At 32.4% G+C, this 241,543-nt stretch overlaps 31 protein-coding genes, 1 long non-coding RNA gene and 1 pseudogene across 34 annotated transcripts in view; 11 read left to right on the forward strand and 22 right to left on the reverse strand.

Moving 5' to 3' along the window:
- The window catches only part of LOC103875347 (1,8-cineole synthase 1, chloroplastic-like), a 3,119-nt gene extending 3,003 nt beyond the window's left edge, over positions 1 to 116 (reverse strand). The window contains 1 exon segment of the mRNA XM_033273008.1: positions 1 to 116. This exon segment is cut by the window's left edge and continues 338 nt beyond it. The gene's annotated coding sequence lies outside the window, so the exon portion shown is untranslated.
- A 497-nt stretch (positions 117 to 613) lies between these two features.
- Positions 614 to 8,133, forward strand: LOC103875421 (annotated as a pseudogene).
- LOC103875348 (1,8-cineole synthase 1, chloroplastic) lies at positions 8,072 to 11,203 on the reverse strand. Its single transcript, XM_009153862.3, has 7 exons — positions 11,003 to 11,203; positions 10,259 to 10,535; positions 9,799 to 10,183; positions 9,489 to 9,707; positions 8,974 to 9,112; positions 8,616 to 8,867; positions 8,072 to 8,522 (listed from the first exon to the last, which is right to left on the reverse strand). The coding sequence occupies exons 1-7, from the start codon at positions 11,201 to 11,203 to the stop codon at positions 8,226 to 8,228; spliced, it is 1,770 nt and encodes a 589-aa protein (XP_009152110.1). The 3' UTR covers positions 8,072 to 8,225.
- Positions 11,204 to 15,178: 3,975 nt separating this feature from the next.
- LOC103875349 (serine/threonine-protein phosphatase 2A 65 kDa regulatory subunit A beta isoform) lies at positions 15,179 to 19,435 on the forward strand. The gene is made up of 13 exons (XM_009153863.2): positions 15,179 to 15,394; positions 15,508 to 15,925; positions 16,581 to 16,827; positions 17,049 to 17,161; positions 17,259 to 17,338; positions 17,507 to 17,648; positions 17,760 to 17,840; positions 18,031 to 18,135; positions 18,266 to 18,448; positions 18,539 to 18,631; positions 18,707 to 18,846; positions 18,939 to 19,005; positions 19,089 to 19,435. Exons 2-13 carry the CDS (start codon positions 15,533 to 15,535, stop codon positions 19,206 to 19,208), a joined length of 1,764 nt encoding a protein of 587 aa, XP_009152111.1. The 5' UTR covers positions 15,179 to 15,394; positions 15,508 to 15,532; the 3' UTR covers positions 19,209 to 19,435.
- A 235-nt stretch (positions 19,436 to 19,670) lies between these two features.
- Positions 19,671 to 22,186, forward strand: LOC103875350. Its single transcript, XM_033273083.1, has 4 exons — positions 19,671 to 21,045; positions 21,156 to 21,313; positions 21,511 to 21,663; positions 21,746 to 22,186. The coding sequence occupies exons 1-4, from the start codon at positions 20,796 to 20,798 to the stop codon at positions 22,067 to 22,069; spliced, it is 885 nt and encodes a 294-aa protein (XP_033128974.1). The 5' UTR covers positions 19,671 to 20,795; the 3' UTR covers positions 22,070 to 22,186.
- A 5,687-nt stretch (positions 22,187 to 27,873) lies between these two features.
- On the reverse strand, positions 27,874 to 30,572 carry LOC103875351 (transcription factor HHO1). Its single transcript, XM_009153864.3, has 5 exons — positions 30,020 to 30,572; positions 29,485 to 29,777; positions 28,749 to 29,043; positions 28,577 to 28,653; positions 27,874 to 28,339 (listed from the first exon to the last, which is right to left on the reverse strand). Exons 1-5 carry the CDS (start codon positions 30,162 to 30,164, stop codon positions 28,013 to 28,015), a joined length of 1,137 nt encoding a protein of 378 aa, XP_009152112.1. The 5' UTR covers positions 30,165 to 30,572; the 3' UTR covers positions 27,874 to 28,012.
- Positions 30,573 to 30,588: 16 nt separating this feature from the next.
- LOC103875422 (allene oxide cyclase 3, chloroplastic) lies at positions 30,589 to 33,514 on the reverse strand. Its single transcript, XM_009153938.3, has 2 exons — positions 33,493 to 33,514; positions 30,589 to 33,110 (listed from the first exon to the last, which is right to left on the reverse strand). The coding sequence occupies exons 1-2, from the start codon at positions 33,512 to 33,514 to the stop codon at positions 32,515 to 32,517; spliced, it is 618 nt and encodes a 205-aa protein (XP_009152186.2). The 3' UTR covers positions 30,589 to 32,514.
- A 335-nt stretch (positions 33,515 to 33,849) lies between these two features.
- Positions 33,850 to 34,098, forward strand: LOC103875423 (cytochrome P450 705A22-like). Its single transcript, XM_033273581.1, has one exon. The coding sequence runs from the start codon at positions 33,850 to 33,852 to the stop codon at positions 34,096 to 34,098; it is 249 nt and encodes an 82-aa protein (XP_033129472.1).
- Positions 34,099 to 34,499: 401 nt separating this feature from the next.
- On the reverse strand, positions 34,500 to 36,460 carry LOC103875352 (allene oxide cyclase 2, chloroplastic). The gene is made up of 2 exons (XM_009153865.3): positions 35,271 to 36,460; positions 34,500 to 35,150 (listed from the first exon to the last, which is right to left on the reverse strand). Exons 1-2 carry the CDS (start codon positions 35,500 to 35,502, stop codon positions 34,624 to 34,626), a joined length of 759 nt encoding a protein of 252 aa, XP_009152113.2. The 5' UTR covers positions 35,503 to 36,460; the 3' UTR covers positions 34,500 to 34,623.
- Positions 36,461 to 36,511: 51 nt separating this feature from the next.
- On the reverse strand, positions 36,512 to 41,600 carry LOC103875424 (glutathione S-transferase T3). Of its 2 annotated transcripts, XM_033273039.1 has the most exons (5): positions 41,279 to 41,600; positions 40,748 to 40,942; positions 40,519 to 40,656; positions 40,328 to 40,417; positions 37,849 to 38,988 (listed from the first exon to the last, which is right to left on the reverse strand). In XM_033273039.1, exons 2-4 carry the CDS (start codon positions 40,940 to 40,942, stop codon positions 40,337 to 40,339), a joined length of 414 nt encoding a protein of 137 aa, XP_033128930.1. In that variant the 5' UTR covers positions 41,279 to 41,600; the 3' UTR covers positions 37,849 to 38,988; positions 40,328 to 40,336. The 2 variants fall into 2 exon arrangements, with proteins under 2 accessions (XP_033128929.1, XP_033128930.1); XM_033273038.1 differs by having other exon boundaries at positions 36,512 to 40,417.
- On the reverse strand, positions 36,766 to 38,033 carry LOC117126156. Its single transcript, XM_033273582.1, has 3 exons — positions 37,685 to 38,033; positions 37,431 to 37,580; positions 36,766 to 37,154 (listed from the first exon to the last, which is right to left on the reverse strand). The coding sequence occupies exons 1-3, from the start codon at positions 38,031 to 38,033 to the stop codon at positions 36,766 to 36,768; spliced, it is 888 nt and encodes a 295-aa protein (XP_033129473.1).
- A 7-nt stretch (positions 41,601 to 41,607) lies between the features above and the next one.
- On the reverse strand, positions 41,608 to 43,723 carry LOC103875353 (methionine aminopeptidase 1C, chloroplastic/mitochondrial). Its single transcript, XM_009153867.3, has 9 exons — positions 43,371 to 43,723; positions 43,234 to 43,273; positions 42,878 to 43,115; positions 42,649 to 42,810; positions 42,534 to 42,575; positions 42,304 to 42,455; positions 42,133 to 42,236; positions 42,002 to 42,049; positions 41,608 to 41,920 (listed from the first exon to the last, which is right to left on the reverse strand). Exons 1-9 carry the CDS (start codon positions 43,477 to 43,479, stop codon positions 41,775 to 41,777), a joined length of 1,041 nt encoding a protein of 346 aa, XP_009152115.2. The 5' UTR covers positions 43,480 to 43,723; the 3' UTR covers positions 41,608 to 41,774.
- A 124-nt stretch (positions 43,724 to 43,847) lies between these two features.
- Positions 43,848 to 45,482, reverse strand: LOC103875354 (AP2/ERF and B3 domain-containing transcription factor ARF14). Its single transcript, XM_009153868.3, has one exon. It carries the CDS (start codon positions 45,025 to 45,027, stop codon positions 43,993 to 43,995), a length of 1,035 nt encoding a protein of 344 aa, XP_009152116.2. The 5' UTR covers positions 45,028 to 45,482; the 3' UTR covers positions 43,848 to 43,992.
- Positions 45,483 to 72,115: 26,633 nt separating this feature from the next.
- Positions 72,116 to 72,820, forward strand: LOC103875355. Its single transcript, XM_009153869.3, has one exon. The coding sequence runs from the start codon at positions 72,373 to 72,375 to the stop codon at positions 72,493 to 72,495; it is 123 nt and encodes a 40-aa protein (XP_009152117.1). The 5' UTR covers positions 72,116 to 72,372; the 3' UTR covers positions 72,496 to 72,820.
- A 7,221-nt stretch (positions 72,821 to 80,041) lies between these two features.
- On the forward strand, positions 80,042 to 83,107 carry LOC108872255. The gene is made up of 2 exons (XM_018659661.2): positions 80,042 to 80,074; positions 80,415 to 83,107. The coding sequence occupies exons 1-2, from the start codon at positions 80,042 to 80,044 to the stop codon at positions 80,652 to 80,654; spliced, it is 273 nt and encodes a 90-aa protein (XP_018515177.1). The 3' UTR covers positions 80,655 to 83,107.
- Positions 82,924 to 85,616, reverse strand: LOC103875356 (transcription factor AIG1). Its single transcript, XM_009153870.3, has 3 exons — positions 84,730 to 85,616; positions 84,077 to 84,699; positions 82,924 to 83,775 (listed from the first exon to the last, which is right to left on the reverse strand). Exons 2-3 carry the CDS (start codon positions 84,554 to 84,556, stop codon positions 83,248 to 83,250), a joined length of 1,008 nt encoding a protein of 335 aa, XP_009152118.1. The 5' UTR covers positions 84,557 to 84,699; positions 84,730 to 85,616; the 3' UTR covers positions 82,924 to 83,247.
- A 9,025-nt stretch (positions 85,617 to 94,641) lies between these two features.
- LOC103875357 (aspartyl protease family protein 2) lies at positions 94,642 to 100,423 on the reverse strand. Its single transcript, XM_033272520.1, has one exon. The coding sequence runs from the start codon at positions 99,991 to 99,993 to the stop codon at positions 98,638 to 98,640; it is 1,356 nt and encodes a 451-aa protein (XP_033128411.1). The 5' UTR covers positions 99,994 to 100,423; the 3' UTR covers positions 94,642 to 98,637.
- Positions 100,424 to 101,324: 901 nt separating this feature from the next.
- LOC103875358 (protein CHUP1, chloroplastic) lies at positions 101,325 to 107,187 on the reverse strand. Of its 2 annotated transcripts, XM_033272518.1 has the most exons (10): positions 107,010 to 107,187; positions 106,499 to 106,580; positions 105,563 to 105,794; positions 105,426 to 105,490; positions 104,600 to 105,343; positions 102,510 to 103,886; positions 102,125 to 102,438; positions 101,919 to 102,030; positions 101,691 to 101,834; positions 101,325 to 101,598 (listed from the first exon to the last, which is right to left on the reverse strand). In XM_033272518.1, exons 3-10 carry the CDS (start codon positions 105,657 to 105,659, stop codon positions 101,485 to 101,487), a joined length of 2,967 nt encoding a protein of 988 aa, XP_033128409.1. In that variant the 5' UTR covers positions 105,660 to 105,794; positions 106,499 to 106,580; positions 107,010 to 107,187; the 3' UTR covers positions 101,325 to 101,484. The 2 variants fall into 2 exon arrangements, with proteins under 2 accessions (XP_033128409.1, XP_033128408.1); XM_033272517.1 differs by lacking the exons at positions 106,499 to 106,580; positions 107,010 to 107,187 and having other exon boundaries at positions 105,563 to 105,997.
- Positions 107,188 to 108,647: 1,460 nt separating this feature from the next.
- On the forward strand, positions 108,648 to 114,521 carry LOC103875361 (piriformospora indica-insensitive protein 2). Its single transcript, XM_009153874.3, has 2 exons — positions 108,648 to 112,688; positions 113,101 to 114,521. Exons 1-2 carry the CDS (start codon positions 112,479 to 112,481, stop codon positions 114,313 to 114,315), a joined length of 1,425 nt encoding a protein of 474 aa, XP_009152122.1. The 5' UTR covers positions 108,648 to 112,478; the 3' UTR covers positions 114,316 to 114,521.
- Positions 114,522 to 116,926: 2,405 nt separating this feature from the next.
- LOC103875362 (protein IDA-LIKE 1) lies at positions 116,927 to 131,969 on the forward strand. Its single transcript, XM_033272533.1, has one exon. It carries the CDS (start codon positions 123,847 to 123,849, stop codon positions 124,117 to 124,119), a length of 273 nt encoding a protein of 90 aa, XP_033128424.1. The 5' UTR covers positions 116,927 to 123,846; the 3' UTR covers positions 124,120 to 131,969.
- Positions 131,970 to 132,461: 492 nt separating this feature from the next.
- Positions 132,462 to 133,918, reverse strand: LOC103875363 (protein MIZU-KUSSEI 1). The gene has a single exon (XM_009153877.3). It carries the CDS (start codon positions 133,422 to 133,424, stop codon positions 132,621 to 132,623), a length of 804 nt encoding a protein of 267 aa, XP_009152125.1. The 5' UTR covers positions 133,425 to 133,918; the 3' UTR covers positions 132,462 to 132,620.
- Positions 133,919 to 160,534: 26,616 nt separating this feature from the next.
- LOC103875364 (ABC transporter G family member 21) lies at positions 160,535 to 164,167 on the forward strand. Its single transcript, XM_009153878.3, has 5 exons — positions 160,535 to 160,723; positions 160,822 to 161,623; positions 161,914 to 162,111; positions 162,195 to 162,364; positions 162,499 to 164,167. The coding sequence occupies exons 1-5, from the start codon at positions 160,535 to 160,537 to the stop codon at positions 163,138 to 163,140; spliced, it is 2,001 nt and encodes a 666-aa protein (XP_009152126.1). The 3' UTR covers positions 163,141 to 164,167.
- A 3,220-nt stretch (positions 164,168 to 167,387) lies between these two features.
- On the reverse strand, positions 167,388 to 170,909 carry LOC117125852. The gene is made up of 2 exons (XR_004448310.1): positions 168,831 to 170,909; positions 167,388 to 168,731 (listed from the first exon to the last, which is right to left on the reverse strand). It is a non-coding gene; the product is annotated as an uncharacterized LOC117125852 (long non-coding RNA).
- A 616-nt stretch (positions 170,910 to 171,525) lies between these two features.
- On the forward strand, positions 171,526 to 177,092 carry LOC103875365 (phospholipid-transporting ATPase 10). Its single transcript, XM_009153879.3, has 10 exons — positions 171,526 to 172,214; positions 172,349 to 172,798; positions 173,450 to 174,345; positions 174,527 to 174,637; positions 174,739 to 175,015; positions 175,093 to 175,181; positions 175,260 to 175,578; positions 175,671 to 175,895; positions 175,983 to 176,174; positions 176,243 to 177,092. The coding sequence occupies exons 1-10, from the start codon at positions 171,813 to 171,815 to the stop codon at positions 176,891 to 176,893; spliced, it is 3,612 nt and encodes a 1,203-aa protein (XP_009152127.1). The 5' UTR covers positions 171,526 to 171,812; the 3' UTR covers positions 176,894 to 177,092.
- A 1,761-nt stretch (positions 177,093 to 178,853) lies between these two features.
- On the reverse strand, positions 178,854 to 179,700 carry LOC103875366 (probable calcium-binding protein CML16). The gene has a single exon (XM_009153880.3). It carries the CDS (start codon positions 179,452 to 179,454, stop codon positions 178,966 to 178,968), a length of 489 nt encoding a protein of 162 aa, XP_009152128.1. The 5' UTR covers positions 179,455 to 179,700; the 3' UTR covers positions 178,854 to 178,965.
- A 1,702-nt stretch (positions 179,701 to 181,402) lies between these two features.
- On the reverse strand, positions 181,403 to 182,200 carry LOC103875367. Its single transcript, XM_009153881.3, has one exon. It carries the CDS (start codon positions 181,951 to 181,953, stop codon positions 181,456 to 181,458), a length of 498 nt encoding a protein of 165 aa, XP_009152129.1. The 5' UTR covers positions 181,954 to 182,200; the 3' UTR covers positions 181,403 to 181,455.
- Positions 182,201 to 184,297: 2,097 nt separating this feature from the next.
- On the reverse strand, positions 184,298 to 189,398 carry LOC103853899. The gene has a single exon (XM_033272523.1). The coding sequence runs from the start codon at positions 185,715 to 185,717 to the stop codon at positions 184,533 to 184,535; it is 1,185 nt and encodes a 394-aa protein (XP_033128414.1). The 5' UTR covers positions 185,718 to 189,398; the 3' UTR covers positions 184,298 to 184,532.
- Positions 189,399 to 189,632: 234 nt separating this feature from the next.
- LOC103875369 (choline/ethanolaminephosphotransferase 2) lies at positions 189,633 to 193,456 on the reverse strand. Its single transcript, XM_009153883.3, has 19 exons — positions 192,799 to 193,456; positions 192,375 to 192,529; positions 192,226 to 192,235; positions 192,091 to 192,141; positions 191,945 to 192,022; positions 191,797 to 191,872; positions 191,686 to 191,708; positions 191,509 to 191,609; positions 191,325 to 191,419; positions 191,171 to 191,239; positions 191,037 to 191,106; positions 190,891 to 190,954; positions 190,765 to 190,805; positions 190,599 to 190,683; positions 190,449 to 190,511; positions 190,299 to 190,357; positions 190,098 to 190,223; positions 189,979 to 190,012; positions 189,633 to 189,858 (listed from the first exon to the last, which is right to left on the reverse strand). The coding sequence occupies exons 2-18, from the start codon at positions 192,509 to 192,511 to the stop codon at positions 189,991 to 189,993; spliced, it is 1,170 nt and encodes a 389-aa protein (XP_009152131.1). The 5' UTR covers positions 192,512 to 192,529; positions 192,799 to 193,456; the 3' UTR covers positions 189,633 to 189,858; positions 189,979 to 189,990.
- Positions 193,457 to 209,333: 15,877 nt separating this feature from the next.
- Positions 209,334 to 215,426, forward strand: LOC103875371 (protein NSP-INTERACTING KINASE 2). Its single transcript, XM_009153884.3, has 11 exons — positions 209,334 to 211,614; positions 211,698 to 211,830; positions 211,911 to 211,982; positions 212,076 to 212,219; positions 212,326 to 212,397; positions 212,491 to 212,550; positions 212,759 to 212,856; positions 212,974 to 213,123; positions 213,211 to 213,552; positions 213,824 to 214,203; positions 214,910 to 215,426. The coding sequence occupies exons 1-11, from the start codon at positions 211,464 to 211,466 to the stop codon at positions 215,237 to 215,239; spliced, it is 1,932 nt and encodes a 643-aa protein (XP_009152132.2). The 5' UTR covers positions 209,334 to 211,463; the 3' UTR covers positions 215,240 to 215,426.
- Positions 215,427 to 218,424: 2,998 nt separating this feature from the next.
- LOC103875372 (basic leucine zipper 43) lies at positions 218,425 to 225,597 on the reverse strand. The gene has a single exon (XM_033272532.1). The coding sequence runs from the start codon at positions 221,411 to 221,413 to the stop codon at positions 220,901 to 220,903; it is 513 nt and encodes a 170-aa protein (XP_033128423.1). The 5' UTR covers positions 221,414 to 225,597; the 3' UTR covers positions 218,425 to 220,900.
- Positions 225,598 to 227,863: 2,266 nt separating this feature from the next.
- Positions 227,864 to 228,431, reverse strand: LOC103875373 (defensin-like protein 292). The gene is made up of 2 exons (XM_009153886.2): positions 228,318 to 228,431; positions 227,864 to 228,223 (listed from the first exon to the last, which is right to left on the reverse strand). The coding sequence occupies exons 1-2, from the start codon at positions 228,364 to 228,366 to the stop codon at positions 228,000 to 228,002; spliced, it is 273 nt and encodes a 90-aa protein (XP_009152134.1). The 5' UTR covers positions 228,367 to 228,431; the 3' UTR covers positions 227,864 to 227,999.
- A 1,987-nt stretch (positions 228,432 to 230,418) lies between these two features.
- Positions 230,419 to 234,472, reverse strand: LOC103875375 (heat shock protein 90-5, chloroplastic). Its single transcript, XM_009153888.3, has 18 exons — positions 234,113 to 234,472; positions 233,947 to 234,020; positions 233,705 to 233,830; positions 233,543 to 233,636; positions 233,371 to 233,454; positions 233,147 to 233,290; positions 232,956 to 233,072; positions 232,842 to 232,880; positions 232,671 to 232,751; positions 232,472 to 232,576; positions 232,247 to 232,387; positions 232,068 to 232,160; positions 231,920 to 231,997; positions 231,579 to 231,833; positions 231,407 to 231,509; positions 231,057 to 231,337; positions 230,885 to 230,974; positions 230,419 to 230,792 (listed from the first exon to the last, which is right to left on the reverse strand). Exons 1-18 carry the CDS (start codon positions 234,380 to 234,382, stop codon positions 230,604 to 230,606), a joined length of 2,364 nt encoding a protein of 787 aa, XP_009152136.1. The 5' UTR covers positions 234,383 to 234,472; the 3' UTR covers positions 230,419 to 230,603.
- Positions 234,473 to 235,204: 732 nt separating this feature from the next.
- LOC103875376 (GDSL esterase/lipase At2g03980) lies at positions 235,205 to 238,407 on the reverse strand. Its single transcript, XM_009153889.3, has 4 exons — positions 237,016 to 238,407; positions 236,634 to 236,764; positions 236,318 to 236,542; positions 235,205 to 235,841 (listed from the first exon to the last, which is right to left on the reverse strand). The coding sequence occupies exons 1-4, from the start codon at positions 237,344 to 237,346 to the stop codon at positions 235,377 to 235,379; spliced, it is 1,152 nt and encodes a 383-aa protein (XP_009152137.1). The 5' UTR covers positions 237,347 to 238,407; the 3' UTR covers positions 235,205 to 235,376.
- Between the last annotated feature and the right edge of the window lie 3,136 nt (positions 238,408 to 241,543).

A 241,543-nucleotide genomic window follows, 5' to 3' on the forward strand; every position in this document is an offset into this window, starting at 1 on the left:
AACCGGTTCTGAGATTTTGAAAATTTTAAATGTTAGATTTTTTTATTACAAATTTAAGAATCTATATTTATGTAAATTATTTTTATAATTTTGAAAGTTATAAACCAATGTTTCACTTACATGTATGTCCAGGACCGGTCATGTGTAGAGTCCACACTAAATTTCCGAATTCATGAATCGGGTATTAAATCATAAACTTATGAATTTTTTGCCACTAAGTGATGCAAAATGTTTAGTAATATGAAATACTAAAACCAAGATGATTGCAAACATTAAAAAAAAAAACTAAAAACTAGCTTTAGAGAGAAAAAAATATGTTTTTCTTTTGATTATTCTGTTCTTTCCTCTTTAAAGGGATAAAAACAAACATGAGATCTAACCAAACCTAATTGTCACCCGCATATTAATTATATTGTATCATTTTGGGCAATGTTAGTCAACAAAGCAATGACCCCTTTAGGTAGAGTCACTCGCATGTATAGACGTGAAAGTTGAAATCAAATAAGATATATTTTTCTCCGAAACCTAAATACGTATACCTCATGATCCTCGTGGTGTCGGTTCCGTGTCAATATGACAATATGACATAATTTGGTTCCTTAGGAAATAAAACATGGCCCGCTCAGGTAGAGTCAGTGGTATGGGAAATAATATTCATATCATTTTGGGTAATCTACAATCGAAGCTTAGGTAAGTATTATCCGATTGCTTTTCACCGAAATCAATATTCTTACTGAATAGTCATCGCCATGCGCCACACACAATCGTGATTATGATTGTGCTATGTGTTTCAGTCAACGGTACATGCTATTTAGCGGGAGAGAAACATGCGACGAAAAGGTGAATCAACTCAACCTGCATCAATCCTTGCACACAACATCGACAAACAAATCAGAAACATGATCCCGTGTATAAGAGGGTTAGGGGGAGCTGAAGTGGTTCGCCACTAGATAATCTACAGTGACAAATATCAAATGTTCTCTGTTGTTAAGTCTACTATTTTTCAAAAATTACAACAGTTTAAAAGTAGAATTGCATTCATTGTAAAAAAAAATTGACATGAATAAATTTAACATTTTCAAATAAATATATAACTAAATGATCATTGGGTTTTCAGTGATTTTCTTACAAATATTCTTTTAAAATATGTCTACAATGGTTTTATTAGAAAATAAAAGATCTGAAGATTATAGAAAATATTATAATGAGGTTTTTTTTGGGTCCGCTTAAAACGATCGAGTTGTACGCATTTAGTAAAATGTTTTTGGCGGTTTGAAAAGATAATGGGAAGAGAAAGAACTTACCATAACCTCCAATATACCTTCTCCACTAAACTCCACTCCTTACTGTGATTTAGCTTTGGTCAGGAACTCATCAATACCAGGAAACAAGAAGACCGAGTCCTTGCATAAGAAAAGTTACTACAGGGATTCAACCACATGTTACACTCTACCACTACGATCATCCTCGGTATCTCGAGAATGAATATGGAGGATGGCTCAACCGAAAAACCATGTAGGCTTTAACAAAATTTTTTTTTTTTTATACATATTTCTAAAGGAGATCAAAGCAAATAGTCGGAATGTTCTGTGATATTACGTAAAAGAAAGTACACAAACTATTAAAGAAGCTTGATAACAACGAAACAGAGAGTACCGACAATTTAGGAACATAATGGAAAGAGTAGGCCACTACGCAACTACTCAACTACATAACAGAAACAAACTTCTAAAAGATAGCTAGACTTATTCAACATCAGACTTAGTAGCTTATCCAACAAATTCCTCCCCTTAAACTGAATGCTCTAGAGCATCAGTTTAAACTTCCACACGCCACACCTTGCATCCCAAGCAATCTTCTGAGCTTCTCAAACTGATCCAGCTTGATCGGTTTCGTCATGATATCAGCCACCTGATCGTTTGTACCGCAGAACACTAGCTTCATGATCCCTTCACTTGCCAAATTACGCAGATAATGATACCTGACGTTGATGTGTTTAGTTGTCCGATGCAGAACAGGGTTCTTTGATAACTTGATCGCAGAACTGTTGTCACACATAACATCCATACACTCTTCATCTATCGCTCCCAGCTCCTGCAGTATTCCCTTCAACCAGACAGAGTGACACGCAGCTGATGTTGCTGCAACATATTCTGCCTCAGTAGAAGATAGTGTAACAATGTCTTGCTTCCTTGAACTCCAACAAATGGCTGCTCCGTTCACCAGAAACACGTACCCGGATGTGCTTTTCCTATCATCCACATCTCGAGCATAGTCACTGTCCGTAAAACCCAACACAGACAAACCTGATGACCTTTTGTAGAAGATTCCTAGATCCACCGTTCCTCTTATGTATCGCAGAACCCGCTTGGCAATCAACATGTGTTCCTCCTTAGGATCAGACATGAAACGCGATATCAGACAAACTACAAACATGAGATCAGGTCTCGTAACCGTGAGATACATCAGACAGCCCACGAGTTGTTTGTAGAGAGTTGCATCAGCCATTCTGCTCCCTTCCTTTGATATTACAGCTCCTGGAACAATTGGATTCTTAACCGAGTTGCAGCTCCACATATTGAACCTCTCCAAAACTTCTTTAGCATACTTCTTTTGACAAATGTGAATGCCCTCATCGCTTTGATTAACTTCCACACCAAGAAAGAACTTCATCTTGCCCATATCTGTCATTTCAAACTTTTGTTGCATCGACCTTTTGAACTGAGCACACAAGAGTTCATCATTCCCAGTGAAAATCAGATCATCTACATAAATGCTTACCACCAAGATCTTGAGAGCCGATTTCTTTAGGAAGAGGGTATGATCATAGTCACTTCTTTGAAAACCTTCTTTCTTAAAGTAGCTCTCAATTCTACTGAACCAGGCCCTTGGTGCCTGCTTTAAACCATAGAGAGCCCTCTTGAGACGATACACCTTGTCCTCCTCCCCTGCTCTGATAAAACCTTCAGGCTGATTTACATAGACCTCCTCCTTCAGTTCCCCGTAGAGGAAAGTGCTCTTAACATCTAGCTGGTAAACACACCACCCTCGTTGAGCTGCAACAGCAAGAAGACTCCTGATAGTATCCCATCGAGCAACAGGTGCAAAGACCTCCGTGTAGTCTACTCCTGGCGTTTGTGAATAACCTTTCACTACCAGACGAGCCTTGTACTTCTCCACCTTCCCTTCTTCATTTAACTTCGTTTTGTATACCCATTTTACTCCAATGGCCTTTGCTTCGTGTGGTAGATCTACAAGTTCCCAAGTGTGATTCTTCTCGATTGATTGAATCTCTGACTTCATGGCTTCTTTCCATCTTTCTTCTCTCACAGCATCATGATAGTACATTGGATCATCGCTGCAAGCGTAGAGAGCAAGATGCATTCCAGTTTCTTCTTCACTCATTTCTTCTCTGCTTATGAAATCTTGCATCCATCCAGGCTGCTTCCTCACTCTCCTGGACTGTTCTCCTTGTTCATATCTCTGAGTCACTGCAGTTGGAGCCTCTGTATTCTCTGGTTCAGCCTCTGTTTCAGCTTCATCATCGGTTTGAGCTACATCATCACCAGTTTCAGCTACGTTTTCTTCTTCACCAAATTCTTCTTCATCTCTTTCTTCTCCTTCAAGAGCATCATCGTTATCTCCCCAAATGAGATCATTCTTCTCTGGTGTGCTTAACTTTCAATCCCACTTAGCATCTTCTTCAAATATTACATCTCTACTTACAATGACTTTGTTGGTGATGGGATCATATAGCCGGTATGCTTTTGACTCATCACTCACGCCAAGTAGAATGCATTTGTGGCTACGATCATCAAGCTTGATTCTCTTTTGCTCAGGAATATGAACATGCGCAACTGATCCAAAGACTCTGAAATAATCCACCTTTGGTTTGATTCCTGTCCATCTCTCTTCAGGAACCTTGTCACTTACAGCTTTCGTGAGGCTTCTGTTCAGAACATGCGCTGTCCATCTGGCTGCATCTGGCCACAGTGATCTCGGCATTTCTTTCTCATGAAGCAGACAGCGAACCATGTTCATGATTGTTCGATTTCTTCTCTCTGCTACTCCATTTTGTTGGGGAGTGTAGGCTGCTGTCAGTTGCCTCTTTATGTCGTTGTCCCTGCAGAAAGCATTGAATTTTTCTGAGGTGAATTCTCCTCTCCTATCAGTTCGCAGTCCTCGAATTACTGTCTTGGCTTCCTTCTCAACAGAGACCTTGAAAAGCTTGAAGGTCTCAAACGCTTCTGCTTTCTCTGTAAGAAAGTACAACCAAGTTTTCCTACTGAAGTCATCCACAAATACCAACAAGTATATTTTACCACTTTGAGAGATCGGAGAGATCGGCCCACAAAGATCAGAATGAATCAACTCCAGCTTCTTGGTTGCTCTCCATTTGCTTTTCTTTGGAAACTTGCCTCTCTTTTGTTTTCCCACATTGCAAACCGTGCATACTTTTGTTTCATCCTTAAGACTTGGTATTCCTTTTACCATTTGCTTCTTCTGCATCACCTGAAGAGATTTGTTGTTCAGGTGTCCAAATCTTCTGTGCCACAGCATTTCCAAGTCTTCCTCATCCATCTTGAAGCACTTCTCGGCTTTCAGCTTCTTCTTCTTTGCGTGAATGACAAACATGCGGTTTGTTGTCATTTGAGTCTCGACAATCAGTCCTCTCTGAAAGTGATAGATTTTACAGATGCCATTCTTGATTGTTATCGTCAACTGTTTCTCTTGTAACTGACCCAGACTCAGAAGATTATTGGTTAGATTAGGAACATAGTACACATCAGTCACCACTTGTACTATCCCTTCTACCTCAAACCTCACTTTTCCCTTTCCTTGTACAGCCATCCTTGAGCTGTTCCCCAAGCGTACATAGTGTTTAAAGCTCTGATCAAGCTCCACAAACCAATCCTTCTCTCCTGTCATATGGTTTGAGCATCCAGAATCAAGAAACCACTTCCCTCTCTCTTCTTCAGTACTCAGATCAGCATATGCCATCAACAGTAGCTCTTCTTCTTCTTCGTCAACCTCAGCATAGTTGACACCTTTCTCATGGCTAGTGCATTCAAATTGATAATGCCCTAGCTTTCCACATCTGAAACAATTTATGGTTGCCCTATTCACATAGGATCTGCCTCTGCCTCGTCCTCTGTAATTATTTCTTCCTCTCTGAGAATTCCATCTTCCTTTTCCCCTAGTGTTCCTTGGCTCATACTCCACTTGTAGAACTTGTTTCTCACTTTTATTTTCAGTCACCTTGCTCTCATGTATTTGCAGGGAAGCCTGCAACTCGTCCACCGTGAGGCAATCAATATCCTTTGATTCTTCAATGGAGCAGACTACAAAGTTGAAGTTCTCAGTAAGACTCCTAAGAATCTTCTCAATGATCTTGACATCTTCCATGATTTCACCACAAATCCTCATATCGTTTGCTGTCTCCATGACTCTAGCAAAGTAATCGGCCACTCCTTCTCCAGTTTTCATCTCTAAGGTCTCAAAGGTTCTCCTAAGCCTTTGGAGTTGAGCACGTTTCACTCTACCACTTCCTTGATGCTTGATCTTCATAGACTCCCACAACTGTTTCACAGTCTCCTTGTTGGTAATGGTTTTCAAGGTTGTTTTGTCAATTGACTGAAACAAGTAGTTCTTGGCCTTGAGATCTTTGAGCTTCGCTTCTTCAAGCGCCCTTTGCTGTGCCGGACTTGGCGCCTCATGTATCCTCAGATCTTAAAAGCCGGGATCGATGGTGCTCCAGTACTCCTTTGATCGAAGGAGGTTCTCCATGATCAAGCTCCAATGATCATAATCGCCATCAAACTTTGGAACCGCTGGTGTAGTGAAATGTCCAGCATCTGCCATTGTTTCTCCAGTGTTTTTCCTCTCAAACACTCAATGAATGGATTTCGCTCTGATACCAAATAAAGGAGATCAAAGCAAATAGTCTGAATGTTCTGTGATATTACGTAAAAGAAAGTACACAAGCTATTAAAGAAGCTTGATAACAACGAAACAGAGAGTACCGACAATTTAGGAACATAATGGAAAGAGTAGACTACTACGCAACTAAACTACATAACAGAAACAAACTCCTAAAAGATAGCTAGACTTATTCAACATTAGACTTAGTAGCTTATCCAACAATTTCTACAAAAAAAATATTTGATGTTATTTGCTATCATTGCAGCGAAGACTTTACTGCTTACGCAGATGTTTGCTTCAGAGAGTTTGGGAACCATGTCAAATTCTGGACCACGATCAACGAGGCTAATATATACACTATCGGAGGCTACAGTGATGGTTTGTTACTGCCTGGTCATTGCTCCTCACGAAGTAAATGCTCGTCAGGGAACTCTTCGACTGGACCATATATCGTAGGCCATAACTTGCTTCTTGCGCACGCCTCTGCTTCAAGACTATATAAGCAAAAGTACAAGGTATATTAATTCATTATATATCTTTTGGATAACCCTCTCGCGACCGTGTGAGTATTTCTCAGGATATACAGGGAGGTTCCGTACGTAGGCTTTAGCGTATTTACGATAGGGTTTACTCCTTCTACAAGCTCCACGAATGATGAGATCGCAGTTCAAATAGCTAAAGCTTTCATATTCGGATGGTGAGTCAGGCACCAAAGGTTCCAAAAGCTTTTCTTTTTGAAATCGAAAACAAATAGCCCCAAGGTTCTATTTAAGCTAAAAAGATGATAAAGCATGCTCCCTCCATTTCGTTAAGATTAGATGTTTTAGAATTTAATTGTTTCACAAAAATGATTATTTTTTATTAGTTGAAAATATAAACTGAAAACTTCAAAAAAATTATTGTGTTTATTAAACTACTATTGATATAAAATTAATGAAACTGGTCATTACAAAAAATAAGACATTTATAGTAAATGTTTAATACATGTTTGTTAATATATGTAAAAGCACCTGAAACTACATTTAAAAAAAAAACAGTAATAGGTACATTCTTTTCTTTAAATTCCAGGATGCTTGGGCCTCTTACATATGAAGACTATCCCGATGAAATGAAAAGAATCGTTGGATCAAGACTACCAGTTTTCACAGAAGAGGAATCAGCATTAGTTAAAGGCTCTTCTGACTTCGTAGGAGTCATTCACTATCTTGCAGCTTCTGAGACTTCTGTCACACACGTCAAATCCCAAAGTCCCGCTGTTTTACCTCGATTTATTTTATTTTTGCTAAATCTTCTCTTCTTTGTTTTACTGCTCGGGAGGACAGTCATTGGGAGCTATACATCTTTCCACGTTACTAAGTTTTAAATACTCAAGTGTTCTCAATCCATCTTATTAGCTGTTTCTTGTTTTGTTTGGACAAGTATGCTATTGTTCCATGGGCTATGGAAGCTGTCCTGGAGTGTATAAAGGAGAGCTATGGCAATCCTCCTGTCTACATTCTCGAGAATGGTCTCTCTCTCTCTCTCTCTCTCTCTCTCTCTCTGAATTTATCTGACCTATCTAATGTTTTGTCGTCGTTTTCTCAATTCCTTTGCCAATTCAAACGAATGTAGGTACACCGATGAAGCAAAATTTGCAGGACACACCAAGAATTGAGTTCTTACATGCTTATATTGGTGCTGTGCTCAACTCCATTACGTAAGTGGACTTTTCTAGTTGCATCCTGTCTTCTCTTGTTAATGTAATAATGGAAGAAAATACATATTACTACTTGTAGGAACGGATCAGACACGAGAGGCTATTTCGTATGGTCCTTTATGGATCTATATGAATTACTAAGCGGATACGAGTATAGTTTTGGATTGTACTTCGTGAATTTCAGCGATCCTCACCGCAAGAGAACTCCAAAGCTCTCTGCTCATTGGTACTCTGCTTTTCTCAAGGACAACACCACCTTTCTTGGTTCACAAGGCATCGCGCAATTGCAAAGCAACTTTTCTTCTCCCTACTAGTAATGTTGCATTGATGATATATCTTATGAATCTGGTTCAGATTTGAAAACAGCACATGTGTTACCTAGTAGGCCATTGTAACAACTATAAGCTTCCTTGGAATATCATTATGAAGATTTGAAATTAAAAGGGTGCATTATCATAAAATGGACCTTATGATTTGCATTGGTCTAAAGTTTGAACTTGGATGGAATTGTGTTGCTTGAATAAGCCTCAGAGTGTATCACCTTATCTACTGATTTTGTATATATGCTTTTGAGTGGTTTAAAATGTAAATTTAATTATGTTTTAAGTTAATCCAACGGGACTGGACTAACAAACAAGGACATGACACGCTCAACAGTCTTCGCTTTGTCGGGACGTCCATGACCATCACCGTGTTGATATATGCACTGCGACATGCGTGCCAGGTTCATTGTGGCCTCCACAAAACCTCGAGGGAGTAATGCAATTTTTGCTTCGTAATTCATTTCGTTCCAAGTGTCGCTGATCATCTGCTGCACGTGACCACGTGCCTCTTCCTCAGATGCTCCTGTCTCATGCATGTAACATTGAACCGATTTGAGCACGTCTCCTCTCGCCAATTCATCCTACAGTTTAATGAACTCACTAACTCGTCATATTATCAATTTTTAGAAAATATTTTCTTATCGTCTAATATTCTTATAAGATACGATATTTACCGGCGAAGTTGCAAGATCATTAGCTAGACGGAGGACGGTGGCGGAGCATCGGACAACATTTTGTCCGTGTTCAGACAAAGATTCCAATATTTGAATTGAGATTTGGTCAGAGAAAACGCAGTAAAAGTGGATTAACATCGTTGGAACCGATGTTGATATCCAAGCATTTTGCATGTATTCTTCCAAGCTTGGTTTGTAACCTCTTTTGTACCATTTTGCTTCCACTAGATATGCTTTACATAAATCTGTCCACTAATTTTTAACAAAAATAAAGTGTAAGAAAGTAATGATTAATTATTTCAATATATATGTTGACAAAAAAAAAATTATTTCAATATATATAAATATTAAAACTTACTGATTTTTTGAGAAAAGGAATGACGTTGATATTTTTATGTTTGAGAATATCACATCCAATGCCATTGATTTCATTGTACAAGACACGAAAACACAGCCTCATGTACTCGGGGAGCTCATCAAGACCATTTACATTCCAACTACAATATATACGATTTGTTGGTACAATAACGCTTTTGTAAACAAAACCTTGAAAAATAAATTATCAAGTTATTTAATCAACATATCATTGTTTTTGTAACTTCTATTTCAAAAATATATTTTTGACTATATTTCTAAAATATTATATTATAATAAAAAGGCGAATTCATAAATGTATACTCAAAATTTGCGAGTGAACCTGTTTTAGTTTAAAAATATTTCAAATAACAGTGGCAACAATAGTTTTTTTTTATAAACTAATAATTTGTTATATATTAAGTAGACATATAATTCAATCACTAATGTATAATTAGTTCTACTTATTACGACCAACCAAGAAAACTGAGAAATTTGGTTAGATAGTAGAGTCCTTACTTATCAACCATGGCAGTGAAGAGTTCAAGTTCTTCAAGAGTGCCATAAATATCGTAGATGTCGTCAATGGTTATTATAAGTGCACTAATTATAGTCATGAATCGTCGTGTATATCCAAATTGAGGTTCATATATTATTCCAACGTTCCAAAAGTAATTCTCGACTATTCCATCTCTTACAAAGGGAAGTTGATTACTTAAACATGTCTCCTTCCACCAGCTTTGTATCATTAAAAGAAGATGATTAAAAAGAGTAAATTTCGTTGTGATATATTAAAAATTACTATGTACTGCTTCTTTTAGTCTATTACCTGGAAAGGTATTTGAGTTCTTCTTGGTGAGAAGCTTGTACGATATTGAAATCAATTTTGGCGAGTTCCATCAAGGCAAGATTCATGTCATGTTTCTTTTCGTATGCATCTATGTACCATCTTGTCTCCAGCCGTCTCATTCTCCAATGGTACGGCATTTCTAAAGCATGGATCGCCTTCTCACGTGTCTTGTAAGTTTCATTATCACGATCACCATTAACATATTCTCTTAGCTTTTCTGTCGCAAAGGGTCTGATGACTTTATAAAGTTTAGTATCCGATTTTGAGGACAGATACGACGCTTCGTATAAAGTGATGATACTTTTTATATCATCACTCTTGAACGTAGCACTTTCTATTTTGTTGACGATCACATCAAATACATCTGAAACAACCGATGGCGTCATCAAATAATTCTGAACTTTACATACAATGAAGTTTGACTTATGAAGATACTAACCTTCTGAGATCTCAAAACCATGTTGTCTAAGAAGTCGGAATTCGAGTGCGGTGGCATGTAGATCTTCCTCCTTGTCACAATTCCATAAATGTTTTTCATTTTTGTGATGCAAATCCGTTAAAATGTCCTTTATTTCTAGCTCAAAATGATGCGAAATCCCAAGTTTTTGCAGATCATCGATGAGCTCTAATTGCTCAAGACGGGTTTTCAGCTCAACATCAAGTATCTTCTTCATTTTCTTCTTCAACACATCTCTAGTTATCACTTCCTTTTCATTCTGTATCCATCATACTGTGTCTAGTCAATAAGGCTTTAAACTGCTATATAACTCTATAAGAGATGTATAAGTGAAAAGTTAACATAAAATATAAATTAAGAATTATCACCATATAATCCGGGTTAATATATATTTTTTTAATCAAATACTAAATATTAGTTCCAACTGATTCAAATTTAATGGATTTTGATGGTTCACGTATATTAAAAATACATTAAATTTTGATTATAAAAAATATTATTTTATAATTAATAATTTTCAATAATCTTAAACTATTAGTAATTCGATAGATTTTATTTATTTATTTGGATTTATAACTTATCAATTTTAATTAATAAAAATGTATACAAACTATTTTCTAAACAATTTTTTTTGAAGTATTTATGGTAACTGACAGAAATTGAACTATAAATTTGTTCTCAAAATAGTGAACATAGTACACGAGAAAATGATTAAAATAGTATTACCGCATATTTAATCTTGATCGCGAGGAGTGAATGATGGTCCCAAGGAGAAGGTTGATAGTTACCGGAGCGTCGACAGAGGTCAACAGAGACATCATCCGACGTCATTTTGGTCATTGATTTGCATGCGAAACGACGAAGACGAACGTTAGAGGTGAAGGCATTTATATAAATAGGAGGCGAGGACATACAGAAAGTAGCCATTCAATTATAAGATTCTCTCTACTTGGTGTTTGAATACACTGGACAACACAAAGGTTTATATACACGGATCAGTTAGGTAATACTGCTTGGCAAATATGTGGTGCCAAAATGAATCATCTAATGCATATAGTTCTAAATCTAATTATCAGCCATATAGTTTTCTCCAAAACGCAAATATTCGGTCCAGTTACATCATCTTCAATGATCCATCACTTTGAGAAAAAAAAACATAAAAAAATGAGAAAAACATTTTCCAATAGTGCATTATTTTAGTGTTAGACTTTGTTATTTGTAAATTGATTCTTCAATTTTATATAGTTTTGTTTTATATCTAAAAGATTAAATATAATATTTGTGTTTTATGCATTAACAAAATTATTAATATTTTATAATACAATTATAAGGCGATAATCAGGACCTGGTCAGAGAGGATGTAGTTTATATAAATAATTTCACATTATTTTAAAAGCTAATTTATGTACAATAAAGATATAGTTAAATAACATTATTTATGTCAAATTTGTAAAAAAAATAAAATAATAAGAATCATTAGTTGATGAAAAAAATTATTAGAATTAATAATATAATATATTTAAAATATGTTTTTTAGATGGAAAGTGAAAAAGAATATTGGAATAAAACACAATTTCATTTTAGATTTATCTCATTTTGAAAGAAAAATGATGTCAACCATCAGAAGAGATGCTCTTAAATATCATATCAATGTGTTGTATTAGATATTTAACCATCTCATCCTGTCATGCATGTTAGGCTACAAAACATGGCCGGCCATTAAGATAGATTCAAACAGTTGTCAATCTATGTTAGGGAGGGGCAGCTGCACATCAGGATGTTTTAGAAACTAGTGTAGTGTTGTACATATTTTTGGTATTAATGCTCCTTTTGAAAATTCAGATTTATAATGGTATTAAACAAGGTTTTATAGTTATGCCTCGGATTATACGTATTTCTAGATCAGCCATTCGATTCAACGCCCGGATAAGTTACTAAGAAAACTTCTTATTGCTTTTCCCTCTTTGTACAAAATCAGTATTTCAACTGAATAGTATCCGCAACTCATTAAATGGGCAAACATATTGATTTACTTTTTTTTGGCAACCATATTGATTTACTTTAAACAAGTAAATAACTTGGGAAAAAAACATTTACTAAAAGTTTGTATAATAATATGAAACCCCAATAGAAGATATTGCCAACGAGCTTTGTTGGATCCAATTGGTGTTTGTTATGATGGTTCAGAAGAGTGGTAAAAGATAATGGTTACATGGTTTCAGTTCAAGTGTGAGAATTTTAATTCAAGTAACTTAACCGCTGTACATTGAAATGTGCGGTATAATATACATGATCATATATGTGTATATATAGTTGCTTCTTATTTACTCCGTTTAATAAAAACCAGTGATAATCCGCGCGTATGCGCGGCTGAGATTTTTAAATTAATGTTTGTTTATTAAATAGTTATAACATTTTGCAACACTACAATATTTATCGATCGTAAAATGACAGATACAACATTTGTCTCTTGTTGAAGAGTTAATGGATTATAGCTCATTTTAATTATTTTTAAGACTTCATATGCATAAAAAGAAATTAAGTTTTACGGAAGACACAAATCACCAAAACCAGATATACAACATCGATTGTAAAATGACGAAAGGGGATTAGGTTTTCTACTCTCGATTTTTTTTATTATCGACTCTCCATAAGTAATTTCATTTTCTACTTCTATAAAATTGTGCTTTCGTTCTCGTTTTTGTTTCACTGATATAAGTTTTTTTTTACCTTTTATGTGAATTTAGCGAATTGCATAAATATCAATTTAAAAAGATGGACATATGTAAAAATTAGTTCAACTCTATATACATATCTAAGAATCAAATTTTTGAAGAAAATCACCGGCAAACTCTATTCACAGGTTAGTGTTCAAATCTAATATATCAAGCTATTATAGAATATAAGTGTAGACTCTAAATATAAATGTGTGTCTAGTATATATTTACCAGTTCAGTCTAAAAATCATCTAATTCTAGAACAACAAAATAATTACTTATTTTATTAACTTACGCTTTTGAGGTTTAGTTACTTAAGATTATACCGATAAATATATATATATATATATAATATTATATCATTCTAGTATATGTAAATTATGCATAAACTAAGAACTGTTTGATTTATTAAATGATAAAACTAAAAAACTTATAATAAATAGTTTAAATCTCATATTTTTACAATTATAATAGCTAGAAAGGATATTAGGGAGAAACAAACATTAAACGAATGATCAAATCTCTCATTCTTCAAATAAACTCAAAAGGTGTCATAATATTTCATTAAAAGCTTTTAAAAATAAAAATCAAGACAAAATATTTAATCTGAATGTAATAATATATATATATATATATATATAATGCTTCCAATATTAAAAACTACTTCGATTTGAAGAAGTATATACGATTTCATTTCCATACGATTTATGATCATTTGTATCTTGCTTGAACAAAAAAAATTAAACCATTGATCACAAAATTTATAGTGTGAGACTTTTACTATTTTTAGTAATTTATAGTCGTTTAAAAAAAATCTAATTTTTTATTATATGCTTAAAGTGATTACTTAATTTCTTTTAGTAATATAAAATTAAACAAAAAAAAAGAGAGGATGCAAAAATTGTTATCAAATATGTATTATTCATAATCATTAATTGTCATATACTAATCATATTAGGTAAATTTGTAGCTTTAATTTAAGAAAATAATTGAGAATTTTTTTTTTGTACACTACTAATCAATTTGATAGTCAGTTTAATAAAAAGTATAATATATATTTATATGGACCAACTTATTTTCCTAAGAATTCTAGAAATCATCTTAATGATGAATACATGACTACGAAAACATGTTGTAATGCTCGATGATTAATACATAGTGGATGTATCTTTTTAAAAATTGTTTCAAACACTATATTTTTGTACATTTTACCTACTAATAATGATTGACTGTAAATATTTTTAAAATAATTGTATTTACTCAACTTTTTATTAGTTTAGGATTAGGAGAAATTTCAACTTCACCACAATTTTGATACCATTTTTCAAATTTATAGAAAATAGAAAATAGCAAAAATTATATATTTAGTACTGAAAATTGATTTATATTTTATTAATATATGTGAAAATTCAAAACTTGCATTATTTTGAATCAGAAGAAGTACTGTTTAGTAAAAGTATATTCGATCAACATGGTTTCGGAGAAGAAGCTTACTAAATTAGTGAGTGATGTTAGGTTTGTTCCTGTTTTTGGTTTGGTTGGATACCCCTTTTTTTCTCAATAATCTTGACGATACAGCTTATTAATTAGTTAAATGTTTGGTCCCACACACACACACACATATGTATATAAAAAAAATAAAAAATATATATATATATATATATATGTATAATTTTTTAAAAAATCAACACACTGTTATAAAATTCTGCATTTATAAAAAAATTATGTGTTTCAAATTTACGTTCTTCAAACAAAAGCCATATAAAATATCTTCTAAAAGAATAAGATAACTTGTTTGAAAACCTATAATTTGGTTACAGTTTTTCAAAAATATTTTAACATTTGGATTTTATATTTAGTTTTTAAAATTGGATTTATAAACTTTATAAATGATTATTAAACATTTATAAATTATTTTTAAAAAATAGTTTAATCTTTTTTCATCACAAATTTATGGTATTCATGAAAACAGTTATCCTTTGAAAGTAAATCTAAAAATAGTATCAAATTTATGGTAAAATTAAAATTTTCCCGAAAATAATAAGAAACTAAATCTATAATTTTTTATATGAAAATTCCTACCCCCCTCCGCCCCCCCCCCCCCCCCCCCCCCCCCCCCCCAAAAAGGAGTTTTATCCTCACATTTCCATCTGATTTTCTTCTGTCTATCATCTCGAGGAGGAACAACACTTTGGAAAAACTAATGGGCCATATACAGCCCATTTAGAGAATATGATTTCAAGCCCACCTCAATAATCGCTTGAAGACTAGTTCGTAGGAAAAAGGTTCGAGAAAGATCTCTCTCTCTCTCTCTCTCTCTCAGTCGTCTTCTTCCCGGTCTCAATCGGTAGATCGCTCGGAGAATATTTGCATCAGCCTCCGTGAAGGCGCCAACGAATCGGTAAATCCGTTTTCATTTCATTCGAATCGAAGTAAATTCAATTCAGATCTTCTTTCTCTTCCTTAGTTTCTTCTCCTAATTGCTCGCGTTTGCGATTTCTCTGATGGTATCAGGTGAGAATCGAACTTTCGATCAAAGATGTCGATGACCGACGAGCCGCTTTACCCCATCGCTGTCCTCATAGACGAGCTTAAGAACGATGACATTCAGCTAAGGTTGAATTCGATCAGGAGGCTTTCCACGATCGCTCGCGCTCTCGGCGAGGAGAGGACGAGGAAGGAGCTGATTCCCTTTCTGAGCGAAAACAATGACGATGACGATGAGGTGCTGCTTGCAATGGCTGAAGAGTTGGGAGTGTTTATTCCTTACGTTGGTGGCGTTGAGCACGCGCACGTTCTGCTTCCACCGTTGGAGACGCTCTCCACGGTTGAGGAGACTTGTGTGAGGGAGAAAGCTGTTGAGTCGCTTTGTAGAGTTGGGTCTCAGATGAAGGAGAGTGACTTGGTTGAGCATTTCATTCCGTTGGTTAAGGTTAGACAAGAGAGGAGGATAACAACTCGTGGTTTCATTTCATTTATCGACCGTATCAAGATTATAGAAAACACAAAGATAAGGAAATATCTAGAAAATATAGACGAATCAAGAATAATATTGAAAGATCAAGATTATGTTAGAATCCTCACTCATATGAGAAATTATTTCCATTTTGCATATGTTTATATAGAGAATGAAGTTATATTGGATAATAAGTTACAATATGCGTATGTTTTATATAGAGATTGAAGTTAAAAGTTATATTAGAATTTTATAGGAAATAAGTTACTGTATGCGTATGTTTGTTTATAGAGAATGAAGTTATATTAGACTCTCATAAGAAATAAGTTACAATATGCATATATATGTTCTTATAGAGATTGAAACTATATTAGACTCTCATAAGAAATAAGTTGGAATATGCATATGTTTATACAGTGATTGGAGTTATATTAGACTCTCAAAGTTTTGGAATAGACAACTGCTAGGTTGAAAACAATGAGACCATACTGGTTTTTCTAGGGTGTTTTTCCGGATGTTTATGTGACTGGCCATCTTTATTGAAAGCGAAGTAGATGTTTTTCCTTAAGAGCTTTGCATAATGTATTGTTGAAATGAAGAATTTACTGAAGATTTACTCCCTGTGTAACAGAGACTTGCAGCTGGTGAGTGGTTCACAGCCAGAGTATCAGCTTGTGGGGTTTTCCATATTGCATACCCTAGCGCCCCAGATGCGGTGAAGACTGAGTTGAGATCAATATATACCCAGCTCTGTCAAGATGATATGCCAATGGTGCGAAGAGCTGCAGCAACCAATCTGGGGAAATTTGCTGCTACTATTGAATCAGCTCATTTGAAGACTGACGTTATGTCTATGTTTGATGATCTTACTCAAGATGGTAATTTCTTATCTGTTATGGTTCACACTGTCTCTTTGCTGCTTGTTTAAGCATGTAATTGTCCAACCGGTATAAAATATGCCAACAGGATGTATAAACGTTATGGCCAACAAGATTTAAAATGCATTAGCTGAAGTTAAACATGATGTGATTGCCTGTATGTCTATTTAGTTATCTAGCATTATTTTCATCTTACGCTTCTTCATTGTCTTTCATATCAGATCAAGATTCCGTTAGATTATTGGCGGTTGAGGGTTGTGCTGCTCTTGGGAAATTGTTGGAGCCTCAGGACTGTGTTGCGCACATTCTTCCCGTCATTGTTAATTTCTCGCAGGTAATCGTGTGTGCTAATTGCTTAGTCTTTATTATGATGATCCTTGTATAAACCACACTTATGAGATGTTTAATCTTTGCACTTTGTCACTGAGCAGGATAAGTCTTGGCGTGTGCGTTACATGGTAGCAAATCAGCTTTATGAGCTTTGTGAAGCCGTGGGACCTGAGCCTACTAGGTAAGGAGTCTTGGATAAACATGTAGTATGTTTTAATGAAGTTCTTTTGGCCTATTGCATAATATGCATTTTTATATTGGATTACCTCTTCAGAGGTATGATTATCAATATATTTGATGATACCCCTTGCTTCTTCCTAATACTATTTAATGTTCCTTCTATATCAAGGACGGAACTGGTGCCTGCATATGTGCGTCTACTTCGTGACAATGAGGCTGAAGTACGCATAGCGGCTGCTGGAAAAGTTACTAAGTTTTGTCGGATCCTAAACCCTGAACTTGCTATTCAGCACATTCTCCCGTGTGTAAAGGTACATTCTTCAGAGACTTGTGTGAGAATCTCAATTTTTTTAAAGAATCGTTGACTCAACACTTAGAAGCTGTTACGTATTACTTATAGTTTCTTTTAATTCTACTTGTAGGAGCTATCAACAGACTCATCTCAACACGTCAGATCTGCATTGGCCTCAGTTATAATGGGAATGGCTCCGGTCTTGGGCAAGGTAAGAGAGTTCAGAAACATAGATGGTTGTTGACTTACCCTTTCGTTCAATAATTGTGCCTAGAAAGTGCTCATAAGTCATAACCGTTATCGTCTGCAGTAAATCAAAGTGGATTTCATATACAAAGAGATTTTGGTTGATTGTGTATGTTGTTGCAGATTTTAACTTTTACATCGATTTTTCATTGCAGGATGCCACAATTGAGCATCTCCTTCCAATCTTTCTTTCTCTGTTGAAAGATGAGTTTCCTGATGTACGCTTGAACATTATCAGCAAACTTGACCAAGTGAACCAGGTTTGTTTATGACCAAGTTACCCAACTTTTATTTCTCATGTCAATGGTTTCACAAATATCATGTTACTCTTTTTAACTTGACTTCAATTTTTTTTCGCTTATGTGATTTCAATATTTTTATATTTGGCAGGTTATTGGGATAGATCTGCTATCACAATCCTTGTTGCCAGCAATTGTAGAACTTGCTGAAGATAGACACTGGAGAGTAAGACTTGCTATCATTGAGTACATACCTTTGTTGGCAAGTCAGTTAGGTGTTGGCTTCTTTGACGATAAGCTTGGCGCTCTTTGCATGCAATGGTTACAAGACAAGGTTCTGCTTTCTCTCTCAAACCAAAGATAAGCTTAAATAACAAATCAGTTTCCCCTTATAGAAAATTGAAGTAATGGTCTCTTCATTCAGGTTCACTCAATCCGCGAGGCTGCTGCAAACAATGTGAAGCGGCTTGCTGAGGAATTTGGTCCTGAGTGGGCAATGCAGCATATAGTTCCTCAGGTATGTCTAGATTTTAGAAGAATCAGTATTTACCATCTTATTAGAGCTAACCAATGGTTTTTCATTAATCTGCAGGTTCTTGAGATGATCAACAACCCTCACTATCTATACCGTATGACCATTTTGCGTGCGGTTTCTCTTCTTGCACCAGTGATGGGCTCAGAGATCACATGCTCCAAGCTCTTACCTGTAGTGATGACTGCGGCTAAAGACAGGCAAGTTCTCATTGTGAACTAGTTATTGACTCGCATGATTTTGCTTCAAACATTTTAAGTGTATAAACAAGATTATTTTTTTACTACCACAGAGTTCCAAACATCAAATTCAACGTCGCTAAGGTGCTTCAATCCCTCATTCCAATTGTCGATCAATCGGTAGGTGTATATATATGTCTAAACATTCAGAACATCCATCTGGTTTTGTTTTAATTTTTGGTTTGGTGGTAAAAAAATAAAAGGTTGTCGAGAAGACGATTCGTCCTGGGCTTGTGGAGCTAAGCGAGGATCCAGATGTTGATGTTAGGTTCTTTGCAAACGAAGCTCTTCAATCTATTGATAATGTGATGATGTCTAGCTAAAAAAACTTTTAAATCTCTGTCTATCTCTCTCCCTCTCCCTGGTTTTATATTTGATGCAATATTCTGAACTCTCAAGACTTTGTAACGCAAGTAACTGAGAACTCTTGTTTTGTGTTTTTTTTTCTTTCATGCAAACAGCCTAAGTTGTCTACTGTCTTGTGTTATGTTGTGGTTGTTTTTTTTTTGTAAGTTGTCCGTTTTAGTTATTGAACATTTTTCGCAGAACATGTATGTTTCCCTTCAGTCTATTACAACTGTCAGCCTTCCTCATCGTTTTGAATGGTTGTTGAATCTCCTACAGTTGGAACTAATCGGACCAACATGTTGGCACACATGTTCGTTATAAAAGATTACATTATCAAAATCCATCTAATTATAACTGGAAAAATATTGTTATATATCAAGTCTGAATGTAAGGATTAGGTCCTGGCATGAAAATTGTTCATTGTTTAAAGACATGAGAATCTCAATGTGATTGTGAAAACAGTCGATTCTGAATTTTTTTGGTTGACTCTATACACCCCTTCGTAATGACTTCTCTTGCACAAATTCCCCGGAAATATCATATCGTGGATTAGTGTTTTTTTTTTTGTAACTTATATCGTGGATTAGTTTAAATTAATTAAACAATATGATTAGAAAACTACAGTTATTTTTAACCATATTTAACTAACAAATCAAACTACTTACATTACATTTATATGTTGCCAAATCTATTTGCTTAGAAGAGTATATAATGATTTAGGTTTAGTTGTACAAGTAGTTTTGATTTTAGAGAAAAGGTCTCTGAAAAAACGTAGGCTTGTTTTGATCAAAAAAAAAAAAAAAACGTAGGCTTGTTTAAATTCAAATTTTATTTTATTTCCTTTTTCCACAATCACAATCAAATTATACGAATTTCTCAAAACCCTCCTGAAAATAATTTCCTAACAATCGCTATTTTTATTAATATCATGATTTCACTCTCCTCTGTGGAATAGGATGAGTTAATTATTTTTATGGTTATATAGAAATACATCGAATCCTAAACTTCATCCTTATCTCTTTGTGTGTTCTTCTTCGTGTTGTCCTCGTCTACAAGTTACATTATCAAGTGTCTGTAACGAGACAAAGACAATGCTGCGTTACTTTATTCCCATACCTAAAACCAAAACGGTAAATTTTAAAATTTCTCTCTTTATCCTTCGTTATTATTAGTCGATTTCGTCTAGTGGTTTACCTTGTCATCGAATGTTTCACAGTAGTATTAGGTTTTGATTAATGTCTCCGAGAAAATTAACAGCAGAGCCTTCTTTGGTTTTAAACAGATTGTTTTGGGGAATGTGATCAAGTTTACGGAAAAGGAAACGAAAACTGAGCTTAACATAAGCTTGAGTCGTAAACAAGTGGAAGATTCCATTGGTAGAAGCTCCCATGGAGTTGAGGCTATTGTTAGAGAGGTAAAATCTTTTTGAAAGAGCATATGAACATCTCTTTTTAGGGTTTATTTTTTTCTTAGTCAAAGTTAGAGGGTTATTTAATAGTCATTCTTGTTTTTTTTTTCAGGATCTTGTTAGAATTAAAGCGTACCTTCTTTTTCTCCGATATATGATAGATCACATGAATAAGCCTTGTAATCAAGAAATCAGTAATCGTTTCACTAAAAATCTCATGATACGATGGAGCAGTGGTTTGAACTTAGATTGCAAGTCTTCTAATGGTCTAAGCCTTGCGAGTATATTTCAGCCTAAATCTACACCATTCTTCCAGTCTAAAGATATGTTGTTTGAGCTTCATATGATACTATTTATCTACGCTCTGAAGCTCAGGGAGAAGGCAATGGTGTTAGCCTCCAAAGGTTATTATCTTTCTTTCTATACTAAAGAAATATTTTAGGCATGGGCTTAACGATGTGTTTTCTTTTCTCTATAACTGGGTGATAACTTAGTTTATGTTGATTTAAAGCAGATATGGTGGAATCCACAAAGGCATATAGAGAAGCAGCTGGTGTTTTTGACTCTGTATGTAAGATTGGTCATACTGATTGGTCATATATCGAGAAGTTTCCGGAGTTAACATCTCCCGTTTGCTCCTCTTTGAAGCTCCTTTGTTTAGCTGAAGGACAGGTCAGTTTTCTCATTTTGCTTACAGTAGATTTTGACTAAAGGCTATAACCAACATTGTCAGTTTTGGCTATAACCAAATATTTTTGTGATTGCTACATGAAAAAGCTAGCACTTTTTCACACACGGATGTTGATAAGTACCTTTAGGTTTATTAGGGCTTTGTCCCTTAAATAATCTGCTGAACATTTTCTAAACAGGCTGTGACGGCAAGTAAGGCCAAAGAGAAGGGGACAAGTGCAAGTCTAGTGGCAAAGCTCCATTACGGTGTCACACAATTTGTTGCTGAAGCCAATGCTTCTCTCTTATCCAAAACTAACACCCAAGTTAAACAACTCTCATCACGATTTTTGGTAAGTCCTTATTCGTCGCATAATCTTGAAGAGCTTGAGTATGTTCTTGAATTAGAGTTTCTCCTGATTTTGATAAAATCAGGATTATGTATCGACATTGGGAGCTTTGCACGAGCTAAAGAGTGGAAAACACTTAGCTGAAAGCTTGGAATCGGAAGGGGAATTAGGAGAAGCCATTGGAGTCTTGCGCCGTTCGTTGGCCAGAGCAAAACTGACGACTCAGTGCCGGAGTGACACGTGGAAATCGATCTTCAAGAAGGAGAGAGAGCAGGTGATTACAATGATGAACAAGTACGAGAGTTTAAACGAATCCATGATGCTTCAGCGTATCCCTTTAGAAGCTGACTTGCCTACTCTTCAAGGTGATAAGATTGTAAAGCTAATCCCTTACATTGACACCAAATAGATGAAAGAACTTAACTTTGAGTTCTTGTAAGAAACCAAGCTAATCCCTTACGTTTATACGGGTTTTATTTTCTTTTGGCGCCTATTTTCTTATTCAAATACTAGTGAACAAAATAATAATAAAATTTTTTTGAGCGAGGTGTGCATTGAGATTTTTGTTTTCTACGAAAAAAAATAGTCATAATAATTAATGTATGAATTTATTCTCCCTCTGTTTTCTTATTTTCTTTTTTTCCTTATTCCAAAGATATTCTTCAGATTTTCTAATGGAATTATTTATACAACACCATGTTTCGCTGTACTGCATTACAATTAGATCTGACAGCAAGAATATGCGTTTTAATTAATAACACTAGATTTTGACCCGTGCAACCGCACGGATGTTTGTTTTCACTTTTTTATAGATAAATTATTGTTGTAAAACATAAGTGGTATATATTTTTAATGTTAATCATATACTTAAATATTTATATAACTATTTCAAATACAATAATTTTATAATTTACATGTTATAATTAATTAATTGTTTAAACCTTATGTATTTTCCACTTCTTATTATATATTTATCTTATTGTATTTGCATTTAGTTATTAAGCAAATTAATATATTCATGAGAAAATATATTTTAAAAATATTTTGTATTTAATTTAGGATAAATTTTGACCCGAATTTCAAAACTGGATTTCTTTTTACCAATATTTTTATGCTTATTTATTTTAGATAATTTATTATTGTATATATAAAACTGTAAGATGTGTTAATTTTTAAACATGTATTATATAGTTTGTTAATTTTAAGCCGTTCTATCATCATATTATATTTTAAATAAATAGTTTATATTTATGAAAATAACATTTATAAATTTATCGATTGAATATAATTTATCATATTTATTTTAGTATAATAATTATATTTTAACATGATCATGACTATAAAAGTAGATAGAATATGATATAATTTATTTTCTTTCATTTCTAAACGATAACTTAAAATACATTAAGTTATTGTTTAAATATTTTTACACAGATTTATTAGAATTTTTAAAATATAATATATAAATATATATTATATTTAAAATGAAAATATATTATGATTAAAGTAGTTACAAAGATTTTATATTATTAACTTTATAGAAATACATGTTAATTTTTATACATATATTTTATAGTTTGATAATGTTAACCCATCTTACCAACATATTAGATTTTATTTTTGAACATAAATATTTTATAATTACGAAAATAAAATATATAAATATATAAATTTAATACAATTTTATTATATTTAGCTCAATATAATAATTTTATTTTAATATGATTGATTATGGTTATATAATAAATAAAATATTATAGATTTTTTTATTTTTCATTTTATATAACTGAATATATTAATGTATAATAATATTTTAAACTAATTTTGAAATTAGTGAAAATATTTAAATATAATTTTGAAAATGAAGATCTTGTAAAAATCTTTTCAAACAGATTTGTTAGACTTTTAAAATAAATATATTTATATTTAAAATGAAAAGATATCAAAAGATATTATTATTAAAATATTTTAAAAATTCTATTTATTATTAGTCTAAATTAAAATGTACTATGAATTTCTATGAATAGGTCCATTAGGTCCATTTTAAAAAAAAATCACACATGAATCAATGTTGTGACTTCTGTTTTAATATATAAGATTTTAGCAATATAAATAAATAAATAAATAAAGATTCCTAATTTTAAAAATCAATTATACCAAAGGTATTAGCTAGTGTTAACTATTTCAAAGTTATTGGCTTAAAACATACGCAATTATTTTTACAAAATAATATTTAACTTTCAATTAAAAATATTCACCCACAATGTAAACTGTAAATAAGTAAGATTATTAAGATTATAAGGAAAGAAAGCAAAAATATTTATGATTTAAAAAAATGGTCTCAAATGTATTTGTACTACGCGATTTGATAGTTAAAATTTGTACTACTGTCGTACCTTGTACCACCTATTTAATAGCAAAAACAGAAGATGCTGCTTTCTGTACTTTTTTTTTATTTTGGTTAAGATGTTTTCGTACTACTTCCATGATAAAGGATGTAATCAAAGGGTACAACACTTGGAATATTTCCCACGAGGCATCAATAAGAACCATACTCAAAAAAATTTGGTTTTGTTTCCATCTAATAACCATCAACGACTTTTAATATAGTCCAAAGTTGTCGGCAAAACATGAAATAGTTTCCTAACATTTTAAAATTATGAAGAATTTGTAGTTTATTTGAGTTCGGCTCAATTTTTTTTGTCTCTAACCCAAATTGCGTGCAAATGCCAAGAGCACTCAACGATGAGATAACGAGTTTTCGTAACAATAAATTCCAAAATTAAGTTTTTGCAGAAGTAATTAACTGAATAAATGAATATTAACTAAGTCATCTTGACCTATAGTAAAATAATTCCAGCTGAAACTTTTATCTTGGGTTCGATTCAATTAACCGTATAATTTAGATGTATTAGTTGTGTATCAAGATGCAAGATTTTGTGCTATTAGTTTTTGGCCGTAGAAATTTTTAAAGATCTTCATGGACATAAAAAAATAAACTAAATAATGATATTTCATTCGAGAATTCATATATGGACCACACCACCCTTTTAAAATTAATCAAGACTTCTATATGGATCCTCGAAACTCCTGAAATTTAAAAATTATTATTATTATTAAAAAGATAATTGATTTGTTTTAAAAAGATTCATGTTTTAAATTAAAATTTATTTAAAACTAAGTTTTAATATTTTCAATGCGGTACTTAATTGAAAATTATAAACTTTAAAAAAATATATTTATTAAAATTTTATTGGCTAAAAATTATCAGAAATAGTTAATTACAACAAATAATGTGTTGATAATCAAAAATTAATATATATAAAATTATAAAACATACATTTTTTCAAATAGATAGATTACTGTTTATTCTATGTGAATATATGTTACGGGAACTAGAAAATATTCTCTTTGTTTTTCAAAGATAAATATTTTTTTTTAAAAAAATTACTTCAATATATATATATATATATATATATATATATATATATATTTTTTTTTTTTTTATTAGTTAGTAAGGATATATTATAAATTTCCAAAAATAACACTTATTCAAATATTGATGAATTAAATTTATGAAAATATCTAAACACATAAAATAATATATTTATGATTATTTTTAATATATTTTAATATGTGAAACATAAAACATGCATTATTTAAAAAGAAAAAAATAGTAAATAAATATACGGAGGTTTCTGACTTTATCTCAAATTTGATATTGTTTTAAAAAAATTTTAAATGATAACCATTTTATAAATACTTTAAATTTATTATGAAAAAAACAAAATTAACCTTATTAAATTATTTATCAATGTTTTAAAAATTATTTATAGAGGTTTATAAACCTCGTTCCACCCTTAAATACTAAACTCTAAACAATAACTATTAAACCTTAAATGGCAAAATCTAAACGTTTGGATATTTTCGATTGATTGTATTTTTGAAAGTGGTATTTAATTTAATGTATTTCAATCAAGTTTTCATAAATATATTATAATATTAATTGTTATATATTATGTGCAGCTGTGGGGCAGTTCATATTAATTTAATTTAAACTTAATCGTGTAACTTTTAATAGAAAATTATGTAATATTTTTTTTTTGATATCCGTAGAGAATCTAAGGCGGTAAGTTCAGACTAAACCTTATAAAACCTTCTATCCGGATACACCAAAGCGACTCGAACCCAGGACGAACATTCCAACTGGAGTTCTATTACCACTATACCAAGAGCTCTCGGTTAAATCATGTAATATTGAGAAACATATGTTCCCATTTCGACTGGTTTGGCATGTGGGCATCATCATCGTGGATGGAAGAAAGAAATTTTGAAAGACTGATTTATTAATTTACCCATATAAGACTATATCACATTGTCAAACTTGGTTTGATAGATCATAATCTCATTTGGAGAAGCTTAAAACGAGATTAGCACAAACTTTAAATAATGTTTTTATCACTTTAAATAATGTTCACATTAACTATTCTGTTTATACGTGAATGTGACAAACATAGAATGAACTAACGTTAAACAATTACTAATTAGGTCTAGTCGAATATTCCATATGAATATAACATTAGTATATTACGAGAACTAGACCAAGAAAAGCATTGGTTGCTTTTATTCTTCATGTTTTGATATCGTCCTAAAGTTAGCATCAAGAGCTGTTTAGGCTTTTAGTAACTGCGAAAGGTCGCATAAAAACCTGCTTTGATTAGCTTAACCCATCCCTGACCTATTAATAATCATATCTTGAGGAAACCCTAATCAGAATCCTGTACTTTTTGATCTATCATCAAAATATTGAATTTATTAATATATACACATATCTATAGAATCTTATATATTGTTAAAATATTAAGATTTGAAATAGATCGAACCGTCATATCGAAAACGTCAATAGCTCTTCTCTAGATTCAAGTTCCCCATGGTTTTCCTATTAAAATTTGACATCATATTTTCATCTAATTTTCCAACTAATCCACGACATTTAATTTTATTTTTAATACATTCATTGTAACATTCAACTGTAAAAAAAATATTTAACATTTCATCAAATTGATGAAAAATAAAATAATATTAATATAGAGCCATATATTTGAGCTTTGTCGTAAGCTTAGCAACTATTCCACATTTCTAATTATAAAAGTGTTTAAAGTGTAAAAATTCATTTCATGACTAAATCTTGATTTTGAGTTAAGCTTTACGTAGTAGTTACAAAACTGTAGTATTACTTTAATACTAAAATGAAAGGCAACAAATAAAGAATGAACTTATAAAAAAAAAGACTGATACACTCAACGAAAAAGGAGCCAACCTGCACATTTGTATCAATAATCAAGCAATAAGAGAATAAAGTCTTAACTGGAAAGTTAAGAGTTATATTTTATTATACAGGAAAATTAGATTATGCTCTTCAGATTCCGGCATATTCTTCACATGAATGAAACCATGTAATGTCTTCCGACTTGCAAGTTCCTGGTCTTTTTGTATAGCATACAAATATTTTAGATTTTCTTCTTTTTCCAAAGATATAGTATGTTTTCTCTAATGTCATCTGTGTGACTGTATCTTATAACTATATGATTAGTATACATAAACGTGGCCGACAATACATATATTTAGGGCAAGAAATATTATATTTGTGATGGCTAAAGTTCTAAAAATATGTTAATATCAATACTTTCGCTTCTGTATGCATGACTTTATAGAGATTTAAAAAGATTAAAAACGAATTGGAAGAAGACGTTTTATATACTACTAGTTCATGTAACGGTTTCAATGCATTCCATCTGTACATGTTTAGACTAGTCCAAAACGATGTGGTCAAAATATATATTCATTTAATGTAATGCGCCGTGCCAATTAATCAACGTAATTATTTAGAGTTTTTACATATCAGCTGTAAATTCAATAGTTGGATACATCTTTAATTTATATAATACTCTCTCTTTTTCACCAAAATATCATTTTATCACTTTTTCTTATTACAAAAAGAATATCATTTTAAAATTCTAAACTAATTTTATATTTAACTCAGACTTAATATTAATTTTAATATATTGATCTTATAAATAATTTTATTTATTTTAAATACTATTGATCAAATACGTATGACTAATAAAAATATAAGCACATTATAACTATTTTTAAATTTTTGTAAAAGGTGTCAAATTGATTTTTTTTTTTTGCGAAACAAAGAGATAACAATGTGTAAAAAATACGATCAAAGTCACATTTATCCTATGTGGAGTATAATAGTATATTCAAATTGTCGCTCCAAACATCTATATATAAACTCTTTCATTTCAATGCCTATATCCTTTTATTATATAATTATCAAAATGACTTATGACATTTTTGCATCTTTAGTCTTTGTACGAGTGGAAGAAGACATTGCTGGTGAGCTACACCGAACAATTCCTTTGTCAGAGCATCTTGATATTTCTTCCGAAATCTCCCCACCAAAATTTGAATGGCTCGGCCACTCCGACGGTAATGGGCTGGCCATAGGCCCATAAATCCCGGTGGTTGTCTCACGTGATGCGACTGCGTTCGCCTTGGAGTGGCTAGCCTGTGGGACCCAAATTCCACCGACGACCACGAAATGTTGAGTTTGAGAGTCTCTGTTGTTAGGAATTGTTTGGCTAGGTCGTCTTGTATGCAGCCTGTATTTCTATTTATTATCCAAGAAAAAAAAATAAAAGATAAAAAAAATTAGCAAAAAAATGTAGGGAAACTTTTTGAAGAAAATAAATTCAGTCAGTTGCTTTTAAAAAGGATATATATACCGACAAACTTTAACTGTAGTATTCAAAATCCACGTGCGCAAGTGTCTTAATTTGGCATAGAAACATATTTAAATTTTCTACCAATTATGGAAATTCTATTTCTAAATTTTACTTTTACTAACCTGTAAATGACTCTTGACTTCATCATTTGTTAACCCGTCAACCTTCATAAGCTCTCTAATCTGTTTCGGCGTAGCTACTGCAAAATCCCATTACGGTACCAATTAATCGACTTTCATGAACCCTAATCAGAATATGGATATTAAAAATGTCAAATGAAATCAAGAAACGCACCATGAGGACCACCAAGCTGTTTAAGAGCGTTCAAGAAGCGTATGTGCAACTCATGCGACCAACACCTCCTCTGCTTTCTTTGCCCTCTCCGACTGCTGCTACCGCCGCTGCCACCGCTTCCGTCTCTCTCAGCCTCCGTCTGTTGTCGACCGCTCCCGCTGCTAGTAGTCGCAAGAGATATAATATAGTCATTTTTTTCGTTGCTTTCATAGCATGGCGGCTGATGAGACCCTGCTCCATTGTCATTTTCTTTGATCGGTTCTACCAACGTTTGTGTTTCTTGTTGTGAGCGCTCCTGAAAACGCAAGACACGTATAAGCTTGAGACTATTGTTTATCTTTAGCACTTTTTAAGCTGTGAACGTAAAAGCCAAACGGAGAACTCCATATATATTAGCCCTTTTTCAAAAAGAAAAAAAAACTCCATATATATCTGCGTTTTGCATTTATTTAGTTATTTGTAAACTTATTTTATAATGAACAATGTTTTACATTACAAAAACGTTTTTTACTCATATTAACATGAACGCCTAAATTGCAATTGAAACAATAGAGGCCATAGTCTCTCTATTCTCATACATGTTTATCCTCAAAACAAATTAAAATGAAATTTCACGATTTTTTAAAACGCAAAGATTATGTTTATATTTCTAAAAATATCTGTGTTAAATTATATATATATATATATATAAACAAATAAATACATCAAGATGCAAAGCCCTTTATTAGTATCTTACCGATTTACTAACGGGAACTGCCTCAGGCTGGTTCCAAAGCTGAACAGACTTGAGCCATTCAGATTTCATGTTCTTGTCAACGAAATCTATGCCTGTGTCATGAGATTCGTGTTCAACATCATCAACCTCTTCTTCTTCCTCTTCCTCATCTGTGGAGGCTGAAGATTGTTTGATAGGTAGGAACAGATCCAAGACGGGTCCACATTCTCCGGTGGTCTGCTCCGAGCACTCTGGTTGTCCGTACAAGGTATCTGTCGTAGTCCCTGATATCTCCTTTTTATATGCCTCGATCGCTAAAGTTCCAAAACAATAAATAATTTGAATCTTTAGATCTAACACCAATCCACATATTTACACACGACTTCGTCTTAATATCTAATACATACTTATTGTAGATGTCAATATACATAAATCGGAATTTTCTGTTAGAATTTTGAATTTGCATCAGATCGAGATATTGCTACCAGTTACATCCCAAAATACGTTATATTATATATACAAACGAAGATGCATATGTATATGTATAGAATTATACCTTGAGTGACAAGCTCTAAGCAAAGAGGAAGCTCGCGTTGGAAGACATTGATCTTGCGGCGTTCTTCTTCGAGAGCTTCGATGTACTCACAACATTTTTCACGTTTCTCGTTATAATTCTTCATATTGCTTAAGCTCTTAATCATGGTGATTTTACAGATTAATCCACCTTTTTATAGCTGTGCAGTACTCTTTAAACAAAAGGGTGGGATTGTGTCTTTTTATAAAGATAGCAAATATATGGCTCTATAGGGTTTCTCAAGGATCATTATCTTGAAAGAGAAGTCGAGTCGTTGCATTGCAAGTCGAATCTTAGCTTTTGTTAATAAATTATGTATATACCTTGATCCCCCAATTTCATAGTATAATTATATACAATTCACAAATAATAATATGAAGGATTTGTCTTGTTGTAGTAGTGTGGATATGGAGTAGTGAATATTCGCCGTTATGATTGCAAGTTTTGTTTTTGTAGAATTGTTTAAAGATCATTTGGGTATATCCAAGCAAGTGTGTATTCTATATCTAGTAAAAATGTCTTTGTAGTAGGTGATTGGTTTGTTATGTTAGGAACTTCATATATATATATATGGAGTATTATTTATATATTTTACTAACGGATTTTAATTGGAACCAATGAATTTTCAGATGGTATTAGACTATCTGATTTGATATAAATATGTTTTTCTATACGGATATTGATGTATGTTTCAGTAGTGATATTTGGTTCGATCCAAACCGAATAAATGTTATTTAACATATATATTACTATAATGTATATATTCTCGTATATTATTTTCACATATAAACTCTAATCTTTTGTAATGTACATATTCTCGTATATTATTTTCACATACAAACTCTAATCAGTTTTAGTTTGATTTTTAGATAAATATTATGTCGTTTCTAAATTCAATACCTGAGCAAGAAAATTGAAATGCAAATCCTATATCAGCCGGCAACCCCCACACCAAGTAACGTGCATGAGCTATTTTTTTATAAGAACTAATTTCATCCATACAAAGTCTATATAAAACGTCGAAAATATTTTTGTAGTATCCCAAAATGAAAAGCCAAATGTCTCTTCGTGGATGGCCGAAACATGGCAGAAGAAAAAGCCGTACATGATAAACCTCAGTATATTTGTAAGAGATAAAAATTAAAATGTCAATAGGACCTTGACACTTTGTTGAATTCGTTGTAACCTTATCTGTAAATACAAATATTTTAGTGTTTATGTGTATATCCAGATAAACTGTGACTCTGTGATGCGAAGTCCAGAGTGCCTATATCTTGTGTTTTGACCGCTAATTTTAATTTCATCTATTACCAAGTAAACAAAATATGCGAATGTTACGTTCCAGTGTAATGGCGAGGCAATACTTTCCAATTCAAGACATATAATAATATGATAAACAGAAATATATATGCTGGGCTGTTGTTATATCCATCTTATTTTCAAATTTATATGAAGTTAAATGTGATACTAAAATCAAGGGCTCAACTAGCTGTGTCGAAAAAATGGTCGTCTCTGGAAATGGAGATTTGTGTTTGATGAGCTTATCTATTTTGATTAGATTGAAATATGTGCTTAATTAATAAATTAGTTGGCAAATATAGTCCAGAGAATTTTTACAAAAATAAATATATATAGTCCAGAGATGTGTATTATAAGCATTGGATTATAGTTGTCCCTTCGGAGTCTCAAAAAGCCAAATTGACCGTCAAGACCCTAAGCGACCGCAACTAAATAAAATAACACCATAATGTTTAATGGTTTATTATGAAGCCCATAACCCAATTTATATAGGCCTTAATTTGGGCTTTATTTATTTGAAAACACATCAGTTTTCCTTCCACATTTCCTCATTGTTCTTTTTTTTTTGGGCTACATCAAATTCACTACTTAATTAAAAGGGTCTATACAATCACTCTGTAGAACAGAGGAACAAGAGAGCAGACTTAGCTAGCCTAGACTTAGCAATGTAGTCAGCATCAACATTGGCTAAGCCAAGTACAAAAGAGAAAGATTGAGTGGAAGGTGCCCAAAGAATTTGAAGACTATTTCAATTTGAAGTTGTTGTTGTTCCATGATAAATACATCACATCAGACATCTTTTTTTTTTGGGTATATTCAGAGTTTGTTCTTTGATTTTATAAAATGGATTATTGTCATGTATATAACGTAATCATTTGCTTCTTCCATCAAATGCTTGTCCACCAAGTTTGTGTTTCTAGGTTTGCTTCATATGTTTTCTAGTTAATTACGTTCAGTTGGATGAAAAAAAGTAGGGATATAATAGAAAATGTTTCCTTGTTAACGTTCCAAGTTCTAGAAGACTTAAAAACAACAGAAGTCGCATCGTAATATTCCACCAACACATTACACAACTCATCCAAAGATCCGATTATAAACAAAACAATAATAGTATTTAAAAATTTTACCAAAAAAATAATAGTTTTTAAAACAACTAACACGGGGAAAAAACACAAAGTCTACTTCGTAAAGTTATTGATGGTTGCGCCTGGCTCCGTCACCTTAGCTTCCGGTGCAGGCTTCACGTCCTTCGGAGGAACCGGAGTTTCGGTGAACGCCGCCGGAAAATCGCCAGCAAGACCCTTGAGGTAAAAAGTGTAGAACAGTTTCGTCCGATACACAAGCTGACGTAGCTTAACCTGTCCGTACGCACCTTCGAAGATGCCGGTACCACCGGTGACGGCGAGGAACGTATCTTCGTAAGTCAAGTACTGTCCTTCTACGGACAACTGGCCGCAGTGTCCGAAGTAAAAGCTGTAATTGGCTTCGAACCTGTCGCCGTTCTTCTCCGGAACGTGTTGGATCAAGACGTAGAGACCGGCGGTGATTCCCACGCGCTTTTTGAGATCACCGGTGTAGAGTTTGTTGGTGAAAGGTACGAGATCGCCGAGACAGAGCTCTGGTTTCTTGCCGAGTTTTAGAACTGCTGGACTGTTTCGATCTCTTTCGTTGAGTTCGTACACGTTGAGCTCTTGGGTCTTACCTGAATAATAACAAGACACAGGTTTGAACTTAAAAGGTCTGTCCTTTACACGAAATTTGATATCAATTATTTCTCAAAAATTATGATATTTCGAACTGGGTAATTGGTTTTAAGATCAGATTAATGTTTTTACATAATCAATTTGCACATATTATATACGGCCATTCTCTCAGAAATATTTTTTTAAAAGTTTTTGTCACAATAACCTCCTCCTTAGTTTGAATTTTTCAGATTTTGAATAGATTCTAAATGGACTGAATTTTAATATGGTTCGATTTTGTTTTTGGCTGCTTCGGTTTTGGATTGAATACTATTGTGCATAATTAAGTAATATAGTAGATTAGAATTTATTGTAAAAGTCTGTTTATATTTTTAACTAAAAATTATTGATATCATAAAATTCCGGTTTGGAATTATATTAGTAAACTTAGGTTGATTTGACTATATAGCACACCCGTAATATATAAGAACTCCATTATGGGGGTGATTGGTAGTTGCTGTCCACAGCCCTATTTATTTTTACAGCACCAAATTCAAAGCAATCAAGCTTTAAATTTTTTTTTGAAACCACAGCTCTTAAAATAACCAACAGCTGTACAATTACTCTGTAGAGCCAAATATCCAAAGCAATTTTTTAGTGCTTTCCATAAAATTCTACAGCAATAAAATCTAAAGCCAAAGCAAAAAAATCTGAATTTTTTTCCACAGCAAAATTTTTAAAGCTACAGCCATTACCAATCAGACCCTATATTAGTAAGTATTTGAAATTGTAGGAGCAGGTGACACCTCTACAAAAACAATACAGTGGACAATGGCTGAAATTATCAACAACCCTAAGATCCTTGGGAGACTGAGAGAAGAAATTGATTCAGTAGTAGGGAAGACAAGATTGGTCCAAGAAACTGATCTACCAAGGGAATTTGAGCAAGGGTGTAAGGTAGGAGGGTTCTACATACCGGAGGGCACGTCTCTTTTAATTAATGTTTATGCTGTGATGAGAGATCCTGATGAGTTTAGACCAGAGAGGTTTCTAAGGGAAGAAAAAGAGAGAAGATATTGATTTTTGGTGCTGGAAGGAGAGGATGTCCTGGATCAAATCTTGCTTATATATTAGTAGGAGTCGCCATTGGAGTGATGGTGCAATGTTTTGATTGGGTAATCGAAGGAGAGAAAGTCAACATGGAAGAGGCTTCTGGAAAAGCTTTCTTGTCTTTGGCTCATGCTGTTAACTGCATTCCTCTTCCTCGTTTCCCATATCCTTTAATTTCCACTTTGTAGATTATCAATTTGTGAATTCGAGTTTCACTATATTTCCAAACATATCTATTGCACTTGGTTTTGTTTTATCAATAACATACATTATGGTATTATCAGCACACTAGCACATACCACTAGTTGACTAGTATATCAACATACTTTCATTTAGTTTGGTGAGAACGTGAATGGATTTGGACGAATATAAAAGTGAAGTTAATAGCTTTTAACTTCTTTTCTTGCAAGAAAATTTATATCTAGTAACTTGCTATTGTTCTTTATTAAAAATAATAATATTTCATTATACAAAGACACAAAAAGCATAATGAATTTAATTAGTAAAGTTACAAATAACTCCGCTAGGCTCCAATGTCTTAGCTTCCGGCGCAGGCTTCACGTCCTTGGATGGAGGAACCGGAGTCCCGGTGAGCTCCGCCGGCAAATCACCAGCAAGACCCTTGAGGTAAAAAGTGTATAACAGTTTTGTCGGATACACAAGCTGTTGAAGCTTGACCTGTCCGTAAGCACCTTCGAATATTCCAGTGCCACCGGTGATGGCGAGGAACGAGTCCTCGTACGTCAGGTACGGTCCTTGGACGGATAAGTGACCGTAGTCGCCGAAGTAGAAGCTGTAAGTGGCTTCGAACCGTTCACCTTTCTTCTCCGGGACGTGTGCGATCACGACGCAAAGACCGGCGGTGATTCCCACGCGCTTCTTGAGGTCGCCAGTGTAGAGTTTGTTGGTGAATGGGACGAGATCGCCGAGACCGAACGTTAGGCTAGCGGCGTTTTTCAGGATTTTTGGGCTGTGTCGGTCTAGTTCGTTGAGCTCGTACACGCTCAGTTCTTGAATTCTACCTGAATTTTCAAGAACAAAGAAAATAAAAAAACGAAAACTCAATTTGTGAATTTTGAGATCATGCTTAAAAATATATGAAATGTCCTCAAAAGACAAAAAAAAGGGATCAATGAACTTACTTGGTCTGGAGTTTTCGATATGTCCGTTCTGGGAGAGAGCTCGGGACAGAGTGAGGTTCTCGGGAGTGGAAGTTGAACGAGAGGAGAAACCCGAACCGTTGGATGAGATCCCAAGAGTCTTGAAGTGTTTAGAGAAACCGAGAAGAGAGTTACGATGAGATTGGTGGTTACAGGAGAGATTGTTGAGAGTTGTCGTGGAGATGGATTGGAGAGACATCGCATAAGAAGCCATTTGATCAAAGAGACTTTAAGACGCTGTGTTTTGGTTGAAAAGCTATGGTTTATGTTTTAGTGTGTTTGAGTTCTACGAATGTCAATGGTGTGTGCATATATATACATATTTCGATGATGAATTATTGTGATAAGTTAAACGTTCGTATAAAGTGATTTCCATGGTCGGCACGTGTGTGTGTGTGTGAATTTGAATTGTTGGGACAGATTGAAGAATTTGCATTTGGTTTTGGTCGGCACGTGGAAATGGTTGGTCCATGTGTTTGGTTGGAACTTGGATGACTTATGGTCGGTCCCTGAACCACATAAATAAAAATACAAAAACGTGCGATCCGTGAAGCTTAGAATGCATGAGTCTACTAACTACGTTCTTGGGCCAGATGTAAAGAAACCAAGACATTTGATTTAAATGCTTAGAGAAATAGCTTAAATAACTATTTATTAGAAATGGTTTCCTCTTTGGAAGGTTTGGACGGATAATGAAACAAATAGATAGGTCAGAATAATTGTGGTTAATACGAAACAAATGGATTGGACGGATCATCAAACAGTGCAGAATAAACGGATTGGACGAATTGTACCATCAATAAACAAAATAAAAAATATGAATGGAACTTATGATAATAAGAGTTTGTTACATACCTGTATAGTTTAGTAACTATTAAACTTGGACTAATATTTTCTAGTATTATTTTATCACTTGATAAAAATTTAACAAAATGAGAATTACATTTTTAAATTACATACTTTGGATCAAAAATAGCTCACAAAACATGAGACCCAAAAAAAACACAACGCACATGAGGAACATATGGTTTATCCCCTCTCCTCCGCACCGTACTTATTCTGGTACATCTCTCAAAGCCAATGATTATGTATAGCCTGTTCTTTTAGTTTATTATTTATTGACCATAAAAGTCCACTTTATAACACATGCTACTAGGTCTTTTCTGCACAATGACACTGATGTAAGAGCATGAGCATTGGTGAACCCCAAAGTGGGGTTCACCAACATTTTTTATTATTTTTTCGTGGGCCCATGAACAGTTATGAACTTGGATATGCTGTTTTCTGCATTAGTGAACCCGATGAAAGAGTTCATAGGAATAAAATAATAATATTAATTTTTTTAAAAAAAATTTAAAATATTCAGAAAAGATGAATAAAATATTAAAACATATTATTAAAATTATGAAAACATTTTATTCAATACATTAAAAGTACATTACATAAAAGAGAAATTTTTCTAACATACATAACTTATTTATTCATCTTCATCACCGAACTTTTGCCATATATTTTCCATCAAATCAGCTTTCAAACGAGCATGCTTCTCTGGATCTCGAACTTCTCTGCGCATGCCTAACATATCACCGACATGAATGCTTTCTCTCCTTGTCACCCTCGAAGTTCTGCTTGATTCTCCGGACTCGAACTCAGAAGTATCAATTTGAGCGTATCCGTGTCGTTCGTTCTCTACTATCATATTGTGCAATATGACACAAGTTCTCATGATCTTTCCTATCTTCTCCTTGTCCCATTGGAGAGCTGGGTTTTTAACAATTGCAAACCTCGATTGCAATACTCCAAAAGCCCGTTCGACATCTTTTCTGGCGGATTCTTGCTTTTCTGCAAATTTCTCGGCTTTAGGACCTTGAGGAAGTGGGATGGATTGGATAAATGTTGACCAGTTTGGATAAATTCCGTCAGTAAGATAGTAGGCCATACGATAAGTGTGGTTGTTGACCTTGAACTTAACTTTTGGTGCTCGACCATGTAAGATGTCATCAAAAACAGGGGACCGATCAAGAACATTGATATCGTTGAGGGTACCTGGTAAGCCGAAAAATGCGTGCCATATCCAAAGATCTTGTGATGCCACGGCTTCTAAGACAATTGTCGGCTTTCCTGAACCACGTGTGAACTGACCTTTCCAAGCCGTTGGGCAGTTTTTCCACTCCCAATGCATGCAGTCGATGCTGCCTATCATCCCCGGAAACCCCCGTACCTCTCCAACATCGAGTAAGCGTTGAAGATCTTCGGCTGTAGGTTTTCGTAGATACTCATTTCCAAACAATTCTATTATTGCATCCGTGAAATTTGCCAAACACAAACGTGATGTACTGTCACCGAGTCGAGATATTCGTCATATGTATCTCCCGATTGACCATATGCCAGCATACGTATAGCTGCCGTACACTTTTGAAGTGCAGATAGCCCGTTCCTCCCGTGAGCATTTCGTCTTTGCTGAAAGTATGGAACTTCATTACTTATACGTTCGACAATGCGAAGGAACAATGGCTTGTTCATTCGAAAACGCCTCCTAAACATTTCCGGTGGGTATGTAGGATTTTCTTTGAAATAATCGTTCCATAGTTGATTGTGTCCTTGTTCCCGATCTCTGTCGATATAAGCACGTCTTTTTGGCTTCTTACCTTGGACCTCAACTATTGAGTCGATGTAATTATCAACTACTTCGTCGACCATTTCTTCTATAGCTTCATCAACTTCATCACTTGATGAGGATGACATTGTTGATGTTTTCTTCCTAACATGACAAAAGGGGATTTGTAATTTAATATTTTATTTTAAGAATCCTATTTTATTTTAACTAAAAATCTTTCTAATTATCATAAACCATTTTTTTAAGAATCCAATTTTTAACTTCAATCCTATTTTATTTTAACTAAAATTCTTTCTAATTTTCATAAACCATTTTTTTTTTAAGAATCCTATTTTTGTACTTCAATCATATTATATTTTAACTAAAAATCTTTATAATTTTCTACAACCATATTTTTTTAAGCATCCAATTTTTAACTTCAATCATATTATATTTTAACTAAAATTCTTTCTAATTTTCATAAACCATTTTTTTAAAGAATCCAATTTTTTCTTCATCCATATTTTATTCTACAACCATATTTTCTTACCAATCTTGAAGGTAGTTGCTCTTGTTTGTTGTTGAAGGTAGTTGCTCTTGTATGTGTGTTTGTTGGTCACGGACTTCACTCCTTGGTTAGCCATGCGAACTGGTGATTGCTTCCATTGCCACAAGCCAGGTCATTGGCCTTTACGTTGTAGTTTGTTGTAGGTTTTTGTTGTTTGAATTTAGTTGTTGTAGTTTGTTGTATGTTGTACATCCGTGAGCAAGAGAAGAAATAGAAGATCACTTTGAAATAAACAAGACAAACAAGAGCAACACACAGAAGAGAAACAATAGCAAGAGAAGAAATAGAAGATCACTTTGATTAAAAAGCAGAGAGTAGAGACATCATTTAAATAGAGAGACATAGAGTTACAACATAGTACATCCGTGAATCAAGTTCAGTACATCCGTGAACCAAGTTCAGAGTTACAACAATAGCAAAATACATAGACATAGTACATGATTGACCTGCAGTGTAGAAAGAAACATAACCCGTGACCTGCAACAACCTAAACTTCCAACCCGTGACCTGCAACACTGTCACCTCCAACCCGTGACCTGCAGAAGAAAAGCTAACATAATCAGTAAAGCAAAGCAAGGAAATACACATCAACTACTCAAGCAAAGCAAGAAAATACACACAATAGACATCAAAGCATTTCAGAGATGAGTTTATTCTTGAGAGCCACTTCATTATCAGAAAGTGTGTCTATGTTTTTGGCTAGCAAACGATCAAGGATCTTTTGTCTGGAAATGGTATTTTTCTCAGCTAGGATGGTATGTATATGATCATAAGCTGCTTCATTTGGCTTCTTGCGTTTAGCAGCTTTGCTAGCCTTAACACCAGGAGGCCTAACCTCTTCCTCCTCACGCACCGCCTCCGCACCACCTTCCTTCCTTTTCTCCTTCGGCTGAGAGTGTGACCTCCACTTCTGATCAAACCGGAGTTCCCTCCAGCAATGTTCAAGCGCAAACTTGAGATGGTAGTCATTGAAATAGATGTCATGCGCAGTCTTCATGACATCATTTTCACTTTGCCCACTCGATTGCTCCTTCAGAGCCGTTTCATGGGAACCCACAAACCTGCAGACCTCTGCATTCACCCTTCCCCACCTCTGCTTACATTGACCCCACTCTCGAGGAAGGGAGCCAATGAGCTGAGGACTAGAATTGAAATACGCCTCAATTCTCTTCCAAAAAGTCCCTAACTTCTGTTCATTACTAACTATCGGATCTTTGCTGGTGTTTAACCAAGCACTGATCAGTACAAGGTCTTCTTTGGTTGTCCACTTTCTCCTTTCCGGTGGTTTAACTAACCCGGGTGAGTTAACTGCAGCCTCAGCAGAGTCAACGTCTATTGGACTACTGCTCTGCGAAGCTAATAGGTTAACAAACCCGGGACCGTGAAGGGAAAAAGGTTCCATGTTTGAGGGTTTTGTGTTCTGGTTTTGGTTTGAGGGTTACCGGTTTTTGTTTTGGTTTTGTGTTAAGATGTATCTGTAAATTTTTAGGCTGGAGTTACTATGTTTTTAAACAAGTTTTTACGTGTGGAAAGAGATAAAATTTAACTAACAATACCAACCAAAATTCATTACAGAACTACTACATAGTAATGAGCAGTCAATAGACATCAAATCAGGCGAAAATACAGGGTATTTTCCGTTTCAAAAGAGAGAAAATTAAACTATCTCTACCAACCTAAGTACAATTCAACATTAATCACAGCAACCAACCAACCAACAATTAATATCTACTTGTACTTCTAGTTCTCGTACTAGTTTAGTTTATGTCTACTTCTAGTTCTACAAATAGTTATACTTTTGTTCTACTTCTACTCCTACGTCTACTTCAATCCACAGATAACAATTACCCTAGATATAGTTTAGCTGACTCTAACCTTTCATTGTCAATCGAAGCAGACCTTCTCGAGGGAATGGACCTGCACAGTGAGGTCATAGACAGCCTCATTGAGTGAATTAACCTGTTCCTGGACATGGCAAAAGTGTAGGAGATTTGTGTTAGTAACTGTAATACAAATACAAGGAAAAAAATTAAAAGCGATGAAAGAGCTCAAAATGTTTTACTAACCTCAAGTCTCTCAAACCGTTTACTAAGAGTGGACACCCCCAGCATCACCTCCTCAGCCTCTTCCACCCGTTTAGTTAGCCTCTCGAGCTCCTCCTGCACACCTATCACCCAAGGCTGACGATAATGGAGCCCATCAGCCTTGGTTTTAACATCAAGAATCATCAGATATACAACTTACAATATAGAACATAAAGATTGATGAGATTATGATAAACAGAGGAGACTTTACCTCGTAGTTTCTGCAGGTGAAGAACCGCTTCCCAGGAAGAGTGTCGTAGTCCTCCTCCCCGCGCACCTCGTTTATGAGTCTCCCACCACACGGACACCTTTTAGGAATACCGTACTCAGAATCCGCCACGAAACTTAACATGTTGATGTGTTCATGTTGCTTCTTTGAATGTCTTCTATCTTCTTCCGGATCCATCTGTCAAATAAATCAAGATTTTGTTAAATAATTACTCGTAAACCACTATCACGATCTGCAACCATAAACCTATCACTCCATTTAACCCATAAAACGAAACCAATCACTCAATTTATAAACCCATCACTCACCCATAAAACGAAACCGTAATTGGATTTCAAATCTCTGCAAAAATAACCCAAAAACAAAAAACAATCACGATCTACAACCCTTGATCGAAACCCATATGACGATTTAGATCCCTAACTCGAAACCCCCAAAAAATTTACAAAATCGAATAATTGCTTCCCACCCCAAAATCGACCCAATAAAGCTATAAACCTACAAGGAACTCACCTACGCTGGTGGAGAGAAGAGGACGTCGTCGATTACGTCGAGAAAAACGCCGGGAATCGTCGTCGCACGATAAGTCGCCTCTCACGGTGAAACCCTAGTTTTTCAGAGAAAGGGGAAAATGAGAAGAAACAAGACGTGGCCCGACTTTCCTCCTCGTCAACGCGGAACGCTTGACCAACCAGCGTACGCCGCGTGGCAACATCCGCCCCTTACGGGTTCATGCGCAAGGCCCGTTTCATCAAACTTATCGAATTTTTTTTTTTTTTTAAACCAACGGGCCTAAGATTTCGAGCCCACGAACCTCTCTTAAACCGCTAATGCGGATGGTCTAACAACCGCAATGTGCCCACGATTCATATGATTGAAAAGATGAAGTCGTAGTACACCAAAAAACAATCTAAGAAGGTCTTGAATGGTTAATTTAACTAATGCTACACTTCCTAACACAGAGAAATGAAACGTCAATGATTTAGTTCTTGAACATTGTGTATATAGTTCATGATGTGGTAAGAATTTCTGCACCAGATTCGGTGATTAGAATCGTATGTTCAAACTGTGCAGCCGGACCACCATCTGCTGTCAGAATTGTCCATTTGTCCGGCCATGTTACAAACTCTGTGGTTCCAATGGTGAGAATTGGTTCTGCAAACAAAGGAAACAATCAATTCATTAAAAGAATACATAATGCATTCATTCAAGTTCCATAAGAGAAAGATCAATCACCAAGCGTAAACGTTTGGCCTTCAATCATATAGCCAATTTCAAAATCATCTGCAGAAAAAAAAAAGACAGTTTCTTCAGTGAAACTCCACCGTTAAGAAGACTTCTTGAAGAAGCCTTGCGGTGTTACTTACAGTTTTTGTGGAGATATATAAGAGGCTCCGAATGTAATACAGTTCCTACACCATGCCCTATAAAGCGCTCCATGTTATAGCCATGCTTTTCAGCAGCATGCTCACTGTTGAAAACTGGAAGATCACTGAAACTGCGTATTGAAACATGGATAGTACCTACTATTAAACTACCTGATGATCTTCCCAATTTCGTTGAAGCTTGCTCCATCTCTACAAACCGATATACCCTTCTCCAAGCATTCTTCTGTGACTTTCACAAGTTGTATAAGACTCTCATCGACATCTCCACAGAGGAAAGTCTTAGACGTATCTCCATGATATCCCTGATTAAAAAAAGAGTTACACACACAAGGATAAACTTGAATGAATATTAGCCAAAGAAAAGAAGCATGAAGACTTACATCCAAGTAGACTGCCACATCTATGTTTATAATATCACCATCCTAAAAATTAAACAAGGGTTTAATTATTGATTATATTGATTCATTCTTACAGAAGCAGTTTCATACTCCAAACCTGTAGCTGACGAGAGTCTGGGACGCCATGAAACATGCATTCATTCACTGATGTACAAACACTCTTTGGAAATCCACCGTAACCAAGAGGTGAAGGGTAAGCACCAGACTCAATTACCATCTTGTGCACTGCTTTGTCGATTTCATCTGTTGTAACAAATGGCTGCAAGCATCATTTTTATAAGCATAGCCAGAGAGACCCACAAGAGAAAACGCTAATCTTTACTTACTTTAACTAAAGTTCCTGCGTAGTTTAACACACGAGCAGCGAGCTCGCACGCTGCTTTCATTTTAACGATGCCGTTGGAGTCAGGAAACTGATGTTCACTTGATATCTTTGGTGGCTCGCTAGATTCAAGATATGGAGCTTTTGGTATGTGATCAGGAACATGAAGACGAGGGGAGACTCTTCCACATACTAGAGGTGCGTTTCTTTTGACTTGCAATGTGTTTTGAAGTTCTTGAATTCTTGAAAACACACATCAAAATTGAAATATAAATGTAGAGAAAAAATATATTATTATCATTATTTTAAGTTTATAAACCAATGTTTTCGTACATTAAAATAAATAATAATAATGAATACCTGCTTATTCTAGGAGAGAATGATGACTTCTTCTTCTTGACTGCAACAAAAGAAGAAGAAACATCAAACTTAATTACACATAATTCAATTTTCTCGAAACAAACAAAAAAAAGTGGAGAGCAACAGTAACGGCAAACCTGACAGCAGGAGAGAGGATAAGTTGGCAGGAGCTCCGGCGAAGTATATCGGCGGCGTTAACTGACCGCCGTTAAATAAAGAATGGGATTGAGAAATTCCGAACGACATTTTCGCTGGCACATTCTAAAAAAAAAACAAAAAGGTATAAATTATAACTTTGAGAGACGATTTTAATGGGCCTTAAACAAAAAGGCCCATTTTAGTTACGAAATAGACCCACACACAGAAATACTCATCATCAGATGACTATAGATGATTTGATATCAAAATGTCAGACATTTCAGAACTATTGGGATTCATTTGAAAGTTGAACAAAAAAAATGCTACCCACGCATATAATTCATAGGAGTATTAGAATAAAATTAAATATACAAAAAGAATATAATGATCCACTAATAATAAACTAATTCATGTTTTCTATTGTGTATTTTCTGTTTCATATCTACTTGTAAAAATTGTTTTTCACGTGTTTAAACTTTTTTGCTGGAAAAGTTTCTACCAACTTTAACTTTGTTTTACAACTTAAATAATAAATCATGTCGACAACAAGTAGTTAAGAAAAAAATTTTAAAAACGTTTTTTTCCCAGGAAATTACAGAAAAACAAACCAAAGAGAAAGAGTTAAATTGTAGTTACAAGGCGTTGCTTTTTATTACACCTTAAAGACAGCATCTCCGTTTCTTCCTTCATTACGACATCACTTTGAGACTTCAAAGAAGTAATGTCAACGCCGAATAATCTCACGACCACCCGACCCGTATCTTGATCCGACTCGGATTTCGATTTCCACCCAATATACAACTGTTGATCCTGACCGTTGGATCTTTTAAAACTGATCAAATCACCGGCACACAATCTCTTCTCTTTAACGAACCTGCTCCAACCTTTAGTCAACACATAGCTTTGACTACTATTCCAATACGAGTAACGGAACCTCCACACTTTTCCGTTAACGTCCTCGAAATTTAACAGCGTCCCTCTCACGGAGACGTCTCCTGATAACGGTAACGGAAAATGTTTCTCCGCTTGGTGTTTCGGTATCACTAAACGGTTTAGCTTCCCGACGTCACTTGGCGTTACCGCTTTCTCAAACAGAGTCTCCGCCGTTTTAAACCCCGTCGCTACCCTAACGGCAGCAAACGCCGTCTCTTTCGTGTTTCCCTTACCGTGTAGGTTACGTTTCCTCTGCTCTAACTCCTCTTTGTATGTATGTTTTCTCAACATGTCAACGATCTCAGCTTTCGAATGTGCGTTCAAGAACTCGACTTCGTCTCCGTTACCTAACGTCGTGTCGGCCTTGAAGTTCGTGACGGCGTCACGGCCGCGGAAACGGTGAGCTGCGACGTCGTAAGCACGAGCAGCTTCTTCTTCTTCGTTGAAAGTGCCGAGCCAGACTCGCTGGTGCTTCTCGTAAATCTGAGCTCCCCATCTTCCGTTCGGCTGAGGGACAACGCCTTTGAATCTTGACGACGGGAGCTTTCTTGATTCGGCTTCGACGCCGTTCTCAGAATCCAGAACCACGCTTGATCCGCTTCCCATTCTGTATAGACTCGCCGGAGATGGCGACTTTCTTGCCGTCGCCGGAGGAATCTTTGCCGGAGTATGAACCGAATCTGTACTTGTTGAGCTCTCGTCAACACTACTTGCTGCGTCCATTTGTTTTCTTTCTTTTAAAATTTGATTAAGAAATGTAAAAATCCACAAGAATATTGTGAAATTTGAGAATGGAGAGAGATTAATAACACGCGTATGAAACTGAAATGTATGTGCGAATGAGTGTGAATATAACGTGTATATATAGAGAGACAAGAGGGAAATAAGAAAACATCAAGTGCATGTATGTATTAATATTCTTTTCTTTTTTAAAGATTTATGTATTAACATTCTAAATTTTATTTTCTTTCCTTTTATTAGTTGTAGTATGTTTTAACTAGGGCTAGGCAAATAAACCGAACCTGATAATCCGAACCGAATCCGGTCCGATAAAAATGAATCCGAACCGATCCAAACCCGACGTAAATACTGAATGGATCTTGTTTTGTGGTATTTTGGGTTATGGGTATTATCCGAACCGAACCCGAATCTAAATGGATATCCGATAGAATCCAAAACATTCAAAACCTCGAAAATAATTTGTACCAAACATGATCTCAATTCCTAATATGTATCTAAAATACACTAAGAAATATTGAACATCTAAAATACTTATCTATTACATGAAGGTTGATGGTTCTATTACATAAATATTGGTGGTTCTATTACATGAAGGTTGATGGTTGAAGATGGCCGTTGAATCTTGAAGTATTTAGATTTAGATTTTGTTTTCGTTAAACAATGTTTCTCATTTCATGAGAATTTAGTTTTCATTTTATGCTTTTATTTATTTGGTTTTCTTTTTATCAGTAAATATTTTTACTTTTCGTTTGATTTTGAATGATCATGGTTGATGTTTCTTATTTTTGAATCGATTTTACTTAAGTTTTGGTTACAAAATAGGTACAAATCAGGTATTTTAAAACTGAAGAACCATTTTTACTCATGTTTTGGTTATAAAATAGGTAAAAATCAGGTACTTTTAAACCAAAAAACCGATTGGGATCCGAACCCGAAAGTATATTGGGTTGTGCCGGTTCTTTGAAGATTTACTAACCCCGACCCGAACCCGATAGAACCCGAACCGGTCCCGAATCGAACTTTTATATAATCCGAATGGGACTGATTTTGATAAATCCGAAAAACCGAAATCCGATTGGGACCCCAAATGCTCAGGCCTAGTTTTAACTTTTAAGGAGATAAGTATGTTCCAAAAAAAATTCACATTTTCAGAACTGGTTTTGCTAGATGACGCATGAAATCTTAAGACAACTTAATAATCGTCTATTAGTTTGAAAATATATATTTTAGCGTTATATAATTATTCAGCATAACCTTGTTGCCAATGAAAAACTGTTTCACTATTTAATTGCTATGCTATTTTTGCATTCCATATTTTCTTTGACGTAACAATATCTCCAAGGTTTGCTATGTCAGATTTGCTTTTTCAATCTCGCAATTAAGCTAATCCCCAAATTTTGGATATCCTAAGTTGGCTATCAATTTTCAAAACTACACTAAATCAAAAATATTCTAACATTAGGTTTAGGATATACTGATTATTGTAAAGTATTTTAGTATTTAGAAGGTGAGAATTAAGTTTATAAACTTGCATAAATATTTCATTAAATAATTTTAAATATCGATAAGAGTTATTTTAATTCTTAATTACAATATTTGTGAAAATATGGTTATTTTTGAAGAATAAATTCTAAAAACGTTCAAATTTACCCCACCTTCGAATAAATATCCTAGAGAAAGGAGAGTGTTTTTTTTTTCTATATTGTCTCCCTCTCCCCCCACTCATCCTTAACCTAGCCTTGCTCTCTCCGTTTCTGGCGGTTAAGACCATGTTTATTGGGGTAGCTTAGGTGGGGTGCTTAGGGGATTGGCTTAGAAAAAAATAATTAAATAGTCGGTGGGACCCATAGTGGGGCCCACAAAAAATTAACAACCATTGCTTCAGTTGTCTGATTAAGCGTCGTTGTTTACCCTGTTTCGCAAGCTCCACTGACACGTGGAAATCCGCGATTGGTCAAGTCTTTAATTTTTTTTTAAGTTTAGTCAGGAAAAAAAAATTTAAGCACCCTAAAAGGTTACTGCCAATAAACATGCTCTAACGGGGTCTTTCTAACCATCAACCTCCCACCCTTTCATCCGCTTCATCCGCTTCATCAGCTTTAGTTTCTCCCATGTCCCCTATGTTTCCGAGGGGAGTATGTGAGGTAGTGTGTAGCAGATCAAGCACATGGTCCATGTTCTCTCTATATGTTCTGAAACGCCAATATCGGATAAGGGTCACATATGTCTTTCAAAAGTGTGGAATGGTAGATCTAGAGCGTCGCTGCCTCTCCTCTGCTCCAACTCCGCCTTTTTTTTTCTGTTGCCCTCACTTCTCGTAGATTAAAGGTTTTCTAGAGCCGCTCCTCGGAGACTCCATCTTTCAGTGTGTGGCGGAGCTGAGACACTCCGCTGAGGGCCTCTGTCATTATCAAGCTCTCCTAAAACTTTTCAAGATGTTTCATCAGTCGTCGGCTGCCTTCTCTGCCTTTATTTGGTGTGTGGGGGGTTTGGGGGCTTTACTAGTGAGTGGCAGAATTTAGCCGCAAACTTACTGCCTGCTTCGCCGGAAAATTTCATGTGTTTATTTGGTCTGGGGTATAAGTTTGGGATCAGACCTAAAGACTTTTTAACTTGTGCTCTCTGGATCTTGATTTGTTTGGAGTAAACTCACTGATGCCAATGGTCAGGACGGAGTAGTCAACCACCTCTTTATTTACGGGTCCATCTCTGATGTTATCCTGGTGAGGATTTGAATTCCTAGTTCTAGCTTTGTTTTTCTAGAACTTGTTAGACTTTGTTAAGTTTGTAAGTGTGTTTTACTTACAAGGCAGAATGGGATCCAAGGTAAAACTTGCACCAATTGTTTATTTTCATAAATGATATTTATATTCTTAACAACAAAAAAAAAAAATTGAAAGATGTTAGCAAAAAAAATATATGAATATGTTGTGGGCTGCATGGGAAATGGGACCAACAAGTGGGCTCCGGATGGTTAAAAGAGGTTCACATGAGAAATTGAATATTGCGTTAGTAAAGTTCATTCCCCCTGGTGATTTTGATATGCTTATTTACAAGTTCGGTGTTCAAAAGAAATAACTTATTATAATCATATAACTAGTAGGATTCACTGTTACGGTTTTATTTCTTTCTCACTGATACTTAAATATGTTTCTTTTTCAAATCTCAATGAGTGTTACATGCATGGGGAATCTTTTGCAAGCATGAATCATCCATGTATATAAATGCGATGGGCAATGCTTATGTTTATTCCATTCTTCGTATATTTCTTAAGCATCTTTGTTCCGTTTTATTTTCTTCTACTAGTATGGGGGAGCATGCGTATGATGTGTGTAAATGGATGGGAACGTAATATAAAAAATGGCAGAGTAATAAAGTGAGCGAAGTGAGATTTGTGAGTTGTGATTACTTATATTTATGGCATGGGGAATTAACATTTTCGACGAACAGAAAACCGACACGTGGACTGAAAAATAGGCTGTCACGTAGTTAGTTTGGACTCACTCCTATATAATTAAAAAAACATGAATACAATTAGATATGGTTTATGTTTTTTGTAAGCTATAACCTGATTTCTGCCCGTATGATTAGTTTATATGAAATAAATTGTTGTAATTGTCAACTTAAAAATTTAAGCTGCTTATATTATTTAACTAGCGATTTGATTGGTTCAAACATAGTCTTCAAACATTTTTTTTTTGCAAACTGAAACAGAGCATTCTTCGTACGCTGGTTCATTACAAACACAAGAGATAAATTTAAAGGAGATATAGGTGAAGGAGCTTCTCAACACGCTAATATCATGGAGAATTCTTCGGAATGCGATCACAAACTTGTTTCATGTAATCGTATCAATGAGACATCTAGAATCTGAACAACAGATTATGTCTTTGAGACCAGCAGAGACGGCCTTCGACAAGCCTTTTTTCATCGCTAACACTTCTGCTACTAGAGCTGAAGCTATATAGCGCCGAGCATCGGTTCCTTGGAATCTTTCATTTCCTGCTGAGTATGTACAAACCCAACTCAGACCACCTGCAGAAGAAGTTCCATTCCAAGCAGCATCAGAGTAAACAAAGCTCACTTTCGTTGGAGCCTGAGGTAGAGTGTTCTGATTGGTTTTGTTGATATCACCTGTTTGTGGATGGTAAGAATTATTAGTATGCTTCGTATCGCTTCGTACCACTATAAATTAAAAGCTTATTCTAGCTAGTGTTTACAAACATTTACGTAATGATTGAGTTAAAACAATTGATAAAAGAAAATTCTTTGTTTATAACTTTTAATTTAATTTTTAATCTCTATAATATTATTTGAAAAATCAGTTTGTTATGTAGTATTATGTTCCCATCTTAATTGGATATATGATTTCATATATAATATTTTGTATAGTTTCAAATACTTATTTTGTGTTAAATTATATCTATTATTTTAAATTAAACAAATCATATTAAAACTGGACTATTATTTTCTTAATTTCATGTAGCTAATTAAGTTCATTTTCTTATATTTGTAAATATTTTGGTATTTTTTGTATAAATGGGTATATATTGTTTTAGAAAATAGGAAACATAAATATTAAATCAGAATTGCATTAATAAACATAACTTGTAATATTTTGAAAATTCATACACCAGATCACTACTACACACTAAATCTTAATAATTGTTTGATTTGATTTTTCATAATTTAGTATATTGAATTGTATCAATTTTCTTATCACAATTTGTTTTTAGTTACAATTAAACTAAAATAAGCTCATCTTGTTACTTTTATCTTAGGATGAAAAATATATTTTGTAAGATTGTGTATAATTTGCTATATGATGTTTTCCATAAAATTAAAAAAATTGAAGTGTTAATAAATTTTGTTATGAAAATTCTAATCATTCAATATAAAATATATTGATAAATAAGAAATACTATTTATATTGTTGTAGCCTCACGTTATAAAATATTTATTTGGTTTTAAAATAATCATAAGATATAATAATTTTGGAAAAAATAAGATATTAAATAATCATTTATGTTTTTCCAAATTATTTTCTTATTAATAATTAGATCAAAAGATATTTATAATAAAATTATTATTATTATGTTTTAGAAAAATATAACTGAATTATTATATTTTTAAGTTTTTTTGAAGTTATTTTCATATATATTTATAAGTATACATTTTTAAAAGTTATTGAATTTTTATTTTTGTTGTAGGAAACATAAAGAATAAAAAAATCAAATTCGCTTTTATATAAATGTCTATATTTATATTTTATAATTTTCCTTTTTGTTATTTATGTGTTTTAATAAAAAGGAAAATTACATTAAAAAGTTAATCACAGTTTTATTAAGAAAAATGAAACATAGATAATTGTTATTAATGGAAATCACTAATAATAAAAAAATTGAAATCACTAACAATATTTTTAATTCATTAAAGGTTTAAGTGTAATAAAACACCGTGATAGTTAACGTGAGCGCCACACATAATAAACTGACTTCTATTAAATAATCATTTATGTTGTTCCAAATTATTTTCTTATATTAAGAAACCGACTTCTCAAATAATATTATAGAGATATTTTCTTATATATTCATTCAACAATATCATACTTTATATTATAAGAGCGTTTAATCAAACATATTTGCTATAAAAAAATTCAAAATTAATATATATATACATATATATAATATAAACAAATAATCTGAAAGAATTAATCTCCATAAAATAAGTATTTTTATACTAATAATAATATTTTAGTGTTTTATAATTATACAATGTGTTAGTATTTTTAAGTTATTACTAAATCGTTGTAGCTAATAAGATAGTCGACTAGTTATAAATATTAAATGCACTCATTTCTAAAAGTTGAACTAATCGCACAACTACATGCATCCGCAAACTCATGCAATCAACTCTGCAACCACTCCATTTAAGCTAGTTAGACCCTCACTTTTCAAGAGGAATTGTGTTTTCATTTATATATTATAATTAGTTGACTTTCTATTTCCAATAAACTTGAAAGAAGGGTTATTTATTTTTATCTATTTTTTATAGATAGATAGCTAGAATTTATATATTTTTCATAACATGTAATACTTTGTTTATTTCAACTGATATCTTTTAAAAGATATATTAAAATATAATTTGAATGATTTATATTTTAATGAATTTTTGAAAAATTACATAAACTAACATTTTTTTAATACCACTTTTTATGTTTATTTTAATCATATTTAACTTTAGTTTTAAAGAAGATAAATAGACATTTATGCCCCTAAGATTAACTATTATAGAATTAGGGTTTGGATTTGAGGGAGAGTCTTGAAGGGTGGAGTTTAGAATTAAAAAAAAAAACTAAAAATTAAAAAACTAAAAATTTGAATAATAGTTTTAAAAATAATTTTCAAATTTCAAAAAGAAAAAAGAAAAATAAAAATTAGAAAAAGAAAAATAATTGAATTTTCTTTTTGAAAAAAATAGAAAGATAAATAAAAAATTATAAAAAAGTTTGAATTATAAAACTTATAATTCTATAATTACTAAAAAAATTTATTTTTATATTTTTATTATTTAAATAACTATTTATATTTATGTATCTATAAAAAAATGAAATAAAACTCTTTTGCTAATTTAATGAAGAAATTATTTATTAAAATGTTCATTTCCGTTGCATTTTGGTAGCGAGCTATTTTAGAACATTCTCTTTATAAATCCAAACGTGAATACCCGGCCCAAGAGTCAATTAAATATATACTACGTGATTATCACATAAATATTCAGAAAATAATCAAATCACAATAATTGTTAAATATTCTCTTTCATTGTTTATAAATTTTAAGTAATTTTATAATTTAAATTTATGATGAAAAAATAATTTTTTATTAAATATCATTATGTTTTTATCCGTGAATATAAATATTTACAATACTTTATAAATTATAAATCATTTTAATTTATATTATTAAAAATAATATTATATTAAATATCATTATGTTTTCATCTTATTTAGACATATAATTTCATTTATAATAATTTGGATCAATTCATATATAGTATGTTGAGCTTTATATAAACTTTTAAATTAAACAACATTTTTTAATTAAATTAATAATGAATTATTATATATGTAGCTTATTAATTTTAGTTTGGTTCATCCTCTTAGAGTTCTAAGTATATTTTATAAATCTTATAAAATTAGAATATATTGCTTCGAAAAATAGGAAACAAAAATATAATGCTGTAGTTACATTACTAAACATAATCTATAATATATTAAAAAGTCATGTACATATATAAATATTATAAAATAACTAAATTCTATTAATTCGTTAATAACTTGTTTAGAATTCTGAAGATATTTTATATTTTATATCTATGAAAATTAATTAAATATTTTTTAATAATTTTGTATTTTTCTTAATTAGGTATTTGATTGGAGAGATATGATATTAAATGATTTGTCTGAAATTATTTTTAATTATTCGATAAAAATATAATAATAATAAAATAAATATTGTAAAATAAATTATCTAAACTATTTTATGTTGTCAAATGTTTTAAAAATTATGTTATATATAAACCTTTATATTTGAAACTTTATAAATATTTTTTTATACTTTCAAAAAATATAAAGTAAATTAAAATATTTTTATATATACAAAATTCATATATTCATAAATATTTCGTTTTATTATTCATGTGATTTTCTATTAAAAAACAGTAAATCAAAATTCAAAAGTGAATTTGAAAATTTTATTGAAACATAATAAAATTGGTTTTAGCAGTGATAATGAGATATACTTTTAATTCACAAAGAATATTCATGAAACTGATTTTTGCGAGAATTAGGGAGTGATTGGTAAGTGTTGTGAGTGTTTTTTATATCTCATTTCTTTTCTACTTCTACTTTAATTTACCAAGTTTTTAACAAATAATTTAAAGCTACAGATCTAAACTAAATATGAAATAAATGGTTTTGAAAACTAATTTTTCTAGAGTTTTATATTTAGTGCTTTGAAAGTTATTATAATAAAATCTACAGTTACATAGTAATAAAATATACAGCTACTATTCTAAATCAAAAAATTAAAACTACAACATTTGCCAATCTCTTTTGACCGGAAGGGGATAAGTAGGAAGCTGAATTTTCAAATAATAGTATAGAGATGGTTTTTTTTAATCGATATTATAGAGATGATATTTATCGATGGAATGTGATAAAAAGGAAAAGGAAATCTTTATCCACATTAACTGTTTGGATTAGCTTAAATCCTTCTGAGATTATCTTCACTTCTTTAGTGTTAGACATCATATACATAACAACCAATAGCTTAGTAGTTGCGACGTAAAACTTGGTCAGTTGGATATCAATTATAAATTAGCCCCAAAATGAACTAAAGTAGTATGAAATTAGGTAGGAGATTTTTTTTTTAAAAAAACGCTCCCAGGCACTTCTCCCGAGAGACTTTTGAAAGTTGAATTCTAACTAAGATCCACCGTAGCTCGCACCTTCTCCGTCGGCCAGACTACTGTACACCACCGCACCTACTTTCCGGCGAAGACTTTTTTAGCACTTTCCGGCTCCCTGGAGCCAGAGCTTCTTCCTGACGTTCTCACATCAAAGGTCCGATGGTCCAATTGATGCAGATCTGGAAAGGAGAATGCTTAGCTAACTGCCAAGAACTTAAGGTTGTCTCCCTCCCAGGGAACAAGCTTTAATGTGCTTGTGCATTTACTCAACCGTATACTGTCTACTGCAGTTTTTACCTTGTGCCTAAGGTTTACCCCTCTTTAAGAATTTCTACCGTCTACTGCGGTTCTGTATTTTACTCCAAGATCCGTCTTTACTCTGTATTCATGACTCAACGTATGTCACGGGTGGAAAAAGAGAAATGGATGGCTGACCCACCAATGAAATCTCGAAGACCACCAATTAAGATCCCCGAAGGGAATAACAGAGCTCTGATTGAAGAAAACCGGTTTACTCTGATAGGCCGTGTTACAAACCCGCACATCCAAAAGACCCGAGCTCTGGTTGACTTTTTCCTCCAACACTGGAGGGTGCAAGGAAATTTTACTGGGAGAGCGCTAGGACCAAGTATGTTCCAATTCAAGTTTGAGTCGGAACACGATCTAAATGAAGTCCTCTCTCAAGCACCTTTCCACTTTAAGAGATGGATGATGATTCTTCAACGCTGGGAACCTATTGTCTCTGACTTTTTTCCAGCGTTGATCCCCTTCTGGATCACCATACATGGTTTACCTCTTCACTACTGGACAAAAGAAGCACTGGAATCTATTGGAACCGAGCTGGGGCCGGTCGATGGTTTTGATGTGGACCAGGGAAGAGTTCGTGTGCTGATAAATGGCTTAAAACCACTTGAAATGATTCTAGAGGTCAGCACACCATCAGGTGAACTAAAACAAGTGGAGCTTGAGTATGAAGGCTTACAAAAGCACTGCTTTGTATGCCATTCGCTCTCACATGAAAAGGAAGATTGTCCTTCCCGTCACCAAACTCTCAGGAACTCCACTCCTTTTGGTATCTCTCAAACGCGGACGAGAGAAAGGCTTGAAGCAGACAGAAGACGCCAAGCTGAGAGAAAGCAAATACGACCAGTCTCTGAGCACCAAATCACTGGAAACAACCCAAAGCCTTGGCCAAGGGGCTCGGATAGAGTCTCTTCTCATGCAACTGACTGGAGCCAGGACAAAAATTTTAGATTCACTTATGGAGCAAGAAGAGACCCACTCTGTCAGACTACTCCCCATGGATCAAACCCCTCCCAAGAGCCACGCCAACCAGTCAAAGCAAGACTATCTTTCTCTAGAGATAGTGCTGTCACTCCCCGAGGTGCATCTAATTCTCGAGTCAATCTGACACAAAGGAATGAATGGAGACCGATTGTAAGGGAATCGCAGATAGAGTCTGGATCCAGGACTGCAAACCCCCAGGTTTCAAAGTCAGTGAACTCCCACACCTCGCACACTCCATCCCCTCGACCAGCAAGAGAAGGTGATTCTCGTTTGAAACGAGTCACTCCTTCCACAAGTCACAGACCAGAGGAGGGAAGTGAACCATCACACGAACGGAGGTCCGCTCTAGAACGACTCTCCTTATCTCATGAAAGGATCCCGTTACTACAGGATGGAGTTGCAAATTCTGAGTCAGGAAGACTTCAAGAAGTCGACATTCAGTACCTGGAGGAAACTGCACCTCGTCTGCAACCTGTAGAAAGATCCATACCTTCTAGTTCTCGTAACCCGATCTCGCAGATTCCTGAACACTACGATCCAAGTCAGGATAGATCTCCGATAAGGACACTAAGTGAAGATAGGTTACATGTCTCCTTGAGACTAGGGCCTCTACGAGATACAAATATAGAAGAGGAAGAGGACAATGTTCTCCCGAGGAAAGAATCTGCCTTAAAACGTCTGGCATCTACAATCTCTAGAGTAGACAAAGGCAAAGGGAAAATGCTACCTCAAACTAAGAAGCGGGTCTGTAGAAGCCCTATTCAAGGTGTTAGTCTGAAGCGACGCAGAGTTACACGCTCGCAGAACTCACCACGAAGGAAGCTACTCCATGATGCCATAAGAAGCGGTGCAACGAATACTAGAGGAGTAGGAAGCACACAGCCACGTACTACAATCATACCGCCAACGAAGAAGAAGGGAACGGATTTTCGGTCCGGTCCAAAACCTCTTCCTTAGTCTCTATGAGCTGGAACTGTCAAGGTATAGGGAGCGACCTGACAGTTCGTCGTCTACGGGAGTTCCGATCCAAAAACTCCCCGGATATTATGTTCCTGATGGAAACAAAGCGACAAGATGAAGAGATCTACAAGAGCTACAAGGGCACTGATTTTAAAAATCTATTCACAGTTCCACCAGTTGGAATGAGCGGAGGACTTGCCCTAGCTTGGAAAGATAATGTTGAGATTGAAATCCTGTTCTCCTCGCCGAATGTAATCGATACAAAAATAGTTTTTAATAATAAAACTTTCTTTGTATCGTATATATATGGGGCACCAAACAGAGAGAATCGGCCCAAGTTTTGGGAATTCATGGCGGACCTTGGAGCTCATCGGTCATCAGCCTGGTTGATCACTGGGGATTTCAACGACTTATTAGATAACTCCGAGAAGGTGGGAGGACCCGTAAGGTGGGAAGGATCGTTCCTATCCTTTAGGAACTTTGTTTCACAAAATGGCCTATGGGATCTCCAGTTCTCGGGGAACTCACTCTCATGGAGAGGCACTAGGTACTCTCATTTCATTCAGTCGCGCCTAGATCGTGCAATGGCGAACTTAGATTGGATGGAAATGTTCCCGACAGGCCGGAGTGAGTATCTACGGTTTGAAGGTTCCGATCACCGGCCACTGCTCACTCATTTTGATTTACATCTGAAAAAGAAGAAAGGCATGTTTCGGTACGACCGGAATCTCAGCAAAAAACCGGAAATTAGAAACTTGGTTGAAGAAGCCTGGAACCAGGACAACTCGGAATCAGTACTCACCAAGATAAATCGGGTCAGGAGGAATCTGGTTGAATGGGCAAAACAACAGACGAAAGCCTCAAAGGAGTGGATCTGTTCCAACCAGAACTTGTTAGAAGAAGCGCTCTCTGCTACCAACCCGAAGAATGAACTCATTGACTCCCTCAAACAGATTTTGGCTAAAGCTTACGAAGAAGAAGAATCTTTCTGGCGCCAACGCAGTCGGATTCAATGGCTAAATGAAGGTGATAAGAATTCGGGTTTCTTCCATGCTGTAACTAGGGGTCGGCGAGCCTGCAATAAATTCTCTGTGGTGGAAGACGAGGCTGGACAGGCTTTCTATGAGGAGAGTCACATTGTCTCTGCCTTTGTAAACTTCTATCAGACTCTCTTCACAACAGGTTACATGGATGCCAGCAGTGTAGTAAACGAAGCGCTGATACCAAAGATTTCACCAGAGATGAATCAGGCTTTGATCGCACTACCCGACAAAGAGGAAGTTCAAGCTGCAGTCTTCTCAATTCACCCCGATAAGGCACCAGGGCCGGATGGTTTCTCAGCCGGGTTCTACCAAGCTTTTTGGGATGTGATTGGGGATGACATCTACCGGGATGTTAAAAAGTTTTTTGAAACAAGACAGCTCCCTCAGCGACAAAATGAGACACACGTTAGGCTGATTCCCAAGATAACGGGTGCAAAGAAAGTCTCGGACTATAGGCCTATAGCGTTGTGCAACACGCAGTACAAGATAGTTGCAAAGATTCTCTCAAAAAGACTCAAACCACTACTAAACGATCTGATATCTCCGTCTCAATCAGCGTTTGTGGCGGGCCGGTCAATCTCCGACAATGTGCTAATCACACATGAGATGCTACACTTTCTTAGACAGTCGGGTGCGAAAAAATATGTCTCTATGGCGGTTAAAACCGATATGAGCAAGGCCTACGACCGGATTGAGTGGGAATTTTTGCGTTTAGTGCTTCAGAAACTTGGTTTCCACGAGATTTGGATAGAATGGGTGCTGGAGTGTGTCTCTTCGGTCTCATATTCGTTTCTCATTAACGGCGGGCCGCAAGGGCGGGTCATGCCATCCAGAGGACTCCGACAAGGAGATCCACTATCTCCTTATCTGTTTATCCTCTGCACCGAGGTACTCTCAGGACTGTGCGATAAAGCGCTAGCAAATGGTAGCTTCCCGGGGATTAAGGTCGCACGGAACTGTCCACCAATAAACCATCTACTGTTTGCCGACGATACCATGTTTTTCGGGAAATCAAGTCCGACCAGCTGTGCCACACTTACCTTAATCCTTCAGAAGTATGAGAGTGCCTCAGGACAGCGTATTAACCGAGATAAATCTTCCATTACTTTCTCCTCGAAAACCACCAGCGCTGCAAAAGACAGAGTTAAGAGAGACCTAAGCATTGGCAGTGAAGGCGGGATTGGAAAGTACCTCGGACTCCCAGAACATTTTGGCCGGAGGAAGCGTGATATCTTTGCTTCAATTGTTGACAGGATCCGCCAGAAAGCTCATGGCTGGACGACGAGGTTCCTGTCACATGCCGGGAAGGTGGTGCTTCTAAAATCAGTTCTTGCAGCTATGCCCACTTATGCCATGACGTGCTTTAAGTTACCGAAATCTCTATGCAAGCAAATACAGGCTGTTCTCACAAGATTTTGGTGGGATTTGAAACCGGAAGTAAGGAAGTTGTGTTGGGTTTCGTGGGACAAGCTTACAAGACCAAAGAGTGCTGGAGGGCTGGGTTTCAGAGAGATAGAAAACTTCAATGATGCTTTACTCGCGAAGCATACATGGAGGCTACTAAAAGACCCATTTTCCCTGTTGGGACAGACTCTACTTAATAAGTACTGTCGTGAACGAAATCTTTTAGACTGTTATGCTCCAAATTCTGCTTCACATGGCTGGAGAGGGATTTTGGCTGGGCGTGACATCATCAAGAAGGGAATGGGTTGGGTTGTGGGCAATGGAGATTGTATCTCCGTGTGGCGAGATAACTGGCTCTCAATCGAACATCAGATGTGCCCCATTGGACCGGCCGCATGTGAGGAAGCAGACTTGAAAGTCAAAGAGCTTCTCCTCCCTGATGGCTCAGACTGGAATGTCGATCAGATTCGAAAATATCTACCCCAATATGAGGGTCATATCAGGAAGATCATTCCATGTCCAACGATGCAGGATGATAGAGTTTGGCTTGGAGAGAAATCAGGAGCCTACTCTACTAGATCAGGTTATGCTTTAGCAAAGCTAAATGTGGGAGACTCAAACCCTGAGTTTAACTGGAAGAAATGCATTTGGAATGTGAAGTGCTCCCCCAAACTCCGTCTGTTCCTCTGGAAGCTGAAGAATAATGCTCTAGCAGTTGGAGAAACGCTTGTAAAAAGAGGAATTACAGCGGAAGGAAAATGCAAGAGATGTGGTGCCATTGAATCAGCTTTTCATGTGATGTTTACATGCCCGATCGCAAAACGAGTGTGGAAACTTGCCCCTGCTTTGTTTGTTCCAGGCCCGGAGGTATGTGGTTCAATGGACCAGCTACTCAAAGGATGCACAAGAATGATCAATCTTCCTCCAACTGGACAAACTTCGCCCTTATACCCGTGGATTTTATGGGTTTTGTGGACAAGTAGGAATCAGTTCATGTTCGAAGATAAGTCTTTTTCCGAATCAGAGATGATATGTAAGGCGCTTAAGCTGGCAAAGGAATGGCAGTCAGCCCAACCTCAGCACAAAGTAAACTCTGTTTCGCCCAAAGACTGTCAACCACCGAACCAGTACCCACGACCCCTGCAGGTACCTCAAACCGCTATCCTCATCTATTCAGATGCGGCCTGGAATAGCACTACCTGTGACAGCGGTCTGGGATGGGTTGCCACGGACAAAAGGGGAGCTGTTATGTTCCAAGGATCATCATCTCGCCGCTATGCTGCATCAGTCTTGGTGGCTGAAGCACTGGCTCTAAAATCAGGCCTACAGCAGGCCGTTTCATTGGGGTACAAGGACGCAGTTTGTTTATCAGACTCTCGCTGTCTAGTTGGCCTCCTCACGGAAAATGTTTCTGTGATCTCAATCCAGGGACTGCTCCATGACATATGCGTGTTGAGCAAGTCCCTAAACTCTATCTCCTTTAAGTTTATCTCTAGAGATTTTAACTCGGCTGCTGATAGTAGTGCGAAAAATGCTCTGTTTGTGCTTTCTAACTCAGGCTGTGGGATGGGAAACTCTGTAGTCGGCTAATGTTTTTTTTTTAAAAATTTTAATGAAGTATGGTTTAAACAAAAAAAAAAATTAGCCCCACAATCAATATAATCTAATGGCAATTTGATGAGCTAATATGTCTGCGCGAGGTCATACCCCACACCTACTGTCGGCAGCCGCGTAGTATGCCAAGTTTTTTTTTTTTTGTCAAGTATGCCAAGTTATTTATGGTATATATAATTTTAGTAAATCATCGATATATATATAACTTTCGCATCGATTTTAAATTTATTAACTCGTTTCACTTTCCACAGATCAAGGGCGAATTTTAAATTACAGACTGATTGCATTACATATTTCATGAAATATTTAGTAAATATTTGCGTGCGTACGTTCATATATTGATAGACATTCATTGTCTATTTGTGTTTCGTGTTTTTGAAGTATTTGCGATAAGTTTTTGGATAAGAGCTACTTAAAAGGTTAGCCCAAATATATAACTACAACTTTTTGTTTGTAGAGTTTAGATAACGATGATTGCTAAGCGAATAAGTTACACACGGTTTCGAAAAAGACTGAATTAAATTCACAAATGTAATGTGTTCAGTATCTCCAACTTTTGTTGTATATATAGTTTTATATCCCTATCAATGAACCCTTTATAGAGACATAAATTAAGAATGCCAAATTTACAAAACAAATCACTAAAATTAAAATAATCTCTGGTGTTTTTTAATAGTTTCTGTTTTATTTGTTTCATCATGTTTAATAAATAACTTACTGATCCTGTTCCCATTGTGGATTCTATGTAACTGGTATTGAATAGATATATATATATTACAATTATTATTAATTAGATTGAGTTAAAAGTCTACCAATCTTAACAATCGTGCATAAGAAAGTGCTTATCCGGTCTAGTTTATGATAAATCTTGTTTGCAATACTGATCCCGACTTATTAGTTCTTCTACGAAAACATGCATGTTACGTTTTTACTCTTTACTAAAAAAAATAAAAATAAATGGTAAACCATTATTGGAGAGAGAATGTGAAAGTTTCGGTGACCACGCGCTGTAAAAATTTAGTGTGGTACGGATTCGAATTCGAGTTCCTTGGGAATCCACGGAACGTCTTAACCATCCGACCACAGACGTGTGGTTTATTACTCTTTACTAGATGTATCAAGTTAACCATATATTAACATATACACGACTTGTTATGTTTCTTTTTTTCAACCACGTATATGAATAAAAGCTCCAAAATATAGTATATGAATATGAGCTCCAAAATATAGTGTTAGTGAAAATGGTTTACAATTTTGTGAATGATACCAGTGACATCGTTGGTTATACAGGAAACGATGTACATTATAAAAAGCACACTTGTCTTGATTTTTATTTAAGAAAAAAAAACACTTGTCTTTATTTTTGTCAAGAGAATAGTATAACTTATGAAATTTGTGGCAGGGTTAGGTACTTAGGTGTATAATAATGTTCCTTGTTATTCAAATTTCAAGCAGCCAAAGAAATAATTTTAAATTTTATCTTTTATGGGAGATATCTTATCTTTGTTCACGAGCCAATTAATTTCGTATTTATAGGTATAAGAGAAAGAGAGAAAGGGATAGACGTGGAGAAATGGAAAATTTATGCCACGTCAATCTCACGCATTTGCATCCCATTTTTACGTTTTTGATTAGCCAAATGCCAACTTTTCTCTTCAAGTTGCTCAGTGTTCACACGCGAGAATTAAGTCGATATAATAAAAGGTTTGTACGTCTGCTTAATTACTATTTACTACTAGTATTTAGATCTTAATTACCGCCTAATGTCAGGTTATCAAATCCGTCGCGTGCAAATGGATTTTCGTGTAATTTTTGTGAGAGAAATGTACATTGCCGATTAGAATATTTGTACTAGCTGCTGGGAATTTTTTTTATGTAAGGAAAAATATAGAGAAGTATAGTAGGAGTGTTATATTGACATAAAACACGTGATCATTTAATTAACTAATACGCGATAAACCTAAAAGCGCCTAACATAGCTATTTTGTCAGAATTCAGCATCAGCTAATTAGGTAATTATTAACTTTACATTATCATATAAAAAATTATCAAGTCACGGATTTTGCTAGATTCTGCAAGATTTATAGCAGCGGAAAGAAAAGTATGGGCCACTTGTGTACCAGATAACATACAAAATCAAATAAAATCAAGTCATATAAAGGTGGTCTAATAGCCAATTTTGAGAGGAAAATGAAGAATATAGCACTTATGTTGACATTATTAATTTTCTTAGTAATTTCTTCTTTTTCTTCCGGTTTTGTCTATAAGAAATTAGGTCAGATGATGCTAAAAAAAAGCATAATTCATTGAGTAACCAGTTGCCCTAATTTTTTGATGTTCTACTTGCCTTTTATATAATATTATTGTATTGCCGGTCCATGCTTGAAACCGGGGAAACCTACTAAAAAATGAAATTAATAATTATTGTTCTCCAAAAATATGTCGTGTCCCTTTCAGATTCATATCCATTTGAATAGTTTCACCTCTGAATGTCTCCACATCCCAATTTGCGCTGATCCTTGCCGACAAGATTTGTTCAGTGGCGATCACCTCCATCTATACAAACGACGCCATCATCACGATCAATTATTTCATCGCCACCACCGTATGTTCTTCTCTTCTATTTACTGTATCAACAACAAAATTCATCTCTTTGATGCGGTTATATGTACTATCTCCACTGATATCGCCAGATATACTTATATTTTGTCGCCGTGAATGACCTAAGTTGATCGGAGAAGATGAACAGTTTTTTTTATTTTGTTCTATTCTATTCGCATATAGAATAAAAATGTGAAATAATATGTATTATGTTTTTTCTATTCCTATTGTGTAATGCGATATACTATGCTACTGTTCTATTTTATCATGTTCCATTCCATTTGATGATTACTAAAGAGTGTTTTATTTTGTTTAGAAATATAGTTTTTGAACAAGTAAATATCGTACTAGTTTAATATTACATAATTTAATTTAATTTTACATAATATATGTAATTTTTTAGACTTTGATATTTGGGTTTAGGGCTTATATTTGGGTTTAGGATTTGGTGAATATGGTTTAGGGTTTAATATTTAGAATGTGAGAGGATATGGTTGGGGTCAGCATTAACTTCTTCCATGAAATCATAGACATTTTATTATTTCACCAATATATATCATATTATTTATTTTGTTCCATTCTATTTGGGTTTAGGGTTTATATTTGGGTTTAGGGTTTAGTGAATATGGTTTAGGGTTTAGTATTAGAAGGTGAGAGGGTATGGTTGGGGTCATCATTAACTTCTTCTATGAAATCATAGATATTTTATAATTTCACCACTATATACCATGCTATTTATTTTGTTCTATTCTATTTGGGTTTATGGTTTATATTTGATTTTAGAGTTTAATGAATATTGTGTAGGATTTAGTATTTATAAGGTGAAAAGATATGGTTGGGATCAGCATTAACCTCTTCCTTGAAATCATAGACATTTCATTATTTCACCAATATATATCATGCTATTTATTTTGTTTCATTCTATTTGGGTTTAAGGTTTAAATTTGGGTTTAGAGTTATGTATTTGAGTTTAAGGTTTATTGATTAAAGTTTAGGGTTTAGTATTAAGGAGTTGGGGTGGTATTTGGATAATGTTTAGTATATAGGGGTTAGAGTTGGGATAATGTTTAGTATTAGAGTATGTGACTGAGATTAAAAATCAGTATTATTTCGGTGATGTGGAATAGAACACTGAAACATATGTATGTAGTCATAAATATGTGACGTGGTTCCTTATATTCTCTCAGATGTGATTTAAATATTAGCTATACTTCAATTTGTTTACGTCATCTAATCTTCTATCTTTTACCGGTTACTTGCATCAACTAAGGGTATTACCAGATCAAATGGACCTTAAATGTTACTTACCCAATTACGTTAAAAACAATGTCATTCTCTTAATTTCACTTCAAATTTTAGCTATTTGGCAAATTGACCCTTTGTCTATTTTCCAAACCAGTTGAAGGTAAAAAAATATGTCACTTAAATAAAACAAAATAAAAATTGTTGTGAAATGAGTGGTGATTATAATATCGACGATGATGGTTACTAAAGTGCTATTATTTAAATAGAATAGAACATGGTAAATGATATATTTCATTAAAACATAAAATAGTTTAAATATATTATATTATATTTACCCAAAATTAATAATAGCATAAACATAACTATTATGATAGACAATTTAACAATATAATATAAAATCACTAATTCCTAAAAGACAATATAAATCTTAAATCCAAATATCAACTTATGCAAATAAAATAGTAACAAAAAAATAATATAGTACATATTGTTCAAATTTTGAAATGTTTACATTTGCAGAGAAGGAGGTAATGTTTACCTCAATGTCAACCCAAAACTTTCATAAATTAAAACCAAAACACTAATCACTAAACCCTAAAAGGAAATATAAATCCTAACTCAAATATCAAAATATGCACATAGTATATAATGTGAAACATTATCAGAATAGAATAGTTACAAACAAAATAACATAGTATGTATTATCCAAATTTTGAAATGTCTATAATTGCAGAAAGAGATAATGTTTACTCCAACTTCAATCTAAATCTTCCATAACTAAACCCAAAATACTAATCAGTAAACCGTAAAAGGAAATATAAATTCTAATCCAAATATCAAAATATGCACATAGTACATAATATAAAAAATTATCAAAATAGAATAGTAACAAACGAAATAGCATAGTATATATTGTTCAAATTTTGAAGTGTCCATGACTGCAGAAATATATAATGTTTACCCCAACTTCAATCCAAATCTTCCATAACTAAACCCAAAACACTAATCACCAAAGTCTAAAAAAATCTAAACCCTAATTCAAATATCAAAATATGCACATAGTTGATAATATGAAATATTATTAAAATAGAATAGTAACAAACTAAATAACATAGTAGACATTGTTTAAATATTATAGTACAACCATGAATTTACAATACTAACAGAGATAATAGATTCAGAGGTTCTTGTGGTGATTGTGGTGATGGATGCTCAATGATGAATGTGAGTATGAATGAAGTGATAATAATTATGAAAAAATAATTGATTTTAAAAAACAGTGATGCTTATGGAGAAGATAAATATGAAACACAGTATGGAGTTGGTGATGAATATATTGTAACGGTGGTGGAAGGAGAGATAGTGGAGTTGAAAGAAGAGTAATGGTAATTGATAATTAAAAAAAAAAATATTTTGATTTAACATTAACCGGATGATAAGGGTAATATAGTATATATTTCAGAAATAATGAAGGTGTTTTTTTGTTAGATACTTAATTATCTTTTGTTTTGTGGCTACACTACCTAATTTCCTTATAAAAAAATGTTTAAAGAATGAGTTTTTTTTGGGGTGCAAGTTTAAAGAATAAGTTATTCAGCTACTTGACTAATTAAGTCCAAGAACTCGCTATAAGTTCCTCATGTTTCTTTCACTCCAAGTTGCTTTTGTTATTGGTCAAGACCAACCATGGGACCAACCACCCATACATAATTGCATACATATCTTTTCATCTTGCTATTGGTTGAGAAGCTGATAGGCACATTATTATCAGATTAAAACTCAAATAGTTTTTTTTTTGACAAAGACATTAGTTGTTATGATATGTTTAGTAAGCTTTATAAACACAGTTTACTTAGTTGGTAACAAAAACCTTACATAACATGAACTGATACATTGGAGAAACTACAAAAAATTTAGTTATACCAAAGTTATTCGCACCAACCATCATGAGAAATATCTCAACAAAAAATTTTAATCTGCAACTATAATTTTTAAGCAAAATTTCAGATAATTGTTTTTGAAATTTAGTAGAAACTGAATACAGAAAAAATTATATAAGGTCATGCACATTCACTTACTAATCTGGATGATAAGAATTTTCAATATATATATATATATATATATTAGTATATCAGAAGTTTTACACCAATTTTCTTTGCTTAACCATATAGCTGCTCCCATGCCACAAAAAACAATGCTGGTAAATATAAAATAATATTTACCGATATTTCTAATTCATAACATAATTTTAGTGAAAAAACTATACTATTTTAATGTAGATTTAGCACTATTTAACTTTCAACCATAATACCAACTTTTATACCAAAACTGTTGTTTTGATTTTTATATTATTAATTCAATAAGTTTATGATTACTTAATATATATAATAAAATTACTAGTGTAATTATATTGCATAAAAATATAGTACATAAAATATTTCTTTTTAAATAAATATTTACTAGTTTATCATATATATGTTAACAATTTCTTTGTAAAACATACTAAGAAACATGAAATAAAAATTCAAACAATATATATGTTACTCTTCCTTTAGATATTTATTTACGGAATTTTCTCTGTTTTAAACGAGCTCAGCGAAAACCCGTGCTCCCACTATACAAAAATGTCATAATCATAAATAATTGCAGCGACTTTTGTTTATCTATTTATATTCTATCAATAAACAATGACGAACGCAGTGGCGTCACCGCAAAAGAAAAAGAAACTTCAAGGTCAACTAAGTCAACGAGCTCTATAAATACAGTAGGTGTTTACATATTTACCAAATTAAGTATACAACTTTCTATGTACGTAACTCAAATGGGCCGACATGTTTTAACTTTTAATTTTTGGTAAAAAGGTTAAGTGACATTTTTTAGCTTTTTAAGAAATCACAGTGCGTTACACCATTGACGCTCATACACTCAAAGGCATCGTTTACAATGCTACTGTATATTTTGAATTTTATTTTATTATATATTTAGAAAATGAAAAGTAGAAATGACACTTATATTTTCTTGGTTCTAACTTCTAAATGACAATTTTTATATTTTAGATAATATGGATATTAGATCGTTAAACTTTTGATACAATATCGACAGACTTGATGTTACAAAGAAATTCGAATTTAAATCTTCACAGTTAGCATCATAGACCAGCCTCAATAGACTACAATCTCTATATAACCCGTAAGCTAAAAACCTTCACAGTTAGCATCATTCATAGACCAGCCTCAATAGACTACAATCTCTATATAACTCGTAAGCTAATAACCGTAGCATGATCTTATGAGTAGTCACCCTATAAGAGCTGGTCCTGAATGTGGAATAAAAAGACAATAAATTTGCAGGACACAATAAAGTATATTTAGGCCTAAACAATGGCTAAGCTACTTGTTGGTGTAAATGGGTCAGATAATACTTTATATCCTTAAGCCCAATATTGTCAATTCTGATACGAGTACATATTACCTAATCTATAAACCCCGGTCCAATATTGGTTTGATTCGATTTAACATCTGCATTAAAAAAAATTAACGAAACAAAACTACATCGTTTTGATATTTTGAAAAAAATGATGTCATTAAGGAGTATCAACTTAGCCTTGTTCAACATTGAAACATCATTCAACCACTACACAACCTTCAACTATTAACTATCGCTACAATAAAAGTTTATATTAAATACTTTTGACAAACAAACACATAATTTTCAACTCATCTTCTTCGTCATCAATCCTAAGAGAATTTACAAAGCCAGAGCCTTCACACCATCCATCGCGTTTCATCACACACCAAATTGACAATTTACTCTTTCAGAGAATTCTGTAATGGACATTCGATTCAAACTCAATAAATTAACACTAACGAAGGACCAACAAAACTAAAATTAAAACCATCCCATGGTGAATCTGGAGGAAGAAGTACTGTGGAGTGACGGAGTTGAATTCCGAGAAACGCCTATCGAGAAGCCTAGTGACGACGAGAAATAGAGCTGTGGTGAGTTTGCTTGTCGGAACTATTTAGTCTACGTATTACAGTAGTGGAACATTATTGTTAAAATTGTAATTAGTTTAGTGATTGAGTGCATCAGTGAAGAACTCAATATCTTGGGTTCAATTCCTTTTGAAAACTAATTTTATTTTTCTAAAAGTATCAAAACGACATCATATTGTTTTTTTTTATTTAAAAATAAAAGAATTAGACAGATGTCAAACAGAATCAAACTAATTTCATACATGGCGTCTACGTAAACACCACATCAGCAACTAAACCAAAATTAATTCTGGTTATGTAGCAATTGACTACATTTTAATAGTATGTGTATGAAATTTAAAATTTACACTAGTTTATGGTATTTAAGCTTGATTAAAATGTTCATGTATGAAAAAAGAGGAAGCAGTAAGTCTATAAGGGAATTGACTGTTTTTCCTTTGTTCTCGTAACTTATAACTTTTGTGTGTTCTTATATAAAGAATATTCCATATACATATATTATATATATGTTAACAAATTCTTTGTAAAATACTATTTGAAATCAAAGAAAATTCTGAGATGATTTGGGGAAACTAATTGAACTGATTTGTGTGGTCTAGGAGGAATATTTGATAAAAACATCTATTGCAAGGGCTTTGAACATGATAATGCAAAAGCGCATTTGTGCTCTAAATTTTTTTTTTTGTTTTTTTTTGCAAGTCCATATTTTATTCAATAGAAATCGGGTTATAAGGATGCACAAACCCACACAAAAAAAACTTCTCCCGGTTCGGCTCAAAAAAGAAAACAGCCCACTACCAAAAAAGCCTGATAAAAAAAGGTTGTACAACTCCAAACATACAAGATCAAACACCAAGTGGAAAAAAGCGAGACCTCTCATGGCCCCAAAATCTGTACCCGAGACAGAGGATCCAACCTTAGCCTGATAACTAGCTTAGTCTCTGCAATGATGGCCTCAGGTGGACGAGCAACATCAATATGGATTCTTGAGTTCCTTTCTTTTCCGATCAAATAGAGGCGAGTTTAGTGCAGCAACCTCACAATCAAGTTCACATTCTTATCTCTTGATGAGTTTTTCAACCATCTCAACCCGTCGTCGAAAAGGAGTGGTGGGGAGATATTCAGTCTAGAGACGAAGAAAGACCACACTTGCATATTGTAGTCACGATAAAAAAAAAGAGATGATGTCTGATCTCATTGTAGCCAACGCACAACACACAAGTTGGAGGCACCGTCAGACCCCTACGAAGGAGTCTATCTCGTGTAACCATCCTATCTCTTGCTGCCACCCAAGAAAGGAACACATGTTTCGGGATACGCCCTGATAACCAGACAACCTTGTGCCAAAATACTTCCATCGTGCAAGGAAATAAAACCTTCCAAGTCTCACTAGTGGAGAATGTCTCTAAACCGCTGGCCATTAGTAAGCCAAATATATGTATCATCCACTTCTGAATCTTGTATTTGTGCTCTAAAGTTTGATTTAGTTATGCTGGTTATAGCCAGTGTATGTAGAGTTTGATTTAGTTGTGCTCACAATGCAACAATGTTTCGGATAATATACTGCAAATTCTTTTTCCGAATATTTACGCGATGGAAAGTGATACATCGGTTGGAGTAGTTATCTAATCTACATGAAGAATTAATGGCACCACGACACCTTATCATCAACCTACGATTCCCATGAAACAAGAATAGGCCAACACGTTAGTCTCAATCAAAATTTCCAGAAAACAATGGAAGAAACCATGTCTTAGCCATGACATGACCTCCATAAATAAAAGAGCAAATTCCCTATACAGAAAAAAATTCGTTAGTGAAGAATGATCCAAAATTGTAAGAGAGACCTACATTTAATTATATTTGTTTAGATATTCTTCATTTTTATTCATCAGTGTATCACGGCGACGTGTATTTCTTCATAATTTTGAGATTTTTTTTTGATAAAATTTTTCATTAATCAGATATTCGAAACAACAGATAACAAACAATTACAAAAAATAAAAAAGTTAGGGAGACAACAACAAAGACTTTGAGAAGAATTAGATAAAGATGTTTTCACAGAAAAAAGACTAAGATTAGTCAATCACCGGTCCAAATTTGAAATAGAGGGTCACCAACATCATAGCCTAGATTTCACAGTCCTAAGCATTTATCTTTCAAAGAAGAGATCAGTTTTTACACAACATGATGAGGCGGTTTTGTTAGACCGTCATGAATGCAACAGTTCCGTTCTCGTCAAATCTCGTATATTGCAACCTGCCAAGCTTGTAGCATGAGCTTACCAAGTTGAGAGTGAGAGGCATTATGGAGCCATGGTAGAATCAGCTCCCAAAATAAAGGAGGAGCAGTAAGGTTGAGCCTAGTTGTAAGCATGTTTCATATATGTGCAGAGTATTGACATTAAAAACATGTGATTTTTTTATTCAAAGTGAGAGCCACAAAGAATACATGTTTTTCGATGTCAAAACCCCACGATAATAACCTGTCAAATATTAGGTTTCAATTGAGGGTGAAAAGCCAAGTGGTTGAAGCATGTCGCAGAATAGCTGCCTTATGCCATATTACAAGGGCCCAAGAACAAGGAGGCTTCCTAATTTTGATACATTTCCAGACTAGTTTGGAGATGAAAGTTTTGTGAGGAGTATCTTTAATGCACCAAAGAGGAAAGTTGCTATGATTCAGAAGAGTCAATGATGTTAAATGAGAATGAAGCAAAATTTGACGCTCCGAACGGGCTGGTGGGAGCATCCATCCGAAGGTAGAAAAGGTCTCAGAGACTCTTCCAAAGAGAGGAATCCTTAAGCAAGAAGGACCATCACTTTCTAGGTTATGGTATAACGGACCAAAGGGAGTCCAAAGATTCCACCAAAAGAATGTGGAATCTCCCCATCCAATTTTGATAGAGATGAATTTAAAAGTATTATCCCTCAGTTTAAGAAATTTCCTGAAAATCCATAAGTAAAAATATTTCTTTTCATTTAATTACAAACCAAAATTGTGTCTTAGATAGATATTTCCTTCTCAGAGAGGAGTCTCCATAAAATGAATTGGCAAAGTGGGTTATTCTTCCAAAACAGATTCCAAAACCCCGGAGCTGAACAAAGATGTTTTTGAAATACTGACTTCTGGACCCGACATGTCCTCAAACTCTGATAGAAACTTTAAAACACCTTCAAGAGACTTTTGGTTGATTGCAAGATTTTGAGTCTTGACTTTATTAATAACAAAAAATTTCGAGTTTCACATCTAAATCATCAGCTAGAAGTTGAAATACACCATCAACATATTGTAAGCATAGTCTGAAAAAAATTTGGCTTGTGTTAGAGATGATTTAGTAATTAGTAGACATCTATTCATTTTCCTTAGCTAATACATACCAACCATGTCATTTTCAAAATTGTCGTTGCTACGTGTTAGTTGCTACGTTGTCAATGCACCACCATATAATCTCAACTCGAGTGGAATGTCTAGTTTGGTATACCGACGTGGATCCAACACACATAAACAAATTATAATTCATGGATTCTGTACTCTGCTAAAACTCCAATTATTTCATCCTATAAAGAAACGTTAAATAATGATTGGATATAATATTATAAGATAAATGGATTACTAATCTCCTGAATTAGAAGATTATTAGAAAATGAACAAATAATAAATACAAGAAAATAAGTTTACAAAAAAATAAAACAAATACAAGAAGCTCAGTTTGAGTTACCTTTAAAATGACAGTTTTCACTTGACTGTTAATATTTGGATCCGAGTTATGTCCAAACTGAAAAATTAGGTTCCAAATTTCAAAACAAAATTTTATTTCATCTTCTTTTTTTTTTTTACAATTCATCTAACCACGTTTCGATACAGGAATTGAGCAAGTATGAAATTTTAGTTTAAGAGCTTTTAAAGTTTGCTTTCTCACGTGGACGACGGAGTTTTTGTATTATTTCAAATTAATGATCTTAAAAGTATTTGGTGGAAAATCAAAGAGGAAATAGGGGGACATACATGTACGGGGTTTGTGACCATATAAAATAAAATAAAATAAAACGATGGCTTTTGAAGATTTTTTCACATCGTATTAATGTTTAAACCTATTTTCTAAAATTAATGTTTAAACCTATGCATTCTGAATTCAGAGAACTGCGAATGATTTAATATAAGGAAAAGAGAAAAAATTATAACAAAACGATAATCATTTATTATTAGTTATTTTTATCAGAAACAGTAGATTAATCACTAAATCCTGTAAAACGAGAGAATCAAAATAGCACAATATCAACGTAATAATAAGATTCAAAAAAGAAAGAACTATAGAATCACATTGTCGTTTTGTGTACAACCAATAATAGCATTGATATATCTTAACATTCTATAGATTTCTTTCATACAACTCACATACATTTTATCCGGCTGAAGTTCTAATACTGGTACAATGGCACACCGATACAAATCACCACTAAAATATTAATCTTCTATCTCTGAATTTTGAAAATGATGCGACACTTAACACAAGTGGATGGTGAAAGACAGTGTCGGGTGAGTTGGGGTGCATTTCCACGCGCGACCTCGACTTGTTGTCCCTACAAGTACTCTCGCTTCTTCAACTTCTTCTTCTATAAAAGAAATACCTTTCTTTCTTTATTTACACTCTCCCAACTTCAAACTAAAATCATTACAACTATACAAAAATCTCTATAATATCAAATATGGGAGTTTTAAAGAGGAGAGTTTCAAATAGTAGAGGACTTGGTGGTGTTCTTAGAGAGCAAAGAGCTAGGCTTTACATCATCAAACGATGTGTTGTGATGCTCTTATGTTGGCAAGATTGATCCAAGTGGTGATTCTTTGAAGCTGAACCGGAGCAAACCGATGATAGCAAGAAGTTATGAACGATAAACACTGGTTTGGGTGGTGTTCAAAAAAAGAAAAAAAACACTGGTTTGGGTTTGCTTGCCCATCGTCGATCCTGGGGGGAAGAAAGATAAACAGTTTTGATATGGGCTATATGTTTATAGTTGGTTGTGAATTTGTAAAAACGACGAATAAAACGTTGGGATAGTTTTGTAATGGCTTCTGCCTTAGTTCTATAGCTCCTTAATTCGCCTATCTCACACATAATCTAACTAAGATCAGTTCTTATTTTCTTATTTTTAATTTCTTTGCTTTCATAGTTTTACTAGGTGTTTTACCCGCCATGCGGGCTTAAACATTTTCATAAATTTTTGAAAAGTTCTTTGTATACTATTTTAGTTATATTGTGTTTTCCAAAAAGAATTATTGCGATCAATTTAGTATCATCTATGCATTGTCTACTCTCGAATATATAAATATATATATTTCTGAACAATTAAATATTAAAATATTTTAGTGGTATAATTTAAATTTGGGTCTCTAGTCAAAAAACAAAACTTGTTTCCAATTTATGTAAAGAATATTATTTTTTTGAATGAGCAAAGATTTAAGGATGGTTATTGTTTTAAGAACATTAACTTGTTATTTCTGAACAATTAAATATTAAAATATTTTAGTGTTATAATTTAAACTTGGGTATCTAGTCAAAAAACAAAACTTGTTTCCAATTTATGTAAGGAATATTATTTTTTGTGAATGAGCAAATATTTAAGGATGGCTATTAGCAAATAAATATTTGAGAACTTTAATTAATTGTTTATTAATTCGAAGATTTTCAAATTTTATCAAAATTCTTTATTTATTTATGATAATAGTTTTTCATTCTATTTTAACAAAATTTAACTTTATTAAAATATAATTTCCCTTTTTTATTCATAAGATACAACTTTTAAAATATTTTGACAATTAAAATAATGGATGTAAGATTTAAAATCTGCTATGTAATTTGTATTTGAATATCACAACAACAACTTACATAGCGGTAGAGTTTAGGTCTTTCTAACTTTAAGTTTTGAGATTATTTTTTAGTGTTTAGGGTTGGTAGAATTTTAGCATTAGATGGGATTTATGGTTAGGTTTATGTAGGGTTTTAAGGTTAGGTTTAGGCAGGGTTTAGGGTTAGCAGGGTTTAGGGTTCGGTAGGGTTTAGGGTTAGAAAGGGTTTAGGGCTAGGTACAGTTTTTAGGGTTAGGCAAGGTTTAGGGTTAGAAAGGGTTTAGGGTTAGAAAGGGTTTAGGGTTAGTAGGGTTTAGGGTTAGGTAGGGTTTAGGGTTGCTAGGGTTTAGGGTTCGGTAGGGTTTAGGGTTAGGTAGGGTTTAGGGTTACGTAGGGTTTAGGGTTAGGTAGGGTTTAGAATTGGGTAGGGTTTAGGGTTATGTAGAATTTAGGGTTAGTATGGTTTAGGGTTAGTAGGGTTTAGGGTTAGGTAGAGTTTAGGGCTAGAAAGGGTTTAGGGTTAGAATGGTTTTAGGGTTAGGTAGGGTTTAGGTAAGGTTTAGGGTTAGTAGGGTTTAGGGTTATGTAGGGTTAGGGTTAGGTAGGGTTTAGAATTAGGTAGGGTTTAGGGTTAGGATGGTTTAGGGTTAGAAGGGTTTAGGGTCAGTAGGGTTTAGGGTTAGTAGGATTTAGGGGTAAAAAGGGTTTAGGGTTAGGTAGGGTTTAGGGTTAAAAGGGATTTAGGGTTAGGTAGGGTTTAGGGTTAGAAATGGTTTAGGGTAGGTAGGGTTAGGGTTAGGTAGGGTTTAGGGTTAGGTAGGGTTTAGGGTTAGTAGGGTTTAAGGTTAGTAGGGTTTAGGGTTAGTAGGGTTTAGGGTTAGTAGGGTTTAGGGTTATGTAGGGTTTAGGGCTAGAAAGGTTTTAGGTTAGGTAGGGTTTAGGTTAGGTAGGGTTAGTAGGGTTTAAAGTTATGTAGGGTTAGGTAGGGTTTAGGGTTTGGTAGGGTTTAGGGTAGGTACGGTTTAGGGTTAGGTAGGGTTTAGGGTTAGGTTTTAGGTAGGGTTTTAGGGTTAGGAAGGGTTTTAGGGTTAGGAAGGGTTTAGGGTTAGTAGGGTTTAGGGTTAAATAGGGTTTAGGGTTAGGTAGGGTTTACGTTTAGGGTTAGATTGGTTTACGATTTGATAGGTTTAGGGTTTAGTTAGGGATTAGGGTTTAATTTATGTAGGGTTTAGGGTTAGATAGGGTTAAGGTCTAGGTTTAGGTAGGATTTAGGGTCAGGTAGGATTTAGGGTTTGGTTTAGATTGGGTTTAAGGTTTGGTTTAGAATAATGCTTAGAATTATAGGGTTTAGGGTTTGTTTGTTTTTTTGTTTATGCATTTAGTGGTGAGTTTTTTGGAAAAAATTTTATATTAATATTATTGATTCATAATTTTTCTTAAAATGTTAAAAATTTTAAAGTGATTTTTAATGTTCTTAAACAAAGTATGTATTTTTTTATTAAGTTTTTTGTGACAATAAGTTGAATATATCTTAGACCACAAATCATAAATATTCTCAGTCTTATACAATTTGTTCTTTAAGTTATTGTTACTTTTATTTCCTTTTATACATATCTCTTAATATTTATATATGCATGCATAATATTTTTTTTAAAGTATTTTTCATTAACTAATGTATTTATTGTAGTTTTAAATATATTATAGTTTTCGTGCACTTGATTAAAATTTTTTTGGCGTTGGTAGTATTTGAAGTTGTTGAGAACGTGAATAGATATTTACTTTCATAAGGTTTTTGGTATATGTTTAAAAATAAAAATATTTAAAAGCTTTTAAATCATATGAATATAATATTCAACACACTACTGTTGACTATTTATATATTTAAAATTCTGAAGTAGACAATTGCAAATTTACTGAACTTATAGATTCGTTGCTACTTTATAAATTATCACACGATGAGGTACATATGGTAAAGTTAAACTCAAATTTGTGTTTCTTTTTGTTTTATCTACTATGTATTAAGAAATAATTAACACATTCAATAATATTGAAGAGTAAAAAGTCATGTCAATTATTCATAGTATAAGCCTAAAGTTAAACTCAAATTTAGCCAAAGAAATAAAACCCAGATACACCTATCGGTCTGTCAGAGAGTGACTTTCCATGTCGATAGCTTAAGAGAGAGGTAAACATATTCATATATATATATATTCATTACTAAAATAGATCTTAAAATAACTCAATATTATATTTTAAATTATATAATTAAAAAAATTATTTGATTAATATTTAATTATATAATTTACGTTTTTAAAGTTTTACTAAAATACTTTTTTCATATAATAATACAATATATATAATTATATTTTTTAATTATAATTTTTAGATTTTGGATAATTCAATATTCTATTTTTAATTATATAATTAATATTTAGTTATAGAATTTATGTTTTTAACTTTTTTGTTAAAGACTTTTTCAGATAACAATACAATATATACAAAAGTTATCTTTTTTTTTAAATTATATTTTCAGATTTTGGATAATTCTTACTATTCTTAATATTGATCAATTATCTAATCAAAATCAATTAAAATTTCGTTCTTATTTTTTAATTTATTTATACATTATATTCATTAAGGGTTAAACGATATTAACCACTCTAACTTTCAACGTGAGAACTCCATTGCGAAAATTTACTTTGCAAATAATAGTTTTAAATTATATAATTAAAAAAATTGTTTGATTGATATTTAATTATATAATTTATGTTTTTAACGTTTTACTAAAATACTTTTTCAGATAACAATACAATATATATATATATATATAGAAATTATCTTTTTAATTATATTTTTAGATTTTGAATAATTCAACATTTCTGTTTTTAATTATATAATTAATAATTTTATATAATTAATATTTAGTTATAGAATTTATGTTTTTAACTTTTTACTTAAAGACTTTTTCAGATAACAATACAATATATACATAAGTTATCTCTTTTTTAAATTATATTTTCAGATTTTGGATAATTCTTACTATTCTTCATAATAATCAATTATCTAATCAAAATCAATTAAAATTTTGTTTTTATTTTTAATTTATTTATACATTTTATTCATTAAGGGTATAAACGATATTAACCACTCTAACTTTCAACGTGAGAGTTTTATTGCAAAAATTTACTTCACAAATAATAGTATAGATTATATAATTAAAAAAAATTGTTTGATTGATATTTAATTATATAATTTATGTTTTTAACGTTTTACTAAAATACTTTTTTCAGATAACAATACAATATATATATAGAAATTATCTTTTAAAATTATATTTTTAGATTTTGGATAATTCAACATTTCTGTTTTTAATTATATAATTAATAATTTTATATAATTAATATTTAGTTATAGAATTTATGTTTTTAACTTTTTACTTAAAAGACTTTTTCAGATAACAATAGAATATATACATAAGTTATCTTTTTTTAAATTATATTTTCAGATTTTGGATAATTCTTACTATTCTTAATAATAATCAATTATCTAATCAAAATCAATTAAAAATTCATTTTTATTTTTTAATTTATTTATACATTTTATTCATTAAGGGTATAAACGATATTAATCACTCTAACTTTCAACGTGAGAGCTTTATTGCAAAAATTTACTTCGTAAATAATAGTATAGATAGATGAGTTTGTGATTAGTGTATCCATCATCCATGCCCGCTTAAGATGAACAAGGGCTCTTAGGCAAACCTTGTTCTAAGGTCCTATAATAAATTATTTTCTTAACGTTGGTAAAAAATATATTTTATAAGTTTTTTACACGAGCATCAAACATGCACATCATTTTATTTGATATTTTAATTAGAATTTGTGGTACTGTGTTTTAATGCTGTCTAAATCTAAATTTTATATATACTAATGAAGATACTGGGTCCTAATATTACTGGAATATTAGGTCTCTAATATTACTAGGTTTGGAGCGGATTAGTCGCACTGATATCGTCCTCATATTAACCCGGCACTGAGTGTATCTGGTTTATTTAGAATTACATTTTCTAATATGTGAATTTGCATTAACCTAATCAAAAGCTAACCGCTTAAACAATTTCAAATGTTCAAATTTTAAGAAGTGGTTTAGCTATACGATAATTAGTTATTAGTCCAATAAATAGTGAATGATTTAAAAAATTTACCCAGCTAAAAAGCTATTTAACCAAAATATAACCAAAGAATTTTTTTTCTGTAAGCAAGTGATCAGTTTCGTTTTAATTAAACTAAAAAAGCCGAATTTCAGTTTATAAACCCAAATGCTTAAAAATATATAAATTATTATGTGAGAGGTACAAGTTTGCATGCTTCGATTCTCCTACTTTTAGTCAAACCAACAACCTCTTCCTAGTTCCAATTATTAGGTAATTGATTTGTAAATAAATTAAAGTTTTAGATAAAATAAATACCCTTCGTTACTTTGTCTAATCATATGTCACGTTAGTGCTCACGTATGAGAGTTCTTAGGGTGAATTTTTTACCGGAATATAAGAGACCGTTTTTTAATTTTTAGCCAAAAAAAACTAAAAATCGGCTCTTAAATAAGATATTTAAGAGTTAGTTTTTAGTTTTTCTTAATTAAAAGTTAAGAGATGGTTTCTTATATTCCGTTAAAAATTTTATTCTAAAAACTTTCATTAATCGTATTGTTACTTGCCAAATTATTTATGATGGAAGACATCTGTGAAGTACGACAAATTTAGTCTATTAAAATATAAAGTGAAGTTCTTTTTAATTAATTGCCTCAAGAACATCTGAAGACTAAAACTGATTGTCAATCAGTGAACCAACCATTCACGTAATATATTAAGGTTTCAAATGGTGACGCTAATAAAAAACGTAAATCAAAACTGATAATACAATCAAAATATCAAATTCAGATCAAGCCGATAATAAAATCAAAGCTATAATGCATATCAACCAAATAATACAAAACAAATATAGATTTATTTATCAAATAAATTTAGTAGTTATCACATTTAATTTAATATTAAAAAAATTAGAAAATTTAAAATTAAATATCTAAACTAAAAAGATAAAGTTTAAGTATAAAAATAAAATATAAATTACCAAATAAGATAAATGAATTCAATAAATTAAATTTTATAAAATATTATAAAATTACAATTTATAAACAAATATTAATTATTTTAGTTATATTACCTATTATCAAGAATAAAAATAAAATATAAATATATATGTTTCTCTATCAGTGTAAATGTTATCTATGATTTTGATATAAACAAAAAGAATTAGACGATATAAAAATAACATGTATAACTATTTATGGAAAATATAATATATAAAATTTGATGTTTCATAAGATTTTTTTTGTGCAATTTATGTTTCATCCATATCATCTGGTTCAACCTTATTATTAATATTTTTAATTTATGTTAAATATTATCAATAACAAGAATAAAATAAACTCTAACATATCTATGTTTATCTATCTAAATATTATATGTAGTATTTAGTGAAGTTATATATTTTTTAGACGATACATTGTTACCGAACATATATAATATCTATTAATATACATAGAAGATAATATATATGTAATATTTCATAAATAAATTCATCAAAATATAATTTATTAAATTAAAAGAAAAGTGAAGTTAAAATAAAGAATTTTGAGAAAATCAAAATTTTTTTGAGAGTGAAAGAAATTAGTTAAGTGATTATATTTTTACGTCTAAATTATTTTTATTCAATGTTGTCTATCAAAGACAATAACATAAAAGTTGATATGATACATTACATGAAAAAAGCCACAACAAGCTCTTTAGAACAATCTTACTCGTTAAAAAATATGATATGACAAATATGAGTACAAGAGAAATCAATGATGAAATCTTGACCGAAATTTGGTTGGATGTTGCCAATGCATTGACATCAGATGATATTTTTTCACGCTTTTTAACGATTGAAGTGCTTTCTGCATTACAACGGGCTGCAATCACCTTCATTGCCTACATGTTAAAAGTTCTCCTGGTAATGATAGATTATTTTATTTGGCTAATACTGTTCTAGAAGAAATCTATTCTGAAAAGTTTAGTCTAAATTCCGTCGAACAATCTGCGATAACCATTACAACGAAAATCAGAGCAAAATGGTTACATCTATGATCTTCCATTGGAGATATAATATTTGGGGTTTCATGGATCCATTAGTTGGTTTCGGTTCCTTGCTAGGGGAGAGAACAGCTTTTAAGGAGGAACCTGTGAGACCTGCACCGATGTCCATTGAAAACCTAAAGCGTATCAATGTCAACTTTGTAGTAATTATTTGAGTCCAAATAGTAATAAGTTATATTAATTGAAGTAGTAAAGGGGTTTGAATGAGAGTCGAGAGAGTTCCGATTGGGTGGTGCGTTGTACATCAAGCAACCAGTCCAACCACAAATATTGTCATTATAACACTAATATTAACTTTTATTGTTTTCACATAATATTATTGTTAATGACAAATGGAAAGCATGAAACTGGGGTCAAAGTGTCAGGTTGGGAGAAACTGAATCTGCATCATTGTCTCATTGATATTCTGTTGTCGGCCAACTTTAACTATACAGTGCCAGCCAATATGTTTATGTACTCATCATCTACACATGTGTATTCATTTATTTTTTGTCACGTTCTTTATACATATTTTTTGATGAACTGAAGAGTTTCATAATCAGAAAACTCGATTCAGTGAATCCTATTTTTCTTTCTACTGATGGATGTTAAGGGCAATGGTCACTAGATTTTTTTTTTTTCTTTCAACAGTCGCTAGAATTTGAATCCTTACGTAGATGATTTAATAAAATCTATTGAGCAGTAAGAAAATCTTGATACATAAAGCTACTGAGGAAGAGACAAATTAAGTTGAACGGTCAAAAAGACAAGAGGATAAGCTCGACCACGTGCGGCGGGCCTACACGACGGACCTACCACCGTCGCCGTCGTGGCCAGAACCATCGACCTCTTCTCTTGTCGCTTTCTCACATCGGGGTCCAACTCTATTTATTTTTATTTCTTTATAAGTTCCAACTCTATTTATTGATGTTCACACAAAGTTGTCTATTTACATTAGCCAATTAAGCTAAACATTCTGTATTCCACTTTTTTTTTCAGTTTTAGATTTGTTTCAAGAATTCAATATCTTGTATATATTTTCAGAACTGTACTACTTAAAGGCTTAAGCTACGTATATATGATATATCGTTCATGGCGGTCAAAACAACGAGTGAAGTAGATCTACCATCTCGTTAGGTTGGTATCATTGTGCCATTTCACAATATTGTCAAAAGGAGCCTGTATATCTTTGTTTCACATGGTATGTTTAAAGTTTAAACTATGAGTTCATTGTTCCGAATAGTGAACAAATAATTCCAATGGTGTATCCAACTGTAATATCACAACTCCAACTAGCTGAAGTATTTTGGGGTCTGTATGTACATGCTTTTCTATTCGACATTATTGGTCCACATAATATTGTATCTACGTACTTCAACACTTGTGGACTTATCTTCAGGTGTGTCTTTCAAACCTGTACATTGATAAAGTGACTACACCTACGGAGGAAGGTTTATTTATATCGGTTTAGTGGTTCGGTTAGATTAGTTGGTTTAATCTCAATTGTACAGCTGACTATATATACATGTAAATGCTCATTTTAATCAATAAGAGATATTTTGATATTATCTTTTTTTCTTCACTCTCAAGGAAGCTTAAACGTAACAGATTAACATTGATTATTGGAACAGAACTTGCATTATCAAACTGTTGTTCTTCAAAACAGAATCTGTTTGGGTCGCCTAGATCCATCAGAATGTTATTAAAGACAAGACCTTCTGGTCAATGAAAGAAAATCAAAGTCAGACTTGGCTCTTCAAACAAATACAAAGACAGAGGGAAACTGCGATCAATTGGCTCAGAGTAATACGTCAGTTTATTTGTCATCCTCTCCACCATCTCTTCCATAATTAAGAATCGCATATCAGCTATGCGACAGTCTCACCCCCTGGAATCGAGCGCTTGCATGCAACTCTGGTTTTCACTCCATTAAAGTTCCGTTCCGACTTTCTCAAGTTTCTTCTTGCGCCAATTTACTCTTCTTTCATTTTGGGTTGGGCCAGAGACACATCAATATATTTCTCTTACTACTTGGGCTTCTAAGGCCAGTTTTGATTTCTAAAAATTCACTAAAGCTATGTAATAGGCCCCCCTATTGTATACTTTTGCCACTTTTATATTTTAAATGCCCCAAATTTAAGAAAAAAAACTGTACATTGATTCTCATATGGCTTTTTCTTGGAAATGCTCATAATTCTTCATGGCTAATAGTTAGGTCATATTGCTACTCCTTATAAGAAGTCAATTAGCTGTTATTTAAAGGTGTTCAAATGGCCTATTAGCTCAGTGGGTTAGACCGTCGTGCTAATGACGTCGTACCTGCATAGGCCAATTATTTTGAATTTACTATTGGGCCTCAGTATATCGACCAGCCCATGTGCTAAAGACGATAATCATGCCCCACCGTTATATTTCAAGGAAAACACATCACTAAACATTTGGCATACAAATTTGTTCATCGAGGCCCATAAAACTCCATACCGTTATTCTTTAAACTTGTAATTCGTAAACCATATTATAACAGAATAAAAATCTGAAAAGGAAAAGAAAATCATAGTGTAATCAAAATAATGTGTAATTCTTTTATTCATGCGAAGAAAGCCTTTAATTTTGTTATATGTTAGGAGTTAGGACTGAGTGAAAACAGAAACTAACAAAAGAAACCTATAGATGCACAAGTTATAAAATCATGACGTGATGTGTTTGTGGTATCAACTGTATATCTGTAGTGATAATAAATAACGTAAGAAGAAGAGAGTATCTGTAACGGTGAAAGAGACAACATTGCAAAGATCCCGAAACTAAAGCTCACAAGAGTTTCTATAAATAGAACAAAGATCTAAGTCTTCACTTCCCACGAAAAAGATTCGATCTACCCCTCTCCATATCACTTGTTATACTAGGTACTCTCTACCTCAATCTGATCTAGGAAATGTAACATTTATTATATATCCTTACATATATGAAGTGAAAGCTGAGTATTCAGTCGATGATAGCAAATATATATTAATGTAGATACTAATATTTATTTAAATTTAAATTTTGATTACGACATTATTTTTATGGTCATCAGAAATTTAGCAAGGGATATGCAAAGAGAATTTTCTGTCATTATAGATTATTATAGATTAGTACATATATAAACGAAACCTCTTATATTAGTAATAATAGAAAAGCAATTGACAATTAGAAAACTATAATGTTAAGTTGCCTATTGTACACATCAAGATCATATATATAATATAATAAAATCTTCTTGATTCCACTCCACTGATACAAACCCCAAACTCTTTACATAACCTATATTAAACAAGACCAGAAAATGTCTTAATTATAGTACAATATATAAACCGAACCCTAAATAAAGGGGTCCTTCATAAGTTAAAACATAGAAGAAGAAACCTAAACCACATTAAAAATATTAAAAAGCCTCAAAACATACTTAATATTAAGACCACCAACCCATGATCCCATTTTGCAAGTCCAATTAACTAACCCTAATTAGTTAATTAATGACTTGATGATCTAAACAATCATTTTATATATGGAGGAATATAAACTAATTGTAAAATCGATTTGCCATCTTACTAGTCCTTTGCCTCTTTATACTCCCTGACGATGATTTCTCCAAGTTATTGTTATCATTATTTTCATCATTATTATTGACACACTTCTCTATAACCGCCTTCAACGCTTCTTCTATCGAACTCACGCGATTATATCTCTTCTCTTCATCATCATGCTCCAAGGCATCGTTACGATATTCGAAACCATCATCTTCATGGTCATCTCGGCTCAAGAAAAGGACGTTCTTGACTCGACCACCTACGGTTGCAATCTCGGCTTTGAGAGTTCGAAGATGAAGAGACTTCAAGGCATTTATGACGTCATGAATGAGGTCAGTCCTGTCTCCGCAGCAAAAGGAAGCTCTTATCACCAAGTTTCCTTCTTCATCGTTGTAAGTCGAATCTACGGTCAGATCATCGGACTCTGTTGGGACTTGACACGTCTCGGTGACCAGTGATGTCTGTCGTTTTAACTCCTTCATGTGTTGGATCACTTCCGCTAGCAAGGAAGCTTTGTCGGTCTAAAGAAAAAATAATCTATATATTAATAATAATGATTATAATCACAAAAAATCACATGTATGAAGTATAGTTACATACCGAAAATATCGTTATGATGTAGTTATTGCTTTTTAAAAATGAGAACTACAACTACTAACTTGAATAAATGTAACATTTGAAAAGTAGATCATTGATTAATTCTAAAATTTTCGTTAATTTCAATTAATTCTCCTTCTATTTTCCAAAACGTGCTTAAATTTCAAAACATCAAAGCCATACTAGAAGGGAAACTGGGAAAGTGTATTAATTATTACAACTTACTTTTGTTGTGTTTGGTAAAATGCTACGCAACTTAGCAAGATGAGTGTTAATTCTCTCTCGCCTTCTTCTCTCGGCTTCACTATGACTCTTTGAAGCAGCCAAAGCCTTGGCATCCATGACTTCTTGTGCACTCATTTTCCCCATATCCTCACCATCAAACCCGAAGGACGAGCCACGACGCATGATGGGTCCAAGAGCTTCGGATAAGATCCTTAGATGGTTCTGATGATGATGATTATCCATGGGAGGAGAGACAAAACCATCAGTATAGTCAAAAGAAGAAGATGAAGAAGCTCTCTTGTTGAAGTAGTGGACCGGGTCAGGATAACGGGTCGGGTTGGATGGGAAATGAGTCGGGTCAAAAGAAGGTAAAGATGACCAGGGGTGGTTTTGTGGATGGAGATGAAGAAGGAACTGGTCTTGATAGTCTTGTAAGTTGTGAAACGTTTGGAGACAGTCTTCTTCTTTCATTGCATACATTTTTTGGTTTTTTTTTTTTTTGGAGCAGAAAGAAAGCTAGAAAGGAGAAAGACAATTGTAGAAGAAGAGACAAAAGGTCACAAACATCTTATTTGATAACACATACACATATATATAGTGCTATATTATGTGTCATTTGATATTTTACTATTACTATTCTGTAAAATAGTTATTTAATATTTAAATATTAATATGAAAGGTCTCTTTTCAAATGAATGAATAATTCATACATGAAAACATCTTCACCAGTTTGTACAATCAGACCGCCATTATCTTCGATAAATACTTTTTTAAAAAAATATTTGATAAATACACATTTGGAGCATATAATTTTTCCCAGAGAAATCTTGTTGATATTTTATGATTTCTTTTACAGTTCTGTAGAATGGCAAAATAGTTCGATGATGCTTTGCGACTCTAATTTTCTTTTTTAGTCTTAAAAATAGCGAATATTAATAAAACAATTTTAACAATGTTTTGTATTACATCAATTCTCAAATTTTGTAACTACACCAATTTGTTTTGTCTAAAAAGTTTTTATATATCAATGTTTCATTATTGTTCAGTGTCCATCATAGTTCATATTGTTTGACAATTTTCATTTTTTCTGATGGGGCCACGATTTTTCTAGTATATTTTTTTTATTATGAATATATAAACATATCTGCAAGTGCTGCACATCTTCTTTACTTTTCTTCTACGACTTCTAAATGGGGAGCTGTCATCATCATGTGGATTTCTCTAATGGATTTTGCTTGCTATGAACAATAGCTAACTATTTTTTTCTAAAAAAAAAAGTTAATAAATTAATTTTGAATATTTTTGATGTTAGTATTGTTAGTAAATCTGTCTACTTTTATACTTCCATATCTATTTTTGGCTCTAAATGCTATAATAGAGAAATTTTTACTCAAACCTATCTATATTTCTTTATTTAAAATAGAGTGATATTTTCACTTCTATATTTAGAAGAAGAAATAGCATTTCTCTATAATAGTGACATTTTTTTTTAATTTACAAAATGGTCATTTAACTATTTACTTTAATATTTATAAGCAAAATATTTTTTTAGTGAAATACACTTTTTTATAAATAGAATTATACATTTTATTTACATAATAATTTTTTAAAGAAATACATAATTTAAATAATATCATAATTTTATGAAATGTTAAAATAAATTGGGTTAATTTTTAACTTTCACAAATAAAATGTATTATTTGTAAATTTTTAAAAGTATATAAAAAATATTTTTTTTCAGAGAAAGAAATAGAGTAATTCATTAGAGACAAAGTTACCTCTATTATATTTTCTCCTATTTTAGAGGAACAAATAGGAGAATACATTGGAGATGGTCTCATAAAAGCATTGTTGCTCATTTTCATCTAAATATAGAAGGACTCTTTTTATACGAGGAATACCATGCCACGACCCTTAATTCTACTAACTATATCAATTTTATTTTTGTTAACCTCGAGATATCTCAGACATATGAAAATAGCAAGACTAATTTTCAATTAGAAATACAATATATCGATGGTCCTTCTCTCTAGATTTCAAATTATAATAAGCTGATATATATAACTTTTATAGAAGTTAAATGTTGTGATCAACTAGACACAATTGATGTCAAAAAATAAAATAAAAATCAACTAGACGCAACTTATATGATTTATTGCAATTTGAGCATGTATTAGGACGAGAATTGTTTTTAAACAAATTAGTCTCAGATGCTCGTGAAAATTCAAGTTGGCGTCAAAAGCATGAAAATAAAAATTACATAAAAATGTAGGTATAAATAGAAAAATTCATAAATTTTTTAAAAATGTTATTGTCAACATTTTTTTGTAAATCATCTTTTCAACATTTTTTTTTTCAAATCATCATTTCAACATATGATTTCCTCTACTAGTGATAAGGATCCTATCCGGGGATGAAACTTCATCTTACATGTGTGGTTTTCGCAGTGTTTGGTCTCGGGATTCTAGTGTCTGACGTTTGGCATAGATAAGCGTCTCTGGTCTATGCTGGAGCTCGGTTGTAATTTTGGTTTGTGCTTCTTACAATTGTGATAGCTGGAAAAGCATGGTTCGAGAGGTTATTATTTTCCTTTTCGGCTTCCATCTTGTCTGTTAGTTTATGGGTTTCTTGCCAGTTCCTTGGTTTAATAATCTTTTGGTTGGGATTGGCTTAGTCGATCTGTGTATATGTTCTCTGCTCTTCTATTTTTCTCTGCTTTCATTTATTTCTGTTCATTATTAATGAAAATCTTTTTAAAAAATTTTCTTTTATTTTTTTTGCTTTTTTTTCTTTGTCCACCTCTCCACTATTTTTGAAAATATCAAGTTATGCGATGATATTTTCACAAAGAGGAGAAGATTAAAGTCGATATATATAATTAATGAATATACTTTGACATGCATTTAAAGGGTGGGAAAGACGAAGAGGACATGATAATTGTTTTCATCAGGTTCTGAAACAACGCCTTAAAAGAATTACATTTGGCTGCTTAATGTCTTGTTGTTTCAGTAGAAAACATATATAGAAACTCAAAAACTAAACTAAGAAATAAAAAAACAAACACTGACCACAGGACACACGGATTGTCGACCGACCAGAGACCAAAAAGAGTTTTACTTTTAATCATTAATAATCCCACTCTTTTTCTTATAGCCAAACCCACTTTCTTTTTCTTTTCTTCCTTCTTTAATCTTATTTTTGGGACAACATTCCTTGTTTAATCTAATCTAATTAATCCAGATTTTCTAAGTTATAGATTTGTCTTAAGTGCACCGGAGAGATTCTCTTTTTCTATTTGATCTACTCGTATATATCAACGAATATCGTATATAGTGATTTACATATATCTTTGATTTTTGATATATACGTATTTATATGTTTTGACCCTTTACAAAAAAAGTTGTTTTTTGATATATACGTATTTATATGTTTTGACCCTTTACAAAAATTTTGTTTTACAGAAATATATTTACAGTGAACTTTTTAAAAAAAATATTGTTTTACCATTCATAAAATTTAATTATTACACAAAGACAATTGCTGAGCTTTACTTGAAAATAATAAATTAGAGTTTTTATATTTTCAATTATTTTCATATATTATGTCAAAATAAACTTAATTAGAAGACAGAAATATCATTTTAGAATAGATGGAGTATATATGGAGATAAAGTAGACATGGAATGTCATAGTGAAATAGCTAAACCAATAAGCCAAACTATATATATTAAGTAATTGATCGTAGTATCATTCTAATTAAATTAGTTATCAGAATGTCTTTATATGGAAAAAGACTTAACGAGTAAGTTCATATGATTTACAAACTATTTATGTCAATAGATACGAAAATTGGTGAAAGAGTATATAATTGGACGACTAAACAAAAATAGGACAGGTAATGAAGCTAGGGTTTGGGGTGGTGGTGGTTGTGCAGGGTGAAGCCCACACGACGTTCAACATTCTGGGTCTCTCCACGCTGTCTTCGTCTTTTGCCTTCTCCAAGAATCTCAAATCATTTTGTCTTTGAATTTACTCGTCTTCTTGTTTTTTTCCAATAATTCTTCTATTTTATCAGTACTTGATTGATTTACAAACATGATTCTTTTCTGTTTTCCAGTGTTGAAACTTGAAACAAACCTCGCTATTATTCTGTCTTCGATAACTTTCTTACATAGGTCCTAGTGAAAAGATATCTAACTAATCTCAGACTTTTTTTTTTGCTAAAATTATATAATTATTATTTCACATCAATCTTCTTAATAAGTAAATAACATTTGTTTAGGATTTGCTAGTCTCAAATGTTTTAAGCATATTTATTAGTTTATTTAACAGGAAGTTTCTTTTCTTTTTGTCTATAAACCTTTAACTGTCAACGCATATAGGAGTTTGTTTGGAAAGTAATTCGAGCAAGCATGGAGTTTTTTTCAGGAGATAATTCTTCGTGGTGAGGTTCCAGTACGAGTTAATTCTAGTATACTAGTAATAGATTCGCACATAGTTATAATGACTTGAATGTGAACAAGTAAGGGCTACAAAGTAAGATAAATCTTTAACTTCATTTCGTTCACCACAGACTGTGCGGGCTGAATGATTCCCAAGGCTCTACATCGGTCTTTTAGTACCGAAGCCATCTTGAAAAGCAAGCTAGCTAATGATGCCACAGCTTCATAGTTCTATGAGCTCGGGTCAAGGAGTACTTGTTTCTAACAAATGAAGATTTTTTTCAACTTCAGCTGCAAATAGATGATGATTTGTTTTTCATGGTTTATGTACATGATCTGGTTAATTTGATTCTTAAAATGAGTATTTATTTCAAAACATAAGGCGGAATGTTACATTTAATACGCCAATTAATAAACATGTTGATCAGCGAAACTTACCTAAGAGACTTGCTTAAATTTGAAGATACGAAAAGAATGAACCTTGCATCATGATCAGGTATACGAAATCAATATCATGAAGCCTATTTTTTATACACTGAAAAAGTAATAAACATCATATCAAAAGCAGCAACAATAATACTAGTTCCTAATGACTATGGACATAACCTGATAATTTTCACGGTATCCAATACTATATAACAAAATACATTTTATTTATAATATTTTCTTCAGACCATGCCCTTCGCCGAGTATGTGCTTAAACTATTGGTCCATAAAATGTCATATTTTTAGGGTGAAGAATTATTAGATAACAAACAATTGTTGGAAGAAAACTATAATCAATCATTACCTTTAGAATAAAGTCAGTGTTCATGTTCAAATGGCCTTTCGAAAAGCTAAAATCATTTACTCCTTGACAAGCATGGCTCATTTGAAAACCAATTCAGTTAGTTACTTTGGCTTTAATTAGTGTGCTAAAAACTGTACAGTAAACATTAGTTAAGCGAGATTAATTAAATGAATTTAACATAGCAAAATTGTTGGAAAAATCAATAAACTCTATAGGCTACAAAGACATTATAACTAAAGATAATTCGTACTCCTTTTAAACTCAGATATACATCTTTACTTCTTTCTAAGAGCATCTTCAATGCAAAACTCCATTTTTTTCTTAAAAATTGAGTAAAAGTGAAAATGGAGTAAAATTGTTCTAACCCTACTCTATTTCATATTCCATAATGAAGTGATGAACAAACAAAAAAATAGATTATTTCATTTATGGAGTAAATTTCGTTATGGAGTGAGATATGAAGTTGGGTTAGAGCATTTTTTACTCCATATTCACTTTTACTCTATTTTAGAGGAAAAAATGGAGTATGGATAGAGATGCCCTAACGCCACAATCATATATATAATTTATAAACTAAACGATCTCCAAAAAGAAATCAGAACAAAACAGAATTACAAATATGAGAAAACAAAGAGTCATATACCCTTTTGTTATAACACATGAAAAATAAGCACGAATATTATTACCACGTGAAATTCATAAAACAATGAGGAAACAAAACAAGTTTACGAGTTAAAAGAAATCTTCAACAATTTAATAAAACACCTAATCTTTTCTTAATCACCCAAGTTGCAAACAATTCGACTCAAAAAGCACTAGTCTACAATTTATTCCAAGCAAACACTCCATAAACCATAAACCAGTTTACAAAAAAAAAAAAAAAACACTCCATAAACCAACATAAAACATCCATTACGTTTATCCTGTAATTCTATGAAAATAATATTAGTGAAACTTCAATAATTAATTTTCTTAATTTTGTAAATATTATCCAATGATTATCCCGGCCCTTGTCAAATAAAAACTCTGAAATTGGGTGTTATTTTTGAATCTCGTAAAATCAGCCGAATAGTTTCCAATGGTTGAATATTGTTTTTTTTTAACGTCTGCTAATTAGGTTAGACCCAGTACAAAGGAGAATGAGACCCAGTACAAAGGAGAATGAGAAAACAGAGAAACATTCATACCTTCAATTTTAATATAAAGATCTACAAACTTAACAAAGCAGTTCTCTGAAGTTTGAATATTGTTTAGAAATTAGATTGTAGATATTGTCAGAGCATCTCTAATGTATTACTGGATTTTTATTCTAAAATGGTACAACACCAAAATAGAGTTGAGTTTTCTTTAATGTATTACTCTATTTTTTATTTCAAAAATAAATATTTTAAAATAATTCCACTTTTTTTAATTAATAATTGTTAGCAATACCTTTAACTTATAAAAATTACCAATTAACTCCAACTAATTTATGTTTACAACATTTCCATAAGAATATAACTTATTTAAATTAAATATTTATTATTAAAAAGTATTCATAAATATATATATAAGATAGCATATTTTGGTTCAATAATGAACATTAGAGTATATTTTTTCACAAATGGTAAACTAATACATTTTATAATGAATAGTGACTTTCTTTATCTCTGACTTTTTTAAATTGAGGAAAAACATTTTAAAAGCCATCATTTTTATCGTTTGGACTATACTTCACCGATCTCGGTGGTTCTAGAAATGATTTACCGGATTATTAAATTATTTTTTTTATATTTTTAAGTTTAGTTTGGTATTTTTATTAGCTTATGCATCTTTATTTAAATTTATTTAATATTCTCTAATGGGAGTCATACTTTTTCTTGTTATTGTATTATTTAAAACATTTAAGTATTAAATAAAAATGAAGAAAAACTATGAAATAAATATATTTAAGATTTAAAGGAATATTTTATAAATAAATAAAAGTTCAACTCCAAAATGAAATAATGGATAAGATTACTTCATAAATAGAGTAACCCTAGTCATTACTCTATTTTGAAGTTGAAAATAGAGTGGAGTGTGAGTATATTTTACTCCAAAATAATGTTTGGAGTAGAAAATGGAGTAGGATTAGAGATGCTCTTAAACCGGTCGAGTTGACCAAAAAAGTTAAACCGGTCGAGTTACTATCTATACTATTATTTGAGAAGTGATTTTGCTGATTGTCACATTCTCCATGATTTTAGAATGAATCATTTGTTTAATTTTTAACTTATATTATTATTAAATTTTTATTTCAATATATATATATATATATTTATCATGATATTTAATTGATAAATATATATTAACAAATTTTACCAATAATATCATAGCTATGTTATCTTATATTAAGTTTATGAACAATGGATAATATTGTATTCAAATTCTCTGATTCTTATTAAAAAATATAGGTCCAAAATATTAAAGTTAAGATTAAAGGTAAAGCATCATTGAAAATATTGTAAAATAAAAATTGTATATTTGTGTTAAATATTTTATATATTTTGAATATTAAACAATCATATTCCTAACCTAAAATAAATTACTTTGTCTTTGTACATGGTGAACATCAAACTAATTTTTTATCCGTAAAATCTCAAATGTTATCAAAATAAATATTTAAACTAAAATAGTAAATATTATATAAATAAAAAAAACTGAAAATTAACTAAAATACGAAAAAGATATTGAAGCATGAAAAATAGGATAATACACTACAAGAAATTAACAATATCGCAACAAAAAAAAATTGCAACATCCATTTATGTTATTAATTTTCTATGATTATTGCAATATATTTGCAATAATAAATATTCATCCCAATTTCATTACAAATAAATTGCAAAATCCCAACCATAATATATGTTGCATGTTTTCATTACTAAAATTAATAACATAAATGGATGTTGCAATTTGAAATTAAACAAAGTTATATAACTTTAAATAACATTAAAATTTTAAAAAATAATAAACATAATATAAATATACACTAAGAGAATACATAGATAATGTTTATAATTTATTATTTTGTCTTTTTGTCTCATTGTTTTTAAAATCTAAATTATGAAAAATATGTAATTTTTATTAGCTATTGTTATTTTGTTGATTTTTTATGAATTGTGATTATTTATATTCCTTTCAATGCCATTGGATTTTTTTCAGTTCACAAATACAATACGCGTTTAATTTCAAACTGAAGTTTCCTAATTTGATCATATCTATAAAAATATTTTGATCCAAAATCTATATCCCATAAATAAGATAATGAAACAAAATAACATAAATTAATATGTCTATTACCAATATGAATTTTGAATATATAATATTAATTTATAATTATATATAATTTAAAATTTGTATGAAAAAAAAATTAAAACTATTAGGTATATGTATGTTAGACTGCACATGCTATCAACCAGCATGTACATATAAAATAATATCAATGTTTGAGAATTGATATGTATGTATGTATAGCTATTTAACAATTTTCACCAAAAAAACAGAAGCTGTCCTTTTTTTTTGTTGGTTAATGAAGCCGTCCTTTTACACGTGAAGTTGTGACTACACAACTCACGTATTTATGCAAAGGTCTTCACGACCAAATCATTACATGTGTATGGGTAAATACATGCATATATGTAAGGGTCTTCAAGTGTGCGCTAGACCATGATGCATTACAAAAACGTTGTTCGATTTTAATTATTCCATTTAGGTTCCTATAATTGTATGAATATTTAATACGAGTATGACAATAATTATACTTAATTTCCTAGCTGACAGCCATTATATATCGTATATCAAACAAAACCAACCGGTTACCATTAAGACTAGCTGGCTAGGCTAGTATTACTATCTCAATCACTTAAGAAAATGTTTTCTGAGAAAATGCTTACCAGATTTTGGATTGAAATACAGTAGAATAATTTTCTATCATATATCTATAAAATCAATGTACGTATATTATCATAAATGCCAATGTGTACTATAGTATATATGCATAAACTTAAAAAATCCAACCAAAATATGCTGATTTGTATGAGTGCATCGCTTTGTCGTCATCCATATTCAAATCCGGTAGAATCATGTTATTGACAAATAATCAATTGAATTTACAGGTTGAACGTTTTAAAAGTTTTTCTGGTATGTCTTCTCTACTAAAGCAAATAACATATAACATATACATTATGGTGTAATTCACAATTGTATTAGTAATATAGGGTACTGGGGTCGGCCTGCCCTACGGACGGAAAGTTAGACAAAAACTATTTTATATAAATTTACATTAATTTTATGAAGCATTTTTTTAAAATAATTGTAGATTGAAAACAATATTATAAACAAAAATAAATAAATAAAATTTGGAAATCATGTTGTTATTTTTAATAAATATTTTTGGACTGAATTGAAATGATATAATAACTTTCATTATTCTATGAAGAACAATCTAATATAATAAAATTAATGATGTCCGCATAAAATTATGCAATGATCATACTAGAGAAATATGTTAGAAAAAACTTATATTATCTAAGGCAAAACAACATTTTGTTAGTGTGAGTAGCTTGGTCTGTGTATGTTTTAATTAAAATGTGATAGTTTTCTCCTAATGAAAGTCATACTTCAACTTCCATGTCACTCTTTAAATTGAATACAGTCTATCGTAATTAAATAAGTTTAGAATTTATTAGATAGATTTTACTATTAATTTAGAAGTTATTAATATTGTGGAAACTTGCGTTATGAATTAACAATATATTTAAATTAAATGATAATATTGCATGGACGTTTTTTTTATAGAATCCATGCTCGTATGTAATAAAGAGCTTATGCTGCAAATGCGTGTAATTATCTTGCAAAATATATTTTTTCATTAGTGTATTAATACTTTGAAATAAAATTGTTTACCGTACAAACGGAATCGCTCAAAATTTTTAAATATCAGAGTGTTAGTTTATTCAAATAGCTATGTAGGAGTAATATACAATAATATGTTTGTGCTATTGTATTAAAAAAAGGTTAGGAGCACTATTTATCGTGAATCATGGACCTTAAAAAATAAATTGATGTAAACGGGTAAAACAAATAATTATAGGAGCACTATTTATCGTGAAATCGTGGACCTTAAAAAATAAATTGATGTAAATGGGTAAAGCAAATAATTATTCTTATGCTTTTTTTGCTAAAACATTATTCATATATTAAATGCTGTATACATATATCAAATTAGTAAATTCAATTTTGCATTCACTATATAATATTATAGATTTTATATGTATGTTCACTAATATATTATAAATCTATTGGTTCATCTAGTTTTTTGGTTTTTACAGGCTATTTTACACATTAAAATAAATAAAAATATTTTATTGTATTTTTGACACATGTAAATCCAATTAAAATCATCGTACTCGGTTTTGTTGATTTACATTAATTTGTCAAACTAGTATGATCGGATTGAATATCAACAATATCATAAAAGATGTTTTTATGACGTATTCGTAAGACGAAGAACACGACATTATTTCTTTATTAAAATATAAAAGTATACTGTTAAAAGTATTATTTTTAATTTGATACATGGACATGCGTCTGCTTCTCAAAATTCGAATTAGTGATATGTCTGCCTCCGTGGACAACTTGAGAGGAAAACAAACCTAACTTTATATATAAAGATGTGATATGTACGAGTAACTTCGCATTCACTAATTATTAACCAACATTCCAACATTCATTGTATTAAATACCATGTTCAAGTAAAAATAATAACATTAATTAATCGGTGGCTGGGGTTTTGTCTGTTTGCATGTCGATCCATCGTCTAACTGCAACCATCGACCAAATATTTTTCCTTTAGTTGTCGCGGAACCTTGTAATTTGTCGTAGATCATAGAAAATTTTAATTTTTAGTCAGTATTTTAGCGATTTGAAGTGATTTACGACTGGTCGCATGATCAGTCATGCAAGAAAAAAAACCAACAACAAGTTGCAGTTAGGTTGTAGGTCTGAGGTTGCATGTCGTAGAGACCTCGACCATAACTTCATTATTAGAACTTAGAAGTTTGCCGGACAAAGTAAGGATTCACTCATCATTGATGAGAATATACCACTTACTGTGTATAGGCCATATATAAAACGTGACGTGGGATGAGGTATGGCTTATGGAAGCAGATATGAAATATAATATACATTTGTTTGCTTGTATATGGAAGTGCTTGCACATGTGTGCGTATTATGATAAAAAATATAGAAAGTTGTGTGTATAAATACATTATATAAGCATAAGGAATAAGTAAGCATCAGTTTGTGGTCACACGCATGGGCTGTCTCTGGTCCCCCTGCGTTTCACTTTTCACATTTGTGGCCATTTGTAGCCTTCTTGTGTCACCTCTTCGCATTATATATTTTATACACACATATGAGTGTGGTAGCACTTTCTTGATATTAAAAGGTTTTCCAAGGTGAATATAAATTCTTTAAAGAAAAAAGTTTGGTTACAATCGATCAGCAAAAAGATTAGGAAGCGCTTGTGTTAGGGGAGCTTAGTTGATACTTGTTGCTTAACCTTAGTTCTAAGTTTGTTGTTACAATATCCTTAGATCTTTCCTTGATGCTATAGGTTCTTTTACTTTTTTGCGGCCTTTAGGATCAGATCAGCTCTCGAGCAATCTATGATTCAATTTCGATTGTAATCAAACCTTCATTATTCAGTTAATGATATTTACAATTTAGCAAAAAAAAAAAAAAAAAAAAAAAACAATATCCCGAGTCGTGGGTGCTCTTTTAGGGCTTTGATCATCATGACGCCATGCTTACTCCTTTCATTACGTCTTATTTGTCTTAAGAATACGTCTCAGATCTTATTACATTTCATGAGTACTGATATCTTTCTAACTAAAAGAAAAAAAAACACTTTTTAACAAACAAGTGCGCTCGTACTGCACACAAGATACAATTTAATCTATAACATTTTTAGAGCTTTCGACTAAGTTGTATGCATAGTTTGTAGATATGCTTTTTAGTTTATAGATATGCAATCAAACTTAAATATTATTATTTGCATTTCGCAAGACGCTTTTGTAATTTTGCTGTTATTGTCTTCCTAAAAACTGTTTACTATAAAAAATAATTTGAAAATAATGTATTTATTTTAAATAAGTTGGTTTTAATCGGGATTCTAGATTCATTCATGTCAGATTATTTAGCTTTTCACATTTTTGGTATTAAGAAAATAGCTACCAAACTAAAACATCTAATTGTTAGTATATATATATGGATCGGTTTTATATGACTCTGGATTAGGATACATAGTGGGTCAAAACATGGTTTCCTATTAATTTTTAGTTCATTTTTTTACAGATAATAATCTTGTATGTTTGAGCGGGATCAATTTTTTCAGTTTATCTGAAATAAAAGCTTTTAATTTTAAATGTTGGTAAGAATTTATTTTCCTTCAAAATTCACCTGTATATAAGGCTTTACTGGGTCTTAGTGTCACTTGTTATAGATAAAACGATCATAGGCAGTTTGGGCCAAGAAGTCTTTTGGGGCAAGTTAGGCAATTTTCGGCCGCTGTATGGTTGTCGGTGCCTCTAAGCAAAATAACGGGTTGTACTTTAGTCCTCCTTAACTAGGCAAATGGATTCGGACCTTAAATTTGTTTTAATTAATAAACTAGAGCTTAATTGCGGATATTATTTTTATTTTATAAATATATAATTAATGTATAATTTTACTATGATTTTAAAAAATTATATTTATTTATAATTTTTATATATAATGTAATTCTATAATTTTATTGTTTATGTTTTTTTATTTGACATTATTAATATATAAAAATTTGTTATGTACATTTTAATTTATTATTAATTGTTATTATATAAAAATATAACATCTAGTTCGGTACATAAATTCGTAACTTGAAATAATCAAATAGATAATCTCACTCAAAATATATATTTTTAGTTTTTACAGTTTTCATACAAATTTTTTTTTTTAATTTAGTAAGTTATACTATATAACAAATATTTGTATAGGATCATTTTTATTTTACTTTTGTGTTTCTACAAATATATTTTAGCATCTACAATTTTAGTATATAGTAGGATTTTATAAGTAAATTTTATACATGCTTTACAAATTTAACATGTTTTAATGGTAAATGATTTTTTAAAATAAAATAAGTTAATTTATTAATTTAATATTTAATTTATATAATACTTCTATTTTAATATAATATAGGCTATAAATAGAAAATTTATGAATATATCATACAATTCTTTTTATAATAAAATCTTAATTAACATTGTTTAAATAATATTACACTTTTAATTATGAAATTAGTTAATGCATTATTGTATAAAAATATTTAATTTTTAGTAAGATATTGTTAGATTTTTGTCAATAGATTTTTATAATTAAAAATAATATTAAAATAATTTTATAGGTGAAGTTGTTATATGTGTTGATTATATAAGATATGATATCTTAATAATGCCAAAAAGTTAATTTGAAATAAATGAAATATGATTTTCTAGTGAATGTCCATTTATAAAAAAATCACACATGAATATGAATAGAAGTTGTAACTTTTATTTTAATAGAATGGATAGATAGAGTATCTTAGGGAATCTCTAACCCAACACTATTTTTTTTCTTCAAAATAGAGTAAAAGTAAAAAAAATACGCTTAACTCTACTCAATTTTTTGCTCCATAATAAATTTTATTTCATAAATGGAGTAATCTATTTTTTGTTTGTTCATTACTTTATTATGTAATGAGAAATATAATAGAATTTGAGTATTTTTATTTCAAACTTATTTTTATTTCATTTTGAAGAAAAAAAATGAAGTTTTACGTTGAAAATACTCTTAATCTTTGGATACAAAAGTTCCTAAAGTTAGAGTGTATACTTATGTTTGTCTTTATAAAATAGAATAGATATTTCATTTAAAACTTCACTTTCAGCATAAAATTGGAACTTTCAAATTTATATAATTTTCTCATGATCATTTCTAATATAAATAAATTAGAAAAGCAAGAGTAACTCAATCCTTGTGAACACCATTTAATTTGAAGGGTGCTTTTATTTATTTATTGCTGTGTGCCCTACTTTTTCACAGTAATATAATTATTGTATTTCAAGTCCGAAATTATACAAACTCCAAAAAGATTATTTTATTCCTATTTTCGGTAACAGTGAACCGCCATCCAATCCCGTGCTTCCAAAACGAAAAGAAAAAACAGAAGTAAAATAAAAAAGGATAAAAGAATCTTTGAGCGAGTCGAGAACAGAATATTCCGGTGGATCATCACGGCGAAGCGCAACCGTGACGAGAAAAACCCAGCCGAGATCTATCTCTATCAAATTCAAACAAGAACCCTTGCTGCATCAGATTCCCAATCACCGAGAATCCCACCTTCGGATTCACCGATTGAATCGCCAGACACTGGATATGTTCCTCCGTCTCGATAAAATAATTCCTCGGCGGCGGAACGAACACCGCACCGCCGGCAAATCCGAATTTCAATCTCGGCATCATCTTTTCCGGCTTCAAAACGCCGGAGACGTTAACGCATAGATCGAATCCCGGAGTCTGCTCCGCCGCAATCGGGAGCCTGATCCGTCGTCTCATAGTCGCGACGACCAGTCGATACGCCGGATCAGCTAAAAACGCGAGGGTTGTACCGGAATCCACGACGGTTCCGCCGTTACCTGAACCGTCGATTTCCCAAACGGAAGGATCGATTCGTAATTTCGCACCGTTAACGGAAATTGATTTCAACCGAACGTAATAAAACGTCGGAGATAACGGATTCGTTAGTAACGGAGTGAAGGAAAGCTTCGAAACGGCGTCGGATCGAACTCCTCCGATAGTGAGGTAACTACTCGGAGGCGGAGAGAGAGTGTAATCCATTAAGCAATACGAAAACTTGTTACCGAATCGACGGCCCAACTGCGAAGCGAAAGAAATAGGCCCACGGCCCAAGCCCATAACTCCATGGGCTCCATTAAAACTCGTACCCGATACGCTTTGACCCGAGATCCGAAACCCGCATCCGAAAGCGACGCTCTTTAGATTCGCTTCCCTACCGGAGCTAGTCCTCAACGTCGTCGTTTCTCTAGCGAATAGACCGGAGGTCAATGAACCGTCCGCGTAAGCATACTCGTACGGACACGTGGAATGGAGCCGGGTATGGTTACATTTCTGGGCCCGGCTCGGTTTGGGCACGAGTCGACAAGTCGGGTCGTAGCAATGAGTCGGAGAGAATGTGGAGGAGTGGCGAGGGAAGAAGACGGTGGCCGGAGAGTGGAGAGAGCAGTTTCGACAAGCGGAGCACTTCACCCAAACGAGATCGCTTCCGGTATCGGCGATCAGGAGTAGCGACTGAGGCGGTTGGCCGATCCGGAGATCCACGAAGTATTGACCCGACCCGGAAGAAGCGCCGGAGGATACCGGAGATTTGACAAATGGGATGGGTTTACGGCGGAGAGATAGAAAATGGAGACGGCGAGTGTCTAAAGCCAGAGCTTGCGTCGGAGAAGGTAACGGAGATTTACGTAGTAATGGAAGCTTCAGGTACTCGTCATCACTCACGGCGGCGAGATACGCCGGCGGGAGGAGGAGTAGAGAGAGTAAAGAGCAAAGGACGATAAGAGGTAACATTGAGAGAGAGAGAGAGAGGAAGGACGAGTGTACGTGGGGTGTCTGTTTGTTTTAAGAGATGAAGAAGAAAGAGCGTATAGTATACGGTATATTATACGGTTTTGTCAGTATGTATGGTCGAAAATCGAAATGTTAGGACAGTGTAACGTGAAGACTGAAAGATTTCAGTTTCGGGGGCAGCAAAAGAAAGCTTTGGCTTAGCTGTCTAAATGTGTTTTTGTTTTGTTTCTTTGTTCCTTTCTTTCACTTTAAATATCAAAAGCTAATGTTTTAATCTCTATAGAAGTGTAATAATATCATAAATATTAAACAATTTCTCTTTCATTTTATAATCTTTGACGTCTTAAATAATTGATTTTTACATTATATAATTTTAATGCAAAATTTATACTCCCTCCGTTTTTTAATATAAGTCATTTTACAGCTATGCACGTAGATTAAGAAAACCATTAATTTCTTATATTTTCTAAACAAAAACATCATTAATTATTTGCCTAACCACAATTCAACCAATAGAAAAATATAAAATATATTACCATTAGTCATACAACATTAATTATTAATAAATTTTACATAAAAAACCGAAAATGACATATAATTTAGAACAAAAAAGTTTCTCTAAAACGACTTATAATAAAAAACGGAGGGAGTACAAAACTATACCTGTGTGAGTGTGACTAGTTATATCATTATTAGTTATATATAATATTTATTTTAAACAATTGTGTAAAATTAAGAAAAAGAGGAAATAATTAATTTTGTTTTTGAAATTATATTGATTCTTTGTAGTGATTATAATCTTAATCTTAGATCCGTGAATGTATTTCATTTATTATATATGGTCGGGTGATATGGGTGATTATTATGACAATAATTATTACTAATAATTATAAATGTAGATCTTGTTTGGACGTGTAAAGTACTATACCCAAGAAATGGACCCTGTATGTTAGGTGGTGGCAGACTGGCAGCAAGTACTTAATTTCAAAAAATGAAAACATGATAATTTTTCTTTATATGATTACATAACAACAAAACCTTGTTACTATTACTTGTTGTTATATGCTGAAAATCCATTTCTGTTCACTTTTGTATGTTACTAAGCATGGAAACCAGCTTTATCAACATTTTGTAATGAATTTAAATAGGTAAAAATTAATAAGTAATGTAAAACATTAAAGAGGAAGAAGATTCGGGTGATAATGTTTGCATGGCTGCACATGGTATGAAACATGTGACTCTTATGACAAACCACAATTATTTTATCTTGTTGCAGTAGTTTGGGAGATTACAAATTTATTGCGAACTTATTATTTAAAAACTAAGAAAAATAACAAAATGAACTTACAAAAAATCTTAAAGAAAGTTTTTTTGTTCTTGTTTTTTACAACAATCTATAACTTTCACTGTACTATAAATCATTTTCAATCTGACAAGTATGTGGTGGTACAATGATACAGAGAGACAACGAAGTGAATGTAAATAAGAAACTCAGTTTACAGATTCTTCATTGTTATTAGTATTGTCTCCTCCAGATTCAGTTTTGGCTCTGCTTCTAAGCTCTTCAAATGCTTTCATGCTTTCTGCATCAAACCCTCCAGCAAACTGCATCCATACATCATAGACCAAACATTTAGTTAGACATCTATTCATATGATTCTTATCTTCTTGTTTGATTCTAGTGTTTCTTTTATTACCTGATGGACTCTAAAAGCAAAACGAACACCTTGGAGAAGCAAGAACTCTCTGTTAGGGTCTTTATCAGATCCACTCACTGAATCAAGCTCATAAGCTACTCGTTTCATGTACTTCCTCGCCAGCTGGACCGACGAAAGCTTGATCTGTGTGACAAAAGAAACATAACATTTTTCAAGACTCAAACATATATTATGTAATAGAAGATACAGAAAGAACAAACTAAACACCTTTCCAACAACGCCAGAATCAGACAACCAATCAACTGGAATGCCAAACTCTTTGTATCGTGAAACCGCCATGTCTCTTGTACGTAAAAGCGCGTATACACTTTGCTCAACCCTGTGAAGCATAGCAGAAACCAAACGTTTAGTAAATCAAGATTTGGTGTGATTTGATACTCCTTTCTTTGCCTTTGAGGTTGATATTAACTTACTTCTCAAGCAACTTGTACATCTTCTTCAACGCAGGTTCACAAGGAAGATTCGGATCATCGACAAAGGAAGTCACTTGCTTCTCAAGTTTCATGAGATCTTGATACTCAAAAGCTGCTTCTCTTAACGCGTCAGCTTTGCCTTCAGGCCAATCAAAGTGTTTAAGAACCGCCCTCTCATCAACCAAGAAAGAGAGCTCCTCATCTAGCCAGCTAACGAAAGCCAAGAGATCTTCCACGTCGGTGAAAGAAGCAGCTCTAACTTCAGTTGCTAACGACTGAACAAAGTCCCCTTGTGTCTCCACATCCGCTTTCACCTGTCATCAAAGTTTTAAAACTTAAATTCTAGTTTCATTATATTAAGTAAAAAAAAAGTGAGTGTACTTACTGCTAAGAGGAACGTTGATCGGTTCTCGATCTCCCCAATCATATTGCTCCTAGCTTCAGATGAGCTACCAGTTCCTGGAGAGATCAAAGAAGGTGAACCATCTTTCTTCGCTTCACGTTTCATCAGCGACTGATAAAACTCAACAAGCTCAGGAGCTCTGTGAACTTTACTCCCGCTTCCCGCTCCTCTTCCAAGTGCTCCAGGAGGAGGCGGTGGCGGCGGAGGTCCACCACCGCCACCACCAGGTGGAGGAGGGGGAGGCGGTGGACCACCACCAGGCAAAGGAGGTCTAGGGGAAGGCACATTAGTGCTTTTACCACCTCCAGCTGATCTTGGAGGCGGGCGAGACACTCTAGGAGGTCGTTTCTCAATATCCACAAGCTTCATTTTCGCCACGGCTTGCGCGTTTTCGCTAGCTTTACCATCGTTGTTGCCGTCACTAGACTGATCACTTGCGGTAACCGTCCTGGTCAAGGAGGGAACCGAAACTGGCTTCTCCTTGAGCTGAGCAAGTTTAGGAGGCAAAGCCACATTACCTCCAAACCTCTCAGCTCTCGCTTGATCTGCCTTATGCTTGATATGCTTCTCCCTCTCAACCGCAAGCTTATGCCTATCTTTATACGCAGGATACTTCTCGTCCAGAACATTATCCACCGACTTAGACATCACCTGAAACGACGCCGCAACGTTATTCAAAGGCTCACCCGGTGAAGAAGCTTGTTGCTGTGTTCTGATTCTTGGAAGATTCGGAGTCTCAGGTGTACCAGGACTTTCTTGATCCACTTTACCAAACGTCGTTATAGCTACTGATTCACCAGCGTTTCTAATCATCAAAGACTCCAAAGGACCTCTCTGTTTATTCATACTCACGCTAAGTCTCCCAGGCGATCCTCCATAGAACGATCTCGAAGGAGAGGACTGAACGCTTGAATCATCTTTACTTTTACCGCCCCATCTCTTAAGCTTCTGAATCAAACCCGGTTTCTTGCTGAAGCTACTAAACCTACTCGTGGAACTATCCATCGACGCGTTGTCGAAATCGTCGCTTCCGGGAGACGAAGGTTGAGAGAAGTTGCTTTCCACGTCGGTGTCTCCTTGGCCACGCTCTGAGCCAGCGTACTCTAGCATCAGCCGTTTGGCCTTGGCTTGGGACTTGGGGCTTAGGTTCTTGCTTAAGTCACGAGCTGAGATTTTGCCAGCTGGTGTTTGGTAGTTTCTTAGCTCATAACGTAAACATGCATTGACCCAACGGAGGTAAACAAGTTCCTCAACTTCACTGAACCTGTTCATCTGAAGCCCTTCCACTTGTTTTAGCAAGTCTTCGTTGTTGTGCTTCAAGTTGTTAACCTCTTCTCTTACTTTCGCCACTTTATCACTCTACAGAAAGAGACAGAAACATTTAATCTACAGACAGAAACAAACTTTGATGCAAGAATCATTACAGTCAATGTTCAAGAAATCACTAGACTAGACTAGGCTTTAATGAATTATTGATTTATTTTGTATATATTTCATATTTATACAAGAGAAAAAGACCAAAATAACACTAAATCAAGTTTTTGTTTCCAAACTAGCACTCAAGGTCAAAAATCACAAAAATAGCACTTAAAGGGTGGGGTTTAGGGGTTAGAATTTAGGGTTTAGGGTTTAGAGTTTAAGTTTTAGGGTTTAGAGTTGAGAAGTGAGGTTTTGGGGATAAGATTTCAAATTTTGAAAAATAAAAAAATTTAAAATTTTCAAAAGATAAAATGCTATTTTGGTCATTTTAGTTTTTGAGTGCTATTTTTGTGATATAAACTTAGAAATGTGCTATTTTGGAGATTTGCCCTTTATACAACATATTTTAGTTTTTGGGTTTAATTATAAAATTATCATTATAAATTATCAAAACAAAAGAAATTAGACAAATTTGTAGATCTGTACTAACATAATTGTTTAACTTAACAGATTTAGATCAGTTTTATCCAACTTTAACCGATTTAGAATAATTTAAACTGATTTGAGTTATATAATCGGATTTTAAGAAAATCGTTTTCGGATATGACCAAGTTGATGCCTAAACTGATTTTTAGAACAATGATTACACTTACCTCAGTCATGTTTGAAAGAGCTGAGATTCTTGCTTCTGCTGAGTCCAGTTTAATGGTTAACTCTCTCTTCTCATGTTGAAGCTCTCTGTTCTTCCTCTTGAGTTCCATAACTTCCACTTCCATCTCCTGCACAGCTTTCAGCTTCCTCTCAACTTCACTGTCTTTGTTCATCGCTTCTTCTTCTTTCATCTGAAGACTAGACACATGCTGCTTAAGCAAAAGCAACTGTCCTTTCGTCTGGTTAGCGTCGAGCTGTATCTGCCTCTGCAACTCCTTGATCTTGTTTCTCGCAGCTTCAAGCTCTTTTCTCACAACACCGTTCTGCGAGATCTCTTCTTGAAGCTTCTTCCTCTCCGCTTGGAGAGAGTTTATAGTGATGTTCAGCATATCGATCTCAACGGTCTTGATCTTGAGCTGTCTTTGTAACTCGACGATGTCAGATTCTTGCTCTTTGAGTCCGTAGTACTCGAGCAGCTCCCCTTCGAGCTTCACTTCTCTTTCTTCTAGCTCTTTGACTAGCTGTCTCAGCCTCTCGAGCTCGCTGTCGTTGTAGGCCATCTCGCTCTCGTATCTTCTCTCTTTCTCTGCTTTCTCCAAGCTGTTGTCATCGCTAGGTAATGGATACTCGATCTCACCGGATAAAAGATTTTCAATATCAGCATCTAAATAGTCTGAGAAGCTTTCACGAGTCTGATTGATCACGCTGTTGATCAGTTTCACTTCTTCTTCTTCCTCCTCTTCCAGCTGAAAACATCATCTATCCATCAAGAACATGACAACAACAAACAACAACAACAAAAAGAAAACTGTTGGTAAGTACACTTACACTCTTATCATTGAGATTGTTGTTGGGAGACACGGCCTGTTCTGTATCGCCTCCTTTGCCATTTTCTTAAGAGTAAACAAAGAACAAAGTCAGAATTTATAAATGCAATCAAATGGAGAATCTCGTGTGCTTGTTACCTGATGGTTTGCTCGGTTTGGGAGGTTTACGGTTGAGCTGCTTAACAGCAACAGCTGCAACAGAAGCAGCAACAACAAACCCTACCCGCACAATCATATATTAAAACCTTGAATTGTGAATAAACTCTCTTCTCCGTCTCATCTACAGATCTTCTCCAAAGATACACTACCAGTAATAACTTAATCCATAGTTCCTCCAAGGAAAAATTTAGTCCCAATCCAGTTCATGAACCTTGTAACATATTTGTTTCAGTGTAAGAGAAGATCCCAGATACTGACAAAACTTTATACAACTATGTCCACCCAAAGAAAAAAGAAGACACTTATCATCAGAAAAAAAATTCAATCTTATCAGCTTTATGGACCTCTCATGCATCAAAGGCCAAAATCATCAATAAAGAATAGTGGCTGTTATTTAGCTCAAGACAGATGAGGAAATAGACATGTTTGGTTAATAAATGGACCATGACCAAGAAGCAAAGTACTTATGTGAATCTAAGCAGCCGTTAGAAAAAAAAACACACTCAATAATTGCCTGAAAAAATTATCCTTTTTGTCTCTTGTGTCAAACCACTTTACCAAACTAGACGGTGAGCTAAACACAAAAGGATATGATGACATTTACTATCCGTGAAGACCAATCTACTCGATATAAAGATTAGTTATCTCAAATTGGGTCTAGAAACAAAAAGAAAACGTTTGCTTAGAGATTATGTTGTGAAGTTATGGGACCAGTACCAAGTAGAGGTGTGTTGCTACGCAACGTAGCAGTAACCAATCACAAGAAAACAGAGAGGTTTAAGACCTTTTCATTATCTTCACTCAAAAAGCCAGTTTCTTCTCACAGCCATAGATTCTTTTCACATGAGCCTTATCTAAGTAAACAAAACTCTTGTATGAGTGACTGGGAAGAGATAATAGAAGAAAGAATCTTACATGATAGGGTGTGGAAACTCATGGTAGACTAGAGAGAGACTTTCAGTAGATTCTGATTCTATTTTTTATTTTTTTTACCAATCTGCATAAAACACTTAAAGATTAGGAAGAAGATAACACTGTTTTGATTCAGACATGTGCCAGTGAGGATTAGGACAAGTGGAGAGAATGAAATTGTACATGTACCAAATATCTGTTATATTGTATGGCAGAGGAGTTTTCTGGTGTCAACAGCTCACCAAAGACAAGAACAGCTTTAATTGTTGGTGAAATCGATTTTGAATTCATCAAAAGAGTTAGGAAACTTTCTTTTCTAAAACAGAAGACGTAACTCTTAACTATGTATGACCCAGTACTCATCTGACTGTAACTATGAAAGTAAAACCCTATAATAAACTGAATGTCTAGAGGAGGAAGAAGTGGATTCAATCAGACAAAACTCAAAAAGATTCGATTTTTAAGTAAACCCAGTTCGTGAAAAGCAAGATGAAAGTTTTTTTAAGAAGCTTACCGGGTTTCAGATTAGGGAAGGAAGATAAAGAAGAAGAACAGATCTGTCCCTTTGGTTGCTGATAATGTCGACTGGTGGGCTTTTGATAGTTGACAATGTCGTGAAGATTACATTCCATTAACGTTTTATGTTCAGTAAATCGCTCTTCAAAATTTGAATTTTCGGAGACATTGTGAGTGGGAATAGTATCAAAATGGATTCTGTAGTGTGATTGAGATTATTCCTAACTTTATTACACTTTTGAAACCAAAGATTGGTTTGTTTCAAATTTTAAAACCAGGACTGAATTACATGACTTTACTCAAATAAACCAAAGTATATGGATTTGCTTGGTTTTAGATTTTCAACAATCATAATAACAAATGTTTCTCTTTTGTACAATCTGAAGATAGATTCAAGGGTTGTTCAAAAAAAAAAAAAAAAAAAAAAAGATAGATTCAAGAATGGTCAATTCCATTTCCATCTTTGTCCCCCGCCTCCTCTAGAACCTTAGCTCTTCCTTGGCCTGACTTAGCTTCATCCTCCACCCACGTTCTGCATTTTCATTCATCTCTCATTAATTATCAAGCTGTTATCAAAAGATCATTACTTTGCAATACTCTATTGATTTTATTACTTATACTAATCATTTTTACCTGAGAATTCGAAGAGCTTCAAGAATACATCTTTTGTCAAGCAGTGATTCAATCTTGGATTGTAACTCACTCATCATCTCTTGTAACTTTCTATGCTCAACTAGATTAACAGGTTTATTCCACTGTTAACATCTCATCTATGTCTTCTCTCAAGCTATTAAGCAACTGTTTCTGACAATCTATAGCTGCTTTTCTCTTTCAAACTCTCAGCAGTTTTCTCTTCTTCTAGTGTTAACTCTAAAGGGATACAACTCTTCAGTTTCAACTCCTTGATCTCTCTCTACTTGAAGCCTCTCGTCCCAATATTGCAGATCTTTCTAGCAAATCTTCCATTTGGTGTTGTCAACAGTCTTGAAAGTTGGAAACTGCATTGATATTCTTCGTATCTATATAATCTACCTTTGTCCTTGATATCTGGACTGTAAACAAATCAGGTTTTTAAAGTATCTGATAAAGCAAAGCAATCACCGTTATGCACAAATGTTTAAAAAAAAGTTATCACACCTCTTCCAAGGTTTCTGGATGGAAATCACACTCAAATTGATCTTTCCAGTAAATCAAATCGAGGTTTGTAACAAAACTGCAGTCACCATACATGTTGAAACAATAAGACATCAAAGAACCAAAAACAATAGGAGATGGAGTAATAAGCTATATCTTCTTTATACCTTTCAGGATAAAAATTAATGTTAGCATCTTCCCCGGTTAACTTGCTGAGAGTTTATGCCTGCCTCTGCCAAGGCTGAAATGAAAAATCAGAAAAGAAAACTACTTACTTAAATTCAATAGGAACAACTTAAGAAGTGGTAATAAACTACTAAACCCAAGTAGAAATGTATGGATTGCCTTGTGTGTACTCGAAGTCAGGGTGGTAGTATTCACTTCTTCAAATAGCCAGCTAAAGCTATTGCTGGTACAATCCCGTGCTTTGGATTTCTAAAGGCAAGAAAAAAGAACATATTTTCTAATCAGACGTTGTTCACTAAAAACACAAAGTGTTTAATGATATCCGGAACATGTTTGAACGAACTAGCCATCTAGCATACTCTCGTCTAGAACACAACTCATCTGCCATTCAATTATCTGAACAACGTAACTGCAAGTTACATGTTCATGATCAGAGTTGGACAGCTAAGGCTCAACTCATATAGCATATGATCTGAGGCTCATGCTTAAAAGCTAAGTTATCGTATGAGAGAGTAAGTTCTATCTAAAGAACCACTTTATGAGGAAAGATACAAACTTTGTTTACTTTTCCAGTGAGGAAGAAGAGACCCATGACTAGGCAAGACGACTTGAACGAGTGATGGGAGGTTGAAACGATGTCGTACGAGTAAATGAGCCAACTTTGGGAAGGTGAAGGGTGGATTTGGTGACTTTGTAATCGAGAATGAGCACATTTCTCGTCCTCAGTAACGTCAATTAGTGGATGCTTCCGCAACGAGAGAAGATGGATGGGGAAGAGATGCTTGCTGCTGTGATAGTGGGTGATACCTCTGATTTGTACGGAAGGTTTTGGTTTTGAGTTTATTTTCCGGTATAGTTGAATCATCTATCATTTAAACAAACATGTAGATTAGCGGTTTACCTGGGGTGAGCATTTCGGTTTAAATTCAGATTTAGTTTGGGTTGGTATCGGTTCGGTTTGATTTATTAGGATTTAAGAAAATTTTAGTCCAAATCAGTTTGGTATGGTTTTTATTCGTTTTTATTCAGATTTAGTTCAATTTGGTTTGTATTTGGTTTGGTTATAGATCGTTTGCGTTCAGTTCACGGTAGTTTTTTTTTTTAGTTTGTTCAGTTAAATTGAGTTGATATTTAGTTTTGTTCAAGATCGGGTACAAAAATATAATTTTAAATTTTTTAAAACAAATCATCACACTAAATTATTTGTATTCATGTTTAAACGTAAATCTAAACATCTGATAAAAATATAGAACATAATCTAATAATTTTATATTATTATCTTCAAACATAACATAAATATAATAGATAGTTTTTAGGTTTTGAAGTTAGAGCATAACATTCATATTTATTTTATTTTGGTTGTCTTTTTCTATTCATTTATAAGAAAAAGTACAAATTTATGTTTAGTTGTTTAGATTAAATATCTTAAATTTTAATATTATTAGTATTTTTTTTGTTACCGTATATTTAATTAATCTAATTAAAAAAATACTTTGGTTTTTTCGGTTCAGTTTGGTTTAAACCGAAGCAACATAACCATTTGACTTAATAAAACCTTTAACGGAAAAATCGCATAAAAAACCTTGAAAGTGTCTTCTAGTGGTACTTTAAACCTTCAAACTGACATTTGTATCACAAAAAAAATTCAATCTGGCTTACTTGTTCATCAGGTAAAAATCTAACATGTTGTACATGTAAATATGATGATGTCTTGGGTTTTTTTCAAAAAATTAATTATTTAATTAATAAATAAAATAAAAATCAAAAAATTAAATAAAAATCAGATAACTAAATAAAAATTTGGAAAATAGAACAAAATTCAGAAAATTAATAAAATTTCAAAAATATATTAGATAATATTAAAATACATAAATGAAATAAAATTTAAAAAAAATAAAATTAAATTAAAATACAGAAAATTAAACAAAAATTAAAGGAAAAATCACAAAATTAAAAAAAAAAATCAAAATAGTTTTTTTAATTACAATATTATTTTTTATAAGAAAACAAATATATCATCCTTGACAATAATAATTTCAAACATATCACTGATGACGATGGTGGTTTCTCACACAACTATTAACAATGACACTTTTGACATATCTCTAAGATACTTTTTGACACCATCGTTAATATGACGGTTCGACAACCATCATTTAAAACGGTATCTACCGTTTTCAAAAAACTTGACATATCTACCGTTCTAAATGCTATAAATGCTGGTTGTCGAAAACACTGTTATTGACATATCTACCTTCATTTTTAGCGATGATGTCGGAAATTATTGTTAGAAATATGTCAAAAACGTCATTGTTAATGGTTATGTGAAACCACCAGTGATATGTTGAAATTGTTATTTTCAACGATGATATGTTTTCTTTTAAAAAATAATCTTGTATATTAAAAAAACATATTTTGAATTTTGTGATTTTTTTCTTTTACTTTTGTTTAATTTTCTGAATTTTTATTTAATTTATGTATTTTAATTTAATCTAGTTTATTTTTGCAATTTTATTTAATTTTCTGATTTTTTGTTTTATTTTCTGATTTTTTTTTGAATTTTATTTAGCTTTCGCATTTTTACTTAAGCTTTTGGTTTTCTTATTTAATTTTATTAATTAATTTTTTTTTGAAAAAAACCGACACATCATCACATTTACCTATACAAATTTTTATTTGATGAAAAAGTAAACAAGGTTGAATGGTTGTTGTGATACAAATATCACTTTGAAAATTTAAAGTGGTAATCGAAAAACTTCAAAGTTTAAAGTGTTAATAAATGCCATTTTGAAAAAACATTATGCGATTTTTCCAATCTTTAACCAAATGGTCTATACATATATTTTTGTTTGATTTGGGTTAGTTTGGGTTTAGTTTGATTCGTTATGGGTTTTTTTTGCCCACTCCTAAATTTATCATGCTATTTGCATTTGGTTCATTTGTTACCCATCTTGAATCTCACACTACTCAATACAAAAAGGATTTTGGTGTTCCGTTTTACTATCTGTGTAGTTAATTTATCAACTAATCTCTTACATTTTGAACGCCTTAATGTGTATCATCTGGAAGATATTCGAATGAAATGTTAATGGGACGCTTGTGGCCTGGTGGTCAAGGACTCACATATGTGGGTTTTGCCACCTAAGTTCGAGTTATGATCATTGTTGATTAAAATGAAGTGAAAAAGACGGTCTTCCTAAATGCTTTCAGCGGGCTCCTCGGTTCAGTTCTGGTGGATGGTCATTAGGCGCTAATCGAGTTTTTTTTAAAGACATCTGGATACCAAAATCATTAAAAAAAGATATTCGAATGAATTTTGTAAAACTCTATTTTAGATTGTGGATACATTTGAATTTGATCCAATTCAGAACAAATACCAGAAAAGATCAACAAGTTAAAAACGAATTCAATAAAAAAAATTAGTACTATCAAATATTTGAAACCTTAATAAAATTACTCAAATATTTAATTTATATTTATTCTGAATATGATATATAAGAGTAATTAAACTCACAATATTACTAGTCAAATTTGAAATGAGTTTGAATCCAAAATAAATCTTATACAAAATTATAAAATATCCCTGAAACAAAACCTATTGTAACCAAATCAAGCTTTGCAATATATAAGAGGCTGAATCCAAAAAACTCAAAAAAAAAAAAAAGATATGAATAAGAATCTGCACGCCTAGACTAGACCTATAAAAAAGGATAATCTTTGTCAATAATAAAGACATTAAATTCAATGGCTACCTTGGTCTATGTGCTTGCTGGAGTATTATTTTCCACATTAGCCTTCTTCTTTTTTCATAGTGATATATCAAAAGAAAAGGTTAATACGTGTATAATAACATGCATGGGTTATGGGAACAAATGCCACATTTACTTTCCTGTGTGACAGAGACAACAACATATAACCAAATGTCTTTCTCGTTACAGACCCTCGATTTCTTTTTATTTATTTCTTTCTTGTAACGCTTGGAGGCTGGAGCTATAATGAGAAACCCATTGACTCCCAACGACCTCTCGCTCTCTCGTCAATAAATAATCATCCCATAAGACAAAGAACCCCAGAGATAAACCACCAAACTTATTACATAGCTAATCACATAGCTCTTTGGTTTACCTCATTCCTCTGTTTTTCCACAATGTCTTGGATTCACTCTGTTCTCTTCCTATTTCTTGTTTTCCGGTGGTGCATCGCCGGAGAATCATCATCGCCGGAGGTAACTGATGACGGAGCTCCGATGGAGATATCAGAAAGAGAAGCTCTTTACTCAACGATTCAAGGGTTTCTTGGTGATTCTTGGAATGGCTCTGATCTTTATCCTGACCCTTGTGGTTGGACTCCTATTCAGGTTTTGTTTCATTACAACAACCATTCAATCTTCGATTCATGCTTAAATCCACGTGTGTGTTATTTTTTGTACTTGTAGCCAAAATAAAAAAAAAAATTTGTTTTTGTCCAAGGAATTCTTGATTTTTTTTTTGTGAAGATCTTGAAAATAATTTGTTGTGTAGTTGTCTGAATAATTGTTATGTTCAAAATGTCTGTCCACTTTGAAAATTCCATAACCAGTAAGTGAAACTTTAAAGCTTGAATGCATCAAAGTGCATATCTATTTCCATATAAGATCCACTTCCCATATCTTTAAATGTTTTACAGTATGGTTGGCTTCAATTATATATGTGCACATTGATTGACCCCACCACCCAAAATTTTTGTTATATTCTTTCAATAATTTGAAACAATTATTTTTGGATTTTCAGGGTGTTTCTTGTGATCTCTATGATGACTTGTGGTATGTCACGGAGCTAACCCTAGGTCTTGTTCATGAAAACTCGCTTGCTTGCGCCGCAAGTTTGGAGATAAAGCCGCAGCTATTCAAGCTCAAGCACTTGAAATCTCTCTCGTTCGTCAAATGTTTCACGTCTTCTTTAACTATATCCAAAGAAGATTGGATAAGCTTGGGAAGCAACTTAGAATCTCTCGAGTTTAGATCCAACCCCGGTTTGATTGGTGAACTTCCCGAAACATTTGGAAGTCTCACAAACCTAAAGTCTTTGGTGGTTCTTGAAAATGGGTTCAACGGGAAGTTACCGACGTCTCTCTGCAATCTATCGAGCTTAAAACGGTTTGTTCTTGCGGGAAACTTGTTCACCGGAACGATTCCAGATTGTTTCAATGGGTTTAAAGATCTACTGATCTTGGATTTGAGTAGAAACTCTTTCTCAGGGACATTGCCTTCAACTATCGGAGAGATGGTTTCGTTGCTTAAGCTTGACCTAAGCAATAACCAACTAGAAGGGAAGTTACCGCAAGGAATAAGTTTTTTGAAGAATTTGACACTGTTGGATGTGAGGAACAACAGAATCTCTGGTGGGTTTTCTCAAAACGTTGAAAAGATTCGTTCCTTAACAGATCTGGTTTTATCAGGAAACCCAATGGATATTGATGACATGATGGGGATAAAGTGGGAGAATATGGGCAGCTTGGTAGTTTTGGATCTTTCTAAGATGGGTTTAAGAGGTGACATCCCTTATGGTTTAACCAAGTTGAAAAGATTGAGGTTTCTTGGTCTGAACGACAACGAGTTAACCGGTACAGTCCCATCAAAAGAGTTGGAGACTTTGCCTTGTCTTGGTGCTCTGTACATCCACGGAAACAATCTAACGGGAGAGCTTAGATTCTCAACAAAGTTTTACGAGAAGATGGGGACAAGATTTAAGGCTTCAAAAAATCCGAATCTTTGTCAGTACGATATCGTGTCAGAATCTCGTAGCTACGTGCCTCCACTTGGTCTTAAGCCTTGCAGCAAGATGAAGAAAACAGAGGGTGGTTTGGTAATTCTACAAACGTTGAGAAACCTTAAGAAAGAGGAGTCAAGTTCATCAATGTCTTTGATGGTTACAAGACGTGTGTTGTCAAATGGGTTGACGTGGGATTTGCTTTTGGAGCTTTCTCTTATTGTATTATTGATATAAATATGTTTTTGTTTGTTTGATGCTTTTGTAGTATCGATGTGTTGGTTGATAGATTTTGATGTCATCAGTTAATTAAGAAAATCAAATCCTTTTGGATGTAACAAGAAGTCTGGTTTCTTCTCTGTGTCTTGATATAAAACACGCTGTGTAATGTGTATGTGTTGTAATGTACTTATTAATGTATGTATGGTAATTATTTTTTTTTATAAACTAAAAAGGTTTGTAATTTCCACTTTCTCAAGTAACCACTAACCACAACACAAGCTCTTCAGCCACGAATCATCATCACTTGAGAGATAAATCGTACATCTCTATACGTCCAAATTATGTGAACATATTAAGGTTTCTTATGTATAAAACGATTGGTTGTGACTTGTGACCATAACTGTTAAATGCTTTTAAGTGAAGATGCAAAGCATTTAAGCATATATATCCAAATATAGCTAACTTTGGTGTCTCAGAAGTCAGAACTCTGTTACTGGTTGCAAACAGACAATACAAACCAAACCAAACAAAGCCTTGTATTGCCTGGAATTTTCTGATCTTCTTTGCTGAGAGAATTTAATGACTATTTGTAAAAAAAAAATTATGAAATTAAAAAGTAGATACTGTCAATTAAAGATGAGACAGTTAGGGTTTTTAGTATAGACTGAAAAACTTCTATTACTTTTTAACTTTTGTTTAGGTTTGCAGTAAGCTTTTTACGATCATTTATAGCTATCTTTTTCTTCTTACGTAGCCTCTGTCTCATAACTCCATAAGTTATTATTTGTTCATAGGTGGCGGCTAACGTACTTTTAGTTACTATAACCCATAAAGAAAAATTAATTGTTTGGTTGTTTACAGTTTTGAAAAGATTTTACGAAGTGCTCAAAAAAAAAAAAAAGATTTTACGACATTAAAGCTATACACAGAGCGGCGTTTGAACGGATATGTAAAGTGTAGAAAATGTTCATGAATCTTCGTTAAAGTTTTTTTTTTAAATATGGTGCATTTGCTAGTAGATTGCATACCTAACCCGTTGTACGCATTATTTATTTTTATGACTTTGAAACATGGTAATTTATTTTCAATGATTCAGTCAATTAATACATTTGTCAAATGTATCTTGTATTTTCTTTACTAGTACAGTATTTAATACTTATCTGAACCAAAATAATTTTATACTTCAATCAAATCCAAGTAGGTGCATTTCTCTACAAGTCTACAACCACACATTGATCCAATATGTGTTATTGGAAACCGGAACTAAAATCAATGATGATATTTTAATTAATGACTCTTGCAAGATACAAAGAGCCGTACGGGTAAATAGTAAAGTTAGTAATGAATTTCGTTTCTTTTCACAAACTTTTAAATCATCCTCTGGCAACCTGGCGACGGGTTTAATGTTCATGACCTCTTTGCTTTTGTATTCTACATGCATATTATATTAATTTACTTACTGAACTCCGTACAAGTTTTGAAATAATGAATCGTGTTGATTTGATTGATTTTGTTAGTTGAAGATTGGAATTGCTATTTATTTTTCTAAAAGAAAAATGTCATTTGTTCAAAAAAAAAAGTTATATCCATAAAACATGTTTACGGGCCTGTGACTGGCTCATATCACTCACATAGAAGCATACAAAAGTTCGAAAAGACTATTAACCAATTATGATATCAATACTATTAAAAAGGAAGAAGTCTAAAAAAATCTACCTATAAAAGTTGTTTAGACCCTTTCATTTAACTCATTATTTTTTCGTCTAACCTTAAATTTATACTAACAATATGTTACCATATATTTCTCTAACAATAATTTAGTCAATTCTTTTATTTATTTAAATCTCACTTCTAAATCCTAATCATTATTATTACTATATTTATCATTTTGATTTTTAATTATAAAAGCATTGAAATTAATGTTTTATATTATCACTTTTATCATATAATATATGATTTAAAACAAGATAAATTACAAGACATATATGTGTACATTCTAACTTCCTCTTTCGTTTATAATAAAGTAATCATATCATATATAAACTTTCCCACCAAAATCTTATATCATATACTAAACTTTCAACCGTCTATAGTTTGATAATATTTTCATATTTAAAAATGATTTTTCTGAATATTCATGTTACCTTCACAAAAATGAAGAAATTCATTGGTTCTATTAAGGCTAACTTGACTTCACGATATCAGTATTGATTATTCAAGATTTTGAAAATTATTTGTTTAGATATTATATGTTTATATACTTTTAATTTAAAACGAATCAATACTATTAAAAAGGAAAGAGTTTTTTAAAAAAGCTAATATAAAAAAGTTGTTGGAGTTATGTATAATTATTTATTATTTTTCTGATAATACATTAATCATTCTAAACATACAATATTTTAAATATTTTTAACAGATCTTAATATTATTTCTTATGATACTTTTACTCAGAAAAATATTTCATCAACCATGTTTTTGTACAATAACGTTAAAAATCTAATCAAAAGGTTGTTGGACCTGATATGGACGTAATGGGTCCACATCTGTTCGGGTATTTAAGATCCTAAAAGAAATTAAAATATATGAAAAATCTGAAAAATATCCGAAACACGAAAAGTATTTGAAACTCCAAACAAATACCAAAAAAATTCAAATACCTAAAAATTTAAAATCTTATTCAAAATCTGACACGATGAACTGAAAAATACCCAAAATTTTATCCAAATACCCAATTTTTTTTTTAATTTGAAAAATTTACCTAAAATCAAAACTCTAATCGTAAACCAAAAACTTTAAAACAATATCCATATTACCAGAAACATATTCGGAATATCCAAATATACCTAATAAACACATTTATGATCTTGTCTAGGGTAGGACCCGGACTCAAACAAATACATGCGGGTCAAAAAAAACTCAATAGATTATTTTCTCTGGACCTGAACTAAACCTATAATTTTGGGTCGGTTCAGTTTGTTTTTTTTATCCGGATATAATTCTCATGTCGAAAAGAAATTTACGTAAAAGTGTATAGCTGTTAAAAATTAAGTTTTTCAATATAATAAAACTTTGTATTATAATATAGTCTATAATCCCGCGCTTTCCAAGCGCGGGTCAAAATCTAGTTTTCTATTAATAAGTGGTCAGCATTTCAAAACAATTCCAGTATTTACGGTATACGGGATTCTCATATTTTCTGTTAAGTGATTATCATATTTTTCTGTTAAGTGGTTATCATATTTTTCAGAAAATAGAGAAATATAGTGGTCAGATGAAGTAAATTTGTTTTAAAACTATATTTTTATCAACATTTTAATATAAAAGGGTGCCAATTGTGTATTTTATCTATAACTTTTGAAATTATCATGAAAAATGGTTGTTAGTTCTTTTTGTAAGTGTCACAAGAGATATTTTACTAAGTAAACGAGTTTATATGTTAGTACTTTTTTTAGGTTTTAAAAAATTTCGTTAAATCTTGTTATAAATAAATATGTGTTAGAATAAGTAGTAATACGTGATACAAAAATCGACATTCAAAAAATTTATTATCAGATCTAAATTCTTATATTCAAATATGGATTCAAGTATCTCATATATCCAAATATTTGAAGCAAATTTGATCAGATAATAGTTTGAATTCTGGATCATTTGTCCATCTCTAATACATACTTAATTACTCAGTCCAAACGAATAATACCATATTAATAAAAAATTAAACATAAAATTATAAATAGTTGTTATTTATTAGTACACTATAATATATATCTTAGACATAATTAAAATCGATTTGCGAATTTTATTTGTTTTTTCCCCAAATATTGCGGTTTACTTTTGAGTTTATTCTCAAAAGAAAATTGAAGTTTTTAAAATAGAGCAAGGAAATGTTATAAGCTTTTGTGGACTATGTAACTTGTAGACTATCTTGGTGAGAAATAACAGTTATTTCATACCCAAAATTTTCCAATGACATACCTATTGTTTATCTTTTTGGCTAAATAATACACCAGTGTTCACATCAGCTGTCACATCACCTAATTTTGTTAACGTAGATGCTATATAAGCTAATTTTACTCATGAGGATGTTACATGTACAATTTGTTTTTTGAAAAAAATATATCAAAATATACATTTTATTAAAAAATTTGTAAAATTTTCATATTTAGTAAAATTAACAAAAATTATTTAATTAAATAATAAATTTAATCTAATATGAGAGATATATTCGTAAATCTTATATAATAAATTTACATCATAAATTCTTTAACTACAATTTTTGGGTACCCGTTGGGTTCATGTCAGGTTTTTTGGATTTCGATTCTATTTTGGAACACGTCTTAGGACCCATACTGGTATTTTTGTAAGTATGAATCGAGATCGGATATAACACATCGGGTTCGGATTGGTTTTGTATCACATACTAGAGTGTTTAGGTCGGTTTTGTATCACATACTAGAACACATAAAGTAACCATATATCGTTTGGATTTTAGTTATTTTTGATCGGTTCGGATAACCTCACGTAAAATCTAAAATTTAAAAGAAAACATAAGAAATACATACTTAGAAAGCAACACTAGCATTGAATTTGAATCATTACAATACATATACATAAGTCTTATAAAGACTGTATTGTGTGATAGGATCCACAAATTTACGAATATATCTTTTATTATAAGATTAAAATTTTACTATTTAATTAATTTATGTTAATCTTACGTAATAAAAATGTATAAAATTTTACATTTTTTAAATTTTGTTTTTATAAAATGACTATTTTGGTTTTTTCAAAAAAAAAACTGTGTACACGTGGCATCCTCGTTAGCAAAACTAGTTGATGTAGTATCCACGTCAACAAAATTATATGACATGGCAGCTGATGTGGCGATTAGTGTATAATTTCACCAAAAAGATAAACAAGAGGTATGTTATTTGAAATTTTAGAAAATTCAGGTATATTGTTGCACAGTGACATAAGTCGGGTATAAATTAAACATATCATGAAATGTTAGATATGAAATGAATGTTTTTTCCATCACGACGTTGGACACTAACTATTTAGCTTTGAAAGGTTTCTACATGAAATTGAGAATTTGATCCCCAAAGAATTGCAAAATATATATTCGGATTCAACAAGTAACTAGGTATTTTCGTACACCATATGCATTAATAAATTTCTAAATTTATATTATATTTAAAACAAAATTTTATTAATATTATTGATTTTATTATTTTCTTACCAAAATTTTAATATAAATTTGATTTAATTAAAAATAAAATTAATATAAAAATAATTTGTTTATTTTAAATTATATTTAAAAATATATATGTATATATTTAAAATTATAATCTTAGATAGATATTTCATTAAATATATTAAATCAGTTTGTATTAAATTAATAAAAAATTGTATAATTATCAAAAATTAAAAATAATAAGTATTTACTAAATCTCTATAAAATTACATGAGAAATCAGTTTCCTACATATCACACTCATGTTAATACTTACATTAATTACATAGGTAACCTTAATGAATTAAACTATTATTTCAAATTATCATTATTAAAAATATTAATAATTTATGTCAATTATTTTTTAAATTTTAGTTTCTTTTTTTCTAAATAACATATAATAAAAAGGAAATATTCACATAGAATAAAAGAAAATAATATTTAAAAAAGGAAAAGAAATATTTTATGAAAAAATATTTTATATAGTGTGAGTACCGCCTGAGTTTGATTCCCCTTGGCCACTCGGAGAGCCTTAAGTGGTAAGAATACGCGGATACTACGAGCCTCGTGGTGATTATTCTTTCGGTTTATAGAGCATTTGGAATCGCACTACGGTTATAAAAAAAATTGATTTCATAAAAAAAGAAATTTTACAAAAAAACAGTTTTGAAGTTCAAAAGATAATCATCTCTTTAAAACATAATATTAAACAACATAATATATATTAATTAATAAAATTATTTTATTTAAATAACATATACTAAAACATAATATCAGTCTATTTTCTCAGATTCTCACAAAACGTAATTTAAATAACATATACTAAAATTCAGTGATGAACTGAAAATATTTTATAATTGATACGATTGAGATGGCTATTCATTTATGCATAATCTTTTTTTTTGTTAAATAACTATGATTTATCTAAATTTTACAATCCACAAATATCAAATTATACAAAAGAATTTACGGAAGTATATATACATATTTAAGATAAAAAATATGAACTGATGAAATACATAAAAATAATCAAATTTAGGTTAAGTAGAATTAAAAGTAATTGTTCTTTGATTTTAATATGTCTAATTAAAATAATATAATTTTATTTAAAATAAATCATACATATAAATTAGAAATAGAATATTGATAATTTATAATTTATTTATTTGTATATACTTATATTCGTGCATGAGCTGCAAAAATCACATAGTTTGTAAATATAAAAGTAATTAATGATATGACGACTAAAATTAATTGTTCTTCTATTTGAACATGTCTAATTAAAATAATCTAGTTTTATTTAAAATAAATCATACATATAAATTAGAAATATAATATTAATATTTTATAATATATTTATTTGTAATAATTTTTTTTACAATTATAAAAATAGAATGAAATAATATTTCGAAATTTGTAATGTTATATTTGAATATATTTATTTTAATAATAATGTATGAGTTATTATCATATTCTAAAAAGTTAACTAAAAATATAAATAATATTAAATGTACTGTAAGAGTTATTATCATATTCTAAAAAGTTTACTAAAATATAAATTATTATTAAATTTAATTGTTCATGTCATATTAGCCATAAGCTATGTCATTAATTTTAGTTGTCATGTTACATTTTTTTGTGAAAATGATTATAAAGAAGATATATGGATAATCGATTATCAAATAATGTCTAAAGGATTATATATCCGTCGTTGTGGACAAAAAATAATTCAACCTATTGAGCTTTATTTAAAATACCACGTTTAATATCGGTCCATTTACAATTCCGGCGCCGCCGTCAGTTTTTACCGCTGATATATCTTCTCCGACGTTACAACAAATAATTTGGAAACCTTCTGCCTTTCAAGTTCGTCCTATCAGAAAAGATCAAATTTTGATGATGATGAATTTAAAGGAAAATGCTTGTGATGGTTTAGTGATATGATCTTTGGTTAAGGGTAACTGCTAATCCCTGGGACTGACCCATGTACCGGGAGGTTCATCAGGGGGCTCAGAAGCAGCAAGAAAATGTATGGTGTCATTTTGTCTCTCACATTCTTTGTTTAAAATACATCAAACAGAAGTTGTGAGCAGTGAGATCGATCTCCTTAACCATTTTTTTTCCACAGGTCTCTATTCCTTCATTATCTCCTGAACTACCACACAACAGAGCGAGTAACAACGCACTTCAATTCAGACCTTTTCACCGGAGCGAAGCAAATAGCAAGCCAATGATCCTCAGGACACTTCAGCATTGCAGAAAAAAGCCCAAAAAAACATACAACTCCATACCAAACCATAACCAATATAGAGAAAGCCACAATCTTGAATGCACCACTGAAGAACCAGCACAGGAGACAGAAAACCAATCTCGGAATATAGGCCCCTGAAAGCGCACATAGAAACACCCAGTCGACACAACGACTCACCTTTGATGAAGTTTGTTATATGAACTATTTGCTTACGTAAAGATTAAGAACAAGTTTTTGGTGATTGATTGAGTTTTTGTTATTGGTTTTAGAAGAAATTGTTTAAAGTTGTCATGTATTTGAGTAGACACGCAAAGGTCACCAAATGTGGCCTAAGACATGAAAACATAAAGGCTGTTCTTTTGTGCTCTTAACTGTCATGCTTTATTTAAATATAAGGCGATTCATTTTGTATTTTTTCTTCTATATTAATCTAACTAGTGACTAATGAATAAAAGAGAATAAAACATCTCTTGTTATTCCTAATTTTTTTTACTATTTATAAGAAATATTTTTTCCTTTCAATTCCTTCCTCGTCTTTGTATTCTAGAAGAATATAGAATAAAGTTGTTTTTAAAACCGATAAGAAATAATATTTTTTTTTCATTTCTATAATTTTATTCTTCTACATTTTTTTCTTACTATTCATGATGTTTCTATAATGGTCATCATTTGTTTATAATATAAATGTAGATGCTAGGTATATCATCATTTTATTATATTTTATGTTCTTAAAGTTGCATTCATGCACTTGATTATTTTTTTTATTGTGAATAATACGGTTGTTTCTTTATTCATCAGCACATTTTTTCTAGAATATTTCAGATGAAATCATGCTCTAACCTATAATTATGCAAACATATTATAATCTTGTAATCTAGTGGTCCACGCGAATGTATGTCTCCGATGGAAGATCATAAATCCAACGGCTCAGAATCACGCGTTTGCAATGTTTGCTTGCAGGGAAATGGCCACCTGGCACATGCAAATATTTGTTTTTGGTATCTATGAATTATGCAAATGATTTTCATTGGACGTTGTGCTTAGTTGTTATAACAGAAAAAATTAGGCGTCTAATAAATAATTTAATATTATCTGCCCTAGATAATTACTATATTATGATAAACTAGTTATTTTTTTGATAAATTAATCGTTTTGGTGACCCTAAAAAACGGAATTAGTTTCTTAACTTCTTTCTTTTGTAACAATTAATTTGTGTCATCTATTATATATTGTCCATCAGCTTTGCTGAACTTAATAGTTATATTGTTTACGTAAGCCTTTTCTAGATCTCTCATTGAAAAATCTTGTATAAAATAAACTTGGATAGAATTAATGTTCTTTCAAAAAAAAAAAAATTAATGTTCTTTCACAATCGAATTAAGACGCAGAGGATCATTTGAATTGTTGTTGGCACCTAATATAATAACATCATCATTACACAATCACGTATGGTTTTTTTTTTTTTTTTTTTTTTGGTAAAAATGTAAAGAAATCACGTATTGTTTTGGTTCTCACATAATACAAAATATTTTATAGTACATAATAATGTTTATATTTTTACAATTAAAGCCTACATTACGATGTGGTATTTTATTTTGAACAGCGTGATATATTTATACATGCAAATCGCATAATATAAGTTTCATTTCGTATGATATATATAGTAGTACTGTTTAATAATTTAGTTTTGACAGACAACTTGAGGTAATCACGAACACCATCCTCCCACGTAAAGTCCAACTAAGAATATAAGTTATTTATTTTTGTTTGTTTTTTCGTTGACCTTATAAACTCAAAAAATATATTCTAAAACTCCATTGCTTGCGGGTCACTTCTCAATTTTCTTTGCTTTTCTTGTTTGACCGCGATTTACACATACACAAATGTGCTTACCGACATATATGATATAAAATATAATGAACATAAATACATGAATATATAGATACATATGCATATACTGTATATACAATTCAAATCCTAAACCTTCTAATAATCCAAACTCTATAAAACCCTAGCTAGTTGCTAAATAAGTGTCTCGTCCTGCGCCTTCTTTCTCCGAACACTATATGAATCTTTCTTATAAAACCATGTTTGTAAGTGTTTATTTCGTTATGATCCTCTTGGTTTTTAGCTCACGCAACGCTGCGGCAAGGATGGGAACAATTAAGGTTTCTGAAATTGAGATAGCTCAAGCAAGATCAAGAACACCAAGACATGAGTTCACGGAGGGTTTTAGATTCAAAAATCGTGAGTTGCACTTTTTGTCCAAACGGGTGCTTGTACCACCTTCGGGACCTTCCAAAAGGCACAATTCTGTGGTGAATGATCTCAAACACTAGTTGTTTTTTTTGACAATCATAATATATATTTAGAAGATTCTTCTTATTGTTTTTGACTGGTTTTGATCCTTTTAGTATATGTTTTTTTGTTCTTTTTATCTCATTTGATTTCATTCACATTTGTAATATCTCATTGGAAAATAAACGTATATTATCTTACAAAAAATAAAATAAAAATAAACGTATGTTGTATACATATCCGTAGTTGTATATATTATTTATCTCATTACGTATATTATTTTACAGAAAAAAAAAACATATGTTGTATACATCCTTTGTTCTCCCCCCTCCTCCCCCCCAATTGTATGTATTCTCTCATATCACTATCTTCTTGAAATTAATTGGAGTATTAAAATGGATGGACCAATCCAACTTATGGTTAATAGTTGTTAATGGATAGATATTTTATGATTATATACTGACGTAGTAAGTTAACCCTCAGCCATCAACCTCACGGATTAGTCTTATATTTGAAATAATGTATATCATAAAAAGCATTAATTCCGATGCTAAAACAATTTTATGTCTATTATATATATATAGTGTTTGTTTGCTGCTAAAAAATACTATTTTGTTTGACATGACAGAAAATATTGTGATACATCTCTAATAAACAGCCCACGCTAATGCTATCAATCACAAAAGTCACGATTACGAATAAGAGCATCTTCAACCCATTAGCATGTTCTTTTATTTTGAAAAAAATATAGAGATGTATTAGAGATGGTTTACTTAACAACATTAAAGAGATTAGCTACCCAAGATTTTGGCCCATGGAAACTTTTGATCTTGTAGGCCCGTATCTGATATTTGGGATGTAATAACATATTTTCTGTCACTGTTTGTATACTGGCCTCATGTTTTATATTAGAGGGATCGAGTGTGACTGTGTGAGAAGTAAATGGTTCACTTATCACAGCGCAACGAACTTTTAACATGGTGTGTTTGTCCACCAAATCTTAACTTCCAATCTGACTGTTGTCTCCTTCTGTTTTGTCTTTCTAATATTACAAATTGAAGGATTTAACGTTGGTTTTCCACTCTCTAGAGCCAAATAATCGGAACAACAAAAAGTAAGTATCTTTTTTTTTCATGTTCAAGTATCACCCAACTTGTGAGAAGTTACGTGGTATTTTCATTTTGTAGTGTTTGTGCATGTAAGGTTCTTAAATTAGTTGATTTGGTGATCTTGTTGTTTAAATTCTAGCTCATGTTTCTTTTGGAACTTGCTAGTTCTTCCTCTGTTTCTAAGTGTTTTTTATTTTCTTTTGCGACATTTAGGAACCATCAAGCTTCAATAGCAGAATGGGATCCAAGTTCATAACTTGTATCAGATGTTCATAAGTAATTAATTATATTCACATTCTTAGCCAAAGAAAAAAATACTCGAACCAAAGAATGATTTTTTTTTTTGACAACACCAAAGAATGATTGTACACTAAATACTTTTTCTTACACTAAATACTTTCGTTGAGCTGAAAATTAAAGAACACCAATAATTACGAGTATGGGATCCGTAGGTCTGATCATATGAAAAATCTCTATATAAATTCAAACTTCATGTCAAAACAACTTTCACTTTTTCAAGAATAGCTGCTTTCATGTACTATCACTTTATCTCTCAAATGACCATCTTCTAACTCACTCAATTGCACGCTAAAGGTAAAAATTAAGAGCATTTCTAATGTACATCTCTATATTTTTCTATAAAATATATAACTTTATTGTATATGTAGTTTTATTCCAAATTATGCCCCTATAAAAATATTTATTTTTAGAAAAAATATATAATTTTTCTTCTTCTTTTGTCTCTATATTTAGAGTTGAAAACAACACTTCTCTATATCTTCTGTTAAAAATAGAGGAATTATACCATAAAAGCATACAATGAAGCAAATACACTTTTATATGTAATGATTTTTTCTATTTTAGAAAAATATATAGAAATGGATATAAAAGTGGATTAGAGATGGTCTAAAAAAAGATTGTGTATATCTTGAGATAGCCTGATTTGATCTACTCTCAACTTTAATACAAACTGAACAACAAACCATGAAGCATGATTTGAAGCACACGTACTTTATATATCTCTCACTTCTGTTTATTTTAAATTATTTACTCCAAAAAGTTTTCAATCATTTGAAAAGACGTTTATTGTCCTTGAAGTAAAAAAATTATATTACAATTAAATAGGAGCAATGAAAGGAGTTTTGAGTACAAGAATGCTCTACTTTTACTTGAGAAAAAACATGTAAGGAAACAAAACAGGAACAGAGGAAGAGCCATGATCCACCAGGTCTTTACACTGAAGTTATGGTAGCACTGATGCTAAGGCAACGCTATCTTGGTATTCCATCTATTAGCAACTTCATCTCTAGACCCATACTGCAGTGTCTTAAGCCGGTACTGCATTTGGCGACGAACAGTCCTACATATGTACATCGCAGAGTTTGGAGAATGAAGATGACGTCGTCCATTCCTTGCACGTCAGATCCAATAAATTGAGGCTTGGAAAGCCATTTTCACAAGCTGTGCGTCCAATTTAGAGAGTCTGTTGCTCCTGAAGCTTGCAACTGTCCTGGACCAGTCATGATTTATTCGACCTTCTAAGAACTGATTCATCAACATTGTCCAAACAGTAAATGTGAAAGGGCAAGCAAGGAAGAGATGATCACGAGTCTTGTACGACTCTCCACACACCGGACAAATATGCGTTTGACCCCATTGTCTCATTCTATGTCCCGTATCCAATATATTCCTACAAACTAGCCAAGTGATGAAAGCCTAGTGTGGAAGAGCTTGAGGAATACTTTAATACAACACCAACAAAGTATTTATCATAAAATAATAACCCCTAAAGATCATTCATTAAAAAATATTTTATTAAAGAGATAATATATATTTATACCTTTAGGATTAACTAATCTATACTTATGGTTTAAATTTGAGAGTGGATTTTTGGAAGGTTGGATTTAGAATTTAAAGGAATAATTTTAAAAATAGTTTCAAAAAATAATGTTTGGATTTGACATAAAATTACAAAAAAAAAAAATTTGAATCTGTTTTTAGAAAAAAATAATTCGAAAAAGTTTCAAATATCAAATAAAGTTTTTTCAAAAATTCAAAAATATTATTTTTAGTATGTATTTTTTATATTTACATATCTATAAAGTAAGGATATAATTTCATTTATCCGTTAATAAATCATCATGGCTTTGATTGGTAACATGATTTTCACTTGATTTAGTTTGAGTTAGAGTTAGAGGTAAAAATCAAAAATGTGACCAAACATGATTTAATTATAACTTTTTGATTTTGTGTTTGAGTTATTATGTGGTAAAGTTGAGTTATATTTTTGAGTTGTCTTCTTTGTAAAATCGCTATATCAAATGCTAAACTAACATCAAGGGAAAATGGGTGTATTAGAACTTGACTTATGGTGATTCTGTTGTTTCCACGTTTGTGTGTTTCATAAACTCTAAACAATTTTATCAACTTTTGAAACATGGTATTTGTATTTACTTTTGGTTGATTGATAACTATTTATTCTTAGCCTTTTTATAAGCATTCTTACTTCCATTTCAATCATTAATAGAATTATTTTATAGTTTAAATTATTAATTATATTTGTATATAAATTTATATGTTTATATGAGACTTTTTGCTATTACGTATATAATACATATGTTTATGTCTCTTTCATAAGTTTCAATTTAATAAAGACTAATTTTCTCTAATCTATTTTCTTTTTAAAATTGTAATAAGGGTAATCATTTTATATTTTTAATTTTTTATTTATTTGAAATAATATTGACTACAATTAATATAACAAAACATTTACCAGTCAATTACATTATTAGTAACTATAATTTTTATAAAATATATATTGCAACTTATTTTTGTCAAATTTTTATTTTATAAATAATATTAAAAATAAAATATTTTTGTTATGATTTAGCTTAATGGTATAATGTTTTATTCCCTTGTTTTAATAGTAATTCATTATTTATAAATTTATATTTTAAGTATTTATAAAAATTATACTGCAACTTATACATCAAAAAGTTACCAGTCATTAGTTTTAACAAAATTATAATTCATATTTTTACTATAAACTTACTACATAAATTTACATTTTTTACCACATATTTTTTACTATAAATTACATTGAATTACAATGTATACTGCAAATCAATCTCAATGTGTACTAAGTACTAACAATATAATATAGCCGTGAATGTTAATGGCGGCCTGAGTGAAACACACAGCAAGACAGAACACATGTAACCGTTTTTTTCCTTGTTTTTATTTTTAATAAAAGTAATTTAATTAAAAGGAAAAAAGGTTTGGACAAGTTGTTTCATGGACAACACTTAAAAGCGAGAAGAAAGCAATATGGTGCGGTTGTACAAATATCTTTTTTATTATTGAAAATATTAAAAAGACAAATACATCCATTAATATTTATCTTTATAATATTACAGAAGTTAAAATATAAATGACAAATACATCCAAAAATCCTTTTGAAACTATTTTAAAAGTTTTTATTTAAAATTTTAGTATTTTATTAATTTAAAAAAAAACTAAAAATCACCTCCAAATTTCAATTCCTCAATTCTATATTTTGAATTTAGATTATTTAACCCTATGAGATATAAGTGTCAATTCTTTTTAATAAAATATTTTATCATTTTAACTCTTATGGATCTATATTTATGGTAAACAAATTTTAGGATCATCGTAGATAATTTATATTTAATAATTTATTAAATATATTTAAACTACCATTGTTGTACTTTAACTAGTTCTATGTTAATAACCAGATTTGAGATATATGATCATTTATAATAAACAAAATACTTGTTTAAATGATACTAATATAACTATTTTTTAATTTGTAAAATAGAAATATATTAAACAATTATTGAATATAACAGTAAAACTTATTTATTAATATTAAATTTTAAATATCACATATATATATATACAATTATTAAATATAAATTATATTATTATCACTGGTTTTAGTTTATAAAATATAAAGAGACATATATCCCGCAGTTACATTGTTCATTATACATGTTACAATTCATATATTGTTTTGAACCGTTTATTTTAGACGAACCATAAATGTTACGTAGTATACGTCTTTTATATAAATTGCAGTTAAACCGTGCCGCAATATCTAATCCACTCATTCTGCACCGCTCAATCCGAATAGCAAAGCTTTCTTTTTTTTTTCTTTTTTTTCGTTGACCTTATAAACTCTAAAAATATATTCTAAAACTCCATTGTTTGCGGGTCACTTTTCAATTTTCTTTGCTCTTCTTGTTTGACCGCGATTTTCACATACTATATATAGATACATATGCATTTATATACAACTCAAATCCTAAACCTTCTAATAATCCAAACTCTATAAAACCCTAACTAGTTGCTAAATTAGTGTCTCCTCATGCGCCGCGCCGGCTTTCTTTCTCCGAATCTTTCTTGCAAAACCATGTTTGTAAGTGTTTATTTCGTTATGATCCTCTTGGTTTTTACTTTTTAGCTCACGCAACGCTTCGGCAAGGATGGGAACAATTAAGGTTTCTGAAATTGAGATAGCTCAAACAAGATCAAGATCACCAAGACATGAGTTCACGGAGGGTTTTCGAATCAAAGGTCGTGTGTTCCACTTTTTGTCCAAACGGATGCTTGTACCACCTTCGGGACCTTCCAAAAGGCGCAATCCTGTGGGGAAACACTAGTTGACCTTCTTCCTTTTTAATGTTTAGTTGGTTTTTAATCATACTATATATTTAGAAGACTCCTCAAATTGTTTTTGGCGGGGTTTGGTAATTTTGGTATATGTTTTTAGCTCTTTTATCTTATTTGATTTCATTCACATTTGTAATATCTTGTTGGGAAAATGAACGTATATTATATACATCTCTTGTTTTTTTTCCCAACATTGTATGCATCGCATCTCTCACTCTCTCATATCATATTCTCCTTGGAAACTATATTAAAATGGATGGCTATTTTGTGATTATATACTTATTAATTTAACTCTTAGCCATCAAGCTCACGGATTAGTCTTATATTTGAAAAACATTATTTTCGATGAATAACTAAAAAAGAATGTCTGTTTTTTTTGGTGTAAAAAAAAAAGAAAAAAAGAGAAAAAAGAAAAAAGAAAAAAAAAAGAATGTCTGTTGTATACCGTGTTTATAGTTTTGAACTTTTAATGCATAAGCTAAAGAAGAGCATGAAAATCTAATTTCGAAACCTTTTTTGTTTAATATGACAGAGGATATGGTGATGCAATGCTCTTAAAATAGCCTACGCTAAAGCTATCAATCAAGCAAGGCATAATTCTGAATATAAGTTATCTAAGAGCATGTTTATTGGTAAAATCCACTTAAGGACCCTTAGTGATTTTTTTAGTATTTAAGTGAAGTTAAGTTACTTTGTTAAGAGATCTTTAATGTAAGTGGTTTATTGGTAGTATCTTAATTAGGGATTCTTAACAATAAAAAACTATTAAACATAATTTTATTTTAAAAAAACAAAGTTAAGCATATTATTTGATACATAAATTTTAAAATAAAAACATAAAAACATAAACATGAACATGAACATAAAAACACGAACATAAACATGAACTGCTTTAATTTAACTTACCAACTAGTATAGCATCAACGGTGACATCTAGTCTTCGATGAACACGGCACTCGGTTCTCGAAATCATCTCTACAACACAAGTACACGTTGGAGGTCCTTTCCTCTCTGAGCAATAGTGCTAGTAGCTAATGCTTCAAGCTCTGTTTCGTCCAAGAGAGACACCGATCGGGAGAGGAAGAAACGAGTTGGGAAGCAACGACACACCAAATTGTGACACGTGCACCGTAAGGGACGTCGCTTGGCTCTCTTAATTAAGGGACGTAGCTTGTGTTTTCTTCCTTTTTTTCTTTTTTTTTAATCATAATTAACCTAAGATACATAGCTAAGAGTCACCAATAAACATGCTCTAAGAGCGTTGAAGAAGAACATTCATTCTTAAGTACCCAAGATTTTGGCCAATTGAAACTTTTCGGCTTGTAGGCCCGTATCTTAGGCTACTGTATCTTATATTGTGTCAGTGTGTCACAGTTTGTATACTGGTCAATTATATATTAGAGGGACGAGTGGGAAGTAAATGGTTCATTTTCATCACACTAAGAATTTTAACATGTCTTTGTGTACCACATCTTAACTTCCAATTTGACTGTGGTCTCCTTCTGTCTGTCTAATACAACATACTGAAGGATTCTAGGTTGGTGTTCCACTATCTAAAGCCAAAGAACAGGAACAACCAACAAAAGGAAGCTACCCTTTTTTCATGTTTGTATATTTTCATCCAACTTGTGCGCACTTGCGTGGTACTTTCATTTTGTAGTGTTTGCTTATGTGAGGTTTACTCCTTAACTCATACGAAATAATGATTGTAGACACTAGGAACTTCGAATAGACCGGTTAAGCTAAAAATTAAAGAACACCAAAAATTATGAGTTTGGGATTATCCGTGGGTCTGATCATGGGAAAGATCTCTCCGGAAATCCACTATAACTTCATGACGAAACAACTTTTCTCATTTTCAAAAATCACTTTCACGTTCTCTCACTTTGTCTCTCAAACAAATCTCTTCTAACTCACTCAATTAAACGGTATAAGCAAACAACATAGTTGACAAAACAAAAAGCAAAGACGAAGAAGCAGTGCCGTGCGAAGAGTTGTAGGGGCCTAAGGCAAGTTTTAAAAATAAATTTATATACAACCATAAAAAAAAAAAATTCTAATACAATATATCACCTTCGCGAAATACATAAGTTTAACACTTACAAGAATAAGTTTATTACGTAAATATGCTATGTTATGTCCTATAAGAAAAAAGTATATGGATTTAGAAATTGAGTTATTCGATTCTTGTGGAAAGTTTTTTTTTAGAAATAAATTTAAGTAACTAAACTAGAAATTATTTTAAATTTTGGAATTCTAAAAAACGTAATATTATTCGGAGGCCTAAGGCGAATGCCTTTTTCAATACACTGTAGGCACGCCTCTGCGAAGAAGAGTGTGCATAGCTTGAGATCGCCTGATTTTATTTAGTCTCAAGTTTGATACAAATTGAATAACAAACCCTGAAGCAAGAGCAAAAACTAAAGCACATGTAAATAAGATCTCTCTTCTTTTGTTTGTTTAGTTATTTTAAAATATTTACTCTACAGTTTTCCCAATCATTCAATTAACTTTTGGTATAGAAGTTTATAGTTTTATATAAGTAATAAAATTATAGTACAAGAAAAAACGTTAGATTAGTATACTTAAAAGAAACATGGATTTCATAAAACATTGCTACAAAATAACATTTTCCATATTTTAATAATATTTCATCATGAAACAAAAACCCCCAAAAGCAAAACACATTCTTAAATTCCTTGGTTAAATATTAACCTTAAATATGTGTTTTTTTCTTCCGTTTAAACCCTTAGAAAATACACACTAAGCTCTGGCCCACCACTTGACCCCTCAGGATTCATCATGTAAAAGGCCTCCGAATCTCTTGACCCGGTAACCCGCTCGAACCGGGCTCTCATATACATGAGCTCACCTTTCTCGGACCCCACCGCTTCATTCCCCTCATCCACCACCGCAGGTAAAACTCCGGCACCCATAGTTATAGGCCCCACCGCCTTCAACACTCTCCACTCCGCCTCTCCACACTCTTTCCTCGCCGCGTAGCCGCATTTTCTGCCGTTACAGTACGTTCGCCACGTGGACTCCTCCAAAAGCTTCTTGGAGCCAGTCTTAGACGCTGCCGTTTCAAGAGCGATCCTCACGAGCCCCGAAGCCATTTCCTTGACGAGAATGCTCGTGGGAGTCGGTAACTGGATCAAAACCACGGGTAACCGGGTCGGGTCATCTTGTACGGCGAAATACACGTGTCCACGACGGTTTCCGAATAAGGTACCAATGACCCGGAAACCCAGACCCGATTTAGAGAACCCGAGCGCGTAACGGATCTTCTCGATAGTCTTTTTCTTCTTCTTCTTTTTCATGATCTGTCGAGTATCGAAATGATCCGGGCGGGTCGGGTCAGAGGAGAAGTTGAAACGGGTCAGGATCTTTTCTTCGTTGTTGTCGTGGTGGTCGTCTTCTTCTTCTTCTTCATCTTCTTCTTCCTCTTCGTCTTGTTCTTGAACCTTCTTCTTCTTCCAACTGAAGTAACGTTTAGAGACAGAGAAGGACGAGTCAAGAGAAGTGCTGGATAGGATTGACTTCATCTTGTTCGATGAAACTACAAAAAGATAGAACTGAGACTTAAAATTGAAGTTTGGAGTGAAACTCTTGTCCTGTCTTATAATGGTCTTTAATGGAGTTTTTAATGCTTGTGGGGCTGATCTTTTTAACCAATGAAATTTTGTTAAAATTATATATTTGACTTTGTGTAGGGATTAGGTTTCTGTCATTTACACTGTTGTTCTTTATAACTCGACTACTTTCACGTATGATTTTTCTTTCTGAAAGTACTTTCATGTTACAAAAAAAAAAGTACTTTCACGTTTAAATAATTTTGTACCCTTTGTTTTTTAAAGTAAAATTTTTTAAAATATGCACGCTGATTAAAAATTTAATAAATATTTATAATTTAATTTATTTTTTACTTTATTATATACTTTCCAATAACTTTCCAATAACTTTCCACCAATAAAATTTAATCAATTTAAATATTTTCAAATAATGTTCCTCAAAAATATAAAATATCACCTTAACAATATATAAAATCTATCTTTGTGAACAACAAAAAAATCTAAAAAATCTTTTTTTTTTGCTAAATTGTAAATGTCATTTCTTCAAAAAGAATGAAAGTTTGGTTACAAGATGAAATTGAAACCAGAATCTGCTGTAAACAGCCATTCAGATTCTAAGAGACCGCAAAAAGTTTAAAAAAATCTCTAAGAACCTAGGTGATTTAGTCCATGCTTCTAGCTATAGAGAGCTTGAACTAATTAACAATACAGTACAAGAGACAGCAGTTTGAATCTCTATTCAAAGCCTTCTTGCTTAGCATGAACAAACCTGCTGAGGCAAGAGGAATAGTCGGTGGGTAGGATCAGTCGAGCACTCACCGAAGTGGCTCCAAGCAGGCATCGACGGAGGCGGCTGGCTCACGCCCCGGAGCTCCACTGGAGAAGGACGTCGACAGAACCAGACCCTAACTATCTCAACAGAAGATTGAAGTGGAGACCCGTGGCTTTGCTGCTGAGATGAAGCTCAAGTTACGGTCAAGCGCAAGCGGAACAACATGCTCCCCATCCGATCACGCGACACAAGAGATGCGGCAGAGACAACAGGAACACCCAATTAAACTGTTGGAGCTTTGACACCAGAGAAAGGAAGCGCAGAAGGAGTTGAAAGCTCCTTTAAACATGCGACCCAAACGACGAGAGAGAGCTTGGCCTTGAAGCAGATGGAGCCGCCAAAGAGGGTTGTCCTCAAAACCCTAGAAGTCAACGCCGGTAGCTGGAAGGAAAGCCCAATCAATCATCAGAGGAGCGTCATGGTCGCCATCTCTTGGACTAGGGGACAGAGGTTCTCGGTGGTGCGTCTCTTAACCACCTTACACTCAGAGACTGAGCGGAGAAGCTCTACAAGCACCATGGAGCAAAACCATAGAGGAGACCGACTGGATCGAGACAACAAGGCAGGAACGTGAAGGCAGTGACGCTACAGAGGCTCCGGCGGGCCTCGGATCTCAGATCTGACCCAGATCCGAGCGCAGACGGCGACTACAGCAAGATCTATGGCATCCAAGGGTCCTTCTAATCATCTCGCCCTCGCCAGTGTTCCCGAGAAACCAAGACGCCTTGGATTTCTAACAGATCCGGAGAACGAACTCCATTGAATCTAGAAGCACCGCACAAAGAGAGGAGAACGAAGGGAGGAACAGCTTGGATTAGAGACGAGAACAACATCGAACTCACCACCCACGGTGACCGGAGACAGAGAGTCGCCGACCACCGTGAGAGAGAACAAGATACACGGCGGCGCTAGGTTAAAGGAGGTAAAAGGGGGAGAGACTCTGGAGAGAAATTTTCTCTCACCTCTCTCCAAAAATTGCGTGCTTCCACACTCTCCAAATCTAAAAAATCTTACTTTCGAGAACGGAGGAAGTATTCACGTATGATTTCTCATTCCATATAAAACTGATATTAAAAGCGATAAATAAAGTGTTTGGGTAAACTATGACGTGGTAGAGAATGTAAAGGCACTTGATTAATTTAAAGTAACCAAACCAAATTTAATTCGTCAGGTCATTTTGAACTTTACTATTCTCTCCGGTTTTTAATATAAATCGTTTTAGAATTGTGCACATAGAATAAGAAAATCATTAATTTTTTTTTATATTTTCTAAACAAAAACATCATTAATTATTTATATAGCCACAAATTAATCAATAATAAAATAGAAGATATATTATTATTGGTCATATAATATTAAGTATTAATTAATTTTACACAAAAACCCGAAAACACCATATAATTTAGAATATAATATTTTTTTTAAAACGATTTATATTAAAAAAACGGAGGGAATAGTTTTTAGATTATCATAAATCAGAATTAGAAGTATTGGTCGGCAAATCTGTGTACCCTAATCAGTGATTGGTAGAAATTTGAAAAAGAGATGCGAAAGTGTCCTATTAGTTAAAAGAGAAAGATGGATGTGATAGATGATACAAAAAGAAAAAAAGTAAGAGGTGAGACAAGAGTGGAAGGTGAGCAGCAACCACCTAACCGTAGATTAAGGGACTGTCTTCATTGGGACTTATGACTAAGACATGTCACACCTCGAATTGACATTTACATTGTGTCATTTTTACAGTTAATAGTTAAAGATTTGTTTACATACATAGATCTAAGGGGACAGGAAGGTGTGCGATTGATCTCAAATTCTCAATCAATGTCTCATGTATAGAGGGGGCTGTAGTCTGTAGAGTTGACAATTTCCTCCAGAATATCTTTCACTCGAACACGTATTAGTTTGTTATTAAACCTTACCATAAATGTAACGTTTCGTGTTCGTAAATTAAAACGCAACGTTTCTTGTTATAGTATATATTTGATGTCTCCAAGAGTAGAAATCATGTCTATTTTTTTTTGGGACAACTGAGTAGAAATCATGTCTTATATCTATATATTAAGAGTTGATTACATAGGAAGATACATTTTGTCTTTGTTTTACACTGGAAAACACTTTCTACTTGTAGAACATTTTCCGATGGATCCAAGAGATTGGTTTGTCAAAATTGCCCTTGCGCAAAATTGCCTTGGTGGAAAATAGGATTATGTCGTTTTTCGTTGGAGGGAAGATCCTAGTTTCTAATTGAGTAACTTTTGTTGCAGTTATGTTTCTAGGTTGATAGGAAAAAAGATTATGCTTTCCACCGCTGGATTAAAAATGTTACTATTAAATCGAGTGGATGAAGCTTTCCACCGTTAGATTAAAAATGTTACTATTAAATCTAATGAATGAGATTTAATCTTGGAAAGTAGGTCAATTTGACAAAGACGTGACTTAATTGCTTATGTTCGGGGTGGAATGAAAAAATTCCCTTGTGGATGGCTGAATTGTGATCAACTGGTTGGGTGATGAGTGTACGGATATGCATGGACGGGTGATGTTTAGACGCCTGATGTGTGGACTGGTGATGAAGCAGCAGTGGGGTTTAGGACACTCATGTTGTGAATTGGTTTACAATAGTGTTCAATATTGTATTGGCTTGCAATAGGTGAGTGGAATGAAGGGTCATCTTGTATCTCTGTAGGAAGCATACAAACAAGACAAAACTCTAATTTTCTTCAAACAACAACAAAAAAAAGTTTTTCCAAAAACTCCAAAAAAACAAAAAGGTTTTTCCAGAAAAGGTTACAATTTTTACAAATCGTATCTTAACAAATTGGAGATTCCAAGAGTAAAATCATAAAAATACATGCATGTCGGAATTCTATAACCGACGGAATCTCCAAAAAGAGAGAAGAAAAATCTTACAAAACCAGACAAAAATAAAATTAACCAGACCTTAAATATCGGGGTTCTTCAATCGATGAGATCTCCGCTTCGACATGCCGTTGGAAACTTGAAAATTTGATGAAGATTGTATTAGGTTGAAGTTTAGAGGATATGTCTACAAAAGATTGAGAAGAAATTGAGATTTCTATGGAGAATCTAGGATTTCGCTTGCTTTCGAGAAGAAAATGAAGAAATATATGAAATTTAAGCAACATAAGGGTTTGTTGAAAAGAAAATCGAAACTGTATATTGAGGACACGGGTTCAGTTATGTTCTTTTTAGTTTAGGGGCATAAATATCTTTTTCACAAGTCAAAATGTGTTTAAAATGGTAAGTGACTTGAAGTGTAATTGGAAATTTGGAAAATATCTCTAGATGTAAAAAAATTATATATTAAACAAAGTGTTTTAAAGCTATATTATAGGGCGGTTTTTAATTTGTTATTTTGAATCTGGACTATTCAAAATCCATACGAAGTTTGTAATTTTAATTTATGTATGATATGCCGAGAAAAAAAGTTATGTATGATATAATAGACAATTCTTTTCTCAATGAATTATTATTTTTAATGCAAATGAGTTACTTCAATTGCTTAGATGTCTGATTTTTTTTCGTATAGGTTAAATGTTGATCACCAAAATTTTGATTTTTTTTTATAGCATAAAAATTGTATAACTATCCCAAATTTATATCAAAAGGATATATTTATTATTAAAAAAGTCTACACTTGTTAAACACATCGTTGCCACACATCTCGATTAAACTATGATGGGACGAATTACGCAACACAGAACCAATTACACGATGTCTATGTGTTGTTTTTTCCACACACCTACTCTACACCAACATGCCTGTTTTCCCCTCCTTATTTCTTTCATAGTATTGACTATTTTTCAACATTTAACGTCCCAATATTGATTTTGTGAGGATCATTTTGATGTACCATATATCTTTTTGGTGCTCATTATGACTTAAGTTAGCAGAAAGCATGCGCGTTTTATCTGAATCTAATCGACGATATATGATATATTGAGTGTAGCCTTGCATATAAGTAATATGACTACTTTTTTATACTATACGTTTAATGTGTGGAATTTGGACGATATACTAATTATAACGTATAGTTCAAGTTTTACCTTCAAATTTTATTTATGTAGAAAAACATGACAGTGAAACACTGATCCACTGTGGAGCCGTCATAATCTTCAAACCAAACCAGATCTAGTAACAAAATGATCTCTGCAACTTTGATAGAAAAGTTCTTGATACACAGTACATTTCATGGGAACAAGTCTGAATTCTAAGGCCATGATTATCGCCTTCCCCAGTTTTTTAAGGGGTTGGTCCCGCGGATTTCACTAAAACCGGTCGCAAAGGTCGTTATTGTCATGTTTCTTGTACTGTTTACGGGCCCCACTGACACGTGGCGGTCCGCGATTGATTCTTTTTTTTTCTAAATCAGACAAAAAAAATTAGAAACTCAAACCAGTTTTAGCGATAATGGTGTTGTAAGTAGTTCACATTGAGGAAATGTATTCAAGTTAGAGTTTGAAATGATTTGAGTTTAATGAGTTTTAGATGATTTTAGGTGAATTAAAAAATTTAATTTTTTTTGTTAAATTACATTAGAAATTCAATTAAAATCATGAAATTTAATTTTAATTTTTATTTTTTAATTAAGAAACTCTATCAAAATACAATAAAATCATTTGAAACTTTCGAAGATTCATAACTTAAATAATTTAAAAACAGTGGGTTTTAAACTATTTTATGAAATGTCAAGTTTAATAACATTGAATTTAAAATAAAATTTAAAAACTAATGTTCGAATAAATGTGGATTTATTGTTTTTATGCAAATTACTTCAAATTCTTAAATACACTCTTAGAGGTCGCTATGTTATGTTATTGACCCCATCAAGTAATTGTACGTATTTCCAAAGAATTTTCTTTGGAAAGGGTGTATTACCGTATTCAATTATTGGTTTTGGTTGCTAACCATTGTTTAATCGCGGAATCGTAAAAAAAATAGTTAAACTGCGGAAAAATAGTTAAGCTGCGGAAAAAAATAATTAAGCTGCGAAAATATTAAAATTTGCAAAATGATAGAATACATATTAAATGGATTAAATATTTTTATATTTACTTTGTCTTAAGAAAAGATAAATATAAATAATTAAACTAATTATTACTAAATGTGAAAATAACTAATATTTATTAAAAATACTTCTCATTATCAAAATTTTAGTTTATTTCTCAATACATTTTAATAATCAATTGAAATTTTATAATAATATAAAAAATTATTGTATAATTTTATTTACAACATATCTATTTATCATTAAAATAATTATGCTTATTTATTTAAAATTTTTAAATGGTATTATCACATAATTTAGTAAAATGAAAGTGTTAATTTTGTAAACAATCTACTAATACTCACTTTTCACCTAATAAAAATTTTCTTTGTTTTTTTTTGTCACCAAAAACGCAAACTTCTTTTTTTGCATTTTTTTCAATCTGTAATTTTTTTTGATTGGTTACTTTTTTGTGGAATCTTTTTAAAACAGCGTTCCATCAATAAGCAAGGTTACCAATCAGGGTCATTGTCGTTTTGATTAAAAATCCAATTTAATAATTGTCAATTTATTTTATTCATTTCAGTAATCATGAAATTTTATTCATTTTACAATATACTGACTTTGCATAAGGTATACGTGACCTTCTTTTTTTTTTGTTCAAAAGCTATACGTGACCTAAGCTTTGTTTTTTGTATACAAAAAAAAAATACGTGACCGAAGTTTTAGTACGATGGATTATGGAAATTAATAAACAAACTATAATTATATCCTGGATTGCAATGGATTACAGAAAAAGGATAAATGCAGCTATGTACATGTTTACTCTTCGACGTCTTCGTGTATTAAATTATTAATATATGTTTATGGAACAAAAAAAAATATTTAGCATCAAAACAAATAGAACAATTTCTAGTAAATATTTTATTTTTCTGCAATTGAGTGATACACTTTAAAATAGTTGGTCGGTCCGCTCTGCCGTCAAGTTATTCCACCTGTGACATCTCAATAAAACTTTTTTTTTCCTCGATGATACTAAACCAAACTGAAAGGAATACATGGTTGGATACGTTTATATTTGTTTGTTACAGCTAATTCTGAAACTGGGGCCGACCAAACTTGACTGTTGTACGTGTGCCACCAACAAAACTAACCAGATATATATACGACTTTTATGAAAACACATCTCTTATCATATTAAAGATCACGTAAATCAATATAACCAAAGTAATTTTTTAGCATTTCGCTCCATTACCGGTTCTCTAGAAAAACCAGTAATAAACGTTCAACTAGAAATGAATAATCTAATATTGAATGGACTTGATTGGATATCCTCGGACAATCGTTAGATTTGTTTGGGTATAACAGACTGAAGTTTTAGCTTAACAACTACCAAATGACAATTCTGAATATAGTTTCATCGCCCAAGAAAACTAGTCAACAAACATTTGCCAACGTAAAATGCGACACACTAACAGCTCCAAGTGTTATAAATGCATTAAAACACATCGTGCATCTTTAGTATGTTGCACCAATCAACTGTTGAATTTCAAATTACTTATAACTTCCTTACAAGTTACAAATTAGTACGAGTTTAACTTAAGAGAATTGGATTTGGAATAACAATACATATTGTAGAGGCCAATTACTTTGATATAAGCTATTGATTAATGCATGAATATTCTTTTCACCTAACTAGTACGTACCACGTTGTTTATCTTATGAGGCATTTTCACGTGATTGACGTGAGAGAAAACCAGTAATTTACCTCTTTTTGTGTTGGCCCAATGCAGCATCAAGCGATTCAAGCCCAGTCTCGATTCAAATATTTGGGTTTGTTATTATATATACCTCTTGATTTAGTAATATTCGGATTGAGTTTTGGTTTGAGTTTTGTTGCATCGCTTTACGTGTTCATTGTTTTTTTTTTTGAGAAAGGGCCTAATTAGCTAATTAACGTGTTCATTGTTTTTTTTTTTTTTTTTTTTAACCAGGGGATGGGTTCGAACCTTCGGCCCTACTCCCCGCCCCTAGGCCCGGAGCCAGCCTGCGTCTGTACCTGGTTAAGGCCCTGGACTCCTCCCACGGTGGATCGAACCCAGGAGCGCAACAGCACCAACGCCTGCGCTTAAACCAACCGGGCTACCACATCCGTGGTTACGTGTTCATTGTTGTGTTGAGCTTTTTGTCACTTTCAAAGTTTGATTAAAGTGTGTTTTCTTAAGAAACTTGTTTGAAGCAAAAAGACACGAGTTGAGATAAGCATGGATGGACCATTTTCGAACTCAACAATTTCGGTCGTGTCTTTTCGTACCCAAAAACAATAAGTGTGAATTCATATCTAAACTTTACGATCATTTAAAATTCATATCCAAACTTTACAACGTAATACAAAAACCTATTTTGACTAACGGTTCGTTAGTCTATCGTTAATTTGAGTGAATCAACGTCCATATGTCAAATGATGTGTCGAGTAAAGTTTAAAACGACGTCATTTTATTTTTCTAAATTGAAATATTTAATTTTTGGAAAGATGCTATAGCCGAGGACCAAACCCTGGTCTCACTCAAACAACAAAGGAAACAGAGACCACTGTGTTACTGCAACTATGTTGTTAATGCAACATATTATTAATCAGTTCAACACATTTATAATCTTTTGATATATATTAATAACTAATAACTCATATATCATCTCATCATTACAACAATATATACATCATATTAGTAAAAATAATAAACTAAATATAATTACAAATATAGATTTTTACATCAACTTATATATTAGATTTTTTTAATAAATATATACATTTTATCAAAATTAATCGTGAGTGCGCGCTAACAAATACAAAAGTAAAACAATACTAATCAAAGAATTTTTTTGTTGATAGTTAAACAATTAAAATTGTATGTAAATTATCTGTTTATTAATTTAATTAAAATTTTATTCTTACGAGTTTAAAAAATTTTAACTAAAGAAATTAAAAATCAAATGTGCTACAAAAAATCCAACACAACAAAAATACATTTATGAGGGTTTTTAAATCAATGAAGTTAAAATATAAAAAATAATACCAAAATGTAAACTAATTTTTTATTTCAAAATAAATATATGTAACAATCATTTGTAAGAGGACGTAGATATCTTTAATCGTATGTAAGTAATGCTAATTCCATCCAGACTAAGAAAATACTAAACCATCTTAAATACATTTATAATCTGTTACATTAACGATAAACGACATCACTTTACCAGACACATCATTTGCCATTTGGACGCTGACTCACTAAAAATTAACAATTGACTAACGGTTAGTTAGTCAAAGTAGGTTTTTGTATTACATTATAAAGTTTGGGTATGAATTTCAAATAATTTTACGGTTTATGTATGAATTCGCACTTACTCTTTTTGGGGTAAGAAAATGCATGACCAAAATTGTTGAGGTCGAAAATGCACGGTTTAGGTATGAATTCCCCTTATATTCTTATTGAAATTATAAGGTACATTCTTTCAAAGTATGATGTACATTTTCCATACACGAGTTGAGATAAATCATCCATGCAGAAAGAATGTTCGAGTTACAATGATACTCGATCGTACTCGTATCCGTACTTGCGACTATGATTAAGTTTCTATCCGTATCATACATAATGTACGAGTATTCAAAAGTATGGAACGGGCCGAAAAAGTATCGAATCAAACACGGAATCGGCTCAAATCCTTCCTGAATTAGATGCGAGACTAATTTAGATTTTCAACCTTCTTCTCCAAGTTATTTGCTACATTTGATAAAAAAGACCGCCGATGAAGTAATTATGATCATGTGGTCAAAGCCAGATGAGAATTAAGTTATCGTTTAAGAACTACACTTTTGCTAACCATAAATTCTCAACGCAGTTTCTGGAAAACACTGGTAGCAAAACTAGCTAAAGCAATCATTTTCACATCAACATATTATTTCAGAACCTAAAGTATTACATTAAGAGTAATGTGGTACCCCGTCCACGTGATGCAAAAGTTCAACTGGATTATAATTCTACTTCTTTCCTTAAAGATGGTTAAAGTCAAGTAGTTTTCCGCGACAAAAGAGAAAGCTAGTAAACTATAATAATTGGCTCATGTTTGCTCTGTTGTCGGATTCAATAATACATTGATATGCCTTTAACAGTTGCACTTGCTTGCGACAATAACTGGCTCCAGTTTTGTTTGAAATGTGATTTTCACCAGCTTAAGTGATACTGAATAGAGTACAGAGATGCATTAGAAATTTACATTATTACACGTTTGGGGGGCCAGGTTTAAAATATTCTTACATGTAGGCTAAAATTTCTCAAATAAAAGCTGTAAGTTAAAAACAATGGTGAATTTTTTCATGTCGCAACAAGTCGGCACATGAATGTAGTATATTGGTATAACCACACTGCACAAGTTAGTATATCTATTTATTTTGGCATTGTATTTAGAAAAACACCTTTAATCTATAAAGGTCGATATATAATCTTATCTGTAAGGAATATTTGCACTGTACGAGGATTTGATTTTTATTCGAGTTCATAAAATTTCCCGCACCTAACTTTGTATATCACATCAAAAGTTTTGTTTTCTAGTATATATTCAGTCACCAAAACAAGCGATTGACTCCCAAAGACTAATTAAATTATGTCAATGTAGGTCAGATCTGAGTTTTTTTTTCGATGAAATTTCAGTTGTGTTGGTTACTAGAGATACTTTATATGATAAAATGTTCCATTGTAACACATGTTTTAAAGATTAAAAATGGATTCCCTGCTCCTATTTCTCAGACTATTATTAAAAATTATAGTTAAGATCACACGAGTAGTCCATTAATTTTGTTTAGACAGTTACAATAATGGTTTTTCTTGGTATTTGCTATTTGGTAATCGTAGTTTCAAATTTAAGATGTTTTTTGCTGATCAGTTTAGAGAGTAAATGGTAGAGCCTTAAAAAGAAAATGGTAAATAATTTTTTTTTGATTTTGCTGAAACATAGACTGAGCGGCTAACCACATAAACGTGGTCGAGTGATACTTTGGGTTTGGAAAAGTGTTAAGCATTTCAAAATCTTACCAAATTCAGATTTATTAATCTGTGTGGCCATACGGTATAAATATCTAATTTTCGTTGTAAGCAATCGGGTTGTCTGGCGCCGGTGGTTAGGTCCCATAAGATTAGTTGGTTAAACCTCGGTCCGTTGAATATCTTAGGTTATTAAAAAAAAGGACTGAAGGGTACTTACGATTGATGACAAATTGTCTGTTCTTAATAGAAACTTGGAAGAGTTATATTCAAATAAAGTAAAGCAACTATTTTTAAATCCATTCTTCTTTTTGGCAGGTGGATAGTTGCATTATTCATTTTTGAATCAATTTCTAACCGGATAGTTGCATATTACTTATCGGATAATTCTCTTAAATAATTATTTTTAAGCTTATATCACTAAATAGGCTTAAAAATGATCAAAATTACCTTTTTTATTTTGAAATATTTTAATCTTTATTTTCTTTTTTTTTAAATTTAAAATTTCATCCTCAAACTTCACTTTTTACCTCTACACTCTGAATCTATATTAGTAAACTCTATGGTATAAATGTATATTTACCCTTTAATAAAATATTTTTTGGTCATTTGCTTATAGTTCAGTACCCGGAGTTGTAACATATTTGCTTATAACTTATTAATAATAGATGCTGTTCAGAACATGATTTCAAGTCTTATAATTAAAACTATTTACCACTTTCACGTTGACAGTAGTGTTAAGTGTTTTTTTTTATTGTATCCGTTGCTTCTTTTTCTTACTGACTTGAGTCATTATTTGTTGCATGAACCTAAAATAAAGTGATAAAGGCCCAAGTGGGAAACTGCCAAACCCTCTTTAATCTATCGCATCATAGTAGATATAAAAGAATCTTGGATGTCAGTTTTATACATTCGTTAAACACGTAAACCAAAGTATCATATTTTATTATGTGTTTTCAAGAAGTATATATATATATATAAGTATGTGATTTGTGTCAGCATCAATTATAAATATGGATGAGATATCAATGTCTCTTGCCTCCTCTCGATATTTGTTTCTTACTCATCTTTCGTACGGAAACTATTAACCACAGATAGTGGAAACTGAAACAAAAGTTGTCTATGCGTTTATAATTCGCGAACAAACGAGGTCACTATAAAATTGATCAAGCGTTGGAAAGGAACTAGAAGTTACTTCTTTATTAATTTCAGAACTATTTTACGGTCGACATAGATACCATGATTTTTTATGAGAGCATTACATAAGGAGCTCCATTTGCAGTTTACTTTTATGCTTTAAGATATATTTATGATCTTAATGGTAATTGCAGATTTCAGATTTAAAATAAGCGATGATGCAGAATTTTAGTATGTTACAGTGCAACTACGGTTCTTACGTTATGCGGTAAACTGTAATTTTGATATCATAAGCGATTATAAGCGATATGGAACAATATATGATTGGTGAAAAAATATTTTCCAGTTTTGCTAAGTAAATTAAAATGTAAATATTATTGACATATTTTTAGAATTTTTATTTTTGTTTTTTAATTTAAACTTAAAAATGAGTTTGGTATAAACTCGATCATCTGTTTAGGGAAGTTCGACCGAATTGTTTCACCAATTTTCCGGTTTGACTCAAAAGATAGGTTTTAACACAACACGTAATCAAATACAGCAATGAGTCACAATTCAATAGGCCGTTCCAATCCAGTTTTCAAAACAATAGTTAAAAGAGAAATTGCTTAAATTTATTTGGTAAAAATGAAGAACATAGATGAAAGACCAATAGATAAGAAAGAAGCGAGATGAAAGAGAAGAAGGATGAAAGAAAAAGAACAAAAAAGAAAAAGGAAAAAAGAGACGAATTGTGTAGTTTTCGTTTGGTTAAATTAAAGAGTATATAATTGATATTCCAACTCTAAAATGTGCTCCACTAGCTGCTGAATGTATTTTATACTGTAATTGTGAAGTGTAATTGTGACTTGATGTTATTTTTTATGTTTTATTTAACAGTAACACCTATATATGATACTGAGATATTTTTTTCGTTCATCTTTTCCACTTGTGTACTAATATTCTAATGAATAAAAGTAAAATTCAAACCTACAATGTAACCATGGAAGCCAAAAAGATAACTATAATAACACACAAAAACATACGTGAATGAATAATGATATCATAGTTTTCTTTTTTTTTGAACTGAGGCTTAATATCATAGTTTTCTTAGAACGCAGTTTTTATAAATATTTTTTTCGTATAACTAATTAAGTAAACTTTTTTTTTTTGGGTAAAATGTTAAATTGATTATACCAAATTTTCTGTTTTTGACAGAGATTACATGAGAACACAAGTAGCGGAGAAATTAAAAAGCAATCTAAACACCAGTGCTATACTCAACAAACTAAGCAAAGTAAAAGATTAGAAACAAGGTTAATAGAGAGATTTTCAATAATTAAGTAAACTAATTAAGTAAACTTACTAAAACTTTTACAATATTCTGTGGCAACAGAAATGCTGTATTTTCAAAAATACACTTGAATGTTACTATTCTTCAGCCTCTTTTAGTTACAAAATATGTAAGGAAATACTAATGATGTTTAGTCATTTTTTTGGACCCAAATTAATATCAGTGAAGAACAAATATTTTTTCTTTGGGCTATGAACAAAGAATTCAAACAATCATTCTAACTTTTGCGTGTTTACGTTTGGGCTGAGTAAAGGACAAATAATTGGAAATTGGGGCAGTAAAATGAAACTTATAGTGAGACATTCGTACCGACCGAAGATGCTCTAGAATCTATCTACACCTTTTTGTCAACAATGTCTTTACACTTTTATGTGTCTGTGTCAGTGTGTGTGTGTGTGTGTGTGGTAAATCTACATTCACGGTTGTCGAGAACAAATAATGCATTAACAATTTAACCGTAGCATTGATGGGCATAGGCATTGTAAGTGGATGCTACACTTTACTACAACATTTTCAAATTATTATGAGCATTCAGTTAATACTTTCTGTAGTTCTATTTAGACCTAGACATTTTATTCGGATCCAAAGACCCGACCTGGAACCGACTCGACTCGAAAATATAGGTTCAGGTCCGGAACCGGAACCGGAAATTTTACCCTATTAAATCTAACGATGGAGGATCCGTGGATAGCAGGTTTGGGTCCAGAACCGATCCAGGATCCTATCAGATATTTTTGAAGCAGACATTTATTAGACTTAATGACTTATTCTACAATCCAATGCACCCTTTACACTTCCCCTTGTAAACTTAATGACTTATTCTAACCTGTATGGGTTAAATATTTTGTGTACTGCAGATTTTCAAATTGTTTTTGTCATTGTTATTGCAATTTTAAAATGGCTATGGTTTTATGTTCGGGTAATATGCATGTTCATGGATAAATATAGACCCGAAATTCGCATTTTAGACCCGGAAATATGTAGAACCAGGACAAAATATTAGGAACCGATCTGAAATATGTTATATTAACCCGAAAATGGATCCGAATACTTGGAACCGACCCGACACCATAAAGATCCAAAAACAAAATCGGGTATTAACGAGTCCGAGAAAAATGGACATGCAACGACCCGGATCCGACAAGAACCGATCCGGACCCGACAAAAACTGATCCGGAACCGATCCGAAAATTATAAATACCTAGTTGGATCCAAATTTCTTAAGACCCGAAGAATCTGGATCCGACAAGACCCGATCCGGATCCGACCCGAGAATCTGGATGTCCATGCCTAGTTCTATCGTAAAAGTTTGTACCGAAGGCTCTTGGGCATTTAAATCTTTAAATACTTTCGTAAAGTTCTAAGCACATGATCTCACATCCACAAATAAAGAAACTTTCACCCATCAAAGAAGCTGTTTGGAAAGAAACGTTTCGTTCACATGAAAATCAGATTGTGTTTCTTGAGTTGCTACACGAATAGTGAAACTGATTTTTGCTCACATAGTTTTTTTTTATATCAGCGACAACACGATAGCGATGGTAAATGATTACAATTCAACAGTAAAATCATGTTCCACTAGTTATGAACTTATGATCAGGATTTAACGTTACAATTTAGCAACGGAGTAACAGATGTTAATAGCTTGCAGATGTATTTTAATTTTATTTTGTTACGTACGTCCAGAAGATACGGATAGCTTGCAGATGTATCATCTAATTCAATACTATCTCTACACTCACATTCATTTCATTTTTCCTTGGAGTCTTTAAGGAACATGCAAAAGTTTCTAAACTTAATAATGCATGGTCTTTTATAGAACATGCAAAAAGGAAACTGTACATTGTTTTGACACCATTATAAGCTATAACTTTATGTGGCCATTTCTCCTTTTTGGCCCGATAGAAAAATAACACAAAATAAATACTTTGAAGCTTTGAGTCTTTGAGTACCCAAGAAAAATAAACCTCATTAATTAAGTTTTTTTTTAAATGTTTACACATTTTCCAATCTTTTAACTAGTAGTTCATATAAACCCAATTCAGTTGAACGGAACCAATGGACAATTGAAAACTGATGGAGAGATACATACTCTTCTTATTTTCACAATAGATGTTATCACGCCACAACGGTTGTATAAAAGCACTATATATATTGGTAAACCCTAATAATTAATTAATTACAGTTCTAAAAAAAATATCTTTACCCCGCAATCAATTAAGTATTGTTTTTTTAGGAAACATAAAATTTCTAAAATTTTACCACCTTTTACTACTACTTCTGATTGCTACTAACATAAATATTTTTGTTAAGATTGGCCCCTAAAATTAATAAATGTTATCAAGCCCTAACAAGTTAGCATTGTCTGTCTATCTCATTTGTTTTTGCAGGAAGTATCTCGCATTTGATGGTAGCTTTTCCAAAAATAATAGGCCAGCATGTGTTTTTAACAAATTTAGTAATAGATTTTTCTAGGGGTGAGCATTTCGGTTTAATTACGGGATCGGTTTGGTTTGAGTTATTTGGGTCTAAGAAATCTTAAACCAAAGTCAATCCAAATTAGTATAATTTGGTTTATGTTTGGTTTGGTTCGATTTTACTTCGGTTTGGTTTGTGTTCGGTTCGATTTTAGTTTTGTTTGGTTTGGTTTGTGTTTGGTTCGGTTTAATTTAGTTTTTGTTTGTATTTTTCAGTTCAACCGAGTTAATTTTTTAATTTTGTTCTACTTTAATTACAAAATATAATTTATAAAAATATAAACAAATCAACATTTGATACTAAATCATTATTTTATTCATATTTAAATGTAAAACTAAACTCACAATAAATATGTAGAAAATATAATTCAATAATTTTATATTATTATCTTCAAACCTAATATAAATATTATAAAAAAAAATTTCTGTTTTGACATTAATGTATGAGATTCATATTCTTTTACTTTATTTTTAGTTATGTTTATTATATTCATTTAAAAGTAAAATGTATAAAATTATGTTTAGTTGTTTAGGTTAAATAGTTAAATATATTAAATATTAATATTATTAGTATATTTAATTAATCTAATTAAAAAAACACTTTGGTTTTTTGGTACCAAACCAAACCGTACCATTTGGGTTCATAAAATCTTGAACCAAACGGATTATACATATACTTTAGTTTAGTTTGAATTCGGTTAGATTGTTTTGGTTCGGTTTTGTTCGGGCTTTTTGTCCGCCTATAGATTTTTCACTCGGAGATAAGTTATGAAAGAAAATGACTTTAGATTTAACAAAAGTAGCAGATGGATTGGCCTTTCGATTGATAACCCGACACGCTGAGATACTATCTTTTCTTAGAATTTTATACTTGGCCACCAAAAAATCATATATCCGTTTTATGATAACTGAATCGCAAGTTTATACTTTCTTGAATAAAGAGATTTACTTTCCGAATCAGGCACTTGAAAATAAAAAGTCTGAAGAATTTAACTAAAAATACGTTCTTATATCATTTTCTTAGTTGATATTTTAATATTTTAAACACTTTATGTTTAAAGTAGTAGTACTTTTTTGTAAATACGTTCCTAATTTCGTATATCATTTTCTTAGTTGATATTTTAATATTTTAATCACTTTATGTTTAAACTAGTAGTATTTTTTAGTTTTTGAAACAAGTGTCGGCAAGCGTCAGAGTTTTGACAAACAGTGGAATATTGCATTTTCGTTTAGTTTGTTTGGTAAATCACCAAAATAGAAAAACAGTTAAATGAAAGTTTACTTAAATGGTTTTTCATATGGTAGACACATTCAATAAAAATGTATTATTAGTAAATGTCAAATTATGCAATCAGTAATGAAGGAAAAAGAAAATGAATAACAGTTTATAAACATTTCCTTCTCCGATGTTATGTAATATGTATGAGAAGATCAGACCAAAACCTTCAGTTTAAGGTGTGTTTTTGTACCGTTTTGAGCTATGGTTGCTTTGGATCTAAAGTGTCGGAAGGTGTGTCGAAGACCTCCGGTGGAGTTTTTCATGACGAGGATCTGTGAGAGAAGATCTGAGTTGTGACACTCCAAGCCTCCCTATGTTATTGTCCTATTAATCTACAGCAGTAGTGTTTTCTTAGTTTATTGGCGATGCGTTCGAGGCTAACTTGGTGAAAAAGCAAAATGTTAGGTTTGAGGTTCTGATGCAGTCGACTGATTCCTACTCTCTCTTTTTTTGCTTGCTTTGAGGATGGTGAGTGGAGTTTCAGAGTTAGGTGATGAAGGTGGGTTGATTGTGGGGTGTGATTTCGGTCTATCCACACATCAGACCCAAATCGGCGAAACCCCTTCGTTTGGTTTGTTTCTTCAGAGCACCGGTGGGCGATGACTTCAACTGACATGGCGGCAATAGCGGCGGTTCTAGCTCCGGCATGTTTGTTTACAGTTTTGGTTTTCTGTTTTGTATATGTAGTTTTTTTTTTAACAAATAAAACTAGTTTTGTATATGTAGTTTTAGTTTTAATCTATTCCGGTTTTTCCGGTTATAGCTTAGTTTTACCTTTTTAATCCATTTTATACATTAAAAAAAAAAACAAAAAATAATAATACGAAGAACCTTAGAAACATTTTATTATAACTTTTGGATACTAATAATTTAAAAACATTTTATTATAACTTTTGGATACTAATAATTTAACCTTAAGTTTTAGTATATTGATTGATGGCTTTGTTACTTAACGGTGTCCCAAATGTATAATAAACCCACTTTTCATAATTTGGAAACGGTAAAAAAAATATTATAAATGAAATATATTGATATATCTATACTATTAAAAGGGAAACAGTCTTTAAAAATCTACTTATACAAGGTTGTTGTACCCTTTCCTTTTTTTTATATTTTGGTCTTCCTTATATATTATATGTTATACCTATTTAATCTCACTTTGTTATTAGCAAAATAAATATTATTAATTGGGTTTTGGACAATTAACTTAAAAAATATAATTTAACTGATACAATCCATTCAGAAAAGAAAATTATAAATTCAATTAACTTTTTTTACAGAAAAAAAAATTAACCAAATTAACTTTAGACCCATTTTTTACAAAATCCCAAATTATGAAGACCATTTTATACATAAATACATATAAATGTAACATTATTTAAATTGTATGGATTTCTAATAATAAAATATCTGTCACAAACTGATTTTTTTTTAAATAAAATTGATAATAGTTTGATAGAAAATTAAAAAAGGAAAAAAAATAATACTTGCTTCACTATTTTGGTAGATTGATAATTAATATATTTATAAATAAACTTAACAATATTTGTTAAAAGAAATTTCTTATACAAGTCAAATGTATATTAATATATCAAAAATTTATAAAAAAAAAAAAACAAATTATATTTTTCTCAGTGGGTTAATAACGGTCTTTTTGATATTCAGATACTTTTACTATATTCATTTTATTATATTCTATCCCACTATATATGAGTTACTAGATCTTACGGTTCGACCACAAGTCTGATTCGGATATGAAAACTCAATGAAAACATTGTACCGGACTGAAATAATAATAATAGAACATCTTTTAAATATTTTAAATATCTAATAATAAATATAAATTCATATAATATTTAAGTTTACGGTCACCAAAAAAATACCCGCGCTTCTTAAGCGCGGATCAAAATCTAGTATGTTTTAATAATTCATGAGTAGATTCCAGATCCAAATAGATTTAGACTAATCTCCTGAGGACGCATAATCCACAGATAGGCTCGCGTATTGGATTTGCAAATGGACCAAAAACAAGGGCATACATTTGTGTAGTGTTTCCAAAAACAATCGTGATGAAATTCATTCCAGGCTCCAGCAGGGTTCAAACTCACAAAATATGTGCAAGAAAAAGCCAGTCCTTACCGTTGGATCACGATGTTCCGGACAACAATATTATACATATATACATAACCTTTAACCTGTTTTATTGAAGACGCGTTTTTCCATACATTCCGGTTTGTGATTGAGATGAGCAAGATATTTAATTCTACAAAAACCAGAGAATTTCATTTAGTACTGCTCAATTTCTTTAAAGTCATGTATACTCATGTTTTTTTTTCAAAACAACAAGAAAAGCAACATAAATGTATCACTAAAGCTGAAGTAGAATTACAAAGTCCCTTGCGCAAATGATTAGTGTTAAGGATTTGGTTTGGCATAAAGCTGTCAAAATCCACAACTTTCTTCGGAGTTGTATTTTATGATAAGTCGATTAATTAAAGTTCATCGCTCTTCCTTCTTTTGCATTGTTATATTGTATTCTTCGGTAACGTTGCATGGAAGCTTCATCGGATGTTCCTTTCCTGTTTCAGAAACAAAATCGAAATCGAAAGCTTGCCGAATCTCGCTTCCAAAATGCTTTTAAAATATTATGTTGTTTTTAAAAAGACTTTAGAAGCTTACGATTCCATTTTGGAATCATGCTTCTGTGAATCATGCTTCTGTTTTTTTAGAATGCAATGTATATCAACAATATATAAAACCATAGTTTTTAATTTATATAAAATATTTTTTAAATAGTAATGAATATAGATTTAGAAATATAAAAATATTAAAAATAATACTATAAGTATAAATTATCTTTATGCATTGAGATTTTTTATTAAAGATATAGCACATATTAAAATATATTGTGTCAATTATTTATGAAGTATTAAAAATAATTAATATAATATTTTTTGTAAACTTAATTTATGTGTATTTTTATAATTTTAATATAAAATTATTTCAAATTATTATAAATGAATAAATTTTGTATTTCAAATTTAAATCATATAACTTTTAGTCCTAAATTTTTTTTTTAAATTTTTATATATATATTTATTCATATATGGATATACACTTTCAATACATACCCGCTTCCTAAGATCTCGATTATGCGCTTTTTTACGTTTCCGATTCTATGTACCCGTTTTTGTTTCCATGTAACATTGTTCATCGGACATCTAAGCGAATGGACTTTCTGACATAAGTACGGCGTTACAACATCAACAATAAGTAAAATCGAAAACATAGAAAAACAAAGCAGATTTAAGATGATTTTCTTTTAATGAAAAAGACAACAATCAAAGGTTTGGAGCACATTATGATTCAACGAAGACTATCTTTCTCTTTAAGAAAAAGAAGACAAAATCTTATCCAAAATCGTTACCATCGAACTAGCAAGTGCCACGTTCGAGAGAGCACCTACATACACGAACAAAATTCCTTTTCATTTTCTTCTCTAAGAAAATGTATTAAAATGTTGTGAAATTCCATATGAAATAAAATATTTATTTAATGAAACATGAGCCATTTGTTAACAAAAAAGTAAAAGAAAAAAAGAAACATGAGCCATTCATTAAACCTTTCGTCAGAAAGAAACATGAGAAGTTACAAAAAAAAAAAAAAAAACATGAGCCATTCATAGTTCCGGGAGAGCATACATTAATTATTATATCAATTTTGTATGATTATTGATTGACATTGAATGTATATATGTAGTGTATTACAGTATATAATTTTTCATATGATCCCTTAATTCTATTCCATTTTGGATGAATAATCTGACCTCATGCAGTGACTGTTTTTCCCCTTATAAAATGCTTCACTGAATCAGATTCAAAGTGAAGTTTTTAGCTTTTGGGGCAACACCCCTCTCTCCATCCAAAGTAAAGATATGGTAATTTCTGATTTTCATTTTGTTTTTTCGGGAAAAGAATAGGGTAAAAGGATAAGACTTTCTCTCTTTTTTTTTTCCTTTGAAAAAGGGTTTCAAAACAAAATATGTATATATGCGTGTGTAATAATTACTAAAAATGTATGTGATGTGTAAATCACTCTTGATTTACTATATTTCTATTTTGAAAAATGGTTATGGGCTAGCCTTATAGATGTTATATATATAGTAATAGTATAGTACATAAATCGGAAGCACATTTCTCCAATTTGTTTAACAATGTATTATGCATGTGTCTGTTTAAAATACTGGAACAGGAACTAATTTTCAATGGTTATTTTCTTCAAGTGATGCCTGTAATATCTATGTGGATAAAGTGCGAGGCCATGTCATAAGTAAACATTTATAGAGAAACTATTATTGCTACAAGGTTTAACACGTATAATTATAGATGACTCAGGGTTTAGGGCTACCAAACGCCAACGGATTTCCAATGGATTTCTAACAATTTTTTTTAGGAATACTAAATCTAAAGAAATATATATCAACAATTTATGTATGCATTATACAAATGATTTAACGAGGTGTATGATCGTTGTACACCTTCCAAAATTATTTGTAAAATATATTCAAAAATACTATAATGAATTTCCGGAATCATTTGTATAAGTATATGATATGTTAACGTTCAATTTGGTTCTTTGATCTATTGTATATAAGTATTTAGTATTCCATTATTGAGCATATGTTATATGATATGAAATTTTAAGTGTTATTATAGTACTTATGGATCTTTTACGAAAGAACTGTTACCTATTTTATATCTATTTTTAAAACTTAAATTGTAGAAAATTCGTTGATAAATCCTGATAGATTTTTGACAGAGGTAATAAAAGTAAATATTGTTTATTTAAATCCATTGAAAAATCATTATAAATTTATCAATTTTTTTTTGAATTTTCTGATGAATTTCTGATGGATTTGATAAAATAAATGTTTATTTAAATTTGTTAGAGATTTTGAAAAAATTTATTTCATCGATATTTGATCAAAAAAATCGTAAAAAATTTCTGATCGATTTAGTTTCGCTGAAAATTTCTGACAGATATAGTTCCGTCAGCATTTTTATTATGTTTGTTGTAGTGGTATAGTCTACACAAAAAAGAATTAAGCAAAAACCTTGAAAATTGATTCATACTAAATCTTCAGCTGAAACAATTTTATTTCTATGTACATTATAGAACACTTAGTATATTTTGAGTGAACCCGACAAAAAAAAACAAAAAAATATATATATAAATATATATATATATATATATATATACCGTCGGATACAATGTGCGTTAGAGAGATAATTGGCTTACCTTTAAGTCTGTTTTTTTCTATGGGGTTTATTTTCACTCAAAAGGAGTTGTATTGTTCAAGCTCGCATTTAAGGAAAAAAAAATCTTTTCGCTTCAAAGTTATACATGTTTTATAGTTTTTCCATACATATAAAACATATTGAATTTTGGCTATGAATGTATATTTTTGTGTTATCTATTTTCTATACTTATAAATCAATAAAGAAACAAAATATAATTATTATTTTAAGTTTATGATTAATCATTACTAATTTATAAAAATGTATTATAGTACAAATAATATATATCTTGTAAACATTTATTAAAAAGTCATTTATGTTAATGAAAATACATGGAGTATTAAGATAACTTTCTTTAAGTTATCTTGTCTTTTTCCCTAACTTATGTAGTGTCTTGTTTATGTTTAAGTCTAGGAAAACCTCACATATTATGGTTCTAACTGGTAACTACAAACGGAATAATATAAATAAAGAAAAAAATGAATGAAGATGAACAGAATAATAGGAATACTTGTTTTTAGGCTCCAATTAGTGACCATATTTTGGGGAAAAAATTGATGAATTCTTTGTTTCTATAATTTTATATCAATCATGTTGAATTTTTTTGTCAATTCTATTACTTAGAGGTCCCACTGAATTCTTCTTCTTTCTTATGTTTAGATGAATTAATGAACAAATTTATTCTTTCTAAATTTCGATGAGAAAAAAATGAATTTTTTATAAGATAAATGTTCCATTTATTTTTTTAATTCATTTGATTCATCGAAGTGTTACCAATTAGAGCCTTATTGTTTCTTGTCGGATTTTATAAGAAATACTTTTGTTCTATTATTTCTTAAATTAAAAAGAATGAAAAGGAACATTTGGAAAAATATATTTCTTATAAAATATTCATCAAATGAAATTGAATGAAAAGCACTACCGGTGAAAGAAATAAATAAATGAAACAAAAATTTATTTACTAAGTATTCCACTCATATTTCTATACTAGGTTGTTTAATATTTTTACAAAGAATTGTTCTTTTTTTTCATTTAGTTAGCAAAAAATTCTGAGTGATTTTCAAAATAAATGGTGTTTTCTTCGTGTAATTAAGTGGAATAATATTTTTATCTCATATTTTGTTTATCCAGTTAGAGCTTATATGCGTATTGTGATAATATTGTGGCTCCCGTCATTATCGAACATCATATAAGTCCTTTTACACGTGATGTCCAATATTCCCAATATTTCCGAAAGTATATATTGTCGCCTGAAATGTATATATAAACAATTTGTTAAGTTCTTATTTTTGCAAACAAAAAATTAACAAAATGATCACATTCTCATGTACCATATATTATTATATAGTGAGTAAATAGTTTTTTTTTTTTGTTGAGAAAGATATGAAGAGTTATATATTACTCTATTTTTTCTAAAATGGAATAAAAGAGAATATGAAGTAAAAAATATTTGATTCCTACTCTATTTTTTACACCATAATAGAATTTACTTTATAATATTTTTTTTTGTCCATTACTCCATTATGGAGTAAAAAATAAAATAGGATTGAAGCTTTTTACTTCATATTTCTATTTTGCTCAATTTTAGAAAAAAAAATGAAATTTTGCATTAGAGATGCTTTAAGGAAATTGACTATATATTGACTAAAATGAAATTGGTTCACTTCAAATTAGGAAACATAAATATATTCACTTTTTGCAAAAACAAAACATTATTTTATTCACACGAAATATATACATACAGGGCAGCATAATTTCTATCAAGTTACTGGTCTTTAGTTTAAAATTGTATTAATATTAAATCTATTATGATATATCATGTAACAATATTTTAATATTTCCATTATTAAATTAACGCATAATTTATAAGAACTTAATTGCAAACATTTCACATAATTATTACACCACGTATAGTAAAACTATAAATTAACGATTTATAAGACCTTGAAAATCTTTTGACATTTTACCACCTAATAATAATATATGAGGACATTAAATGATTGATCATACAAAAAGTTACATTGATCATATGTTTGACAATATGGTAAACGACTATGAAATTTAAACAGATTTATAATAAAATTGTATAGGACCAATAATTATAATTGTGATAGTTTCGTTACACTACATAATATTATATTATTACAAATATAGAAATCGGTTTCTGAAACATTATGATTCAATATGCACGTAGTCTTGTCGAAAGATGGTTTAGGCCTTATGCGAATTGAAAATTTCTTACTATAATACATAAGTTATTGATCGTGTAGTATACTCAAACTTGTTATTTTTTAAAATCGAATTGTGATTAATATAATATGCAATATTTTGTATACTAAATAAAAGTATATTATTTATCATAATATAGTACAAATGACATGTTTTGTAATCGTGTAAAGAATATGGTGCAATGATTTTTTTGTTTAATAGTATATCCATCGGTATGATTCTCAACATGTTGTTTGATTTAATTGTATATATTTTATTACGAAAATTTAATGTATATATAGTTATGAAGTTATATATAAATAGATAGTTGATTAAAGTATCAAAATAATATATGATAAACTAATACAGTATAGGAGATCGTGTCTATATATAAAGTGGTAAGATATTATTTTAATAAATGGGTAATTGAATATAAAAACATACCACATAAACCGTATGGTTTGATTTAATGTGGTTTGATACCTTGCTCTTACGCTAAATTTTCCTAACAGATGTAACAATTCATGGAGAATATATCATACGTTGGTCTATGTTGATGGCATTCATCGTAATTTATCTAGTGAATAGAGGGTTATTTAATAGTTAGTGTGAAAATTAATGTAGAGTTTATACATCATCATAATAGCAAATTTGTTAATAATACCAAAAACTAAAACTAAAGTTATTTTTATAAAATATTTCTTCTTTAATATATAAAGGATTTATTTCATTTAGCTAATTCATTTTACTGTGGGTTGAAGATCGATTTTAAAATTAAAAGATTTAAAAGTTTTAAATTGTTTTAAGCTTTGTTTTATATATTGTTAATTTTTATGTAAATCTCAAATTGTTAGAAAAAAATATATGTAAATTCTGTGTAAAAGTGTATATTTTACCATTACAATTAAAATCAATTTTCGATTTGTATCCAAAACGTATAAAAAAATACAAACATGATTGTTTATTTCTTATAGTATTTTATATAATATTCTAAAAAATTGAAAAAGGGTTTGAGAAGTTGATGTGTTTTCCAAAATATTGGTATACTTTTTTTTTTCTCTTCCCTATTTTCACACCTAAATATAACTAAACTTATTGATACTTACATTTTATTAGAATATTTTCTAAGAATATGAAAGTTCTATATAAATTAATATTAATCATTGGTTGTTAATTAGTATTTATAAAAACTATAAATTTAAACTACCAAAATTATCCTGTTATAAAAGTTCCATCGCATATCTAGCATTGGATTTCATCTCAAGAAAAGCAAATCATATTTTAGGAAGTTGTTTATTTTTTTCCTTCTTTTTCCGAACATGTGTGTTTAGGAATTGTTTCTATGTAATTTACTAATTTATCTAAAGAAAACGTTACCGTAGTAAGTATTTTGTAAATATCTTATTTTTAGCTTTATGGGTCCTTATAATATTAATTTTCTATTAAGATATAGTTGGAAAATAAATTTTTTTGTGGTACATGTATACAGCTGTATCGGTCAGGCTGATCGTTGAATGGAATCTCTAGAATAATTATGTCGCAGTGAGGCATAACTTTGTTCTGTAATGTTCTTCTTAACTTTCTGTTTTGGTGTCAAATCCATTTACTTTAAAAAAAAAGTTCATTCCTTCTTCTTCTTTTGAGCTACGTTTCCTAATTTAATTAGGGAATTCCACAAATAAATATTCAGCGTCAATGAAGAAAAAACAGAAATTCTACTAATTATCATTGGTTCATTGGAGACTTGGAGTCCTTGTTTAATTTAGGTTTATCATGTATGATTTATATAGTATGGTCCAGAAACAAAGAAAATGCTTTGCTTTTGTCACTTTCAATATGACTTTTGTCACTTTTCCTCCCTGCATGGTATGACGTCATAAACATGCTACGTGTTCAAGAACATATGACTTTTGTCTCTTACCTTATTTTTGCCAATTGCATTAGTGCATGAACTGTGTTTTCTCCGTGTTCGGGTTTCATGTCTGCAAACTTATTTTCGTACGTATTTGCAAAATTGCAATCGCTGGCCGCTGAGTGAATATCATACTGACGAATGAATCTATACTTTAATTGGATAGCTACTTTGAGTTTTGATAAAGAACATTGATATACATGAGAAACGGTTGGTTACTACTACCATTAAACTATAACCTAACCAGTAGTAAAGTAGATAAGACGTGTGTAACTTTAGTGACAAATATAATGTACTGTACTGTCTATACATACATGTATTGAAAGAATATTTATCAGATTATGTGTGTGTGAGTTTTATAGAAATAATTAAGTTGACATTATTTATTTTTAAAAGTGGGAAAATAATTAATTAATCGCGTTATGATAAAGTATATACTCTCTCCAACTTTAGTTTTTCCCTCCACGATAGTCCCCACTTCTTTTCCTTTATATACACATCACATTTCATGTGAACTTCTCAACTCTACTCATCAAATCCTTCTCTCTTTGTATCTCTCACTAGATGATGCCTCCTAATGAGCAAGAATCTAGCTTTCCGAAAACACCGGGTGCTAACCAAGGCGTAACAAGCCCTGTTCAAGAAACCCGCTTTAGCTCTCCAAGTCATGTAATCCCAGGCCACGACGGTCCGAGTCACCAATCAAGGCAATCTTCCGTTCTACGCCAATCTTTACGTCCTATAATCCTCAAGGTCATTTTTATACTATCCGTTTATTTTCCTTTTGTAACAAATTCTCTCTTTTTTTTTTCTTTTTTTATTTTATGTGTATTTGTAAATATGTAATGTAGTTTGAGGAGCTGACGTACAGTATTACATCACAAACCGGGAAAAGAAGCTACTGGTTTGGTTCACAAGAACCAAAACCGAACCGGTTCGTTCTCAACGGTGTAAGCGGGATAGTCAAGCCAGGTGAGCTACTAGCAATGCTTGGTCCATCAGGTAGTGGCAAAACAACGCTAGTAACGGCGTTAGCCGGACGTTTACACGGTAAGCTCTCAGGAACGGTTAGTTATAACGGAGAACCGTTTACAAGCGCCGTGAAACGTAAAACGGGATTCGTTACGCAAGAAGACGTTCTCTACCCACACTTGACGGTAATGGAGACGCTTACGTACACAGCTTTGCTCCGTTTACCCAAAGAACTGACCCGGAAAGAGAAAATCGAGCAGACGGAGACTGTTGTTTCGGATCTCGGGTTGAACCGGTGCAGTAACAGCGTGATCGGAGGCGGGTTGGTCCGAGGGATATCGGGTGGGGAGAGAAAACGGGTTGGTATCGGACAAGAAATGCTTGTGAACCCGAGTTTGTTGCTTCTTGATGAGCCGACGTCGGGGCTTGATTCCACGACGGCGGCGCGTATAGTCGCCACGTTGAGAACGTTAGCGCGTGGTGGTCGGACGGTGGTCACGACGATTCATCAGCCGTCGAGTAGGCTTTATAGGATGTTTGATAAAGTGTTGGTTTTGTCTGAAGGAAGTCCGATTTATAGTGGGGATTCGGGTCGGGTCATGGAGTATTTTGGATCGATTGGGTTTCAACCCGGATCCAGTTTTGTTAACCCGGCTGACTTCGTTCTTGATCTTGCTAACGGTTGGTACATAATCTATTTCGAAGTTTCTTTTTTTAGAAAAATAAAGACAGCAAAAAGCTAAACGCTTTGTTTGGTTTTGCTCATGCATCATGAGATATGTGACAACGACAATTTTAATCCCTTTCTTTGCATCTTTATTACAAGCTTTGTCCTTTTTAATTTAAATTTTATCTTAAAACAGAGAAATAAAAAGCTTGTTAATAGTGGAATAAATCATGTATGTTTAGATGTTGCTTTTGACTATATATTTTGAATATACATTTTAATAAATATCTGAGTATTTTTGCAGGAATTACTTCGGATACAAAGCAACATGATCAAGTCGACATAAATGGGAGATTAGATCGGCTTGAAGAACAAAACTCAGTAAAACAGTCGTTAATATCGTCTTACAAAAATAACTTGTATCCACCTTTGAAAGAAGAAGTTTCTAGAACATATCCACAAGATCAAACGGCCAATGGATCGAGAGCAAAGTCTTTAACAAGTAAGTCACTAAAGTTTAATAGTAATTTTTCTATTTTAGTTGGTTGATTACAATTGTTGTAACGATATGTCCTTTATGTGAAGATCGATGGCCAACAAGTTGGTGGATGCAGTTCTCAGTTTTACTGAAGCGAGGTTTAAAGGAGAGAAGTCATGAATCATTTTCAGGACTAAGAATATTTATGGTCATGTCGGTTTCTATACTTTCTGGCCTCTTATGGTGGCATTCTCGCGTTGCTCATATACAAGATCAGGTAAAAAACAAATACTAAACCGTGATATTACTATCTGATTATCATTTTCAAGTAAATATTTTAGTTGACATAAGGTTAAAAACCATAAATCTCTTTCTTTCAAATTCTAAATGCAAACATGAATCATAAAACAGGTGGGTCTATTGTTCTTCTTCTCGATATTCTGGGGATTCTTTCCTCTCTTCAACGCCATATTTACATTCCCTCAAGAACGTCCAATGCTCATAAAAGAGCGATCCTCAGGAATCTATAGACTCTCCTCCTACTACATAGCAAGAATAGTTGGGGATTTACCAATGGAACTCATTCTTCCAACGATCTTTGTCACGATCACATATTGGATGGGAGGTCTCAAACCATCTTTAACCACATTCCTCTTGACCCTTATGATCGTTCTCTACAATGTTTTAGTGGCTCAAGGCGTAGGGTTAGCCTTAGGAGCAATTTTGATGGATGCGAAAAAAGCAGCAACATTTTCTTCGGTTTTAATGCTAGTGTTCTTACTAGCCGGAGGTTACTATATCCAGCATATACCGGGGTTCATCGCGTGGTTGAAGTATATTTCTTTTAGCCATTATTGCTATAAGCTTCTTGTTGGAGTTCAATACACATGGGATGAGGTATATGAATGTGGACCAGGGTTGCATTGTAGCGTTATGGATTATGAAGGGATTAAGAATTTGAGGATAGGGTATATGATGTGGGATGTTTTGGCTCTTGCCCTTATGTTGTTTCTTTATAGAGTTCTTGCTTACCTCGCTCTAAGGAACTTGTGACTGCTTCTAATTTGTATTTTTTTTAACTATGTATAAGCCAAGTAAGTGTAAAATATCAATAAGATTACTATTGTGGTTCATTTCTCTTTCGCAACTCAAGAACAAATCAAGAAGAAGGATTAAAAAGACCCAACTGTATACGAAATCATAGTCTAACTAAACACTGAATCAACCCATGACATCTTGAAAGTTGTTAAAAACTTAAAACTAACCAAGAAAATCCTTTAAAATGATAGATGGTTTAAACTGCTTACTATAAAACCTCAAGTTCTGAAACTTCACCAGTGAGTAAAAAAAACGACAGAATGGATAAACCCATGCCTGTATTACGTTTACAGCCCATTTTGACACCTCAAATTAAAATACGTACGTTAGTAATTTAATAGTTATATGATGTGTGAGAAAGAACAGAGACTGTCCATGTCGAGGACTTCCTTATCCGTTGGGTCATTCGGTTAAGACGTGTCTCGTGTTTCCATGTGTTTGAGCACGTCATCCCAGCACTAAAGCCAAGCGCGTGGTCGCTTTGCGTTCTTGTGGATGTGCTCTTCCGGCTCGTGAGGTGACCCGGAGGGCAAGGCGTGGAGATGTGGCTGCTTATCACCCCATTTTTGTGCAGGTTTTAGGCGTATGGTTCTTCGGAGCTTCTTGCGTCTCAATAATTGCTTGGTCTTGGTGATGCGGGAGTTCTAGGCCTCTTGAGAGGCTGCTGTTCGTGTTGGTCAACGCTTAGGAAGTCTACTGCGAGCTGTTCTTGGTCGAGTCAATCATAAAGAGCGGATCATCGGGGAGGCCAAAATTACCGGGTTCTGACTCTCGGATTAACTGTGATTCTTCCTTTTGCGGCAAGCGGTTGTGCGGATTAGTTGAGACCTCCGGTAGCAGTTTTTTCTTGTTGTGTATGTCTCTTGTTTTGTCAAGTTTGAGTTGTTGTTTAGGTTTTTATTTTTTTTCTTCTGTTTCTTTGTTATCTTTGTAATTCTGTCAAAAAACTGAAAATTGGTAATAATATCTTTACATTTTTACCAAAAAAAAAAAAAAAATGTGTGAGAAAGAATATATCAAAGTCTATGTAAATATCCGACAGGTAAATATTATGAATTCTGAGAGCCATCAGACATCGATGGTGAGTGATGGTCCAATAAAACCACTAAGCGTCACTTAACTTTATTTTGAATGAAAATGTTTTATGTATGAACTAAACATATTATTGGTATGTGATTGACGAATCCATCTACGGGTATAACTAGGTTGGCAGGTTTCTGGAGGTCCTCATGAGAAGCATGATATTTATAGCAGCCACTTCTCGCTGCAGATGAACTTTAAAAGCAGCAGACTCACAGATCTCTTTGTTGCAATACTCTTAAAAATGAATGGTAAAACAAGACATATGGAATCTAAGAATTGCTTTCTTTGTTCTAGAAAAAATTATTTACTTTTCTTGCCTTTTGTTTGTTTTCATAATTAAGAAAGTACATTTTCTTGGTTCTTGTCTGTTGAAATGCAGAAAGACTTATGGAGTACGTAGAAAGCATCTTACATATACAGAAACATAAGATCGTTTAACGTTAACTGTTAATGAATTGTATACTTTTTTTGCAAAGATCTTTTGTACGGACCCTATTGGGAACATGTGTTTAGCTATTTGAAAGGGGGCTTAGAAGATAAGGAGAAGGTTCTATTAATGAAGTATGAAGAGATCATTGAGGAGCTTTTTTTCAAGTCAAGAGACCCGCTGAGTTCTTGAATTGTCCATTCACGGAGGAGGAAGAATAGAGTGGATCGGTGAAGGAGATCGTGAACTTGTGTAGTTTGAGCTTTGATATTAAAAAGATTGGGACGATAAGAGTCGGTGTAGATACTAATGTGTTCTTTAGGAAAGGTGAATTGGTGATTGGAAAAATGATCTCACTCTACAAATGGCGAAAACGATTGAAGAGATCATTGGATGTTAGGCTAAGAGGTTTGGGTTTGATATTTCAATAAAGTTGTTTTTACTTAAGCAGACATAATTTCAGCGAACAAAGTTATGTTACGATTTACGAGGTTCGAATTTTCATAGGTAGTTAAGTCTAAAGATTATTATTACAAACTAGCAAGGTTAGGTCTCAGAACCACATCTCCAAGATTCTAAGTCACCACCACCATATAAGACCAAGGGTCAAATTACTGCTTTCCTCACTCGCGATTTTCCATCTTAAACAACAGAGAATAGTTGGATCCAGTTCACATCTTTGATCCATGTAAGAGTAGAGAAGTTTGTATACAAACCTCTTGATATGATCAAGTATTAGAAGCCTTGCCCCTGGTGGAATGTTCAATTCTTGTAGCTCTCCCTAGATTCAGAATTGATGAAAAAGGAGACAAGACAAGGTTTAGTTTAAAGTTGCTACATAATAAACTCAAGCTTGAAAGAGATGTGTGTATAGATAACCTATCAGTGAGCAATGGCAAGGTAAGATCAGCGAAATGTCCCTTCTTGAAGCTCTTCTCGTATACCTCAAGGCCTAGCTTCAATAGCATAGCTCTTGCCTCTGTGTAAAAGGTGTCTTGGGCATTGCGCGAATTGATTGTTTCATGCACCTGAAGGGAAAACAAAAACAAACGGTGTTAAGTAAGAAGAAGATGTACTCTTGTATTGTTAATTCATGAATCCAGTGAGAGCACCGACATGAACAAGCAACCACCTTATACGATATTCCTAACAAAACAGCATAATAAGCAGCGCTGGAGAGTGCCTGCTATACCGCCGTAAGCAGCTCAGGCGACACCGCCAAATGTGGTAGCGATGACCGGTACTATCAGCTTGAACGTAGTCGGATTCGTTTCCTTCGGTGACGAATCCTCCGTCACCATCGTATCTCCGCCGCCGGCGAGTAGCGTCGTCATTGTTTGTTCGCTTTTCATTTTCTCTATTTTTTTCTTCTTCTTCTTCGACCTTTTTAGATACCAGAGTAATGATTCTTATTCTCTCTTGTTTTTCTTCTTCTTTAGATATTAATTATTATTGGACGTGTTCTTTGTAGAAGCCGTAAAACCGGTTCGAGTTAAACGATAATATAAATACGATGTTAAGGAAAAAATAGACGATGCAAAACCGAAATGGAAATGAAACCATGGAGTAGAGACGAATCTCTTTCCTTAACTCTTAATATTCGCTCCGTTAGTGCGACGGATCTGTACGAATATGAGTCCCAGGATAAAACCATGTAAGGTTATCACGCAGCACTCGTGAAGAACCTCTACGAACTAATAATCTACGAAACATTCTCTAGACTTACGCGTAGGAGTTTTTGCTGGTATTTTGCTGTGAAAAAGTTGAGAAATGAATAAAGATGAGAGGCGATATTTAAAGAGACGGAGACGACCCACTTCCCGCAACAGCTGCTGCACGTGGGCGAGAATCTCGCGGAGATCGAAGGAAGTTGAGTTTCGAAACTTCTTCCTCAAGACTCTCTCTTATCTCGTTTAAAACTTTCGAGAGGATAACATGCATGACGTTTTTATTTTCTAGACAAACTACTTGTCGTTTTAAATAAAATTGTATGCTGTTTTTTCTCGAAATAAATGACAAAACGTTGAGCTTAACTTGGTCCGAAAAGAATAATTTTTATCGGGCCAAAGGCCAAAGGCCCAAACCGGCCGGGCAGCGGCGGCGCGCGTGGGGAGCCTTCTCCTCTCTCAAGCTGTTTAACCCATGATATCATGAGATCATATATAAACACTTCAAATTTTCTTCTCCTGGCCGATGTGGGACTTTCCCCACTTCACCATTTCATTTATTTAGCATTTCTGATGGGCTCAGACCCATATCATTTGATATTCACATTTTAATAAAGCCCATTGGCTTTATTGTTCCAACATTCTTCAAGTAAAGGATGTGTTGTATCCCACAAGAAGATAAACCCTAACTACAGTATTGCTATTTACTCGTATAGAGCACACTTCTCATTTTGGAACAACGAGCTTACTATAATAAGCACACACGCATTACTTATTGATATTTGGTGTAGATTCTAAATTTCTAATGATCGTTTGATTTTTCAATTACGTTGTTTTATCAATAAGTCTTAAGGTTCCTAATTAGATGTTTACAGAACATATATCCAACATAATTAATTGTTACTTCTTATTTTCACTACCACAAAAGCCTTTGTGTTCTTAATATTGTTGAATCTTGATGATTTAATATTTCATATTGGGCTTTCTGTCAGTTATTGGAGAAGTAGGTCCATTTACATCTTTGATGTTTTGTTCTATGGAATAATGGAATGGATCGGAAAGTTTTTTTTTTCTTTCAAGTGAATGCTTTTTTTCAGCCTTTGCTAAGATGATTTTTTTCTTTAATTTAAATTAGTGCTTATTTTCAAGATTAAAATAATAGCTTTCAGATTTTAGAAGAAAAATGAATAAAGAATGAGGTTTAAGCAAAGTTAAACCTTAGCACAAAAACAAACTCCATGATGAAATGAATTTGGATGTTATGCTGCGGTACATAGTGATGAGAATCATATAAATAAGATATTTTTCATTTCATCCAAAACATATTTTGTTTTCATTATCAAAAAAAAATTCTCACCCATTCCATCCATATCTTTCTCTTTTTACTACATTAAAGTCTGAACATGCCTTATAGGTAGATATGTGTATGTGACCATTTAATTCTGTTTCATTAATGGTTGTCAGGTGACCTTAAGTTTCTTTTTAAGATATCTAGAAGCTTTGATTCCGATTTCTTTTTGGAAAAGAAAATATAGTTGTGATATTAATGACGACTATGAATCCATGACATCACTGATGATTATAGAGTCACGTGTTATGAAAGTCAATAATACTGCCAATATCAACTATTCAACCTAATTGTATTGTTAAGGTTTGATTTCATAAATTTAAATGACGAAACAATAGAGACGGGAAAAAGTACCGACGTGGTCTTGCTATTTATGGAACTTAATTTAATTTGATTGATAGGAGTATAAGAACATGATTAATGGAATTCTTATGGCATCTCCATCCTTACTCCATTTTTTCTTCTAAAATGAAGTAAAAGTGAATATGGAGTAAGGAATGTTCCAACCCAATTCCATATCTTATTCCATAATGAAATTTACTCTATTTTGGAGGAAAAAATGGAGTTTTACATTGGAGATGCTCTTAAAACATGTTCAATGGAGAACCCCTAAATGGATTCTTAATGAATATATATAATTAATAAATTTAAGTTAAGAATTTTTGTTAAGAGACAATGATTTTGAATGCTCCAATGGTAGAATTCAATTAAAGATTCTTAAAAAAAAATTATATTGAAAAAGAGTAAAAAAAATAACGATTTGTTTTTCAAATATAGTTGTCTGTTGATCATAATGTTGAGATGATTATGGTGACTTAGAAAACGAGATGAGATCGGAAATCCACATGTGTGGGGTGTCTCCACCAAACTTCTTCTTGTCAACATGACCGATGAGCAGCTTCATGTAGCCACCACCACAGTCAAGCTTTTGCTCGTGCTTGACTGAGAACTGGAAGACTAGAATTTTTTCCTTGTTACTGAATTCAGGGAACTCAGTTGAAATGGCATAAAAATCTGATACCTGCAAGAAAATAAACAAAGCATTAACACAAACTAAGAATACGTAGAGGAATTTAAATATCATGTATCCATGGATAACTAGCCAAAGGCTGAATCATACCTTTATCGTTAGCGTCACCAGTCACAATTTCCCGATGTGTGATATCACTCTCCAGCAGAGGTCTCATCTTTCTTCTACTCGGATTTAACCCATCTCTTCTCTCATCCATCAAATCAAGACTGAAAATCCGACGAGAAGAACCGCAAGATTATTTATCAAGTTCAACACAATACAACATCCAATACAAGAGTCAGTCACGGATTCTTCAAATGAAATATTCGTTAAGAGTAAATACTCTTTAGAAACAGTCGACTAAGCAAACTCATGAGCCTGCTCCAACCAACAAAATTTCTCCCATACAATACTGCAAATATTTAAGAGCTGGTTCTTAACATTTTTAGTTAAAAGTTAAGATGTAGTTTTGTATATTCCGTTAAGAACTTCATCCTAAGAGCATGATTAATCCGGACTCTTAATTTGGAGTTCTTAACTCACGATTTGATATTTTTTTATTTTTTATTTTATTTATTTTTTACATTTTTGGCTAAGAACTGGCTCTTATATCTTTTATTTAAGAGACGCTTCTTAGCTTTTCTTAGTTAAAAGCTAAGAAACGGTTCTTAACTGAAATTAAGAACCCCACCCTAAAAGTCCGGGTTAATCATGGTCTAAGAATCGTCCATTAATCATGCTCTAAGAGCCCAAGCCTAAAGAAACAATCAAGTTCATTAGTTTATGTCTTTAGGGTTTCTAGCAAGTATAAATATGTGTAATGACATTATGTTTAACTCAACCTTGCTAACGTGAAAGTCAGCCCCTCCTCTCTATTTATGAAATACAATCTCTATCTATTTTGTTTTTGAAGGCAACCTAAAGTCTTTACCTTTCTTGTTCTACATTGCACAATAAATCTTTAATAAGCTATTTCAATATCTCTGTTTTCTATGTTAATAAAGCTCATTTAAGCAAAGTCTAGTCTAGTTTTGAGATTCTCTACAAGGAGGATTATTATTAGTCACCACTCACCAGTGTGTTAGATGATACTCCCTTTAAATGGATTAGTGAGAACTTCGTTATCCATGAAACCTAGTTTAGCATAGTTAATAGTAGAGTTTTAAGAAAGTTATAACCACCGTTGTAATGCCGCATATTCTGTAGTCAAAGCAATAATCTGTTTAGATTATACTATTATACTCACTCACGTACGTACACACAACGTGGATAATGTTTGAATGGTCGCGCAGCCAGACATGATAATGATAATACAAGTAGGTGTTGGCATGCATGGCGCATGTATGTAAAAGATCACATGAAAAACGTTAGTTTATCTTAATTTAAAAATCTCAAATTATTGGTATTGGATTAGCACTCTAATCACGGGTTTTTAAAAAATCGGTCCAACCAAACATAATATATTATCATAAAACTTTATAGACTATTAAATTCACAATGAAATAACCATGATATCTGTGATGGTTTTTTGGTAGGCATCACTATCACCGCGGTACTGTTTGGTTTCAAACTTTACATAATGCATTTTGTTACAAAAAAAAACACAGTAAAATATGAGCTTAAATTTATATTCATCACTGCTCACAAAAAAAAAAAATTTATAGCCATCTTTATATTTCTACCAATTGCTTTTCGAATTATTATTTTTGTTGATTTAGTAATGAAAGATTTCCATATGTATGAGTCTTAATCAATTTTTAATTAAATATACGTTTTATTTTAGTGAAATTTAAATTTTGCTTGTTTTCTTAAACTATAACTATATAGGAATTACAGTAAGATGGTCTTCATATACTAGAAGTCATAATTAAGAGGATGGTTTACATTAATCATAGGCTTAGTATAAAATCAATTTCCAAGAAACTTCCACCTTAATTTAAAGAAATGTACAAAATAAACGATTATACTATAAAACAAAATTAGCAAACCAATAAATTGCTACGATCCACGCCCCTTCCAGCTATTGCATCATTTTGTCTATTTCCTTAATTCTCATTAATGTCTAGGACAAGAACAAAAAGAGGTACTAACGCTAGAGGCATAACACACACTGATACTCAAATAAGATTCTTTATGCTGTTATTAGCTACAGTGAATGAGGTGAATTGGTGAAAGCTACCAAACAGATTACAAATTCACTCCTTGGGCATTGTCGTTTCTTAGTATAACCATATAACAAATCTAAATACTAGTAATTATAAAGATCAATTAATCCACCCCGGTTAGATTTATACTGCTTTTATTTGTCATTCGCCATTATAGCCAATCATTTAACAAAAACCACCATCAAAGTAATGACCTATTCTCATCAAATGGTGGTGGTCTAGTAGTTCTCATTCAAGGAGAAATTGTTGTGTAAAGAGATCGACTTTGTTTGGCAAGTTAAATACTGTCACATTTTTAAAACCATTAAAATCTGACAAATGAACTATTCAACGGTTGTGTTCAATTCGTAAAGAGATTAGTTGGGTGTTACAAGATTGGATCATCGTCTGATCAGTGGTTGAAATTTCCGAAGTTAATACATTCTATAATAGCTGTAAATTCTTCATGCTCGATCGATGAAATTACCTTAGCAGTTATCCTGTTCTGGAAGCACTCTATTATCTAGAAATAATTTGCAAAATTCAATCACTTATTACGACACCCGCCTACAATTTTTTTGATATTTTCCAAAGCAAGCAACACTCATGAAAAAATATTTTAAAATAAAATAACTAAAACTCATCTAAAAGTCAGTAAACAAGCCAACAGAGTGTTACGCTCAAAGTCATCTTCCAAAGTTTGGTCTCTTTATAGAAAAAAAACCTCTTACCTTCACAAGTTTTTAAAGCTACATAAGTCTTCCATATTCATATCAAAAGATTCAGCATTTCTACATTCTTTAATTCTTTTCTTCCCTCAAATAAAAAAAGAACCCACCAAAATCTCCAAGAAATCAAGTGTGTTCTCCAAGTTTTTCATTTTTTTCAGTTGGCTTTCTTGTGAAATTATCACAAATTTTCAGACAAAGAAGATTAGCTAGTAGCTATGGCAGGTGGTGGTCGGAGAAAAAGAAGAAGATTACATCTAAGCAGGATCTATTCTTACACATGTGGTAAATCAAGTTTCCAAGAAGACCATTCTAACATAGGAGGCCCCGGTTTCTCCCGTGTCGTCTACTGTAACGAACCGGATTCTCCGGCCGCCGAACGCCGGAACTACGCCGGAAATTACGTCCGTTCAACTAAATACACCGTCGCTTCTTTCTTCCCAAAATCTCTCTTCGAGCAGTTCCGCCGCGTGGCCAACTTCTACTTCCTCGTCACCGGATTCTTGTCCTTGACTGATCTCTCTCCTTATGGAGCCGTTAGTGCTCTCTTACCTCTTGCTCTCGTCATCACCGTCACTATGGTTAAAGATGGCATCGAAGATTGGCACCGGAAACAACAGGTCCGACCAAAGTTTATATCTTTCATCTTTTTATTACATAGACGTTTTATAAAGTTTTAATTTTTATTTATTTTTTTATTTTTTGAAACATTTGTTATAACGAAGCTATAGTTTTAATTTTTATTTAAATTCAGGATATTGAGGTGAATAACAGAAAAGTGAAAGTTCACGACGGAGATGGAATATTCCGGCGAGATGAGTGGAGGAATCTGAGAGTAGGTGACGTGGTGAGAGTGGAGAAAGACGAGTTTTTCCCCGCGGATCTTTTGCTACTGTCATCGAGCTACGAGGATTCGATTTGCTATGTAGAGACGATGAATCTTGATGGAGAGACGAACCTGAAAGTGAAACAGGGTCTCGATGCGACTTCTTCGTTGTTGAATGAAGATTCTGATTTTAGAGAGTTCAGAGGCGTTGTTAGATGTGAAGATCCGAATGTGAATCTTTATATGTTTGTTGGGAGTTTGGAGCTTGGAGAAGAGAGGTTCCCTTTGTCGATTCAGCAGATTCTTCTTAGAGATTCGAAGCTTCGTAACACGGAGTATGTGTACGGAGCTGTAGTTTTTACCGGACATGATACAAAGGTACACAGTTTCATTGGATCTCGTTCTGCTCTGTCTTTTTTTTTCTTGACTGAAACAAAGGCTCTTTAATTAATACCACCGGAAATTTATGTTTTAGGTTTTTCAAAGATATTAGAAAATTAAATAAGTATATAGTTTCATTAATCATTTTAATTCTATTTTTATGAATTTAAAATTTAATTATTATCTAATAAAATTATATCACTCATATTTTATATGTTAGTTTTTGATGTAAAATCCATTAACTAAAGTGTAAAATATTAATTTTCCAAATACAATAAAAAATCTAAAACGTCAATTTTTAAATATATAATATAATCTTAAATAATTTTACACATACTTCTATTATTCTGAAATGTCATCAAATATCATAATTATAAATAAAATTGTTTTAATATAAATTCTCATACAACAAATATTGTTTATTAGAAAACAAAAGATTTAGAATCTCAAAAATCATTCCACCGATTCCTTTTCTTACGTGACTTACCAGTGTGAACCCAAAGCTTTTACATTATTCCACCATTCTATATTTGCGCATACAACTTTCCATTGTCCACTATTCAATAATGTTTAGCTAAAGTAATACAAAATATAACCCAATAACTTTTTAGACTAAAAAATCTTTATTTTGATGAATGGAAAAAACAGGTGATACAGAACTCAACTGATCCACCATCAAAAAGAAGCAGGATCGAGAGAAAAATGGACAAGATCATCTACTTAATGTTCGGTCTCATCGTTCTAATGTCATTCGTCGGATCAATCATCTTCGGAGTCGAAACAAGACAAGACAAACTCAAAGACGGAAGAACAGAGAGATGGTACTTGAAGCCAGACGATGCAACCGTCTTCTTTGATCCAGAAAGAGCTCCAAAGGCTGCAATCTACCATTTCGTCACCGCCGTTATGCTCTACGGTTACTTCATACCAATATCGCTTTACGTCTCCATCGAGATGGTTAAAGTTCTTCAGAGCATTTTCATCAACAGAGACATTCATATGTACTACGAAGAAACTGATAAGCCCGCGCAGGCACGGACTTCGAACTTGAACGAAGAGCTTGGTATGGTCGACACGATCCTATCCGACAAAACCGGGACTTTAACGTGTAACTCCATGGAGTTTATCAAGTGTTCTATCGCCGGTACGGCTTATGGACGTGGGATAACGGAGGTGGAGAGAGCTATGGCGGTGAGAAGCGGCGGTTCGCCTTTGGTTGATGAGGAGTTAGATGTTGTTGTGGATAAGTCTGGTCCTAAGGTTAAAGGGTTTAACTTTGAGGATGAAAGGGTTATGAATGGGAACTGGGTGAAGCAGCCTCAAGCTGCCGTGTTGCAGAAGTTTTTTAGGTTACTTGCCGTGTGTCACACGGCGATACCCGAAACCGATGAAGAGACTGGGAATGTTTCTTATGAGGCTGAGTCTCCTGATGAAGCTGCGTTTGTTGTTGCTGCACGAGAGCTTGGGTTTGAGTTCTTTAACCGGACGCAAAACGAAATCTCCTTTAGGGAATTGGATCTTGTAACCCGTGAAAATGTCGAAAGGTTAGTTTAATTTTCTTTTCGAGCTTAAGAAACCATAAACTTTTTAGGTTAATTTTTAATTTAAAAATAAATTGACAATGTGGGGAAAATTGAATGTTTCATCCGTTTGTGCCTAGAAGCGCCAATGATCTTAGGTCATTTATTTGATTCCTTGAGCTCAAAGCTACCTATGTTCTTGCAGGGTTTATAAGTTACTAAACGTTCTTGAGTTCAATAGCTCGAGGAAGAGAATGTCAGTGATTGTAAGAGACGATGACGGAAGGCTCTTGTTGTTGTCTAAAGGAGCTGACAAGTAAGCTATTTGAGGACACTACACACATTATTCTATTCTGTCTGAATCCTTTGTGATCAAAGAAGATTTACTTTATGTTTTATTTTTGTTTTCTTTTTTAGTGTAATGTTCGAAAGACTTGCAAAGAACGGTCGTCAATTCGAAGCCAAAACCCAAGAACATGTAAACCAATATGCAGATGCAGGTCTAAGGACTTTGATACTTGCATACCGCGAGGTTGATGAAAACGAGTACATAGAGTTCAACAAGAGTTTCAATGAAGCTAAGAGTTCGGTAAGTGAGGATCGTGAAGCTTTGATAGATGATATCACAGATAAGATGGAACGTGATCTCATTCTCCTTGGTGCTACAGCTGTTGAGGACAAACTTCAGAATGGGGTATGACTTCTATTTATAGACTATATAATGCAACAAGAGTTTGATAGTTTACGGTTTTTGGATTGATGTGTGTTTAGGTTCCAGAATGTATAGACAAACTTGCTCAAGCTGGAATCAAGATTTGGGTTCTAACTGGAGACAAGATGGAGACAGCTATCAATATTGGGTAATGAATCATTTTCATTTATCATAGTCATGAATGTTCTTGTTCTTGGTTTACTGACAGTAGATTATTTTCTTCCAGATTTGCTTCTAGTTTACTAAGACAAGAGATGAAACAGATCATCATCAACCTTGAGACACCACATATCAAGTCCTTGGAGAAATCTGGAATTAAAGACGAGATTGAACTGGCATCTAGGGAAAGCGTTGTGAAGCAAATAGAAGAAGGAAGGGCTCTACTGGACGCATCAGGCGCAAGCTCTGAAGCGTTTGCACTAATCATAGATGGGAAGTCGTTAACCTACGCTCTCGAGGAGGAAATCAAGAAAACGTTTCTTGATCTTGCCACTGGTTGTGCCTCTGTGATTTGCTGCAGATCATCACCTAAACAAAAAGCATTGGTACAATCTTCAAAACCTTGGCATGCTTCCTTTTGCATGTGTTCTCATTGTAAAATCTCTTATTTTGTTCTCTAACATAACATGTTTCTTAGGTTACACGACTGGTTAAGTCTGGAACTGGAAAAACAACCTTAGCGATTGGTGATGGAGCAAATGATGTAGGAATGCTTCAAGAAGCTGACATTGGTGTAGGAATAAGTGGTGTCGAAGGGATGCAAGCAGTGATGTCTAGTGATATCGCCATTGCTCAGTTCAGATACCTAGAGCGGTTATTGCTAGTCCATGGTCATTGGTGTTACAGCAGAATCTCATCCATGGTAAGAAAAGATTTGAAAATGTTCCCTTAAAGCCTCTTCATCAATCTGTCTCTTACCATTTTTTTTCTTTTTGCTTGCCTCTTGCAGATATGCTACTTCTTCTACAAGAATATTACTTTCGGTGTCACAATATTCTTATATGAAGCTTACACTTCCTTCTCTGCACAACCTGCCTACAACGACTGGTTTCTCTCTCTTTTCAACGTCTTTTTCTCTTCTCTCCCCGTTATTGCACTTGGAGTCTTTGATCAAGATGTCTCATCTCGCTTCTGTTACAAGGTAGGTTTTAGGTTTAGGGTTCAAAACATTTGATCTGCAAGAGTCACTTACCATGTTTTTTCTGGCAGTTTCCGTTGCTATACCAAGAAGGTGTGCAAAACATTCTCTTCAGCTGGAAACGGATCATAGGATGGATGTTCAACGGACTCATAAGTGCCCTCGCTATTTTCTTCCTCTGCAAGGAATCTCTAAAACATCAGCTATTCGACCCAAACGGCAAAACGGCAGGCTGGGAAGTCCTGGGAGGAACAATGTACACTTGCATTGTGTGGGTCGTCAATCTCCAAATGGCGTTATCTATAAGTTACTTCACATGGGTCCAACACATTGTGATTTGGGGATCAATTGCTCTTTGGTACATCTTCCTCATGATCTATGGAGCTATGTCTCCAAGTTTCTCCACTGATGCTTACATGGTCTTCCTCGAAGCCCTAGCTCCTGCTCCTTCGTACTGGCTCACCACTCTCTTCGTGATGATCTTCGCTTTGATACCTTACTTCATCTACAAGTCAGTGCAAATGAGGTTTTTCCCTGTATACCATCAAATGATTCAGTGGATTCGGTACGAGGGTCACTCTAATGATCCTGAGTTTGTTGAGATGGTGAGGCAGAGGTCGATTAGACCCACCACTGTTGGATACACGGCGAGACGAGCTGCTAGTGTACGGCGAGAAGATAGGTTTTACGATCAAATCCATAAAGATCTTGTTGCTTTCTGAAGAGTATCAAATTAATTTTAATATAAATATATATATACATCTTTAAATGTAGAGATTAGGGCTTTTTTCATTAGATTCCTTGTCAGAAATGCATCTGTGGTTATTATACTTAACACACACGGAAATATTTTTTGTACATATTTTTTTTGTGGATAGTACGATAGTTCATTATCGTTAGCCTATTTCTTGTGGATGCACACACGGAGATGTATGCCTTTTTTTTTCTCTTACTGTATTTATAATTAATAGACTAATAGTAAAATATGTTTGAAATTATGATGGTGGAAACAAACTCAAAATGTTATTTTTACTTCTTCATTTAAGTTTATTTACTTCACTAGTAATGTAGATTCAAATATTTTATGAACGTTTTCTAGATTTAATTGTTATACTATCTTATTTTTTTTGTAAGAACACCGATTTTTAATAAGGAAAAAGTAAGTTCTCAAGTGTTCGCTAAGTTAGTACAATGCATTTAGATCATACAAAGAATAAAGACAGCAAACTTTGGATTTTTTCAATTTCAGACAAAGACTATAGAGAAGGATCATGTGAGGTTCGGTGAGATAATTATTTATGTTATCCATGTTCCCATTTGTCTTTAGGATTGACAACACTTTTATCAGTAATATATCTATTTAGTTTTTATTTTGTCAACGATTTCAATGATTTGACTCTTTCGGCCATTATGGGTCATCGTGAAACACTTAACCATTGCAGTTAATCCAGTTGCTTCAGCACATCTACAACTTGAAGCTTACAAGATTGAAATCTAAACACTAAAAGTAATTTAAAAACTTTGTGTAATGAGTAATGAGCTCAGGTTTTAGAAGTGTCATATTGGTCAACATTTATTTCTGTTTTATTTGAAATATGTACGTGTTATTATTAAAAAAATAACCATATACTACATATTTATTTCACATCTCGTCAAAAGTCAATTTTATAACATTTAATATTACCAAATAAAAAATTTACGTCACTCCAGCGTTATCATCTAATCTATTAAAATAGGTACAAAATTATATTATCCCTTAGTTTTCCACTATATTTACAATGGCATGCCACTGAAGTTATTAATTAACCTATTTTTTAGAATTTTTGTCTTTTCTCTTCAATTAATGTATTTCCAAAATCAAATTATAACTAAAAAATCATGGCAATAATAATTAATAAACCTAACTTTTAATATTTTTTGTCTTTTCCTTTTTATTATACATATGTGTATTTGAAAATAATTAATTCCATATATACATTTCGTAATTACATACATTATACGGTAATTATTTTACTAATTCCACATATACGTAATAAATAGTACTAGAGCTTGACCCGCGCACCCGCGCAGGTGTTAGTTTTGTTTATAAATGAATATTTATTTGTATAAGTGATAATATATATTTTAAAATTTTTTTTTTAATTTGACATTTCTAAACACAATAATTTTATAGTTTATATTGAGTAGTTTTATTTTATCATGTAAACCCTTAGTTATATCATGCATTTATTTAGAATATGACATGTAAAGTCACACAAATATATTTTTATTTTTTATGGATCAAAATTTTATGATTATATATAATAAAATTGTTGTATAAACTGGTTAGATACAACAATTTCATTATACATAATCATAAAATTTTGATCCATAAAAACAGTTTATACAATAATTTTATTATATATAATCATAAAATTTTGATCCATAAAAAATAAAAATACATTTGTGTGATTTTACAGGTCGTATTCTAAATAAATGGATGATATAATTAAGGGTTTACATGATAAAATAAAACTACTCAATATAAACTATAAAATTATTGTGTTTATAAATGTCATATTAAAAAAAAATTAAACGGGTAAATTTTAAAATATATATTATCACTTATACAAATAAATATTCATTTATCAAAAAACTGACACCTGCGCGGGTGCGCGGGTCAAGCTCTAGTAAATTAATTAATTAGAAGAACTGAGGGAAGATCAATATTGTTAAATTACACAAGTTGCATTTATACAAAACTGGACATTTAAAAAAATATAAATTAATCAAAAACAAAGACATAAGAAGAGAATTAAGCAGCAGCAGTTAATCCAAGAAAATCAGCGGCGGACTTGGCCATGATATGCGCAAATTCATTGAAACTAATCACACCGTCACCGTTAGAATCAGCCTCCGTCATCATTTCCGTCAACTCACGGTAAGTCAACGGATGCCCCATTTTAGCCATTGACCCAGCAAGTTCCGCGGCGGTTATCTGACCGTTACCGTCACGGTCGAACGAGCGGAAAACCTCCATGAGCTGCTCCTGGTTAATGAGCACCTCCTCGTTGAGATCCGGCATAATCGCGACGACGAGCTCGTCGAATTCGACGGAGCCGTTACCGTTACGGTCGATTTGGTTGAGGAGGAGAGAGATCTGATCGCCGCGAGGTTTGATTCCGAGGGAACGGAGGAGAGCGGCGAGCTCGAGGTGTGTGAGGCTTCCGTCTCCGTCCATGTCGAAGCGAGCGAAGATGTCTTTGAGCTGTTTGATCTGATCGGTTGGTTTCGAAGACGCCATTTTGATAACTTTTTGGAGAAGTTTTCAATTTTAGGGTTTTAAAAGAATTGGATTTGGGGATGAATAGTTCTTTAAGTGGGTGGATAAAAAGCGCGTTAATGGAGACGAAGTTGAAATAATAAAATATTATTATTGCTGTTTGTGTTGTGATTGTATTGTATTCCCGCGTCGTAAATTAAAATTTACATTTACATTTATTTTTATTTCATTTCTAGATGTGTTTGATTTTTATTTTTTTCTTTCAATTATTGACGGGATATTAAATATGTGGAGACAGATTAAAGCGGATTGACGGTGAGATCATTAATTCGGAAATTGGGTAGGAAGCACATCACACAACTATATTCTTGTTCAATAATTATGCTTCTTCTTTTTTTGTTATATATTAAAATGGATTATTTGGAGGAAAAGGTCCCGGAACTTTGGATGTAATAACACCATAGCCTAGAGTTTTTTTTTCATAATCTGGGAATATCCGAATTTGAATGCCCGACTACTCCTTTAGAGACCGGTCTACCGGTGATAGGCAAACCCGGTTATTCTACGTGGGAATTAGATACTCAAATCGTCTTATCATGCTGATGGATAAATCTAAATAGTAAATTTTGAATACATAGCGTTTAACACCTTTCCAAACATGTATTACCATCTGACCATACATGCGTGGTTAACCATAGCATAGATGTTTTAGGATTGACTGATCCTTACTGCAAAATAATATTACATGATGATGTTTAGACCAGAATTACAAATTTTGGTCTGGAACTTTTCAATACTCTTTCTGTTTTTTTAATACAAGTTTTAAAGTTTTTATACATATTAAAAAGACATGTTAAATTTTTATTATTAATACATTATTTAGTTGATTATTTTCAATATTTTTTACTAATAAATTCAATAAACACAATTATTTTTTTGAAGTTTCAATTTATAATTTATTACCATATAATGCATTGAAAATGCAAAATTACACCATGATGAGGTTTAGTATGCCAATTTAATGGATCATAGTATGGCAGTGATCATGTAAGCGAATGCCGATGAATTTTATATGATGATAGAACCCGATTTTCAGACCTAGAAAGTATAGTAAGAGCATGTCCCCCGGCCCGTGGTGCCTTACACTTGGGGTTGGAAGCAAAGGTTGTGGTTCATAAAATGTTTGCTTCGAGCATCTCTAACCTAACTTTAAATCCTCAAATTTTAAGATTTTGTGTTCATAAGTATTAGTAATTTTTGTTAATGTCAAGGACTATAATACAAATAAATAAATTTTTAAGGATTTTTTTGAAGATTCATGGTTGGAATATAACTAACCCTGAAATCTTTATTTTGAAGTTTTGTTCTCCTTAAAATGAGTTCTTGGACTAGAGATGCTCTTAGAAATGGTAAATGGTGCAGAACAGTAATTTTTTAGATGGACTTTGCAACTTGTGCGACTATTGTGGACGACCAGAAAGAATAGCCGCTATTACTGTCTTTGTTGTAAGAGTTCTCTTAACTTAAAGATCTGTTTTCATTTTTGTTATTTCTTGGGTAGTCATTGTAATAATTTTCTTATGCGTAAGAGCACACGCCTCTTTGTTTTCACACATTTTTAGTTCTGTCCTGAATTGATTCTTTTGGAAGGAAGCCTTTTCATTTCTTGAATTGATCCTAATAAACAAGAACGTCGTAAAATATATATATATATATATATATATATATATGCTCAGATGGATACTTACTACAGGTTCTTTGATTTCGTAGTTTTGTATTACACATTGCGTTATTTAAAATCGACTTTTACGATTGTCAATGTGACAAATATCACATACTACTTGTGTTTAGTATATATTTATAACCTAAATCTTTCACTATGTTTGAGAAATGTTAGTTGCTTATTAAACCATGTATGATATATGCGGATGTTAACAGAACAAGAACTTGCCAATTATATGAATTTTTTATAAAAAATTGGCTAATATAACATGGATTTCTAGGAACAAGCAAAACCCCAACCTAGTGGATATTTTTATTTCCACTAATTTCAATACGTGAAGTTGTGAATATATAATCCAATGAGTAGAAATTTTCTTCTATTATCTCATAACGACTTACAAATCTTAAGTCAAAGTTGTCATTAACACAACTTGACATTGACGAAGAATTTTGAATTCTTTCTTGTCCCCAGAAGCTCCCAAACAAAAACTCACCATTCTTTGAAAACTCCTCCAGAGATTTTTCAACTTCTTCAATACACCCAAAGCCTTCCATCTCTATACTCATAATCTCTTTTATCCATTCCGAATCAACCCCGATTTTTTCTTTACATTCACAACCGAGACCCATTCTTTTTCTTCTTCGGTTTATTCCCCATTTTGTGTAGCACTTTCTCGTGTTCTTGACCAGCTTTTGAGGAAGTCCAAGGAAGATGAAGATCGCGATTTGGAGAACAAGACAGTTGCAACAACACGATACAACGACGCAATCAGCTGCATATGTGTTAAGATCTTCCATGGAATCTTGAATAAGAGAGTCGAATGAGAAATAGAAAGACAATAGAAGAAATTAAAGAGCAAACTATATCCTAACATATTGTAGTAATTTAGGATATTTGGTTTGAAGGAACTCCTTTGTTCTTTGCTTCTATAAGGAAGACATTAAGAAATGGATAATCAAGGAAGCAAAAACATAATAAATGAAGTTATTTGGAGTATTATTTAGGTAATATAATGTGTGAACAGAACTCATGAGATTAGATAATGGTGGTTAATTTTTCTTGAATAACACTCTACCTTTATGTAGTCATTCGTTCAAGATATTCTTTTGGTAGGGTATGGACGAAGAAAATGAGTTTATATCAGATTATAAAGCCTTTTCTGATTTTTGTAGCTAAAAATAAATTATTATTTTTAATGTGTATGCTGTTTACACATTAAATTCGAATAGTTCTAGAATCTGAAATGATCATGTGATTACAAATCTTTCTGGAAAATGGCAATTATCATAAGTAAATTATAAAATAAGTTTTTTTTTGTAACTGAAATTATAAAATAAGTTCATGTGAACAAAAAAAAGATATTAGTTCAAATTTCTTTGTGAAAAGCTGTCCATTGTGTACACGCGAAGTATCTTGTTAATAAAGATCAAAGCAAAGGTTATGTGATCCGGAACATCAATATTGGGTGAAACATTGATGATACGTTTGGCAAATTGTGCATTGACCTTTTCTAAAAGGACCATGCCTAAGTGATCACCGGATAAAGCTATAGTATGGCCAAGACAATAAACTGAATCATAATTAAACCATGCTTAATTTGAACCATAATCGGTAAGACTATATTTATAGAATTATACAGCGACAGTTAGAGAAATCAAATGACACTTTCATGAATCTTTACATGAATGTTAATAACAAACAAACCAAATGTGAATTTGTTATTTATTCGATTTCATATCAACAGTGTAAGTTCTAAACATGTGCTCAGAGTGCATTTGCACTAAGTCCTTCATTTTTGTTTTTGAAAAATTGTTATCAGTTTAAGGTTCTATTTCAATTTACAATAGTATAACTACAGTTTGGAGAACTTTTTAATCTCAGGACCAGACCCATAGTTATTTGAGCCGGACCTGAATATCAACAAGTTTTTCTTTCATATCTACACATTATAGAGAAAACAAAGAAAAAAAGTTTGTCTACATGAAGTGTAAGTGGTCGAATTTCTCTACTTCAACCATGTTCTGTCATAAAATTGTTAATCGTTCAAATCGGTACAACCGCTTTTATTACTCTAATCAAACCCATTAGCAAGTCATGGTTTCACGGCCTCATTTCTATCTGTTACCGCAAACCTCAACAAGCTCATCCCAATCACTATAGCTACAGCTATAGCATGATCAGAAACGATATGTCACGGTTATTTACTATATTTGCCCTTTCATTTTAGTCATTAGTCTTGCCTCAAATTGGCCATGTCTAAAAAAAATAATTCAACTTGCATCAAGTTGATTCAAATTTTGTGTTAATGTATCATGTTAAAAGCTTCGACCAAATCAGTTAATTATGCCAATGAGTCGATGACTAATGATATTATAGTGGTCCAAAATTTTATGGGCCGACCATGTCCAAAAATCTACAGACCAACCGTGCCAGTGCCATAAATTAATTTATGCAGACCTGCTATAAGTGATTAAGAAATAAAGCAAGTTCAAGCCAGAATCAATCAATATAGCGCCAATTTTTCCTGCATAGCCCCATGCAACAAGCTTAAACCAATCTGCACAGCCCTACCAATGACAGATGAATCGAGAGACGGATTGAACATAAACAGAAAGCAAAATCAACAGTTCAGGGTTAATCTTCTTTTGATTAAAGTTTACAAAATATATGTTTTTGGACTGCTTGTAGTAGCCCAACATCATGAAATTTCAAAAGCCGAAACTTATGTAGATGAGATGGGCTTCAAGCCCTGTAAAAGCTTTATCACACATAAAGAAAAATATATATATAGAGATGCTCTACCTCTCAATTCACGAAAACAGTGATTAGGAAAATGCTGTTTCTCTGTAGTCTGTAGATATGAATGAGTTTGAATGCATTTTATGAGTTTATCTATATGTGGTTCATTTTGCTAACTTAGAATTTTCTTTCAGATGAGTTTGGATGCAAACTGATTTAAGTATTGGTTTGTACCATTTTCTTACAAGAGGTGTTCTACTCGGTTTCCCGCTTACATCAACTCAATGTTCAAATTTCTACAACATAAAGTTTCAAGGAAAGCTGGTTAAAACTTAAAACCACAAACAAATTCCAGCAGCATATGACATCAACAGACCAATAAGATACATAAACCGGTTAATATAATAGTTAAATTGTGTTGTTACACTCATAATCTCATGTCTATCCTTTAAACTCACAAAACTTGCAGTCCGATGCGTCGATATATATATATATTCAACAAAACAAAATGATAAACCATTAGAAAAAAGAAAAAAAAAACTTTTTTGACACATCGGATCACACAACACCGTAACTCCACTGCTCCTCACTGGATCCCATAAAAATCATCTCTTTCCTTAATCATCATCATGATGATTCATGAATCCCTTTGATGATGATGATGTCCGAAAATCCACTTCCATCCTTTGAAGCTCCTTCTACTCTTACTCAACTCTCGATCTTTAGTCGTTAACCGGCAAGACCCTCCTCCTCCGTGCTCCAAAACGCCGTCGTTCACCACCACTTCTCCTCCTCCTCCTCCTCCTACTCCAGAGGAATCGAACTTGAGATCAATGAAACCAGGCTCTTCTCCTCCGGTAAAGTAACTCTCTTTCATCGACATAACCCTCCTCGTGAAACCCATCGCCGACGAATCGCTTTTCCGATGCTGCTCCTCGTTGACATTACTCTTCCTCGGCGGCGCCGCTTCGTAGTTGCTCCTCCGCGGATGGTTACTTATACTCTGTTTATGCTCTGTTTCGCTGAAGTTACTCCTCCTTGGATGCTCTGTCTCACTGAAGTTGCTCTTCCTCGCCTCGAAACAGCTCCTCCGCGGCGGCTCCGATTCGCTGAAGTTACTCCTCCGCGTCTCCGTCGTCTCGCTGAAATTACTCTTCCTCCCTTCGAAGTTGCTCCTCCGCGTCTCCGTCGTCGTATCGAAGACGCTCGAGCTTCTCGCGGCGGAGAACGAGCTCCTCGCGCCGGAGAAAGACGACACGTCTTCTTCCGACCCGTTTAAGTACACGTTGCCTCCTCGGAAGCTGCAAAGCGATCTCGATCTCGAAACCCTTAGTGTCTTGCCGTCGTTGTTATAATCCAAACGCCAAGTATCGTTGTTGTTGTTATCATCGAAAGGTCTTTCCTTTTTTGGATTAATCTTCCTCAAGAACCTCCCGAGTCTCGAGAATCTATGATGCTTAATCTCAACGCAGCTGCTGCTACTCCTCTTGAACACCACAACCTCCTCTGTTTTTCGACTCTGTTTCGCCGTCTTCCTCTGTTTCGCCGTCTCCTCGTCGATTAAAGAAGAGATCCTGACGTTTCCGGCTTCCACGGCGGCGTGATTAGGAGAGATGTCGGAGCAAGAGCAAGAAGAGAGTCTCTGTTCGCCGCACTGGGAGCATACGAGGTTGACTAAACGGTCGTTGAGACAGTACGGGCAGATTCCGACAGGGGAAGCTGATGGATGTTTCCGACAAGAGAACTCTGACGGTGTGCTGTAGTATAACGACACGTCGTCGTTTCTTCGCTCGTTTGCTGTTCTCTTTCCTCTGTCTTTCATCTTGGGCAAGAACGGAGTCTTGAAGTAGAACAGAGATAGAAAGTTTCCAAATTTGGAAATTTTGGGTGCTTTGTTTTTGGGTGGTGAAGATCCAGAGGAGTGAAGATGACGACGATCGGATCTTAAATTAGGAGTTTCTTTTAACTTTTTCTTTTTTTATGTTTTCTCGAATTTTGATGGGAGACTGAGAAGATTTGAAAGAGTTGGAATGTGTAGTGAAGCTTAGCTATAGGCTTCGAGAGTGTTTGCTTTAGCTTTACGTTTTCTTTTTCTTTTCTATTTAATTTTTGCCCTTTTCAATTGGCCCACCGAGTTTTTTTTCAAATTAAAGTTCATTATAAATGACTGGTGGTTATTGTTTATGTCAATTATTTACATGATTATTGACACCATATCCTCAAATTTGGGCAATTTTTTACTGGTTATTTACTTCCTTTAGTGTAAAAATATAATATGCATTTATCTGAATTAATCTGGGAATTGCATACAGAGTCGATTCCAAGCATATGATAGTGAAATACTGACCTATGATCTCAATTTTTTTTTAAAAAAATTACATGTATATATATTTCAAAATTTGTTAAAAGCTATTTTTTGGCCGAAGTGTTTATATCTCCAAAATCTCATGACCGCTCTAATTGCATAGCAGAATTAAATGGAAGTCTAGTGACATTAGTTGGTTATTTAGAATGGGGTTTATGAATTACTAAAAGTAATTGGGGAAATTTACATAGAGGAGGTCACAAGAAACATATAATTAATCGGTTAATAAAAGTTAGGAAAAGAAAATAAAAAAAAAGAGAGAAAGAAAGGGAATATGATCAATAAAGCGTCTAAGGGTATCTCCAATCCCACTCTATATTTTACTCCAAAATTTAAAAAATGGAGTAATGAACAAAAAATAAAAGGATTGCTCCATTTATAGAGTAATGTTTTTAGTTTTTGTTCATCACTCCATTTCCCACTTCATTTTCTCAAGTTTGGAATAAAATATAGAGTGGGGTTTGAAATGCTCTAACTAGGGTTGTTTTGTTTTCTTTCGTTTTTGTGTTGAATTTGGTAAAGCCGAGGAAGAATTTAAATATCAAACTCAATTTAAGTTGATGTGATAGTATTCATTTTTTGTTTTTTTTTCCTGGTATCTTTTTATCTTATCGAATTCATTAATTTTGTAGCTACGATATTGATAAATAGGAGAAAACAAAAGTTAGAGCACTTTTATCCCTGAAACGTGGTTGGGTTTCTAATTTTTAATTTTTATTTTATTTTTTCTGATTTATAAAAAAAAAAAATTAAAAACAGAACCAATATACGTTTCTTCTTCTGCAACAATTGAAGATGGTTTTGGCAAAAATCGTGAGCCCAGCCCCCCTCCCCCCCAACATAAGAGACGCTCAGTATACTGCGATGGAAATGCTCTTACAACATTATTCTAGCTGTATCTTTCCGCTAAGGCTTGATCGTTGTCTTCAGAATCCTTAGGGTATTGCAATGAATCCAACTCTATTCTACTAGTCCGTTATGAGTAGCACTCGATTCCAAGAGAGTAATTCACAATTTTATAGAGGAACCAAGCCTACGTAGTACGTACACCAATAAACCAATCACTATTTGGTTACTTGGAACTATTTGATTATGACAAGATGAAATTTTGTCGATTTTGGTCGTTTTATATGGATCATTCTAACTAAGAGTAACTCCATCCATGGTATGAGAATGAAGTTTTCAAAAAGTGATTATATGCTAATTAATGTTCAAATGATGGAAGAAGTTCCCAAAAACTTTAGATACCTATTCAATAGTTTTCATGGGAATCTAAGGTTTTGAGAATTCTTTTGATCGATTTAACATTAGTTAGCATCTAATTACTTTTTGAGAATTCCATCCTCATACTATGGCTGAGGGTGTTCTAATATGCACGCCAATGTCTTAAACCGTCCAAACGTGTATGTGTAAAAGCAAAAAAACATTATTGAACAAATAAGCGGACAATTACAAAAGAGATAAGAGAAAAATATAGAAAAGGCCAAAAAAGATGGAGTGGTGCTAAAAATAAGAGAATTAACATAAACATTGAGTACAAGAGGGAATGTATACATGGAGATGAATGAAGTCCGTATTAGGTCTCTTGTCAATTTCTTAATTAAGTCTTTGGGTTCTTCTTGGTTACTGTATATTGAGGAATCTAATTAAAAGTCAATTTGATGTAAACATGGTACAAACGAGTGGCAAAAGTAGATAATAGGTGTCGATCAGTGTAGCGAAACATTTAGATTATAATTCACTAACCAATGTTAAGTTAGAATTGAAAAATATAATAGAGAGATGTCATCTAATCAAAATAATTTTTTTTATCAAAAGTCTTTTAGTAATAGACGTGAACGGACTAGTTTCGTCGAATCTAATTTGTATATATATATAATAATGATTAAATTGTGCATGCTTTGTCCTTTTCACTTGACATTTAAATGTTCATTATCTAACATGTTCTTGCCAACATTATCTATACTTTTTTTATGATAGTGAGTATGGATCCAACGTGAATAAGAACATTCTTGGTAAGTCTGAATAAAATATAAGCGTAAATATATAAACACTATGGTTAGATAAAACTTAAAACTCATTCCTGGGTGATGCGGTAGAATAAAGATTAGAGAAATATAGTATAGAACAAAAAAATAAGTTTGACTTTCATAAAAGAAGAATAATTACCAATCATCTATTGAAATTTGAAAGCATAGCATATAACCCGAGGTATGGTATATTGGTATGGCCCCAAGAACATAATTTTGTTTTCAAAGTTATATATAATACATGTGTGGTGTGTTTCTTCTGAAACTCTGGAAACCTGTACCTAAACTGAAACGTGACAATATCGCGAATGTTGCGTCTCTATTGAGTTAAAAGTGATGGACCTCATGCCTTTAATGTTTTACGTGACGTGGTGGAGTATGCAAAATAAATATTTACTCCATTGTCTATAAAATGTTTTGGTACGTTCAATATATAATTTATGTGTTTATATACATATACATATATATATATATAATTTATATTACATATAAAAATCTAAAATCCAACAGTTTATTATAAGCAGCAATCCTCGATAACAAAATCACCAAAACTATTTTACCAAAAAAAAAATCACCAAAACTAAAATTTAGTGCACAAAATTAAAGAATGTTTAGGAAAATATATGAATGAAATCTAAAACCATAAGTAAAATAAATATAAAATCATTTTATAAATTTTAAAATAGAAGGGAAATGGGTGGGTTAAAAAGTGAGATAATGCAAAAGTTGGCACGCCCTAGGCAGCATGCTTGAGCAATAGACATCATTTGGGACATGTCAATGTTCTAAGGTATGTTTTGTCTCTTTTAATATTATTCTACATCTACATTTTTTAACTAAAACAGAAAAGGAATTTCGGTTTGAATTTTGCTGCGTATATATGTGTTAAATGTGTTCATAATCATTGTGTTGTATTGTTCCGTTGTTCATTAATTATGTTGTTTTGTGTTTCATAATTGGGTTATTCATTCCTAAAGACACAAGATCTTGCTTTTCTCGTTTACTTAAGTTTAATTATCTTTTCTACACATTAGGACACTACCTTAAGCATTCACATGTCGGTTCAGTGTGGCTAGCTCTAAACCGGCGGCCGAAACCATATGTACCGCCTAATAGTATCATCTATGTTCCCCATGTTTTAATATAAAGTATATAAGATGATTTCCAATAATTTATTTTATCGTCCCGACAAAGATCTATAATACCAACCCAGCCATGTCATAGCAAAAGACGGTATTGTGTTATACAAAAGCATATATATATTATATTCCGATTCTTTTTTTTATTGTAATAAAAATTAACACGAAATTAAATTTCCAAAAACTAAAAGTAAATCGCGATAAGACCTCAAAAATGTAATCAATATAACCAAATTCATAAATAAATAATCACGAAAAATCATTCTTTTTCGTAGAAACGTTACAAAAATAGTTCTACATGAATTACCTATTTCGACCAAACAAAATAAAAACATTAAAGGCTATTCATCCAAAAATATATCGATCAGTCGTTTAATTTCAGTGAAAAAAATAATATTAAGATTCGTGTTGGGATTCGCATTATCCTCCCTGGAAAGAAAGAAAGAAAAAACGTTTAAGAAGCAGATGAACAAAGACACTATTAAACCAACACACAAGTTCTTAAGAACTGGAAAAGAATAAATCTAAAACCTATATAAACAAACATACCTTAAGCTTCCTTCAAGCTTCTTTACGTGTAATCCTGATGAAGCAGTTCAAATAAAATCAGGTTGTTGTAAACTATAATGATTAAAATGGTACCAAAAAAGAGATTATATTATACAAACCTGAAGCAGTAGATTCCAAGTGCAGTAGTGATTTCATGAATGACTGAGGTTGCAAAATGCATGTATAGTGCCATTGTGAATATACAATAACCAAGAAGCACCCAAAACTCATCCACAAGAGCAACCCTACACAGAGATTAATAGTATTAAAGACTAAAAATCTGATAAAAATCCACAAAGCAAAGAGAACAAAGAAGATACCCGTTGTTGAGTCTAGCGGTTAGAGCATTTGCTAGTGCAAAGGGAAGGTAAAGCAGTGACTGTATACAAGAGAAATGTTCATGAATACTATGAAGAAAATTACTGAAGCAGTGACTGTGCAAAGAAGAACGAGGCTTATAGGATTTTTACCATGCACATGTTTGTTTTTAATCCTTTTGGTTCATCACATATGTGAGCTAGAATTATTCTTCCCTGGAATCATAAACCATTGATTTAATGGCTCAGCTTTCGATTTCATCATTTAACAATGAATACAGATACAAAACAAGATTGCTTTACCACAATGAATCCAAATGCAAGACCAGTTCCCAGTACAACTAAGTGAGGGTAGTTTCTTATGAGATCAGTTGGAGACAAATAGTCCCTGATTAAGACAAAGGATACCGATAAGTCTCAATGCGAACTGAGACCATGTTAAAAGAATGAAAAATTAGAAAAGACATACCAAATCAAAACTCCTGCAAGTAACCCAACGAATGGAAACAGCTGAATACACAAAAAAGATATCTACATTACACAAAGTTATATAAAGAAAATGGAAAATAAGAGTGTCAATCATATCAGACTATACCATAGATAATGCTACAAACATGCTTCCTTTTCTTGGCTGTATAACTTTGTATACATTCGACACGCTGTAGAATAAAGATGTGAGCAGAGGAAAAATGCATAGAAAGAGTTTGAAATACAAGATCATTGAACTCTCATAAGACTCACCTGAATGCAAGTGTTGGTATAACAGCAAAAGCAACCATCGTTATTAGTACTACTCTTGATGTTGTAATCTCTGTGAGAAAACAAGAAATGTTAAGGAGACAACTTTGGGATACACACAAAGATCAAAAGCTTACCGCTCAAGAAGGGCACCCAACTAAACAAGGGGATTGACTCTCCAAACTGCTGAGCCCACCATTCAGCACCTTCAAGACAGAAAACATAAAAGATTAAAAAAAGGGAATTGCTAGTGACAAAGAGGTTGTTGTATAAGATTGTTTGAAGCTTTACCAACAATGGCTGTGAAGAAGTGACCACAGTAAATAAGTGCAAGACCTTCTGTAGGACCATTGACTACCGGGAGAGTCAGTATATTGGTAAAATAGCTAAATGACACAAAAGGGTAAAGAGTGCAAAGTTAATTAGAGTTTCATACAAAAAACAGAGTTAAGCTGAAGAAATGTAACACACTTACGTTTCCCATGTAGATCCAATAAATGGAATAGCTGATATAATCCAGAACCAGAACGTATCTCTTCCACACATGGCAGTACTCCCATATGCCATTGTTTCAAACTGTTCTTGCAAAAATTGAATCAATAAGCTAAGAAAAAGGGATAAAAGAAGAAGAAAATGGGAATGTAATGCATACCGCACAAGCAAGTGCATCACAACCTACAAGAATTTGAAATGTGTGTTAAGAAGAAAGGGATTGCTTTCATTGCTAAGAAAGAAAGATGAAGGTTGAGAAAGATAAGAGTACCGTGATCAAAGAGCTCTCCGAGTGGGCTACTGGAGTTTGTTCTTCGTGCTTGTTTCCCATCAACCGCATCAAATGTCTAAAAATATCCAAATAAGTCAGCACAGAAGACTACTTGATATTTAAAAACTAACAAGCATAGGACTCAGACCTGATACAAAAAGAGAAGAAGTCCATGTGCCAAGTGAACCCATCGAGGAGGAGGAGAATCCAACTGAGGTGAGTATACCTAAAGATGGTTCCATATGAGAAAAGCAACGGGAAGCTCGAGAGAATAAAGAAATCAATCAAACTCACATAGCCTAAGAGCGCAGATATGATGAGAAACATGAACCCTGTCAGTGTTATCTACAAGACAAAAAACACACACACAAACCGTAAGTAACAACACACGACAATGGAGTTAAAATGCGAAATTGGATTGAGTTATACCATGTTGGGTCTGGATATGGATCCCAAAGAGCACACATGAAAAGAGAAAAACAAAAAAAGTTAGTCTCAATCATTCATTCAACACCTTGAAGGAATCAAAACAATGAGATCTCAAGAACTAGAACCAACATTAAAGGGAGGGTACTTACGGCATCCAGAGAGGGAAGATTTTGACAAAACGATTCCAAAAAGGTTGGAGAACGTATTTGGCAAGATAAGAGTGATCCACACCACTGTATTTGTGTCTATGCAGAGCTGCTACCCCATGTGCTCCTATGTATCCCATCTTCCTATAACCTCAAACCTGTCAAAGATCAAACCAAAGCATGGATCTTTCTTTGTCAAGACGACCACTTTCCAAATTTTAAGGAATGCCAAAGTCACACAACAACAAAACGAGCATGACCCATCTCAAAAAGACCAGATTTTTGAAAACGAAATCGCTTCAAAATTCAACCAACATACATGAACATGAAGAAGAAATTAGTGTGCAAGGAAGGATCTTCGTATAAATGAGGGGCAAATCTCGATCCAAAGATGGCGGAGACATAAAGGGGTTGAAGAGAAGAGTACCTGCGACGCTTGGGGGCGATGGAGAAGTGTTACAAATTACGACGAAGAGGAGACAGAATCTGAGAATGTGCAGAAAGAGAAAGAGGGAGAGAGAGAGAGAGTTTTTTGTTGTGCCTATATGCTTATGAGAGAATATGAGTCTCTCTTCTTTTTCTTCTCTCTCTCTATCTTTTTTTTTTTTTTTTTGAACACATCTTCTCTCTCTCTATCTATCTCTCTCTTGTGAGTTCTAAAAGAGGCAAAGCGGGACGAGAGTGGCAAGAGGAAGAGGAGGAGGAGGGCTTTGCGTATCTCTAACCTTCTTTTTTTTAATTATTTATTTTCTATATTTAATTCCCTTCTTTTTTAAATTTATTCTTTTTTTTACTAAGAAAAGAATCTTATATGATACTTTTTTCATTAAGGCCCGTTATAAAATTTACAGTATAGATTATTAAATATATTTTTATTTGGAGGTTAACTTGTTCGGAAAAATAAAATAAAAAGGTTTTGTTTCACTAGTCCTATGTTTTTATAAATTAAGAATATATAAATTAGGTTTAAGAAGTTTTTATCAGTTTTTTGTGACCACTATTTTTGTCGAATCTTATAAATACCAAATCAAATATATGAGAACATGAGTGGAAATTTTTATGATTTTCTTTTAATTACGTATCCAATGGTTTTTATATGCAAAATTGCTTGAGATACGTTAAGTTGGATACCATTTTCAAAAATAGATTCAAATAGAAATACTATTCCATCTGTTTTTCTGTTTTTCAATATAAGATGTTTAGGAAAAAATACACAAAATTATTTTTTTTTTGTCTAGAAAATATCATTAAAATTATAAAATAATTGTCTTTCGTCGTTTACATGGATCAAGATCTCCCGGTGTGATTCACAGGGTCAGTATGAGTCTGTAATTGATAACAAAAAAAATTGTATTCAACCAATTACAAAATAGATTATTAAATATGATTGGTTATACAGTTTTTAATAAAGTAAAAATTACCTAAAAATTTAAAAACATCTTATATATTGGAACATCAATTTTTTTTTTAACATCCTACATTTAGAAACATAGGAAGTATAACATTTGGATTTTTGGTGAAGGGTTATTTTTAGGGTTTAGTATATATGAGATGAGTACGAGTTTATAAAATTTTATGAATAATTCTTAAATATTTTTAAATGATTTAAGAAATTTCATTATATTTTTAATAATAAAAAAATATTTATAATTTTTTTTATTATTTAAAAATAAATATCAAATAAATATCAAATTTGAAGTAAAATTATAATTTTTTTTATATATATGTTTTGGTCTATTCGAGTTACGTGTCCTAATCGCTAGAGATTGGCAAAAACCATAAACGAAAATGCGTGCAAGGTTGAAAGAAATGCGAACACTGATGTATTTATGATGTTGATTGTTTAAATAGAAGATAGAACTAAAAGTATTTGCCTATTCAAACTTTTTTCCTTTTTACATATACCATCATATACTGTATATATACAAAAGAGACACATGTTGTTCTATAGATTTCTATATTTTGAAAAGTTTAAAAGCATCGTATTCTTCTTTCTTCTATTTATTTTTGTGTTGGCCTCAAAATGTTTCTCTGAACGAATATGGCATCTTCATTTTATATTTGTAGACAAAATCAAAGTTGCTTTCTTTTACGATGTCCACAAAATTTTACTTTTCAAGTATTGTATACGTTAACAATTGATCACGACCTATCCATGACTTATCTTATATTTAAAGATCTTATATATAACTTTATAAATAGTACGAAAGTATGGGAAATTCGTATGCATACGCGAATTATTGCAACTTAAGATAATCTTTTATTCAAAACGGGGCAGGATGTTGTTTGTACATTTTAAAATATCGATGAAACCAAGACGTTTCGCCATCACTAATTTGTATTTTTGTCGAATAATTGAGTAGTGGTAGTATCTTATATTACTATTTGTTGTTGGAGAATAAGTTTAGCTGTTTTTTATTTAAGCAAGTTGGACAAGAACGATCACGTGTCATCATATATAATGCTTACGAGATCTAGTGCAACCCATTAACTACTCTTAGCCAGTCAATGAGTTTAGTGAATAGATAGCTAGCATAGTTTGTTCTTCAAACGAAAGCGTTTCCTTTTAATGAAAACTTTAAACTAACTTTATAGTAAGGCAAGCCAAATCTCAGTAATGGCGTATAAAATTACTTCAGAGTTCAGACTAAAAGATTTAACAGAACGAAGCAAACAATCGGTCATTGTTTTTAAATACAAAGGATTATATTACTTGCACGGGAGTAGATTATTAGCTATCTTTAACGAAACTAAGAATATGAAAGGCATATCGATGTAACTTGGATCCTATATCGTATAGATGTCATATATTGAGTGTCGTTCTGTGCTTTATTGTTATTAGCTAATAAAAGTTTGATAGTTTTCTTTTTAACATTAAAAGTTGTATAGTGTCAATCAATTTAATCGGAAAAGCTATAGGCGGTTGAGAAAAGAGACAATTGCAATATTTTTTGGTTATTGAAATATAAACTGATAATTACAAAGGCATGATGGGTTGGAAAATTTTCTTATCTACAAAGTCATGATGGGTTGTCTACGGGCCGGCGCAGTGGGTTGGTTTGGCTCTAGGCCTGGATCAATTGCACGCATTGCACCCAACGCAATCTCGGACATGGAGTGTATATATATGCTGAAGAAATTATATAGTTAGGAACAGTTTGCCATAGCTGCTCCTAGCTACGAACGAGACATACCATTTTAAAGACTTTTTCGGATCATGACAAAAAAAAAAGAAACGTTTTTTTTTTGTTGGAACTAGAATTACGGATGCACCTCTGTTTCCTCGCTAGGGATGAAAATTCAGATATTCATAATTAAATATTTAAGTTTATTCGAATATTTATAAATTTTGGTTTGGATTTCGTTCGGGGTCAAATATTCATTTAAATTATGTAAAAAAATCAAAAATTCTAATATAACTTGAATCCCAGAAAATATATACAACACATAAATTTGAATAATATATGTTAAATGTTTAAAATGAAAGAAAATTTGTTTGGTTTGGATATTTAGATGGAAAATCAGTTAGTATTTGGATATTTTCGTTGTTTTAAATATATTTTAGTTTTTTGGATATTTATTTTGACTAGTTTTGGATATTATTCAAGTATTTTGGATATATTTGAATATTAAATGTCTACTCTGCATTCGTTTTTGATCAATTAGCTGATTTTGGGCTTCATCTCTCTTCTTTTTGAGCTTGGCCCACTAAGCTTACGATAAATTTTAGTCTAGTTATTCAAACCTCAGTTTCGTGGAGACTGGAGAGGCACCACACATCACTTTTGTGTGTCTTTTTTAGTTCTTTGACTAGATTGCTAAACAATTATGGTGGTTTTATCGGGATCTTTGGTTTGCTTATTTTATATCTCATTTCACGAAGAAATTAATGATGGATTCACCGGGCCGGGTTCCATTTTAAAATTCATCCCTTCACATTCTTTTTTTAGGAAAGGAGAAGACGTCTCTGTCTATTTGCTAAATTTTTAAAAAGTTTTTATACCGTCTTATCACTTTGTGTAGCGGTTTCATATATGTAAAGGGCCAGAAGATATAAACGAAATTAATTTTATGCCTTTCGTAAGTAAGAACTAGGTTTCAACCTTACTTCTAATTGTCACCAACTTTCAGCTATCTGCCTTTCTCTTGAAAGTTTTACTGATGCATTGAAGCTTTATCTCAAACTCAGTCATTTTAGTATGGAGACTTATATGTAATATCCTTTTCTTGGTATATGGTAGTGTATGTGGAAAAACTTACAAGAATTGATTTGTTCACTTATATCACAAAGTGTACTTATTTTCGAACACACATTCAGAAGGTACTCAAGAATTAATCGGGTTTGAGATAGAATAGTCAAAATATGGATGAGATATTGGTAAGTGATTTTCTATGTCGTGTGATTGAGACCAAAACACATGAAAATATCAAGTGGAGATTACAAAGTCAGTAAAATTTTTGTTTGAATCTCCAAATATTAATACAACAACTGTCCGCTAAGTGGGGCTCATGAGTCAAGTGAAGTGACATGGGAGACCCGTTAGCCATATGCGGTCAAGTGTTACAAGTGGTATCAGAACCAAATCCATGTAAATATGAAGTCATGTGTGGGCTCACACTACCATGTAGGTTTGGGCGTTCGAATCCTCGAATCGGGTTCGGACTGTTTCCTCTCGGGCCCGGGTCCTTCGAATCTTAGACATTTAGACTTAATAGGTACTTACAAATTTTCAGTTCGGTTCTTCTCGGATCCGGATCGGTTCGAGTCTATAATTAATATACTTGTAAAATACATGTAATTTTTGGGTCCGTATTGGGTCCGAGTGGGTTTTGGTAGCTTAACATAATTATTGTCAGGTAAAAAACTCACTTTCATGATTGTTTATAATCTTAAGTTCAAGATTCTAGTTAGCTACTGTATAACACGAACAATATGATCAATTCTGTGAAGGATCTAATAAATCACCCTAGCATTCATATAATTTAGAAGTTCATCAATACTCTAGAGAACCTAAATCTAACAGAAGGATCTACTCATACATGATAGTTATTGCAAAAATCATAGAGTGAATAGATGAATAGATATAAAATAAATAAAACCAAAACCACAGTCAAAGCAGTTACAGGAGGATTCTGAAGGAGTTTCTCTCTTCTCTCCTAAACTAAATATTATGAATAAATTAAAGTAAAGTGAGTGTAGCCGTCAACAATGGCTTAGAAAACTATGTAAATAAGATTTAAAGTCGGCCATGGGCATTCTTGTAATTTGTGGTGATTTTTGGGCTTAATTCGGTCTTAAAATATACTCGGCCTGTCTACTCGCATAAGTGTCGAGCGACACCAAGGCCTTATTGTCGATTGACACTTCTTCATATCTTCGACAGCTTCCTCTCGCGAGTCAGGCAGACCACTCTTCGGTAAAATGATCATAACTAATTTAGATGTAACCGTCAGATGGACCTCAAGTCGGTGGCATTGGAAATATAACTCAACTCTATATCTCGTGTCAAAAGATGGGCTCAATCGCACCATAGAAAAGTATCCATCTATAGTTAAAATTCTGACGGATCTGTGCAGTTCTACACCTCAAAAAGCTTCATAATCACCGAAGTTCTCCAAAACGCACCTGAATCTGCAAATACTCTAAAAGAAACTCCAAACACATATAATAAACTCTAAATATGACATATACCATAGTCTAGAAGTGGTATACCATGTCACATTTCATTATCGAAAAAGTGTCAAAGACTATCTAAAATGTCTCTTATTCATGTCTACTGAAATAGTGACAAAGTGTTATCGACATAGATAAACATAAACATATAATAAAAGACAATTAGGTTAAGACCCGGAGCATTATACATCCAAATGATTTTTACGTTTTATTATTTATTTTGTATTCATTTGCGTATTATGTATATAATTAGATCTTGTTTATTTACAATAACATTTTTGTTAAATAAATCAAAACAATCATTTTATTTAATTTATATAGGATATAACTAAATTGCAATTGTATTGACATAGATATATTGTATATATTAATATAAATATGTATTATTGAGATTTTCTACTTATATGATTTTATTAACATTTATATATTAATTAAACTATTAATCTCAAAATTTTCAATGCGAGATTTTTTCAATGCAAATTTTAAAATTAAAATATTAAAGTCTCAATACTTATGTATTTTTATTATATAGTTAATGTGATTGTTTAATTTATTTTAATAATAAAAAAATTAGACAAAAATGAGTGATGATATAAAATTTGTTATCAAATCTTTATTATTCATAATTACTAGGGGTATAGCCCCCGCGCTTGCGCGGGGTCGGATACACTGTTGATGCGTTATGTAGTATTTTGTAAGGGATTTTGGCGGAGACCATTACCATTTTTAATGACTTCATGTGCTAAAACTGAGGTGTATGGGATTCGTTAGTGTCAAATGAGTTAGTTGTTAGTATAGTATTGTTAAGTAGCTTAAGAGAAATGAAATAAAACCTTGTTTGTAAAATTTCCAGTTATTCCAAAAATAATTTAATGGAGAGAAGGTAAAAAACATATGTGTTTATTAGTGTAATTTGCATTCTAAAATAATGTTGTATATGTGTTGTTTAAATTGTAATGTTTATGAGATTCAAGGTCAAACGGAATGGTCAGGGGTAAACATTTATTAGTGAGGAAATGTAAGTTTTTATTTTGTTTGATGATTATAACTAAAGTTGAAAATAGTACTGAAATAATATCGAAGGTTATATTTGTATGAAGCTATTGATCAATGCCAAAATAATGGAAATTATGACCGCATGAGAAAGCGCAAAGATTGTTGACAAAGTTGTAATTTTTGGAGCATATAGTGCATATATTGTTTTCCTCTTTGGTAGTTGGAGGCCTATTAGTTCTTTCTAGTAACGTGATGATTAGATCAAAGTTAAGTCTTGCAGTAGCGTTTTAATCGTAGTGTCTAATGGTTTGTTTTTAATTTACTGTTTTTGATTCGGTTGAATTGTTACTTTTTACTAAAATTATCCTAATTATATTTAGTCTCGCTGGTGGATCTATTATTTGTAGTTTGTGGATTGTGGTTAATAAGATCTTTGTATGTATTTGTTACCGTCGTATGTATCTACTTTTTTCTCTCCAATAAGGTGATCGTTCGTGATTGCATGCTTTAAAATGCGTTAACAAAAATAATGTTTATCGCAGCAATATTATTTAACCATTTAAATAGAATGCCAATAAACTGTTTCGAAAAAATATCACTCAAGGATTGGAAATATTACTTTTTTCGAAGGTATATGGGTGAATATATAAGTTCCGCTGTACTCAAGGATTCTAAATTTGTCAATGATATTCGAGTGTTGGATAGGTTATTTAAAGGAATCTGTTAATATCATGAGCCATTAAATTAATAATATCATGGAACGTGTCCGTTAAGCAAGCATCGGAAGTATTATAGTTTGGGAATGTTGTGTAAACTTTTTTAAACAGTTGGAAGTGTTTTTATTTTACTTGCTTACTTACACCTAATATATTAGTTGTGAAGATTTATAAAATTTGGAAAGCAGTTTCTTAGTGTTAAAGTGTGCTAATCATGTTGTAGCAATCTATAATATATATTTTTTTTCTATAAGCATTGGAAGAATCGCAAAAAATAGAGCAAAAATCAACTATTTAAAAACAACTATTCTTCAGGTAAGCATTTGTAATTCGTTTTAAACGCGGCTACTCGTTCATACTAAGCATTCCTTTCAGGCTGATTAACCGCCAAAGATTCACTAATATTCCAAAAACAGAGATAAAATATCTGAGGAGAAGAGAATCATAAAAGAAAAAGATCCAAAGTTTATAATGAGAAACAAAGCTATTAGCAGTTTTTTAAAAACATAGATATGACTGATGACGGGCTGATAGGAATATATATTACCAATTACTCACGTAATTTTAGGTTTAATCGTTTGTATATATTTTCTAAGTGAAGTTGTCATGGTCTGTACTCTTTTTAAAGCTACGACTTTTAAACAATGGGGATGACGAATTTCTACTTTTCGAAAACGACAACTTATCAAGTAACCATTTATAAATTGTTCTAAAAAAGTGGCAATCGTTCGTCTCAACCACTCCTTTTTTGAAGATTAAGCAGACGAATTCCTTTATTTGGAATAAAATTCTAAATTTAAAACAACACATCACTGGCAAATTTTCAATGAGGTGGAACCCGTCAACGATTAATTAATCATCCAAAGCGGAGATAAAATCCCCGAACAGAAGAAAACATGCAAAGGAAAAACATACGAATAGATACTCCAACTACTCAACGGGGGCGCTTGAGTTTGTTCTCAGCGCCTGAAACCTCTGGAGGATCTGCTGCAGTACATTCCTCACCCAACTTGTCTCCCAAAACAGTAGGGCCCGAAGACAAAGCTGCCAATCCTACGGCCCCTTCACTGCCTGGAAGAATGTCCTCACCGTCCTGCTGAGACACATGATCGCGGTGTTAAAAAAAGGTGGAAAGAGTAAACATTTTGAGAAGTAAAATTGGACAACCTTGCCAGGGTTCTCTAAGATGGTAGCTTCAGTTATGGTGGAGACAGTGAAGGTACGGTGGTTGGGTGTGAAGTAGAAAGGTGTGTTGCCGATCTGGAACACAAACTCCCTGCCAGTTAGCTCTTCAAGGGCAACGTGGGAGATCCTCCTCTTCACCGTTCGAACCCTGAAGGAAGTCAGCAGTAATCAGAAGTAATAATAACCTTAAGTGATATACCTACGCTAGTCCATATGTTTGTGGTAAGAAAACTAAGTACCTCATCCAAACGGTTTAGGATTAACAGTGGTCACCAACATCACAGACTGGGTTTTTTATCCTCTGCTTTCAAGAGACCCCTAAAGGTTGATGCAGCCTCATCCCACAAAGATAGGTAGACAGTTACATTCCTGTTGTGGAAACAAAAAGTAGATAGTAGACAGTTGCAACTATTTATAGAGGCAAACCCCAACAATGAACCAATCAGCTATCAAGCAGTATGTTCGGTCATATTCTGACCTTGTTATGTACTTCAGTTATAAAGCATTTTCTATAATGTTGTGACTTATATAGGAGCAGTTGAATTCAAATAAGAAGAAGAAAAAGAGTGGCCCGAGTTGAAAGAATGTTTATATAAACGTCGATGACATTGGTTTTCTATCATGTAAGATCAGATCATACAAAGTTTTGCATTATTAATTTGTCTTAAAACGCTCAGACTTTCATCTTTGTTTATGAAATTTTGTAAGAGAGAATCAATCGCATTGGTCTTTGAATTAAAAATGTTATAGAATTTTGCTACCTGTTAGGTGATATTTTGTTCAAAGTCTAAAGCTATACCAAGATGCTTCACAACTTGAGATTACCACAAAAGTTTGAAAGAAAGTAAAATTTTACGTACGGTTCAATTAAGAGGCAGACCACAACTCTGGTGGTTGCTGCATTGTTCTTGAGATCGGACCCCTGCACAGAGCGTATTTCACCCACAACATCTGCGATTGGAGAACTATGTTAGCGACAGGGTATCATGATGAAATTAAAAGGACGTGGAGAAAGAATTTTCACCTGCGAGCTCTAGGTTGGTGTTCGCAAGCACTTGGAGGTAGTACGCCGCACCAAGAATTTGTCAAACTTGATCAGAGGAGCATCTGTCTGGACCTCACAAATACGTGTTGAAGGGGTGAAACGGATCACGTACTGATGCTTCAGAACGGTCCAGTTTCACCATAGAACAGGGTTTCAAATTAGGCCGGTAGTGGCTCGCCCCATTAGCAGGAATGAACCCGTGAATCACCAAGTCCTGCAGGAAATAAAAGAAGATCAACTATTTGTTGGTTTTCATAGAAACAGAAAGATGTATTCTTAATTTTTTTTTTTTAAACGGAGACCAAGGGAATAGATTCGACACAATTCGCACCAATTCATCGAGGAGTAAAATCGTGATCCCCATGAACTCTCCATTCTTGTTGATGTTCCGGGAATCCCAAAAGCGGATGAGGCGGCCAACGACGGACTGACCGGTTCTTCCGAGGCGAAGAGTCTCGAAAGTGGAGTAGGCTACAGCTGCGTTAGCGACTGGAGCAGATGATGAAGCCATTTTCGGAACAGAGATTAGAGACATAAACGAAGGGAAAAAGTGGAGCAGAAAAGTTTAGAGATAAATGAGAGCTTACCTTCGAGGGCCTCTATATAAAGGAGGCTAGAGAATCCGTTACAGGAAGAGGAATCGATACGCCGGTACAGAACGTGGAGGAGTCGAATAGATCAAGTGTCAGAAAGGAGCTTTCGAAATATGGAGCGCCTCAGACGAACAATCCCGAAGATGAAGAAGGTAACCCTGAGAGTTAACGGGCCAGCTGTTCAAAAAAAGAAGTTAACAGGCCAATGTTGTGAAGCCCATCAAGAGAACAAAGATTATAAACTTTAAACAGAAGCCCACGCGAGATTATAAACTTTCTGCGCCTCATGTTGTGAAACCCATAATAAACAAATAGAACAAAGATTAAACAGAAGCCCACGCGATTGAAGAAATAAAAATATTAATGTGGACCCCACAAAAACGCTGACGTGGCACTTCAGGAAAGACTCAACTCTACTATTATATTATAGATTAATTGTCATATATATGCTAATCATATTAGATAATTCCGTAACTTTTATTTAAAGAAATAATAGATAATATTATTTTGTACACTACTAGCCAGTTTGATAATTAGCTTAATAAAAAGTATAATAATCCATTCGTTCCGAAATAGATGACGTTTTGGAAATTTTTGATATTTCAAAATAGATGATGTTTTGATATTTTTATATTAATCTTAGTTTGACCAATGATGGTTTATACTTATTTTGAAGGATTGACTGAATTAATTTTGGTTTATATTTTTAATGTTACTTTTTAAGAAAGAGCGTATATTTTAATTATTGTGCATACACCCAAAACATCAAATATTTTAGAACATATGAAGTATATTCTTAAATGGACCAACTTGTTTTTCTAGAAATCTAAAAATTATCTTAGTGATAATACATGAATACAAAAGAAAATTTCAATGATTTTCAATTAATATATAGAAGATTATATATACATAAACTCTTAAGAAAATGATTTTTCGGGTAAGTCCACTCTGTCACACTAAATGTATTTTTTCCGGGACCGACCGGATCAGTCGATAGGTCTTATAAAAAAAAAAAAACCTTTTCGATGAGTTATACAATCACACTAAAGTAATGTCGTTTTGGTTTTAGCCAGACAGCTTTTGTCATTGATACGACGCCAGGAAATATTTGATGGATGTACTGATAACTGATGTACCCGTTTCTCTTTTATTCAACCCGGAAGATCTCTAGGGAGAAAAATAAAAGTATTTTGGTTTGATCTGTTTGTAATTCTCTCAATACTTTAATGTTTTAATCGGTGATGCGAAGCGCACTTTTTTGATGAACTATTACAAAATCTCCAAGCTTTCTTCGAATTTAATTACAATCCTCTATTAAAAAGTAATTATATAATACGTTATTGCTATATACTTAACCAGTATACATGTATTTTAAGTCATGTCAATTAATGTAAAAAAAATCAAACTGAATAGTATATCTGTAACAATAATAGGAATATTAAAGAAATATTATTCATAGTCTAAAGTTTGTAAGCATCATACAGCCATTGTGAAAAGAAACTGAATAAATGATAAATGTTGAGGCCTGAGTTGTCCTAAATGCTTTCGTGCATCTAACTTTCATGAACCTTTTTGGGTCACTAGAGAATATTTTATTTTACATTAATTTTCTTTTTCATATAAATTATCTGTGGATGCATATATTTCTACAACTTTTTATTTTTTTGCTAAAATTGGCACGTAATTGGTTATTGTAAACACAATTTCCGCGTTAATTTTTTGTTTAAATTAAAAGAATCCAATACCAAAAACGGACGCAGAGGTTAACCTTAGGGGGCACGTGCCCCATCTAATTATTTATTTTCCTTTAGTATTCAATATAAAATATATGAAATGCCTCCGTCGAAAATTTAAATACAGTGAGAAATTTGTTTGTGATTCACATCTAATTTTAGTTCTAGATCGGCCTCTGTCCAGAACAATACATGATCGAAAAATATCTGAGTCATTAGTATTCTCTATTATTGCTCCTCAAAGCACTGATTTCATCACATTTGTATAGTACAAAACTCATGTATATTTTTTTTTCGGTAGAAGATGCATATTTAGTTGGTCTGTATACTATAATTTTTTTCTTAAAAGTATGCTATAACTTTCTCGAAAAATTTCTTACAATATTTTTAAAAAATCGAATGCTGTTTGTGTCTCTGTTAATAAACAAATTGTGTGATTTAAGTTGTTGCCTATATTATCTTATCAAAACCATATTTTCACAATATGTAAATTTATATGTCACATCTTCAAAAATACGAAACTCAAGTGTTTTCTTTTTATTTTACCCTTTTTTATTTTTTTTATTTTACCATTTTGATCATTCACTAACCCGAAAAAACTATGTCATAGTCATAAATCACCATTAAATTCCATGAAAATATATAAAAAATAATTGATTATGATTTCTTAATATATGCGTAAAACTCTGAAAATCAATAATGTTAAAAATATAAAAAGTAATTGTTAGACAATATTTTTCAAGCACAAAAAGGTTGAGAAACGAAAAATGAATAAAAAGTGAAGGACAATATATGATTGAAGAGACAGACGTGGGGCTGCGCTTTTTACATCACTCATGGTCTTAATATCGTACGAAAATCTAATCGTTTATTTTTTAAGGCGATTGGTTTTAGATTTGTCAAAATTAAATTCCAGATATATCCAAGTTCTTTTTTTTAAACACATATACAAGTTCGATATTAGAAGCTTACAAGTGTGCAAGACCTCAACGTCTTTTACAATCTCATGAATCAAATCGTATGATATATATTGTCAAAAAATATACAAAACAATGGTAATACGTTACAGAAACCAAATTGTAAGGGGTGAGTCCAGAAGAACAATAATTTCCCACTCATTTGAGAGTAAATAACCCTAAACTTTAATTAGTGGGAGATATGTTTTTTGGTATAATTAAACAGTGGGGGATATGGTTTTTTTTTTAACCACAACAATTTTGATGAAATTCAATACAATGAAAGAGACAAGCTTTTTTTGAATATAAGTTATATTTATTCAAAAGAAAACAACCTTTTTGCGACAAATGCATCATGTTTGTAAAGAAAAAACTATTCTAACAATTGAACTTGAAACTGATCACCTTGTGGCAAGCCACATTGATAAGCCTTCTGCATATTTTTTCCTTCCATTTTTTGAAACAAGAGGCAATGGTTCCTTACTTGACGGTCCAGAAATTTCACAAGATCCCTTACTGTTTATGGAATGGCACCAAGTTGTCTGTTGTTTCTCTCTCTCCAGAAAGTGTGGACAGCGGCTTGCAGAGCGTATCAGATTAGATAAGTCTTTATAAAACCTTGACACAAAGGAGATTCTACAAAAAAAAAAGAGAAGGCGAAGAGAAGATAAGAGAACACTCCAAAGAACTATTTCGGTCTTCACTTTGCCGTGATTATTCGAGAGAGCACTTGAAAATTTGGTCGTAGCCAGATGTGAGTGATGTTGAGGGTGATGGCGTGGAGGAAAGCTTCTCTGATAACAAGAGTTTCAGCCATGCAAGTTGAAGAAACGTGATGTTGAAGAACAGAGCCTATATTGATCTCAGTTTATGATTGATAAGAGAAGATCCATAATAGGCCAACCTTTTTTGAATCTGCTTTTCAGACGTCATCATAGTTAGGAAGGACTGTTTTAGATGGTAGATATGTATCTTGTGGTGGTTACCGATGTGGGAGAAGGGTTTGACGGCTAAGCTCATGTGCTCTTTTCCATTCTTTAATGTCGATGATAGCTTTGAGGATGCTTTTTGTGGCGTCGAAAATCTGTTTTGGAAGACACAAAGTTTTCTAGAGGTCCAAAGCATCCATCAAAACCACAAAAAGGGATTAGTGGTGAAACCAAGAAGAGGAAGGTTATGCCACTTGTGCGATGCCTGAAAAGTCGTTTTGAAGTCAGTATCCTGATTTAGAGAGAAAGAGTGAACCCACGGGCAGATGTTCCACGTCTCTATAGCAAAAGGGCATTGGAACAAGATATGTGGGACTATCTTTGGGGCTCCACTTCTGAGACAAATAGTATCGAGAATGAAGCCTATTTTCTGGAGATTATCTCTTGTTGTTAGAGCATTGTGGGTGGCCTTCCAGAAGAAATTTTTTTTATCTTGGGCATTAGAGGAGGGTTCCAAATGTTCTTCTTCCAGTCCCAGGGCAAGAGGGCTGTTATTTGCATCCAAGAGTAAGGTAGTTGATTGGATCTTCGCAACTTTCATTGAGTGATACTCGGATTTTGCTGTGTATAGACCATTCTTTTGTTTCGGCCAAATGTATGTGTCATGTATGTCAAGCACACTAGGCTTGTAGAGAGGATGTGGTCTCTAAGATCTGGGAGAAGGTCTCCTATAAAAGCCTCGTTCCATTTCTTAGTCACCCTGCTTAGTAACTCAGAAACTGGAAGTATTGGTCCTTTATCTGGATAGGTCTATGCGGCATAGAATAGATTCAAGATGAATCCATGAATTTTTCCATATTCTCCGTTACCTTTTTTTTTCCAGGTATGTCAGTATTAGATCTCTGCCATAAAGAAACATTTTCCAACCATGTGAGATAGCTGATCCTGCAGAGATTTTTAGGAGCAATTACTTATTGCAGTATTTGTCCAGGAGTATTTTTGAGAGGAGGCAGTCTGGTTTCGTGATAGGCGCCAAGCAATTTTTGCAAGGAGAGCATGCTTGAAAACCTCTACATCACGAAATCCCAAGCCTCCCAAACCGTTCAGATAAGTAAGTTTCTCTTAAAAAATCTAGCAAAAAAAATTTTCTCCCTATTTACTGTTCTCTAGAAACTTTGTAAGGACGAATTGGATCCTTTTACAGAGATTCATAGGCAATTGAAAACAGATCATAACAAAAATTGAAATTATAGAAAGCACTAATTGTAGCATTGTCACCTTGCCTACGTCAGATTAAAACCAAGAGGACCAGTTGATCGATATTTGTTTCATACTTTCTACCATGGAAGAGAATATGTCATTTTTATTTATACCAAAATGCTCGGGTAAACCACTTCTGGTCTTTGCCTTTTCCGTCGCGAATTTATAGAAGTTAAATTAAATAAATTTAATATATAAAATCATAATTGTATAATAACTGATAGTGCAAAATAAATAAATAAATAGTGGACTTGGGGAGATTAAACACATTTACTGGGACAAACATCAATTTTCACTAAATATATCACCAAACTCAAAATTACACTAAAAATAAATAACATTTTATAGGGGTCATATGTCCCTCAAATCCTTCCCTGAGTATGTTATGTTCAATTTGAATGCAGTTCGATCTTAAAAAATTGGTGATGAGAAAGAAGAATGAGCTTTTGATGTTTAATCACTAGAGAATAGTCTCGCAGTCTCACACGTGTGTATCCAGGCATACAACATATCAAAATCATAACAAACTCATCTTTTCTGTTTTATTTTTTGCCTAGAAGTCCTAAATGAATAGCTAAAATCATGTTTATGCCAATGGCTGCATACAGTGCCGTGCTCAGGGTTTTTGAGGTCTAAGGCTAAACTAATGATATGATTTTTATTTAAATATAATAGTTATTAAATTAAGATTTATAATATTTTAACAAAATAATGTTTTTATTAAATTAATATAATTACTATAATGATATATTATATTATATATTGAAAATAAATTAATATCAAATATAAAATGATAAAAAGTGTATCTAAATTTATTTATAATATGATAAATAGAACTGTATAATAATAAATTTATATAATAAATGTAAGAAATATGAATATATAATAGAGTTAAATTATTTTGATAATATGCATGAAAAAATCAATAAAAGACAAAAATAATTAAATATCTAAATTTAGGATAATAGATAGGAATCGTAACATTTACTCTAAAAAATAAAACGAATATAAAATGAAATAAATGATCCTAGAGAGATTTTTTGTAGAAATTATTATCATCTAGTATAACTATTTAACAAAATTACGGAGTTAAATGCATTTTATCTAATTAACTACACCAAATAATAATCAAAAATGGGACCCCAAAAGTTAGTATTTTAGTGGAGACCTGAGACAGTTGCCTTTTTTTCTATGCCTATGGCACGGCTCTGGCTGCATAGGTCCTCATACTATATTACTATACAATAATCTCACTCAAAATTAATTATTTTATTGCAAGCAAAACTAATTATTTTCTTGTAAGTATAACCTTCAATGAAGTTTATGATTAATTAAAAAATAGTTAACTAAATTAGGTATTTCATCAAAACTTGTATTTATCCGGTGTTTAATTGTGAATTCATTCTAATTAGTTATTTTCAAGAAATGATTAAAGTAGTTTATATTAAAACTACAAATTGGATAGCCTTTTCCCACGACAATGATTTATTTCACAGAAGCTCAGTTCAACCTAAATTACAAGAAGTACATTATTCGTTTTACAATATTACACGAAATCAGTGAAATGCACTAACAAATTGAAGTAATGATGAAAGAGATAAGAGGACAGCTTTTGCTTTGTAAAGCAGTTTGCTTTTGTGGTTTCAAAAGTGACATGTCTGTTGACCATCACTGTGTAGACAAAGATTTGATTTTGTGTTTCTAAATAGTATAAGCTTAGATTTTTATTTTAGCTGATTGACTAGTCGTTGTTGGATTAGTTGCGCCTCAATAATTTTATAATCAATCGTTGATTAACAAATAAACTCAACCGTGAAGCAGTAGTGTTTAGGGCATCGCCAACCCCATTCTATTTTCTCCTTTAAAATAAAGTTCAGAATAAAAATGCTCTAATGGTACTCTATTTTTTACTCTATAATACTCTGTTTTCTATTCTATAATAGTGTAAACATATTTTTTATTCTATATATAGAGTAATTTTTTTTATTTTTTGTTTATCATTCTATTTTTCATTCTAAAATAAAATACCATTGAAACAACATCTAACTCTATTATAGAATTACTCTATTTTAGAGGAAAAAATAGAATAAACCATTGGAGATAGTCTAAAAGCATCTCCAACCCCACTTCATAATTTACTGCAAAATGGAGTTATGAACAAACATTAGTCTATAAAATAAGCATATGCATATCTAATTATACAAGTGTTACATTATTTAAAAGAGAGGTATATAACAAAAAGAAATTTGCTACTCTATTTTGCAGTAAGTTATGGAGTGAGGTTAGAGATGTTTTAAGATGCTAACTATTAAGTACCAAGCACTAATCTATAAAATAAGCATATGCATATTTAATTATACAAGTGTTACATTATTTAAAAGAGAGGTATATAACAAAAAGAAATTTTGCTCGTCTTCTAGTTTCATAATATGGTATAACTTTTTTTAATCTGAATTGATATCTCTAAAATTAAAGCTATAGTTCATAAAAATAAACGTATTCAAATCGTATTATGTTATTTTCTAAATACTTTTTTTTTGTTTTAGACCATTTTTGTTAAGCGGTCATTCAATGATTCATCTTTTGCATTTCAACTCTTGTATGTAGTCTCTCTTTTTAAATTAATTTCGAAATATATGTGTTTCCGTCCTATTAAATCTTAATTATACCTTATAATATTCACTTTTACTTTATTACTTGTGAAAGTACCTTCTACTATAGTCCACCGCATAATTATCATTTTGACATGACGAAATAATATGTTATAGCGTAAGTTCTGTATTTGTAGGGAAAGATGTCTGTATTTCAAGATGTTTATAACAAATGTAATGCGTCTATGGACTTTTATAAATTCAGAGAATACTCTGATAAAAAGGAACACATTGTTAATACTTGTTTCTCTCGAGAAAGTTAACGAATAATTGCGAAGATATTAATAAATAGTTAAATACTAATGGAGATGAGTGGGAATAAAAGCAGAGTTAAAGGCAAGACATTAGAGAAGAGAAAAAGAAGATGAAAAATTCCCTCGTCACTATTATCTCTCCTGGGCACAAGTGTCCCACTATATAATTTATGATTTATTTAACTTGCCCTAAATACAAATAATTTCATCTTTTATTTGTTCGAGGCAACCTGGGTTTTTTTATTCTTCCAGGAAAATGTACTACTCCATATGTTTTAATTTTATTATACATTAGACCAATAAAAAATAACAGGTTCAATGGTGCATATTTAGTTAGTGAATTCACTTTTTACCTGCTCCACACGATCATATTACAATTAGAAATTTGTTTGTTCTACTTCTATCCAAAATTCCTAACCTTTCGTCTATTGCCGTCCTAGATCCGAGAACATGGGCCTAATATGTGTTTTATAAGAGAGTTTGATTGTCGGTCGTTATAAATTTTTCCTGAAATGAAAAAAATACATAATTGAAATCACTTTACTAAATGGAAAAAATCGTATCTACGTAATATTTCATCGTTATACATTATATGTATATACTATCTTATGAATTTCCGTTTGTATAGTAAACAAGTTGTATTTCTCTTTTTAAATACAACCTGTTTAATGATGACTTGAACATATTTTTCTTATCTTTGAATCGATATTTAGAAACTTAACATTTGAATATATATATATGATTTTCGTATATGTATATAACTAGAAACTGTCCATAAACAAAAACTTATTGGCTAAATCAATAAACATACAGAAAGCACTATTTCATCTCTGTCATGATTGAAAACATTACAAACCAAAGAAGAAAACATTGCCCGATTTTCTTCCTGGCCTTTTCCTGTTTACAGTCTAAACACTATATGATAAAATAATTGGCAGACAAATCTTTCTCTCTCTTTCACTCTCAATACTCTCAGTCACAGACACTTCAATATCAACATCCCCTGTTTCTTGATTTTCTCAATCACCTGCGGACAAAGAACTGAAAACGAATATTTCATATTCAAAAAGATACAAAACCTCAAATACTCTCAAGTCTGAATGCAACAAGATTTTATTCAGACAAAGATGGTGCAGAGAAAAAGAGAAGTAAGAGAGAGTTATGCTTTGGCCTGTTCAAGCTTATTCTTCTTCATCGCTTTGCTATGTTCATCTTCTGCAGAGCTCACAGACAAAGGTGTTAACTATGAAGGTAATACCGATCATCAACACATTTTCTTCATCTATGGATTTTTTTTCCTTCCTAAAACATGTTCTTTTCTGTTTCCCTTTTAGTTCTTGCTCTAATAGGAATCAAGAGCTCACTGATAGACCCTCATGGAGTTCTAATGAACTGGGATGACACGGCAGTTGATCCTTGTAGCTGGAACATGATCACTTGCTCTGCTGATGGTTTTGTTCTAAGCCTGTAAGCACATAAATACACACATAATAGATATACTATGTAAACATGTGTTACTATCAGTCTTAACTTATATCTGTATGTAGAGGAGCTCCAAGCCAGGATCTTTCAGGAACTCTTTCATCCAGTATTGGCAATTTAACATATCTTCAGACTGTGTAAGTGTTTTAAATTATTAAACATTTTTTCGTAATCTCTTAATTACTTGGTTTAATTTTCTAATTATGCTTTTGGATACATCAAAAATATAGGTTATTGCAGAACAATTATATCACAGGACATATCCCTCCTGAGATTGGAAAACTGATGAAACTCAAAACACTTGATCTCTCTACTAATAACTTCACTGGCCAAATCCCATCCACTCTTTCTGCCTCCACAAATCTTCAGTACTTGTAAGTCTATCCATTTTCCAAATTATTATTAATATATATTTTTAATAATAATTGTCACTAATTGTTTATGGAGGAATTTTTATTTCTGTTGAAAATTGCGGAGCAGGAGGATGAATCATAACAGCCTGACAGGAACAATTCCTAGCTCATTGGCAAACATGACCCAACTCACTTTCTTGTACATTCTCTTTCTTGTATTTTCTGTTTAGCTTTCTTGTATGTATGTATATGGATATACAGTATTGTTTATATTTCGTAAAATGTTTTTTAGGGATTTGTCGTACAATAACTTGAGTGGACCAGTTCCAAGATCACATGCAAAAACATTCAAGTAAGTCTATTTCTGAAAAAGAATATTTGTCGCTTTACTCTGTTCGGCAAAAAACATGAGGGTAATTCCACATTCATACGCTACCCTAAGTAAACTGAGTATATAAATAAATATTTTTTTTTCGACACTAAAAAAAAATAATTAACTAAAAAAATAAAATAAAATAAAATATAGTATTTATATAACATTTTTTGTACTTATGATGCAGTGTAATGGGAAATCCTCAGATTTGTCCTACAGGAACTGAGAAGGACTGTAATGGGACTCAACCTAAGCCTACGATAATTAATTTGAACAGTTCTAAAGGCAAGTAAAACCTAAAACTTACTCATGGAGAAAAAAATGAAAAAATCTTTTGAATTCTGGAGATTTTAGGCTAAAATGTGTTTGTTTAATTGTTTTTACATTGTTTGTTGCTGTTAGATGAAGCTTCTGATGGAGGAACAAAAAACCGGAAGATCGCCATAGCCTTCGGTGCAGGCCTTACTTGTATTTGCTTGTTGATCATTGCCTTTGGTTTTCTTATTTGGTGGAGAAGAAGACATAACCAACAAATATTCTTTGACGTCAATGGTAAGTTAACAATGAAAATCAAATCCTTTTTTCCGGATTTATGCAAACAATTGAACCAATGTGTACATGAATTTGAAATGTTTATAGACCAAAACAAGGAAGAAGTATGTCTAGGGAACCTAAGGAGGTTTAGTTTCAAAGAACTTCAATCCGCGACAAGTAACTTCAGCAGCAAGAATCTGGTGGGAAAAGGAGGGTTTGGGAATGTGTATAAAGGTCGTCTTCATGATGGAACCATCGTTGCGGTGAAGAGATTGAAGGATGTGAACAATGGCGGTGGAGAGATTCAGTTCCAGACAGAGGTTGAGATGATAAGCCTCGCCGTCCATCGTAACCTCCTCCGCCTCTACGGCTTATGCACTACTTCTATGGAGCGGCTTCTTGTGTATCCTTACATGTCCAATGGCAGTGTCGCTTCTCGACTCAGAGGTATTAAATGATCTCAAACCGGGTTTTTTTTTGTTTAATTAGGGTTTTCGGTTCTTATTTAGATTTTGATCTCTAAAATTATATATAATGAACCTAACATAATCCGATTTTTTCATTTCGGTTTGAGGTTTTTGGTTATTTACTAAAATCAAGTTTTATATTAAAGTTATAGAAGTTTTAAAATTAACTATAGTGTGTGTATAATCCAAATCAAAATCTTAAAGTTTCTGTTTCTTTACATAGTTGAACCGGTTGGGTGTATGTGTTGCAGCGAAACCGGTATTGGATTGGAGCACAAGAAAGCGAATAGCATTAGGAGCAGCAAGAGGGTTACTGTATTTGCACGAGCAATGCGATCCAAAGATCATTCACCGTGACGTCAAAGCTGCAAACATACTTCTTGACGATTATTACGAAGCGGTGGTCGGAGATTTCGGGCTGGCTAAGCTCTTGGATCACGAGGAGTCTCATGTGACAACCGCCGTGAGAGGAACGGTGGGTCACATCGCACCTGAGTATCTCTCGACGGGACAATCTTCGGAGAAGACAGATGTGTTTGGTTTTGGAATACTTCTACTTGAACTGATCACTGGATTGAGAGCTCTTGAGTTCGGAAAAGCAGCTAACCAAAGAGGAGCGATTCTTGATTGGGTAAGTCAGCCGAGACAAGCCTAGTCTTGTTTCCTGTTTCAGTTATGTAAAATTCACTCACTTCTAGGTTACATATTGTTGGGGATAGTTAGGAAAACAATATAAATATATTTGTAGAAGGGTATACAACTTTTAAAGCTTAGGTTATATGTTTAAAAAACTTAGGTTATACAATAAGATACATTTTCTGTTTTAAAAATAGTACACAAGGGAACAATCATAAAATATTATTAATTAAAAATTAAATAGACTTTTATTTTATATTTGGGATTGAATTTATTGATTATGGTTTCAGGTTTAAGTTTAGTAATTAGAGGGTAAAGTTAGAATTTATGGTTTGGAGTAATTTAATCATTCTCTCTTCAATTAGTGATATTTTGTGATTTTTCTTATTATGTGCTGTTTTCACATATTTTTTTTGTTCTATCTAAAGGATTTACCTTATGTTATTTACTTTTATTTGGTTTAGTGTTTAGGATGTATTTATAGAAAATTTACTAATTTACAAAATGGTTATTTTGCTATACATTTTATTTTGTTAAAAAGTTTTTTGCTATACATTTAGGCTAATAGACAACTTTAAAAGCTTACGTTACATTCTTTCCATTACTTTTTGGAAATTTATTAACTTATAAAAAGAATATTTTGCTAAACATATAGGCTATAAATTATTAATTATCACTTAAGTTTATGGCAATACTTGTAGGTGAAGAAACTACAACAAGAGAAGAACCTAGAACAGATCATAGACAAGGATTTGGAGAGGAATTACGACAGAATCGAAGTGGAGGAGATAGTTAAAGTGGCTTTGCTTTGTACACAGTACCTTCCCATACATCGTCCAAAGATGTCTGAAGTTGTAAGAATGCTTGAAGGAGATGGTCTCGTTGAGAAATGGGAAGCTTCTTCTCAGAGAACAGAAACCAACAGAAGTTACAGTAAGCCTAACGAGTTTTCTTCTTCTGAACGTTACTCGGATCTTACTGATGATTCCTCAGTCCTGGTTCAAGCCATGGAGTTGTCAGGTCCCAGATGAGAAGATAATTATCGGATCTTGATATTTGTCATAAATATATGTAAACTTGGAATATGTTGTATGCTACAATCTTGTATATATATGTTCTGGTATCATAAGGACTCGTATTCTATTGTTGAAGCAGATGAAATCTGGAAATATTGTGAACTTTTTTTTTTTTGAGCAAGTGAACTTTTTATATGAGTTATGAGAATTTACTAATTAGTATATATATATTGAAAAAAAAGTTGTGAATTATATGAAATATGGGACTCAGGCATGACTGACATTTCGGTGATTCAAGAATTTTAATTTCAACGATCCAAAACAAGAAATGAAGATCCATAAAATAAAACTACAGAACATAAAAATAAAAAACAAATGAAACAGTGGGATCTAAAACAAAATCTTGAATCTGCTCAAACTAGATAAATCAATAAACCCCCAAAATTCCAAACGAGATAACCGGTCCAAGAATACAAAGTTATCCAATCCATTTTAAAACCGGTTTGGTTTGGTTATGATCCTGAATATGAATTCCTGCCTGATGTTGAAAGTCTCTCTGTTCTCAAAGCTCTCTTCTTTTCGGTCCAAACTATAATACCCGACCCGATAGCTTGAACCTTACTTCTTGCGTCCTAACTTTAATCGCATCTGCACATACTTAGCCATTTTGATTTTGATGGAAAAGAACACCTCTTCGACGTGCGTCAAAGACGCGCAAATAACTTTGAATTTAACCGTTGGAAACTCGATCCCACCGTTGAATATTTATCAAAGCAATTTCCTAATGGATTTCAACTCTGATTAGTGAGCTTTCACTTCATGTGACTTCGTTGCAGCAACACCTTTCCATAGACATCTTGAATATGTGATCTGAAACTCTCTACTTGATCGGAAATTCGATTAGTAAACCCCCAGCTTGAACACAATATTTTCTGGGTTTGACTTGGTCCAAATTTGAGTTGCTGCTTCTGATACTTGCGTAGGAAGCAAAGCTCACCACAACGTAGTCATTACTCCAATGACAGAGACATCAGTTTCTATGGATCCCCTGACATGTCCTCTATTAATGGAATCTCCATATATGATCTCCCAAACTCATATCTGATATCCCTCTTTCAAAAGTCCATCTCAAACTGTGTACTTCTTCCTCTTCTCCACCTTTGTTTCCTTCTTATTATTATGTAAAATAGCATAATATATATAATTATTTGTTAAATATTTTACAAATAACCTTCGAATTAGTTCCTTACTGTTTGCTATTAAACCAAAAAGTTTTTGATAGATTTTGTTACCCTGAATTTATCAAGTGAAGAAACAGCCGAAGATAATTTATAGTTCTGCATAGTTATATGTTTTTTCTGTCAACTCTGCATGGTTATATTATATGTAATCGTCATCATTTTATTATTTGGTCATTCCACAAATTAATATATGAATAGCTATATGGACTTAAGATTCGTTTCTGGTTTTTTCTTTCTTAGTCTCGAAAATGCCCATGTTTCGCGATTCTTTGTCTTCTTGTGTCCCCTTTTATAAATTTTGTCTTTTTTTTTTCATTTTAAACTTTACTCATCAACCATACTAGAAAAACTATTTTTAAAAAAAATTAAAAAATCTATTTTCATAACATTTAGTTTTAATTTCGTCAATTTTTTAAAAAATAGAAAATAATCATTTGTAGTTTTTATTTAATTTAATTTTTAATCTGATTGCATTTAAATTAGTTATATTAGTAAAATTATTTTTCATTATTGGGACTAATAATTTTATACTATTTTGTTCTTTTTAGAACTAAAATTTAAGAAATTTTAGTTTTGTTGATTTTAGTTAAAAAGATTTAACTTATTAAACCTTTTAAATGGTATGTTAACCATTCAGTTAAATTGTTTTATCATAGCTATATTTTAAAGTAAAATTGCACTTTCTATACACAACTTATCACCTATTTAAGCAAATACCAATTTTCGCTGTTATGAACTGTGCACTAATTATAAAGATATTGGTATCCTTATAGAATCTACGAAATACACCCTAAAATACTATAATCATCTTTTTCCACAGGGACTTATCATATTTTTGGCACAATCTTAATCAATATTCAGCCTATCTTTTTACTGTTCATACAGATCTCTAATTTGTGCATTCTTTTAGTATTTTGGGTTAATTTACTCTATTTTAAATATGTTTACTAATTTAGAAGCTTGATAGATTTATCCTTACATTGAGTAATAAACTTATCTTTACTTAATTAACTCTACAAAAAAAATTAAAATATTTTTTATAATTTTTAAATATAGCTTTACTTATCTAACTATCCACAAAAGTATAAATATTTATATAGTTTTTTTATCTTTGATACGATATAATTTTTTAAAATATCTAAAAGTATGGTTAAAAATATCTATACAAATTGACCATGTTTTAATAATGTTAGTGTCATGTAAACTTTAGAAAAGTAATATTATATTACATATAGAAATATTGTAGTGACGATTTTTAAAAAATTAGATAAATTTTGGAAATATCCTTTAACTATGGTAACTACCATATACTTATTATTTTATATTTGAATTTCAATAAATGAAAGTTGTGTTATAATTGTGTTAATCCATGTCATAGTTAGAGAGACCATGTCATCATTTTCAATAGGTCAAGTTATCATTTTTTCTGAGTAATATATAAATATAGTAGTGACACGAGTTTTTAAAAACTAGATAAATTTTGGAAATATTCTTTAACTATGGTAACTACCATATACTTATTATTTTATATTTGAATTTCAATAAATGAAAATTGTGTTATAATTGTGTTAACCCATGTCATAGTTAGAGAGACCATGTCATCATTTTCAATAGGTCAAGTTATCATTTATTTTTTAGGGGAGTTATTGGTAAGTGAATTTCATTGTTATTGGTTCTTGAATTTCAAAATTTTTAAAAACTGTTATTGGTTTAAGAATTTTCAGAATCCATTCAAATTCCTTGTTATTCAAAACGTTTAGTTATTGTTGATTATATAATTCTAACTACATCTAGTGTTATTGAGAGATAAACTATATCCATTTTTACTCATAAGACTCAACTTTCAAAATATCATATGTATTGATTTTCAAAATCCATGTGATAAAAAAACTAGAAAACAAAATAGTTATACTTACCAAATATATATTGCACTTTAAATCCAAATTATATGTCCAAAACTATAATTTATTACATTTATATACATTTACTTTTTGAATATATACTTTTATACTATTTTATCATTTTTCAATATATAATTTTATTTCTATATATTAAAAAAACTTTTTTTTTAAATAGTTTCAAAAAGCATTTTTTGAATTTAAAAAGATTTTTTTTGTAAAAATAGAATAAATTATTTAAAATTTATAAGAAGTTTGAATTTAAAGACATATAATTCAAAATTAAAAAAAAATATTTTATTTTTTTTATTTTTTATTATTTTAAAGGAATGGGTAAAATAGTTTTTTACCTTTTTATTTTGGTCATTTTCCTCTTTAAATGTTCTTTTTGTAACAAAAGCTTAAAAGAAACTATTTAAGAGAATTGCCCAATTTTGTATATATCATTATTATTAATTTGAAAGAAAAAAATAAATAAGCATGCTATATATGATTTAGAAAATAAATAAATTATATATTTACTTTACAAAAATAATTACAGAAAAGAGGTAATACAAATTCATGAAAATCTATGTCAATCTAAAAAAGTTATGATCAAATTTCATAAGTCAGTGTATATAAATTTTCACAATCTTAAAATCTATCAACTCTTAAAGTTCACAAACTCTATACAAATTCATTTTCTAGTAATCCCCCCTTAGAATAGTTGTAAGGAAGACACATGAGTAAATCATTTTTCAAAATAATGTCTAAGAGGGATGTTTTGATACACTCATCTACTGTATATATAGTCATTCAATAATTATATTCAGCAATTACCGATATCTTTCTTCAAGCAATTACCAATATCTAATTGAATATTTAACATTTACACCCAAAAAAAAAATATCTAATTGAATAATTCTGATATTGGACAAATGCACGACAAGAAAACATATATTGGGCGCGTGATGGATTACAACTTGATGTAACCAATGAAAAAGTCTTTGGGATAGAGACATAATATTGTTCTACAATTCTGTTTTTTTTTTCATAGCAAAAAAAAATTCATTGGAAGCATTTTCATATTGGCAAGCGTTGTGAATAGAAGGACTATGGTGTCTACTGTGCTTAGGTTCAAAACCGATTCGTAAATACTACTCTAATAGTTTTATTCAATCATTTTCTGTAGATAACTTTACCAATCCTAACCTTTGATTCCGGGGATGATATATTTTTATGTGGTTAAGATTGGTCGGTACTAGCATTACTGACAATAGATATAATGTGAAGCTTGTGGTTGAAAATAGATGCAGTTCATAAGAAAAGACTATTACTATCGATATGTATGTTCAAGTAGGCCAAAAGTTAAAAACCGACAAAAAGGTAGGTCAAAAGTAATTAGAATAAATAATACATCGATTTATTGCTCAAAATTTGCATAATAGTAGTTGTTCAAAAAAAAAAAATTGCATAATAGTAATGCGCCAGGTAAAATTCAAGAATGGCGCAAGGTGAAATGCAAGAAATCATTCTTGGTGGTTTGTCAAGAAATCATTCTTGGTTGTCACGCTGGGGGGGGGGGGGGGGGGGAGGGGGATATGCTATTATGCTTTAAGGTTGAAATATTTTTTAATAATGGCTACAAGAAAATAAAAAAAAGTCTCATGATTAAGAACTTGATCAAGTTGCCTAAAAAAGAAAAGTGGCCACCATTATTCGCAATCTTTTGTTTTTGTTCTTGTTTGTCATAAATATTTTTAATGATGTTCACTGCAAGTGTATTTATGCGGCGAGCAAACTCTGAAAATTGTTAATAGAGTGCGTCATAACTGATCTACATTTTATCTATTTTTTTTCTGCAAGTCACACATGCATATTATGATATGTCGGCAATTATTGTAGACAATTACATTATAAGTTCCGAATTCCGATAACTATTTTGCCTTTCATTATTTATTTCTAGAAATCTCTTACTGGTTCAAAGTATAAGTTTCAGAATATATACTTCAAACATTGTTTTATGGGGAATGTGGATGAGTTTAAATAGGTTTTTAAAGTTTCATTAACATATATTTGATTCTGATTCTGTTACGTGGTGACAGAACATATTTTAGTGGGAAAATGACAATATATTGAAGACATGAGGCGAAATAAATTAACCCAAAAATCACATAACATCATTTATCTTCTGATATTTTGTTATTACAAACTTTAATTAAATCATGGTAAGTAGAAAATAAAAATAATAATGGAATTGAGGATTGAATCATTTAAAATCGGAAGTGCAGAATACCAATCAGATATATACTAAAGTAATATACTAGCGGTATGTATATGCTATGGTTTGTGTATTGAATTTGATATATATATATACAAAAAAGTAGAGAGTAGAGAACAAGAATATGCTCCAGAACTGTATTACGTTTTTTAAATTCAGAGTATAATACAATATGGTACATGATCGTTACCAACTTTATATTCGAGAACCAACCATAACTCAAAATCTCTGCCCCTCCGATTCAACTTGAAGAAACACTAAACTTCTTCGAGCTCTCTTAAAAACTGTTGTATTTGTTAGATTTTAGGTCACAGACAAGCCGTCGGAGATCAGAAGCTTCTTCTTTGAGTTTAGAGTTCTCCTTCAATACGTTATCTTGAGTCTCCAATACGCTGTTCAGCTTATCGATAAGACAGTTGTTATCGTTGCGAAGCCTTATCACCTGAGACCAGAGTTCATCGAGATGTCTTTGTTTCCTCATCCTTGACCTCCTCGCGGATTCTCTGTTTGAAAGCATCCTCCTCTGCTTCCTCTCGTCGAGTATGATGATGCTCTGACGATGATTATGATGATAATCTTCGTCGGAAGTTGAGTTGTTGCTCAACATGAGATCTTGGCCGTTGGATGATGAGGAATAGTTGTTGTTGTTGATGAGATCGTTTAGGTAGTTCAGTGAAGAGGAAGAGGTTGGAGATGAGGGCATGTTTATTACGTTGAACTCCGCCGGGATCATAGTTAGGTCTTCCGGCGATAGGTATTGGAAGTAACCGGTGATTTCCGCCGGAATCATGGTCTTAGTTTGGTATATAAGAGTAAGAGATGAAGATGGATGAGTTTGAAGTAAGAAGAGGGAGTGGGGAGGGTTTTATATAATGTTCGAGAGTTAGAATAAGAACGAATCATTGATACGTGGGTCCTATCGAGTAAAAAACAAATTCCTTACTATTACGTTTCGTAATTTATACAGGCAGAAGAGATGTTAAAAAATATATACAGGCAGAAAAGCAAAAAATCATACATCCTATATCTATACTACTAATTGCGAATTTATGTTGTGCATTCGAGTTCTCGCGTTAAATAGTTAAACTGTTTAAAGTCTTTATTACCTTTAATGAATAATTGTATTATTTATTAGATTAAATTATTAGTGATTTTTTGCATTCGAATTTTCACATTAAAAGTTAAACTGGTTAAAATCTTTGTTTTTTGCATTCGAGTTTTCATCTTGAAAGTTAATCTGATTAAAGTCTTTATTACTTTTAACAAATAATTATATTATTTATTAGATTAAATTATTAGTGATTTTTCGCATTCGGGTTTTTACGTTAAAAGTTAAACTGGTTAAAATCTTTGTTACCCTAAATAAATAATTACTAGATTATAATATTGATTATAATAAAAAATGTAGCACAATAACGAGCATATATATTTTGATGAATAACTTTATCATACATAAATAATTTGATAATCAGTTTAATTTTCTTGGAATGTAAATAATAATTTATTATAGTAGTCTTTGAATTAGTAATGCATGTATGAATAGACAAGAGTAAAATGTTTATGTCTGCATACGGTTTTCATAGATGATATCGGATCAAAGATAATAGATCGAATCAAACTGTTTGTGGAAACAACTTATATATACGTCATTATTTCTTAAAGATATGATGGGGAATTATATTTCAGCTGGTTTATGTTTTGTGCACTTGCATTGACTTGAGAAGTCTTTTAAGAAAATATTTTTTTTCAGATTCCTCATTATGCGGATTGGATTCCGGCAAGTAAGAACATTCTTGTAGCACGACATATATCTATATATAAAATGTCCAACATTTAATTTAATACGACAACAAATTAATTTATAGTTTATATATGTAATGATATCCCTCGTAGATTATACTTACAAGTGAATTTATCCAAACACAATTATCACACATATACGAGAATATAGTTTTCATAAAAGTTACTGATGAGAAAAAATAGATTAAAAAAACTGTAGATCATTTGCAGAAACTATAAATTTTTAAGTGCCATAAAATCATATTAAGTAGACATCGTGGAGCATGCTAGCTTCATTGGATAATTCCTATAGCAAGCAGAAGGAAATGCTAACTTCACTACAAACTAAAGTGCGATGCTTCACCTATTCTAAGCTTCAACTATATGATCATTGTAGTGCTTAAAGAATATGTGTGTATGAAAGAATTTGATATTTTGATACATGATGACCCGGTATCTCCACTTTAAAACACTTCCACATATTTATATTTATGTCCATGTTTCAGTTTATTTTCTTTCATGATCTCAATGATAGTAAGATAATGAGTTAACCATATGTTTATATGCTGTTCGTTTCATTCTATTGATCGAATTAAAAATCATTGTTCACATAAAACTATATTTTTGGCTACTATATCTATTAGGCGATCATGGTAGCGATCCACTCGCGCTTTCCCTGCGGAAACTAATTAACTAATACTATAGTAACTAGTTAAACCTATCTTATAAGATAACGGAAGCCATTTTCTAACCCCTACCATTGTGGACACGTATCTACCCGACCGAATAAAAGTTTAATGGGGAATATATGTTTCAGAATTTTGGTTAGCTAGCTAACACATTGATTAGATCATATAATCGCGGGAATCGGGATTAAATTAATGTTAAAACGGTGAAAGGTGAGGATAAGAAGAGTGTTTCCTAATACTAGTATCTCGAGTTGCTGCTTTCTCCTATCGGCCATAAGACTATGTACAATGAAGGTGTTATACATAGTCTGTGCAACAACACCTATCCGTCTCTATCTGTCTCTATCCGTCCGTATTCATAAAATAATTGTTATATATAATTAACATTTAGGGTTTATCAATCACCATATTTATTTAATCTAATAGTTTGCACAGTGATGTCCAAAAAACTTAACGCAGTTACACAACACCGCCACCGTGGTGACCGTACCAGTGTACCACCAAATTAGTTTGTGGATGTGAGAGTGTGAGACTGTAGTTATATAAAAATAAAGTAATCATGATTAATGATAAATAAGGAGAATAAACCATGAAAAAAACAAATACAAGCATAGATACAATATTTGACATAATTCTTGCTGAAATCTGTATTAGTGTATTACAGTGTTAGAATTATCAGCAAATAATATACTTTTTTCCAGAAAAGGGAGCCAAGAAATATGTAATCTACTAATTAAAATTTTCGAATAGTATATTTTATAATGTATTTTAACATTTAAGAATTAACCATTGGGAATAAAAGACTCATTAAAAATGTAAAATGCAGCTTATGTTATTCCAAACAGTTGTGTTAAACCATAAATATACGATGTTAAGAAGTTATAATTAATAGTAATAAATTAAGAAATCACGACAGAATTATCATTTAATTATATCTACGATTAAGGAGAGCCACATGAAGCCACCATACCAAAATAAACAAAAGGTTAGATGTTAATCAATGAAATATATCATTGGCACTTTTGAACCTAACTTCTACTAACTGGCGTCAGCAAATGTCAAAGCACAATGTGTAGAGTCTCCATTTTACGGGATTTCAGATTTTAAGATCATCTCTAATGATTTATTTTATTTTTCCTCTAAAATAGAGTAACTCTATAAAAGAGTTGGATGTTGCTCTAATAGTACTCTATTTTAGAGTGAAAATAGAGTGATGAACAAAAAATAAAAAAATTACTCTATATATAGAATAAAAAATAGGTTTACACTATTATGCAGTAGAAAATAGAGTAATATTAGAGTATTTTTACTCTAAACTCTAATTTACAGGAAAAAATAGAGTAGGGTTGGAGATGCGCTAATGAAGGCTAATTCATTTTATTATAAACATCGTTCTAATTTTTTATACACATATAATATGAAATTAAAGACCAAACTTGTTTCCACAAAAACATGAAATTTATCAAATTAGTATTAACTTTAAGTTACAGTGTTCAGAAAAAGTATTAACTTTTAGAAGAAAATATAGAGATTTACTTTACTCCATACTATATTTAGTGAAAACTATATAAAACTTTGCACTCAAAATACAAAAGAAATGTATTTTCTACAATTTTCGCGAGAACTAATTGATCCTTAGAGTCTACTCGTTATATTGTACGACATATTAGGGTACAAATGTGAATTCTGATTTTGAATAATCGATGACCTATAGTAGATATTTGGTATATATAATTTTGTAGATTTTTCAGATTGAAATCTTCTAGTCGAAATGTATTGTTTTCTGAATAAATTATTTTTACTATATGTAATTTGTATTCTATAGAATATATCCATTTATATTCCTGTTTATCACTAGGCAAATCAATTCCCATTTGGTAAATCCGAAAAGTGACCATCTCCCAAATTTATAATGCCTTATGATCAATCATGCCTCCCCATTTTTAGATGAGCACAAACATATTCTCAGTCATATTATAATGCGTGCACATATATATACCTACATATCTTGATATATATAAAATCTCGAATCCATCTACATAAAGAAAATACTTATATAATGTTATTCCAACATGTGATCTAATTGTAAAAAAATCTATTGATTGAGAATATGACTGAGAATATGTTTGTGCTCTTTTGTTATTATGTGTGGCTGTTCTTTTGTTATTATGTGGTTATAGATTTCCTTAGGCGGCCGGTAAGAATCCATCTCCTCCACACAAAGAATATTGGATATATGCATATTTCTATAACGTAAAGATTTTCCAATGCGTTTAAAGTGAATTTAATCTGATTCTCATTCGCCAAAATCACGTCTCTAGCTCTGTGGTAGTAACAGTAGGGATTCCATATTATATATGTTGGCATAAAGACAAAATTATGTATCTAGTTAAAACAATACATAATTGATCAGGCACACATGTGAATGCACTTGTCTGCATAGATGTGAGTCAACTTATGTAAATATTAAAAAAAACGTGGAAGCTAAATTAATCTAAAACAAACGTTTAAGGTTTTCTTTTATATTATCTTATATATTAAAATAGAAGTCACAACCTTCATTCATGTGTAATTTTTTAAAAAAAATAGACCTAATGAACCTATTATTAAAAAATCATGTTACATTTAATTTCTAATCTTATTATTTAAATTTTGGGCCAACCAGAAACTTTTATTGGGCTATTAATAATTAGATTTAAAGAATATATGATCCATTGGATTTATAGATAGTATAAATTAAATAGATATAATTTAATTTTGTAATACTATACCTCCATATTTTAAATATTTAAATATTTGTCGATGTTAATTTTTAAAATTATAAAGATTTTTTTTTTAAATAACAAAAATCATATTATCTGACAATGATTAATCTTTACTACCTTAAACCAATGAAAACAAATATTAACTATATAGTTTATTTTATAACTTAAACAAAAACTAAATGTTTAATTATTTACTCGATAATATAAATCTATGAAGCGAAAAGTTTAATTTTTTAAAAGCTTTTTAAAATTTGTGAAATGTTACAATATCTTTGAGTATGACAATAAAACAATATTTTACTAATCTTTATATATATAGTTACAATTTTAATAATGAAATAATAATCCAAACATATATATATAGAAGAAGATACAAATACATGTGAAAGTTTAAAACAATATATTCAATAAAAAAAATATACTGTAAACTTATTATGTTTTAAAATTGATAGACACATATATTAATTTAGAATTGAAAACAAAATATTTATATAAAAATAAATGAAAATAAAAATCTGCGCGGTTGCGCGGATCGAAATCTTGTTTTAATTTTCGAGTGAGTTTGGCATTATCTGTAGAGATATATGATCTTCGCCATCTATCCGAACTAACAGTAGATACGTTTTGGATTAGGGACCATTGCTACAATTATTACAATTCCAATCGATCATACCAGAAGACCCTTTATCACAAGGTCATCGAGTTTCCTATGATAAGTTGGTGAAGAAGGTTAAGAATATGACTTTTACTCTCTTTTTGGATGGTCATGTGATAAGTTATTTTCAAAATATATTCTGGTAAGATTAGTTTATACACAGCCTTAGTATACATTTTGTATCAGATATAATATTATAGTACACTGATCTTTATTTTGTTTCTTAATTTTATGGATTAACTCAACAATTTCACTTCCTGGTTCTCTGACTCACATGATATAATAATAAGGAGGGTGCAGGCATAACTATAAATAATGTAATACAATCACCAAATAATGTCATAAATAACTCCAAAGGGATGCAAAAAGGTGTCATAAGGCCCATAACACTGAATCTATCAATTATATGTTGTCCCAATACTGCTTTTCTCAAAACGTTTGGTAAGCTCTTTCACTAATAGCACTGATAAAAGAGGGTTGGTAGACTTAGTTGTTAGTTGGCCTTCTCTCTGTTTTCTGGATGGTCTCCCGCCTACGGGCATTGTAGTAGGCCGACGGCCCCTTGGATTCTCTGGACATTATAGATAGCGAGGAACAACCTTGTCTCATTCAAAAAAAAAAAGAGGAACAACCTTGTGTTCAATATAAGGTAGAGTCTAATCCTGAAGTTATTATGTCAAAGGCAATCTCTTCTGCTCGTTAATGGTTTGGAGCCACGTGACCCACGTGAAGCATTATGGTGTCACTTGACACCACCAGTAAGTATAAAAAGAATTTGTAAGGTGTAATAAGTGATGGAAAGTGTCATATTTGGTTATAAAAGGTGTCAATAAACCCCCAAACGGGTTCTACTCCCCCTTAATGAACGTTTTATTTTCCTTTTGACCCCCACTTAAATTTCTTGGGTCCCCCTCCACCTATCAAAGAACCATATCCTCCTGCGGATATCAGTTTATTAAAGACAGATGCTGCTTGGCGTGGAGACCTAACACTGGCGGGTTTAGATCAAGGTGATGGTAGATCCTCTTTCATGGCGCACTGCCAGTTATTTGCTGAAACCATCACGAAGTGTGGAGACTCAGCCATTCAACACCTCCGATGTGAATTAGATTCTTTACAGCTTATCAGATCTGGAAACACGAATGCAGAGCTAGATGAGGTTTTTGTTGATACCGTATATATCGCCTCTAGCTGCAACTAAAAACAAAAATGAACATGGTCTAAATTCGTATTGACAAATATCTCAAACTCGTTTGACGCGTCATCCCGACAATGGTTTACGCTAGGTTTGATTTATTAATTTATAAAACATGTCGGGTTGTAAGTTGTAATTGCATTCATAACAACGAGTCAACGGCAAGGAAAAGTATCGTGCCGACGGATGTTTATGTCGGCACACATCGGTTACAGACCCAGTAAACAAAACTTCGCAAATATTAGCTTATTATTCCATTGATACTTTCATATTAAAAAAACATGAGTTTTTCTTTAACAAGTGCATAATCCTTCCATACAAAAAGGCCCTGGTAATCCACCCCCGCAAATGACAATCTTTTCACAATCTTCCTGTAAGTCACAAGTCCAAGTGATACATTTTCCTTTACCTGGTCTTTTTTCATCTTTACACCATATGCCTCCGCATCCTTCTTTATTTCCGCAGACTGGCAATTTGCTACCACCCTCTGCTTTTGTTACAAGCAACATGAACACGCCTACATGTAATCACCATAAAATAAATGATTTAATCACTATATTTTTACATGTTTTGGAGTTAGTTTAATTGGAAGTATAGAAACAAGAACTCACAATATAGCATACAGAAGAGGAGGAGAGCGGAAGTTGATCTGACCGCCATTTGCGAAAGATTAACTAGACGGAGAAAGTAGTTTGATTTTTTTAATGTTGTTTTGAGGTTTTTCATATTTATATAGGCGTTTGATTTTGACCCAAAAAAAATAAAAAAATAAGTAGGCGTTTGTTTGTTCTAACATTTATTGTGGTCTTTGAAACGTCTCCATTTCCTTTTTTTAATTGCTCTATACATGGGGCACATATTAATGCATTTCATGTAATTGCTTAATTATATATTTCCTATGCTATTCTATGAAATATGAATGGTGACCAATGAGTAATAATACATTCCCTAATGTTTCTAAGTAAAATTACCATTTCTTAGGAATAATTTTTCTTTCTCATTTTTTTAAATTTTACTCTTAGAAAAATCATACGATACATACAAGGTATCCTAGGACATGGTTTGCAACTGTTTCAGTCGACTCAAACAAAGCTAATATCTTACTCGGATGTTGACTGGGGAGGTTGTCGAACACTCGTCGCTCCACCTCTGGTATCTATCTCTACTTTGGTGATAATCTCATCTCCTGGTCCTCTAACAACAACCAACAGTGTTTCGCTTAAGCGCAGAAGCAAAATACAAAAGATTAGCAAACACATTTGCTGAAACATGCTTGGTCTGAAACCTCCTGCTCGAGCTTCACTGTCCTTTACGATCAGCCACATTGGTCTATTGTGACAACATAAGCTCAGTGTACATGTCCAACAACCCAGTTCAACATCAGTGTACCAAACATATTGAGATTGACATAAACTTTGTTTGGAAAAAAGTTGCAATGGATCAAGTCAAGGTGCTCCACATTCCTTTGGCAATGCAGCATGCAGACATCTTCACTAAAAGACTTCTTTCTTCACTATTCAAAGGATTCCTACATAGTCTCACCATCAGGTCTCCGGACAATGTGCCTGAGGGAGGCTAAAAGAACATTCTCCACAATAATAGAATTCCTTTGTTAAGATTTACTAGCCATAATCTTAGGGAAATTGTAACTTAGTTTACTTGTATATATTCTCTGTAATCGACTGAACATAATTCAAGGGAAATACAACTTCTATCAATCAGCACCTCGGTTGTGAAGTGTGTGTGAGCGAGTGGATCCAAGAACTCGTTGATAGCCTTCTTGTAAAACTTTTGTCCTCCTCCTTTGTCACTTCCTTTGAATTCAGCATCTATTTTGAAGAGTTTTAAGAAAATCATTTTGGATAAGACTGATTTGACGCCAAAGAGGGGCCTAGGCGCAGCCTGACAAATATCTCAAACTCGTTTGACTTGACGTCCCGACAATGGTTTACGCTAGGTTTGATTAATTAATTTATAAACATGTCGGCTTGTAAGTCGTAATTGCATTCATAACAACAATTCAACGGCCAAGAAGGTATCGTACGGATGTTTATGTCGTCACACATCGGTTACAGATCCAGTAACAGAATTTCGCAAATATTAGCTTATTATTCCATTGGTACTTACATATAACAAAACATGAATTTTCTTTTAACAAGCGCATAATCCTTCCATACAAAAAGGCCTTGGTCCACCCTCGCAAATAACAAACTTACTACAATCTTCCTGTAAGTCACAAGTCCAAGTGATACATTTTCCTTTACCTGGTCTTTTTTCATCTTTACACCATGTGCCTCCGCATCCTTCTTTGTTCCCGCAGACTGGCAAATGGCTACCACCCTCTGCTTTTGTTACATTGGTTACAAGCAACATGAACACGCCTACATGTTAATCACGGTAAAATAAATAATTTAATCATCAAACTTTTACATGTTTTGGACTTAGTTTGATTGGAAATATAGAGACAAGAACTCACAAGATAGCACACAAAAGAGGAGAAGAGCGGATTTTGATCTGGCCGCCATTTTCGAAAGATTAACTAGACGAAGAAAGTAGTTTGATTTTTTTTAATGTTGTTTTGAGGTTTTTCATATTTTTATAGGCGTTTAATTGTTCTAACATTTATTGTGGTTTTTGAAACGTTTCCATTTCCTTTTTTCAATTTGTCTATATATGGGAACACATTAATGCATTTCACGGAATTTTGCATAATTCTTAGGGGAATATATGGTAATTGAATTTTGTCTATAAGAGGAATATTGCATAATCTCCAATAACGAGGTTTAACTAGGCCAATGATATCACCCAAGGCCCAACACAAGGAAGAGAATCCTAGTTTAGCAAAGCATTTTGTGTCAAAAAAACACTGTAGAAGACTAAAAAAAGAAAGGTTTGAATCAGTCTTGCCACGGATCACTCTCTGCCCTGACTTCAGATGGTTCAATTACTTCTGCTTCTCCATCTTTTGTGTCATCTCCTTCATTCACATTCTTGCTTCCTTCTTCTTCAACGCGTCCCCATCTTCCTCCAACAGCCATAGCCATCATCTCATAAATCTTGTTCCCCAGCTCGGCTGGACTATCAGGCTGCTCAGACAAACACATCAAAAGTGAGGAAAAACAATCTAAAACACTACTAGAAAAACAAGAAAGCCAAAGAACTTTGTTAGATTACTTACAGTGAATCCACTCGAGATTATAGCAGTGTCAAACAAGAGATCAACCACTCTAGTTGCTTCACTGCTCTCAGGTGCATTCTTACAAGCCGCCTGCACAAATATATGCAAAAATAAACTCCATTAGGCTGTTTCGTAATAACAGGAGATTTTAGAGAGGAGATGAAACACTTACATTCAAGTCTTTGATGATAGGATGATCTGGATTGATCTCAAGGATTCTCCTACCTCTCATAAACTCCAAGCTTGAAGTGTCTCCAAGAGCTTGTGCCTTCATTAACCTTTCCATATTAGCCGACCACCCGAATTTGCCTGAGACAAGCACACAGGGAGAAGAGCTCAAACGATTCGAGACTTGGACTTTGGCAACTTTGTCACCGAGCTGTTGCTTCATCCAGTCACAGAGAAGATTGAACTCTTGTTTAGCTTCCCTATCCTTGACTTCATCTTCATCACCTGTAAAAAGTGCTGTTAGAAAAAGAAAAGTTCACACTGATTGCACAAGAACTGCTAACAAACACTTACCAAGTTCCAAATCTTCTTTGCTGATATCAACAAACTTCTTTTCCTTGTAGGTTTGTAAGTTCTGAATAGCAACTTCATCGATAGGTTCAACCAAGTATAGAACCTACAATATAATGAAAACAAATATCAAGAGAAAAGCCAAGTTGAGAAACTAATCTTGAATCATTTGTACCTCAATGTCCTTTTGAATGAGCTTCTCCAGGAACGGAGCTGACTTGGCACTTTTGAGGCTGTCGGTGGCAAGGTAGTAGATAGCCTTTTGGTTCTCTCCCATGTTCTCGATGTACTCATCCAAGCTTGTCAACTCCTCTTCGTTCTTGGAACTGTAGAATCTAAGCAGCGGTGTGATACGCTTGTGGTTGCCAGTGTCTTCAATACAACCCAGTTTAATGAATTTACCAAAGTTCTCCCAGAACTTTTTGTAATCCTGAAACCATCCGTACCAAACCAAAATGAATATCTAATCAAATGAGCTTAAAAGAACAAAATGGGTTTTAATGAGGATACACGTACCTCTTTGTTTTCACTCTCGGAGATTTCTTGAATCATGTCGAAAGTCTTCCTAATGAGCCTCTTTCTCATGATTCTTACCTGAAATGTTATTACAAGATGTGTATTAGTATGGAGGGTGTGTGATTCATATAACTGTGGCACCACTTACGATTCTGCTTTCTTGGAGAATTTCACGTGAGACGTTGAGAGGAAGATCATTTGAGTCCACAACACCCTTCACAAAGCTCAAGTATCTTGGGAACTATAAACAGATAATGAAACATGTTACAACAAACAAAAAGAATGGAACCATCGGAGACACAATGTGGTTCTATGTTTTAAACTCACCAGCTCTCCATCAAAGTCATCAGAGATAAACACACGCTTGACATGGAGACGAATGTTCTTTGTCTTCGGGTTGGTGACGTCCTCGTTGTTAAGAGGACCCATCCCAGGGATGTATAGAATGCTCCTGAACTCAACCTCTCCCTTTTTAGAAACAATAAAATTACACACACGATAAGCATCCAATCAAAGGAATGATATTTATATATAATGAAATAGTATAAGCACCTCAGTTGTGAAGTGTGTGTGAGCGAGTGGATCCAAGAACTCATTGAATGCCTTCTTGTAAAACTCATTGTACTCCTCCTTTGTCACTTCCTTTGAGTTTCGCATCTATTTTAAAGGTCAAAAAACAATAATCTAGTGAGCATGTCAGACCTCATAAAGGACCAAGACAAAACAAACATTAAAAGTGCTCAAGTCTCACCCATAATGGTTTGGTTTCATTGGCTAGTTCCCAATCCCAGTACTTCTCAGTTTTAGTAGTCTTCTTCTTCTTGGGCTCACCCTGGAATCAAACAAGTAACCAGGTCATGTCCATAGCTAAGAAAACTGAAGGACAGTGTTCGGCTGCATGACAGTTTACAGAAAATTTTACCTCTTCTTCTCCTTCCTTAGCTGGTTCTTCCTCTTCAACCTAATTCAAAACACGTTTGCAGTGTTAACACAGTCTTTGTGATTGCAATAAGTGACAAGGTTCTTGACCTCTCACCTCAACAGTCCTTGATTTCTCCTGCCATGTGTAGATGGGAAACCCAACGAACTGAGAGTAGTTCTTCACAAGGTTCTTGATTCTTGTAGACTCCGCAAATTCGTATTTATCATCCTCCTGCAGCCAGGAATAACCGGTCGCATCAACAACAAGAGATCTCAATGAAAGAATGATTTAACAAAGAAAAGTACCCTTAGATACAAAGTAATTTGCGTTCCACGGCGTAGAAAGTTGTCAGGGTCGGTTTCTTCTCTGATCACATATGAGCTACTATCAGCTACCGACTCCCAAACATATTGCTTGTCAGATTTGGGGCTTTTGGTGGACACAACAACCTGAAAATACAGACAAACTATAAGTCCACCACTCCTCTTAAGATATACACTAAGTGAACAGAAGTTGAAAAAGTATTCACCTTTTCAGCAACTAAGAAAGCAGAGTAAAACCCAACACCAAACTGTCCTATCAAACCGTTGTCAGCACCAAGGTCCTTGTTTTCCTGAACAAAGAGAGAAGACACTAAAACAATGAATCCAAAAACTTAACATCGAGATAGATCTAATAGCAACTAATATGCAGAGAGATACCTTAAGAGCCTTCAAGAATTTGGAAGTACCACTCTGAGCAATAGTTCCAAGGCAGTCTATAAGTTCGTCCTTAGTCATTCCAATCCCAGTATCACTGCAAATTAACATCAATCAGTAATCATGTTTACATCTAATCGTTAAAAACAAGGATTAAATCATTACGTAATGGTTATGGTGCCGTTATCAGGATCAGGCTTGATACGGATCTCAAGGTCACCACCATCTCCAAGCATAGCAGGCTCCGTCACACTCAAGAACCTCAGCTTATCCAACGCATCACTTGCGTTACTGTAAACATACCACAAAACACAATCAAAATCTTTTTTTTTTTTACAGAAACACACAATCAAAATCAGATTGAAACACACACACAATCCAATTCTGAAAACGAATCCAATACTCACCTCACAAGCTCCCTGAGGAAAACTTCCTTGTGACTGTACAAGCTATGAACAATCAAATCCAACAATCTGCTAACCTGCCAACGAGATTCAAATCCAAAGTCTCAAACTTTATTCATTTCTAGACATGCCCACAAGTAAAAGATCGAAACTTTTTGGGGGAGCTAACCTCGGCTTGGTACTCAAACTTCTCACCGGACCCTTCTTCATCAGTCGTCTCTTTCTCCGCCACGGCGGCGTCGCACTTGACGGCGAAGCGGTTACATCTCTTCTCGAGGTTCCAGCTACAAGAAACGCCGGTTCTCAAACCGCCGCCGCGAGGGAGAAACGCGGTTCGGAGATGAGAGAGGCGAGGTTGGTTTCGAGGAGAAGAAGCTGGAGTGAATGGAACTGAGGTCAGAGGGCTCGTGTAGAGGCTTCTACTCAAAGCAGGAGCCATTTTAGATATAGAGAAAGAGAGGTTTGAAGATCTCAAACTCTTATCTGTAGAGGAAGGAGAAAACCCTATTCAAGGTTTTAAGGAGGTGTAAAGTGAGATGTTTCGAGAGTGTGAAGAGCATTATCCGTTCGTTTCGCACGCGCCTCTTGGTCACAAAAAGAAAATTAGAAAACGGTGGTAGTCACGCGCTTCAGGTGCGAGTATAAGGTGACTGACATGTAGAAAGCCTATTGGGCCGTTTATGTTTAACCCATTACGGTCTGTAGGAACCTAGGATTTTGAGTCAGTGTGGGTCTGAAATACGACCACGTAAAGAAACTGGGTCTGGACTAGGCTATGATAACCAAATCCAAAAAAAAGAAGAAAAAACTATACGAAATTTAAATCGAAACAGGTATATATCTAAGTGTATCATATCTTTCTTGTAATTGTTTGTACCCCTTCCTGCTTAAATTCTAAGGAAAAAAATTCAAAAACCGAACTCATATAAACATATAGACTTTAAAAAAAAAAAATTGAGCTAGCCTAGATTATCTTCAACATTCGATAATCCATACCCCCGACCAGATCAGTGTCGATCCAACACTTTTTAATGCTCCATACAAATTTGTAACATGCTTTTTATATTTATATCTAATTTATACTATAAAAAATCATATTGAAACTTCATCAGCTATATTAATATGGGTTAATAAATATAATTTTATAAAATTAACTGTATAGCAATCTTAATCAATATATTATCATAAACATATGACTATAATTAATTATAACTTTATTAAAATCATTTGATTGTATTATATTTCACTCACTCTTAAATTATTATTTAACAAATTTGTTTAATATATCTTATTAATAAACGTTGGTCATGCGGCTCATGCCTGACATAATAAGGTTTTGGTACATTAGAAATGTTGATCTTTGTGAGACCAAAATAAACAACAAGTAAACTTGTGTTTCTTCATAAGATTGTCGTTGAGTAAATTTAGTTAATTTAAGCTCTCACCACATAGCAAATTTTTCTCTCCTGGAAACACCCAATCGCGTACATGAAATTCGCCAACTGAGTCGGATGAAATGGATCAAAGAAAATATGTTTATCTGGCATCGTACACGAGCTCGAATTGGCGCTGCAAAACGTCAATGCCCCTCCATCATAAACGCTAGGACAACATGGACTTGTCGTGTTCAGTAGATTCGAACTAGCATGATTTCTCGAAGGTCCTCTAAGTCCCAACATGAAGTTGAAGTAATCTGAGTACAAGAAGGAAGTGTTTGAGAATTTCTGCTTCATGTAAGTTAGGCTTCTTCTTAGCTTGGCGTTGTAAATGGAAACCGCTAGGTTTAAATCATCGTCACAGCTTCCACGTGGCACCGTATGAGCTATTATGTTTGGGTAACATCCTAATGGTTTAAGGTTGTTGATGAAGAACTTCCTTGCTCCTAAACCATGCAATCTCTACAACAACAAGATCAAAATCTTTAGTAGAATGAATCTTGATTAAGATGAAAATTTTCTTTACGAAAACTCAGACTAATCCATAGACTTTGAAGCAGTGTTTAAGAAAACAATATGCGTCGGTGATTCAAACCACTATATTGTTAGTTAGGCCGACTAAAAATTTACCAATTATATCAAATATATAAAGTATAGTGTATTGAACATTCTGATATACAGAAGAAAAAAAACATTCTGTTATACAGATAGTAACAGTTAAATTATTTTCATACATTTTAAAGTATAATATATCTATCATCATAATTTCTAAATTATATATTATTATAATTTTTACGTGGTTTAAAAGCTAATCGATACGTTTTGGAGGATTTAAGAGGCCGTCTAGAATGATTTTTAAAATTTTCTTTTAAGTATTCAATATATTACCATTAGGTGGCCAAGGAGAAAGTGGTGAAAACCTCCTAATGAATATATACCTGAATTTGTATAAAGAACTCATGAAGAAGCTTGTTTGCGAAATCATTTGCATCCATTGTCTTATTATAGAAGAAAGAGTAGTCGTTAACTCCGATCGCAGTCATGAACAACGATTCAGCCAGGTGTTTGCTGAGCTCTGGCTGCGTCTTAAACATTTTCTTCAGATTCTTGTCAATGGTTTCTTTGAACAGATCGACTTGGACACTCAACGAGAGACATTCTCCCTTGTTCATAGAAAGAATCATATAAACTCATTAGATTTTTTTTTTCGAAACCGATAGTACAAAGATAGTTTTGTAGAATGTTTGAACCTACCACTGTCTTTCCTGTGTCAGGAAAAATCCCACAGGTAGCAGAAGCATAATTAATACCAGTTGAGATATTGTTCTTTTGTTCTTCTGATAATCCCATATAAGCAGGAACCAAAGGAAGCTCATAATAAATAGCTGGAAGAAAACATAATAACACATTTAGACAAGGTTTAAATCTCAATATTCAATTTTTTTTTTTGCAAGATTCCCATTTACAATGATTTATCTTTCTCAGCTTTCACTATTTCTGTATTATCTAAATTATAGATTTTCTTTAAAGTTACCAATCAGTTTTACTCATTGTTATTGTACAATATCAGCGTAGTTAAATATTACATTATACATTTAAAACATAAACCATCCAATACGTCCGTTTTTGTTCTTACCAATGTAATCAGCAATTGTTTTGCCATTGCCAAAACGACCAGTGGGTTTGCCTCCTTCAAAGTCAGAACCGTAAGGTGGAAAATTTGCTTTGGCCATCGTGTCAAGATGATTATTGTTCCCTGAATCAACCAATGAATCTCCTATAACATACAATGCTGGAAATTTCCCGCCAAAAAGCACAGTTTCGTTAGTTAATGGCTTCGATGAAATGGTGGAAACATTGAGAAGACAGATGAAAAGCAAAAGAAGGCATGTCTTTAGAGAAGAAGGCAAAACCATTTCTATCTTATTCAGGATTAGAGAAAGAAAACAAGAGATGAAATAAACCATGTGAGTTTGAAAGCACGACGACTGAAAGTTTAGTTATATAAGCGATTTGGAAAACATGATCATACAGCTTTCACACATACTAGAAAAGAATAATACAGCGTGCTAAAAATTATAATTAAAAATGTTAACCAAACCTACATATGAATTGAATAATAAACTATCGAAACTCTTTATTAAAAAAATACACCAAAAAGAAAACTCCTTATAAAAAAACTCATATGACAACGAATAGGATGCCCAAGTTTTATCATAAAATATCGTACTCAGTACAGCTGCGTATAAATACAATCATGCTTTTATAAACTATTTGTTTATTGCTCTAAATTATCCTGACATTGACTATTGTGGAGCGATGGAGATTTTATTTATATATGCAGCTGCTTAATTTGTTTATGAAGCGGAAGGTAAGATAAATACAAAAAAAAAATATTTAGTATAGGAATATCAAATAACCATTGTCTTCTTAATTTGTTGAGAACTCTCGAATTCTAACCATAACAAAAAAAATAAAAGGTTTCAACCTCCATTTTATAAATCAATCAAAAACTACGTAAATCTATAGTCTAAATTAACCTTTATAAAAATCATAAAACTCTAATTAAAACATTAAAACTAATTATTCTATTATTAATAAATCAAATAATTAAAATACTTAAGAATATTTTCAAATATTCTATCTGCATTACCTATCATGTCAGAGGATTTTGTGGTAACAATAGTTTACTAATCCAGATGTTAATACAATAATAAATGATTATATCATCGATTACTGAACAAAGTATATGAATTATGACCCTAATTGGTGTATGTAAAAAATATTTATATGATCTTCTGCTCAACAAGATTGTATTAACGTTTTACTATATAGTCTTTGTATTTATACGTCTAGAAACAAGAAGAAAATCATAGATTTAAAATCGTCGAAAGAGCTTCGGCTAGTCTTTGCGTCTAACTATACGCTTTATAAAAAGAAAAAGAAAAACTATACGTTTTATAACGCTGCAGTAAAACAGTGCAGATTATTAGTAAAAAAATAAATACACCGCAGGTTAGCCATCAAATGTTTACATCCACCCTATAATGTCATGTAAAGTCAACTTGAGATATGGTCCACGGACCAACAATAAATGTTATTTATCAACTATACACATATCAACTTCCCACGTACTTCCAGGCTTCCAGCTATATTGTTTAAGCTTAATCCTATAAAAATATGTGGGAGTTTATGAATATTGGATAATTACATTACCCTATCCCGCAATTCGGAAAAGTAAAATAACATTAGACAAGAGAGGAAATGATTCTTGTCCGGTTGCTGGTTTTCTGATTCTTGTTCGACTAGTACGTATGTTCTGGTTTTCTAATATCTTTCCGGTTTATCTGAATGCTACACATGTGTCTAATGTCTAGTCAAATGAATAATATTAGGGCTTATTTATGAAATAGCTAAGAAAAAAAGAAAATTAGTTTTGTAGAGAAAAGGTAAAGAGAGATAGGAAGAGAAAAAAGAAGAGAAGATGAGATTTTAATTAGATAGTGAATTATGTTTTTTTCGGTGTTATCTCACCCAATTTTCCAGAATTCTATAAGGCTCGAGACATTTTTTTTTGGTTCAAAAGGCTCGAGACATAAGCGTAAGATTTTCGATTAATAGTCTTATTGGTTTTTCCGCTACCAGTCGCAATTTGCGGTTAGTAACGATTGTTAACGTTTTACAACAATTACACAAAACACTACAAACCGTTTTACACTGCTCTAAACCTTTCAAAATCAAAAGTTAGTTCCATTTAGCGTTTGCGGTTGCGGAAGAGAAATTTTTTTATTATTTTTGTGAAAATTATGTAAATATAAAAATAAATAATTATAAATAAGTTTTATAAATACTAATATATATATATGTTTAATACTATGATTTTATAAATATAATTTTATATTTATTATAATAATATGTTTTATAAATATAATTTTTATATTTATTATAATATGTTTTATAAATATAATTTTTGTATTTATTTTAATAATATTATTTATAAATATAATTTATATTTATTATTTTATATTGTGTTTTCAAATTATCGTTTATGTAATTAAACTTTCTGTTTATTAAATATTTTTTTATTAATTAATTTTCGCATATGGGGATAAATCAGTCAAAAATGAAATCAGTCAAAAATGATTCGCAAATGCAATAATTTTCAAACATTGTACCAGTAATACGAAACACTTAATAATGCTTGAAATCGCAACCATCCGCTTTCGCAAATTCATGCACCCGTAACCGCAACTGAGCGTTTGAACCAGCCCATATTTTAATTCAAATTCCTCACTACCAAATTTGAGAGTTTCTATTGAGTCCAGATAGACCTGATAAATTTCAAAATTTAATGTCACCGAAACATGTAAAGGTTGTGAAAATATAATTTGGGTCACTTAATGTCTGAAGTTTTATGGATTTTTAGATCAATAGAAGAAAAAAAACTAAAAATACAATGAATCTATAATATAGTAAAAGTTTTTTTTCTTCAAGTAAACATTTAATATGATCAGTATTTTTTTGATGAAATTTAAAATTTATTGATCAATCAAAGAATGTTATGTACAAACTATCGGTCACAAACTCAATCTCAATCTCTATCTCTAGACTATGTATTTTCTATGCTAAAGTATGAGAAGTAAAGATCTGGGACTATATGTTTGAGCTGGAACCATCGCTGTAGGAGTCCTCCACATTTATGATCCCACTTGTAAGCGATACAATTCTTGTTCCCAACAACTTTATCTATCAATCTTCGCATTTGGTATGTGTTCGTCCATGCCTGATGATATCGCCTAGCATTCCTTTCTTTCCAAACATAATAAATCGAAGTCTGCAAAAGCATCTTGGCTAGTACTGTATCTATTTCCTTTCCTCCCATATGCTGCAATCTGTTGATAGTTCATTGCCAGTCTGGGTTGATTCCATGACCTAGAAGCCGGCTTGCGAAACCTTTCCATACTGTATATGAATATGGACATGCGAAGAAGAGGTGGTCTCTTGTCTCGTCTCTCTCTCCACATAGCTCGCATCCTTGCACCATTCTCCATTGCTTTATCCTATCCCCCGTAGACACTACACATATCTTATATTCTATAAAATGCTAAAAAGTTAGTTTTCTCTTTTAGACAATTACACTGTGAACCTGATATTTAACTAGTCAATTGAGTGGTTTATAAATTTTAAGATTTTTTTTTCCGTTTTACAAGAGGATTTAATTTGGAACACAAAAGAAAAGGAAAGACAATAGTCACCTATGTTTGTCGACAATTTGTCAGTGGCCAAGTGTTATTATCATTCACATCCAATCTTACACCAAAACGAAGACCAAGTTGTATGATAACTCATATCCACAGCCAACGAAAAAGCATCAAAGTATCCTGCGTCAATTTTTTAATTGTATTGATAGGACAAATGTTAATCTTTTATAACTTTTGCGTTGCTTTATAGACGAAGCTTCACTACAAAAGATTCAGGAGACTGTTTACCCACGGAAAAAGAAATCATGCTAACATATATAAATGGTCAAAATTATTATATACTCGAATATCTTTGTATATGAATATGATAATCGTCAATCGTGAACGATAGAAAATTAATATTAGTAGTAAAATTGGTTTTATCGAGAAAGAGAGATACAATTCCACCATCAATTACAAACTAAAACTTTGGTTTTGCATAGAACAAGTCAAATCTTCTCTTAAGGATTGATTGGTCTTATATAGAAAGACAGTCCTTTAAACGATACAGAGTGTAGATAAAAGAGAGAAGTAATTATGAGAAAGGAACTGCCAATACATTCAAAAGCACTATGTATGTTGCCAACGACTACAATGTTTAGAAAAGCAACATCTGGAAATTTTTTTAAAAAATAAGATGACCAGACAATACAAGGTAACATAGAAGATTTTGTCGAATGCTAAAACATTAAAAGTTGTTCAATGCGAAAAGGAAAACCCCCCTCATACATCATCACACTTTTAAAAACTGAGATATTCACAAATAGCTTCTTGTTAGTATAGAAACCGATCATATGAAATGTATTGTAAACTAAACAAACCGCATAACATGCCGCATATGATTTTTTCGGTAGGTTAAGCAGCCGCGTAGCATATATATATATTTTTTTGTTAAGTATGTGAATTTTCATTAAACTTGTTAAT

Source organism: Brassica rapa, chromosome A06 (genome assembly GCF_000309985.2).
Source record: "Brassica rapa cultivar Chiifu-401-42 chromosome A06, CAAS_Brap_v3.01, whole genome shotgun sequence".
NCBI lineage: Eukaryota > Viridiplantae > Streptophyta > Magnoliopsida > Brassicales > Brassicaceae > Brassica > Brassica rapa.

Excerpts from the sequence above, each read along its gene's own strand:
- LOC103875348 (XM_009153862.3), bottom strand. The coding sequence starts at position 11,203 with ATGGCTACTTTCTGTATGTCCTCGCCTCCTATTTATATAAATGCCTTC. Across the intron at positions 8,868-8,973 it reads TTCCTTTTCTCAAAAAATCA|TGGACAGATTTATGTAAAGC; the intron begins GTAAGTTTTAAT and ends GTTAAAAATTAG. Across the intron at positions 8,523-8,615 it reads ATGATCTTGCAACTTCGCCG|GATGAATTGGCGAGAGGAGA; the intron begins GTAAATATCGTA and ends ATTAAACTGTAG.
- LOC103875349 (XM_009153863.2), top strand. The coding sequence starts at position 15,533 with ATGTCGATGACCGACGAGCCGCTTTACCCCATCGCTGTCCTCATAGAC. Across the intron at positions 17,649-17,759 it reads ACATTCTCCCGTGTGTAAAG|GAGCTATCAACAGACTCATC; the intron begins GTACATTCTTCA and ends TTCTACTTGTAG. Across the intron at positions 18,847-18,938 it reads ATGACTGCGGCTAAAGACAG|AGTTCCAAACATCAAATTCA; the intron begins GCAAGTTCTCAT and ends TTACTACCACAG.
- LOC103875350 (XM_033273083.1), top strand. The coding sequence starts at position 20,796 with ATGATAGATCACATGAATAAGCCTTGTAATCAAGAAATCAGTAATCGT. Across the intron at positions 21,046-21,155 it reads AATGGTGTTAGCCTCCAAAG|ATATGGTGGAATCCACAAAG; the intron begins GTTATTATCTTT and ends GATTTAAAGCAG. Across the intron at positions 21,314-21,510 it reads TTTGTTTAGCTGAAGGACAG|GCTGTGACGGCAAGTAAGGC; the intron begins GTCAGTTTTCTC and ends TTTTCTAAACAG.
- LOC103875351 (XM_009153864.3), bottom strand. The coding sequence starts at position 30,164 with ATGATTAAGAGCTTAAGCAATATGAAGAATTATAACGAGAAACGTGAA. Across the intron at positions 29,778-30,019 it reads CTTAGAGCTTGTCACTCAAG|CGATCGAGGCATATAAAAAG; the intron begins GTATAATTCTAT and ends TTGGAACTTTAG. Across the intron at positions 28,654-28,748 it reads ACAGCTTGGTGGTCCTCATG|TAGCTACGCCGAAACAGATT; the intron begins GTGCGTTTCTTG and ends GGGATTTTGCAG.
- LOC103875422 (XM_009153938.3), bottom strand. The coding sequence starts at position 33,514 with ATGGAGTTCTTATATATTACGG. Across the intron at positions 33,111-33,492 it reads GGAGTTCTTATATATTACGG|AAATAATTGATATCAAATTT; the intron begins GTGTGCTATATA and ends ATAATTTTTGAG.
- LOC103875423 (XM_033273581.1), top strand. The coding sequence starts at position 33,850 with ATGGCTGAAATTATCAACAACCCTAAGATCCTTGGGAGACTGAGAGAA.
- LOC103875352 (XM_009153865.3), bottom strand. The coding sequence starts at position 35,502 with ATGGCTTCTTATGCGATGTCTCTCCAATCCATCTCCACGACAACTCTC. Across the intron at positions 35,151-35,270 it reads TATCGAAAACTCCAGACCAA|GTAGAATTCAAGAACTGAGC; the intron begins GTAAGTTCATTG and ends TTGAAAATTCAG.
- LOC117126156 (XM_033273582.1), bottom strand. The coding sequence starts at position 38,033 with ATGTCATCCTCATCAAGTGATGAAGTTGATGAAGCTATAGAAGAAATG. Across the intron at positions 37,581-37,684 it reads AAAGTGTACGGCAGCTATAC|AATTGTTTGGAAATGAGTAT; the intron begins GTATGCTGGCAT and ends ATGCAATAATAG. Across the intron at positions 37,155-37,430 it reads CTGCCCAACGGCTTGGAAAG|GTCCTAAAGCCGAGAAATTT; the intron begins GTCAGTTCACAC and ends CACTTCCTCAAG.
- LOC103875424 (XM_033273038.1), bottom strand. The coding sequence starts at position 39,854 with ATGGAACCTTTTTCCCTTCACGGTCCCGGGTTTGTTAACCTATTAGCT.
- LOC103875353 (XM_009153867.3), bottom strand. The coding sequence starts at position 43,479 with ATGTCGTTCGGAATTTCTCAATCCCATTCTTTATTTAACGGCGGTCAG. Across the intron at positions 43,274-43,370 it reads ATCCTCTCTCCTGCTGTCAG|TCAAGAAGAAGAAGTCATCA; the intron begins GTTTGCCGTTAC and ends CTTTTGTTGCAG. Across the intron at positions 42,811-42,877 it reads ACGCAGGAACTTTAGTTAAA|CCATTTGTTACAACAGATGA; the intron begins GTAAGTAAAGAT and ends TGATGCTTGCAG.
- LOC103875354 (XM_009153868.3), bottom strand. The coding sequence starts at position 45,027 with ATGGACGCAGCAAGTAGTGTTGACGAGAGCTCAACAAGTACAGATTCG.
- LOC103875355 (XM_009153869.3), top strand. The coding sequence starts at position 72,373 with ATGGGAGTTTTAAAGAGGAGAGTTTCAAATAGTAGAGGACTTGGTGGT.
- LOC108872255 (XM_018659661.2), top strand. The coding sequence starts at position 80,042 with ATGGAAAGCATGAAACTGGGGTCAAAGTGTCAG. Across the intron at positions 80,075-80,414 it reads AACTGGGGTCAAAGTGTCAG|CTACTGAGGAAGAGACAAAT; the intron begins GTTGGGAGAAAC and ends TGATACATAAAG.
- LOC103875356 (XM_009153870.3), bottom strand. The coding sequence starts at position 84,556 with ATGTATGCAATGAAAGAAGAAGACTGTCTCCAAACGTTTCACAACTTA. Across the intron at positions 83,776-84,076 it reads TTTTACCAAACACAACAAAA|ACCGACAAAGCTTCCTTGCT; the intron begins GTAAGTTGTAAT and ends TTTTTTCTTTAG.
- LOC103875357 (XM_033272520.1), bottom strand. The coding sequence starts at position 99,993 with ATGTTACCTCTTATCGTCCTTTGCTCTTTACTCTCTCTACTCCTCCTC.
- LOC103875358 (XM_033272518.1), bottom strand. The coding sequence starts at position 105,659 with ATGATTGTGCGGGTAGGGTTTGTTGTTGCTGCTTCTGTTGCAGCTGTT. Across the intron at positions 103,887-104,599 it reads CTCTTTCAAACATGACTGAG|AGTGATAAAGTGGCGAAAGT; the intron begins GTAAGTGTAATC and ends CTCTTTCTGTAG. Across the intron at positions 101,835-101,918 it reads ATTCTGGCGTTGTTGGAAAG|ATCAAGCTTTCGTCGGTCCA; the intron begins GTGTTTAGTTTG and ends TTTGTCACACAG.
- LOC103875361 (XM_009153874.3), top strand. The coding sequence starts at position 112,479 with ATGTCTTGGATTCACTCTGTTCTCTTCCTATTTCTTGTTTTCCGGTGG. Across the intron at positions 112,689-113,100 it reads GTGGTTGGACTCCTATTCAG|GGTGTTTCTTGTGATCTCTA; the intron begins GTTTTGTTTCAT and ends TTGGATTTTCAG.
- LOC103875362 (XM_033272533.1), top strand. The coding sequence starts at position 123,847 with ATGAATCTTTCTTATAAAACCATGTTTGTAAGTGTTTATTTCGTTATG.
- LOC103875363 (XM_009153877.3), bottom strand. The coding sequence starts at position 133,424 with ATGAAGTCAATCCTATCCAGCACTTCTCTTGACTCGTCCTTCTCTGTC.
- LOC103875364 (XM_009153878.3), top strand. The coding sequence starts at position 160,535 with ATGATGCCTCCTAATGAGCAAGAATCTAGCTTTCCGAAAACACCGGGT. Across the intron at positions 160,724-160,821 it reads TACGTCCTATAATCCTCAAG|TTTGAGGAGCTGACGTACAG; the intron begins GTCATTTTTATA and ends TATGTAATGTAG. Across the intron at positions 161,624-161,913 it reads CGTTCTTGATCTTGCTAACG|GAATTACTTCGGATACAAAG; the intron begins GTTGGTACATAA and ends GTATTTTTGCAG.
- LOC103875365 (XM_009153879.3), top strand. The coding sequence starts at position 171,813 with ATGGCAGGTGGTGGTCGGAGAAAAAGAAGAAGATTACATCTAAGCAGG. Across the intron at positions 175,016-175,092 it reads AGGACAAACTTCAGAATGGG|GTTCCAGAATGTATAGACAA; the intron begins GTATGACTTCTA and ends ATGTGTGTTTAG. Across the intron at positions 176,175-176,242 it reads CATCTCGCTTCTGTTACAAG|TTTCCGTTGCTATACCAAGA; the intron begins GTAGGTTTTAGG and ends TTTTTCTGGCAG.
- LOC103875366 (XM_009153880.3), bottom strand. The coding sequence starts at position 179,454 with ATGGCGTCTTCGAAACCAACCGATCAGATCAAACAGCTCAAAGACATC.
- LOC103875367 (XM_009153881.3), bottom strand. The coding sequence starts at position 181,953 with ATGGAAGATCTTAACACATATGCAGCTGATTGCGTCGTTGTATCGTGT.
- LOC103853899 (XM_033272523.1), bottom strand. The coding sequence starts at position 185,717 with ATGAAAGACAGAGGAAAGAGAACAGCAAACGAGCGAAGAAACGACGAC.
- LOC103875369 (XM_009153883.3), bottom strand. The coding sequence starts at position 192,511 with ATGGGATACATAGGAGCACATGGGGTAGCAGCTCTGCATAGACACAAA. Across the intron at positions 191,420-191,508 it reads ATTGGATCTACATGGGAAAC|CTATTTTACCAATATACTGA; the intron begins GTAAGTGTGTTA and ends TGTGTCATTTAG. Across the intron at positions 190,224-190,298 it reads ACCGCTAGACTCAACAACGG|GGTTGCTCTTGTGGATGAGT; the intron begins GTATCTTCTTTG and ends ATCTCTGTGTAG.
- LOC103875371 (XM_009153884.3), top strand. The coding sequence starts at position 211,464 with ATGCAACAAGATTTTATTCAGACAAAGATGGTGCAGAGAAAAAGAGAA. Across the intron at positions 211,831-211,910 it reads GATGGTTTTGTTCTAAGCCT|AGGAGCTCCAAGCCAGGATC; the intron begins GTAAGCACATAA and ends ATCTGTATGTAG. Across the intron at positions 213,124-213,210 it reads AATATTCTTTGACGTCAATG|ACCAAAACAAGGAAGAAGTA; the intron begins GTAAGTTAACAA and ends AAATGTTTATAG.
- LOC103875372 (XM_033272532.1), bottom strand. The coding sequence starts at position 221,413 with ATGATTCCGGCGGAAATCACCGGTTACTTCCAATACCTATCGCCGGAA.
- LOC103875373 (XM_009153886.2), bottom strand. The coding sequence starts at position 228,366 with ATGGCGGTCAGATCAACTTCCGCTCTCCTCCTCTTCTGTATGCTATAT. Across the intron at positions 228,224-228,317 it reads CCTCTTCTGTATGCTATATT|GCGTGTTCATGTTGCTTGTA; the intron begins GTGAGTTCTTGT and ends GATTACATGTAG.
- LOC103875375 (XM_009153888.3), bottom strand. The coding sequence starts at position 234,382 with ATGGCTCCTGCTTTGAGTAGAAGCCTCTACACGAGCCCTCTGACCTCA. Across the intron at positions 232,881-232,955 it reads AGAAATCAAGGACTGTTGAG|GTTGAAGAGGAAGAACCAGC; the intron begins GTGAGAGGTCAA and ends GTTTTGAATTAG. Across the intron at positions 232,161-232,246 it reads ATGACTTTGATGGAGAGCTG|TTCCCAAGATACTTGAGCTT; the intron begins GTGAGTTTAAAA and ends ATCTGTTTATAG.
- LOC103875376 (XM_009153889.3), bottom strand. The coding sequence starts at position 237,346 with ATGGTTTATTTCATCTCTTGTTTTCTTTCTCTAATCCTGAATAAGATA. Across the intron at positions 236,765-237,015 it reads AACAATTGCTGATTACATTG|CTATTTATTATGAGCTTCCT; the intron begins GTAAGAACAAAA and ends GTTTTCTTCCAG. Across the intron at positions 236,543-236,633 it reads CTGACACAGGAAAGACAGTG|GGAGAATGTCTCTCGTTGAG; the intron begins GTAGGTTCAAAC and ends TCTATGAACAAG.